The following is a 288,358-nucleotide window of genomic DNA, read 5'->3' on the forward strand; positions in this document are numbered from 1 at the left end:
TCGGGCAAGTCAGACAAAGCAGCAGCTGACGGCGCTGCACGTCAGCATGTCATTGACAGGAAAGGGTACTGGGAGTTCGGTCATGACATTGCAGTTTCCCATGAACAAACCCGACAGGTTCGCACCAGGATGAGTTTGGAGCAGCAACAGGTGTTTGGTGTGAAGCTGGATGCTGAGGACGGACGGGCGTCCTCTCCCACATTTGGTCCGACGGAGATCGAAGAGAGTTCAAATTTGAGGCGGTGCCTCCGAGGGAGCAGATGTGTGGCATCGAAAGCGCTTCTCGACAAAGTCTACACCAGCAATTAGCTAAAAAGCAACTCCGCAGCCATGCAGACGGACAAATACACAGAGGGCACACGCCCGTTAAAATGCCGGTTTTCTAAGATGGAAAATAATGAGGCCACAACAGATCATTTCAAACCATTTCCCATTTATTACGTGAAATTTATTTCATTGAAAATTTTTTTTAAAAAATCAGTTTGAAAGAAAAAGGTGCGATGACCTGGTTGAGTAAACATGCCTACCTTCAATATATCACATTATTTTCTCTCACTGACACGACTTAATGTCATCATCAGGTTTTCTCGAGTCAGTTAGCTCGGATTTATAGTCTACCTGGGAAGAGTTTTCTAATTCCAACGGATTGAGCGGACACCTTTATATCCTCTTGCAGGTTTTCTGCCAGATTTAGCTCTGAACTCAGCTAGATGACTCTAAAATGCTAGATTTTTCTCTGGTGAAGTCATTCTAGTGTGGATTTGGATGGATACTAGCCTGGTAAAAAAAAACAGCTCCTTGTTCTACGCTTTGCTCCGTACAGATGATCCGGACAAGGCTCTATTGAGGTTTTAAATTTTACCCAATCACTAACGTTTGCCCAGGATGTATGTACTGCATCAATTTGATGCTATGAAACTTACCATAAAAGGCCTTTGATGTAAACAACGTCCTCCACTACGAAGAGAGAAGTGCCAATAAGAAAATTAATGTTAAAGTTGTTGAAATATTTGGAAGCATGATCAATACAGATCGAACAGCTTCGTTCACTTCCTCTGCTGCCGTCGCTAAAACTACAGGCAGACTACAAATATAAAACAGCGCAGAAAATCAATGTCACTGTGCACAATTTCTCCTTTGGTTTGTTGGTAGAAATTCTAACAGAGTAATCCAGGTCAATGGGAGAAATCCCAAACTAACGTCTGAAGGGAGATGAGAATCGAGTGGAATTTGCAATCTCTGATAGGTTTTCAATCGAACCTGATAGATTTTTGGGAAGATTAATAACTTCATTTACAGGCGAGGGGAAAAATCTGTTCTACATAAGGAAAAGTAACCTCTAGTCAAGATGCCTCAAACTGCATGTTTCACTTTGAATTTGGCTCTTGTGGTCTTGTTGGTGCAAAGTTTCAACTTCATCAGTCCAAAAAAAAAAAACCCAACCTGTTTATCATAAACTGGGATGTTTTCTTGAAGCTTATTATAGCAACATCACAAAACCCTGACATCTTAGCAGGGTTGTGCACTTTTCAGAGAAGCCATGTTCCTTGTGGGAGGCCTGAGAAGCAGCTGTTTGTGATGGAAAACACTCATCCCTCCCACCGACACCCCGCAGACGCATCTCGTCATCGTGACACACGAAGAGCTCCTGATCCCCAAAGGCTTGGAGCCTGCGGAGTCGTGGCAGAGCCACCCAGCCTTTTAAACCAGTTGATTCTGCAAAGTCGGCTCCCAAACAATAGACACACACAGGCCAAGCAAGCAGAGAGCGCACACGGTCCAGAAACGTGTGCGCGCACAGACACACACACACACACACACACAGCAAAACGCAGTCCTGCACATGTTGAAGCCATTATCCTGATGCTTGTTAAGTCATTACTCTGTAGCTTGTTATTTTCTCAAGCTAGAGAAAGCAATCTATCCACAGAGGAGCGCTGAGAGATTTGCCACCCGGCTGAGTCCTGGGATATGGGAAGTTACCCTGAAATTTGAGGAATGTGGTGAGGACTGGAACCCAAGGAATACAAAAAAAAAAACCCAAAAGAGATCATCTTCGAGACGCGTCGCGACTTCTTTTCCCAGAATCTCCGGCTCTTAGCTGCAGCCGAGGCCTTGCGGAGACATCCGTGGGGAGGGAGTATTGCAGACTTTACTGATGACGGCGCAGAAAAGCTGCCGTCCACCAATAGGACGAGGAGGAACTGACATAGTCTTAGAGCTTTGACATATTCACGGTGGATCTCAGACATCTGGTTTCCATTTCCCTCCTTTCCCAACACAGCGAACGAGGGCAGCGGGGCTTTTTCACTGAGATCGTCTCTTCGACTTCCTGTGCAATCTGTTTAGCATAAATGTGTGCGCCACGAGGTGGGATGGAAACGATGCCGAGTTATTAAAGAGAGCTGCACTGCGAGGGTTTATTTTTAGCTCCCCGCCCCCAAGTGCTTACGCCACCCTCGGGGTTTATTAGCAGGAACACCCCGTGAGCAGACATTTTCACAGCATCCTCACCAGAAAGAAAGTGGGGGAAAAAAGAAACCTGCCAGCCTGCGTGCTCTCACCACACCGCTAATGAGTGACACATGGCCCTGAGCTCCACTGCTCACACTTCCAGATCAAAGCCCTGGAAGAGAGGTTCTAAACCCAGGGCCCCCATGTGCCACATCCACCTCCTCTTTAACACCAACGCGACGTGTCTGGGTGCCGCCAAATGGAGACGCACCTGTCCTTGTTGCATTTAACACGAGCAGCAGTTTGACTGCTGTTTATTCACAGGGCTGAGGTCACTGGATGTAGATCCTAGCTGGAAAAGCACTATAAAAAGAAACATTTTGTAGGGTGTTAGCAGAGGTGGGCTGAGCAACACAACTTCGACATATTTTTACTCACGTAAAAGTAAAAAGTAGCCGTCCTATGATGGGGTATTAGGGCAGAAAAAAAGGAGTACATTTCTGCCAATTAAATCAGAAAATTTTAGATTAATCCAAGAAATTTTTAAGAGAAAAGCTTGGAAATTTTTTGAGTTTCAGAAGTTGAACATTTTTGATATTTGTCAAAAATGTCAAAAATGTAAAGGTAAAAAAAGTCAAGGTTTTTGACTCAAAGTTTTTTCTAGAGAATTTCTGAGATTGATCTCAGAATTTCAGAACTTTTTCAGAAATATTCTCAAATATTTGACTTCTGAACCGCAGATATTTCCCAGAAAACTTTTTGGCAGAAAACAAGTCCTTTTTTTTTCTATCTACAATGGACCCAATATGCCGTTGTGTTTCAAACAATTACTCAAGTAAGAGCAAAAAAGTATTTGGTAAAAAGTCTACTGAAGTACTGAGTAACTGAACAAAACATCACTAAATATTTAAAACTTACATCATCAGATAGACCAAAATATAAATACATGTGGAAATTTTGGTATTTATCAGGCCAAAATGAAAATAATTCATATAAATAACATAATTGCAAAGTTACTCACCAAAATGTTTGGTAGACAGAACAAAAATTTTACTCAAGTAAAAGTATTGTTACTTCATTATGAAGTTACTCAAGCAAAAGTAAAAAGTAAAACAGTAAAAATACTCCTAAAAGTAATTTTTTTCCAAAAAGTTACTAAATGTTACTTTTTGGTAAGTAACATTTACCAAATGTAAGTAAATGTTACTTAAATTTGTAAGTAGTAACTTTACGTTTATGTTTGATAAATCAACATAAATCATCTAACATTTGTTCCTTACATTTGTTCCTTACAAATGTAATTTAGCTAATTTGAGCTAAAATTAGCTAATTTTTGCTCATTTCAATTCAATCATGTTAGTTTGTAAATGTTCAATAATGTTTCGCATCACGTACGCCTTCAAGTTATTTGGAATTGGCTGATTTGAACTTGTAAGCTTCAGATTTACACTCTGTAAAAGTTGCCGGGTGAAAAACAAACCTAATTTGGGTTTGTTTGTGAACTCATTTCTGTGTCATTTATGGACCGAGCCAGGCCTGGGTTAGGCTATGAATTATGAGCCAGCATGTTATTATATGAGGTTTTAAACTGCAAAAATATGGTAAAGTGGCAAATGTCAAATATCAAGGAGTGGATTGAAAAGAATAGATCATATCTAAACAATATTCAAGTACGATAAATCATTTTTGAATATGGATAACAAAGCAATGCTCAGTATATACCACTAGATAACATATTGCCTGCTGTCCATAATATTATGACCAATTCTTTGTGAACACTGAACGCAGCTTGGACTAGCTTGTGCCAACCACTTAGAAGCTAAAAGGCTAATGTTAGCTTGCGAGAACAAACTGTCTTTCTAGAGTCTACAGTAGGATCCACTGACATTAACATAACCATAAAATGACATTGCACTGTGTTGTCATTTCCTGTTTCATCCTGTGGAAGAGGTTAAGTGATGTCAGAACAGTTGAAAATGGCCGCCTGTAAAGACGCGAGGCTCCTTCTATTGACCCAGTCACTGTTCAAATCCAACACTTATATTAAAAAGCAACACAGCAGCTGTGTGTATAAAATTACTCTTGAGAAATTGCATACATATATTCTGTTATGCTGATGTTTATGGACTCTTTGGGCTGATTGATGAGTTATAAAATTTTGACTGTGTCTAAAGTTCAAGTCAACATAAAACACTGGTTAGAACTAAATTAATTTGAATCAAAGAGTTTCTTACAAGTAATAAATAAAAAAAGTAAACATTTTATTCAAACTTATCAAAAATAACTAAACTAATTTTAGCAGTTAAAATGTACGTACTTTGTAAATATTGGTCCACCCAAACAAAATGTTAGTAGATTTTTACACTAATGTTATCAGTTAAATTCTAACAGGTTTTTCATTGGTGTAATAAGAAGGAAAAGGAAATAATTCAGATATCCTGCAGATCAGATGGAGAGATCAACATACTACTCTGGATTAAAGAAAAAGTTAAGACTGGCCGGTGGATGAAGCACAGATTAAAACAGGATATTGGAGATTGATTGCAAAACTCTTCAACACCGCTGAACTTACACCCCTCAAATCCTGGCTGCTTTTCGTAAACTCACCCACTCAACTTTACTCGAGCCGTAATGTTGTCCAAGCACTTTCTATACTGCTGAAGGGCGTCGAGAGCCGAGTGAGTAGGCGAGGAAGGGAGGAGGAGAGGGGGAGAGCTAACCAGAGCAAAGGCAGGAAATCCCAATGCAGCATGAACTATTTTCCTCCATAGTTCCACCAGAACAGCTCTTTGCGCCAGCCCCCACGCCCACCTCTATCGGGCCCCCGTTTCTGACAACGATCCACTGCTGCTCTACGAGGCGACCGCAACGCCGCCACCAGAACCAGCACCACTTTGGTAAAAAACAATCCAAACCTCTGTCATGCACACATCTGTAAGTTCACTAGTGGGGCCATTACTCAGCAGTACTGGAGGTGGAAAAAAATCGAGGATCAAATGCTTGGGGTTCCCCTCCATCTCAGTCCAAAGTCCCACTGTGGTTAGGCCGTAGACAGAGAGGCACCTTACTTTACACAGAGCCCCTCAATGCCAAAAACACTCAGCAATACACACGAAGGAGCACGATAATGCTGTTAAGAGCGCTTCGAGTGGAAATTAAACACGGCACACAAACGATCTGCGGCGCATTCGTCAAACATTCCTCGGCAATAACGTTCCATCTCCTCACGGTATCACTTGATCGCCGGGGATGCACATGCTCTTCATGTGACTCCAGTTGAAGAGATGGCCCCCGCCGAGGCACATCGCTGCAAAACTCAATTCGGGCTACTGCTATCGTCTCACATTCCAGATAGTTAGGAAGGAGCAGTTGGGCAAAGAGGAGAGGAATTTGGATTGGAGGAAACCAAGAAAAGAGCAAATATCAGCATCTGAGTCTGAGCCAGGGGACAATAAGCATCTTAAGACGTGGGGATAACATGAGAGTGCAGGGCTGGACTGTGATTGACTTGGATTTATTTTATACACCAGTGTGAGACCCCATGCAAAGACTGAGGCCTCCCAAAAAAAAAAAAGAAAGAAAAACCCACAGCCAAGCTCTTTTTCTCCCAGAGACTAACTCAAGGCTGTAGCGGAGACAAGTGTGAGTATGTGGTGGGTGGGAGGAAAGGCACCTTGCAACAGCTGGTCTTAATTATCCGTGGGGTCTGGGGGGGAGAAGGATAAGGGGGGAGAGGCGTGGAGACTCCTGGCGCCAGGATCGGGCCAGCAGGTCAGAAAGGATGACGAGTACCAAAATACAAGCAGGCAGCCATGGACTAGCAAAACGGGGGAGTTCCTGGCTCACAAAGCTTCCAGCTACAGGATGGGCTGTCCATGCAGGGAGGGGGGCGGGGGGTACATGTGTGTGAGAGAGGGACGCTCCTACTTCCACTTCCTATGAGATAGCCTCTTCCTGTCATTGAGAAAACACGCAGAAACATCATATTAATAAATGTGGGGTTTAAAATATCCTCAATTCTGCCAGGAGGACAAGCAAAACGGGCGAAGGAAGTTGCACATCAGAGAAACGCCGCTGTACCTTTGTGAATTTTTAAACGTGTTAGTTTGTTTTCCTGTTTGGGAATACCAGGAGCCAGCTGCCTGCAAGGTGCCGAACAGCTCACTCATAATAAGGTTCCTTTTGTGTTTCCTCTTTGACCCAGCTGACCATATGTTAAACACGTCACGCTTTGAGCGATGGCTCCCCCTGCTGGCAGAGGAAGAACTCGACTCTGCTGGACAAGAGTTCCCTCTGTTGCCTTTGCTTTAATCAAACTGATGTTTTTGTCTTATTAAAAAGGGAAAAAGATTGGTTTGCCAGACAGTATACAAATAATGTAGTAGGGACACTGTAGGTAGTTTTCAACAAAAGAAGAAAAAAAAACACTCAGAAATGTTGACATTAATCTCAAAAATTGCCTAGAGAAAACAAGAAAATTTCTGAGATTGAAAAGTCAGAAATTTTCTAGGAACAAAAAGGAAATTTCTGAGTTTCATAAGTTTTCAACTTTTGGAAATTTACCAGTTTTGTTATCATTTGGTAGTAATGAATTTTACTACCAAAAACCATCACTACCTCTAAGGTGGAAGCCTTCTCCTTGGGCTGCCACCTTATCGTGGTGGAGGGGTTTGAGAGCCCCAATGATCCCAGGAGCTATGCTGTCTGGGGCTTTATGCCCCTGGTAGGGTCACCCAAGGCAGACAGGTCCTAGGTGAGGATCAGACAAAGCGCAGCCCAAAGACCCCTTATGATGGACAAGAACTTTGGACTTGGTGTTCCCTCGCCCGGACGCGGGTCACCGGTGTCCCACTCTGGAGCCAGGCCTGGAGGGGGGGCATGATGGCGAGCGCCTGGTGGCTGGGCTTTTAACCATGGAGCCGGGCCGCCAGGGCTGCCCTTTGTCATCGATTCTGTTCATTACTTTCATGGACAGAATTTCTAGGCGCAGCCAAGGTGTTAAGGGGATCCATTTTGGTGGCCTTAGGACCTCATCTCTGCTTTTTGCGGACGATGTGGTCCTGTTGGCTTCATCAGGTCATGATCTGCAGCTCTCGTTGGAGCAGTTCTCAGCCGAGTGTGAAGCGGCCGGGATGAGGATCAGTGCCTCCAAATCCGAGGCCATGGTCTTGAGCCTGAAAAGGGTAGAGTGCCTTCTCCGGGTCAGGGGGGAATGGGGGAGTTCTAAACCAAGTGGAGGAGTTCAAGTATCTCGGGATCTTGTTCACGAATGGGGGAAGAAGGGAGCGGAAGATCGACAGGTGGATTGGCGCAGCGTCTGCCATGAAGCGGGCGCTGTACCGGTCCGTCGTGGTGAAGAGAGAGCTGAGCCAAAAAGCGAAGCTCTCGATTTACCGGTCGATCTACGTTCCCACCCTCATCTATGGTCATGAGCTTTAGGTCTTGACCGAAAGAACGAGATCGTGGATACAAGCGGCCGAAATGGGTTTTCTCAGCAGAGTGGCTGGGCTCTCCCTTAGAGATAGGGTGAGAAGCTCAGTCATCCGGGAGGGACTCAGAGTAGAGCCGCTGCTCTACTTCACATCGAGAGGAGCCAGTTGAGGTGGCTCGGGCATCTGGTCAGGATGCCTCCTGGACGCCTCCCTGGTGAGGTGTTCTGGGCACGTCCCACCGGGAGGAGGCCCCGGGGAAGACCCAGGACACGCTGGAGGGACTATGTCTCTCAGCTGGCCTGGGAACGCCTCGGGATTCCCCCGGAAGAGCTGGAACAAGTGGCCGGGGAGAGGGAAGTCTGGGCCTCCCTTCTGAAGCTGCTACTCCCGCAACCCGACCTCGGATAAGCGGAAGAAGATGGATGGATGGACGGACGGACGGACGGACGGATGGAGTAATGGTTTTTAAACTATGACTTGGGTACCTTTTCAACAACTTCTCACAACAGTTTGCCGGAGCTTTGGCACCCAGCTCTCACCAGAACTGGAGTAATGCGATTACCAGTTTGTGTCCAAATATTCAGCATGTCCATCTGTGAAGTGTACCAGCTCAGTTTGTCTTTAATTGATTTTTTTATAATCAACAACTTGTACTGCTATTAACCATTTCTTGTAATTTGCAGTAAATGATATGTGCCTTTAGATGGGTGTGTCAATTATTTTTCTTTATTTTCTACTATCAACCTGCCAGGGGACTACAGATGAAAATTAACTCTTGTATCTAAATCTGTCATATTTACATGGTTGTTTTAATCTAGTCAGACTGATTAATATTAGTATGAAATAAATTCAATTTAGTTTACATTTTCTGTCTTTAAATGTACGAAGCTGGGAGAAACATAAACCATAAGACATATGGCTGCTTTTGCAGCCAAAGGAAGTAGTGACTAGTAGAGGTGAATACTAATGGATGGCACACTTTTCAGAGTTTCGGCTCTGAAAAACACGGATTCACAAATATGGGACATTTTATATAGATCTTTCACAGAACATCTCAATAGACTACACTGGCGCCTGAGGTTGCAGAGTGACAAAATGTAGACAAGTTTGTAGGGTATGAATATTTTTGCAAAGCACAAATCAGTAATCATCTGCATGTAGATTTGTAAGCGTCACTCTTTGTACTTTTTAAATCCGCATTCATATTTCTGCCATGACGGTGGAGTGACGACTTGGTAGCAGACCTGTGATTCATGTTTTGTGGCGGTAGAGGGCAGCATTGCTTAGATTAACAGCTTTTTACCAAAGGGCTACAACAAGTGTCTCCACTTTTTCAGCCGAAATAATGACCCTTAACCTTTCTCTCTGTGGGAAAACCTATAACTTGAGTTCCTCTCTTCCCTCTGGTCTAAGAAGTGTCCTCTGGCGCCGCCAACCAGGAGGCGACAGCAGTCCTCTGTCGGACAACAGGGCGCTGGATCCAGAGTGTGTAAGATGGAGGCCTACACGCGGTGCCAGCTGTCCAAGCGCCTGGCACTCCTCCGGATGTCGAGCTGATCCTTCTGTTCCGTCTTCGTGAAGGAAGCAGAGACTCGGGAGTTTCCCCTCGGGACCGCCTTCACCTGCTGCCGCGCCGACTTCTCACCGCTCCCCACGCCGGGGGCCCCGCGAGCCGCAGAGAAGCTGCTAAATGTTGGCAGGATCTCTCGGAGGTCTGCAGGGGGGAAAAAAACTTTGTGCGGGACCGAGAGTGCGGGGATGAAAATCTGGAGCCGCTCGGCGCTTCGTGGTTCTTACTGGCGCCGGAATGTGTGAAGTTAAAACGGAGCTTCTGAGATACGCTGAGGGAAACTGGAAACATGAGTGGAGACGTGAAAGCCGCCACTTAGGTCAAACTGTTGGGTTTCAGTTTGTAATTTGCAGTTATCTGAATGGATTAATGTAGATATTTATCGGATCGTTCATCATTTACCGTGAAACATTTCTTATCACGATGAGAATTTAAATTGATCGTCTCAATAAATTTCAATTAATGATAAACAACTAACAGTATTGTTTTTTTTTTCTTCTATTTTCTCTGATATTTGTTCCACGAGAGCATCAATAGATATTAGTAAATTTGAAAATATAATTTATTGCAGTTACTTTCTGCAATTTAGTGACACAAATCACACTTTTTAAGTGACTGGCGTCCTAAAGAAGAATATTTCAAATGGGAATGTTTCTCAAAAGCAGTATATTTGTGTTTGTGGCACTATAAATGCTGCGTCACCCGGTCACAGTCTTAAAATTACTTAAAAAGATCTCTATAAATGTTTTTTTTTATTGCCATTTTCATCATTATCATAATAGCACTGCAAGATATAATTATAAAATTCTAATCCAAGGCAACCAACCCTAGAATGAATTTTATTTTTACAGCAGATATCTTTATAATATGTAATCAAGAATAATAAGAAAAAGATTGGGAAATAATGTACAGTGCTGAAAACAAGTCTAAAATGTGTAAATGTGACTTTTTGGTCACATTTAGACATTTTATTTATTTTAACAGCAACCATAACCCAATAACTGGTAGTGCTATCGCTTTTTGCTCTCCACTTTCTTCTTCTTTTTTTTTTTTTTAAATAACTGTCCTGCTGAATAAAGCTAAATAACATCCAATCTGAAGTCAGTCACTGTTTCTTGGAGTGGCGAGTGAAGATCAACTAAGCTTTCTAAAAGAAAAAAAAGACGACGTGTCAATCATGTTTAATTCATGGTTTAAAAATGAGGGAGAAGCATTTTTTCCACATTGCTTTTTGTCTTAAGGAATAAAATCATCATTTGAAAATTGTGTGTTGTGATTACACAAATTATTAAGCGTTATTAACAACAAGGTGTTGTTTTTACACGTGATTAGCATCTCAAAAAAAGGTCAAATAAAACCTGAACTATGACCCCAAATCCTAGCGGAGTTGAAGGAGAGGCTTTATGGATGCAGAGAGCAAAGGAGGAAGTCAAACCGTCTTCTTCATCAATCATAACGGGAAACAATCATATCGACTTCTCCGGCTTGCTTTCTAACTATACTGGCAGAGGAAAATTGAAAGACGAGCGGCAAAAGCAAATGAGGTGGATTAGCAGAGTTTGCCAGCAACTGATGGTGTCGTCCAGGACTGTGGAACATAATCTCTGAGCTGCTAGCTCTCCGAGGCAGCTCAACAGTCTTCAGTCAGAGGTCGCTACAGATTCAGGAACGGGCCACAGCTTTCCGACTTTCACCGGTAAAAATGGCATGATTTGCATCAATGATGTGACACTCTGTACCGGCGAGTCACAACAAAAAAATATGACAAAAAGTCACATATTTTAACCGCAAAGTTAAATCAAAGTTGATTTAACTTTGTGGTTCTGGTTCAACAAAACGTGGGTTTGTTTTTCCTCGACATTTTTGCAATTTAAAGGCCAGAATTAAACAAAGTTAGAATTTTATGACATGTACTCCAAGTTATTTGAATAAGACACAGATTATTAGTAATTCTGTTGTTTGTGGAAATAATAACTTTCGGAATTTTTTTTTCAGTTTACTGAGCATCATTTGTTATTTATGGTTAAAAAAAAAAAATTCTTACCACGATAAAAAGTTTCCTTGATTGTTATCACAATACATTTTAAATGTTACAAAAAACCTGATTAAAGACATACTTAAGTATCCCTCCTTTTTTTCCATGATAGCGTCAATAAACTCAAAAACATGATTTCTTTTTGTTCTGTCCAGCAGTGTGGCACTCAAAAATATGATTAAATGAATTATCTGTGTGCAGTTTAGTGATATAACTCACACTTCTTTAACGTCCTGAACAATCTTATCTCAAACAGGAATGTTCTTAAAGACCAGCGTCCCAGTTTGTGGTGCTATGAATGCTGTGCCATGCAGAGACCTAAATAGTTTATCATCAATTTTATCGTTATCACGACAGTACTACAAAATATCGTGATAAAATTCTACGTCCATATCACCCAGCCCTGGCAGGTAGGTTTTTGTTTGTTTCTCTTTTATTAAATATTCTGATTTAGCTAAATGTATAAAAAAATTTTTAGTTTCTAACGTTTGCCACCGTGAGGACTAAACCTGGTCAGGACTTTCTCTTCTCCACACGGACCTGAACACACCCGGCTCTCCACCTGTTTCAGACGAGGTGACATGCCGGGTTCCTGCGAAGCCGTCCGACTGAGCCCACCAGGTGAGCGTGTGACCCCTTGACCTGCGAGCAGTTGCCACCGGCGACACTGGGGCCGTCCTCTGTGGCAGAGGTGCAATCTATGCAGTTAAAACGGGGCAAATACAGCAGGGCAGGGAGGCTGGGTAAACTGCGAGGCCGCTGAAATGCTTCTCATTGTGACAGCAACTCTGTTTAAACAGCAATCAATGGTGAAATGCAAAGCGCCGCCACCTGCATGGCTGGGCGTCCTTAGCAGGCCCTCAAACGTTGCTGACAGTAAATTAGGTGAAGCTATGACGATCCTGACAGCGAGAAACCTGCCGGTCACCGGCTGAAGGTCTCTCCGAGCAGCTACGAGCGTTTCCCTTCCAGGTCTATTTAGAAACCGGGACTTTGCTGAAAAGAAAAATGGAAGACGGTGATTTTTACCGTCGAAGTCTCCAGATGAGTTTGTGATGAGCTGTCTGACATTTTGGTGAAGAAGCAAATAATGTTACCCGTCATCAGATTAAGTAAAACTCGCTTTTGGGACAACTAACACATTATTTTGTAGATTTAAGAAAAAGTACTATTAATTTAATTCTGTAATTTGGGATTTGATGTAACAAATTAAAGTGATAACTGAAATAAAATGGTAAACTTCAAGCTTTGAAATGTTTTACTGGGATTTTATGTGATCGACCAACCAGCACAAAATAGCACATTGATATAAAATGGAAAAAAGCGATTGTTTGACAAAAGCGTGGCATTCACTTTTATTAAACACTCTTGAGTTAAATAAAACACACGAGTGTTTGATGTTTTTTGAACCGCTGTTAATTGCAAGTCTTTGGGAGTAAATGTAGAGCTGAGTTAAAGTAGCTCTAGTAAAGTAAGAAATGTCTATAAAATAAATAATTCAAGAAAAAGTCAAAAGGTATTTGGCAAAAAAGGCTATTTAAGTACTGAATAACTGATCAGAAACATCTGATTTAATGTTTAAAAATGGTTGCATGACAAAAAAAAAAGTTATGTGCAAAGCTTTAGACTACAACGAGAGATTAAAAGAAATAAAGACATAATTACAAAATAACAAATTAAGGCAGAAGAAATATTTCTCTATTTTGTTAGAAAAATAGAAAGTTATTAAACTTATTAAACCAGTATGTGTATGTACTGTATGTTAGGAAAGGGTAAAGTACATCCACTAACAATATAAAATGTTTACTGCAACTTTTTCACGTTTCTCAGCAGAAAGGATCGAACAAGAGATCAACAAAGCTGGTGGTCAGACAAGAGGTCTCACTTTAACATAAACCTCAGGTTTGTTTCTGCATCTGGTATATTTGTGGTTATAATATTTGTTCTTCATTCAGTAAAATTACTCACAGTGGGTAGAGTATCCAGCACACACACACACACAGTCGTGTTTTTACATTCATTTTCTGCAGTCTAACCCGTACACTACCCCTAATCCTAACTCCAAACCTAACCATCACAGACCTAAAGCCCTGACCCAAAACCAGCATTTCCCCTCAGGTACGTAGAAAATGTCCCCATGAGGAGCAGTGGTCCCCACAACCCCACACTGTAAACAGAAACAGGTCCCCACAAGGATATAAAAACCTAGTTCACACACACACAGGTGTTTAGATTCAGGTCAGACACACTCTCAGTTGTATTATAACTTATTACTATATATGCATATGTCGTTGCTGATTTGTTTTTTTTTCTCTTTCTGCAGGTTTAGAGGCAGACTCGTGTTCTCTCTATACGTCTTTCCTGCCTCCTTTACTTTTAAACATTTTCCCCACCATTCACTCTTTCCTTTCTCCTTTCTTTTTTTGTCTCCATGGCCATAACACTTGAAATAAATCCAAAGCAAATTCTAATAAAGTTTCATATATATATATATATATATATATATATATATATATATATATATATATATATATATATATATATATATATATATTTACTTTCAAGCTTGTGAATGTAAGTCTGTTGGCCCTCATGTTGACACTCATGAAATAATTCTGAATTCCACATTGCTAAACAGGACAATAAAATAAAAAGACTTTAGGTTTGAACTTTGACTGGGACGCTCTAACAGATCCCTGGAGCCCCCCCCCCTCCGGCCTCGTGGATTTCATTGAGTTTAGAATCAGTGACCAGAATCTCTGCCCCTCCTGAAGAGAGGCAACCCCACATCATGATGCTACCACCACCATGTTGATGGTGGAGTGCATTTCTAGTTTTGCTGCACTCGCATCGTTTTGCATGTCAGCTAAAAAGTCCCACTTTGGTCTCGTCTCACCTTGTTCATGTAACCTGAACACGGCCAGCTGCAAACTGTAAGGACGTTTTCCTACGATATCTTCCTTCTGGCTATTTTCCACAAGTTTGTAGACGAGTAGCTGTTCCTTAAACTGATCGCACCTCACGAGTTACGCGAGCAGAGAGCCTGTGCGAGGCTTGTTAACTCTTTTCTTCATTTTAATTGGGCAGGAGAGCTGCCGCGGCGCGGCTATGCCAGGGTTCTGGAGTGCGTCGGATTGTCTGCGGGCCTCTGTTTGGATAAGGCCGTGTGTCCATTGTCTCCGATGCCCCAGCTGGACCGAGGTATGCCTCCATGCTCCTGAAATAGACGGACAGCTGAGGGCTGCCATGCATACTGAGGGCAGGACCGGCCGCGCGGGCCGAGCTCCTCTGACCCACACCGCAACTTAGCACAATGAGAGATGGGGTATTGTCTGGAGCCAGAGCGCAATGTCAGGGGGCCCCAGGCCCCTAAACCGCTAAAAGACTGATTAACTCTTGCTGCGTGTTGCTATCGGCTGTGTGTGTGAGAGACTGATGGAGGTTGGGTGGTGGTGGTGGGGGAGCGAGTAATTGGGGCTTTAGAGTGTGTTTGTGCCACGCGTCTGCCCGTCTCCACGCCGCTGAGCTGGCGGCTAAGACCTGAGCCCACACAGTTGCTGCAAGGTATTGTGGGCAGGCATGAAGCGATTACAGAAATATCCGCCGGCGATGAATGCTTTGATCCAAAACGAAGCTCTGCTTCACCCCTCCGAGTTTAGGTTACCGCTACGGCAATGAGACGGCGACCTTTGAGGGCCAAAAACAAAAAGAGAGCAGGAAACGTAGAGGGGAGCTGAAGGGCCCCACGAGGTCAAAAACACAATTCACCAGAGGAATAAAGTATATCTTTATTCGTAATAATTATGTAATATTAATTTGTGTTAATTGTCACATATCAACTCTTTTTTTGAAACTAGTTTCAGATGAAAATCAGCTCTCAAAATCAGGCTAAAGCATCAACTGAGGATGAATTATTGTTATTTACATATTTACTAGATTTTAACAGAATTCTATATTTCAAAAAAATATTTATCTTGCAACAGTACACTTGAAAGAAAAAAAAACATTATTAGGTAACAAATTTTAAGGATCCAAATTTTCAACATAAAACTTACTGAACTAAAACTTAGAGTAGGTGATGTGTGTATTTTTATGTTAGAATAGAGCAACGTGTTTCCAGTGAAAACACAGCTCTACTGGCTGGTTGGAAAAATAAATGTAAATTAAAATCCTTGTTCTTTAGACAGTGAAGTTACTCAGTCCAGAAATTTTACTCAATTAAAAAAAAAAAAAAAAAAAGTGATGCAGTAAAACTCTTCCTAGCTTGTGTTTTTAAACTACTCTAGTAAATGTAGGTACTTCTCATTGTTGGACGTTACAACCTCAGGTTTTAAACGTTGGTTAGCTCTTAATAACCAAAATTGGTTGTTATATCATTTGCATATTTCCCAGTCGTAAAAGTGTCACATTTAGCATCTTTCCATCACTTCTTCCTCTGACAAAACCCCACTGACGCCATTTTCACCGGCCTTTAAAATTCTTCTTTTAGTTTACTGACTATAAATAAATCAAACTATTTCAAACATTTTTTTTGTTGCTTTACTCTTAAATATTGTTATATTTACAAGCCACCTTGCTGCTAACAGGACTAAGAACTGCTGTCGTAAAAATATTTCTATCCATTACTTTTTCACACCACAAACCTCAGTGTATTTTATTGGTTTTCAAAACCTTTTACATTTGAAATAAAAACAATGATGCTACTCCAGTATACCTTGATACTCAGGTAGACATTAGCTACCTGAGTCAGTATAACGTCCTGAGTAATTTTATATCAGTACACAGTTATTTATTCCCCCAGCAGCTGTAGGTTGAAAGTTGTTTTCCTAAGATTGATTCTAAAAGGAAATTACATTTTGGATAATAATAGGACAACATACAACGGGTATCAATAATCAATAACGAAACCAAACAAAACTGACATTGATATGATTTTATGTTGGTGGTGGTTTGTGCAGTTAAAAAAAATAAATCTCCACCACAAAATTTGTTTAATTTTCTAAATGTGTTGGAATTGGTTGACCTTTGATGACCTCTGGAAACATTTAGGGATATCTTTAAAATGATAGAGGCACAAACAAAAAACACATTTGGGTTTTTTTGCTGCACAAACATTTGACAATAACTTGGTTTGATTTGAAGGACTTGGGTGAGGAGCGAGGCCGCCTCCACCCAGGTCCCGCCAGGTCGCCTGACGTCTCTGCCTGGATGTCCTGCAGCTTTGACTCGGTTCAGCTCTCTTTCTTAGACCGCGCTTCCAAATTAAATACACAAACATCGCAGTGGGCGAATCAGTGCGGGAACGAGCCTGACTGCATTGAGGCCGAAACTGTTTTGAGGAGCAGAGGGAGTGTAAAGCCCAGAGAGGTCAGCTGTTGCAGGGAGCTGCAGTGAAGAGATGCAGAGAAATGTGCAGGGGGAACGACGCAAGCCTCGCGTACACGCTTCCTTCTGTTTTCTGTGTGTGTGTGTGTTTTTACGGGACGGGAGCGTCAGTGTTTGTGGATTTATTTAAAGCCAGCAGCTCTGAGGACTTTGGGAACTCGTCTCCTCCTTGCGTGTTATCAACATGCCAATTTTTTTTTTCTTCTTCTGACGGCACACCGAGTGACAGGGTACACAAACCAGCCGCTGCCTCTCTGAAGAGACCCTCGTCCCAGAATAGCTCGCGGCCGGCCCGCTCTATCTCACCGATGCCCAAGAAAAGTTGCAGCCATCATGGCAACACCTCTCCCGCCTGCCACGGCGACAGATAACGGCGTCAACACGGCCCTCCGCTGCTTCCCCCGGGCCACTCGACCAACTGTTCACACAACCACGTTTTTCACAATTTGTCATGCCACAAACACAAACAACAGTTGTTTGTGTTGTTTTTTTTAAAAATCGGTATGCAATGTATAAGAGTGAAAAAGAAGAAAACTGACACAAAATAAATGAAAATCTAAAAAGTGTGGTGCGCATTTGTGGCCCTTCTCAGTTAGATGCCTCTAAATAAAATCAAGTGGAAGTCATAAACAGCAACTGTGTGTAAATTACTATCAGTAGAAATGCAGCTGTTCTGTATTTCTGTTGGGGTTTTTTTTAACAAATAGCATAATGAAAACAAAGCAGACAAGCTTAGAGAAAATGTAGTGGAGGAGTTTAAAAGGGTTAGCTTATAAAACAACATCCCAAGTTTCGAACATCTGGTGGAGAACCAGTCGTCACACCTCCAGGCCACTGGAACATCATTAAGAAACATAAAATAATGAACTTTGACACCTTTATTAGTTTTTGTTGTTTTCTTAAGCTGCTTCATAAATGCATCGGTTAAATGAAACCTGAATCATTACAACCCTAACCCTGCATTTGTAGAGAGACAAAATAACAATAAAAGCATCACAAAAGTTGTGACTGTGAAATGAAATTTAGCAGGACCGTTTGATTTTAACACCATTTCTGACTTTAAAATATTTACTTCAAAGCTTAAAAATCAGCTAAAGACGAACCAGAACTGAACTGGTTTTTAAATGTTGTGTTTGTTTTTACTCAGTAGTTTTAAATATGTTAAGTTTCTCTTCTAACATTTTTTTTTTGAACTCTAGAAGGTTTTAATTTGAACATTCAGTGTCAGTGTACTGATGAAATGTTTGTTTCATCAGTACATTGATGAAACAATGTACTGATGAACAATATATACCGTGTGGGAGCGCCTTTTGCGGCAGCCATCTTGGGTCCTTGCTAAACAGGAAGCTCGCCTCCAACCCAGTTCTTTTACAGGAAGTACGCTGCTAAGAGCCGCAGTTTGATTGGTTTAAAAGGTAAAATAATTTAAAGAATGAAATTACTTGTAAATTGTACATGTTCATACATAAAATGTTTGCCTGATATTTTATTATTGACAAATAATTGTTAATTATATAAATATGTGGAGGTAAACTTTGTTTCCTGTTTCCCACTGTGGAAGGCTGAGGTGATTGGCCAGTTTGAATTGAGAAGGCGGGGCTTGACATGTGGACCGCTGGATTAAAGATTGTTGGTGGATCTTTTGGATAATGTGTGGACAGAGCTAAAAGATCAGGCCTTGGAAACAAATCGTCAAAATACCACAGAAACAGACTAAAGGACAATCAGAAACTACAAGAAGAGGTTCGATGCTATAATGCAGAAAAAAAAGAATTATATCACAAAAACTGTGCATACCATTCTAAGCAATCAAAGGATTTTTTTTTTTTGTTAATAAAAGGTGAATTAAAAATATTTTTATGTTCATCTGAGTGATGTGTGTCTCCTTTCCAATCAGAAACAAACTTTGTGGTTGAAGGAAAATGAGTTTGAATCTAAATCTGCCAGAGCTTTGAAAAGTTAGAGGCTTAACTCTCTGGGTTTTATGTTTCAGAATGACCCAGTAAATATTCAGTAAAACCTTAAAACTGATCCTCTCAGAGGCCCTTCATCAAATCTGCTTGAATCCGAAACATGTCGGAAAAAACCCCTCAAAATTTTACCAAGTATTTGAGTTTAGATAGTGGAAATATCTCAGCAGTCTTGAAAAGAGACAAAACTAGCTTACAAGTAACTTTTTGTAAGATTTCTTTGCTTTAAGTCAATAATTCATTGATATTATTATTAGATTATTTCACTTATGACATGGGGAAAATGTCTTATAATAAGTTAAACAATCTGCCAGTGGAACTAGTACTTTTTATCATCAATATTAAGGAATTGTGTACTTAAAACTCACTCCTATATTTTGCTAAAAACTTTCTTGTAAGTTAGTTTTGTCTTATTTCAAGTGTAAGTCATTTGCACTAGCAGCAAAATGTGGTTCTATAAAGTGGAACCAAATACTAAGGTTCGCCACACTTTCCATATTTTTTAATTGTAAAGAAAAAAAGGGGAAAATGAAACCATGCAGCTTTTATTTGTTACACTTCACAGTTGTCCTCTATGTTTTTTGGTCTATCAGAGAACGCATACGGTCGTAACGCTGCAACGTTTGGAAGTTCAAGGAATACTTTTGCTAGGTTGTGTGTGCTTGTGAATCTCGTTTGGGACCAATTTACAGAACCAATCAGGAATGCTGGACTCTGGCTTTGTCTATTCTGAGAACCTCTGGTACTCTTCCCTCCCACTCCACCCCCCACGCCGCGCTGAAGGTCACAACAAATCACCCAACACACACATTTACGTTAACTATGGACTCAAACGTTACCCTCTACTCTATTAAAGCAAAGTTTCTTCTGACTTATCAATCCAACATGGCTGTCGTCTTTCTTTCTTTGGCTCTGTTGGACCAAAGCAGAACAAATATGTTGTATTCTAAGAGGAACATGGTAATAAATTCCCCAGCGGATGAGTGGAAACTGGGTGTTTTTGTGGTGTTGGCTTCACCTCGTAGTGATTCCGGAGCCAGCGCTTCATGCGCCATGTTTCTCTCTATTAATAAAAACCCGTGTATTTATAGTAGCGCGTTTAATGCCACGCAGCTCCTGAAATAATCTCTCCTAAGGTTGCGGCCGCACAATAGTGCACATCCCTGGCAGCTCCTGACATCACCGACCTGCCGCAGCGCAGTTCAGAGGACAGCGGCTCCTCAGCATCAAAGTCAAAGGAGCCCCGGTGAGCTCATGTTTGGGTTTCAGGGCGAGCCGAGCCCGAACCGACCTCCTCTAAGTCACCGGCTCTGGACGCAAATCATTGTCTAAAAATGAGAATGATGCTCTGTCAGAGTGAAGAAGAAGAAGAAAATAAAAAGATAAATCCTCCTCTGCTGAGATGCTCCCAGCTCTCCCCCCTCCAACAGTCACACACACACACACACCCCACTCCCTCCTCTCAGTGTGTACAGTGCATGAAATATCTGGGATACAAAAATAGCCGGCTTGGGTTTAGCGCTATGACAAAAACGTAGCTTTCCTTTTGTGTCAATTGAGACGGAGGCTCCGCACCAATGGGCTGCGGAGGAGGTGGCATATGCTAATGAGGGACAGATGTCCAATGATCGTGACCTTGAGGAGCGGGCTATAAAGCGGGACACATCTGAGGGAGGTTTCACTGCTGAGGTCAGCGCGCTGCGTCTTTGGCGCTGTGTGGACGCTTTGGGAATTTTTTTTTTTTTTTTTGCGCGCATAGTGGTTGCACTTTTAAAGAAACTTCAGCAGAATACTCAGCCTTTTTAGATTTCTCTTTTAATCTTAGTCCATATATATGTATGTATTTTTATAGTACAGTCTCATTTGGTGATAATAGAGATGAACTCTAAAAAAAAATAAAATAAATAAATTTAAAAAAGGCCAAGCAAGCAACGCGTTCCAGAAACCCAAGGCCCGAGCGCAAAGATTTGTTTTCCCACCGAAAGGATTTCCACAAGTCGTCTCCAGCTGGTCTCTAATGTCGCGCTGTGAGGTGAAGGAGTTTGAGGGGTTGAGTGGGTGGATGTGTGTGTGGGGCGGCTGTGAGGGCGAGGGGGGGGGGGGGGGGGGGGGGGGGGGGGGTAAATTGCGCCGCTTTTACGCGCGACTGAAGTGGAGCTGCTGGTGGCGCGCCTCCCACGGAAGGGTCCCGTACAGGCAAGGCCTTGTTTGATTTACACGGCATGTGTGTGGAAAAATGAGCGAGTTTGGGTCTGACATGAGCTTTTAGAGATTTGTCTGCGAGTTAGAAATGTTCAAATGCAAACTTGAAAGGAGATAAGATGCGAAGAGATTAAAGAGAAGTAGGACAAAATTACGATTTAAGCCAAAAGAAATCAAACTTCTACTTGTTTTAAGGCAAAATATTTTAATTGTGCGCACTTATAATATTATTTAAATATATCTCATTTTATTTACATAGATTTACTTATTTTTATGATATATTGGCAGCAATTTTATTTCATTTCATGATGTCTTTATGACGTAGAGCACGTTGAACTGCCTTGGTGCTGACTTATTTATTGAATCGTGACATTAAATTAGAAGTAAACCACTTAAAACATTAAACATATTTTCTAATGACAGTGGAAAATGTAACAACACTCTGCTGTGCTTTTAGGTTAAACACAAGTCTGGATCCAGAGGAACCAGAGGAACTGATTGTGTGAGCCTTCATCCTGGTCTGTTACTCCGTCTCTCCTCAGCTTCCTGTGTGATCCCTTCATTCGCTTCGCAGCAGAGGAATATAAACGCGGAGCAGCTCAAGACGCTCCATGTGAGTGAAAACTCGCCGTTCTGCCTCCATGCTCCATCCATTCAGAAGCAGGATTAAATCAAATAATAAGAGGTCAGGTGTGAGCTGGACTCAGGACGGGGTTACGGGTCAGGTAGGATCTTAATATTCTTAATCTCATGCCATGTTCCTCCTCAGGCCTCCTCTGATCTCTGATCTCCCCCGTTGTCATGGCGAATCCACACAAACCGAGACAGCGCTCCAACCCTTACAGTCAATTTCTGTCAGGGTTTTCTCTTCAGTGAGTACAAACGCACACTTAAGTACCAGGCGCATGCATGGAAACACACACAACACGCATCACTTGTGGGAACTTCTCATTGACTTCCATTAATTTCTATAGCCTAACCCTTAACATAATCCTAACCCTTACAATCACATACATAACCACTAACCCAAAAACAACTATTTCCCTCTTGGGGATCAAGAAAATGTCCCCAGAAGGAGCAATGGTCCCCATAACCCCACATTGTAGACAGAAACGGGTTTCCATAAGGATATAAAAACCTGGTACACACACACACACACACACGCAGAACATGTACATGTGGAAACCACAACTACGGCAGCTTCTTCCATTTCTGTTTGATTTAGAAAGTGAAAAAAAAAAAACAAGCGTTAAACAGCTGACCTTATAAAGTCAGACGTTTAACAGGATTTTCTCGTTTTTCCAAGTTTTTTGGGAGGATCTGCTCTGACACTGTGTGTCAACCAGACCCACCATCAGCCAACCGAACGGGATGCACAGAAAATGTAGATTAGAACAATACATGTTATTTCTAGGATGAGATATTTATATTAATAATGACTTGATTAAAAACAACACGGTGGTTGGTAGAACCAGACACTATCAACATAAATATATCAGTGGAGCCGTGATCCAATGAATGTTTGTCTTTGCATCTTTTCCTTTAAAATAAGTTTCATTCTGACCTTTTGGCTAATTTTCGCTATATTGAGAATATTGAGACCCCCACTGTATTTCTGGCGGTCTTATGTTAGGTTTTCAGGTAGCCGGTTGTATCAAACCTTTACACGCTAATCAAAGAGAGCAAAGGAAGCTGTCAAAAGAAGGACGCGGCCGGCCAGCTCCGTCCATTACATCATGTGTTTCAGCAGTTTTTTAAATGTTTGAATGTCATTCTATCCTTCAGAAATAATAATCCTTTTATTATCATCCCTCTTTCCGCTTTTATGTTTTTGTTTTTTGCAGTTTTCTTTCATCGTTCATTTTTAAAACACCTCATTTTATTTATTTTGTCTTTCAATTTGTTTTCTCATGGCCTTCCTTTTGTTCTTGTTTTGATTCAGAATTTCTTCTGGTTAAAAATAATTCTGATTCTGATTCTCGTCTTCATTTTACAGCAAAGCTCAGTCACTAAATTAGAGAAGCAATTTAAACCGACTCAATTGGTAATTATTGGAAGACGGCGGAATAAAATAGAAATAATACGATGCAGTTATTATTAAAGTGTTGACATTTTTAATTTGAATCAAGTGGAGAAGCTTATGAGGACCAGATTAATAGAGCAACAAGACATTTGCCATTCACAATATGTATAAAAAAGGAAATAAAACAAAATATGACATTTTTTCCTGTCCCTGAAAGGTGGCCATGTTGGGTGTCTATCAACCCAGCAGGAAAAATCACTTTGTCTCAGCACTCTGTAACCTTCCCATAAAGATGTAGAAATTTTTTCCCCCCATAACATAAAAAGAGTTTTCTCATCTGGACAACAATCAGAGATATCAAGCCGGGGTTCCCCAAGCAAACCCACTTCTAGACCGCTACTGTTTTTGATATTTGAGTTTTTACATTTTATCCAGCATGGACTAAACTCTAGATAAAAAACGAATGACAGCACATCTATTCTTACCTCCATTTTCTTTTCTTTCTTTTCAAGGAGGATGTGGCAGACTGGCTTGTTGAAGTCCTTCGTGAAAGCAGCAGCATCCACGTGAGTGACGGCCGCGGTCTCTGCACAAAACAGGAAGTCATGCTGAAACCTCGAAGGAGACGTTTAGACGGCTAAAGCGGGATCTTCACCGTGAGTTTATTTATATCTGAATTACCTGGCTAATAAGTAGCAATATAAATATGTTAAAACTCCTTTTGTACATGGTAAATTGTGATCTTTTTTTAATCTACTTTTTCTGGTTCAAATAAGTTCATAAGCACAGGCTGCACTGCGTTTGGCTGCAGCAGCTCAGATCAGCTTCAGAAAACAGAAAAGTATCTATGGTCAAAATCAAAATGAAATTTGTGCATTTTGATTATTTTTTTTATTCAATAAGTTTTAAGGAAACCAAAATTTATATCCATTTTCTTCCTCAAGGCATCAGTAAACTTTTAAAAATTGATCCGATTCCAATTATTTTTGCTTTTACAGAAACCAGAAATTTCTGGAGGAATCAAAGGAAGTCAAAATAATCAGTTCCTCTCACTCTCTCGCAGCGTCTGTCCCAAAGCCCGGCAGATGGGAGAAGATCTGTGAAGGAGGAGTTCATTTTCTTTTCTTTTTTTTTTGACAATGTGAGCCTTATGCGTGTTGTGCTTCAGTTTTTAGATGAACTTTAAATCTCGTCAGTGTTTTTGGGTTAACGGGGGAATCGTGAGCAGCGGTCGGATGGACCGGAGGCAGTTAAGACTTGCAGTGATGTTTAGGGCAATGATCTCATGAACATCACTTTAAGTCTGTGCTGGCTCCGCTCCGAAACGTCGAGGATCCCAGTTGGTGGCCGACAAAAATAAGGATAACATGGTGCATGAAATGATCTTGTCACAGTTTGTAAAGTCTTTTTTTTTTCTTGCCTGAGGAAGATATTTTACTCACCGTGTTTTATTTTTGTTCTTTTGCAATGATTTTTCTTTCTTCTTGCAGAAAAACAATCGGACTCGGCAGTCGTCCTCTCCGGGTGTCAATGACAGCCGGCTGCACACAGTCAAGGTGAGACGGTGTGTGAAGCTCAGCAGCCTGAGCTGCATGCTGCTCAAATTCATACATTTGACATTCCCAACAAGCAACAGCTTAATCAATGGTAAACATGAAACAAATGCAATTATAAAGCCTGATGTGTTGACAGAGATCAGACCTTTTCTGGATGAGACCGATTTCCATTTTCTTTGAGGTCTGAGAAGCCAGTTCCAGTTTTGACCGATGCAGATATTTTTTAATCCAAGGAAAAATGTGAGAATTATAACATTACCACAATTCATTCATCAATGTATATGCCTCTACTAATAATAATGATAATAATAATACATTTTAAATTGTACTCAATTTTAATGAATTTAATGAAAAGGGTAAAAATTTGATTTTCTAGGATCTCATTTGCAGATAATTGATGTATCTCCAATTTAAATAAGCAGCAAAAATTTGCTTAAACAATATCTGAGTTTAGTAAATAAATCATCAGTAAGGCATATTAACTATAATAAATGTTAATATTTGTATTCTGACAGATTTAGTTTTGCGGTGCCAATTTTCAACAATCTCTGCAGAGAAAATACGGTTTGAATCACTAAAGTGTAATTTATTTGCAAAAAAGTTTTAGGTTAATTCTCCCCAGCAAACAAACAACAAAGGACTAAATCTGAGTGTTATGCCTAGAGTAAATAGCATTCTCACATTTAATTTAGAGGCTGAACAACTGAATCTTATCTTATTTTTTGGTCCGTTTTGTTTTGTTGTCAGAATTATTTCCTCAAAGTTTTACAAAGATCTTCAGGGTCACTTGAGGAGCTCCACAATGCAAAATAAGGCTTAAAAACCAACTTACAGAGATGATAGACATGTATGTTTTCCCTCCCTTTGATTTAAAATCTCTTGATCGCTGACGTTCCCATGCAGAGGAAAGTCCTTGACCCCCTGGCTCCGAGGCGGGACTCCCCCCTGCCCCATTTCGCAGTTGTTTCTCTGAACAGGTTTAATAACACCGCGAAACGCCACGAGCCCTCCGTGATACTCTACACCTTTGCATTCAGTCTTCTGCCAAAGAATGACCGGTATGCAAGGGCAATGTCATCGGCGTGTGTGAGGCGTGTGCTTGCCCTTGTATGGTTACCCGGCGTGTGTGTGGCCCCACTGTTAATAAGACCCCCCTCTGGACCCTCCCGGTCCCATTCACACACGTTACGCTCTCAGGTCTCTGTCCATTCTCCTTCTCTGCTTTTCTAATTTAGACAATGCCGACGGTGTCCTCAGGGCCAGGTGGTGACATGCGTCAAGCAGCAGCTGCTCGGGGCCCTCCCTAAAAATACTAACCCCTCCCTGGATGCCCCGATGGCCCCTTTTGTCCACAGCGTCTGTATTTCTGAGCGGCCACATTGATGGGATGAGTGGTGAGTGACGGAGGATTAAAGCCGCCCGTCCAACAGAGGGCTTTGGTTCCTAAATAACCACAAACTCTCACCTTTGAGGGGTGCGCGGTACAGAGCCATGTTAGAAATGCAATCAGCTCCCCCCCCCCACACACACACGCCCACGCACCCCCACACTCTCTCCAGGCCTCAATGGGAGGTACTTGACCAATCTGCTTTGGGTTCCTATTTAGGAACTGTGAGAGCCCTTCCAGCTGGGACCAACACAACCTGGCAACCCTGTTTGTCTTCACATAAAACCAGCTAAGGGTGTGTGACTTCATGTGTAGGATTAGATATGACAGAGTGGGTTGCAGCGGAGCAGGAGCCAAAAATCAGGCACCAAGGAGAAGGCAATAAATAAACGGGGAAGTCCCCGGATAAAAATTTCTCACCCTCTTGCTCCCAGTTTCTTAAACCGAACATAAAGTTACCTTAACGGCCTCATTAGAGATTACAAAACCATTCTCACAGACACACCCGGTTTTAGTTGCAACTCCAGGTCAGACGGTTCCACAAACTCGTCATTAGCCTGGAAGGCATCTAATAGGGGATTTTTTTTGTTATCAGTTCAAACTTTTGCTGCGAGGGTCAGACAGGTCACTTGCAGGCTACAAAAATCTATTTTTAGAGTGGAAAACTAAAAACTACATCCCCTGCGACAATGTAATCTGGTCAACAATGCAATGTATTAAGTATGCAAGGTGTTAATGAAACATATAAAGTTGCCAAATTTTTGTAGAGAAGGAATCTGTAAACCATTGTTGATCTGAAACATAAAGAAGTTGCACTGTTGCCAAATTAACAGACAGGCATGTAACTTTCACATTTTTGCAGGTCGATTCTTCATGTTTTTGGGCTGCAAAAATAGAAAAATAAATGGCCCCCAGGTTGCACTTTGGACAACCAGTGTGCTTTTAATTTGAGTTGAGTTCAGGATCACTCTAAAAGCGTTACGTTTGCCTCCTGTAATCTGTTTGAGACGAATTTTGATCTTCATCCTGTTGGAACAATCATTGGGTTCAAGTTTCCATCGGAAAGCCTTTGATTTTAGGTGGAGTTGAAGAATTTGGAGGTAATTTCTCTCCATTATTCCACCAATTATCCACCGTAAGCTAAAGGGCCAACAGCATGACGCCATCGCCACAATGCTTGACAATTTGAAGAGGGTCTGTTGGTTTGAAAGTCGCACATTGACCCCTTCTTGTCATTGTATCAAGATAGTTGAATCTTTGATGCCTCTGACCATAAAATTATTCTCCAGAAGGTTGATTTTCTGTTTTTCTGGTCCTTCTTCAGTTGATGTTAAATTTTCTGGCCAGTTCGTGGTCAGCTTTAGCCTTGGTGGTTCCTGGGCTCTTCTTGAACACCCAAAAGAATTTCTTCTGAATTTTTTTGAACTTTTTGAAGAAAAAAAATTATAGTAATAGTCACAAAAGTGGCAAGATGTACTATCAGTCTATCCTGATAAAATGTCAGTTCAGATGCATCAACATCTCAAAATTCGTACAACAAAGTTTTATATAATGAATCCTCCAATTTTAGAGGAACAAACTTCCCAATGGCCTCAGTAAATCCCCTTCTAAGTTACATTACATTCATGTATTTTTAATTTCAAGCAGACCTGAAAACTAAAAAAAGCTCAAATTCCCTTCCCTTCTAGCACACTTGGTGCTAGAAGTTTTATTTAAATCCTCCTTCAACTCTTATTTTTATTTCCTTATTTTCAGAAATCTTTGGACCTTCTGCTATGTCTCCAAACAAAATAAAACCTAAACCGTCTGCTGACAACCGCTGCAACTGAGAACGAGATAATCTCTCTGAAGGAGGAAGGAAGCGGAAAGCCGGAGGACGCTCCTCAGGTCGAGTGGAAAAAACTGCAGGAGGCGGCAGGTCATCCTGAGAGCCGCTAATCAACGTTAACACCTCAGCAGGAAGCAGCAGGGTCCCAGAGAGGACGATAAGGAGATATCTAGGATAGGAACTGGATGGCTGTGTAGACTTTCATTGATGTGACTGAAAATTTTTGGCTGCTCCATCTGTAGACTCCTTTGTGGTGAAGCAGAGAGACAGCATGCTGGCTTTTGAGTCTAAGGAACTGTGCAAGCATTTATTGCATCGTTTATCGTGGTAAATTCCTTAAAAGAATTTTGATTTATTGTCACAATAAATTCCAATGAATGTTTAAAACCCCCAAAAGATGTCCGTATTATCTGCGCTGTTACTTTTACTATCATTTGTTTTATGAGAGTAGCAATACATACCAATACATTTTTAAATGTGACTAAATGTGGTTAGTGTGTGGTGTTAAATACAAATCCCTTCTTCATGTGACTGGTGTCCTAAAGAAGCTTTACAAACAACTTGTTTTTCAAGTGAGGCATTTGTGTTTGTGACAGGATGGTTTGTGCCATGCAGTCACAGCCAAAAAAGTAGCAAATAGTTCTTCTAAACTTATTGTTATCACAATAGTACCACAAAATATTGCGACAAAACTTTAAGTCCATATTGCCCATCACTATAGCTCAGCTTATGCTAAGTTAAAAGCTAATCACAGCTTAGCTTTTGTTACAGGATTTGTTTTAGGCTCTCGTGGCCGGGACTCGAACTTGTGAAGCCCACGTCATAAGACCTTTCAGGCTCAAGTTCGCGCGCGTCGTAAGTATCGAGTTTAGGATTAGGATTTTTAAAAATTAGGATTTTCCGGTTTAGGATTTTCAAAATAAAAGATCTGGAAGTAGTTCATTATTTCTTGCGCGACCCGGTACCAATTGGTCCGCGGACTGGTACCGGTCCGCGGACCGGTGGTTGGGGACCACTGCTCTATCCCACTGCCCAAATTAAGGCAAATATTTTATCCAAGAGCTTCATTCTCGTTCGCTCTCCAAAGGAAAAAAAAGAAAAGGAATAAACAAGCCCGAAAGCAAACAAAAGAACAGAAAGCGCAAATAAATAACTAAAAACTAGCAATTCCAGTGTGAGCCTTATGATGCTACTGACAGGACTAGCTTCCTGTATGCGCGATGGCCCGGAGCAGCTAGCTCGATAAACCGTCTACAACTCGGCTCATGACGCTTCAGAATGGAACTAAATGACCTTTGGAGGAATTTATTAAAATTAGCCAGCGGGCTTAGAACAAGGACTAAATTTAGACGAGCCTGGACGTAATCCCTCTGTTGAAAATGAACTCGCACGGCACAGCCATCTCGTGTGATGTCTCATGTGGTTCTGGGTGACTGTGTACACCGCTGCTAATAAACATGTCGCCTTGTGCATCTCAGTTTGTCCAGTGATGCAAGGCGTGGACACCACGGTCAAGCATTTCATCACTGCAGACACCCAAATTAAGACTGTAAAGCCTCCGACTAGGAGGGTTTTCGGGGAACAGATCAGTAAACAAATGCTGAGGCTGAAGTTGAGTTTGTATTTTAAGGATCGTCTTTTAATCATTTCTAAAGTTCCCTCGGAGTATTTAAGGCGGAGACAGAAAAGAGAGAGTTAACAGAAGAGGTTTAAAACTCAGATGAAAGATGGACGTGTAGCTTCCTTCAGTATGGACCTTACCAAGCTCTGCCCACAACCGACCCACGTGACCGCAAGTCTCACAAACAAAGCCTCGCGGCTGGTTGTTTCTATGTAAACACGACTCGATTAGTGCATCATTTCTAATGGATTTTCACAATATATCAGCTACTATAATGGACAGAGGAACTAACAAGTTCAGGTCATCATCTGGGAGGAGGTTACTGGTTTCTCAGTCACAAGCTTGCGCTTGTGACTGCGCTTTCAAACCTGAGGCCAGCAGGTGTCAGTCAGTTATGGTAGATCTGACATTTGGTTTGATGACGTCGATATGAGAAGCTACAGACTGATAGCAGGAACCAAAGAGCTCTGTAAAGGTAAAGGCAAATCTTCTGAAGTTGGGATATAATTAATTTAATTTCACATAATTATTGCGGTAGAAGCCATTTGTTTGTTAAAATTTTATTAAATATATTTGTTCTATTTGATGTTTGTTGTGAATGACATAAACTCACAAACGAACGAGGTAATTAGTCCAACGTTTAGAAACTACAGCGGCTGTAATGCGCCACAGCAAAGGTAAACAAAGGTAAAATAACATGAACAGGCGATCAACTCAAAACCACTCCTACCTTTTTACTCTCTCTCTCTCTCTTTGTAGTTTAAGCACACCTGTTACCGTGGCAACCGCCTGCGCCCCGCAAGACGAGCAAAGATTACGTTAAAAACATAACATTCAGTTCGTTACGGTATCAAGTTTCCAGGCTTGATATTTATTTCTCGATTATTAATCAGAGCTTCCCTGAACACAGCGATGGTTGATCGACTAGCTGTACTTGGTGCTAGCGTGGCTAACACGAGTAACAGTTTAGTATAAAGCCTTTTCTGCTAAAATAAAATCTTTAGTGTATGTCAGATACAGACACATTGCATATTGATCTGTTTAGCTAACGTAAGACTGTGTAGCAGACAGGCTTCAAGGTGTAGAAGTTGTATCAGTTCTGCCATTATGCTGTACTTAGCTAACGGGAAGCTAAGTGTGTTTGTGAGACGGCCACGCACGTGACCACGTAGAATGGGCATCAGCCAATGAAAAGCGGCCCCTGTGGTAAGGTCCATTGTGAGAGATGAACTACGTCACATTAGCCACCTGTTGCTTTCTGCAGCCACCAGGAGCTCGACATTAAACCAAAGAATTAAAATGAGTTGAACAGCCTAACTCAAAAAATAAAATAAAGCTTAAATAATACCTGAACCCCGAATCCAACATGAGTTGAAAAGGAAGCTTCGGGCTGACGAGCAGGACCAGAAGGCAGAGAACGAAGGAGGAAGTTCGAGCCATCACTTCCGATCAGTCATAATGGCCAACAGTCATCTCCCCGACTCCAACGTCTCTCTGGTCGGCTTTTTGCCTGCTTTTTGCAAAGTTAAAAAAATTTTAAAAAACAATAATTTGTTTTATTTAGCCGGTCAAAGAAATTTTTCAGTCATGTTTTCACCTTTATTCATACAAAATACATAATTTACCAGCTAAATGTTCAGTTTACAAAATAAATATTTAGCTTTCAAATTAAATACTTAAAAAGCAAAATATCTAGTTCCCAAACAAATTGAAGCCAAATGCTTAGTTTTAAGCTAAATATTTAGTTCCCAAATAAGCATTTATTTTGCTAATTAAATATTTTGTTCCAAACTATTAATATGAAAGCTAAGTTTCTAAATATTTAGCTTGCCACCTAAATATTTAATTTCCAAACTAAATTTCCAAACTAAATCATGCCAACATGGTGAAATATGACTGAAAAATGGAACACCCACGTTTTTCTCCGACAGGCTTAAATAAGCTAAGCAAAAATTAAATTAATAAAAAATTAAATAAGCAAAAATTAATTGCTGTTAATTTTTGACTGTGTAACTTGACAAACAATGCAGCCTTGTAGACTTAAAGAGAAACGCCAAAAAGCAACTGAGGTGGATTAGTACTTAGTGCTTCCCAAAAACTGATGTCACCCAACACCTGCTGTCCTGTGGAATAGTCAGTTTTCTTTAAGTTAATGAAAATCACTAAACTGTAGAAGAACTGCATGTTTTTCAAAATTTCTACAAATGACAATCTCAAAAGTGGATAAAAAAGCAAATGTATACAACGCCCTTTACTTTGACATTGAAAAAATAAAATCCATTGCAACCAATGGCCTTCGCCAGTCACTTGATTAGCAAACTGGAGTTCCTCCAAGTAATTTAATCTACGCATGAGTCCGGCTGTCCTGTGAAGGCCTCAGAAACAAACAGCATCATGAAGATCAAGAAACACAGCAGAAGGGTAGAGGAGGAAGGTGTGGTGAAATCCAAAGCAGTTAGTTTTTGAAACATCCAAAGCTTCAGACATCACACTGAACAATGTTTAATCTGTCTTCGGATAGTGAAGACTGCAAATGGAAACCGAGAAAAAGTCATCCACTAAGGCAGGGGTGTAAAAACCTTTTGACATGTGGGGCCAAAATTGTAGAGTAGAAATTTATTAGTTCATCAAGCAAATTAGCCTCAATGACAAAATGATTTTGCAGATTTGATTTATCAAACGAATGGCGTCCAGTTTTCAAATTCTTTTGGGCTTTATTGAACAAACTTATCCTCTGTCATAAGAACAGAATTTGTGTCACTTTCTTTCAAAATGTTTGCTATATTAGGGTTAGTAAATTAGATAAAAGCTAATTTGGGTGCAGCAACGTCAGCTCTTCAGTGAAAGCCTCTGGATGGACTTCGTTCTACTTATTAGAAAAGCTTGGTCATAAAAATACGGCTTTGTGTTGGCACTCAACAATCTCCGATACAAGAAAATTACGTCAGCAGTAGTTTGACCCAGTTTAAAAATAAAAAGAAATTTTACAGGAGAGTTAAAGGGAGATGGATACTTCAGCAAGGCAGTGAGTAGGAGAGTTTAGCTTTGAAGATAAAATGGATCCCGGTGAAGAACAGCAGAAGGTTTATAGCCGTGTCATGATTGGAAATAGATCTGGACTCCTGTTGTCCAGAACAAACCGACGAAACATAAACTGAGTTTTAAACCAGATAGAGGAGCCTGAAGGAAGAGTCTTCTCTGAATACTAGCACCTGCATAGTTTATTCTCGTTCTAAAGCATCTCTCACAACATTGAAACAATTTGTGTTAGAGAATGGGAACACTTTAATGAACAAATGAGTTAATATATGTATATATTAAACAATAAAAACAATTATCCTGTGCAATGTTTTATTCTACAGTTTATCCAGAGTTAAAAGCCATTGATCAAAACAAAAGAAAAAATAAACCTCGAAAAGAAAAAAAAGAGAAAAGAATAAAAATAAAATAATCATGAGTCCCTGGGTGAAGCTACTGAAGCCACGAACAGAATGAGTTTTCTTAAGCAAGAGGAATCCTTTAAGATATGAGAACCAGGCCATCTTGCTGATTAAATGGGCCAAGTAGAGCCAGAAAGCACCAACCAAAGACAGCCACGTAGCAAAACAGGGCCAGAGAACAGGAAGATGAGAAGTCCCCCCCCAGCACCTCTGCAAACGCTCAACCATTCGCATTTTGTTCACCTCAGGCGAGGCAGTGGTGTGGCATGAAGTCAACAGTTAGTCAAAGTAGTGAGAGTGAGGCTGGTGACGACACACCACCGTCCTGCACACGTGGGCTCAATCTGTGCCGAGTTTCAAAATCAAGTCCATGTGAAAAGAAACTGGTTGTTTTGGGGTTGTTTTTTTTTGTTTTTTCTTTTTACATATAATTTGTTCATTCATACTTTTCCATAGAGTTCTGTATAGGCTATATAAAAGGCTCTATCTGAATTTCACATAAAGCAAACAACCAATGCAGGTGTCGTTTTTCCAAAGTCTATTATTGTCTGTTAGACCGCTGGGAAAGGGGGGCCTGTAGCTTTAAGTTCTCCTTTCCAAAAAAACAAAACAAAAAGCATTTTAACTTTGTGAGAAGATGACAGTCAGTCGAACTCCATTATCCGCTCTCAACTGTGATGACGGCCTCCATGCGAAGGTACGGACAGCAGACGGGTGAGTCTTTAGATCCTGAACGCAGTCACAAAAACACCTGGAGGGGTCGGATCAGAGGAGTCTGAGCCACAGGTGGCCTCCGCCCCCCCAGCGCCTCCGCCCGCCGGAGGGTCAATCTTCCAGCAGGTCCCTGTCCAGATCTATGAAGGGCTCGTCAATGTAACTCACAATGGCACAGCGAGAAGTTCTGTCAGAGCCCAGAAGTACTGACACCGTCTCCTTCCAGTAGCTGAACGGGATGCAGGAGCTCTGAGGGGGAGAAAGCACAGAATATTTACTACTGTTTGTTCTACAGCCTTAAATAGGGAAAATATTTTGTTCATCTGGAATGGTTAAAACTAAATTAGCTGCTGCTAAACATCAATCTTATGTTCATGCCAAACAGAGTTACTCTAAAAGGGTTACTGATCATTTTCTGCCACTTGGGGGCAGCAGTAACATAGAAAAGTCCACAAGAGCTTAAGATTATTTTTTGATAATTATTATTATTATTATTATAGAAACATGTATAAAAGTAAATAAATAGCTCCTTTCAATTTTTACATCCAGCTGATCCTGGCAAAATTAGCATTTGGTCACAATCATGTAATTACTTTGACTTTTTCTAAACGTAACATTTTTATCACAGCATCAACACCTGGGTTGACCTGTAAGGGTGTCCAAACTTTTCAAACAGTGGGCCAGATTTAAATTCTGTATTCATTTAGTACAATTCTCATTCACCATCACGTTTCATTTTCTTGTATTCTGTATTTATAACTACAGAATGTGAAAAAATAAATAAGTAAAAAACTAAACTAATATTGAAATAAAATGGCAAATTAAATATTGATCATCTAAAGATTATACTGTCCTACTATTCGTGTTACAATTTTTAGATGGAATATTTGGTTGGCACATTAATTACTTAAACCATTTCTTTCTTTCAATATCTATTACCAATTTTGGCAGCATCAGGCTCCGTACCTCATTTTGTACAGAAAATATGAAACAAAAAAAATCGACATTTCAGGTGTGGCATTCAGTTTGTTCTCACTTACTGCTGCTAGACTCTGATGGACGTTAATATAGTTAGCTCTAAAATCAACGCAACACTTTGTCAACTGTACAATACAGCAGAGGGCTAAAAATACTAACTGTAAATTAATGTGGAAAAAGTTATTTAAAAAAGACCTGGATCTATTCCAAGGTGTTAGCTTAGTCCAATAAAAACATTTTTAATGATCGGTCTGCTGCATTACAACGTACTCGTCATGCAATTTGCAAGATCAATTTTTTTTTTAAAAAAAGAAAAGAAAAAAGATTATCCAGGTTGAATTGCATTTTGAGTGAAATTATCAACAAGTCAGATCAAAACAGAGAGAAAATGGAACCAAAGACTTCAGCAAAACCTGACTTCATCAGACTGCAGGTGTACATGTTGAGTCAGATCTATTTTTAGAGATGTGTAGTTGTACTGAAGAAACTCCTGATGGAACTAAAGAGAAAAGCGATATTGTAGAGTTCGGGATGTCAGTAAGGAGTGACTGAACACATCATGCAGTGTGTTAATTTACTGCAATTTATTTTTGTGTTGAAATAAAAGATATTATTTAAAGCAACTGAGTTTTTAACTATATGAATGGCATTGAAACCTAACTTAAGTAGAACAAGTAAATAAAAAAAAAATCTACACACATTTGGACAAAACATTTATTAGTCTAAACTAGCAGGCTAGTTTAGACCACACAAAGATCTGACTTGTGAATGAGTTTCTGATGTCTTAAATTATTGGCACTAATGTCATGCTCTCTATTCAACCTAAAGGCCCCATTTTAGTTTTGTTCAAATCCAATTATAAAAAAGAAAATGATTACCACTATTTACAAGTGATGGCACTTGTAAATAGAAAAAGAACATGTTGTGTTTGTCCATTTAGTCCTAAGTTTAGACTTATGAATTCAGTGTTGCAACCGACATTAAACTTTTTAAAGCAATGTTTTTCAGTATCTGGCTGCTGACAGGCTGCTAAAATCAAACCGAATTGTGTAAAATTGCACTTAAATTTTCCTTTCAGTTTGTGGCTCAAATCTGCTTATGAAGTCACTTAAACTCATTTTTAACAATCAAACCTAAATCTGCTATGTCAGGAAATCAAAAATAATAATTTGTCATAAACCTGACTAATTATGATTCCACCGATGTTCTTCTGGTGTGACACTAGAAGTATTTGTTGTAGTCTGGCCCGTCACAATAACTAATGTTTCTGGACGATTAATCGTCTCAGGAGTTATCGTGATAAAAGATAATATTGTTCTGAGACAATTTGCCAGTAAAATGATGATAATAATGCAAGAATACATTCTGAAAGATCAACAAACTTGAAATTCTAATGAACATTTAACACTGGAAGACATTTTAAAAATCCAAAATAAATCAACAAAACAACAGAAACAACTAGTGAAATGAATTATGAACTCTAGAAATAAAATTATCCTTCAAAAAAAAGGTTTAGTTGAGACCAAAACTTCAGACTGAACACTTTTATCATTCATTTTTTAATAGAAAGAAAAAAAAATTAATTATGAAATTGGAAATTAATGAGTTTGTTTTAATTTATCATGCAATTAATTGATTTATTGATTACTGTGCCAGGTTGTATTGCGTTTTGTTTGTGTACTTGTGTTTGTAGACGTGTCGCTCTAAGCCAGCCTGCTAGAAAGCAACTTTTCAGACTGACTATTGCACAACTGGTCTGTTTGAGCACTTTTGGCTGATTTATCAAACAGCTGGAAACCACAGGAAGCTCTCAATGAGTAAAAGTGCAAGCATCAGGTTGGTTTGCTCAAAATGGAAAACTGAACCAGAGTTTCCACTGACTCTATAAACTCCTTTTTCTTGCTGTGTTAAGCTTTTGGTTTAGACTGTTGGTAATGAATTTCAGGGCCCAGATTTTAACCAACAAGCCTGCATTTCCATTTCGGGATTATTTTTGAATGGTTGACAAAAAATACAAAAAAAACCAACCGATCTTGATGCGACATGGAAAAAGTACATTTACGCTAACAACTCATAGTTTAACTGCGTTCAGGGACTCACGTTCTCCAGACATGTGCTATCCTTGTCCTTGTTGAGGTAGTGCCGTTGCCAGAAGCGCAGCAGGTTGTGGAAGTTGTTCAGCAGGCACCCGGGGTATTTCTCCATGTACTCCTTCTCCCGCAGGGCGTTGAGATAGAAGGGCAGCTTCGCCTTTCGTCTGGCCAACATCAAGATCACCAAGCTGGTATTTAAACAGCTCACATTCTCCTGTAGAAAGGAAGAGAGGCGAGGCGGGGGTCACATGACTCAGTGTCCAGCAGGTTCGCCTGTTTCTGGACGAACACACCGCAGCGAAAGCAAACCCCCACCTGCGTAAGTGTTTGTACGTTGATGATGTTGATGAGTCGGAAGAGGAAGGACAATCTGTTTTCAACTCTGGCCACGTAGGACAGCAGGCAGCACTCAGAAAGCACCTCCATAACTGATGAGGACAGAAAAATCACTGATTTGTTTTTTTTTTTTACTCAAATAAAGCTACTAACTATTTTTATATTACAGAATCATACCAGGGTGGAAAAATTTGGCCTTCCTTAAAGGCTTGTTTTACCTTTGACATCTTCGGTCTGGCTTTCAAAGCGGTCCAGTGAGAGGACGATGCAGCGCACCAGCATGTTGGAGTCCACCAAGGAGCTGTTGATCTGAGTCAGGAAGGCCTGAAACTAAAACAGTTTGAGGTTTAATCAGCTATGACGTCATGTTTACTGATTAATCAAAACGAAGCAGAGGAGTGACACTAAATGTAAAGAGAGAATAAAAGTACTGCGGCTTTAGCTGTGACATTTTGTTGGGTAAAAACAACAAACAGGAAATCATTTCTTAAAACCAAACAAGTACATTTCTGATTTAATTTAAGCACTAAATGCTAAATCAACAGCTACAGTGGCCATGCAGCAAAGAAAGCCAGAATTATTTAAATTTCTGTACACATAAAATGGTTTCTATTGCAAATTTTCCTGAATTATATTTCTGCCTTGCCAATTCCAAATTTAACTCAAATATTACCTAAATTGTATCAACAACCACAATAAAGAGAAACACTTTATTTTTCTTTTAGTGTTTATTATACAACACAAATTACTGAAAATTATTTCGTGGTTTCTGTAAAGTGCTTCGAAATTAGTCTATTTAAAATATTTTTGTAAAAAGACAAAAGAATCCAAATGTGTAGGACTTCATTTATAAAGAGCATTTAGTAAAATAATGATGGTGCAACATTATAATGAGAACTATAATGTTCCGTTCACAGATGCACTAAGACGTGCATGGCAGTCCATTTTTTGTGGTTTTTGATAGGACTTTCGTGGTAAAAGGTTTTCTTTGCAGCTCCAGTTGATTTGCTAAAGATAAAAAGTCAAAAAGGCTAAAAGTGTCATCCTTGAATTTTTTTTTTTATGGTAAATGCCACACAAATGTACCAAGGTCTCTCCCTCAACACAGTCGGCCACATCAGAGAGTGAGCTACAGTTTCTCTGTTACTATGGAGACCTGTGTAATGGCTGATTAGTAGAAGAATAGAGAGGTCACACACACAAATCAAAAAATATATCAACCGATGGTGTCGCACTCTTTGTACTCTTTCAGATCATGCGTATGTTCTAACATTTTCATATCGGAGTGTTTTCATACCTTCTCTGGAGTGTTGACATATTTGTTGAACCTTTTAAAAGCATCAATGTTGAACTTCATGAGCTCCCCCAGCAGGTCAAAGTAGCTCTGGAGGACGTCTCGAGACGTACAGCCGCTGTCTATGATGCAGAGCAGGATGTGCTGTTGGCGGATCGAAACACAAAACGAGCAGCGACTCGTTAAAATGACCAAAGTTTAAAAAACTTTGTGTTTTTTGTGCTGTTTTTTTTAACATGAGTGTATTCCTGCGGGACAAACATGTTCTACCTCTAGGAGCCCTCGCTTTAGGAGGAACATTTGGTCTGCATAAGATGTTGCTCCTCTGAGAAAACTTTCCACTGCCCTCGCCTGCCAGAACCTAAACAAACAGGAAAAACAACACGGTTTAGTTCAACGTGCTTTCTGGAATAGAATTACAGTGACAATAATATATAATCTGTACCTAAAGGATGAGTCGGGAGGTTCCCTCTTCATGACGGTGAGGAGACGCGTGAGGAGACCCTTCTTTCCGTCACAAACTAAGCTTCTGTCTGTGTTGACTAGAGCTTCCACCTCTGGGATGTTGGCTTTCATGGAAATGGCACTCAGTTCGTTCAGCTCCTGGTTGTTGAGCAAGAGGTACTTGTTCCTGAAAGACGGACAGCAGATTCTAAAAAACAAGACACCAAAACGCTAAACATCAGCACAAAAGCAGGAGAAGTTCAGGACACGTACTCATGGTGATCGCTGAAACTCTGGAGTAGCCGCAGGAATTGGATTTTAAAGGATATCTCCTGCACAACAACAAGGAACATTCTTTTTTGGGTTTTTTTTTTTTTTGGACAGCTGATATAAATGTTCACATTCTTTGAAGATTTTCACTTCTCAGTGAAAGCAGAAGGTGAAGAGGTTCATACTGGGCTGCAGTCGCAGTTCTCATTCTGGCCGTGCACCACATGATTGGACGCGGTGTATTTCCTCCAGATGAGCTTGTCGAACAGGTTGTTGAGCCCCGGGATGAGACGGAAATCGGCCAGCATCTTGTGGACCTACGAAAACGGCGAGGAGGAATGAGACGAGGCTCGGCCGCGGCGAGGAGCGGGACATGTTTTGACTCCGGACGGCGGAGCGGTACCTGGTTCCTCTGTCGGCCCATCAGGAGGACGCAGAGCACGTACAGAACCTCCACCTTGTACATGATCTCGTGGACGGTCTTCATGGACTGGGGCAGCCTGTGTCTCAGAGGGCTGGTGGCCAGAGGACTCTCGTCTGATGACTCTGAAGAGGAAAACACGTTGAAATTCAGACCATCCGAGACTCTATACACTGTCACTGTCTCTCTGTCACAGTGAAAGGGACACTTTCCACAGAATATAGTGAAAGTGGACATATGTTACATCTGTTAGGTCTGATTTTCTATAGGCTGGTGCAGTGACATGAGAAGTGATGTCATTATAATCTGGCTAAACCAAGTTCTTGTTTTGTTTTTATTTGGGGACATGGGGAGGAAATAAAAAGTTTAGAAAATATGAAAATATCAATAAAGCTTAAAAAAAATGTGTAACTTTAACAGCAACTTTTTGAAAAAGGTGCCACAAAATTAGAAATAATCACAAGAAAAACATTCTAGAGGGACTGAACTGAAGCTGTAAAACAAAATAGTAGATGGGGTAAAATAATAAGTAAAAAAAATCCAGATTTTCCCAAAAATGTCCAAAATCTCACCTGTGCTGCTCTGCTCAGCCTCCTCGGTGGCCATCTGCATGAGCGCGTCAAGCACCAGTGCGTTGTCCAGCCAGGTGTACCAGTCCTCCAGCTCCTGCAGGAAGTTTGCTCCTGTGGCTTCAGACACTTTTCTAGTGGCTAACTTACACAGCCGCTCAATGAAGCCCGGGATGTTCAGTAGAGTCACTGTGAAACGAACACAGAGATCAGGAACCAATCAGGTTGTTTTTTTTTTTTCCAGACCAATCTGATATCTGTACATAAAACCCAACCTACCCTGGTTGACCTCGGCGCGAGATGGGCAGGCGTTGCGCTTCTGCTGAGCGTTTTTGGCCAGTAGCGTGTGCTTGTCGTCGTTCCCTATATCTGGTTCTGAGATGGTGACGGACAGGATGCGGCAGAAGTTGGCCAGCTGCTGCTGGTCGAAGCTTTGGACCAGACCTGAGAGGTTGGGGATTCCTTCCAACTGGATCATCTCCTTAAAGACGCAAACAGACGTGTTGCCGTCAAATTCACACGGAGCGCATTTTACTGGATAACATCCCACATTTACTGACAGAGACCAGGCTGGGGAGATCAACATCTGGAGTTTTTTGCTGATTCATGGTGTTTCGTCGTTTTGGTCAACTGAACCAGAGACTCGTTACCAGAAACCGTCACGGAGCATGGAGGACATTTCCATTGCTTCAGTAAGGCCAACAATTTAGTGTTACGACTTTAGATTATTATGCAAGCTGACCAATGATCGTTCTGGTTTCCATCTAACAGTATAAAGACACAACAAAAATTATTCAATAGAACTATTCTCCCAATTTCCACTTCTTCAAAAACTAGATTAAAAAACATTCTATTTTTTTTCCCTTCAAAGCCATTTGTTTGTATCAGGATATAAAACACAAAAATATTACAAGATTAATGGTTTATAATAAAGTGGTTTAAACATACTGTTGCAAACTTAATTGATACCCAAGCATGAAAAAACATTGTTACTACGTTTTAATCTTAAAAAATTAATCATGGTCTTAAAAAAATAATATTGCACTTCTTTATAATTTTTTTAGGTATCTACACTGGGACTTGATTGCATATTCTCAATTCACAACAGAACTCAGTTTGCTAAATATTTTAATCCTGACATCATAATACAGAATATAGTAAAGGTTACAATGTCAGTCATTTATAGGTCTAGTCAAATCCCTGAGTTCCAGTTGTTTTCAGGGCTAAGCGGTTGCTGAATACAATCTAAACGATGTTCGTGTGGCTAAACCACATTGTTCCAGAAAAAGTATGTGTTTACATTAGACAGAGTGCAACTAGAAATACAGAGAATGTGTTTAAAGAGTTATTTTAAGCAATGTGGTTGATGACATGTTTCTCTGCTTGGTGAGAAGAAAATGATTTTATCAATCTCTGAAATAAAAATTTAACAAAAATCCTGCATTTTAACTTGTTGGCAAATAATGCAGGTTTATAAAAGCAAAAATATAAGCTTACTGGAGAAAATAAAAAATGTAAAGCCTGTCATTTTCCTTGTATGATCACTACATATAACGTATTATAACATAAGAAGAAAACAAATAATCAATCCCTCAGCCCTGGTGCTTCCAGAGTCCCACGAACCAACATCTGCAGGTTCAACATGAGAGCACTGCTCACCTTTTTCACTCCAAGAATGTCTTCAATGAGCGTCGCCGTCTGCAGGAACGTCTTCTTGTTTGTCATCAGAGTGAAGAGAAACAGAACAAAGTCGTCCCTGGCTGCCAGGCTCTTTGTCACTCCCTCCGTCTGCAGTCAGAAACGAAACAACTTCACTACAAATGACTTGTCAGAAACAAAACATTCTTTGAAATAAATGGCATGAAAGCTTGAAGCACCTCTGCTTTTATCTTACATTAAAAAAATTTAATTGAACACTTACACATATACAACAGTTGTAGAGAACACTAAGGCAGTCTTTGACCAGCTCATCATTCACTGTAGAAATAAAGGAACAGATGTTAGCAGAAATTGAATTGATAAAAGAGAAAAAAAATTAGAAAGATGCCATTTTGATGTTATTCTCAGTCACTTTTGGGTTTCTTCTTCTGCATAGTTAGCGTGGGTCTCATTAAGATTTCCACAAGCAGCTGCCAAAGAAACAGAAACAGAAGAAAATTACAGCTTTCATTCAAAAAAAGTAAATAAATAAAAGACAGAAATTGAAGAAATTCTCAAACTTACATCAACTCCACCAAACAGATCAAAGGTGTAGGTGTTGGGGAAGGTGGATTCCTGAGCGGTCTTCCTGTCTTCTGTGACGAAAGACATGGCCTCCACCGAGAGCTGTGATGATAAGCTCTAGAAAAGAAGAAAAACAAAAGAAAGTGCTAATTAGCATAAAATCTCTAAGCACCAGGTTGGGAATCACTGAAAAGGCTGTAACTCCACCGTGACAGTGAGCTGAGAGCAACGCTGCGTACCTTGAGATAGCCGTGAGCGTGGGAGAGGTCGCTGTTGGGGTGGCTGCTCTCGTGGAGCTTCTGGAGCAGGTCAGGGATGCCATGCCACTTAGCAGGTTTATCTCTCTCCTGAAGCAAGCCTCTAGGGAGCTGCAACGTACCAGAGAGGCTGGTCAATAAGACACATGCAGACCCACACAGACAAAACATTTCAAAACAAATGACATGCTGCAAGTTAAACTACTTTCAGTCATGCTATTCAAACTGTGTATAAAGTATGTAAGCACTAAGAATAAAGACTTTAGCTGCAGCAGAGAAAATGAAGGGAAAAAACTAAATCCTCGAAAATGTAAAAGTATCTTGACACAGTTTGATGTTTGTCTGCCATGTGGTAGCAAGTGTGTGTGGCATTTAATGAGGTTTCCAGCAGAAAACTGGCTGCTTGTTTCGGAATGCATCACTTTGAACTGGGGGATTTATTGTTGACATGGTACATTTTGGTTATTGATGATAAATAAAAAAAATTTAAAAAAACAAGACTGACAATATGATCTGAAATGTTATTTTTGCTTTTTTCCCTCCACTGTTTGTTCCACATGAACTTCGATAAATATCAATAAATGTGAGTATGATATACAGTTAACTAAAAAAATACTAAATAGTAATATAATATAGTAATACTAAACATTGTGATGAAATTCTAAGTTCGTATCGCTCACCCCGACATTAAACGTCAATAAAAGACAATTAATCAGATTAATCGTCTTTGAATCACTTAATAAAATAATCACCAACTGGTTCAATTAGCTGGAAAATACAGCTTCAATAAAAGGCCATTTTGCTGAAAGAACAGCACAATCAGTCCAGTAATTATTCAAAAATGCACAATAAGTTTATACTTTTGTACTCAAGACAAAAAAACAAACAAAAAAGAAACACTGGTCTACAAATTTACTTTATCCAGGACAAAAAAAACTTTTACTAAGAACCTGTTTCTACCCAGTTATTGATCTGTTAATCCAAAAAAAAAAAGTAAATTGATTGATGTTAAGTTGAGCAGAAAGGGCTGAGCTTCTCACATTTCGATGTTTGTATCTTTTTTTAGCTGCAGTTGTATCCTTTGATACAGACGATCGGTCCATATTAGGCAATTAAATATTTTGTCAAAAAGTTTCTCATTTTAAAAAAGGAATTCATCATTTATTTATTTGCATCTTTTAATCTAGATAATATTGTTTGAAAATGGTTCAAGTGGTTAAATGAAGTATTTGTGGAACATACAAAAGTTTTTATCCGATTAATCGTCAGAATAATTGATAGAGCAAACGATGACTAATCGTTAGTTGCAGCCCTAAGTGCAAGAGAGAAATCCAGAGTTCAGTTATATTTGGCAGAGGAAGCAGTCATGTGACGTTTATTGTTAAAATCTCTTCAAATGACTTTGAAGTTTAGAGGATGACTGCAGAAACCTGATTTAGACTGTGGAAAGTTGTAAAGACTTAGTCAGGAAATAATCACATTTTACTCGCTTACTTATTTGAAGGGACCAGACACAGAAAATAAATCTTCTAGGTTCAAGAACTGGATATCTTTGCAAGCAGTTGTGAGTGAGCCCCAGGTTTTTCTGTTACCGTTTTAATCTGGAATTTGCATCTGTTTGCCTGCTGACTTTTACAAACTTTAGACACACTGAGGTCAGGACCAGAGTGAACAGTCGGGAGCAGCGGATCGCTTGTGCGTAAATGCACAGAGGAGGTGAAGGTTTTCTAAATTAAACCACATTTTTCCACTCGGTGATCAGCGGGAATATAATCAAGCTCACAAAGGAGTAACACCAAAATCTGGAAACTAACTCGCTGCTTCAAATATTGAAAGCTCTTCATGCTGGAGATAATTTTTTGGACAGCAGGACTTTTCTTCAGCCATAGTGTTAAAGGCCAAATCAGTATTCTGTCTCAATGTGGCCACTTGTCCTTATTGTGCACGTTTACCAACTCAGTTAAATACTGCATGTCAACTTTGTTTTCACCTGTTCACAGCAACAATAAAAATTGAAACTACCCTCTACAAATCCATCTGTGGACAAACCCAATGTATAAACAGTCATGTGCTGATATGATGTAAACAGAATTGAAATGCGTACCATCAAAACCACAATCATCATCATATATTTTTATGACTAATTGGTTTCCATGCCAACAAACAAAAAAGCAGCTAAATATTAGGGTCATATGCTTTAATACACAAATGTACACAACATATTTTATTTAGAAGGATAAATTCCTTCAATTAAGCACCAAATAAAGCATTTTATTGTTTACATTACTGACACAAAAATTAAAGGGAACCTTTACCATTGTGTTCAAAATGTGATTCTTTCAGTTCAATAGAGAATTAAGAATTTTGATTTATTGTTTTATTGAAATAGTAGCTATTCAATATTCACAGTATTCTAGTCTAAAATATTAGTCTCTCCCCTTTGTTTTTCCTCCCCACTTTTTTTCATTAACATGAGATTGCAATTAATTTGTAATTATTGTGAAAGGGGCAGGTATTTATAGGGTTTTTCTTCTTCCTGCTCCTTTTCACTCATGTAGATGAAGTGTTACAAGACAGTGTTTTTGTACATTGGTGATGGAATACTGTTGAGTGAATAAACCGATTGACTTATCCATTAGTATTTGACATTTAGGATGTCGTATAGTTCAAATTTTGTATCTAAAGTGCAACTAACCCCCAAATAAAATGTTTATTGCTGATAAACTGAATATATTATTTAGAGTTCTAGCTTTATTTTTAAAAAATTTAAATTTTTGTGTAAATTTGTTTAGTTCTGGTATATTCTACATCTATATAACAACATGCTTTTGTACCAACTCTCCCTGCCGACTGCTTCCAGAGTAATGCAGACTTTTCCTGACTGGAAAATCGTGGGTAAAACTAAATTACCTGATCCTACCTGTTTTCGTTCCCTAATACAGCCAAAGCTGTTCATCACAACACCTTCCACCATGATGTAGCTTTGCAGTTTTGGTTGCTTCATGCTTATGTTTTTTAGAATATGAAATTATTAAAACCATCTCTGAAATCTTGCAAAGGTTCATGTTTAACATATTTAGAATAGATATTTCATAGTTTTACCATTTCAGAAATTATTGTAGATTTAACAAATTGTGTCAAAGTAGTCCATAATGAAATTTTTAAGAGATGGTGCAAATATCTCACGGGATATTTTTAAAATTTATTACTATATTCAGTAGAAACCTTTTTGTAATTCTAATACAAATATATATATATTTTTTAGATTTGTCGTGTCAAATTAGCTCCCAATTCAATTCTGACAGTTGAGAGGCTAACGCAGTTACCAGGACAATCGAAGCCGTTCGTGCTAACCAACTCAACACATGAGCTCTTCATGTGTTGAAGAGTAAATTTTTACAATAATACATTTTTGTCAACTTGTGAAAACCACAATAAGCGTGTCAGCCTGCCCAGGCAGCTGCTCTGCCCTATCCATTTATGGAAACGGTAGTTATTGTGGTTTCTGCGTGGTTACGTAATCACCTGAGCTGTTGAACTGCCTCAGCTAACCAGCTGTCGTTAGCCCGTTGGCTAACATTAGCAGCTACAACTACCGTCAGTAAAATCATAATCATATATTAAATAAAGCAGAGCTTTTTTTTAGTAACAATTGGATCTTGCAGTACAAAACAAAGATTAATCTAAACAGCTTGACTTATTAGATGATATCGCATTAACGTAGCCCTAGATGCTAAGCTAACGTGGAGCTAACAACAAAAGATGCATTTCATGCGGAGCTTTTCCATTTGCACTGGTATGAATATTTGCCCAACTACAAGTGATAAAATTCCATTCCAATGCAAGTCATATATATTATTTTTACCTCTAAATTTACTCTAAAACGTTCTGCCTAATTGGCAAAATACACTCGGACAGGAACGGGAACCTCCCCAACTAACTCTCCGGGATAACGTCTTCATTTTCAGGCTTGACTCCAAGCGCGAGTCCCCGGTCTCACTCGTGTAACTTTCGAAAGCGTTCACAATTGATACAGGCGTCGTTTCTCTTACCTGTGTTCCTCGGTTGAAACCTTTCCCGGTTATTTTACTAGACGTTAACTTTGTGACTATATTACTGTTACAATTTCTTCGTTTTCTTCCACTACTAGAGAACTCAGACCCCAGAAGCGTCGCCATTATTTCTTCTTCCTGAACCCAACTGTTTGGGCAGGAAGTGGAAAGCCTTAATAAAATTGAAAAATGAGGAGTGGCGCGCCATCTGGTGGTAGCGAAATTGACACTGCACGTTTAGTCTCACATCAGTGTATTTTCGTCACAGTATTTGCTTTGTTCAGTAAAGTGCCAATTCAATAAAATTATTAAATACTTTATTGATCCCAAAGCGAACTTAAATATAAATAAAAAATTAAAATTAAATCATATCAGTGGCCCCACAAATTTTTCAGCTTTTAAACCTCGAAATAAGTAATAAAAAATAGAATAACAAAGGTTAAAAAATACTCAAAAATTTGTCTTTAAACAAACTGGGAAAGCCCAGATGATGTGATGCTTCATAAGTTTATGATAGGTTAATTCACCACATTTGAATATGGTGACACTGTGGATATATTTTGAAGAATCTCATAAGCAACATGGGAAAAACTCAGATTAAACAGATCATAAGTGTACATTTTAGCAACGATGACCAAGATTAGCTTTGGAGGAAAAAGAGCCAAGCTTGCAAGCCTGAGAACATAATTCCAACTGTGATGTACGAGGGTGGCAGCATCATACTGTGTGGGTGTTTTGCTGCATGAGAAACTACTGGTAAGAGAAGAAACAATACATATAAAAGCAACATTTGCCACACAGTTGGCGCTTGGGAACAAATGGATCTTCTAGAAGACAAGGTCTATCGGAAAGTCACCACATTCAAAACAAAGAGGCTGAAAAGCAACAAGGTCAATGTTTTGGTGAGGTCATCACAAAATCCTGTTCTCAGTACCATAAAAACATGCAGGCAGAGCTGAACAAGCTTATTGTTTCACCAATTATGTCAGGAAGAATGGGAAAAAATTTGAACAAACTGTTGTGAAAAGCTTGAAATACTTCACCCAATCCACCAAATATTAAGGAAATGTTTACAAGTTCTGAATTTAAAAAAGTAGCAATAATATTATTCTATAATTGCTCTACTATTAGTAATAGAAAGCCAAAACAAACGATCCGTTTGTTGTGATTAAATTAACGTGACTGTAATGAAAAAAATTGACTGCATAATTAAACGTTTTTGTAATTCATCCTTTTAGCATTGTGTATGTTAAAAATAAGAATCTGTCAAAAGTAATCTGATTATTTAAAAAATGTTAATATACTTTGAAGATACAGACCTATTTTATTAAATCCACAGTTGTGAGTTGTGTAGTGAAATAAAATATTGGGGCTCAAACATTAAATGTGCTGTTCCACAAGGTTCAGTGTCAGGGCCTAAACTTTTTAATTTATGCAGTAATATTTGTGAAGATGGATTTTATTTGCTAATGAGAGACAAAGTGAAATTTTTTTATTGCTCATGCATCCATTCTTCTACGTTGTTGTCTTCGTTTTTCTTCTCTTTTTTTTACAGACTTCGCTGATGTTTTACGGCCTATGATTTTTTTTTTTTTTAGTGCTGGACTTTTGTGTACTTTTACTTTCAAATTTGCTTGAATTTGAATTGGTGAAGCAAATATCAATGCATATGATGTAATATAATGAGCAAAATAACATTGAACAGAGAAATTATCATTTTTGTTCTTAACTTCTAGAAGCAGTGGCGAAGCTAGAAAATGTTCATGGGGGTGACGGGCTGGGACCGTTACTCACTCAGGGAGGCCAACAACTGATTGGCGCCAGAGCCGCGACAGAGCACAACATCTATATTTTCAAAATAATTCACTAAAGACAGAAAATATTTTCTTGAAGGTCTTACTATATTAATAAACATAGGAGTTTATTGGTTTCATCACTGCTGCCACCACCTGTTTTGGAGGGGAACTGCTTGTTGCTCTGCTCATGACCGACTTACCTGAATTAACCAATCACTTCACAGGAATGGCAGCAGAGGTGACCAATGGTTGCCATGGCCACACCCTGGCTCCGCCCCTCGGAGGACTCATATTTATTGACTTGTCAGTCCCCAAACCTAACTTTTGGAATCCTTAAACTAAATCATATGAAATTTTAAAAAAAAGCTCTAAACTCTTGTAAATATGTGTTTTTTATTGGTGTAAATTATTTATTGTTAGCGTATAGATTATATTAGTTTCAAATAACAAGACAACAGCGACAACATTCAGATACAATCACATTGCTGTAATGTTAACAAACAATATTAAGTTAAAATCTTCATAAATTAGGTGAAACATTCATCGCCTCTTCGGAGCCGACATCCTCTGCCTCTGTGCTTCGTCCGCCTGGCACTAAAAATGGCCGACAGTTTGACTGGTCTCTGAGCAGTGTAGTGCCTCTGCCTCGCTTCTGTTCCGGGACTAATCCTCAGAGACGGCGTTTGGGCGTGCAGAGGACCATCTTCAGGGGTTTGCTCAAGCTTGCAGCAGCCCCAGAGCAGTAATTCCCTTCACTCTTTTTGTTGGACTTCATTTTTTTGTTGATTTTTTTTCCCCCAAACTGACCACACAGGCTTCCCTTCACGTGTCCCAGCTGTGATCTTTGCACTCTGTTAACTGGAGGTAGGAGCTGATGGCCTCCCTCAGCCCGTCGCTCACCAGAGAGTTGTCCGACTCGGTTCTCTTCCTCCCGAGGACCACGGACCTTTTTAATGGAACAGAACAGGAAAACGGTTTAGGGGTTTGAATCGCTTCGGTTTTGCTTGACGAGAAAGAAAAAAAAAATGCCGCAAAACAATTATCATAAATAAAGTAGAACTTCACAGAGTCACACATCTGAACCCAGCGCAGGAAAGTTTCTTCAGACCGAACATGGCGGTGAAGCATACAAATAGCAACGAGTCAATACAACCGCAGCCTTATCTACCCCGTTGATCATGTTTTCAAACTCCTCTGCATCGGTTCGCGTAGCTCTAAATCATGCAGTACTGTCGGACTGAACCAGGGTTGTAATAGTTCTGTTTCTCATTATAGTTTCGTTTTATGTCGCTGTGACTTTTTGCTTGTCTAATTTAGTTAGATTTAATGTGTTTGCGAGTCTTCATTGGTTATTATTAGTTAAATGTTGCCTAGTTTTAGTTTAGTTTTTATTAGTCATGGTTTAAAAAATAATGGATTCAATTATTGCTGAGCAACCGTCTGAATTTGCCACCAGCTGATGTAAACTGTGTGTGTGTGTGTGTGTGTGTGTGTGGGTGTGTCTGTGTGGGTGTGTGTGGGTGTGTGTGTGTGGGTGGGGGGCGGGGGGTGAGGGGGAAAATAATCAATTTCTCACCAGTTCGAAAGGCTAAGAAATAGATTCATAAACACAAAAACGAAGAATATTATACTTATAATTTCAGTATGTTTTAGTTTTATAAATGCACAACATGGGTCCAGTTTCAGTTTTCGTTACTTTGTTGGTTTTAATGACCTTGGACTGAACCAATGCACTCTGAGGCAATGCCAGCAAAAACAGCCATCAGTTGATCCTCTCACCTGCTAATTTCCCTCCAGTTGATGGTCGGCCTTCTGACGGTGGTGGGAACCGGTCTGGGCTCATCCAACCCTTGGATGAAGCAAGGGACGGTCAGTCGACAGCACAGCCCGTCTGGAAGTTCTGTGGAAGGAAGAATCGCGCCGATGTCAGTCAGGTACATTTTGCTGCGATGACGTGAGAAAACAGGGCGAGGACCTCAGCACAAACCTGAATAGTGTTCCACCAGGTAATGGAGGGAGGGGAATGTGAGACCTGGAGAAATGTAGACCCAGGAGTTTTCCAGCTGGGAGATGCGGTAGTGCTTCACGGGGTTCAGGTCTGAGGAGCCGGTCCTCCGCAGGACGGAGAGAGAATAGCTGTCTAAATGCAGAAAACACGCACAGACGCAGCTGTTAAAATACACAGGTTTGGACTTTTGTACTGTTTTCCCTGGAGTTGAAATCCCTTTGTTGCACTTTTTAAATAAACTATCAAACACATAGATGAGTTGAGTGATAGAAAAAAACTGATGAATATTTAGATTCTGCCCCCAGAAGAGATTGTTACAATACCAGCAGGGCTGGTCAAAAGTTGAATGGAGCAATGGGCAGAACTTTGGTTTTTGGCCCACTTCCTGTTTATTCATCAGCCACCATTGCACCAATAATATCTATTTTATATTGTCCACGCTCGATTGTTTCACATTCTGCTTTCATCACATTGTAGCTACTTAGAAATCGCTCCGATTCTTTTCTTAAATAGGGATCTGTTAAAAAGTAATTCTCTTAATTGAAGAACGCAAGTTTCTAATCAGCGCGGGACTGACAGCAAACATTTCATAAAGGTTGATGAGAGTGTTATTTCCTTAATAAATAGGTAAATAAATAGGTGTCATATTTAAATTGTGTTTTTGTAACATGCACAATTTTCAGCCTGAGTTATAAAATTTCTTGTGCTTTTTGGGCCTCAAGGCCATCAAGGAACCCTAAGTGCTTCTTTTTCTAGGATCATCTGGATCCCAGGAAAAGAATATGCAATATACTGTAGAAAATGTAAAGATACTGATTGTAAAAAAAATAAAAAAATAAAAAAAGTTTGTTGTATTCAGTTGCTAATCTGGCTGCATTAGCGCTACTCCTGTATGAGCTAAGCTGTTTATGTTTTCTCTGTCTTCAACAAAAAAAGCAAGTATTTCAGTTCCTTCATGTGTATGTCTGCATTTTATAAACTGCTGAGTTATTTCTTCAAGCAGAATGCTGGATTTATGGTGCTGGGACAGAAGTTGTGTAGTTTCAACTAGACGTTGTGAGTCAGTTAGTCGGGACAGAGAAAAACCAGAAAGAGCCGCCATTTTTAACTATTTGACAACCTGATGAGTCTACACTGAAACTCTCCCACAGGATGAAATGAGAAATGAACAGATAGTAAAATGATGCAGTAAAATTATGTTAATGTCAGTGGGTACTGACCAGCTTACATTCACCACTTTAAACATTAATTAGCCTTTCAGCTTCTAAGCGGTTAGCGCAAGCTAGTGCTGGCTGTGTTCAATATTCACACTTTCACCAAAGAATTAGTCATCAAGTTAATGTAGCTAGCTAAAAGGCTAAAGTTGTTTCTACTTTCAAGTTTTCTCACAAACGTGGTTCAACATAAGGATCCAAGAATTTTAAACGTTTCCATTTTGAGAGTTCATTTTAGGATCTAAATTCAACCTTCTCGATTAGTAAACACAAATTTAAACTAAAACAAATCCTACAGAGTATTCCATTTACATAAAGGCCACTCTATGGCAGGCTGAACATTATTTAATGCAACTCATATTCAGTGTACTGGGTCAACCCTGCATGTTAACCCAACTCAGGTCTGAATCTATTTGTCTCAGTGTCCGACTAGCAAAATAACCGTAACAGAGCTGTTTATGGCCTCAAACTCTTTAAAGTTGTACTTTCAAATTAAATACATCGCAGCAGAGGCTATTACATTAAATTAAATATGTTTATTATACAGTTTACTATTTAAAAAAAAAAAAAAAAAAAAGCTCTAACCTCTGTTTGTCTCTGATTCGCGGATCAAAAAGGCTCCAGTCTGGTTGCTGGGATGTTTAAGGAGTTCCTCTGCTTTATACCTGCTGATCCCCGTGTACAGCCACCTGCCGCAAAAAAAACCAAAACAAAAGTATTACCCACATATTCAACAAGATGAGACTACATTGCAACATTTGGTTAATGTTTTCAGGTCTGGAAAATCCACTGGAACACTATGACAGAAGATTGACCCCCCCAGGAGGAGGAGGAGTGAAACTGTTGGAGGCTGTTTGTGTCACCAGAGAGAGCAGACATCTTGTTCCAAATGTCTGTCTCCACCGAGGCGCAGTTCACCTACACAGAACCTCCTCTCACGGAACTCCCCTCTTCTCTTCACGTTCCCTCTGCTTTCTCACACGTACGGCTATTAAGTCTTAACGTCACTCACTTGTCTGTCACCATCGCCGTGTAGTTGGTGGGAACGTAGCTCTCGCGCCCGGTGGTCGTGGACCTCACCATCACGAAATCACCGTCGCTGTGACGTGAGAGAACAGACGTCTGTCACTAATCTGCCGTCAAGCACAGATCGGATGATGTTTGGAGTTACACTTACTCTGACACTATGGTCAGCCTTTCCCCCATGTGCATGGTCAGTTCTGTGCGCTCAAACGCTGGGTAGTCGTACAAAGAGACGATCACACTTTCCTGTTGTCCTGCAAGAGACGAGATTCGTCGATGTTTTCCTTCATTTATTTAATTTATTTACTTTTTTTTTGTCCTCCTGCGTGCTTCGGGAGTGGAGCTTACTTGGCGTCGCAGATCCAGGCTGATTTCCGAGGACTGTCTGGTTGCACTGACATCTGGTGTAGCAGGTGCCCATCCTCTAACTGGTTTGGGAATTTGTGAAAACAAGTAGAAGAAGAAGTAGAAGTAGAAGAAGATCAAATAGAAGTAGAAGAACAAAGAGAAGAAGAGGTAGAAGTAGAAGAAGAAGTGGAGAACTTAATGAGACATTCTGGGAAACATGGAGATTTCATTTTCCTCATCCTACTCATTATTGCTATGACTGTGCAGCAAATCGTGGCCACCTATAGGGACTCTACGTTTATTGTAAGCAGGCAACAGACGCGAGGTGACACAGGAAGGCGCCCGACCACAACAAGAAGCCCGGTGATATCCTGTGTTAAATTTCCATGCAGCATGTAAGCGAGGGAGCGAGCGAGGCTTTGATGCAACTCGAAGGCTAGAAAAGAGGAAGATTTTCCTCTTATGACACGAACTGCAAAATGCACTGAAGACAGCGCATTTACTGTTCATCTATTTATCATGAGAGAATTCAATAATATACTGCTCAAAAAAATAAAGGGAACACTTTAAGTGTTAAACACCTGTTTAAGTGTTCCCTTTATTTTTTTGAGCAGTGTACATGCAATCTAAAAAAAAGGTAAAAGTCTCCAGTTAAATAGAACTTACCCAGTTTGTTTCTTGCTCCAGTAATTTATTAAGAGGACGCAGTGATATCCAAAGACAATGCTTGCAGATAAATCCTTATCTTCTGTAAGAAAATCCTTTCAATGCAAGTGACGCTGAGCTCTGCCTCTTCTTCTTCTGCTGATGTGCGCTCTTGGAGGCAGCTGTGTTTTTGCAGCTGTTTCTAACGTGGGCTGACTGAAGAGAGAGGAGGTCTCCCGCCTCGCCTTTATGTACGGCTCCATCTCCAGCTTCCTGTGACGTGCGACGCTCGAACATCTGACTCAGAGCGCCCTGCAGCGCTGCTCTCTATCCAGTGCAGATCTCTGAAACACACCGCATGTCTATGGAATGAGCCGCCCCGCCTGCGCAAGTGGTGTTTGCACTCGCAGTGCTATTGTGGTTTGATCTGGTGACATAATTTCAAGGAGAAAAAGACAAAAATTCATTAGCAGTCGTTGGAATCCAAATGTGGCGGCCAGATTACATGATTCTCCGTCGGCCCACTGAAACCCAGCTGCTGATTAAATGGGAACGTTCTGATTACAGAGCCAGAACCCTGCAGAATCACGTCGGGCTGCCAGCCTACGACTCCATGAAGTGATCATTTCTCATCAGTCTAAAGTTCACCATAATCCTGAGGTTATAGAAGCTTTAACTCTGAAATTCATATTGTATAGTGGAATGGTAAAGAATATTAAAACTTATTTGTAAAAAATATAAGTAAAAAAAGAAAAAATATATATATGAAAAAAAAATTTAAAAATATATACAGTATATTTATATATAAATCTTTTCATATATATGAAAAATATAGAAAAATTATGTATTTATATATACTTATTTATACATATATATATATAATTTTTTTCATAAATGTATCTAAAAAAAGAAGAAACTATTCTGAGATTGGATCGTCTAAAATATTTCCAGTAAGACTATTTGTGAAATAGAAAAGTAAAGAGGTGTAAAAATTTACCCTAACCTCTCTCCTGTAAAATAATAGATTTTTTAAATTTTTTTTTTGACATCTCTCAGTGATCCAGTTATCTGCTAGGGGAAATTATATTGAAATATTGACGCAACATATAACAACTTTTGTAAGAAATCTAAAGCATTGGCACAATAATTAATAAAAGCTTTTTGAAAGGTCCTGGAGGCTTTTATTTAGCACTAATGAGACAGGAAGTGGGAAGGTTTTATAGTAAGGGACCTAAATCTCACCCTGGATGATTATGTGGAGGGATGATGGTTTCTGTATTTGGACTGCTCCAATGCCACACCATGTGTTGCTTGTAAAGCGAGGCGGCCTACAAACCTGACTCCATTACACCTGTTCTCCATATTACTACATATTAAACAAAGATGCAGGCCAAGTGGAAAGGTCACTGAAAAATTAAGAAGAAATTCAATGTGGCTGTGTTGTTTCTACTTGTGCATTATAAAAGCGAGGAAAAATATTACGATAACATTTTTGTTTGTGCCGGAAAAGGCATCTTCACTGGTACTGGGGGCGTGATAAAATCTTGAGGTTCTTAATCAGTTGCTCGGAGTTTTTTAAGAACCAAAACGACAGCAGTGAACGGAAGAAATAGAAGAACAGATCAGACTGGAGTTAATCACCAGAACAGCCTGTTAGCACAGATGGAAAGTTGGGTTATCACCATTAAAAATATTCCATAACAGAGCAACATTCATGGAACAGGTCAGATTTTCTAATGGCGGAGCTTAGAAAATCTGACATCATCAGATTCAAGTGCGATGCAACAGAAGCAGTATTGTTCTGGCCAGCTCCGCAAACCGTTTTACGAAGGTTTCACCAGTACATTTTTCACTTTTTAAAAACCATTTGTAAAACCATTCTTAGTAAAATTTAACACAAGAAATGAGCAAATGTAATGGGACAAAACTGAGACATTTCTGGGGTATTTTTGTAGCTCGTTACAGCAGCTTTGTGCTTCTCACATAGCAAGTGGCTAAACAGCCGTATGCTAGCGGCTAACGGTCAGTTTGTTTGCTTGCTAACCACATAGCAAGTGGCTAAACGGCCGTATGCTAGCTGCTAACGGTCGGTTGTTTGCTTGCTAACCACATAGCAAGCCAGTATTAGCAGCTTGTTATCAGTAGCCTTAACCATATACATGAATATTAAGTGTTTGTTTGTGGCCTTGACCACCTTGAATCACCGAATAGCTAAAGTTAAGAACGTTTTGCCCGATAGAAAAGTCCTCCGAGGAAAAAAAAAAAAAAAAAAACTACATAGAATACGAAATTAAATAGTGCTGACACAACAAAATTTAAGACCTGATTAGCGCATTTAATGCCAACTTACATTTTTAATCAATTTAATACATATTAAGGTGTGGGATGCGTGTACACCCTGCTAAAAACCAGAACCGAGGGTAAATTCTGATTCCTGACTAATTTTTATTCTGTTTGTAAACTAAAAATATTGATGAATGAGTTAACAGAATGATTTTTGCACAAATATTTCTCAAGGGTTGAAAAATTAAATTAAAAAAAGAGGAAACTGGGTTTGATTCGTTAATGAAGCCACAGCTGGTAAGCTGTGGCTTCATTAACTGACGTCCCCAAAAAAGATCAATCTTAACAGCGTTACATTATGACGCAGTGTTTTCTTGCGCTTGCATAACGTTTAAAGAGAAACTAGAACATTCCTATGCACAGATACATTGTTTTTGTTCCACTCTGCACCTCTCAAGTCGTTGTCTTTTGTAAAGCAGCTGATCATTGTTGTTTTTTATCGCTGCGTGCTAAAAATAGACGGCCTCATCTGTGACAGCAGCAGCTATCACTCAGAAAGGAAATAAGAACATGTGCGGTTGGAAACAGTCTCACCACCGTCACCTCGTTTTTCCACCAACACTACAAAGTACTAGAACTTACCGGCTGCCTTTCTCCTGCCAGCTGAATGAAGAAGCTCCTCTTCCACTTTATTGGGAGAAACATACAAAATAAAGGCAAACAGAAAAACACCAGACATGTTCTCGTCTCGCAGCTTTTTATTCAGTAGTAGTAGAAATGAGCTGAATCAGCGGACAATGAGAAGCCGTTCTTGGCCCCTATACGTGACAGGACTGCTACGCGTTTCACACCTGAACCTGTTTATTAAGCGTCAGTGAAAAATCCATTCAGCCCGAACACAAACATCAACACGGAGCGTAAAGAATTACAGAAAAAGATGGAGGCGTTGAGTTTGATCACAAGGAGCTAAGCTAAACGGTGACATTTTCTAGGGGAATCTCACTTGTGCTACATCTGCCTCACTTTATCTGCCGTCAAAATGCGGCTCCTCTGCTGGCTCACAAACGTGTGCCTGTTACGGTTTATGTGGTGTAAAATAATGAGACCTAAATGCATTCTTACAACTTTGTTCCCCTCATCTTTAATGCATCGATTCAACTGAAAAGCAATGAATTGGCGAGATGGAAGGAAGAGAAAAAAAAACGTTTACTTGATTAAGTGAAGGTTTTCAGTCAAACATGGCTGACACTGGGAACCGTTTCACCAATAATACATTCTTAGTGCATGGAGAACACAAGCTGCTCTTGTTATTACTTTTGGCCTCTCAGCGATCCTCCTCCACCCGCTTTTGTCACCATGGTATACAAATGATGCACTGCAAGATCTTGTATCCTTCTCCTGACTGCTACCTTTAAACAAGATTCCTTTAATGCACAGGTGTCAAACTCCAGGCCTCGAGGGCCACAGACCTACAGCTTTTAGATGTGCCACAGGTACAAACCACTGGAATGAAATGGCTTAATTACCACCTCCTTGTGTAGATCAGTTCTCCCAGCCTTGATAATGACATAATTATTCTATTCAGGTGTGGTGCAGTAGAGGCACAGCTAAAAGATGCAGGACAGCGGCCCTTGAGGACTGGAGTTTGACACCCCTGCTTTAATGCTCTGTAATCTGGCTTTAAAGGCTAGATTAACAAAATGTCTGGTTTGTTTTTCCAGTTCGCCCATTTTTCTCGCAGAAAGTTCATGCACTTCTTCAGTCTTTTCAAAGTTTTCCAGCTCCAGATTTTAAGAGGAGAACAATATAAAAACCATTTCAATTTGCTACCCTCTGATGTAATTTATTACAGTTATTAATAATGGCTTGTGATGGTATTCTATATTCTACAGCAGAGACAAAGTAAGATGAAATGTAGCTAAATTTTATGTTTTCAAATGTCTCCGTCTCATACATCTGACTGGGTTAAGTTGCAAAAAAAAAAATCTTGCTAAGTTTTATGGAATTTACCAAATTGAAATTATTTTGCTAATTGTAACATAAAACAAGAATTAATTTCAGAAAGTAAGAAAAAAGCGTCGTTTTACTATGCTTAAATATCCAGTCAGTTTCAACTTTAAATGATGCTCTCCAAATTCAGACTTTTAATCAGACGCTATAGATTGCGCTTAGTTTCAAAAAAGGTGACAAGAACTTTAGATGAAATGAAACGCGTTCCAAACCTTGAAAACACGCAAATGAAACTCGAGCCTTTTCGAGCACACCTGTTTTCAGTTTTATCGCACCACATAAAAACATCCCATCCGGGAAAGACCTTTAAAATGATTCATCGCGGCCTCATCTTTCACATCCCAAACCTGCGTCCCGACAAGAATCTGCGCATGTTTTTGTCCCTCGCTTCCTTCTGTGACTCCTCTGCGTTGCAGCAGGTTTACAAAGAGAAACACAATTTGCTGAAAATCCATGTAAGAACTTAAAAAAAAAATAAAAACACAATGAAATAAAAGAAGCTCTAGTGAACAGAGAATTTCTACAATGAAGGTCTGAAGAGGCTTAAAACAAAAACAAAAAATAAATACAAGGTTAGACAGCTGACTCAAACATTTAAATATACAACATCTGAATGTTCTCATCGTTTATGTTAGTATGTTGACTTTGACAGTATATATGTATAACATATCCTCTAATATGCATCTGTTAATATATTTTTTTTATTAGCTCCTCCTTTTCTAATCACACACACTCACACACTCCCTCTGGCGTCGAGTAGCTTGGGAGCAGGATGAGAGAGAAAAGAGAGGGAGGAGGGGAGTGGCGTATAAATTACTGTGGGAGTGCGCACGCAGGTGGGGTGGGGTTTAACAGGACACCTCCATGGTCTGGGGCGCCACCTGGCTGTCCAGCGCCCCGGCGGCGGTGGCGGCGGCGTTGCCCTCCAGCAGGCTGCTGATGTTGTTGCGGCTGCGGCTGCTCTCCATGGAGGTGATGCTGGAGGAGGAGGTGGTGCGCGAGCGAGCCAGGCGAGTCATTCCTGCTGACGGCACTGAAACAGGGAGGAGGGAGGAGGATAAAAAAAAACAACAAACAATAGATGTTAATATTCTACTCTCACACACACACACTCACATCAACACAGAGACCAGAGTGAAGCAGGGATACAGAAACAACTGAAAAACAGAAAAAGAAAAGTGCTTACCATGCAAGCAATTCTCAGATAAAACGACTAATCAGGCTAAAATTAAATAAAGGCGTGTGACTGAGAACTGCTGAACGTGTCCACTGAAGGGGAGGGGAAAAAAAATAAAACGACACAAGCAATGCGGCACAACAGAGCACGGCATTTTGCAGCGGGTCATGCAGTATTTGGACGCCGGAGCGAGGACATGCTAACGGGAAGCGCCGGGCTCCGACAGGCAGAAGAAGAAGAATGTAATACAGAAGCTTCTGAAAATGCTGCTGGAAAACGTCTAGCAGAGCTCTGTGGGGAGCCTTCTGCACACATTCACATTCAGAACGGAGCGGGGTGGGGTGTCAAACTCATTTTCATTTTGGGGCCACATCAAGATAATGAATGTCCCAAAGGGCCGTTTGGGCCGGAATGTATTACTAAAACTGTTAAAGAGGCAGTATTATGTGCTTTTTAGGCACAAAGTGACATTTTACAGCACAATCAAGTAACTATGTTACCTTCAGTTACTATCAAAATGCTGCATATACCAAATATGACTTAAAGAAATTTGACTTTGTAATTTAACACCTTGAAATTGGGCCTTTGTCTCTTTAAGAAACTCCTACTTTTTTCTGAAACTCCACCTTCAGGAAGTCATCACAACATGGCTCCTTTATAAACCCTTTAACAACATTTTTACCAGTGGTTCACTGAGAAATAGCTCCCATATCATTAGACGTGACGTTACGCTTATGCAGGTGTTTGCTAATTGCTGCTGGCTAGTCTGAAGGAGCTGAAGGAACTCAAAAAAAGTTGATTTTACAAAAATATTGCCCCTTTAATATTAAAAATATTAATAAGTAGCCATGTATGAATTCAATAAGCACTTCTTAAAAAGTAAATAATATGGAACATCTTTTCACCCTGGTCAGTCCCTCCAGGATTTCATGACTGCAAAAAAATAAATGAAATTACAAAACCAACCAAAATTTGAGGGGCTAATTTAGAAATATTGGCATGAAATGTTGAGCTTATATTTCAGTAAATGTGACTTTTTTGCTACTCTCCATACTAATCATAAACTATAATTTAACATCAGTAAAGGCTGAGGCAGCAGTGTAGTAGACGTAAGACATACTGCCACCTGCAGGTGGGAGTTAGCATCACTTTAACCCATTGTTTATCAACCACTGTGGAAGAGTTGCAATAAACTCACAATTATGGAGTGGCACGAAAAAGTGCGAAGATCTGTTGATTTTGCGACTGCGAAAAACTCGAGGGACTGATTGATGCAGTTCGGCCGTATAGAGATAAAAACTGTTGCTTTGATTGATGAAACAATATTTAAGCAAACAACTGCTAATTATAGGTGTCCCCCTGCAGTCCAGAGGGACACATCAGTAGCTAAGGCGGGCCGGATTTGGTCCCTGGGCCTTGAGTTTGACATACGTATGCGCCGCAGAAGCATTTTGGTTCAAAGCGCCCCCTGGTGGAGGAGCTGCTGAAGAGTCCAGTACCTGATTCGTTGCTCAGGTGACTGAGGAGAACGTAGGGAACTGAGGGCAATAGTAGAAGAAGAAAAGACAAGAGAAAAAGGAGAAGAGGAGTGAAAAGGTGCATCTTTTTGTTTATAGAGGAGGCTTGGCGGTGGCTGAGGACAAACAGCAGCTGCCTGGCAACAAGAGGTAAGAAATCACAGTATGTGTGCACACATCGAGGGCTGCTTCCTGCCGTCTCTGGCCGTTTCCTGTTGCATTTCACGCTGCCCCGAGGTGTTAATGAGGGGGAAACACACTGAGGTGCCGAAGTTTTATTCTGCACACATTCGCCCTTTTTTTAATCTGCTCTAATCCCGCAGTGACATTTACTCGATAGGTGGCCTGGATGGCCTTTAAAGCGACGCCGCCACGCCAGCTCCTCCCACGGCGAAGAGTTTGAGAGCAGCAGAGACCAAAAGAGAAGTGACATTAAAGAGATTCACTCATACGGCGCCTTGCAAAAAAGTGTTTTCACTTTTTGTCACGTAACATCAAACTGCAGAGGGTTTAATGTGGCAGGCTGACAGGAAAAGAAAAGAAAAGACAAAGAGCTGCATAGCAAGTGGAAAGAAAAATTATTAACATTTTGCTTTTATATGAGCAAAAAAAAAAAACGGAAAAGTGTGGTTCGGATTTATTTTCATTCGGATTTTATTTGCACGTTATTGTGCATTTAAAATGAAGCAACCCAAAAAATACCTAGAGGCAAATTACCTGCCATGAAGGTTTGATTAATTATGCTTCACTGTTGAGCACAGTGTGTAATGCCCTTATTTCTGCTGATGAGTTGCTAACAAAGGCTAAATGCTGTTAGCATAACATTTGACAATAATAATTGTCATTTTTTTCCAGGGTTTTCAGGTGAAGCAGATAGAAGGAAAACAGCAGGAAGCTGTAGCTGACGCTTAACGAGTGTAGCTTTATAGACGAACCAGAAAATAAATTCCCTACCAAATGTATGCAATATGTACAAAGCTGCAATATGTACAAAGCTGCAATATGTACAAAGCTGCAATATGTACAAAGCTGACATGCGTGTTTCTGTGTGACAAAGATCCCATCATTCATATGGATGCTAAAGCTATAAAAAGGCAATGCCAAGTGAGTGTTCATTGATTAAATTGACTAAAGATGAATAAACTACAAACTAGAGTATACACGTAAAACACACACAAAATTAAGTTTTTGAATATGTAGCTTTTTAATGTTATTACATTGAATATAATTTCAGATTTTTGTGGAATTTTGACATAAACCTGTATTATTGTTACAGGTTCATCTTCTAAGAAACAGGAAAGTAATTGTTGGAGATGCACAAATATGAAAATTTGGGCTGATATCTACAGCTGATATTGATACTTCTTTTTAATTTGATTACACAATTAATCATGAGAATAATAGATGGATTACTTGATTACTAAAATAGTCAACGGGACGATAATTCGTCAAGCACTCCACAAAATGAGTCTTTATGGAGAAGTAGCGCAAAGAAAGTCTTCTTGGTCTCTGACCAAAAGGGAACTATGTGCTAAAAACTGACATGTGGCCAAAAAACATTGACCACCACTCATCTCCACACCACAGTGAAACATGGTGGTGGCAGAGTCACTCAGAGCTAAATCCAGGATAATTCTTGAAGATAAACCTATTTGAGTCTGCAAAAGGCTTGAGAAAGGGGGCGGAGCTTCACCTTCCAGCTGGACAACAAACTCCAGAGCTGCAGGCGGATGCCGAAGCTCAGAGCGTGTTCATATTCTGGAACAGCTCGCTCAAAGACACTTTCCATCCAATCAGACTGAAACATTTTTTTGCAGAGAGGAATGGTGTAGGTGTGCACTGAGCAAAATGTGGTTCTGCAAAGCGTTGAATCAGGGAGGCTGAGTATAAATTTGTTTAATCATTTTTTATCTTATTTGCAAAAAATATGATAAAAAAAAGTATAATTTTCTCTGCACTTCCCAGTTATGCACTACTACCCTCTGGACTTGTTAAAGAGCCACACATTTCCATTTATTTACTTTATATTTAGCTCATATTTAAAGTACTTGTAGTTTAAATATTAATTTCACACTTGTGTTATAAATATCACAAATTGTTGCTAATATTTAACTGGAGTAGTTTGTCAACAAATATGCAATTTCCCCCTGGGGATCAATAAAGTATATTATTATTCTCTTGATGACCCTTGTTGATCTTTTACATGAAATCTAAAAAAAAATAAATAAATACAGTGTGGTTTGTTGTTGTAACGTGACAAAATGTAAAAATGTTCACTTTCATCACTAATTTTGCAGGCCACTGCAGACAGATGCCATCTGTGTGAGAAAGGAAAGCAGAACTTTATAGACCGAGTCATCCGCCCGGAGGTCACACTCTCAATCTTTTTCTTTTTTCCCCAAAACTACAAACAATAAAACCAGAAAGCCTGTTTAACTATGACTCTCCCTCAAAAGAGAGCGCATCAGTAAACAGTTGAGAATTAAAAGGGAGAGAGAGAGAGAGAAAAAAAAAAACCACACCAAGAACAATAAAAAAGGGGTCATTTTCAACACCCACTCTGTGCCGAGCAGGAAGCAAATTGCTGTTCAGCACCTCTGAGTGTGATTTCAGACACAAACCTCACCTACTGAGAGCTGAGAGTGGCACACGCTGCAAAGAGCACAGAGGAAAGTATGTTAGCACCAACAGAACCCCCTGCAGGCCGCTCCGTCCGGGACGGGGGCGCAGAGAGCGTGCCTCTTTTCATGCTCTCCTGGACAAAACCCAACCCACTCCACCAAAACCCGGGTTGTTTAGCAACAGGCAGCAATGAGAGGGAGAGAGAAAAACACACAAAAAAACAAAAAACAACCCCCACCAAGTTCAGGAGTCTTTTGTAATTGCGCTCACGTCAACAGGAAGCCGAAGAAGTAAACACAGGCGAACCTGAACCACAAGAACGTCATCGAAAAGCAGCTAGAAAGTGACCACAGAGTCAACTGGTTCAAACCCGAGTTACTATATATATTCATATATTTAGATGTTTTTCAAAGACCTTTGACACATTAAAATGACAGCTGTTTACTTACTGTATCCCATGCCCTGAACAAAGTACTTGAACGCCTCGGCGAGCTTCCCGGGCTGCAGAGAGAAAGTCAAGTTTTATCTCTAAAGCCGATTGGAGCAACAAGGCAGTTCACAGAGTTCGACATCATAAAAACGTAACATAGTAATGATGAAACAAGCAGCGAACGTTACATTTTGTCAGATGCTATCATTAAAATCATCAGTACACAAATATGTTGATTAATGTTCCAGTTATTATGAATCAAAGGCAAGTCTAAACAGGTGAGTTTTGATTTGAAGGCAGTCAGTGTTTCTGCGGTTTTAAAGTTTTCTGAAAGTTTATTCCAGATTTGTGTTGCGTAGAAGCTGAATGTTGCTTCAGCTTCAGAAAAAAAGTGATATGTTGGATTTCTAAAAAGTAAAAAAAAAAATTAACTAACCTGCACAACTTGTGGCAAGCCTCCACAGTCAGCCATCTAAAGAATCAATATCAGTTTTATTAAAACATGAATTTCAAAGCTAAAATTGATTTGAGTTTTACCGATTCGAAATAGCAAACGCTCTTCACCTTTAGCAGCGTGGTCTTGATGGGATTCAACCTGGAATTGCACTCCACCTGAAACGCATAGACGTTGATAACAAAGAAGAAACAGCAAATTATTTAAATGATCATTTCTGATGAACTTTGACCTACCACAGCCTCGACAGCAGGTGACGTGTCTCCAACCACCAGCAGGGCGGGGCACCTGGTGTGGATGAACAGAAAAACATCTAAGGTCACGCTGCGCTCTGATGCAAAACACAGATCAGCGCCGCCTCAGTCGTCTCAACACCCACGTTAGTGTGTTCACCGTATCCTCGTTCAACCCCACGATGGGCCTCTCGATCTCAAGGTCTCTGCGGCTGCAGACAAAGTAACGCCGTGTTAAGAGAAGATGAAGCCATGATTTGTGTTGACTTCAACTGTGGGGTTAGATTGGTCTTATTGGGATTAATTTTAAGTTTTAACCAGAAATAAAAAAATAATTAAAGAACCGAAGAAGGAGAAAAAGCAAAACAATGTGCAGCTTTCACGTCTTTGAGCTTACTACTGGTAGGAGCCACAGAACAGGGCCAGGTTGTCCTGGTTGATGTCCTGGGCGATGTGGAGGCGGTAGGTCTGGATCAGCTCCTGGTTTTCTGTCAGCTCATCCTGATGGACAGAAAATACTTCAACAAATTCTAGTAAAGACAAACACATTTTAAGAGTCCAGTAATCGTACCTCTTTCTCGTTTTGCCACGCTTGGCATGATGTTGTCACTGCTATGTTTCACCATGGGGTGTGCAGGGTGAACCATTAAGGGTTTTTCATGTGCATTTTGAAGCATAGCATTGTAAATAGGTTTATGGAAATGGCAACATTTGAAAAAACTGCCTCAATTTCACAAAGATATTTTTACTTTTTTCTGGAAAAGTGTTAATGCGCCGGAGGGGAGATGGAAACACATTTGCTGAATAAGTTCTGACATAGTCAACGTTCCCATCCTACTGTTGCTTTGTCAGAGGCATGAAACAAAACGAAAACTTGCAAAGTTCTCGCTCCATTTTTTCTTAGACTTGTGTGATCCATGCTAGTTTGTAAACTCCACTTCCTGTTTAGTGCAACCATGTGTTTATTACACCTGACGAGATTACGCTTTGCATAGCCTGGTTGATTCGCTCCAAACCTGGAGACGGAAATGCGCCTAATTTGCGTTTTGTTTTGTGGAACATTTCAGAGGTTTGCTCAAAATTCACAAAACAATTGGATGGAAACATAACTATGGTTAATTTTTAGCCAAAACCTGGACTTTTACATGTAGGTCAAAACAAATAACCTCCTCCCACATGTTTTCTAGTAGCAAACAGCTAACAGTACTTCTTTAAGCTTTCTACTGCCTCTCTTCCATACATGCCAGGTGTATAGAAAGTGTGACTGAACTACTACAAAGTCTTCATAGGTCTCTCACACTGCTGCGCACACACTTCATATCACTTGGACAACATAAACATGCATCAAGAACAAGCTGCAAAACCGTCATAAAGTCCTTGCACCCATGGTATATAGAACTAATTTGTCTGCTCTTATGGAGGATGTATAAGTCCCAACAGTTGTCTATAGGGGGCACTGATTACAGTTTTCAGGTCCGTCGTTGATCTTTAAAAGGCCTGACTTCCCAATTCCAAGTTTGGTCGATAATGTTTTTTTGTGTTTGTTTGTTTGTTTGAAAAGCAACTAAATATAGCGACAAAATTGCTAAGTTGGCAACAGTGGGTGACTATTGTTGACCGCTGTCAGTCAAACCTCTCCCAATACAGAGGAAAAGGGAACAATGGCTGACTTTTAGACCTATGCAGAGGAAGATAAGATCGGTAAGACTGAGGAAATCGGGGCCAATTTTTCAGTTCACACCTACTTATCTAGTCTATAGAGTCTGTGGATCTCTGCAGCTTCACTTTTCAGATGGGTAAAATACAACCTTGTGTAATTTTTATTCAGCTTCACAATTCTGCTTTAGTTGCATATGACGTCAAACACACAAAAAACAATGTTTCAAATTTCTGTGCCTGTAATGTGACCTCGTGTGTTGAAAGGATCAAGGAATAATCCATTTCATACACAACAACGTACAGGAAGTCAAAAGCGCAGTGGATGTGAATACATTTTACATGATTGATTCACTCCAACAGCTGCATATGTTTGCACAGTGGGGTCATTTATAGCACTATTAGATGACTGTTTGCTTTAAGCTGGTCATGATCGGCCTCTCTGCATATTAAAGATGTTATTAGCAAACGTCTGCTAGCCGTTAACAGTTAGACAAACCTCTGGCTTTTCCAGAGAAGTTGAGTAGTTTACTACAGACGCCAACTCAGAGTCAGTAATGAACGAGGGGAAAATAAAAAGAAAGAGAGTCGCAGTGAGTACTCACAGTGCTGAAGTGGTGAGCCATGACAATGTCCACCAAGTTACTGGTCCATCCAGACAGCTACACACACACAGCCAGCAGAGACAATGTAACACATTTGTCATCATTTTGTTAGTGTGTGCTTTTCATTTTCTTAGGGAACTGATTTTTGTACTCGAAGAGAAAATTCAGGTAACATTTAGCTTGTGCAACAATAATAAAAAGTATAAATGGCATAATTAGAGTGTTGCTAAGTTATTACTTAAATAAACATTATTGAACAAGAAACGCTGTCTACTGTGTGTTTTAGAAATGAACATAGAGCAGCTTAATATATCTTAAGCTGCACTATGTTACATCAACATGAGGTCTGGCAGAAAAACAACTATCTGATTGTATCAGCGCTTTCTGATAAAACTTACAATGTGTATTTTTAACCACCGCTCATCTAATAAAACTGAGTCAGCTCTGCCTGTGCAGATCTTATATTGTACACTTATTACATTAGTTAAAAGCCGAAAGATTGTCTGGGGGTTTTCAACTGTTTTAGGGTCATTTTGAGGAGCTCAATCCAAAAGTCTCACTGGTTTTGCTCAATCAGGTCAACTTTCTGAACTATGGAGCAACATGAGCATCAAAATGCACGACTTGGTGGACTTCCGGGAAGGCGATGGAGAAGACGGACGCATAACTTTGCTGCTCCACCAGACCCACAATAAATAGCCGACAAAGTAACGAAAAGTGATAAATGAGTGCTAAACTAAAAGGAAAAGGCTCAAGAGGACGAAGTTCCAGTCAAAATACGGAGAAGAAAGACATGAAGGCTGGTAGAAAAGACGACGTTACGACAGGCTCCAAGCAGCTAACGTTAGCCGAAGCTACACCGTTGAAAGCTACAGGAGATGCTAGCGGGGAAACAGTGATGCTAACGGAATTACGAAAACTGCGGCAGGAAAATACCGACTCGTTCCGGGACCTGAAAAGCTCTCTACACCGGGTAGAATCATCCATGGAGGACTTAAAGAAACGAATGGAGGGGCTGGACAGAAGAGTGACTGAAGCGGAGGACAGAGTAAGTGCAACGGAAGACAGAAGCATACGGCAGGAGAGAGCGCTAGGACACCTGCTAGGAAGACAAGCTATCCTGGCTGCTAAATGTGACGATATGGAAAACAGACTCCGCCGTAATAACATCAGGCTGTATGGCGTCCCAGAGGGAGTGGAAAAAGAAGATATGGTGAACTTTATCACAGACCTTCTGAGCACTTCTCTAGAGTTTCAAGAGGAAGTTGTCATTAAACTAGAAAGAGCTCATAGAGCGCTAGGCCCAAAGCCTAAAGCCGCAGCGGCGCCCCCAAGATCCATTATAGCCCGGTTTCTGGACTTTAATGTAAAACAAAAAGTGCTACTACAAGCTTGGAAGCAAAGAAACATAAAGTACCAAGAGCACACGATTTATTTCGACCATGACTACTCACCTGACTTGCAGAAGAAAAGAAAGAAGGTCAGAGAGGTAATAAAGAAGCTAAAAGAAAAGAACATTAAGGCCCAGTCACCATACCCAGCTCAGCTGAAACTCTTCATGAACGGGGGCACAAAACTCTTCCCCTCACTTCTAGCTGCACACTCCACACTGAAAGATCTTGGCATTGAAACATCCCTGGAGGACCGAGAGATACTGGAAGAGGAGCTGACACAGGACGGTTGGGCAACCCAGGGAAAGAAGAGGAAGAGCCAACAGTTGAACCCTGCTGAGATCAGAGCCATTATCCAGGGTGACAACAGAGAGGAGCAAGCCCTTAGCCAGGAGTAAGGTCGCCATGTCTAGTCTAGAACTGGATGGAAGGTAAATAGAGACAAAAATTTGTGACAAAGAATATGGAAGACAATGGACAATAATTATAGAACAAAAGAAAAACTAGACTAGACCTTTAAGGGAGTATCATTTATCATAAAATATTGACTCAAATACATAGATTTAGGCTATAACATAATTGCTGGAAAATAAGCTACGAAACAGTGGGGAACGGTGAAAGAGGAAAATTGGATGAAGCAAACTTTACAACCATGGCGGTGTGAGGACACTTCGGGGACATCCTGGAGGACCATCGCCCAGGCACTTTGTGCACAACACCCAGAGAGCCTTGTCTCTCTGCCCAAAGAAGATCAGGGGTGGGGACCCCCTGAGTCTGTTTGTATGGTTATGTTTGTGTTCACTTCAGTTCAGGGGCAAACCACTGGGGAATTGGAAGTTCACAGTTGTTTTCCATGTTCAGGAAAACTCTTTTGTTTCTTTAATGTTTTGTGTATCTCAGCAAACAATATTCTCTATGTAGCTATGGCTTTTGATGTGACCCTGATTATAGTTATTAAGTACAGTTACAAGGGAGAAACAATAGTTATTTAGGTATGTTTATAAGGAAGGGAAAAGGGGAAAAACCCAAAAACCGTAAGCCACAAAAATGGATACATTAACAGTAATCACATATAATATAAATGGAGTAAATAATCCAATAAAGAGAAATAAAATTTTGACCCAGCTAAAAAGGCTGAACTGTTCAATTGCAATGCTTCAGGAGACCCACCTTAACAAAACAGAACATAAAAAACTTAGAAGGGCATGGGTAGGGCAGGTTTACAGTGCCTCATGTGAAAGGGGCAAACGGAGAGGAGTTGCCATCTTATGTCACAGATCACTGGGCTTCGTTGTAGAGAGCACATATGAAGATAAAATGGGACGCTACATCTTAGCTGTAGGTACAATTAGAGGAGTGAGAATATCCCTCTTAAACATTTATGCGCCTAATGAAGATGATCCTAGCTTCTTCAAGGACATCTCAGCGCTTCTGACAGCAAAAGCTGACGGATTTATACTAGCTGGAGGGGATTTCAACTGTGTGATGAACCACAAATTGGACAAATACCCATATGAACAGAGACCAGTGACCCAGAAGGCTAAAATTTTGCCCAGTTTGATTGAAGAGATGGGGCTAGTAGATATATGGCGTCAAAGCCACCCCACGGCGCGTGATTACACCTTTTTTTCAAAGGTCCATGGAAGCTACTCCAGAATAGATCTCTTTTTTGTTTTAAAGAGGGATGCACATAAAGTTACAAATTGCCATATTGAACCAATAACAATATCAGACCACGGTCCGGTGGTTATGACAATAAATTTAGAGAACAATAAACAACCTAAACAGTGGAGAATGAATGTTTCACTTCTAAATTATCCAGAAATAGTTCAAAGAATTAAAAACGACTGGACTGAGTATATGGAACATAACGACAACGAGGAAGTATCAGTGTCAACTCTTTGGGAAGCTGGAAAAGCTGTGCTGAGGGGGAAATTAATCTCTTTGTCATCCCAAATCAAAAGAGAACGCGATAAAAAACAAGTAGAGTTAGAAAATCGTATTCGACAACTGGAGGAGGAACATAAAAAGACTAATGATGAAACTACTTTAAAATCTCTTGGCGAATACAGACAAACACTGGATACTTTGTTGACATACAAGGCAGAGGGGGCATTACAGTTTGCCAATCAAAAGTACTATGAATCAGGGAATAGGGCCAGCAGGCTACTAGCATTTCAGCTGCGCAAGAAACAGGCAGATCGCACAGTGGAAAAGATAATGAATCCTTTCACAAAGAAAATGCTGTCCCATCCTAAAGATATTGCAGAAGCTTTCTCAGCCTACTATGAGACACTTTATGATTCAGAGGAAATAGACAGTAAAATAGAGAAGATTAAGAATGTATTGAGTGAAATTAAGTTACCAAAATTAACTGAAAATGATGCCAAGGCAATGAGAGATCCAATTACAAAACAGGAAATCGAGGGGGTCATAAAAAATTTAAAGAACAGTAAAGTGCCAGGAGTTGATGGATTCCCTGCGGAATTTTATAAGCATTTTAAAGCTGAGGTAACGCCTCTGTTACAAAGGGTATTTAATTACGCCCTCACAAATAAGGACCCCCCAAAGTCTTGGTCAGAAGCAATAATATCTATAATTCCCAAAGAGGGCAAGGATCCCATAAATTGCTCGTCCTACAGACCAATAAGTTTGCTCTGCTGTGATTTGAAAATTTTAACTACAATACTGGCAAATCGAATTCAAAAATGTATCCACACAATAATTAAACCAGACCAAACAGGGTTCATAACGGGACGTTTAGGGATAAATAATATTAGGAGAACTTTAAATGTGATCTCCGTGGCAAGACTAAAACAGGATCCTTCAATGCTTCTCAGCCTTGATGCTGAGAAGGCATTTGATAGGGTGGACTGGCAGTATCTGAAACACACACTGGCAGCAATGGGATTCCATAGAGACTTTATCGAATGGATGGGTGTGCTATATTCTGGACCTACATCCAAAGTACGGGTGAATGGATACTCCTCAAAGAAATTTGGTTTAAAAAGAGGAACTAGGCAGGGATGTCCTCTTTCGCCTCTACTATTTGCTATTAGCATTGAGCCTCTGGCAGAAAAAATACGGACAGACCCCAGAATCCATGGAGTAACAGCAGGTGGAGTCACCCATAAAATCTCATTATATGCGGATGACATTATTTTGTATATTTCTAATCCCCTGAGTTCAATCCCTAGGCTTATGACTAGTTTAAAAGATTTTGGAGAAATCTCAGGCTATAAAGTTAATGAAACCAAGTCTGAAGCTATGATGTTGGTGGGAAAATGGCCTACAGATTTAGATAAAGAGGTCACTTTTAATTGGTCCAAGAGGGGATTCAAATATTTAGGTGTGATGATTACACCACAAACATCGCAACTATTTAATGAAAATTATAGTAGATTAATCACACAAATAAAATCGGACCTGTCCAGATGGGAGATTCTTCCTCTGTCCCTTTTGGGCAGAATAGAAACAGTGAGAATGAATGTACTTCCACGATTAATGTATCTATTTCAGACACTACCTATTAGGATACCTGCCTCCACTTTTAAAATTTTAGATAAAATTATTAATAACTTTATTTGGAAAAGGAGGAAACCAAGAATCAGACAGAAATTATTGGTAAGCCCAAGAGAAAAAGGTGGCCTTGGTCTGCCTAATCTGAAACTGTACTACTGGGCAGCACAACTTCGCGTTGTGGTCGAGTGGCTTGTACAGGATGAGGAGACCAACTGGATTGGTCTGGAGAGCAGCACATGCCCACTGGTACCTCTTGAAGCGATGCCATTTATGGAGGGAAAAAATTGGAAGGATTTAAAAATTGAAAATGAGTGGATTAATTATACACACAGAGTCTGGTCTCTAGTGAGGAAGAAAATAGGAGCACCTTTAACAATATCACGCATAATAAAAATAGACAAGATTATTGACTTCCTTCCAAACAAACAGGATACGGGTTATCAGAGATGGGCACAGAAAGGATTAATAAGAATTAATCAGTTATTCAGTGGAGAAACTCTTAAGTCATTTAAGCAGTTACAAGATAAATATGGATTATGCTCAAAAGATTTCTACAAGTACTTACAATTAAGGGATTATCTTTTATCACACAAAGAATGGCCTACCTTGAAACAAAATACATTACCTTTAGAAATATTTCTGATAAAATGTGTGGAGGAAAATAATAAGAGGAAGATTATATCTAATTTATATAAACATCTACAGATGCATTTCTCTGACAACTCTATAGATATCAAGCAAAAGTGGGAACTAGAAATGAACATTGTTATTGAAGATGAGCAGTGGGAGGAGATTTGTGAAAAAGGTTTTAAGATCACCCACAGTCCAGGTTGGAAGGAATTTGACTGGAAATTAAGAATGAGATTCTTCAAAACACCTTTCAGTATTTCAAAATATGACAGAAGTGCTACAAATTTGTGCTGGAGGAACTGTAATCAGATTGGGGATCACACCCACATTTTCTGGGACTGCCCAGTACTGATTCCTTTCTGGCAGGGGGTTCAGACAGAAATTAAAAAAATACTTAAGGTCACGTTACCACTGAACCCACTACATTATATATTGGGTTTGACCTCAGGAGAAGATACTGGGAAAAAGGAAGGCCAGTTACTACAGATTCTGCTACTAGTAGCAAGGAAAATGATAACTCTGTCCTGGCTCAAGCCTTTGCCTCCCACACTTCAACAATGGCAAGAAAGATTGAAGAATGTGTATATAATGGAAAAGATAACAGCAAACCTTCAGGTAAAAACTGACATTTTTCTGAGTGTATGGACCCCGGCTATTTCCCACTTTGGATGGCCACACTGATAAAGATGCCAGGGGTTATAAAAAGCCTCCTCTGTATGTCTCTCTCTTTTAATGGAAGTCACTGGATATGCAAACCTCCCCTTCAGGTGAGAACATCAGAACCTTTCTAAGAAATGTCAATTGCCGAAATGGACTAAAATGTTTGCTGAGCCCCCTAATGTGTTTTTTTTTTTTTTTTTTGTTTGTTTGTTTGTTTGTTTTTTGTTATGTAAGTGCATGTATAAATATACATATGCATATATGTTGGATTCATAATATTCTTAAATAAAGAATGTTCAAAAAAAAAAAAAAAAATGCACGACTTGTTCTCACGTCTGGATCCTGAGAATCTGGATCAATGAATGTACAGCAGGAGGAGAGACTCCATCAGGACAGAAAAGAGACGGAGAATTTTACCCAATGAAGACGAAATGTTTGATTTACATGTAATTACCCTCATAAATGTTTGTTATTCAATTTACAGAAATACAAGTTTGTAACATTTAATTAATAAGCTCTGCCGGAAAACAATTTTTTTCTCCTAAAATCATTTTCGGATGAGAAATATTAACAGAAATGAACAGATAAAGTCACAAAAATGTCATGAATTTAGTCAGGAGATCGGATTTCTCTAAATCAAATAAGAATAAAAACCTGATTGAGAAAAATTGATGTAATTTTTGGATGCTAAATAGTCCTAAATCAGTTGAAAAAACAGACAACTTCAAAGAATATTTTGTTGTAACCCAGTGTTGTTGTTCCACCATTTTTGTTGATAGGATGCTCTTCCTCTAGCAATAACTTAAAAGTCGTCTGAATCGCAGAATGACAACGGTAAAATAAATATATATTTTTGAGTAGTTCGTCAGTTTATTTTTCCATTTTGGTAGCTTCTGATAGCATATTTCTCATTCATGTTTTCTCATTCAAACTGTCAGTTGGAACACTGACCTTCGAAGCGGCCCAATCAATCCAGCCTTCAGCACACGGGTCGACGTTGATCAGAACCAGTCCTTCTACGAGGCTGGGGTTGTTCAGCTGGAAAGCAAGCAATAAACGCGAACGTAATGCAGTAGGCCAGCTATGTTTTAGAGACAGGTAAGTTTTAAATAAAAACAAAAAAGGGAAACATTTTTAAATGATTGTGTGGCCATGAACTTTCTTTAAAAAAAAAACCACTAAAAAGAAAGTGAACAAAAACAAAGAAGCAGGTTTTCTTCTACTCTGATAAACATAGGAGCAGTGAATGGAAGCAGTGGAAAGTCTCAGTTTTTCTCTTTACTACAAATACTTTTCACTCCAGAATTATAAAACAATTGAAGACTTGATTTTAAAGGAAGCAACAGCAAACAGGAAGTTAAGGGGACCAGCCCACCACACAGTTTATGCTGTGGCAAGGACACACAGTTCTAGCTGTGCGTCAGCCAGCAGGCCACTGAGGTCAGAGGTGATGTTCTTTGTGGGCATAAACTGTTTAAGATAAGAAAACGATGTAATTTTTATTTTGCATGCATCTTCTGTCACTCTATGGATGGCATGATAAATAACAGGCTGTGGATTTCTAATGCATGTTTACCTGCACTAACAGCTGCAGTCGTGACAAAATCTTTCCTACAGACCAATAAATGAGAGAGCAGCTGACTGTGTCTTAGTATTTTATCTTCAGCTCCATCCACTAGGTGTGTGGTATTAGCTTGAATTGACTTGTTGAAAAACAACATGTGAGAAAAACTAATTGCTGACGTATGTATGAAGCTAAACCCTCTCAAATAAGATGGGGTCTGAAAAGCTCTCTTTACTTTTTCCTCCTCACTGAACAAATTGTTGCCTTATAAACAGGCTGGAGACGTTGCTATCTCTAATTTTATCTTGGGTGGCAATTAACAATTCATACAATAAATCATCACTCTTCACTACCTTTGTCTGCGCTTTCGGCTGGTTGCCTTTTTCCTTCATGCTTTTCTAAACATTACTCAGTTTTAGAAGTTGAAAGGACTATCACCATCATCAGCTAAAAGCTCAAAAATAGTTTAAGAAAAACATTTTTGTGGAAGCTATAACTACTAATTGTTTCTTTTTCAAATAGGTGTTGGGTTACAGATTGGGGAAAATAAATATGTTTTTAAAGCTGTTAATGAAGGCAGGAGAACATGAAGAAAATAGCAAAACATAAGAATTTTATACTCATATGAAGACACTGATAAAACTTATAAAAAAATAAAGCACATCTGTCGGTTCAAATGAAGCTGAGATATGATTCAACAGGGACTCTAAATGCAGGCGAGTGGCTTTAAAATTGCCTGAAGGCAGACAGAGGCTGTCTGGGGAAACACAGAATTGATCTTGTTTAATATTGAGTGGATTCTGCAGATGCTGCGTTTGGCCAAAATATGAATGCGGTGCACCGTGAGTCGCTCTGCCCATCTTGGGTAAAAAGATTCTCTTTCCGGCCTGTTAAAGCCAAACATATTTCACAATCAATGTTTCCACTTGAGTTTTAAACAGGAGCAGACTGTCCTTGGAGAGACCGTTGCTACTTTTCCATCTCTGCACCTCCCTGCATTACCAGCCTCGCGTTTCATTATTAATCTGTCAGTACTTCCTCTCTTTTCCAGAGCTTTCTGCTAGATTGTGGTTATTTTAGCTTCGTTAAGCAAGCGCAGAAACAAGGCGCATGAAAAAGGAGGGAATCTTAAAGGTGATTCATCACGGGGTGACCGGTACCACAACAGGAACCCGATGTCTTGTGTGGGTTTAATAAGAGGATTTCATGTTACAAGCTGTGTGGTCGAAAACCGTCTGTGGGAGGGTGTTGGGGGGGTTCTTTGTTGCACACAAAGATAAATAAAAAGCACCAATGTGGAGGACTCACTGCAAAGCGGGTGAGGACGTAAGCTCCAGCTCCTACACCGATGCCGATCACACTGTTGACCCTACAGAGACAAACAGATACTGTAGCGATTCAGACAAAAAAAACCCAACAAAACATTAACCAGCAAACAGCAGGAAAAATGCTCACTTCAGCTGAGTCATCACAGAGGGCAGCATTTCAGCCAGCTCGTCCATGGTAGGGTAATGGTATCTGTAGACAGGTGAGAGGTCATGTAATTTATAGTAGGGATGCACAATATATCAGCACTAACATCAGTATTAACCACTCGGTATAGCTGCATCCATATACATATGACATATTGGCACTAATATTGACATCGGTCACACAATATTAATATCAGTAATTAATATCAGTATTGGCAGTATGATATATCAGCACTAACATTGATATCTGATACACAATATATCAATATTAATATCAGTATTAGCTGTATGATATTTCGGCACCAACATCGTATTGGACAAAAATATATCTGTCCAATAAATAAAACTGGGCCGATATTAACAGCTAATATGTTTTTCTGTTTCATTGCTGTTTGTTTCTGGAGGGCGAGTGGAGGAGGTTGGTCATGTGGTATACTGTAAGTTTGGTCATGTGACATTGATAGGAGCAGAAAAGTAATGTCAACAAAGTGATTTTTTTAAGTGTCAAAATGGTAGTATATATACAGTATATATATAAAATAACAGTAAATATTGAGTATCACCCATAATGGCAAGATTTATTATTGGATATCGATATCAGAACAAATCTTTATATCGATGCATCCCTAATTTATACTATCATGTAAAACTGTTTGTGCACTGACAATCTTTACATCCTGTCATTTTTTCAGACTCAAACCTCAGCAGATTGTATTTAGATTTTGACTGAAAGGCCAACACAAAGTGGTGAATAACTGAGAAGTGGAAGGAGAATTATATATTGTTTTCAATTGGTCATTCTCACACATGCACATCTAAAGCATTCCACTGCAGCTCAGGCTGTACGCTTAGAACAAATTTGAACAGGAGGTAATTATTTGCCCTGGATTATGTTTAGTGGCATTAGAGTATAGGATATATTTGTATATAGGTTTTTCTTTTTGAAAATCCACAAATACTTGTTTCTATTTTGCAGCTGTGCACCACTTTGTGCAAGTCCATCATATAAAACCATAATTAAATACACTGAACATCATGGCTGTAATGTGACAATATTTTTAAAAGGTTCGTGGAATACAAGTAGTTTCTAAAGCCTCTTCATTTTCTCATCTTTCAGTTCATCAGAAAAAATGAGATCGTTATAGATTTATACGTTTAGGAAGTTCGATTTGAAAAACAAATGACTGGTGAAAATGTTTCCATTAGCAAATGAACCTGCTGCGTCAGCTCTAAAATGAATGTGTTAAAGGAGAGCGCCACTCACCCACTAGGGAAGGGAGGCGCGCCCTCCTGCTGGCCGGGCGCGTCCACATGGACCACAGCAAAGTGCTGGGTGATCTCCTGCATGTCCTCATAGTTGAACAGGGTGTTGAAGCAGGACTTGTCTAAAAAAAAAAAAAAAGAAGGAAAAAAAAATTGGAGACAACTCACAAATAAGAAAAAAACCCCCCAAAAACACTAAACCGTGCCATCCATCCTGGAGGGGGGGACATGGGTGAACATATTTTTTGGCTAACTCACGGTTGAGTCCGATGTCGTGATAGGTGAGGATGACGGGCCTGTTGCCCTTGGGAACGCCTCGCATCGTCACATGGAGAACTCCGTGAGGAGTTTCAATGTCGTGTTCCTGCAACCGAGGAGAGGAAAAAATGAGCTTAGGATGAAAGGTGCAATGCCGTAAGGAGGGTAGAAAGGCAGATTTTCCCTTCACATTTAATAAAATAATTCTAGTTTTATTTTACCAACAAGCTAGGTTACAACAGAAACCTCTCAGATGAACATGAGCAGCAAAAGAAGGTATATAATAATAATAATAATAATAATAATTATTAATAATAATAATAATAATAATTTTTACTTTATTCATCCCCAACAGGGATGAATAAAGTATTATAAAATAATAAAGTGGATTATTTCGCAGTTACAGCACACGACAGGAGCTGTGTCTGCAGGCAGCCAGCTGAGCCGGCGCCATTTTTTGAAGGAGGACATGCGGCAGAGGTCATCGGGACCGGGAGTTGAACCCACGACGTCCGCGGGTCTAAGGCCTCCAAACGTGGGGCGTGCTAACCCGCTGCGCCACCACAGCACGCCCCATAAACAGCGATGGTTCCACTGGGGCTCGAACCCAGGACCTTCTGCGTGTAAAGCAGACGTGATAACCGCTACACTATGGAACCACAATAATGTTTCCTGAGAAAGAAACTACTAATAAATAACAGCTGGGTTGTCTCCTTAATCCAAATGGTGGATTTACTTTGGTGGGAGGGTTGTCTAAAAACTGAGAACCAGCAAGCTGGGTTAGAGAGGAGACTAAAAAGTGCCACTTTGAATGAGATGTCACTCAACCTCTTCTGCAAGACAGCATAAGCAATGGTAAGGAGGTACAATGATGCTGAATAACAATGTTCATTTCAGCGGCTTATGTAAAGAACATAACATAATTTGTGTAACTTTTCGTCACGCAAGGAAACCAATTTGTTCATTTTAGCTAGCTTTAGCCATTTAGCTGCTAATTTATTAGCAGTGCTAGCCATGCTTCACACACACTGACCAAAGAGTCAGACATTTAATATGGACACGGTAAGGATGTGTAATTATTTATATTACAAGTTTTCTTGCCGTTTATTAGTTGTGTTACTCTAATTTAAATGAGTTTTACCAAAAATGCACTAAATTTAATCAAGAGATTTAAATGCAAACTGAAGTAAAAAAACAACAACAATATAACAAAAATAAATGTAATTTATTTTGACCGAAATATTAATACTTTAGTACTTTAAATTATTACTCATTGGCCATATTGAGGGTAGAAATGAGCCGCTTTAACTATGTTTTTGGTTAAACACTTCAACCATTAGGTCAAGCCAAGGCTAAACTAAACTATTCAAGTAGAAATTTAAATGTAGTAACACCGGGTTAATTACTACATGCTATTTGTTCCTTAATGTTTTGCAGTCCTCAAACTGTTGACAGGTCATTTCCAACACATTTGTTGTATTAGAGTGTCCACAAGGACACTTTAAAGTTTATAAATTGGATATGCAAAGCATGTGTCTTTTCAGTCCTGAGCCCTTGAAGAAACAAAGCAGTGAATAAGGCAGGCTGCAGAACATTTTTCATTTGGTTAAAAAAGGAAAGAGAAAAAGCAGCATTACCGTTCAGGACTCTGAATTCGCTTTCACCCGGATGACTCTGCAAAAATTTCAGCATGGTGTGCTTTGGGCCAATGGGTTTGCAAAGAGAAGCATAATGAAATTCAGAAAGCACTTCCCAGCATTTTAAAAAAATATTATTTCTTCATTACTGGAAAGCCCCATGTTTGTATCAAACGATTAAAAAAAGTGACGAAAATGTGGAATTTGCACAGCAACAAACAATCGAAGCATTGACTGTGTTGATGCCATTCAGAGAGAGGTGACAGGAAGAGGGGAAAAAAAGCCACTTTCCAGGCCAACCTTGTGATTCACAAACTCATCATATTCCAACAAGCAGATTTCTCAAGGTCAGCATGATGCGGCGCTGCAAACAACGCTCTGCATGATGCGGCTCCATACATCTGTGAGGGCGTGTGAGCCGCACAGAGCAGCGGAAGGGGCCGCCGCCCCGGTCTCCAGGCCCGCTGGTCATTAATAATGGAGAGAGAAAGCCGGAGCGAACGAGAAATCCACATTAAGCACAACAGATCGAACGTCGGCCCTGCTTCTCCGTGAACTCCCAGCAGCATTTGGCGAAGCGCATGTGTAGTAAACACTTCAGATTAGATGGAGGCTAATCCTGAGGTCGCTGTAATCGTTCGGATCCGCTGAGTATAACGGACACAGCAACACAAGAAGAGGAGGAGGAGTTGATCCTGTCGGTGCCATTTTCCTGAACCCCACAGGTCCAGGCAAACATTAAAAATGTACCGCAGTATCAGAAATGAGTAGGGCTGAAACGATTAATCGGATTCATCGCGATGAATCGCGATGAATTGATTGTTGAAATAATCGTCAACTAATTAGTAATCGATAAATCGTTAACTGGAGAATATAAACTATAAAAAAGGCCACTAGCTGAGAGAAGAACATATTAAGAACAGCAATTCAGCCAGAACTGTGAAAAAATAACTAAATAAATACACATTTTGCATTTAAAATAATAAAAATCACTTTGTAAATATGTTCAACCCAAAACACCTCAGGTGTTATAGCTAAGTTAGCTAAAACCTTAGCTACTTTTAGCTTTTCCACCCAATTATTAATTGGTTAATCAAAAGATAAACCAATTGATCATTGGTTTATTTTTACTGATGAAAAGTTAAGTAGAAAGTGCTGAGATTTTCAGAATATTTAAACTATTTTTTAAGCTGCAGATGCATCCTTTGATTCAAGTCAAGCATACACTAAAGGAATGCTGTTTTTGCGTTTTTTATTTTAAGAACAATGAAGTACTTGTTTACTTGCATATTTCAGTAAACTTCTAATAGTTTAAAAAAAAAAAGACTTAAGTGGGTAAATGAAAAGTGTTTTATTTGATTAATCGATAAACCGTCAGAATAATTGATTTCAAAAGTAACCATTGGCTTCGGCCCCAGAAATGAGTGGCAAATGAACCGATATTGATATTGAACTCTCATGGCGAGACCAAATAAACCCTGATGGAGGAACTCCTGCCTTTGTGTGGAGCCTCCGCTCGAGGTAAAGCAGAAAAACAACCAGCTGTAGATGGAAAGGCCGTCTCAACGGCCGTGCTGCTGCAGATTTTCATTTCCAGACAAGGACAGAGTCAAGGACAAGTCCAGAAATATACTTTGCTCAAACGCCTGTCTTCTTCTGTGCGTGTGTGTGTGTGCCAGAGAGAGCAGGCACATGCATCCCCACCGCTGACATGAAATGAAAAGGTCCATGGAAGGAAGCGGGGTGACGATGGGTTAGACGGATCAAGGGACAGACTGGACGTAGACGGAGGGGAAGTAGAGCGTGAAAGTCGTGGCAGAGAGACAAGACAAGAGGCTGGCTGAGGGAGAGTGCCTTAAAACAGAAAGGCCTGTGTTGCTTTAATTTCTCATGTCTGTTCCAGCTCTAATGTAGAAGGGGAATGAAGGAGGAAAGGAGAGGAAGAGATTTCTGTCAGGCTAAAAGTGTTATTGATTCATTCTTCAAATCTCTCGTCACGCTTTTAAACATATTAACATGAGTGCTTGGATAAGTTCTTAGTAGAGACGAACCAATCAGCGTTGACCAGGCTGACTTTCTTTATAATAGGAAGTTTTTTTTAATCCTAATAGCAGTGGCTGCTGCAATTTTCTGGATCTACTGTGTGTGAGCTTTCATCCAGCTTTTTCCAGGCTGACAAAGATTTTAAATTTGCTTTGATTATGACCAATTCAGATGTTGTTTTCCTTGAGCAATTGCACAAAAAGAAAAACAAATGTGTTGCAGGCTCCTTAACGGAGGTAACCATTTCTAATCAAATAGAAAATAAAGAAATTACATGACAATCCTGGTTTGTGAATTAGTGTATAGGCACAAATACTGAATTTTCTGCCTGAATGAGGAAAAACTACCTCACTTGAACTTCTCTTATCGATCAATCTCATGTACCGATATTGATTGGTACATGTGTAGGTTGTAGACATGGCCTGTACAAAACTGGGCAAACGTGTCATTGCAATATTAATTTGAATGCTGCGATGATGACATCGATTGAGATTAAGCCAACATGCGACTCCCGTAGTTGTACCTTTTCCATCAAGATCTCTCTACCATTCTCCCTGAGCTTGAGCCTCTCTGCCATTAAGATCCAGGTCAGTTGTGGGTAAAAACAGCAGCATCCAATTCAAGCTATTCTTCCAATGTCTGTCTTTCAAAATGACTGAATTATGACTCTGCAGTACAGATTAACTATTTAACGTAATTGGTATAGAAAAGTAGCCATCTGATAAAATGTTACATTTATAGCAGTATTTGTTGTTTGAGTCTCTGACTGTATGTAGTGGCATATTTGCAACCAAATAAATGTTTGATTGATTTTTATTGTCACTCTAAAAAATATAAAGTTTGCGATGAAATTCCTCATCTCCCACCCCTACTGGTCGAATAAGTTATTAGTAAGGGGCGTTTGATTGGAAACATAACGACTACTAAAGTTATTTCATCTTTAGTAGAAATACTACTAAAGATGAATATGGATGTGCAATATGGATATTGCACACATCCATATCCTACCAATGATTGTGATTCAACGCATAGAGCTATACGATGGGAAGGGAAGGGCGTTAGTATTTACTCCTGCCCGCTTTGGGCGGGTTGTGGGAATATCAGGGAAACGTCTGCGCTTAAAATAGGAGTATCAGCATGTTCATGAGTGTGAAAAGGTTACAAATGTTTCTCTTTCTAAAAAAAAAAAGGTGCAAAACAGAGAAGCCACCCTCATCGTCTTCCCGCAACGCCTCGGTCGATCAATACCTGAACTCTCGTTTCCTCCTCCAGCTAAAAACAAGGGCGATCTTGGGTGTGAGTCACTAAACACCTCCATGCACATACAAACATCCATGTGCATATTCCCCCCCAGTGGCCCTCCCCTGCCCGCAGCCCCCCCAATGCTACCCGCATGTGTCACATCCTAACGGCGGGCTGGAGCTACAAACTCAAGGACTCTGCATGGGGAGTGAAGCAGCAGCAGATGTTTTTAACGTGTTGTTGCCATGCCGTGCGCTGGGGGGTGAGTGACCTCCCTCCCACTGCCTCTTTTTAGTGATGGATGAATAAGGAACACAATAAATGGGCGCACCACAGACGTTTGCAGAACACTTTCATCTGCAGCGACACACGAATCCCACAGACACCGCGGGCATCTTTCATATCGTCACCACACCCTGAGCAAGTTTGGGTGCTGTGTGACCTGTGGGTGTTTGCACACACACACCTCGCAGATGTCCCCCTTATTCTACCAGCAATCCAGAACAGATCCATTGAGTTACTAACAGTCAGTCTATTGAAAAAGTGCAGAATAACGCCTCTCCTCTAAAGACCTAGCCAGGCACTCTAGTCCGACGCATTAGTCACTCACCGCATCATTTCCAGCATACGAAATCTGCTCCAGGTCCAGGACGGTTGACATGTTTTACCCAATGCGGGAGCGGAGTCTGTTATGCTATGCGGAAGCGTGTGCTGAGCGGCTCTTAAGATCTCCAAACCCAGAAGGGGGAGGCAGAGGAGGAGGAAGAGGAGGAGGTTTTGGTTGGATGGGAGGGATGTGGGGTGAGGCTGCCAGATGATCAACAGCAGAAACAGCAGTGACAATGGAGGAAAAGAGACACACAGAAGAGTGAGAGGCGAGGAGGACGAGGGTAAACAACTTGAATGAAAACAAGGTGGAGGGAGGGCGTCTGAGAGGCAGAAAGACTAAGAGAGGGAGAGAGAGAGAGACGGGGAAGTGGTGGGAAAAGAGAGCAGGAAAGGAGACAGACGAGGAGGAGAGTGAGACTGCAGCTTGTGTTTGGTAGTCACAGCGCGATCATGCATTCAGCCGATGCTGCGTCTAATTGGACTGCGGAGGGTCAGGTGGGTTGGTGGGAGAGGGAGGGACTTTGAGAAGCATCAAGAGGAGGAGGAGGATAGCGGAGTGGGAGAGGGGTGACGGGGTCCACGGGATGCAAAAAGCAGTCCAGGAAAACGGACAGGCTGCTGACATCACTGTGTGCAATTGATGAAGAGGAGAGGAGAGGCAGGGAGGAGGTCGACTTTGATGGCTGGCCCTGGGGGTCGTTTTCAGCGTCAGCAAAATGGCCGAACAAGATTGCATAGCTGCCAGCGGGAGAGATCAGAATGACCTTAACCTAACCCTACTCTGGGAGAAATAACCCTAACCCTAAAACTAATCCTGAAGGACCCACTTAATGATCTCCAGATTAATAAGAGGGAGTTGAACTCTGATTTCACACAACACTGTTATGATCATCCATAGACCAGACAAAGGAAACAAGAAGCTCCTTGTTTCATCTCCAGAACCAGAACGATGAGGATTTTTTTTTGTCCTCTAAACTTCCTGCTTAGTCACCTGATCCACACGGTTTATGGATCTCTCCTCCGTTGGTGCACAGCAGCTAGCAGGGCATGGAGTCACACCTCCGTCGGAGATGGGCTGCTCGCCTCAGCCAATCAGGCGCAGCGCAGTAGGTGAGATTTAAGAGGCAAAAAATGGGTTTTATTGGTCCGTCAGTGTATTAGCATGTTAGGTTGTAGACTGCAGTTTCTAGATCTTCTCATGGTCCTGACCCATAGAGGGGGCTGTTCACACAGTGTAAGGACATGTACAGTAATGTAACACATGGGAACTATATGTGGATATTGTGTTTCAAACATTTTAATGCTGGCCTCTTTGTTCCTCATGAATGTAGATAGTATAGGCTGCAGCAGAACATATGTCAAACTGCACAAAGGTAGTGTGTGCCAACACAAGGGATTTGTGTCACGATATGCTTTATAGTCAGCAGTGTCGCATACAGGTGATTAAAACATAGAAGCATCCTTTTCTTGTGTCACTTTATCATACAGTGAGTCATCAGGGTCTAAGCATAACTCCGCAGTGGGAGGTTTTATAGATTCACACGAAGCTGCTCAGGTTTGCATTAAGCAATGCACTGTAGCTTTCCATCCATCTATCAATCAGCATACAGAACCCAGCTAACGTATTCTTGCTCTTGAACCTTCTACATGTTCTTGAATTAAAGCCACAAACTTCAATAGGTTATGTTGGAATCTTAATGTGATAGATAAGCAAAATGAAAATAATGTGCGGTTTTCATTTTCTGTTTACAATCAAAAATCTGAGTGGCGTGGTCTTACATTTCAACTCCCTTTACTCCGACACAGCTAAATGAAATCTAGTCCATCGGTTGTCTTAAAGGGAAAGCAAGGGTGAGATTATGCAAAAAAAAAATTTTTTTTTAGCTTTATATTATGCTAAAATGTTATTCACTCATCAAAAACGTACCAAGTGTGTTGCTTTGAGTCACTCATGCATGTTTGAGAAATCGGTGAATATTTACCGAAAGTGTTTTATTTAGCAGGGACAGAATGGATGGAGCTCAAAACATTGCAGTCCTGAGAAAAAAAGTTTGATTCTGCAAAAGACTTGAGATCTGGGAGGAGGTTCTTCTCCCAGCAGAACAGTAAGTAAGCATGTAAATCCAGAGGGAACGACTGAGATCAAAGGATTTGTATGAGTATACAGCTCTGGAAAAAATTAAGAGACCACTGCAAAATGAACAGTTTTTCTGATTTTACTCTTTATAGGTAAATGTTTAAGTAAAATGAACATTGTTGTTTTATTCTATGATTCTTATTCTTTAACTACTGACAACATGTCTGCAAACGTCCAAGCAAAAATTTTGTATTTATTAGCAGAAAATGAGAAATGGTCAAAATAATGAAAAAGATGCAAAGCTTGCATTTCTCAAATAATGCAAAGAAAACAAGTTCATATTCATTTAGAAACAACAACACTAACGTTTTAAGTCAGGAAGAGTTCAGAAATCAATATTTGGTGGAATAACCATGAGGTTTTCAGTGGGGTTCAAAGCAGTGGGCTCTAACAGGGTTTTTTTCCAGAGCTTTATTAGTTATAATGCTTCCAAAAATGCATTCAAGTTTGTAGTTAAAGGCAAACATGAAAAACTCATACTTTCGCAGGGAATGCTACCAAATGCATACACTCTTTATGATGATCACAACTCTCAGAAGGATTATCCTTCAGTAAAAGCTGCAAGGAGGAAAGTCACCATGTAAAAGCAAACCAGTCTCAATGAAACAGACAGGCTGATGCTGCCCTCTGCTGGGCACTTCTACGGAGTTAACAATCCTGAGCAGCAACCTGAATCATGTCGAAACGACAGTGCTCAAAGGAAAGACGCTAAATTGTATTAAGTATGCAAATCTATGGTTTATTTCTGAAATAATTAAAGCCAAACAGATTTAGAAAAAAAGAAAAGAAAACAGGTCATAAAAACGGCCTTGAGCAGACACCTCAGGGAAATCTATTTATAGAGCCCAGCATAAGAGCACACTCAGCTGTTTTAGCAATTTTCAGCCCATGAGGCGACTCTGTATGCTGACGCTCACACTTTAAAACACTGTTTCACATGGGTCTTACTCAAACCTCCATCCTCAGTATGTCACACAGTGACAAGCAATGCATGATGGTCACGACGCTGTGGGCTGCAGTGTTAACGGAGCAGCCTGCGGGGGGAGCTGTAAGAGCAGGTTTATTGATTTCCAGCTGCTCAGAGTGATGGTGCAGTGGCACGCTTAGTGTATAGATGTAAAATTATGCTGCGTAATGCATATGCCTATTTTTCCTTCGTCTTAATATGAACACTTTTGGTAATGTTCTGAAAAACACAGACTGCTGCGAGAATTGAACCCGCAAACAGCTGCAAAAATACGCTGATGCCTGCGTGTGAGGATGTGCTGTGAGAAACGGTCCAACTGATTCCTGCTTTCCTCCAGGACGTAGTCCAAAGATGGCTACCTCTAAAGTAATTAAAGCTGCTTATGTCCTGGTTTTTAAATACCAATGGTATAGACTTTAAAGAGTCCTTTGTGTAGGGATTGTGTGTCGTTCTTTTATAGTGACTGATAAATGTGGTAGTCTAAGCTTAAAACGGCAACCGAGGAATTAAGGTCAAACGCGTTTAAGCCTGCCTCCATGCTCCTGTCAGATTTTCTGCAGCTTACAGCTGCATACCTTCAACTGAACAGATAAAAGAAAACGGTGATGGGAAAGACGTTTTATGCTGAATAATTGGGCAGCAGCTCGATATGAACATGACTTTATTAATAAGAGCATAAATGGAATGAGTCCCGAAGAGAATGTATACCATCTGCTTTACCTGAAGTACTGGTACCCTTCCTGCAGCTGCTATATTTAGCTCTGAAGGGATGATAGGATGTGGCTTCAAAACCAGAAAAAAAAAAAAAGGAGAGTGAGGGGTGAGATACTTTACCCGCTTTATGATGATCTCTGAGCAGCGCTACCAGTCAGCTGGCGCAGTCAAGAGCAAATCCATAAAGCTGTTTGAATGTGCTAAATGTCTGCAAACCTGGGTTTAAATATTCCTCCTAACTCTTAATCTAAGATGCAGAGGCAGACCTGGTCCTGTCTGCCCTCATGCATAATAATGTATATTTATGTAAATTACAGAAAGAACAAACAGTGTCGCCTCATCATCGACCAGAGCCATTTGTGTTATGCAGATTGCTCGCATAAAAATAGTCTGGCGTTAGCTGCTGGTGGAATTTATCCTCTTTTCTAATGAGGTGTGCATGCTAATTCAAGTAAATACATTTTATATGCAATTAAATCATCTGGGTTGGGTTTTAAAAACAAAATCAATCGAGCGTACGCCATGTTTGTGCAGACATATTTTAGCTTTAATTCATACTTTATATCGCAATATGAATTAGAAAAATGACATATTTCATAATTGGTTTAGAAACGTTCCAGCGTGACGTCTCTGATCGGTTCTTAAAGCTTACAGGAATGCAGAGTCAAGTGAAGACATAATAATAATAATAATAATAATAATAATAATAATAATAATACAGTTATACAGCAGAAACTAAACTTAAATACAAATAGTTTCCATCTGGACATAATTTGTGGGTTTTTGTTCATGTGTATTTGATGTAATTTGCTTAGTAAATCCAGGGCAGAAATAAATCAAATACCATATGAATGACAATTGCCCTTCAAATGTTTCTGAATGTGAATCGATGTAGCATAACAATGTTTTCTGTTGACTGATTTTCTCACAGATTTTTTATACGTGTGTCCCTGTAATCCCTTCAAACTCTGCCATATAAATGTTAACGTGTCAACATGCAAGATTAATTTTATAGGATTATGACTTTATCCAGTTATATGACACTCTTATAACAAGTGGATTTAGACAGTGTTGTCAAGCAGTGACAATTTCCCATCACTTTCATGTTGAGGATTACTGGATATGTGATTTATTAAAACATTTTTAAAGTGCAGTTTAGCTACTGCAGAACGTCTGGATCCAACTGTAGAGGAGCAAACCATGGTAGATAAACATGATCTGTGCTTCACAGTTAATCAACAGCTATAACAATCTTTAGTATTATGCTAAAACAGCATTTATTAAATATTAAACCTTACACCCAGGAGACCCACGGGTCCTAATAAGGAGGAGCATTTGTTTTGTTTTTTGCTGCAGCTTTCAGAAAGCTGGACAAAAAGCAAATGCGGGGTGCAAAGATTGATTTATCCATAAAAAGACAAACAAACCGTACTTCTCCGACACTGGGAGGAACAAACACACACGAACACACTTCCAGTACAACAGGGAGGCCGAGGATACAGCCCTTAACCCGTCCACCCCACGAAGCCTCACAGCATCCGCTCTGACCACCACATAATTAACGGCGAGGAGAGCAGCACTCACCTGGCAGTCGAAATCCTGGAAGTTCCGCGCGTTCTGCAAGAAAAGCAAAAAGAGGAAACTTTAAATGGGCGGCGTTCTCATATCTGAGGCATTTGTCGAGGTGAGCTGATTATGTAGTTCTCACTAGGTTTGTGTAACGCTCACACAAAGGAGGCATGAACTCCAGGGCTTTATGATTCAGGATCTAATAAAACACAATCTGATTCTAAAACGATCTTAATCCAGCCACAGATCACACACTGTAGAAAAAACAAGAAGCTGTTGCTGCCTATTAGTCCAGGAAGAGTTATGACACCATTTCCAAACAACTTGAACTCTTGATCAAGTTCAACACAATTATTCATAAGTGGAAAAATATAGTAAACTTTTCCAGCCAAAGGACCTGGGAATCTTTCAGTCACTGAAATTCACCATGAATGCTGAATATTCTGTGTGCTGAATATTTGAGAGTCAAATGTGGAGAAAAAAGAAGCTTGCAATACACTGGATCGTACAAAGCGTCCTAAAAAAGCTTTATTAGGATTAAACCTTTATTAAATTTAGGACACGTACGCTTAGTAAAGCTTAAGTGTCAACAATTCAACGAATTGTGGAAAATTCATTTGAGATTCTTCACAATGATTGTCTAAATCATTGTGGACATTTGGAGATTACCAAATCTCTACAATGACATGACACTACTACTAAAGTTGGTTCTAAAAGGTACAAAATTATAGAGTGTATTTAAGTTTGTTTTGTTTTTCATCCTTTTTGGCTTTAAAATCGAGATGCACCAATAAATCGGCCCACAGACAAATCGGTCCCGGTTACTTTCATTTTGGGAAATCGGCCGATACTTGCATGAGAAACCGTTCTCATCTACATCCCGACAAACCCGCCCACCAGCTCACGTCTGCATGTGTGCGATTAACAATGGTCACCCAGTTTTAATGATTTATATTTATATTATAAACATAAATCATTAGAAGAAAAATAAATTGACACTGGCCAAATCAGAATCAGCAAGTCAGTGCACAAAACTGCAATTCACCTTTAACTTAAATAAATATCGACATTATGGAATATATTGTGTGGGGTTTTTTTTTGGTACTCTTCATTCAGTCTTTGTACTCTTGATCGTTAACCTAAATTGTTAAAACTGGGACAACAGCAGCTCAGATTTAAACCCAAACAGTGAAAAGATCGACTCCAAGCAGGATGAATTAGGAGTAAGGAGCATCTAGGAGAGAATAACTCCCAGTAGGTGTGGACTTTGCAGAGAACACTAAAAATATCTGCAGCAACACTGCAGATATTTATTATCATACACATAAAGCCTTTCAAAGCACTGAAGGAACGGGAAACGCACAATATATTCTCCCCAGCAGTAAAAAGGATGTTTCTGCTAAACGTAACAAATAAAAGTGGAGCATTTCATTCTTTTGTTCCTGTTGGCAACGTTTTCACCCACTGCGCACCTTCATGAAGCCAGAGCTGCCGGCCAGAGCGGTGCGAGTGGGCAGCAGGCAGCAGGGAAAACTATACTGGGATTCGCTCCAGGCGTTACCAGTACAGTTTAGAGGCAACAAAGAGCTTATTGTCGTCTTCCCAAAAACATATCGTATGTAGAAGAAAGTCAAAAAGATAACAAAATATGTTTTGTCTAAGATGGACACTTTCCTTCTCACCAACTCTGCACTCAAAGTATGAATTCCTAGAAACAATTATGAGATTATATAATTTGGTGAAGGGAGGAAAGAAAAGGCAACAGAAAAAAATTCAGTGTCAGGCTTCTAGGAAAACAGCACCAATGAAATATTAGTATTTATTTACAAAGATTTGCTCCCATAATTACCACCATCCTTTGGCTCTTCCTGTTTATCTGCCTCATTAACAAAATAATATCTGAACAGAACTTTTGCCATTGGCCTAAAGGATAAAGAGGGCAGCAAAGCTTCTCCTCTCCACGTTACCAAAGTTTAAGGCTTCCAGCAGCTGCTTTCTGTTTTGATTCAGGTTAGCGTCTGAAGGGAGGGAATGGACAGAGCTAAAAAAAAAAAAAGTGTATCTCACTTTAGCAAAAATGGTTTTCTTTAAGGAATTATACTTTTTGTATAGATTACACCCACATATGGCCATGTTTAATTATATTATTAACCATTTCTATTATTTTTACAACACTAATACTCATCATCTGTGGTTTTTGATGTGAACGATACGGCTCTCCACCCAGGGCTCCATCACTCCAGGGTCAGTTCTATATTTAAAATGAAAAAAAAAAACAAAAGAGCTAACAAAAACTTTATTCCACTTGTGAAATCACAGAAAAAGTCTCATCTTGTGGATGGAAAGCCAACATTTTGTACTGTGCATCAGAGAAAGGAGGAGAGGTCAATAATGCTAAGACCATCACATCCAGTAAGTAAAAAGAAAATATGAAAGTTTTCTTTTTTATATAGAGAGGAACCCTCACGTTTGATATAAACATTTCTTCACGACGTTTGACTTGATCAGATGTTTGATTCAATTAAAGTAGCATCAAAATGTCAAATGTTGACGAGAACAAGAGTGAACTCTTCTCCATATTTACAAGTTTAACTCCATCTGCTAATGTCATTTTAGTAATCTCTTAATAATCTCTTGAACCTGACAGATACTAGAAGTGTGTTTGCCATGTCTTCAGGTTACTGCAATTCTTCCAACTAGGTTTATTTTCCTGATATGATCACAGAGGAAGCAACATGAACAACTTAGTTAAATCACTTTATGAAATCTTTAACAGAAACAAAAGAAAGACCCTTATTCATCCATGTTTTGTCTTGATCTTTGCCTTAAACTTCTGTAAGCTCTTTTTGATGAATTGACCACTAGGTGGAGTGAGAGGTCAGTGACAATGTTGTCCATTCAAATGGCGTTTCTGAAGCATTTCTCCTGCTGTCATGCATCATGATCAGGAGGAGTTGTCTCCTCCTCGGTCTTCACACCCCCGCTGTGGAGGTGAGATCCCCTCAGATTGGATGAAGAACAGCTCACACTCCTCCTCTCCGAGGTGAGAGGAGCGATCTGCTTTGAGTTTGCTGAGGGAACAAAACGCCCAATCAGATAATCAGCTGCCGAGATGATACTTCAGGGAGGGAAAGAGAGCCGGAGCGAATGGGAATGGCTTTGATCTGCCGTTTTGGGTTTTTCTTACCTTCTGCTGGCTAGTCAACCTTTTTGAAAATAATTTTTAAAAAAAAGGATTTCCTCAAGCTCTTCCTTTCATCTCTTACATTTTTCGTCCCTCCTCTGTTTGCTGGCTCTATACGTTTGCCCCTAACATTTCGAGCATGTATGAATAATTCACTTTGATGACCAGAGCTGTAGAGTGTGCTGTTTGTTAGCGTAGAGTTTGGCTTTGGAGCGCTCCGTTTCACTCAACACACAACACTTGAGTTCTGTCTCAGCTGCGCCGGTGACATTAGCAGCTCGTTTCCGTCTCGCTGCGACTCGCCACTCACCTTACTGGTCAGCAGCGGCTTGATCTCGGTCAGCTGTACATCCTGCAGCTCGTCCATCTTCCTGATGCTGAGAATCTCTGCGTTTACTGAAATGACAAAAAAAGAAACAAAAGGAGAATAAAGTCAAGCTGAAAACGAAACATTCAGGAAAGCAGAGCGGCGCATAGCGAGAGTGCTGCACCGTTCAACAACACTGTTTAGACCTGTTAGGCATTACATAACCATTTGGATGTGATTTTTAAGCTCAACGGTAATCACTCTGCATAGGATCCAGGGAGCGGAGGAAATCGAATCAAACGAAGAGGCGTCTCTTCTTAAAGATGCCACTCCGTGTTTGTGTGTGTGTCGTTTTCTCAAACTAAAAGAAGCAAAGCTGGAATAAAGTATAAATTTGTGTTTTTTGCTTCTGTAAAAAACTGCTAATTGTTAGTTTCTGGTAATTGCCAATTTGGGCTGATGATGACAATAAGAGGCAAGAAAAAAATGTATTAATCTAGCAGGACTAGCAAATATCAGCATCATTTGACAAATTTAGACAAATGAATCATTTAAGTTGCTTTTAAGCTGCAAGGGGATCAAACAGATTTTGACTCCGGTGACCGCCACTGTGGAGGCTTCTCAGCAGACTATTTCAGGTCATCCTACAACATCTTAGTCACATTTCCTGACTTCGACTAGGCCACTTTAAAGCTCTCTTTTCTTCCTCATTTTTGAAGTCATTCATAGGAAGGCTTTGAGCGAGGAAACAATGTGGGAAAAACAGAGTGATAGGTATTTTCTCAACCTATAGAAAAGAACCACAGACAACGTTACTGAGTTTTCAACCAAATTCTTGCAAGAACTGAGAAGGCACAGAGGATCAGATCCTACAAGCTGATCTCCTTGCATTCTGCCATCCTGCTGCAGAACTTGTCTTTTTATTAGCAGAGAAGGGGAGAGAATGGGAAGTGGGCGAGTGATCTTAACAAAACAGGGGGGCTACACTGTTAACAAGTAAGGATAAACAGAACTAAACTCAACACACAGACAGTTTTACAACTAAGGAGTATCTCAGGAAAGCCCCCTAAATAACACTTGTGAAAACATGCGTGAGTTCATACATAACTGTGTGTAGTTATGTCCTACACACAGTTTATCAAGTTCCTCCTCTCTGGGGTGAGAACACTAAACCTTAAAACTAAACAACAACTAATAATATAAAACTACTAATGTAAGAAAGATAACAAAACATAATAATTCTAACACAGAGCTTCTGTACGTCTTACAAACTCAAATTTAAGACCTAAATTTAAACTTTAATGGTCTGAAAAATGTCTCAACACTTGCATCTCCAGATAAATGTACGAACTTTGACCAGTTAACTGACGATAAATTTGCATTTATCCATGACATTCGCAAAAATGTTAGCTAGCTAGCAAGGGTATATTAACAGCTACTCAGCAATAGCCTCAATTGTCTCGAGTCACATGACAAGAAGTGTCACTCAAACTTTTCCCTGACAGAAAAGTCCCATGAGAAAAAAAACAATATACGTGATAAAATTGTTCTGCCAAGACAAAATTTAAAACCTGGGTATAACAATTTGAAGGCCAACTTACTTTATTAATAAATTTAAGACATTTTAAGGCCTCGATTTTAAATACGTTAATTTAATTTAAGACGTTATAAGAAACAACAAAAATACATACATATTTAAACACATATTTAAAACTTCTCACATGTGTTGTCTTATGCATTAAGCAATGTCACCGCAAAAAAACAACTGTTGAAGCTTATGTTTGAGCGGGTCAATTTTATCTCAACTAAATAACATTTTACAACAAGCAAAGCAAAGCAAAAACAAAACAATTACATTACTTTTTATGTAGGCGACTATTTCTAATGTGATTTTTAGTAGGTTTAATAAATATTCATAATGCTATATGAATTACAACATGTTAAGCAAAGTAGTGTTTCATTTATCAGAATGAACAGAAAAAGACTAGCAGGTTGTAAGTCTAAATTACTTTAAAACGAGTTATTTAGCCTTTCTGTTCAGTACCTTACTAAATAACCAACGGTAAGTGTTTAAAAAGCACATGACTCGGGATGTGCTGTGGTGGCGCAGAGGTTAAGCACAACCCAGTTTAGGAGGTCTTAGTCCTCGTCGCAGGTTCGATTCCCGGCCCGGCTTCCCCCATCTCTCATTACCCACTTTCCTGTCAATTAACTATCAAATAAAGGCCACTAGAGCCAATAAAACCTTTAAAAAATAAAGCACATGACTCATTTGCATTCATGTGTCCCTTTGCCGGAGCCCGTTTCTCTTTATCTTTACATCCCACATGCTGATTAATAGTAAGCGATTCAGCACAGCTGCATAATGACAGCACAACCAGGGATGACATCTTGAGGAAAAGGGCATCCTTCCAGCCCACACAGGTGTTGCTGCAAACACACAAAGACGGACCGGGCAGATTCGACAAGATGTTCCGAAGCCTTCCTCATTTGTTTTCTCCTTGAAGGGAGCAGCTTGTCCCTGCACACGATTATAGAGCAACGACAGAGACACAGAAAAAATACCCCCGTCTGTCCCCGAGACAGCTGCTGAAACGCTGCCTGCTCAGCCTCGCCTGGCTGCAGGAGGCGCGGACAGGAAGTAGTGTTGGATTACCTGGCTCAGGTTGCAAATGATCGCACATGAAGCATGGTCTTTGTCAGTGCTTCAAGCTGCCTGAAGAGGTCAGATCACCTTGTGTTATTTAGGAAAAAAACTGTCTTCATACAGAAAGAAGACACTTCATTAAGAGTCAAAAGCTCTACAGAAGGGAACTCTGAAGACAAGTTTTTAAATTTTAATCAAGCGCATCAGCCTGTGAATGTAATGTTCAATAATAGCTAAATGTCCAGGGTGTACAATAAGAGAAAGAAACAAACCCAAGGATAAAAGCGTTTACACAATGGATGGATGGATTCTTTCATTAGAAATTTAAATAAACACTATCGTGCTTTTGTTTATGAACTGATAAACAAAGGGTTTATGCAGAGGGTTTGTACGCCCATTTAATTAGGAAGAGAAACTGATATCCATTGCCTGTTGACAAAAGTCAACAAAAGACTGAAAGAGTCATTTATTTAAAGAATTAAAGAATTACAATTATTTTGAATAAAAACATTTGGATTTACATTTTAAGTATACCAGAGCAGAGCACACCTGACCATTAAATTATTTGTGGAAAATTTACAGATTTTTCTCATATTTACAATATTGGAAAGAAAATGCAGCTTGTGAAGCTCAGATACGTAGACAACGCTATTGGCTAGCGTATACAAAGCAGCCAATGCAAGAGAACCATTTATTTTTCCTGTCGTTGATTGGCTGTAAAGTCAAGAGCAGCAAAGAGTAGCTAACATCCACAGTCTTGGATGCTAACTTCTGCATCAGTGCTAAAATGGCTTCCACTGTCCGTATTAGAGCATATTAAGGTATATTTTGTGTTTTAACTATTAAAATAGGCAGTTCTAAGCGTTTTTTCAGGGGTTCTCAACTAGTTGCGGATTTTAGCTTTTTGCGGACGACAGTGGTTTCTAACTCCCGTCAATAGCGGGAGTACGCAGTAGAAATTTAATTTACTTGCTAGCGACTTTTGGCCATAATGCTTACACAGTTTCTACTCAGAAATCTTGGTTAAACTCTACCCAGAGGTGTGACCAAGTCACTGTGTTGCAAGTCTCAAGTAAGTCTCAAGTCTCTGTCCTCAAGTCCGAGTCAAGTCTCAAGTAAAGACAGGCAAAAGTCGAGTCAAGTCTCAAGTCAGGAACCTTTAATTTCAAGTCATTTCGAGTCGTTTTTATTTTTTATTTTTTTAAATAATTTGCAATTATACATAAAATTCAAATAATAGACCATTTGTTCTTTTTAAAATATGTATTTGAGGTTCATTTGTGATCCTCTTATTCATCTGGTATTCTTCAAATCTGTCAGAAGTAAACAGATGTCAGAAAATAAATTACAGCCTTTCATGAATTACATTTGACTTCAGTTTACTCCTTCTATTCATAAATAAACATCAACACTACAACAATCATAGTTTTCAAAAAATGAAATAAGTATAAATGAAGTTATCACAAGTAAACTCAGGAAGGTCTGGTGCATTTATTTTTCTGCTTTTATTTCTAAGTATGTTAGTTTCAGTCCTCCGTAAATATGGGACAGATATTCTAAACACAAAATTTATTTGGGACAGTCACTGTATTTGGTCTTTTTTTTTTTTTCCCAGCAAAGCTATACTACTTGGAAATGGGTTCTGTGCGACATGTGACAGTCACGCCGGTCATTAAGTCAAAAACAGTTGACTTAATGCACTGACTGCAGTAAACAATATATTGTCAATATAATTTCCCAACGTAGATGTCTTCAAATACACCAACCATCCTTAGATGATACTAGACCCGGCTCATCATCATGATGGGACAGAGAGACTCTGTTCCCTGTGTTCAGGTCCAGAATCTGCTTTCTGTTCCGGAGCCCCGCTCACTATCCACCGGCTTCCTGAGCTAACACGGTGCACATTATTTGTGGAGGCATTTGAAGGACCGGATTTATGGTAAATCATCACCAATTTAACCCGGAGTACACATGCTAACACGAAGTTAGCTAAAGTCAACTATCTTACAGCAAAAGAAAAGAGCCACCTACCGATCTTTGTGAAGCTTCAAATGCCGGACAAAGTTGGACGTCGTGGCATCTCCATCCGATATTCTCTTCTTGCATGTTTTACAAGTTGCAGTTCGTTTTTTAGTCGAAAGTTCATAACCTACGTAGCCAAAAGAAATTACTCGCGGAAGCATATTGAGCGGTTATTTCGTATTTCGTTCCCTGAGCTCTGTAGCTTTGCCGCGTTTTTTTAAACGTCCAAATCCTGTTAATTTGATTGGTTGTGCTGCAGCTACGTACACACACATACATAAGGAGAGAGGAAAAACATAGTGACGGTCTGCGCATATTGATACGGAATGAGTGACATTAATTAATGACGCCACTTTATAAATAATGTGTTTTAAATTTTAAGACTTTGAGTAAAAAATATCAAGTCTTTTCAAGTAAACAGCTTCACGTCGAGTCAAGTCCCAAGTCAATGGCATGAAAGTCAAAGTCAAGTCCGAGTCTTTGAGCATTTTTTCAAGACAAGTCTCAAGTCGTGATTTTAACGACTCGAGTCTGACTCGAGTCCAAGTCATGTGACTCGAGTCCCCACCTCTGACTCTACCCAAATGAAACATTTTGAAATTAGTCCATCAGTTTTATTCATTAAATTATATATATATATATGGTATTATCTGTGTGTGTTTATCACAAACAAAAACACTGACAAAGCTATTCAAGCTGCTATATAAATGTATTTGTAAAATTAAATGTACTACTGCTACCACATGTATTGAATGCTAACTGATAATAACATAATATTGTTCATCTAGTTTATCATTCATGTTACAAAGAAACTGAAAATATGAGCAGCACATTGTAATTTTGGCATTAAGCGTTGCTGAAATTGAGTAAACCTTTCCAAATCAACCGTAACTCGGAGGCATGTAAACATTTTCCCTGATGCCTAGCTAGCAGGTTTGACTTTAGCATTAGCGCTATCATGCATGCTTAATGCGTACTTAGAAACTTTTTAAACTAAGTGATATGACTTCTTAGCAAGACATAAAGACCTGTCTTACTGTTCTTAGCTAACAGTGGATAAGGAAAACCGTTAACTAAACCAAAATTCTTCGCATCTTATTAGTATTTTTAGCTAAATGTTAAACCCATGTTTTATGTAAGAATTGTTAATAAAACTAACTAAATAATGCAATCAGAACTGAACAATTATTGACAATTACATTGAAAAATTGTACTGTCACAACTCACAGAATTTAAATGGTCAAAATTACAGTAATTCCTGTTTAAAGCTCACAAAATGTGAGGAAATGCAGTCAGGCACTGGGGACCAAACCAGCTGCCGGAACGGAGCAGAATCACTTCCTGAGTCTGAGCCAATCCTCCCTGAACAACCTTGAGCGGCTGGTGTCGAATAACTTTCAAGGTTGCCGACTGATGAGCCAACTTCCGGCAGGAGGGGTCCTGCCGCCATAACGGCGGCAAGCAATCACGTCTGCATTGACCTCAGATTAAAGCGACAAAGGTCCGAACAGACATCTGCCTACTGACGGATTATTGGTGTCAGAGGTCGCAGCGCTCTGTCAACAGACTGCGTCTCACACGAAAACAACCAGCAAAGCAGATGGACGCAAGGCAGCAAAGGGTTTAGATTACATAAATCAGAAAAAACATGGAAAGATCCAGTGCGGAAAGTCTTCAGCGATCACAAATAAGAAGCGAAAACACGGCCGGAGAAATCCCTGCTGACAAATCCGGCTCAAGTGTGGAACTGAATAATATTTAGACAAGTGAGCATGGGAGAAAAAGAAAAAAAAAATATTCAGCATGCCTGGGCAGATTGAAGGGATCAATCCAATACTTCCTCTGCCACAGAAAGTGGGATAGAGGCAAATACGGCTTTAATTATAGCAGGAAAGTCGGTAATTGAGGCATTAATGGGAGATAAAGGTCAGCATATGCTTTAACACTGATTGGGTGGCTTTTTCTGTCCCAACCCTACTGATGTCCTACAGACGGGTTACCCAGACATCCTTCAAATCCTGATCACCCTTTTCTTAAATGATACCCATTCCTCTCCTGATATCAAATCACAACTTTAAAAAAAACCCCAACCAACCAAAAAAAAAAAAAAAACACACGCAAACACCACCACAGTGCACCCATTTCCTTCCCACTACATGCCAGCTCCGCCGCTCGGCATGCACAGCTGTTGCCATAGAGACAAAGCTGGTTGCTGATGTTCATTCTAAACTGGGATAGACCCATGGGACAGATGTGAGGCAAGGAGACGAGCAATAGAAACAATGCCTCAGAACCATGTCTTCACTTTATAAAATCCGTTTACCTCCCGACAATCCCCAAACAAGACGCCAATAATAATAATAATAATAAAAGAAAGACGGTAAAGCGAGGTGGAACCAGATCAGAACGTCGTCTCCCCGATGACAGCGGAGAAATCTATTTGCAAGCTGTGCGGCTTGCCCCACATTCACACCATAGCATGAATGTGGAACAGCATGAGGCGAGGGATGGAGAACTGATCGTGTACGATCAGAAAGTGGGATTGCCTCTCTCTTGCAAAATGCTTCCCCATTACACCAGACGTTCCTTTAAAGGTGGTGAACCAACGTACAGTTACATGGTTAGCCCTAGAATCCTGTTCTCCATGTCCATTCCCCTGCACGGTGCTCTGTTGCAAAGAAGCCTCAGTTCAGCTGTAATTATCACACCACGCAGCGAGGGGCGAGGAGGCTGCAGGGGACGAAGAACTGAGTCGAAGGAAGACCTGTGAGGGAGGGAAGAGGTCCGTTTTCACAGTCAGCGATACCTGTGAGAGATGGACTGTTTGCACAAAGACATGCTCAAATGTGTCGGTTTGATAAACAGGTAACACGTTTAATATCCCATCTCCTCTGTACTGAGCAAACATTTCTGCTCTCCAACGCCTCAACACATTCAGGGTTTTGGATGATGGCGTAACAAGAAGATGGATTTGTGTACCAGACCACCTGCAGAGCACAAGTGTTTTAGATTTTGTCGTGGTACAAGAGCAACAAACATCCAAGTTTTTTATTGATATTTTATATAGACCAACGCAAAGTATCCATAAGTTACTGTTATAATAGTTCTGATTGGGGAGCAAAATTGCTACATTTGTTACATTTTAGGTGGAGCGGTTCGCTTTCACACTGTCAAATGAACCGAAAATTTGTTCGCCTCCTCACCTGTGGGGGCGCTGCACCAAAAACCACTGAAGAAGACACTGAGCACAACTTCCTACTTCATGAAATGTAAATAAAAATGGATTTCAGTGGTGGTTGGTTATTACTGACAGGCCTAATACGATCACAAAAAATAAAAAATCACCTCAAAATGAATTTAGGTTTGTAGGTGTTATGTGACACAATGCAAAAATGTCCAATGAGGATCAATACTTTTGTAAGGTACTTTTACTCTTTCCGGGTGATCAAGAGGCCAGAAGGTACCACCGACCCACTTTCTTCAATTGGTACCCATTTTCATTTGTCACCGTAGTGACGATGACCGTCATTATGACGGCGACTCTTCTGATTGCAGGGTCACAGAGGTGACCGTCATCGGCCTGACTTGGCCACAACAATGTTGGGCTAAACTCCTGAACTCAAACTGCTGAAAGAGGATTATAGTGGAAACGGTGGGAGACGGCTGAGTGACAGGCTGGAGTTAGACCCAGTCTGCCAAATGAAACACTCATTCATTTGAGAAAGCATAGTTCACAATAGACTTGAATTTCAATGCAAGACAATCTCGGTAATGCCGTTTAATCCTACCACACAGATCAATCAATATATTACATCATAATTCTTATGATTTATTTATTATATTTACTGGAGTCTAGAAAACATTCCTTTATGACGCACAGCTCCACTTGAAGCCTGCTTTAGAAGTTGGTGTTTTGGGAGTTTCTTGTTGCAAAGCCGTTCATCAATTTACATAAATCTCATGGAAGGTTATGCAGAAAACTTTGAAGCTTACAAAAACTCAGGTATTAAGTGAAAGTCTCTGGCGAAGGAAAATAATCTGGTCTAGAGAGGGAAAGAAAGAGAGAGAATAGGTTTCTTTAAATTATCTGTTTAACATGTCTCATCTTTTATCCAAAGCTCACTTCCAATTGGTCGATCAACCCCTTGTGACGTCTCCCGCCTCAAAACCAGGACAAAATGTCTTCCCTGACTGAATGAGAGTTGTCCATTTCTGTCCACGTTAAATGATTTTGTTTGCACTTTACAAAATACGTTATGTTTGGGTTCAAGTTCCTGTAAACACCAGACCTCATACAGTCAATTGGTGACTGTATGAGGTATTTATACCTTTATTTTTGTGTTCTTATGACGTGAAGAACTTTGAACTCCTTTGTTGCTGAAATGTGCTCTACAAATAAGCGTGACTGAATGATAAGTACATCCTAATCCTGAGAAATACACCCAAATCTTGTCATTCTTCCCGTTATGCCAGACTGTTTCCTCAAATTCATCCGTCAGATTGATTTTCTGATTATGAAACTGACTTAATATTTGGTAGATTGTCAGACTCGTTTATAGTTTTAAATAATTCAAAGTAGCATAATCAAGTTACATTCCATCCACACAAAATCTGAACTATGCATTGGTGTTTCACTTACATGATCATTTTTGTCTGGAATTGATTTCACCCTAACTTTGTCTTATCAGCTTGTATCAGATTGTATTCGACCACCGGCTTGGCTATCAGGGAAACCTAATTATGATTACAGCTCTCAGTTTATAGTTACTTTCAAATCTAAATATTACTTCTGCAAGTAGAACACAATCATGTCTCCAGTCCTCACGCTTCTGTAGTTATTCTGGGCGACAAAACAAGACCAGATAACGTCTTCTGGTCGTGTTCAGCTGGGAAACCTCCAGGATCATGTCACTGGAAATTTCCTTATCCCCTCTCCACTTGCCCTCCTGTTCCCCCCCTCCCCCACGACTTTTCGTAAGCCAGTGTTTACTGTTCTGGGTTCGCAGAGACGGCCATCGGCAGCAGAGTAAAGCTAATGGACTGTGACGAGGCTCAGTTCCAGATTATTGCTCCAACACGGCTCGTTTGGTAACAGAATTAGAACGGGAGAAATCCGTTTGAGCGGGATTTGAGCCCCCGCCTCCTCCCTCTCCACTCGTTAGGTCAATAACAAAACATGGGTGAGGTAACGGTTCACTGATTATCTCACTCGTGTTGTGTTGAAATCAAGAGGCCCAAAGAAAAAGAAGACCCTGGGAGAAAATCTGATCTGGGGGTATAATCCTCTCCATGGTGGAAAATGTAACCACCAAAGGTCTCCTGCTGATATTTCCAGCAGACCCCACTCAGACGAAACGCAACGCACATCCTCACACAGCTCCACCCCCCTGTGCTGGGCGTCTGCTTAATTAAATGACAGCTTGCTCTCCCGAGGCGCCGTCCTCCTCATTGCAGCTCCCAGGACTCCCCTGACGCAATCTTCCCGTCTTCAACAGACAATGTGACAAAAAAAAAAAAGAAACGATCAAAAGATCCTACAGAACACCCACGTTTGAGTTTAGAAATAAAACTGAGAATAATGTGACAGGATGCTTTGAAACGGCAACCAGAACAGGGAAGTAGAAAGCTTGATTAAGTTTGGAAAAAACTGAAAAAAAACCAAGCCTTAAACATGAACCTCACTCATTGATCTTTCCAGGATTAAAAGGGTCTAATAAAAGCTAAAAAGTGCATTACTATAATTGTCAGCGCCTTTATTAAATAAACTCCATCTGAAGCCAGTGTGACGCAGTCTTCACAGCACTTTAAGCTCTCCATCGTCCATAACGCAATACAGAAGTGATAAACAAAAAATGAAAAAATAATGTTGCAGAGGTTTTACTCGAACATGGGGAAACCGGATCGATACTCCAGGCGCTGCTGCTGAGGCCTGAGAGCCTCAGCACCCAACACAGCCGACCCAGGACCATTAAATTTACTCCTAATGTGGATGTCGTTATCTCTTTTAGGCAGCCTACAAATAAATAAAGGTTGTCCTTTTGTGAGGCAAGTTTTATTTGATTAATTTAGGATATGCCTCAATGAAAGGCCATTAGTTCAGCACCTCAGGCTTTGCTGCAACCCTTTGTGGTTTTAAGTAGCTAAAAACAAATGGAAACACCCTTAATGAGTGCCATTAAAGCTAATCATTTTGGCTTCAAAAGATGTAACTAATCGAGATCAAACATATTTTTATACACCTCTAAACTATTATTATTCCTTATCTTATACAGTTTGGAAATGTGATCCTAATAAATACGGCCTACAGTGGACCACCGCCTAGTCCTGGTTGAGTATTCGTGGAAAATTTACCTGCATGTGATTTTTTTCACAGAGCAAAATATTCCAAAGAAAATGCAACTCGGGAAGCTAAGACACCTAGCTACAATGCTACTCGACATGCAATTGGCTGGAGTTTACAAAGCAGCCAATCCAGAGGCAGATACTCTTTTCCTTTGGCAGTGATTGGCTGTACCATGGCCCAAGAGTGGAGATGAGGAAGACTGTGGATGTTAGCGTCTGTGGTATTGCTAAGATGGTTTCAGCTTTATGTAGTAATGCAAATTAAGGAGTATTTGGTGTTTTGACTATTAGACGAGGAGGCATAATCTGATATTCCATAGTCAATTGGCCCAATAGGAGTGTAACACAAAGCTTTAAGTAAATATACAACTATATGGAGGCTATTTACCTCCATAATTCATAGAGACAAAGAGAAATAAAGTATTATGATGAAGTACATCTGTAAAAAGTAATGAAATTGCAAGACGTAGATAAATGTGGGAGACAGGTATCAAGGAGGCAAATGTACTCTGCAGCAATAATCTTAGCTAATTTAATTATGTGATACAAAATAATCTTTGAAAATTGCTGAAGAATGGAAAACAATACCAGAAGAAAAGCCCTAAAAGAAAAGCTGGTGACAGGAATCGAGTGTTATTCAGACTGAATTCCCCTGGTGAGTGAGAGTCAGAATCGTAAAATCCAATCCTTTTCCGCTCAGTAAATGCACCGTACTTAAGCCCTATGAGGTCACGCTGAAAAAATAAACACTCTTGTGTAAAAGATGCCACTGATTTTGAGAGTCAGTCAAGTGTTTAAAAACATGAATCCCGAGGATGCGCAAGAGGTGGAAGAAGCTCCTAAAACAGGAAACCGTATCCTCTATGAAGGTATGTCGGGTGTTAATTCAGGCTGATACTTTTAAACACTGAATAATGCTGCAGAGAGGCTGAATCCATTACCACAAAGTTAGCTCTGTTTTATCTTTGTCAGCTTCCAGCAATCGTCTGTCATGGAACATTATAGTTTTGGAAATCCTGGCAGCCTTTTAAGAGTTCAGGTAAAGATCTACATTCTCCAAGAAATATTAAAACTTGCGCTTCATAATACAAACTGTGATAACCACCAACATAAGATGCTGGTTGTTTAAAATGTTCCAGATTATTGTAACTTCCTCTTTAAAGTCACTTCCTCTTTGCTTTAAAATGATTTATAGTAACTCATCTCTCACACAGTGTGACGTCGCTGCTTAGTAAGCAGCTAACAGAAAGAAAACGATATGTATATTTTGAGTGAAGGTATTCACAAACAAAATGGACGTGCTTTGAGTCCTCATTGTGATGAACTGCACTTCATGTTGTATTAGCGCTTGCCTCCAGGTCTGCATGCTAACAACCTAGAATCACGTTGTTGGGAAGCTAAATGTCTCACCAGCCTCTCTTGCTTTCTTCACCGCAGCGATCGGCTTACCGGCCAGCTGAGACCCGGTGAGTGATTGGGCACGGCGCTGACATGAAATCACTTAACTGATGACAGATTAGAAAGATCCACAGCCCTCATAACGCCCGCTCTGCAGTGTAATTTAGTGATAAGAGATAGATGGATTTGAACAGAAGCTGGAAAATACAACTTGTCCAAACAAACAGTTGCATCAACAAAACATTTGCATTCAGACGTGTATTTCAAGGACACATCTGAAAGCGGGTAAATGTCTTCAGTTTTCAAAGCTGAAGACATACAAGCGTATATATCATTTAGGAAATTTTGTCAATATCATAAAGTAAAGTTGGGAGAAATGCTCTTTTAATCTAGGTATTCTGTAGTAAATCTTAATTTAACATGTTTTCTGCAACTGCGTCTGGTTTTAAGGAACACAGTGTGGGGTTGTAATTTTAAATCAAACAAAGGAAAATATTCAGACCATAGGAAACTTTGGTCTGAACAAAGTCACTCAGCAACCCACAACTTCGACTCAATCAAATGAAAACACGTCGAAATGTCTGGTGAAATATTAATTACTTTAGTAACAAAAGGAGGACGGACAGAGAACGAAATTATAATTTGACAGAAAATGGCTTCTTAACTGCCAGGGCTTAAACCCCGCAAATATTAAAACGACTTAAAAGTTTTGTATGAATTACGACTTCTCAGCTTTCGCTAAATGTATTTATTCCTTGGAGAAAATATGGTTTGCAGTATAATCCAATCAGTAGATGTATTCTGGTAAATCGTCTCTGTTATGACTAAGTCTCTCTGAATTAGGCCCTTCTGTACTTATTTCTGGTTCGTTTTATGCCGCATGTGCCCATCTTCTCCAGCCGGTGGCCTGGTCCTTAATGTAGCATGCACAGGTAAGGGAGTGTGTCACTAAGGTCATTTAGATTAAATTACATCTGTAAAGTTAAGCCAAGTTTATTTGTATAGCACTTTAAGCAACAAGGCAGTTCAAGGTGATTCACACCATAAAAACATAACATAGTAACCAATTTTATAAAAACAACAACTAACTTTGCAGTTTGTGAAATGCCATCATCAGAATAATCAAATATGTAGATCAATGCTCTATTTTCTACTAATCAAAGGCAACTCTAAACAGGTGAGTTTTTAGCCTTGATTTAAAGAAACTCAGTGTTTCACCTAGTTTTCAGTTTTTTGGAAGTTTGTATCAGATTTGTGGAATGCTGCTTCTCCCTGTTTGGTTCTGATTTTGAGGATGCAGAGCAAACCAGAACCAGATCATTACTGGTGGTGTTTGCATGTTTGTTTGTTGTTGTTTTTTTTAAGTTGTGATTTGATATCAGGAGAGGAGTGGGTATCATCCATCATTACTCCCAGATTTGGGGCCTGATCCCTAGTTTCTAGCTGTAACAGCTGAAGTTCACATCGTCTTCAAAATGAGTTTAGAGGACCTCTACACAAAAGCATTTTCTACTTCCCCTTATTAAATGTTACACTGGAAAGTCTAATTGTACTCGCATGTCTTAACAAAAGAAAGAAAAACCCAATAAAAGTCATCTGTCACTGCAACGTCTGTATGCGTATCAGCGAGGAAAAGGCTCGGTCATTAGCAAAGACAGAAACTGGCACAGCATCACGGACTCTGGGTTGCACTGCCTGCCAAAGGGGAGGCCTTCCTCTAATCACTTAGAACTAGAGCCGTGTTTGGGGAAAGCCTCGGATGCACTCATCCATCTAAACAGCACATGACCTGAGCAGACTGGGCCTGTATGCACTGCAGCCACGCAAACACCTCCATACACACTTCTTACAACATTGGGCAACAAACTGTAAAACACCTCATTACTAGGAGATTCGAAAGATTTAAATGAATTTAAAGGGCCCTTATGTACCAAGTTGTGCTCCATCATAAAACAGTAGCGCTGGACTTCGTTCATAACGGCATATCCCTCAATTATCATGTTGGGCAAGATGCACAATGAGAGAAAGCTTCAGAAAACCTGGAAAGTTCTCTGAAAAACAGTGCCATACTTTCCAACATGTAGGCCATGATTTCCAGTGGCAGGCTTATTTTTTTTATACCAATACAGACTCGGGAAGCGACACCAATATTTTCCACTGGCGGAGCGATGTTTCAGACCAGTAAACTGGAAACTATTTATTTATCTATCATTCCCGTAAAGAGAGGACAGTGCACGGAGCAGCTGGGGACTCGGCAGGGTTTAGTTGGGGTGTGAGTCAGTCCTCTCCTGTCCATCCCTCTTTAGTGCATCCGTCTATACGGCCTCACAAAGTTACCAAGGATTCTATTTTAGTCAACTTCATGCATGATTAAAAGGAAAATTTCTGCAGTGAGTTGCATATCAATTTTATGGGAGTCCTTCAGATTAGCGCACAGAGGCTCTCTGGTTGTAACCAAAGACTGCAACGTAAAACATGAAACATGGGCGTGAGTCAGTACCCCCTTGTCAACAATTAAAATTCATTTTTCATGTCGTACTTACAGTCTGCTTTCAGAAAAAATAAAAGTATTTATCCTCTTGAGGAGGTTGAAGAGGATACGTTTTTTTTTTAAATCAAGTAGTAAATAGCCCCCCAAAAATAAAAAAGGTATCACGATCCCAAGTGAATTAAATGATGAGTGCGTTTTGAACATTTTCACAAGAATTTAACTCAATAATACATGGGAAATAAATGCAACTACAAAGAAAATATGCCATGGTTCAAGTACATGGATACAAATTGTCTTGTTTACCAGGATAAAACATAAGCGGCTAGGAACAAAATGCCAATTGATAGGAATAGAGACAATGTCCTCTCTAAGCTTACTCTCACAGTTCATAAATAATTTCGTAGATTTTCAGAAAAGAAGCTGCCAAATCAAAGGAGGAATTGAAATGAATTCATAACTTTTGGTTTAACCCTTTGTCAGTGGACATGCCGTGGTGGCGTAGGGGATAGTGCGACCCATGTTTGGAGGCCTTGAGTCCTCAATGCGGCCGTCGCGGGTTCGACTCCCAGACCTGGCGACATTTACCGCATGTGTTCCTCCCTCTTCTTCTCCCTTTCCTGTCAGCCTACTTCCAAAAAAATAAGGGACACTAGAGCCCACAAAAAGACTCCTGGCGGGGTACAAAAAATAAAATAAAATAAACGTCAGTGTGTTTTGACGATGTGACCATAACTACCTTGCATGGTGCCTCAGAGGCACAACAGCAGTGGGATGGTTTAAACCTCCCTACTGTCTTGGTCCTTACAGAAAACCTACAAGAATGCAGTTAAATCTCAGCTTGAAGTGTTTTTAAAGGGGATTATGTATTCTGTTAGGTCTAGGAAGATGGATAGAAATTGGGTTGATCACCTGTAGATTGGAAAACAATGGGCATCTACATCATTACCATTTTGCAGTGGGGCTTGAAAGCAGGAAAACCTGTGTGAAGTCGACATTCTCCAACACTCCACTTCTGAGCTCTCAACCTCAGTGAGTCATGGAACAGGTTGAAATTGGAGATGTTCCTAGCGCAGGGCATTCTGGGTAAAAACAACCAAAATAATCACACAACTCTAGCACATGCAGAAGAAATGACTCGTGGTCTTTTACCAAAGACAAAAGAGAAAACCTACAACTGCTGAAAATGTCAGGCCACTCCATTTTTTGTTTGCATTTTGTGAAGGAGGGAGTTGTGCTCAGTGTTTTCATGTCATTTCCTTCAGTGGTTCTTGGTGCAGCGCCACTACAAGCGAGGGGTTGAACAGCTTACTCAAAGAGTTTGGTTCGTTTGATACAGTGTAGCGTGGAAGCAAACCGCACCAGTTGAAAATGTAACGAATGTTGAAATTTTGGTCAAACTGAGTCTACCAGACTATCAAACAACCTCAGAGTTAAAGAGGTCATTTCTAGAGACCTGAGACAAACAATCATGAACACACACTTAAACCTAAGGGTGATTAATGCTTAGTTTCCACTGAACGGTACGGCATGGATCGGTGAAGTTCGGTGTGCTATTTTGTCTGATTCCATTGTAAAAGTGGCCGATACCATACCATTCCTCACCCCCTTTACCTGTAGCTCCATAGGACAATGGTACAGTATGGTTAGGGTGGAGTTATAGTCCATTGATTTGGGGTATGGACAACGTGTTAGACGTTTGGGTTCAACCCCGTCTGCCCAGTGAAGGTCCACTTGCCGGTTGGAAACTAGGCATGAGAGAAACCAATTAACCTAATATGAATTGATGTGAACAGTAGGAGGAAGTTGGGAGAACCAGGAGAGAATGCAAGCAAGCATGGGGAGATCCAGCAGCTTCTTCCTGCAAGTTGACAGTGCCAAGAATTGGATGAAAATAAGTATTGGCAGATGAGGTTTTACAAAAACTAGAGATAGGAAAATGGCCACAAAATTCTTTAGCAATGCATCTTTTGCTAAAGAGTAAAAACACAGCTGCAGATAATTGCTAAAAAAAAAAGAACGCTGCCAACAAAAACAGCAAAAAAAAAAAAAAAACCTCTGTTCTAATAGGTGAAAGTGAGGTCTGAGCCCAGCTGAATGTGCCTCTCCCGGCTGAGCCCCTCCTTCTATTCAGCTATAAATAAAACTGAATGGCTGCCGCTGTCAGCCCTGCACTCAGAGCTGCTAATAGAGTACCTGTCCCTCCGCCGCTACACTAAGCGAGCTGCAGGTCTGTCGGGATTTCCTCAGCCATGGTTGGCCATGTAAAGAGCACTGTCAAAGACAAGTGTCTGAGAGACTCTTGAGTGTGTGTGTGTGTGTGTGTGTGTAACCAGCAGATGTGAGGAGTGCAGAGTTTCCAGAGCAGTGGAGCCCCGCTGGAAGCCCAGCAGGATCCGCAGAGCGCGATCAGACAAGGGCAGATGTGGCGACAGCGGCGAGGCCATCTGTAAACCCTGCTCGCGAAATGACCGACTGAGACAGAGAGCGCTCGACAGCATGGGCCAAAACATGAGACACAGGCTTCAATAAAACATGAACACAACACGGTGATACCTCTGTCTGTGAGAACATGAAGAGCTTTACATCCAAACACGTCATATTTCAGTGTGAGAACCAGTTCCTCGCGGGAATGCGCCTTCGGCTAATAGAGTTATCCATGTGGTCAGCCTGGCTGTCACAGTGACTGATTACTGACAATTCAATCTCCAGAGAAACACCGGGAACACTCCTGCACCGCCCCACCTTTAGCAAACACTGGCTACGGAGGTCCTGAGTGTCCTTGGCAACCTCTCAAGAGGAGGTCCCCTCCCTCCGCCTTCTCCTCTCCTTCCTAACGCCATCCGAAGCTCAGCTGGTGGCGGCCCTGAACTCAAATGACCTTCCAGACATCATTTACATGAAGTCATTCTGCTTTCATGACTTCATTCAACATGTGGAAAACAACAGGCAGCCAAAGCTTCTGTGCAGAAACAAAGAGTAAGATACACCATGGAGATAAATCCATCGACAGCAGAATAAATCGATAAAAATGTATACGGTGATAGACACGTGGTCGATATCGATAGATAATTTGTCTGACAGAATCTTCAATAATTTCACTGGACTCCGATCAGGACCGCACAGCATTCTGGGGGACGTAGGCAGAGGAAAGGCTTTTGTTGATCAACCTTTCAAGGCCAGCTAAGCAAGATTGGTGGCATCAACTCACTCACTCATTTGTTACCTAGCAACAACCTGTTGAATATCTTGGGCACCAGCAATTGAAGTTTTTGACCAAATCATAACTGCTTAAAAATAAACAGCATGGAGTGAAATGTCTGAATAAAAGAGTCAGGGTACCAGTTTGGCAATAATTATCAATATCAACTGATACGAAATGTTCATGTCGTGATACATTTTTCAGCAATATCGTCCAGCCCTCTCCATCCTAAGCAGACACACACATGAATCTGCAAGTCCTGGAACACACTCCTTCCTGAGAGATCCACCACCTCGTAGTGAAACTGTGTGTGAACGTTTTCTCCGTGGGGATCAGAAAGAAACCTGCAGCCTCAGCGAGAGCGTCTTCAAAACATCAACAGTCGACGTCCGGCAGGGGTCTCCCAGGGCCAGACGAAGTCCCTCAGGAGGACAAGCGCAATGTATTGAGGGTCAGTGAGTCTTTATACGAGGCTCTTGCGACAACGTCACTTTTAAACGGGCTCTGGAGAAGTATTCATGCCCCTTTAACTTCACTCTGCAAGACTGTCTGCAGCTGAACAGAAACAGAACTGAAGTTTTCATTTTTGGACCCAAAGAGGAACCATCAAGAGTCAGCACGCAGCTTCAGGAGTTACTGTTAAAAACGAATTATCAGGCCTGAAATATGGGTGTAGTCATGATGGACTCAGACCTGAACCTTCAGAGTCACATAAAGACAGTTACGAAGTCGGCCTTTTATCACCTGAGGAACATTTAGAGGATTAAAAGACTAATGTTGCAGCAAGATCTAGAAAAACTCATCCAAGATACATTTATCTTTAGTTGCATTGATTACTGCAACAGTGTCTTTACATGTCTGCCTAAAAAATATTAGTCTGACAGCTGCAATTGCTCACATTCTCACTGAAACCAGGAAGATAGACCACATCACCCCAGTTCTAAAGTCCCTACACTGACTCCCTGTAGCTCAGAGAGTAGACTTTAAAATATTTCTTAGTTAATAAATCACTGAACAGCTTAGCACCACAATGCATTCAATATCTGCTGTTGTATCAACCTTCCAGACCTCTCATGTTTCCTGGTACTACATTCCCAGAATCAGAACCTAACACGGAGAAGCAGCATTCAGGTTTTACATTCCACTAAATCTGGAACAAACTTACACAAACTGCAAAACAGACGAAACGCTGACATCCTTTAAGTCATGGCTAAAAACCCACCTGTTTACATCTGCCTTTAACTAATAACAATTGGAACATTAATTCTAGTCTGAGAAACAACTTTTCATTTATTTTGCCACTAATACAAGTGGCAAAATATTATTTCTATTATTATGCTTGTTTATACTGTTAAAAGCCACGGTTGAAAGAACACCGCGAGAGGTTGTGTTTATAGTATGGACACAGAAAACAGGTGGTTTTCCACTTTTTTCCAACCACATATATTCCTGCTCTACTTTGTGTTGGCCTATTAAATGAAACCTCAATAAAATACATCAAAGCTGGTGGTTGCAGCATGACAAGGTGTGAAAAAGTTCCCAGGCAGTGTGTTGGGGGCATGCGAATCCTGGATTTAATGTTTTGGTTCAACTAGCTTAAAACCTGAGCTTCGCTTCTCCCCATCCCCACCTGCTGCCGGTACAGTTGATACTGAAAATGGAGACCGACAGAACCCAGGCTCCAGCAGGGGAGCCTTCCACCGGATAAAATGCAAGGACTCTCCTTATTGCCTCACTCAAGATACCCCGTCTCAGATACAATTCGAGTCATTGCCACGCTTTTCTTCTTTGCCTTCAGGAAACTCAGCATTCCCATCGTCCCAGCAACCAAACAAAAAAAACATCAAAGAAACCTCTGGAGCCGTATGAAATTCCAGCCGGCTTTGTTCCGGGAGACATATATTCTCCTGGAAGAGGTGGTGTCCTTGCTTTAGCAACGCTTCGGCTGTAACTCGAAGCTTGGAACATCTTACATTACAAATGACTTCTAGTTACAAACGTGCTGCGCCTGTGCAGAGCAACGGAGCAAAGGGTCCGGCTGACATCGACGCATAAAGAACAATGTTGGCCTTATTCTCATGACGAAAAACAAACGGCAAACTGAGTAGGTGATGATGATGATAGCAGGCATTTTTGTTTTTGAGGAGCAGGTCAGAGAAGAACTCGACTTGAAACTGGTTGTAGTCTTGACGTAATGAAGACTGGTCAACGTGGACTTGTATGGTGACCTGTTAGTAAATCTAACCATTAGTAACTGACCAGAGAAGAGCCAATTACCAAACTCAAAGTATATCAAAGTTTTAAAAAGTTGCAGCATCAAAACGGTTTTACATTTTCCATCTTTTTAAGGAGACACCAGATGGAAGTTCTCGTAAATACCAGCGAACTTTCCCCTCTCCCCCACCTGCTGCTAAACACGTTCAGCTGGATGAACGGCTGCTACACTTTTTTTTTTTTTTGTCACCTCTGTGACCTTCGCTTATGAGAAAGAGAAACTTGGAGGGATGCAAAATATCTGAGCGCCAATATCAGTTTCAGCTGATATTAGTTATTTGTCGGTATATCTTAATGTACCGATACTGGCCCAAACTTTCATATCGGTGCAGCCCTAGAAACTTGTCTTTAAAGCAGAAGTTGCTATTGTTCAGATAGCCTGACTAAGTAATGGCTAATATCAAGTAGAGCAGAAGAAATGTCCTTTGTAGTCCCGCAACAGGGAAATTCTGCTGTAACAGACGAAAAGTGACAATATATAGAACTTGAATTAAAAATAGCATGCCATATCGTAAAATTTACAACATTAAATACTCTGTGGTAACTAAAGAAATTGAGTATTACAATCTAAACAAATGTGCAACTGAGTAGGATCATTTTTATTTTGAAAAGCACTAAGTATCCAAGTACACTAAAAAACAGATTTTACTGATAACAGGCGAGGTGTTATTAAAACTGAGAATCACTGAAAATTTGGAAGAGAGCTGCTGGGAGGAAGGATCTGTGATAACGCTCCTTTGTGCTCTTCAGATGCAGCTGAATGAGCTCTCCAGTCCAGCAGCAGCGTGATGTTAGTAAGCTTCACCCCATAAAGAGCAGAACATCAAAAAAATTAGAATGTGTACATTAAAGACCTCAAAGTACTGGTGACAGAACCACCAAAGGTTTGGGCCAACACAATCTGCAACACCAGCTAGTTTAGCATGAACAATCTCATAAATTAACCAGCTGGGATTGGATCCTTTCATCGTGTCTGAAAGAAATTCAACCAAACTCTGGTTGCCAACAACATAATTGGCCAGTTGGATGAGATTTCAATTTTACAGAGAAACAAACACACAGTGGTTTAATCGCAAAACTTATTGCAATATCTTATGACCATGTGCCAATTTTTTGTTTTCCAAATATGTTGCAGTTTTATGCAAAACAGGTTCATAGGAAAAGTCAAGTTACTTTAGCAGTTTTTATTAGTTTTTTTATTTATTTTAGAAGCCAGATTAAAAAGCCATTATGACTTAATGACGTTTCTGAGAAAACAAAGTTAAACCTACAGTTTAAATGCAAGTATGTTTATGTTGGACAGTAAACAACAATGTAACATGTTTCTATTTTGAATGAGTATTTTTATGTAGAAACATGCAAACGTCAAGAAAACTGCAGCTGAACATTTATTAGAACATAATATGTAACTTTTTATTAACGATACGCAATTCAAACAGTGGCTTTAGAGTCTGTGCACGCATCAACAGTAAGGTCTGACCAGGCCTTCCTCTTACAGGTGTTTCAGGTTCGGTTCTCTGGGTCTGAACATGGATCGATTTTTGGCCCAGCAAAAGCTGAGGTGGAAAAGAAAAAGAAAAAAACAAGGCAGACCGACTGTCAGCACGGAGGCTTAATTACTGTCTCTATCCCTCCGCTGGGTGTTACGGCCTGACATTCATCCCCCGCCGCTGCTGCAAGAAATCCTCTTCCACACAAGAGCTTTTCTGCCTTTTTATGTGCTCGGTAATCCCTGCAATACATCAAGTTTACGCTGTAATCCGAGCTGAAAAGGGCTTTAATATCGGTTTTGATTAATGCGGACGTCCTGAAATTATTTCACATGGTTCACGGATTGTGTTGTTGTGACAAAGAAGGGCCGGGCGGCGGAATTATTCTGTAGTAGCGAAGAGACGAAACAGATGGGACCGTAATTTGTGGATCTTAATCTTGACTGGTGCCGTCCAACGACTTGAAACTCAGAAAACTACATCTTTTTCTGAGCAGTGAATGCACCATGCCGATTATATGAGGTTGCACTAGCAGCAACACTCTTCTGTGTGGAAGTCGTTACTGTGAGAAGACTTAAAAGTTTGCCATTTCTGTATCGGTGAGTGGCAAGTCTGTCGCAATAAGAAATTAATCAACTAGAATGAGCTCAATCATTTCCATTCTGATGATTAATATTTTTTGAAGAGCAACTTTGTTTACAGAAACTTAATAATTCATTTATTTATGCTTTTTATTTCCTATTATTTACAGTTTTGTTCTTTTGATATGTAAATTATCTTCCATTTCCAGTGTGGGACGTTGTGAACAAAATTACAGTTTAGTAGTCTTTGAGAATGTGGATTAAGATTATTATTCCATCATCGATACATTTCTTGAAAATGGTCTAAAAAAAACAATAATATCATACATTGCAATAATTTCTGGGCCAGTTCATCAGCCAGTACAATGTATTGTGACAGGACTAGGTGTCCTTGCATTGTTATGCCATTATTATTACACTAGTTGAAAATCATCTCAAAAATATTATTGTTTAGCGCAATAATGTCTAAATTTACCAGGCAGCAAAATTTGTTATTTGAACAGACCCAGTGAGGAGTTTAAAATGAAGTCAGAGAAAACTCAAATTGTTTTGGAAGCAATTTGAAGGGAAGCTGTATTTTCTACAAGCCGTTCACTCAGACTGCTACCACAAATCAATTCAACACCGACTCAGACAACCAGACGTCAGCAGTTGCTGCTCATTTCAAAATTTTAGCATTTTTTCTAGCATGGGTCGTCTCATACCTTTTCTAGCTAATAATTAGCCCCCCCGCCTTGAGGACATTCCTTCACCGGTTGAAGGAGTGGCTCGGCCTGCAGCGGACTTGGGCAGACAACAGAAAGGCCGACCAGCGAACCCGCTCCTCCGTTTCGTTCTTTTGAACCCTTCAGCCTCTTCCTGTCACGGAACATGCTGGATTTATAAACACTGGGAGGCTTTTGGAAATCTCCAAGTTAAGCTGAGGATCTGCGTAATCTCAGGAATGCAAACGGAGGCTGATGTTTTTAGTCATGTTATTGACACTATTAGCGCTAAACCCTGAAAATAATCCCCAAATTGATAACCATTTAGTTTTCATGAAATCTGTTGTGTACTGTGATAGCATATTTGCTACTTATTTAAGTAATTAATGACAGCTCATAGTGGGAACCTTTCTTTTGCTGTTTACAGACAATTTGTTGTATTTTTCTCAGTAGGTGAAAGCTTAAAGAATAAAATCTACAGCTGTATCTCTATCCTTTTGCTTTAGTCTTAAGACACTTAAGCAAAAATGTTTCCAACAAAATTAAACACCCTGAGGGCAACATGTGGATTAATGAACAACTTTTGACCGTCCCGTTGGTATGGCAGTGGATTCTCCGTGTAATAATCAACCAGCACACGTCGACAACATGGCCGTAAACCTCTTATTACCCCAGCAAGCCTGATCCTGTAGAAAGACGACAGCTTTGGCGCTAATCTGTTATCTGGTTGCCTTTCAAGGTGGAGCAACGGTCCTCAGCGGTTAATGTTGCGAGTGTCAACAAACTCATGGTTGCTGCTTGTTGTGCAAGCTGGACACACTACTCACACTCTGCTAACCGTGTGATGCATTTAAGGACGCCATGGGAGATAGAGAGCATGAGTCAAACAGCATGACGATGAAATATAGACTGAAGAATACAAATGGATTTGAAGAAGTCAGCAAAAAAAAAGGTCACAATGACCTTCCAGTGTTACCATCTTTTGTTAAAATCAGAGATAAGTGGAATTATGTGTGCGTCTTGTGATTTTAGTCTCAAACTACCCACTGAGGTCAGCCCACGCGGTGCTTTTTGACCCCGTGTGACCTTCGTGTGTTGTCCTCCTGACATTGGAGTGCATGCCATGTGTGAATGCATGAGCCGATCTGTTTGATAATGATAGATATTAGCAGTGAAATTAATAGATTACTTCTGACACAAATAGATCATAACTTAGTTTTACGTTTTCTTCTTTACAAAAAGAAAGGAAAAAAATCGAAACATTGTGAACGTACTGTACAGTCCCGTCATAAATAACCAACTAGTAAGAACTTTTATTTTGTGGTTTACATTTATTATGTTTTACTATTATTATTTTAAAGCTGTGTGACGTATTCTGCTAAAATCACATTCGCTGGGAAACGTGTTTCTGTAAGAGGTAGTCATAAATATAACCTGTTAACTCCTTTGTTTTTTAGCTCGGTTTATAAAAAGGTGACAGGCCTTTTTCCATTTTTTCCTGTAAAAACTACAGCTAATTTAATCCGTGCACGATTAAAAATATATATTCCTACTTAGCATCCCGATAAAAACAAATAAACGAGCTCCTCGGTGTGTTAATGTCGCATCTCTGTGAGAGATGAGCAGCACTCGAACTCGATCCAGTTCAGCTGCAGTTTTTCTTACTGAACCGCTCCACTTTGTCTCATTTCAGCCCTCCGGGGTTCAAACATGTGGCTTTAAGCGGTAATTTGGGACTTTTTGACGCTTTCACCACCAACTCGGTTCGCCTAAAATAACAGGGTAACATATAGACGAAAAGCAGAGCAAACTGTACCGTATCCAGAAAGCTGAGGCAATCCGCCTGTAGCATAGGGCGCATCTGTAACTGTGGTTAAATTGAAGATGTTCCGGGGTAAACACGGACATAACACTTACCTCGTCGGTGAAAATGAGCTTCCGGTGAATTAAAGTTAACTCCCCGCTTGATAAATTGCTGAACAGCAACAAATAAATGCGTATCTTGAGCTGTGGAAAACAAGCAGCTTCTGCTTGCCGCTTCCTCTCCACGACAGCCTGAACGTCTGAGTGACTGTGGGCGGAACTACACGCTGCGGACGAGACACACGCTGCGGAGGAGCCAATGAGAGGAGGCGGCACAGCGACACAGGTAGGAAGAGGAAACAGGAGTTCTCACTCCGCTCAGAAAAACAGGCGCACTTAAAAATCACAGTAATTCAATTTTAAAAAGGAAAACTCGCACGACTTGCCATTTTAAATACACTGATATGTTTCCAAGGGCTGTTTCTGTTCATTTTAATTGTTTTAGTAGCTAAATAAAGAAACGTCGATTCAGTTTCTCAGAAATTACAATACTTTGCATGAACAACAACAAAAATAGTTAATATATAAGTCTTATTGTCTTATCTTATAAAAAGCTGGCTCTTCAGAGTGCTGTTTCCTTTACAATCCATATTAGAGAATTATGCGATATTGGACAATGTAGCTAAATATTGCGATTACCTGAAGTACATAAACTGGCACTGTTATGTCTTACTTCCTCAGATTTGTTCCTGATGTAGACTCATAGTAAGTTTATTCAACTGCTGAAAAAAATTGATAGTATGCAAAAAAAAAAAATTGTGGTGAGATAACTTTGTTGGACATTTTGATGGCTCCAAAAACACTTTCTGCTGCAGTATATTCCAAACATAATCAAATATACAATGGCAATAAAGAGGCTGAACACAAGGTATTTAGCTAAAAATTACTGCAGTTTGAGCAATTCTTTGCAATACCAATACGGTGTACAGTCATAATAATAAATTTGTGACTTCTTGTACAGCCCTAGTATTCATTCACATTGTTTGGTTTAGCTTAGTGAAAGGAAAAAGTGCAGTTGAGAAAAGCCCACAAGCAAAAGGGCCAATTGCAACTTTGAGAGGATTGTGAAGTAAAATTCAAAAGGAAGATTCATGAGTTATGTCTTCTGTGCCAGAGACAAAATCAGCTAGCTGTTTATCCAAGATCAGATTAAGGGATAGGAATGTTCCCTCCCGACTGGGCTTCAGGGGGGAACCCCAGTCATCTCTCTTAAGAAGACATCCTCCAGGTCATAATAGGAGCTCCCAAGGCATTGTTGGGATACGTAGTCCCTCAAAGTGACTCCTGGGTCTTCCCTTGGGTCCCCTCCCAGTGGGACGTGTCTGGAAAACCTCCACGGGGAATCGACCAGAGGGCTTCCTGATCACACGTCCCAACCAACTCAACCGACTCCTTTCAATGCGGAGAAGCAGCAGTTCTACTCTGAACTCCCCCTGGATGTCGTACCTTCTCAGCCCATCGCTAAGGTTGAGTCCAGCAACCCAACAGAGTGAGCTCAGTTCGGTCGCTTCTATCCGGGATTTTTTTTGTTGTTTTTTGGTTCTGATCCGTAAGTGAAGGCAGCAATGGATCAGTAAATCAACCTAGAGCACAGGTGTCAAACTCCAGTCTTCAAGGGCCACTGTCCTGCAGTTTTTAGATGTGCCACAGGTACAAAATACTGGAATAAAATGGCTTAATTACCTCCTTCTTGTGTAGATCAGTTCTCCAGAGCCTTGCTAATGACCTAATTATTCTATTCAGCTGTGGTGCAGCAGAGACACATCTAAAGGTTGCAGGGCAGCGGCCCTCGAGGACTGGAGTTTGAGACCCCTGACCTAGAGTAAGCGTTTCCAGGGAGGCTGAGAAGTGTGATACCCTCGATACCTAGCACCTGCCTGCACTGCCAAAAGATACAAATGCCGGATCTCGTGTTTGATCGGCCAGCAAACTCGCCTGAAATAAAACTCTGAGAATTTATTGGGTTTAACCAACAAAGACTAGACCCAGTAATGTAGATGATTTAAAAGCCACTACAAAAGCAACCTGGGCGTTATTGTTTTAAAAATTGTGTTACTGGCTTTATGTAGAGTTCCAACTTTCAGAGAAACTGACTTTTGGAATCACGTAACCTGGTTTCTGTTAAAAAATTAACGGGAATAAGTGCAAGTAAATACTCAGCATCTCAATTATAAAAAAGAAATGTCAACCTGACTCTTCAGTAAAGTGGCAGAAATGGGCTATGCTGTCATATTCAAATAAAAATATGGATTCCAATGACGATCATTTGTCAGATTAAAAGCTCCTTTTGGAAATAACCTTTAAAAGCGTATTACAATTTTTTCTCATTTCCAGTAAAAATAATCAGATGTTTTCATTAGCTATAATGAAAGTGCAGAAAAACAATTACTAGAAATAAAGGCTTGAAAACATCATGACAGTGTAACATAAGTTTCATTAAGTGAAAATTGAATATGTGAGCAACATTCCAATTTATTGATATGACTGACTTGATTTTAGTGTTTGAGTAAATCAAAATAAAGCATGTGCAAACAAGATTTTACCAGACATGAGCTGAAAATTGTTTTTATCTTATACCAAGATGAAACATCCCCCTCCATCCCCCTTTTTCAGAATCCCAGAATAACCTTTTAATCCCAAGAAGTCTCAAATTTCAATCTGAGTAAATGTGACCAAAATAAGCGTTGACCAGAAAAATATTTCCTCCCCGATAGCTTCAGAAAACTCATTTAAAAAATCCAGTTTTTGTTTCCTTGTATAAATGGTGATTTTGTGCTGCAGGTCAGATCTTGAGTTTAAATTTCTTGCACAAGGAGGGAAATTGAAACACTTCTTCTTAGGCCTCCCTAATCCTACTTACGATTTCCATCGCAATATGGAAGCCATTTTGGTTCACATCTTTAATTCTGCGTTGAGCAGAAATAGATGTGAATGAAACTGTGCGAGCTGCGACCTCCGACCTAAACACAAAGGCAATCAAACCCATTTAAAATTGTCAAAAGGTTTGTTAAAAACGTCACAGAAGATGTGCGTAGAGATTAATAACAATGATAGTTTATTTACGTTCCAGATCTGTTTGCATTGCCGTTGACATTTTCCCTGCTTCTAAGACAGACAGTTACAGTACATTACCATACAATATCTGTATTTTTATTCAGAACACATTTTGAATGATGGCTTAAAAACAAAAAGAATCAATGAAGAAAAAAAAACAGAGGAAAGAGAATGAGATAAAAATAAATTTACACATGTTCTAGGCAATATATTACACTTACACAAAATGCTATGTTAAGAGGAATCCACATTACAAGTTCCCAGTGAATCATACTTCAAAATGCTACAGCGACACAAATATAGAAGTAAAAATAAGATGAAGTAATAAACACAAGCCAAAAAAAACAAACAGAGCCTACCTTTCATGTGAGACAGAAATTAACTTCACAGTGTATAATAGGAAACTGATCATTTTTATAGACCTCTTTGAAACGTCATTTTACAGTGAATGTCTTCAAATCGCCACCCGTCTAAAAAAAACAAAACACTTGTTCAATTTAATATGGCAGGACAGACGGAGAAAAACAAAGTCTGAGATGCAAAAAAAACAAGCGAAAATGTGTTCGAAACACTATTGCAAAGAGTGCGTTGGTTCAAGTACACAACTGCAATCTGAATCTAAAGCTGTGTGTAAAGCACTGTGCACCGAGAGAGAGAGAGGGAGAGAGGGCAACCTTCAGCGGCAGTTCGGACAAAAGGCATTCACAAGGTTTAGAGTTGCATGAGAGCCACGTTAAGTGTAATCTGGTCCTAAGGATTTCCGTCTGGATTTCCCCCCCCCTCTTATTTTAACGAGGTTGCTCTTTATGTTAAATCCTGATGCAAAGGATGCTTGCTTTTCCGTTTGTGGTCATAACGATATTTCTACGATTCCACCTCAGACGGCAGGAAGCTGAGCGAGGTCGGACCGTTTCCCCCCCAGAGAGAGAGCCTCTTCCGCCGCTCCGCCGTAGACACGCGAGTCGCCGCCAGGCGCTCTAACCCGCAGCGGACCTCTGGCGCCCTCATGTGGAGCTGTACAGGGAGATCTGCTGCACCTTGCCGAGCTGCGTCAGCAGCCGCTTCATGCGGTGTTTGAGCTGAGGGAGGCGTGCGAGAGGCTCCGGAGGCTCCAGCTCCCCGGTGTAGTCGAGCCAGCTTTCTAGCACTGAGGAGGAGGAAATAAGAAGGTCAGAGGTCAGAGGCTAATGGACACTTTGATCGGCTCAAAAGCAGCACAAACTGTTTTTTGTTTTTGCTTTTTTTTCCCCCCTTTACCGTCCAACTCTCGTTCTATGAAGTCCATCCTATGCGAGACCTCGTCCTGGACAGCGTCGATGTGATCCAGCAAGTTAATTTGCCACTGTTGGTACTGGCCGTTATCTGCGAGGTCTCTCCCATCATCCTCTCTGCTCTCAGCATGCAACCATGACACACCCATTAAAGCCTATGATAAAAATAAATACAAGGCATATTTAGTTTCAGTAAATATTTCCAAAATAGCGCAAAATAAGTTAATTCACATGGCTTGTAACAAAGTTCTTTAAGTTATAAGTAAAATGGGTCTGATACTCAAAGATCCAATCTTCTAAAAATCAGTGAATGCAACATGACTAGGTGCTACCAGGTCACTGTAGCGACAGCACTCTATTGTGGAAGTTATTGAAAGTTTGCCGTATTTAATGCAGGGTTCATACACTTTTTCCCCAGTAAAATTCAAGAACTTTTCAAGCAGTTTCAAGAAAACTTTTCCAGCACAACACTAGTAAATTGAAAATGTCTAAAGAAGACAGTTTCAATTCACCATTCTATGTGAATTGAAATGTATTATTATTAGTAGCAATCTTGTATTGCTACTAATAATGTCCTATTAGGTTTTCCCTTCTAGTTTACGTTAGGAGGGATAATGTAAACTAAAATATAACAAAATTTGATGCTTTGAAATGGAACTGCTGCTAATAATGCCAATTGTGCTATCGATAATATAAGACGCCAACATCTATTTACAACAACCGATTCAAACATTTTAGATTGATGAAGTTTGAATTAGTTTTTTCAGATGCTTTTGGTTATTGTAGAAATTTCAGTGATAAACCTGAAAGGACACATAACTTTTTAAAAGACAGTTAATTATAGATCACAATTGAACAGCTATATAAAAATGAGGCATGAATAGTTTTAGTCCAAATTTATGAGAAACTGTGTATTAAAATCTGATTAAAATAGTCATTTTTAATAAAATTTTTAATAAATAAAATTTATTGTGATAGACATGTAATCAATATCAATAGACAATGGATCTGATAGAATATTCAATAAGCTCAACAAACTGATTCAGAACCGCACAGCATGCTGGGGTACGGAGGCAGGGGAATGGCGCAACCTCTCACGGCTAGGCTAAGCTAGGTTAGTGGCATCAAGTACTTCACTCATTCCTTGGTTACCTAGCAACAACCTATTGAGTAACGAGCAGCAGTTTCAAGTTTCGCTACAGTGCCTCATAACTGCTTAAAAATAGAAAAATGGCGTGAAGTGAAATGTCTGGATAAAAGAAGAAAGGTCACATCAGCAGTTTGGGAGTATTTCAGATATTTAAAACAAAAAGAAAATCAATAATTATCAATAAACCGATGTGAAAGGCTTATGTTGTGATACGTTTTTCAGGCATATCGATTTTTTGATTTTTTTTTTTTTTTACAGGAAGTAACTTTTGGAAGAGTTTTCCCTCATGGAAACCCCTTCAGAAACTAGTGCCATGAATCCGAACCTTGTTGCTGTTGCCCGTTGACTTGGGCCTGTCCATGTCCAGCAGGCTCCCGAAGCGCTGCTCCCGCTCCAGCAGCTCCTCTGTGCTCCTCATGCTGTCCTCCAGCTCTGAGCCCTGCCTGGTCTCCACCACCAGCCGCTGCTCCACGGCCGGGTAATACGTCCGCGGCTTCTGGTAGCAGTGTTCGCTGGTGATGTACGAGTCCTGGAAAGACGGGAAGGGCGAGGGGGAGCTGGAGGACGACGAGGCGGCGGAGGCTGCAGCCGTGGCGGCCCGGCTCAGCTTCTCCAGCGCGTTGGACATCAGGATCTCCCCCCTGCTCATGTCCTCGTCGGGGGTGAGCGGGGACGGGGCCGTGTTGCTGCCGCGGCACGAGTCCGAGCCGAGCCGCGGCCGGTCGAAGTGCTTCCACGGCTGCTGCCATAGCCTGAGGTCGGGGTGAGTGCTGCTCCTGCAACAATTCCACAATGAAGCTTCTAGAAAATAAATGACGGCGCCATTTAAAGCCGACGCCTCGGACTCACTGTAAGACGCTCATCTTGAGCTGCAGTCCGTTGAGGATCTCCACCACGTGGTGCACGTCCCCCAGCAGCTGGTGGGTGGTGGTGATCTTTTTGGCGTTCTGGTGGGAGTAGTTCTCCTCCAGGAAGGAGAGGCCGTACATGTGGCCGTTGGTCAGCCACTCGCGGTCGTACCAGTAGCGCAGACTCTGCCTCTGACCTAAGATGGAGAACACATCTCTTACAAACTGCTGAGTTCTGCCGGTCCCGAGTAGCATCTGATTTTAAAGACTTCCTCAACTGTAGCTGCGTTTCTGTTTACAATAAACTTGTGCAGACTGAATCGATTACTCCAGTTTTGATGAAGCTAACGTTTTTTCCATAAAACATTTTTGAGCTAGGATGAGGTGGTTATTCAGCTTTTTTCACATCACAGGAGTCAACGTGACCGGATGTGACTACTGATGGAAACGTCGAAGAAGACAACAGGAAGTAATCTTCTTCGTGGTTTGTTTGGACAATGTGCAGCCGGCTCCAGCAGAGCTCTCGCAGCAACGCACACTTCATAAAAAGTTGTCATTCCAACATGTTGATTATTATAGCTCACTTCACTGTTTACATCCATTGCTGCCATGATGTACAATGACTTATCGGGTGAACAAGCTTATTCACAGGTGATTTTAATTTCTGATGTCAGGTATAGCTGACATCAGAAATTGCATCAAGCATCAAGATTTTTGTCCTTTTTGGACGAATTCTCTTCTTCCAATCAGAAGAAACTATTCTAAAGTATATTTGTCATCTGTTACTTTATAAATAAACTGTTGCATTTACATGTGTGATGCAAGCAGATCCGTTTCTTTCCAGTTGTGGCTGAAGGTAACTGCGCGCCGGTCTCACCTGGCGGATCTCTGCAGATGTAGCAGGTGTATCTGTCCGGGACGTTGTCCTCCATCAGACCCATGCAGGTGCCGTGCTGCCAGCACAAACAGTCCTCGCACTGACGAATGGGAGAAACGCGTTAGCTGAAAGCCGCGCGCTTTAATACGACCGAAACGTGTCGGGAAGCGAAGCAAAAACCAGCACAACCTGAATCATGAAGTCGTTCTCCTCTTCCACCTCGCAGATGCAGCGCACGATCTCCTGGTCGGTGGAGTCCAAAGCGCCGGAGTCGACGCTGAGGGGAGGCGTGGTGACGTCCAGGTCCACGTCGAAGTCGTCATCGCTCCAGCCGCAGCTGTCAGTGGACCAGTCGCTGATGCTGTCCTCGTCTACAGAGGCAGGGGGAAGCACAACCGCTGGACTTCAACAGGGGTTTTTCCTCGTCAATTCTGCCACGGCAGAATGTAAAAGTAGCCAAAAGCTGCTCGGTAACTGGATGATTTAATGGGAATTTGCAGGTTAAATCATGAAGCAAGACGCTGCAGCAGAGAAAAGCTCAGGACTCAACCAACCATCGGTTTGATATTAGATATTTATGTCAGCGATGCACAGAGAAACCTGCTGGTTGGAAATAATCAGAAAATCCAACCTTTTTCTGATCGCTGGCCCCACTAGGCTGGCCTGACAACACTCTTCAGAGTGGAAGTTGTTACAGTAGGAAGCAAATTCAGTTCTGATCGGTTTGAGTGCCGTTTAAAAATTCATTAACATCCAGCAGAAATGTTGTAAAAATCCATTTAAAAAAAAAACTATATCCTACTACAAATCAGGACATTTCATGTTCATTCAAACCAAGCGAGACGACAGTTTGGATAAGTGGATTAGTTCAGGGCCTTCCAAACAACCTCTGGGAAACGAGCCCTTTGCAAACTCAATGTTACTAAACATGTAAGACGCATCAAATTTTACAATGTTTTCTCACTTTTATTCTCTGTTTGATATTACATTTGTTTAGCATAATAAGACATAAACAGATCTAACAGTTCCAGGTGGAACCATTTCCAATTAAACTTTTTGTTTTATACCCTTAACGGTGAAGCACTTTAGTCCAGTTTTCTAATTTTGTTTTAAATCTCCTGTCACCTACATTATAGCTAGTAATGCTCGTCACCAATATAACATGCTAAATGATGCTTAAAATGTCATTTCCAAATCATTTTGGCTCCACCCAAGACTGGTAAAACCCTGTTTCACAGCAACACCATTAACCCCACATCTTCTCATATATTTAAAGAAATGTGTGACCTACCAGAGCAGGAATTCTAGAAAGAAATATTTTGAATGACATTAATTTCTCAAAAAAACTGGACTTTAATTTGAATTTTTTTTTTTTTTTATGCTTCTATTGCTACTAGAGGTAAAAACAAAATTGCCCCAAATATCTGATGTGTCTCTGGTGCAATATTGTATTACATTAGGTATTATTTGCAAAGCTGGCAGCATGGCTGATTGAATCCCAAGCGAATAAAAGACGGGAGGAGGGAGCAGCTGTCAAACACACTTATTCAAACTGAAGCATACACACACACACAGTTATAGATATACCCACCATCAACAAGTATCTGCTCTGTGTAGCTGTGTCCGGGCCTGCTGGGGTAGGCCTCGTGATTGTGTGAGAGGGGGAATTTGAGTGGCAAATTCAATTTGGAGTGAAGACCCAATACTGAGATGTCAATATTCTCCTCACTACCAGTGTTTTCTGTTAATACAGGGAGGGGTGGGGAGCAGATGTGAAACAAAAACGTCAGCTGTGGAACAAAACGCCCATCAGGAGGCAACAAAATGTGGCACAAAACAAAAACAAAGCCAACATCGTTGGTAATTATGGACTCAACAACAACCAGGGACAACAAGTTCTCACATAGGTGGTTAGAGGTAGGGCTGGGCGATAAATCCATTTGATCGATTAATTAAATATTTGGCTTTTGAAGATTTTGAGTAAAAAAAAAAAATAGAAAAAACAAAAAGGGTGGGGGTAAAAATGTACATTTTTTTTCAACCAACCAACTTGTTGGGTTTCCATAGTTGAGGGTAATGTCAGCGTGCCCAAGGCGGCCATCTTGATTAACAAGCGTATTTTACAGCTTCTACTTATCTGGACTTTAATTCAAGTCAACTGTGTGATAAAATATAAGGGCCAGGTTACAGTTTCTTTCATTACAAGAATGAAGTTATAATATTACAAGAATACAGTTAGACGAAAATAAATCCAAAATAATACGAGAATAATGTCCCATTTCCTGAATAAAGTCGTAGCATTGGAAAAATGAAAAGATAGAACAAATTATCCCAGCTTTGTTTTATTAAAACAACCTTTGTGGAAGATGTTTGTTCCTGCATCACTGCATCTTTATTCTCCCAATATGATGACTACATTCTCGAAATTAAACAAATAATTCTTGTAGTCTGGCCCCAATACGTCATTGTACGACTCACAGAAGGGATGACTGAAATATCAGTTTTGAAAATGTTTTCTGTCATTTGTAAAAAAAAAAAAAAAAAATAAGTAAAATTAGCAAAGACAACGGCAAGAAAAAAAAATTTCAAAAATTGGAAAGAACAGATTTTGTTTCTGCAAAAAACCCGAACAAACAAATATAAAATAATTTTTAAAAATTGGGATTTTATTTTTAAGCCCTATCGCCCAGTCACAGTTAGAGGAAGGCAGCGTGTACATACATCTCAAACACAGTATAGGTATGGAACATAGAGATGAATGTATGAGTCCAGCCAATTAAATCACAAAAAAAGCCCCTGAACCATCAAAAGAAATTATCTGACACATCCTGGCGGTCATGTTGGAGAGACAAAGCAGCCAGAAATGTTCCACTTCTCCCACACACAAGCTCAGTCACCACACCAAGAGGAGTGAATGGATCGCTTTGTGCTTTTAGCAGGCTAGCCGCCGCAGCAAGCGCACATGCAGAGCAGCAGATGATTGACCTCGCCCAGTTCTGGGGACCTGCTTCTTACCAGACTTGGCCTTCTTTTTCTTCTTCTTCTTCTTTAGCTTAATGCGGAGGAAGTCCTTCTGTTTGGGTTTCTCTTTGGGTTTCCCTAAGGATCATGAAATAAACATTAAAGGCCATGTGAACACGGAGACTTTCAGAAAGATTGGACTTCTGGTGCAAAAAAGATGAAAAAGAATTTCATCTTGAATAGGAGGAGCATAATTTAGCTGTGACAAAACAAAACAAACACAAAAAAAAAACACTTATTGGCATCTCTAACAATTCTCTTAACTTAACTCCAAGTGTATTATCTTTGTCATTAGTGTTTTGCTTAAATAAAACTATGGCTTCTAAATCAAAATCTACTTAAAAATGTTAATGCAACACAAAGATCCTATTTTTCAAGCTTTCTGGTTTTCTTCTGTTTTCATGGTAACTAGGACCACATCTAGTGGTCTAAGTACACCTTGGTGGACCCAAATCTGCTTTTAACTTGGCTAAATACAGAATGTGTTTTGAAATGAAAACTGCCCTGGACTCTGTTTTTATTGCCAAGAACAGATGAAATACTTTTTCTGTTTCCTTCATTTGAGGCACTGGCTGCCTTTGATTTAACAAGAAAAGTGTCAAAAATCATTTGAAGTTTCTACATGTCGACCCCGACAGTGGAAGATATAACAAGTAACATCATATATGATTTAAGGCAAAGAAAGCACACTTTACATAAGGGAAAGCAGGGAATAAAGATGAATATCTGACTACATTGAATCAGTTTTTCACTAAATAAAACACTGCATCACACTCACCAATGTCAAAGCACATCTTGTCAGTGTCCTTGTCCTGCAGCTGGCAGAGGTTCCTGTCCAGCTGGTTCTCCTTACTCTTCTCCCTCAGCAGCGCCCTCTGCTGGTGGCTGTGGGTGCTGACTGCAGGAGGGGCCGATGTGCGCCTGCCTGCAGCCTTGATGTCACCACGTGGAGCTGCAGCAGCTCCAACTGAGTCTTAAAAAGAACTAGAATTAGTTCATGTACTGAGCAATTAAAGGATGTCACGATTCAGAAAAAGTGAGTCTTATTGTTGTAGGTCATGGATGTATTATGACTGTTCATGCAAACATTGTTTTTATAATTCATAATTTCCAGGAGCCCGAGTAAGGATGCAAGTTATTGATTAATGAGTTAATCTAAATTTGATTGATCTTATTGATACACTAATGATTAATTTATAAGTGGCCATTTTCCTAAAAACCTAAGTTTTGTAATTAAGAGGGCAAAATGTTTCAAAAATATTTACAGTAATATTACAAATATTAAGAAAATTACATTAACATTGTGTCAGCAGTGTCGCACACCAACATACTGAAAATTGTTTTTCTCACATTAAAACTTTTTCATATTTTTGTTAGATTTACAAAATAGAACAAACATAAACCTGTTAGGTTGCTGAATAGAAAGATAAAAAAGAATAAGACATGTGAAACACTTAATTCCCCATGAACAGAGAGAGGTTTGTGCTTATAAGCATCACGTCCCCCTCCCTCTCACATTACAATTCTTCCGCTTTATTCTCCATCACGTCCTCGTCTTATTTTAACTGAAAAGTTGACGCGCTATTAAGGTGATAACTTAAGGAGCTTGTGGCGTGTTTATAACTCAAAACAGAATCGGTTTTAGTGCATTTTCCATCCCACACCGAACTCTATTTGGACCGTTTCTCTTTCCTTTTCTGGTATTCCCCGCCATCTTTCATTTCTGCATCAGCTGGCTCCGCTTACGGATAACCAGCGGCGCCCTCTGCTGGATGGCGGCCAAACTACACCACTAAAAGAAGGTCTAAACGGACTTTATAAGTTAGTCAATATGAACTAATGTTAACCTAATAAACCATTAATCTTTGATTAACTGTTGGCATCCCCACACCTGAGTGAAACTGGGCAGGAACTCACGCATAGAGGCAGAAATGGTGCGGCGTCGCTTGGAGCTTTCCAGACCAGGAGCAGCAGCAGGCTGCTTGTCAGAAGCCCTGGTCTGGACGCTCCTGGTGGGGCTCTGCGGTCCCTCCGCAGGCGGCTCTTCACCGTGGTAATATTTCATGTGATAATGCAGCAGCTTCGCTTTACGGAATGACTTTGTGCAGCCTGGAGCGCCACACTTGAAGGGATTGTGGTCGAGGTTGATGGACAGAACGGGAGGAGGCTGGTTTTTGATGACTCGGTACACTAAATAAATAAAATGAGAACAAAATGGGTTTTTTTTTTTTTTTTTTTTTTTTAAAGCAGATAAAAACAACATATGTGAGGAGACTTACATGGCTCTCGGCTGAATCTGTTGGGATTGTGGAAGCCCTGCTTCCGTACCGCTGAAAATATAACAAAACTTCAGCTTTTGAATAAACCGAATCATCTATTTTTTATTATAGTCATTTTATTGCTGCTGTCGAGCCAAACGCTTACGTTTCACAAGCTGAGGAGGCGGTGCGTCCGCTGCAGGTTGCACACTCTCTGATTGGACGTTTGGCTTCTGCTCCGCATCGCCGCTGGATTCGGCGGTCGTCATAGTGACAGAGTCCTGCTCCGTCGGCGCCGACGACTCGCTCTGCATCTCCGCGTATGGCTTGGGTGGCTCCGTGTATGGCTTTGTTAGGCTCTGCTCCAACTCCTCCTCTTCCTTCTTCACGTCTCCGTTCGCGCGGCGCTCTCCCTCTGTCTCCCCGTCGTCTTTTTCCACCTTCACGCCGTTCATGAGTCCCGTTCCCTTCTCGGCGTCGGCAGGGTCGCTCTGCTCCGAGGTTGCAGTCTCCTGTTTGGTAGCGGCGTGCTCGGCCTCGGTGACGCCGTTCAGTTTGGGGTTTTTGTCGTTCACCGCGCCCTCCTCCTGCTCTTCATCGTCGCTGTTGCTGTCCTCGTCCTGGTCCGAAGTGCTGCGCCGGGCGCGCTTGTTTTTGGGACAGCCGTTCTCCTGCGGCCTCCTGTCTCTGCGGTTCGGGGCCCTTCGCACCAAGTTCTTGTCTGAGGACCGAGATCTGCCCCCAGCTCCACCTCTCTATCAGAACAAAAAACAAAACAAAAAAACAAGTTCAGGAAATCGGCCAGAAGAAGCCGTTAGATAGATGGACGGAGAATGTTACCTCTTTAATATAAGGCTTCACATGCATCCCCTTCACCGTCTGGATGACACCGTCGTAGAACTTCACAGTGTAGGATGCTGAAGGTGAAGACACAGAAACTGAAGCAAACTGTATTTTACACAATCTGGACACAAGCAAGTCCATATTGTGTCTCGCAAAAACTTCTTGATTTTTTACTTCCTCGTGTTACGACTGCAACATTCTGTGCATTTAATTGTGATTTTATCAAACAGAGGAACACAGAGTAGCACATAATTGCGATGTTAAAGGAAAGATTATTTCCTATAATTTTGCAACATGCATTTTCTTTCAATTCACCAGAGTCAGCAATTATCTGAATCACATTTCTGCTGAATTTACAGCTGAAATGGATTTGGATTACGCAACTAAAAGAAATAACTTGACTTTTTAAAATAAGATACAACAAATGCCAGATTTTAGCAATTTTTCTGTTGTTTTTTTTTTTTTCATGGAATAATTCCATTTAATTTCCACAGCAGAATGACACTAAAAGTACCTGTCACTTTTTATTTGGATCTATTTTTTTATGAGGCTGGCAACTGTGCAAATATCAAGAAACTGTAGCCATCATCTTTTTGAAAACGCTTTATTTTTTCTTTTATATTAAAACCTAAACATAGGAATTTTTAAAAAAGTAAATATTTAACAAAAATAAAAAAAACCCTGTCTTTTCTGTGGCTCTAAGTCTGTTTTATTTAGCTGGACTGACAGCCTGGTTGTAGCTTCATCAACTCAGGAGCTTCTCTTACCCGTCAAAAGAAAACATGGTCCCACCATGTTTCAAAGGGGAGATGTTGTGTTTACAGTCAGATTAAATGACATAACTGGACTCTTGCCTAAAAGAAGAGTGACTTCTAAAGGGAATTAGTTTATCTGGAGTGCCAAAGTAAACTGTGCTAAATACAAATGGATGTCACACTTTTTCTAGCTTATTATATCCCAAAAATCCATTCAAGTTAATTGCAACATGAGAAAATATGAATTACTTAAGAGGCCCAAACACTGTTTATGCATCTGGAGAAGCTGGGGCTACTTACCATCTTTATTGACTGAAATGACCTTGGCTGGGTAGAAACGGCAGTCAGACCAGCTGGCCAGAACCTTGTCATTTACATGAAAGCCCTGGAGGAAAGAACACAGTGATCTTAGCAACTTCTGCTGGCGAGCCGGCGTTTTCTAAAAGCCAACAGAGAGCAGCACTGCTTTCTATAGCTTCGCTGAAGTTAAAGCAGAAGCTAGCATTTAGAAGGCGTAAACAAAACGGAGGTGGTGCGTTTTCCCCGTCTCTCCGGCCGGAACGGAGAGGGAGCGGACCGCCGTCTTACAGGCGAGTTGTCGTCGTGCAGGCCCTGCCGTCTCAGCTGAATTCTCTCCACGGGTCTCAGGTACGGACTGGTCCACTCAAACCATTCATCGTAGCGGTGGCTCCACTGGCGGTAATGAATCAGTACTTTCTCATCTTCGTAGTCAATCTTCTCTATGTTGGCAGCATACCTTAAAATAAAATAAGAAAAAAATGAAAAAAGTTAATAATGTATGATTAGGAAATCATGTTGGGGCTCAAATCAAAATTTGTGTTGCATTTAATATTTCCTACAGCCATCAAAATGAAAAATAATGTGATCTTAGAGGGAAAGAAATGTATTTCCCTTGTAATGATTTCAGTGAGAGGTGAATCTGATGGGGGGGGGAGCGAACAGTTTACTGGCACAGGAAAAATTAAGAAATAAAAAGTCTAAAATGTTTTTCCCCAACCATAGCCAGTCAAATCAAATAAAAAAAGGAAAATATGCTACAAGAGGCTGAATGTGAGAAAATAAGGGAAGTGAAAGAATGAGGGGAGGAATGAGCGAGGCCATGACTCACCAGTTTTTGAGGCTGTCTCTGGCCTCGAGCTGAGCTCCCACCTCAAATGTTATCCCTCTTCTGTTAGGGGGCGTCTTACTCATACTGCCCACATCAAGGCTCCCTTCCTGCACAAACACACACACACATTAACCAACAACATACCAACGCAAAGCTACACTCCTATAACCTTGGGTATGCTAAAGAGATACAACACAGAGCCGTCAAGGTCTCTACAGGCGCTCGGCTCCACAGCCGGTCTACAGACTGTGGAAAAAACTCGGCTCTGTGAACCTGAGTGGCAGGTTTGACGCCGAGGAGGGGAAGTGAGACAGCAACTTAACAGCAGAACAACGCTGCTGGAAAACACCGGAGAGCAGATGCCCTCTGCAAAAACACACACAACTCATACGTTACGCACGCATTAACTAGAGAGACGCACCGTCTCAGCCGCAGATCAAAATATAACGTTGCTCTTAATCAACTCTCACCTGAGATTTTCAGATCAAATGCTAAATCTGATTTTTTTTTTTTTCTCTTATTAGTAATGAAAACTTTCACCATTTTCTGCATTGAAACACAACACCGAGCAGCGTAACTAAGACACGCTGCTCAGAGGAATCAGACGTCCAGGTGTAGCGGGGTTTGAAGTGAAGATTTTAAAAGCTTTTCTTTATAGTATTTTAATAGGATGCTTGATAAATCCCAGCTGTGTGAGGCACAAATTAAAGCCGTATGCTGCTGCACACCATCAGTCAGCTGGCTGAAAGCAGGCCACTACACCGACTCTGATTAGAATTCAGATTCGGCTGACAAAACAAAAAAAACCACACAAAAATACAACTGAAACAAGCAGTTAGCTAACCAGCTAATTGCTAATTAAATGATTAGTGTTTTGTTCTGCTAGAGCTCAATAGGCACACAAAGAAAATAATATTTAGCAGGTGCTTAATCTATATTATTTATATATATATAGTCAAAACAATAAATTGCTGGAGATTATTGGACGTGCATCAGCATGAATAGAACAGGACTTAGAGCTACACACACTGACCAGTAAATAAATCCGATCAAGGTTACAGACACACGTTTGATACGCAGCTGAAGATACTCTTGCAATTTCTTCCATTGCTGTCAGATTAAATTGCATTACATCTATCAAATAACCCGCAGGAGGAATTTTTTTTTTATGCGTTACATTCCTTCTAAAAAGAGAATTGGTACAAATCAGAATAGCAGGTCAGACCTCAATAAGAAGTGGAGATTGGCTTCAGACTGGAAATCCCTGATCTAGCAGCTCTACTATGAACAGGGTGATGAAAACTGGACTAGTGAGGTGAGCCATGCCCCTGAAATGATGGTGGATATGTTCAGCGACCAGATATTCAAATGAGAATGTGACATAAAAATAAATAAAAATAAAAAAAACTATTATGCCAGAGAAATATTCACTCCGCATTTCTGGAGAAGACACAAAACGACCAAAGACGGAGCATTTTTACCGCCCGCTCCATGAAAAGCCACCAGGAAGCAATCATGCGCCAAGCTGATTCCCGCATCGACTTCACTACACGCTGCGTTAAATCCCACTCTGGTTGTTTCACATGTACACGTTCCTAATACTGTCGGCTTCGGTTTAAAGAAAGGCCTAAATGAAAGGAGATTCATTCAGTCGTTAAAGGGAGGAGGGGAAAAAAAAAAGGCAACCGCATCATCCCTCCTCCGCTAACAGAGCTCCTTTTGTTGTGCATAAAAAAGCACGGCGGACACGCTGACATACCGGCGCCCTTTAACCAACAAGCAACGGTAAACATTATTTTTAAAAACATGCCGGCGGCGTCTTACTTCTCTCCCGCGTTCAGCCGCCTGATGAGGTTCGCCATGGTGGAGGTGTTAGCAGGCTTTCATCAATGCAACACACTGCAGCCTACAAACCGGATGTCTCCACACTTCCCGGCCCACGTGTTTTCTGCTCAGCCGATTTCGCCGAACAGACACAATAGGAGACAAAGACTACCGCGATCATCCTCGTGTGGCAGCTAAAATGTTGAGCACGACGTCAAAAAAAAAAAAAAAAAAAAGCATGGATAGTGATCTGGCCAGAGGAAAGCGATATTTAAAAATTAACCCGTTTGTTTTTATGGCCTGTACTGAGCCAAAGATGACAAGACGGGCAGGGAGGGAGGAAACCGGGTTTAAGATGCCAAACCTGGGTCAGAGGCTCCGATTATTGGAGGTTTTAAAGGTGAGAGCTTAGCGTATATGTTGTGTAAACATCAATTTACATATTAGTTCAGATTTAAGCAGTGGGAAAAGGTACTTCGTGCGAAAACAGTCGTATTTATACGAAAGAACTATATACGTGGATAGGTTTCAGCTTTTATTTAAACGGATACAGCGCGAACACGTGCTAAGTTTCCAGGTAAGCTAATGTTGGCCACTTCCACCGCTGCTGGCGCTTTATTGTCCGGCGTTTTATAACCACAGGGCGCAGCTAGAGACAAACCAGCTGTACGTCAGTGGTTTAGATAAACGTGATTGGTCGAGCCGCTGCGGCGTGGGCGGGCGCTCGCTGTAGCTCGCTGGCGATTGGACGCGCGGTTGTCAGTCACAGGGTGGGCTCTCCGTGGCCTCGCGCTAAGGCCTACCTCCTCGTACTTTTCCAACCGCGAACGAGCGGCGTGGAAATGCAAAACAGTAAACTTCTCCAACTGGGACACCGCACTCACGTCTACGGCTACCCAGGCAGTAACAAGGAGCGTACGCCGAAGTGTAGACGGGTGAACTCATAAATACGGAGCAAACAAATGTACTTAGAGGACATTCAATTATTTACTTCGTCACGTTTGTTTTGAACTCTCCAAGCCGACATGCGGCATCATACCAAGTGTGTGATGCAGCCGCAAACAGGGCCTCGCTTACGGCGGTATAAACTCGGAGATGCGCCATACTCAGAGGATTTAAGCCTCTTACCTGTTCTCCAGTCACTATGTGTCAGGTTGGGCGAAAAATGTAGCCTGAAATCCCTTGACTGCGCAGATACAGCCGCCTCCGCCTGTCTGCTCCAAACCACGCAGTTGAATTTCTCTCGCTTGCATTTACCACCGGCGCGGGTAGTGTAAAAGCACGGTGCGCATGCGTGAACCGCCAACTGAACTCTTGGTAATTTAATTGTTTAGATAAACATGGTTGTTCCTTCATTTGGGAAATAAACAAGCTTAATATTCACAAACAAGGAAACTCTGAAGTCAAAAATGCCATCTCCATATGCAGTGTGGGCCAAATATTGTAGGACCCCGAAGCAGAAGTAGAGCTGGGGCCAAATCAAATAATTCATTCAAATAAAAGTGGTAAATAAATTGTGGGATCATGGTTCTTTAACTTACAGACTTTGTCTGGAATTTGTACGCGGAGTTCAGCATTTGAGAAAAGACTCGGTTAAAGTAGGAGGTCAGTAGAAATAGTTAATTATTTACTGATTATCATGTAATGTATGCAGTTACATTTGGTATCACAATGAAATTTACCTCAAAACCATCAGAAATTATTTTAAATTAGCAACAGTAAATGACTGTTAACTGTAAACCGTGTTACATTTTTTATGCTACGACTTAAATCCTAAAGAAACTTACATTTTGAAATATATGTTTGAAAAATGCTAATACTAGTTTAAATATTTTCCTCTGAGAGTAGTAGCCTTCTCTCGGGCCCCTCTCCCCCTGCTGGCCTGTGGACGTAACAGCAGCGTACTGCCATGAAGCAGAAGCACACAATCTCTGAGCATTTTTAAAATAATCTTTTTCTACTTTGAAATATATCTTGTTAACTCTCTAGAATTATGGAGAAAACAAGAGGCATCATTTTATTGTTCTTTATCTTTGAAAATGCTCTGTAATTTCAATTTTCTCTGAAGAAAGAGTCGATATTGGTTCAAAATAAAGCAGCGAGTGAGTTCAGATAATTTGCATCATACAGGCTTAGGCAGTTGAATAGTTGAATTCAGAAATTATGCGCAGTAAATTAACAAAGCTGGTTATTCTGGAAGGAAATGGCAATTATTTAACTTTTCTTTTCCCCTTCCGCTGACTAGAAGAGAAAATGGATCCTTACTCATTTAATCCATTAAACTCTGTCAGGATGTATTAATAATGCACGGCCTCCTAATAGAACAGCTCCCATGCTGCAGGAAGTGGTCTCATGTAGAGAATAACTCATGGAGCTGATGTGGAAAGATATTAAAGTAGAACAATTAAAGCCTAAAAGTTAAGGTTGCTGCAGGCAATTCATTGATAACATGTGGTGCATTCACTGTGCCTCTGAAACAGGAACTAGGATTTCAGAATGACGTCACATCCAACTTCACGTTCTGAGACCGCAAGCAATTTTGAGACATGCAGTTCTGCCAGAAACCTTCCCGCATCCTTCAGCTGATTTGTGGAAGAACAGTCTGGTCTCAAAAGTTCCTCCAGATGGACAGCATTCAAGTTAGAGAAACATCTGAACAGAGGTCATCTTTTGGGTTATTGTGAACCTGTTAATAGTTAAATGTCACATAAAAATACTATAAATGTTTAAAAACACATGTTTACTTTGTCACGAACTTTTTAAAACCGTCATGGTTTTAAGAACTTATAGTCGCGTCAGGTTTTGGGAGAGGAAAAAGAAGAATACTGTTTGGATGCGCTGTACACGCAGTCGCCATATTGGATTTTGGTTATCGTGGTTGATGAGGAATTTCTTTCTAAATCTTGTGTTGCATCTTCAAGGAAACATTCCAGTTATGTTTTTTAAACTTTTATGTGAAAGTTTTTCTGAACTGCCCCAGTTGCAAGTCAGAAAAAAAACAGTGCTACTAGTGCTAATTACTATTAGCAATACGAGCTAATAATTTATCAGCTATTGTTCTGTAGCCATCACGGTCGTAGTTCAAAACATTAAAACTTTATTTCTGGACAATTTTCAGCTAATTTGTTTTTATTCACTCTGCCGGGACTTTTTGTAGTTTATTAGAGTTGACTTAAAAATATACATTTTCTCTCTCATTGCAATGATTTATCTTAGCATGACCACAATCCACTTCATCAACAAATGAACAAACTTTTATTTATAGTCAGTCATTACAGAGAAGACAGTCTGCAAACACACATATGCCGAAAGTGGTTTGAATCTGTTTGTGTTAAAGTAGCAAGCAGTTACAGCAGGAAAACAAGCTGTTAATCACAGCCTCTCACTTACACATCTTTTTTATTGCTCTTTAGAGTGAAACCGAACCCTCTTCCATCTCCACAAGCCATCCCACCCCGTAACCCAGATAATTAGAATATACTTCCGAAAGGCTAGTACAAATTTCCACACAGAATTTATTTACAAACCGCTCAGTTTACATTTTTAAGAGTTCACCGACACTTCATTTTTCTCTACAGGTGTTATTAACTGAATTTCAGTCAGCGATATTCATCCAACACCCATTTTTCCCCCCAGTAGGACCTGAGCTAAAAAAAACCAGAACAATTCCAACTGAAAAACTGACAACAAATAAAATACTTATTATTGCATAAACGGGCTTTGTGAGAGGTTCCATTTTGGGGGAAAAAAAAAATCTCTTTACTTCTTGTTCAATAAAATGATCTCTAAAGCAGACGTCAGTACAACTAAAAGCAGTCGAGGCAAACCTATCAATAAGACATGACTACAAGAGTTCTTTTGACTTTCGGGTTACACAATAAAAAAAAAAAACCCAAAGGTGTCTTCTGTTCACACTGATAAACCACACAAACACACATTAATAAAACCTGAAAGCTGGGGGGAAAAAAAGTTTCAACTGCTTAAATTAATTTTTCTTTTTTACAAATGAGTGATTTCGATCTTGAATCTCGATTTAACCCCACCTTGCTCGACCAAGCTGTAACAGTAGTAATAGCCCTATAGTTAGAAATAAAGCGTTTTCACGTGCTGCGTTTAAACAAATAGAAATCTGAACTGAAGCGTCTTTCTGGAAATGGAACAAAACAAAAAAAAACAAGCATTCACACACATATTCTAAGAGCTGTAAAGCATCACCTCAACAAGTTTCCAGTGTGACCTAAACAGAGACAGTGTTGATTTTATTTTATTTTTTTTCTCCGCTGGTTTGTAAATGTGTGACCGATATGTGCGCTCTGGGCGTTCCAGTGTCTACACCACGCCCTCGATGAACCCCGTGTCCAGGTGGACGATGAGCATCCGCAGGAAGGACATCTCTTTGCGCGTGTTCTCAAAGATGACGCGCGGGTCGTCCGAGTGGCACCGGAGACAGTTGGGGGCCATCACCATGGCCAGGTTGTTGACATCCATCTTGGTTACGGCGACGTTGGACGGCTGGGCGAATACCTGGAGATGACGCAAGTGTGAGAAGGAAGGAAAGACGAAGGCGCACTGGATGTATGAGCCTTAATCTGCACTCAGAACCTATTGTTTTTGTCAATTTCAGTTTATTATTTACATTGGCTGCTCTACCCCTAGTTGCACTGACAAAACAAATTAAAGTTGGGTTGATTTTACATGTTTGACCAAGCTTGTGGAGCTATTGATGCATTTAAGTGTGCTGCACTGGTGCAGTTGTCAAATAAATTTGTAATTCAGTACACGTACGTCTGTGTTTAAAAAAAACGTTTAAAGTCAGAGCAGCACAGTTTTTCAGTATCAAATCGGCAGAGGCTAAACGTCATATTTATATTGGTATCGAAAGAGGGGAAAAAAAATGGACCGGTGCATCCCTGTTCCAGGCAGTATGTGAGAAAATGCTGGTTGTTACCTGAAGGAAGTGGATGAAGTAGCACAGAACCAGTCTGTTGAGTTCTGGCAGAGACTGCACCACGGCAATGGCCGCCACCGGGTCGTCGCAGTTGATGATGCACTGCTTGTAGAAGTCCATTGGGATCAGCGGCTCCTCCAGTTCCCGATACCACAGCTTCATCAGAGAGGCTACATCAAAAGGAAACCGTATTAATCCATAAAGCCTGACGGTGTGCATGTGAAAACGTCTGTGGATGATAAATCCAACCCATACCTGGAACGTTGGGGTCAGAGAGATTCTCTGGAATCCTCCACTGGTCCACTTGGAGCTTTAATGCGTTGACTTCATCAATGTCTCCAGGCACTCTAAAGACCAAAGAAAAAAAAAACATTAGGGTTTCAGCTGGGTCCTAAAAAGTCAGCAAGAATCGCAATGTTAGGCCTTAAGAAGGTTTAAATTTATACATTTAAATGTCTTAAATGACATTTTTATGGACTAATTGAAAGTCCATAAGTCAATTAGTCATTTTAACTAAATGATTAAATGTCATTTAGTCCAATTAAAAATTGGACTAAATGACATTTAGTCCAATTTTAACTTCATGTGTAGCTGCTCTGGCTGAGGTAGGAGGAACTGACTGGAGTAGATTGGCACTAAAGCGACTTCTGCTCTGTTTAGGGAAATGAAATCGAAAGGTACTATATATATTATCCACTGCCAGATTCTTTGACCAAACATACCGGGTGTGTGTGTGTGTGTGGTACGTTCAAAAAATTATAAGCATTTATTAAATAATTCAAATCCAAAATGCATATTTCAAATTATTTCATGTAAGAGAAAAGAGCTGGTGTATGTAAATGGTCCCTCAACGTGTCACCGCCATAACAGAAAAAAGAAAGCAATCAAAAGTTTATAATTACTGGCAACATGTATTTTACATCACTATGAAGGAATTGTGTGTAGATACACATTGTCTGTAGATAAGAAAATCTGATAATAAGTGGCCATTTATTGCAGTATATATTATATATTGTGATAAGCTTCTGATATTAAATTTGATTGATCATTTTCATAATAAATTACAATTAATGATGTTTAATAAACATACACAGTTTTTCTCACTTATCGTTATCACAATAGTACCTGAAAATATTGTGATCAAACTTTAACTCCATATCGCCTGATCCTGATTGATAATCAGACATTTTTCGGAGTGACAAAGACGGAAAAATCCTACAGTTGCACTCTTTGGCCACTAGAGGGACCTCGGTCTCTATTCCACATGTTCCTCAGAGCGATTTTGGATTGCATTTGTTGTGAATTGGTGTAACATAAACACACACAATTCAATTAACTTGAATTAAAATGCAGCTTTTTAAACACAACCTCTTGATCCCAGCAGCCGTACTTTTACTGGAGACGAAAATCAAAACACAATGAAGTCATCATAACCAAACATGCCTTCCAGAGACTTTCCACGGCATGAAGTTTGTTTCGTAAAGGGATCTGATTTGTAAACATGTGGAAATCATACAGAATTTAATCCGACTGAAAACTCTCCACACGCACATCGCTGAGAGGACCCCACGTGCTCTGCCGCTCGGACAGCAATGTAAACACACACATCACCCGGTGTCGCGTTACACAGAGCGGCTATGAGCAGCAAAGTTTGCTTAGAAACAAAAGGAATCACAAGACCACACACACACACACTTGTTTACACACACTACAGATGCAATAAAAGCCATCCATGTTCTTATGAAAACCCCTTTTAATTAGCCAGACCGCCACAGCGTCGCTCGTGTCGAGGCACGTCGTCGGCCGACTCGGGGTCTGCCTCACCTGAAGATGCCCTCCGTCTGCGCCCCGCCCAGAGCCAGGACGTACTGGGACAGCTGGACCTGCACCCAGGGCAGCTTCCTGTCTGGGAAGAGCTCGCTCTGCCGCTCCATCACTTCCTCCAGAGAGCTGCCGAACAGAGACGGGGTGATGATGGCCCGTCTGCTGTGGTCGATCTCCTCCAAGGTGGGCTTGCGCAGACCCTGCAGGGTAACGGGGAAGCAAGAGGTAGATTTACAATCCAAGTGTGTCAAGGAGACATGGGGGATGGGGAGGGCAAATCACGGCCAGGCCTGCAGGTGCGCTGCTGTGACTGGGCCTTGTGTTTACGTCTCTGCCTGTGACTGTTTCGGCACACCTGTAATTACGTCTCCTTCAGAGACGGATGATTCAGAGGAGGTTCGTACCTTTCAAGCTGATGTGAATGTCCTGCATCGTGTTCCTGCACAGCTTTCGCTTCAAAATTACACTTTAGTCGACTCAAACTTGCAGAGTTCTCAGGACTTTCAGACGCATGCTGAAAGTATCAAACTCCAACTCTGTGACAAAGGCTGTCGCAATAAGCAATTTTTTTAATATCATTATAAATTTAAATGAGCGTGACAAATTTCATGCTTGTTTGCTACATTTTTTAAATATTTTTTTAATATTAGTGAAGAGCCACCGGTTTGAAATTTTTGACAGCCACTTTTACTTGCACTTTTATTTTTTGTAAAAGTTCTGAGAGGCACTTTTTCCTATTTTCCCCATCTGTTTTAAAGGGCAATTTTGTTTTGCTGAGACCTCATAATGCATTTTATTTTTTGTTTCGGTTGTTTTGTTTGTTTATTTTTGGATATTTAAAATGTCTCCCAAATCCAGTGTTAAATATTCTTTGGAAACTACAGTTTATTGAACTTTCAGAAGGCGTACTTGCCTTATGCCATTTGAAAATGGTCTCAAAACAACAATATTATCGTTTATCACAATACCTTCTGGAACAATTTATCGTCCCGCCAAAGTGTGTTATTGTGACATATTTACAGTAGGCAGACATTAAAAATAGAACCTGCATAAATCATAGGATGGATAAAACAGCATGAATTTTATCCATCCTCAGATGGTGAACAGATGGTCAGATGGATGAGGGGATAGATGGATGGATCAAACGATGGATGTACAGGCAAGCAGATGGACAGAATGAATGGATGGACTAAAATATGGATACATGATGCGACTGATGGAGAATGAACAGAAATTGATTGACAAAAGATGGATGGAAAACATTGTTTGTTCCCATCTTGTTTTTCCATAAAAAAATAGTATTTAGAAAACCTCAAATCGTATTCCAAACTTTTGCATATTGTAAAAAACAAAAATAAATAAATAAATAAAAAATTCTCTGCCCTGCTCACCTTTTTGCCTCCAGTGATCGCCACCTTGAGCAGCTTCCGATGGCAGAACTTGGCGTACGTGCTGACAGGAAGGCCTGCGGAGAACAGAACAAGCAAACACTTAGGACCAAAGAAAACCAAACTTCTCCGGAGACAAAAAAACATAAAGCCCCTTCTCTATGTCCTCAAAAGATCCCAAAGTAAAAACTCTGGAACCGTCAGTCAGCGTTGAACGCACAGAACAACAAATGATTTAGATTCTTTCCCACGAACGGGAACAGCAGTGTTTTTATTTCCCACAGATGTCAAAAGGGGAGGCAGAGTTTGGGAGGCGGGCGGCGGTAACTAGAGAGACATGTTGACGGTGCGACGCCGGCATGTGGGGATTAGAGCGTACCCGGTTAAACTGTCAGGCTGAGCCGAGATTTACTGCTGCTACAAAAAGCTTGAGGTACGATCCAATCCACACACACACACACACCCCCCCACACCCACACACACACAGGTGATTCATCAGCATACACACATTTAAAAAGAGAGAAGAAGCAGCTTGAGGGGCTTCCTGTCTGACACCTGCATTGGGAGCCATAAACTATTTCAGAAGAGAAATGCATTAGAAGTAGGGATACAAGGTATCGATTAGTGAGTTATTCTAAAGTTGACTGATCAATAAGATTGACTAGCAATTAATTGATAAGCGGCAATTATCTTTTAAAAAAAAAAACATAAAGGGCTACATTTTTTCAAAATATGGCGAATTTATTTTAAAAATCACAAAATTTTAACATTATTTTTGAGTTAGCTGTGTTAAACACTGACTGAATAAAAAGGAAATATTAAAACGTTGTTCCATGAAGCGGGTTAACTCATGACAGCTTTCAAAATCAGATGTGATTATTTGTATTGTTTTTTTTTAAAATCAAGTTAAATATTTTTTCAGCGTTTTCTGTCGTCACGTCCTATAGTTCGTAGCTCTTGCGTAATATTTGGTTGAAAAGTTGACGCTGTTGACGTTAAAGCACGGCTCAATGACAGCTATTAAGGTGATAAATCAAGGATTTTGTCGAGTGATTATATTTCAAAACAAAACCACATAAAGTGCGTTTTCCATCCCACACCGCTATCCATTGGGTCCGCTTCTCTTTTCCATTCTGATGTAACTCCGCCATTTTTAATTTCTGTATCAGCAGGCTCCGCTTAAGGATGACCAGCGGCGCCCTCTGTTGGATGGCGGCCAAACTACAACACTAAAAGAAGATCTAAGCCACAGGTGTCAAACTCCAGTCCTCAAGGGCCGCTGTCCTGCAGTTTTTAGATGTGCCACAGGTACAAAACACTGGAATGAAATGGCTTAATTGCCTCCTCCTTGTGTAGATCAGTTCTCCAGAGCTTTGCTAATGACCTAATTATTCTGTTCAGGTGTGGTGCAGCAGAGACACATCTACGTAAAAGTTGCAGGACACCGGCCCTTGAGGACTGGAGTTTGACACCAAGCGGACGATACAAGTTGATCGATTGGAACTAATTTTAATCTAACAAACAATTAAGCGACAATTAATCGTAGGTCGATTAATTGTTTGCATTCCTAATTACAAGAGCTGCCCCCCAAGACTGGACACACTTTAAGAAACCTGGAGAAGATTTGAAAAGAGTAACCCCCCCCCAACCCTCAGAAAGTCTCCTTCTCCAGCTCTCAAAGTAAAAACCAAAAAAGAAAGTTCTGACATTCAGGCATGGATATAATCCCCCATCTTTCATCAATGAGGTAACTTGAGCCAAACACTACGCTCTTGTGGGCTTTATTGTTGTTCTTCAGTGTCCTCACCGAAGCGAGTACCTGAGGCAGGCCCATGTGGAGATGCTTTCTGCAGGGATTTACAAAGTAACAAACTGTCCCCGACATGTTCCCTGGGGTCAAAGCGCTTAGATTAATTGCAAACAGGTGACTCCTATGTGAGATGTTAATCTGACAAACATCAGACTATAATTACATCTATTTAGAAAGATCAGAAAAATAATTTGCCCTTGATCTCCACATTCTTCTCTACCCCAACAAAAGTTCCCAGCAGAGACGCAGAACAATTAGTGGGAGAGAAGCCTTAAAGGACAGCTCCCTGTGCTGCTGCTGGTTTAACGCCACCGTTTGCGTATATTTGCATCAGCGTCGACGCCGTCAGTGCAGCGACAACCAAGCAACCAATGCCTTTGAGAAATAGGAGCCCATTAGATGCTTGAGAGTACTGCGCCGGACTGAGAACAACATGACACCAAACAACTCCCAGTGCTGCTGATCACAGCTACTTGTTGATCTGGTCAGCTGCTATCTACTTTGCAAAAGCATTCCTGCAAGCACTCAGGCTCTTTTAACGTTTCTGTAACCCAAAAAGTTTGGTTTTTGGTCTCATCTGACCAAGGAACCCGTTTTTTGATCCTCTAAAACAGCTTGTTGTAAACTTTTAATTTACACTATGATGGTTGGTGTAAGTTCTGAAGCTCTTTGGTCAACTTGTTTTAAATGTGTTATAAAAATAAATTTGACATTTACATGCAAGCAGCCACTGTCTCCTAAAGGTCAGATTTGAGTGGAGAGGAACTAATACTTCTCTAATCAACACACTGATCCTGTTTTTTGCGACTCCTGATGCAGAAATTCACCTCAAATCAACAGATTCCCACATTTTTTCCACCATAATGCGTAGTTATGGTGGAAAAAATGCACCATAACTTCCACCAAGATTTTTGCAAGATTTCTGCAAAAATGGTGGAAAACATTTGGTTCAAGTGACAAACTCACCTTACTGCTTCTACACTGCTGTGTCAGCCTTACTTGATGTTAAATTATAGTCCTTTATTTATAGCGAGTAACAAAAATTGAACTATTTAAGTTATTTAGAGAATAGAAATGTTTGCATGTGTAAACTGTCATATTTTTCTCATGTTTATTTCTTCTTCATGTAGATTTTGGAAACATATTGTCAAATATGTAACTTCATGAAAACTGTGATTTGATAAAAAAATTATTTAAAAAAAAATCACAAAAACGATCATGAGGTCGTTATAATATTCCCCAACAACCTTATTAGGTGACTTATAAAATCAACGGTAGCAGCATTAAAAAAAAAAGATAACTGAATGTAAATGTTCACTGCTGCGAATCATTTTAATCTTTTTACTTCACAATTTTGACCCCAATTTGTGTTGATCCATCAAGTAAAATCAACTCAAATGTCAAAATGTGAAAATGACTTTTGCAAAGCTGCCACTCATGTTCCAGCTCTAACTACCAAAGTAGGTTTTATTTTCCTCATTTTGATCTTTAACCAGCGGGCTTCACCTTTGACCTCTGAGCTCAGCCTTACTCTGTGTGATTCTGAATCACAGCAGCTCGACGCGAGGCCGCTGTTGTGGCGCTGGATGACGACGACGTCACCGACCATCCAAGTCAAAGGAGTCGGTGAAAGGAAGCCACGTGCTGCTGATGATGATGATGAAGAAATGACCAGCAATGATGCCAGGATGATTCACAGAGTGGACCATTGTGGCTGTGAAGGACCATCTGAAATTCTCGTCCTACTATTTTTCCCTCCCTGTTCAGCTGTCTGTGAAGCCCACTCGTTGTGTCAGTACATCAGCGCGCACTCATCTGACAAACTACACGGCCCCCGGTTTTCCATCCTTCTTCCAGCGGCCGCTCCGCAGGGAGCAGTCCGTTTGATTTGTAATGGTTTTGCACGGCTTCTGCGGAGAGTGGAAAACCATGTGTGGGACTCCCGGCCTGCTTTAGCTTGTTATCCAACAGAAACGCTGGCGCAAGTGGGATTTGCTCGCTTCTTGCAAAAGCGACAACCGAGACTTATTTTGAAAAATGCAGATGAGCGAGAAAACACACCTTCTTCCTCCTCTGTGTTCTGTTTCCGCTTCTTTCTGGACTTTGAGTTCTTCTTCAACTTTATTTCCTGCTGCTCCAAAATAAACTGGGTCACTATGAAAACAAAGAGGGCAAACATCAATTTTCTGGTGAAAACGGAGAACAAGACGCCGTTTTCCATGGTTAAATCTGTCCTCCTACACACTATTACAGCACACACCGACAGAAAATGAAGAAAAAGGACTGAGTTCTATCAAAAAGTATCACAGAAGGGCTACAACTAACGATTATTCTCACAACCGATTAATCAGGTAAAACAAAACATTCTACAGATTTTTCATTTAATCACACAAATCTTTTTTTTTAGATAATATTAGAAATGCATTAAAAGATGCAAATAATCAAATAATTTAGTTCCTTTATAAAGTAAGAATGCAATATGCATTCCCTTTAGTGACTTTGAAACAATTGAATAAAAAAAAAAAGCCACTTGGGGAGTGTCGGGTAAAATATATTTACAGAAAAATGCATTTTTATCTTAAATGCAAAATGTATATTTATATTTTGTATGGCTTAGTTTTAATCATCACTCTGAATATGTAATTTTTTTCAGCAAATAGCATTTTTTTTGTGTGATTAATCGATTACTAAATTATTCATTATTTTAATAATCAATTCATCACAATTATTCCCAATAATAATCTCAGCCCTAAAACAAAAATTTAATTCCTTTTTTAAATGAGAAAATAAACATTTCATTGACCAAAATGCAACAGCAGCATTCCTTTAGCTTGATCCTTTGTAGCAAGAGATGCGTCTGTAGCTACAAAATACTTCTAACGTCAACATGTGAAAAGTTCAGCCTTTCCTGCTTGATTTAACATCAAAACAGTTCAGCAGATCTGCTGATTTATTTTTGAGTTAATTTATAAATAATTGGAGAGCAACAGGTTCTTATTAAGAGATTTTTTTTCGCAGAATTTGAACCAGATGAAGCTAAAACTATCACTTGAGGAGTTCTGGGTAGAAAATATTTCCAGACAAAGTTTTTTGTTTTTTTTAAAATTATCTTAAACGTGAAATATTTGTATTTTTTGCAAGATTTTTGCTTAATAACTGCTCTTAGTATATTGTTCTATCAGCAAATTGCCTTTTTTTGAATTTGTACACTCCAGTTAACGATTAGTGGACTCCTAAATTAGTTGATTATTTAATTAATCGATTAATCACAATTAATTGTTTACATAGTAAATCACAGACAAAACAGGGAGGTGCAGACAGAAAGAAAGGTGACCCACCCTGTGCCTCAGTCTGAGACTCACATTTGTTGTCGCTGTTGGGCTCCGTGTGTCTCTGAATGTAGCCCTCCAGGTAGCAGCGAAATTTCGGCGAGGGCGCAAAGAAGGCCAGGCTGACAGCCATGAGCTCCCACCCCGCCGCCAGGCTCCGGGGGCTGGCGTTGCCCGTGGTCTGCCTCACCAGCTGCACATACAGCTCGTCCCGCAGCCCCGGCATGTCCCAGCACTTGGTGACGATGAGCAGCGCGCAGTGGCGGCGGTCGAGGCGCGACGGCCGGTCGCCCATGTAGGCCTGCACCAGCTTGAACATCTCGCAGGCCTCCTTCCTGATGGCGCGGTCGCTGGTGACCAGCATGGGCTTCTTGATGGACCCGCGGTTCCAGGACAGCATGTTGGCGATGGAGACGCGGCGCCGGAACAGCCCCTGCGTGTGCATGTTGAGGTGCTTGCTGGCCCAGTCCTCCATGCCCATGTCCGGCGGCGGAGGTTGCCGCAGGGTAGCGTAAGAGAGCTGGAAGGAGGACCCTCCTCCTCCTCGGACTCCTGCTCCATCGCCTCCTTCTCGGTTGTCGTGGCTGGCAGAACGATGCGGACCTAGAGACGCCGTCCGTCCATCCACCATGCCTTTCTTCCTGCTCTCCAGCTGAGCCTGTAGCTCTAGGGTTCCCGCCTGCAGGAGAAGGAGAAAGGGACGGGAATCAACGAGGTAGTGGATACAAAGAGGGAGAGGCAAAGAGAGATACAAACTCTGAGTGTAGCTGCATTTTTCATTGTGTCACACTAAGAGCCGGACGGCCTTTCGCCTAATACTCTCCCCTCTCTGCAGTGCTGGGACTCCAGGGGAAACTGTAGCAAGATCGGCACATTCGTTTCCTACAGCTGGATGTGTAGCTGGCAGGAAAGTACGTCCTCCTAAACTCTGGCTGCACACCAGCACAGCAGTCCGAACCCCGGCTCTTCCCTAACATCAGACCGGCCTTCCAGAAAATCCAAAGCTTTCCTCTTCGCAAGAACTCCCTCTGAACTTTGCGGTAGAGTAAGCAGCAGCTCTAACTCCTTAGAAGAAATGACCGAGAAGGTCAGATATATTCTACACACAGCCAGAAACAACACACAGAGCAAGACGAGGCCCAAAGCGTAGGTTGTTTTTAGTAGGACATAAAATGCACCAAGATCTCTGCTCACTGGATCTTTGGGTGGAATGAAACGATCTGTGTTAGGGGAAACTGGATTTCAGATTTTGGTTTCCAATAACCAGCGATAATTGTTTGGATCAACAGAGTCCGTATTGTTGAGGTGTATTAAGATATTTTCGGGTTTTAACAAGTTAAAGTTGCAAAACTGCTACAATTTTACACCATTCCTATGGATTAAGACAACTTCTAATGGGGCCAGAGATAGCAGTAGATAGACAGGAGTTTTCTTAACTTCAAAGCTCAAGGCTACTAAACTTTTTTCATGCATACCAAAAACAGACAAATTTGGTTGCTTAAAATATTTCCAGTAGCAAAATAAGAGCTCCACCCACTGTGCTTATTAAGGTAAGCCAATTAAAAAACTTCAGTTGGCTACAAACTGTATATCTGTAAAGACCTTTAAGACCTTCCAGGACACTGCAAATTTATGAAATGTTTTTTTCTATATTTTGGCTTACAACTATAAAAAAGAATGTCAATAGTTTGGATTATTTTAGATTTTTTTCCCTCCTGTCTAAAATAAACAACAGGATCATCTTAGGCCATTTGTATTTAAATTTTAAGCAAATATCTTGATGTAGTGACATTGGAGTACTTTTACTCACATTAAGCACACAGTGAGTCTCATAGACCAGTGGAAAGCTGTCTCAACTTAAAGCAAAATTAAATGTTAGCATGTCCTTTAGAAATAAAAACAGTATATTCTATGAATGTATAAGCCTGATCTATCAGCAGGTCTGAAGAACATTCCAGCAGACTTAAGGGGCCCTTCTCAACGCTGTCGCTGTTTTCTAACACACGTCAGCTGCAGTGGTACCACCAGGCATTGGTACCACAACGCCTCTCTCCTCTTCCTCACAATCCTAGACCATATGGGCCTCAGTGGTCCTCCTTCCTGACCAAAGGAGGCCATGTCCTGAATCTCTCTGGCCTGGCTTGGGCTTCGCTGCCCAAGCGCAGAGCTGGCATATGAGTTTACAGAGCCTGCAGAGCGAGGCAGATGGAGAGCAGTAAGAGGACGATGACTATTGCTGGAACTGCGGCCATTACAGCCAGCAGTGCTCAGCCCGATGTCTTGGGACCATTTAAATCCCTTTCAGCAGTGCCTTTATAGTAGAATGGGTATCTAGTTATGCATATATGGCTCCCATTTACCTTACAGTTCCTCTCAGCTTTATGCAGATATTTATTAGGCCATAATAATAGGCCATCATAACCTATTGAAAGAGGGTATTGAGTTTGAGAATTACAAATATGTCCGCCTTGATAACAGACAGGATGGCTGTGGGAAATGAGTAGGCATTACAGACGTGGCTAACACAGCAAAGCCTTGCATCGGTTACTGCCCTGAGCTGATGAAAGGCCAGAGGAAGACCTCCACCTCTACAGTGGGGGTCTACTCCTTCCTATCCTTGGTTAAATAAGTGTTACTATACCCCACCCAGAAAGATTGGCGTTATAAATCTTTAGAGGAACATCTGGTGGCTCGTTCAAGCTCATTCTGCTGCTTTTGGATTCGTGATACGCAGCAGGTATGTGAAAAGGGACTTTAGTCTCTTTACATTGTAAAAAGACCATAAAATTCAATAATTATTATTATTTCTTGATTATAATCATTCTTTACAAAGTGCAATGTATGAGTCTTTGGGATGAATCAGACTTATTACAGGGAAGGCTTAATGGGCGTTAACACAATGTGAAAAGGTGTAATAGTTATAAAGCAGGAGTTTTCTCTACATTCTCAACATTTCTTTCATTCTGCAGATTTTGTAAAGACCTGTGGCTCAAATGTAACCAAATGTCCTCAGTGTGGTCTGAAAAATATACACTGTGTGCAGAAGTATTAAAAAACGGAGTATTCTGACCATCATTTTTTAGGCATATTTTCTAACTACAGTATGCATGAACATGAATTCTTGATGGATTTAAGAACAGGAGATAAAGTTTATCTACGTAATGATGGAGCGTGTGACCTAAGGATGTCAACACAAGGTGAGCATAATTATTAGGGAGCTACTTTTCTTTAGGAAAAATGGGTAAAAAAAAAAAAGAAGAGATTTAATCGACTATGAAAAGTGAAATATAAACCAAAAGTTTCTTGGAATAACCAAGATCTTGAAGTCTGATCACAGAAACAAAAGTTTTGTTGAAATAGTCATATGGGTCGCAAGAAACATGTTGAGAAAAATAAGACAAGTTAGCTACCAAAGATTTGAGAAGAGTCAAGCATGAAACTGATCAAGCGACTCACTAAATGATCGAAATGTTTACTGGAAAGCTTTGAGTTGAAAATAAAACAAGTGAGATGGGAAAATGTTTGTTTTTCATTTGATTGAGTAATAATTCTCAACAATAATAAATGCACAAAGATTAAGTACAAACAAATATCCTCCTAAGAAAACCAAAACATCACTGTTACTTTCTTAAACACTCATGTTTGAAGTTTACTAACCTTCTGGATTAACCAAGAGCGCCGTAGACAGTGATTATTAAAAGTAATCCGCACAAATAAGACTTGCCTAATAATTGTGCACACAGTGTAATCTAATCAGTCAGCAGGTACATTTCTGCCCTGCCAAACAATCTGTTCATTGTGACTTAGAGGAACTAGACACATGCATATCTAAAAATTCACACAACTCGCAGATGAAAACAAAGATGCTTTATCCAAGCATGACCGGGCCTCATTTGGGAGCAAATTCTTTTCTTATCCGATAGCTAATCTACAGAGAAATCAGTAATCAGAGCTCCACCAGCTCAAATACACTCAAGCATGTTTAAGCTTTTTAATTACATAGTAAAGACGGCGTTAGATTAGCTAGAATGACAACTTAAATGTTTATCATGCAGCAACAGATTAGAAATGGGCTGTTTGTAGCTTCATCAGCCCTGGTCTTCTTCCAATAGTGTATATTGTGTTTAAGCATTACCAGGTTATGATAACAACTAAACCGTTACAAAGGGAAGACTTAAATTAGCCATTTTCAGTATCAGTGATGTTTTTAAAATCAAGTTAAAGGAAAAGGTTTACAATTCAGACTGCAAACAGGGAGAACCACACTTTAGGAAACATTTAAAACCTGCAGGTCATTGACACTTTATATTACTGGCCTTAGTGATGCCAACTATGCTAGTCACTAATATATCTCAGAAAGATATTGCCTTTGCTCATAGTATTAACTATTACATATAATGACAGGAGGAGTACAAAAAGGTACTAGGAATTAACTTGGCCCCAGACCTACAACCAATAGTCATAATAGGACGTTACCTGTGATGGTGGTCCTGGAGTCTCTGGTGAAGACAGGCTGGCCTGGCTGTTTATGCTCATCTCCAATGTATCCACCTTTTCATAGGTTCTTTTTTGCCTCCCTGGTATCTCCAGAGGGGTCAAAGCAGGGGGGCCGTAGTTAGCCGTCCCCTTTAATGACCGCGGCGCACCGCTGATATCCTCTCGTGACGGACACCTGCCCGCAGAGCTCACTCCTCCTCCAAACCACCTGAGTGAGTCGGCGGGGGAGCGTGTCCGAGGTACAACGCCCCTCTCCCCCATCTCCGGGTCCAGCCCCGCTCTCACCTCTCTCATTGTGTTGGAGCGACTCACCACCTCCCTCATTTCAGCCATAAGTCTCTCATTTAGGGCGCACAGCTCCCCGCTGCTGCCTACGGAGCCCGGCCTGCCTCCTGCCCCTCCGCTGCCTCCCATTCTCCTCCGGCTCTTTCTTCTCAAGCTTGGAGAGGGACCCGTTGAGTAACCGGAGTCTTGATAGTTTGCTGTGGCCTGCGGCGTTGTAGACGGGAAGTCTTGCGAGGCCTGGCTGCTCTGCCTGCTGTGTCGTGCGTCCATGGCACGCTGCACGGTGGCCTCAAGGATTCGCCAGTTATGCTTTTTGTCCAGCGAACTCGGACCCGGGGTTCCTGGCTCTCTGTCCCTCAACTGGCCTCGTGATTGTTGCGAAGGTTGGGGTTGAGGCAGAGTCAAAACACGCTCCTGTCTGGACGTGGGGGAGGTGGCTCGCGCAGGCAGAGGAGAGCTGGATGGGAGCCCCTGTTTGGGGTCCACGTTGACCATGTGCTTGATACACTCCAGACCAGCTGGGCTGTAGTCAGAGGAAGACGGGTCTCTCCGGTGTCTAGAACCCGGATGTGACGACGGAGGGTGCGGGAGAAGTCTGGGCTTTTGGAGACTTTGGGTAGGTGTCAAACGAGACAAATGTTGTCTATTGTACAGGTGTGCCCCCTCTACTTCCATATCTGTAGGAGGTTCGTCATATATGGGACAGTCAGAAACTGGCTCATCATAGATCGGGGCAGTGCTACCATACGGAGGAGATGCGGGACGAGGGGTGCAAGTCTGTGACCTATGGAGGAGCGGACTGGGATGGCCACCGTCCGACGTTGCCAAACAGAAACTACCGTTGCTGGATTTTCTCATGTGGTGAGCCTGACGTGCATCACTGGTCATTTTGCCAGAGGGGGCTGTTTTATAGCCCTGGCTGGAGCTCAGGTGTCCTCCTTTCGGCGTGTTGCAGGATTGGTGGAGGGAAGTGGTGCTGGCTTTGCTGAGGGCACTGTGCTGAAGAGGTGGGTTGGGCTGGCCGCGCTGCATGCTGTTCACCTTCACCAACATAGCTGCTTTAGAACCGGGTGCTGGCTGCCATCTTTGAGCGTTATCCCTGGAAAGACATAAGTAAGATTTAAATTCAGTAGCAGTAGGCGATTAAACTCTTTAAAAAGCCTGTCATAAAAACGGCATCATTATATACGACAACTTCAGGCCTGACGGGGCTGGGAAAATCTCCAGCAATCCATGAAGTCTTTTCCAAACATTTCCCCAACCTCTAAAGACTTGAGTCCATTTTTAGCCTGGCAGTCAAAACAGCCCCGTCAAAACCACAACACTATGACTCCTGTATGTGTGTTGTGCAAATCAGTAGCCTAAAATTACCGACTGACTGAACAAAACATATCTCTCTTGAGGTTCTCTTAATAGGTGTGACTCATGTCTGGGGACCATATCGGGACTCATGCAAAAATATTTACTTGGACTCATATGTAGATGATCAAATGCGGAGTTGCTGGGTCGCCGCTGGAACATCTGAGCAGTGAATCAGAGCACAGAGACCTGAATGAAGTCAAGACCACAGCTCCTCACAGATGAGGTTTCCTGAAGGGTGACTCTCCCCCCTTTTTGGGTTGAATGACCGGCCAAACTTCAAAACCAAGAGCCGGCTGCTAATCCCGGCAACGAAAAACAATCTGCCATCAATCTGGTCACGCTGCTCTGGTCTGCTGCCCTCAACGCTGCTGCTGCTTTTTAATCCTCTATTACAATCTCATCCCTCTGCTGATCAAGACGTGGCCTATAGAACAACTTCTACATCTAAAACCAGCATTAAACGTGTACGTCCATGAGTCTAAGCTGAGAAACGTGTAAAGCGGCACAAGGCTTTCTTAAAAGGAAAAACAGGTAAATGGGTTTAAATTTAGGTCAGGCAGTCTTACCTTCACACACTCCGACCTAGTCCAATACGGTAATTAATTACATCAAAGCCGATCATCTGGGTAAAGCCAAACAGCCAAATCAGTGCGGAGCTGAGAACTTGTGCTTAAAAAGAGTCTCTTCACCGGGAACACTATGACTTGAGAGTTGGACTAGAAGAGCAGGAAGAGGACGCCGAGGGAGGAGAGTAGGAGGTGGAAAGACCCCCTCCTTCTGCCCCTTACGTCTCTCTGGAACAATGCTGAAACAATTCCCCAGAGCTCCCTCACACCAACGGCTAACTTCCTTTAGTCCTAGCAGCTACGGTTTGGCCCTCCATCTCTTTATCAGGACCCCGTCTGTGTCTCCCTCCACAACCCCCCATCATCTCCCTGTACAGAGTGACTCACGCTGCCTCAGTCATCTGAATGTAAACACACACACTCATCCTGAAACACTCCAGCAAAGTCGCCATCCAGGCATGGCCTTTTAGCAGCCACCCAAATACGCTGCACTGATATCTGACGAACATCAACCCACACCTTCTTCCTCACCAAAGCCTACCGGGACGTTTTACTGCCCTCTTAACACATCCACAGACAGACACGTGCGAACAACCGCTCTGATGAAACGCCACTGTTAGAAGTGTTACAAGCCAGTGGCAGTGTGCCTGGTTACACAGGGTGGTCAGGTGACAGCTGTAAACATGTGGAACCGCCGCCTGCTCGCTTTGAACCAGGGGACGTTTTCTCACTCTGGCCTCGTCAAACAGGAAGAGGAGCCACCGCGACAGGTGGCGCACAGCCGGGTGTTTTAACGCCGCGCAGAAAACCACAAATCCCAGTCTGGTACTCCAGCATAAAAACAAAGCGTTAGGAGGATCTAATCACCTGGTGAATAAAACATGACTGGGCTTCTCCATATTTGGACTGCGTGAGTGACTAACTTTGTGAGGATTGACCCCCAAAGAAGAAGTGACCACTACTTCCTGTGTGGAGAAAACTAGGAGGGTTGGGAGAGAGGGCTTCCCTATATGCTGTACAAACAGGAAATGCTTTATGTGAGGTTCACACGCTGCATTTATGGAGGAGGGACTTTTACACACATTCGGAAAATAAGAAGAGCCTAATTGTGATGTGGAAGGAAAATGAGAGAATCGTTGAAATAAAAAGAAAAGTGTCATGCATTTGTATTAAGCCAACTTTACTCTGATACCCCTAGATAAAATCCAGCAAATGTCCTCAGATGTCACCTAATAAGTAAACAGAAGCCACCTGTGTGGCTGGGCAATATGGCTGACAAACATGATAAGCATTTCAGATCAGTTGATACCAATAATTATCGATTCATATTTTGCATTAAATTTCTGAAATACAGCCAAACTGGTGGCCCAACCTTTCCTGTTTTATCCAGTTTCCTCTCGAGCTATTGTGAGAGACGTATAATGGAAAAGATTCACAAAAGCTCTCCATCTATTCTGACTGAGGTCTGTTTTGCATAAAAAGTGCTAACTTTTCATTCTGTAGATGTGCAAAGCTGGAAGAGTGAGAACCAAAAAGACTTGCAGCTGTAATTGCAATAAAAGCTGCTTCTGGGACATACCGACACGCTGGGGTTGAATAAACCACATTTTTATTAGCGAACGCTTTGAAAATCATGGTTATGTTTTCTTCCACTTTGAGTTCATGCACCATTTTGTGTTGCCTGATAAAATAAATAGAGGCTTAGAAGCTCATTTCTCATAGTTCCAAGGGATGGCTTTTTAAGGCGTTGTCTTTGTTTTCTTTGTCCAAACCAGACATGGCAAAATGCTTAGACTGTTTACCATGTCTTATTACATGGATGACATACCGAGTGTCATGATCCTTAAGGTAATGACTGTTGTGATTTTAGTCTGACGTCAAACTGTCTTCAGTAGACACCAGTCTTTTTGCGGTCCAGTATTTGCAAATTTTCTGTGGAATGCAATTCCAAATTATCTGTGGAAAATTCAGATATTTGCCGATTTTTTTCCCAAAAGATATTTTCCAAAATATTTGAAAGAAAATGTATCCTTGCACCTCGGCACAGTGACACTTGAGAAGATAATGACTGGTGTTTTCAAAGCCACCAACTCAGGAGTGCCATCTATTTTCCTTGGCACTGATTGGCTATACCACCAACAGCGTAGATAAGACTGTAGATGTTAGCTTCTGCGGTAGCGCTAAGATGGCTTCCATGGTGTGCATCAATGCATATTGTGGTATATTTGAGGTTTGAACTACTAAAATAGGCAGTTATGAGCGTTTTTAGGGAGGGTCTCAGGTATTTGTAGGTTTTAGCCATTAGCGGATGGCTGTGGTCCCCAAGGCCCTGCAAATACTTGAGGTTCACTCTACAGGACTTTCAATCTCTTTCCAAGGCTTGTCATCCCGTCACACACCAAACACATACCAACCCAAGTTAATGAAAAGCCCGGTTCTAAATTCTGCACCAAAAGGAAGACCGGAGCAGCACAATGCCGAGAAAAGCCACAGCTAGAAAACATGGGGTAATTTGGAGGTGGTTTTAGTGTGAGGTCTGAGTGAGCAGCAAGAGAGTGAGAGTGAGTGTGAATGTGTGTGTGTGTAAATGAGAAGGGGTGGGGATTAGTCGTGGGAGAGTGCAGCAAGGGAATGAGCGGGAAGGCTGGAATTCCTCAGGGCTCATTCAGAGGCCTTTGTGGCAGCTAGGCGAGCCCAACACAATGCGTGGCTGTGCCATCGTCACGGAGACGCCTCCCTCAATGGCAGCAATGGAGATCGGTGGTGGGGGTTTGGTGGGGGGGGACAAAGGAAACAGCCATCTTTGACCTCTCGCAAGTCTGGCGGGATCCGGGTTACGTAATGCGGCGCGGGGCCCTGGGCGTCATTCTAACCGCAAAGAGAGTTGTTTGGAAAGGGCGTGTTGTTTGCTGGATGGCCGCCTGTCAGGTGTTAGCCGAGGATGGGCGCTATGCACGGCTATTCATCACAGAAGTTCAAAAGGCAGGCTTACAGACGGATTATTTCGATTCTTAACATTTAAAAACACACACGAACAGCCCTTTAGAAAACAGAAAATCCTCTCCTTCTGAGCAACGAGCTTGCATGTGATAAAGAAATGTTAGATGAAATATGTTTAGAGCTCCTCTGCCACTGAATGGGGTAATCTGATTGCTTCTGAAGAAACAAATCAAGTTATCTGTCAGCAAATTTCAATTAGCCTCAGATCCTCTAGTGCCTCTAAAGCCCAAAGTAGGTCTTTGAAAAGCATTTCACCTCTGAATGTTTATTGGAACATTTTATGTAGCCACTTGGTGGGCGGTATGGACTTAGGATTTTATCACGATATTTTGTGGCACTGTTGTGATAGTTCTTTTTCAAGATGGCCCTTACTTAAAGAATTGTGATTTATACAACTGAACTGCACATAAAACTTCAGTTAATCATATACATTTTTTTACATTTGCTGATATTTAGTGATGCTCTCATGGAATAAAGTGTGAAGAAAATAGTAAAGACAACATTTCAGTCAGTTTTTTAAAAGTATTAAGTGGAATTTATTAACAATAAATCAAAATTCTTATAAAGAGAACTTTTCCACAACACCCACAGCTATTATGAACCCCTATCTCTGTTAAAGAGACACATCACAATGCCATGATGCTTTCACCACTGAGGGGTACAAACCTGTCACAGTGAACAATAAATCAATAAGTCGTATGATAAATTAAAATGAGCTCAATAATTTAAGGGCTGTTTTACTTACAGACAATCCATTTTATTTATGATTTTGGCTGTGGGTATGTTTTTGATTTCCATTTCATTTATGGTTTTTGGTCGTTTTGTATATTTATTTTAGATATCTTCCAGTTCCAGTGTTAGGTGTTCTTCAAATGGAAGTTTATTGATATCTGAACTTTCATTATTATGCTATTACCATTATATTACTTGAAAATGGTCTCAAAAATAACAATGTTATCGTTTATCACAATAATTTCTGGGACATTTTATCATGAATTCTTTTGAACTCTACACTATTTCTGAATCTGAAGTTCAGTTTCGGGAGAGAATTCTCACCACATGTCCGAAATAAATTTGGAGAAGCCATTAGCAGAGTCACTTTGCAGGACTTGAATATGGATTTGGAAATTCCTAAATATGATGAGAACAGTGGGATAACAAAAACAGGTTATTATTAACATCGGCTGAACAGGAAGAGGAAATGAGGTCATACAGAGCTGCTGCTGCACAAACACCTCTGAGAATACAGGATCAGTGATCCACAGAGAGGAAGGAAATCAAAGATAGAGCAATCATTAAAGATAATATTGCACCAACTGGCCAGTGTTCAAGGCCAATTTTTCTTTTTAGAAATCACTTTTTGAAATACCAAATGACATTAAAAAAAAAGAAGAACAATAAGATTGAGGGTTTTTAGGGGGAGCTGGTAGCATCCTGTTTCCTGTCAGAGACCAACAGAGAGCCAGCTGTCCTGCAAACAGCTGAAAAAAGACACACCTCCCACCCCCGAGCCAAGACGTCTAGCAGCTGTGTGGGTCCGAGTCGAGAGGAGAACTCGGCCGGGTCAGAGGAGAGCCAGCGCGACGGCTCTGGACGATACCAAGGAGACCAGTCTCTGCCATCTGAAAGTTTATCTGCAGCTCTTTCAGCAGCTCCGATAATAGACGATTTGCTGAAACCGTAGTCAGCGTCAGCTCGCTGAAACATAATCAGAGAGCAAAACAGAAGCACACCAACGGCAGTACGCAAATAGACCAGCTCTGACGGCGCGAGTCGACCGAAGGGGTCGTAGCTGAGGTCAGATGCAACCTGGTGCCGTCGGGCTTTTAAGAAAAAACACACACTCCATCACATCCCAGAATCACAGTGAGGCGGTTTACTGTAAAAACGCCTTGACTAGGAGCTGAAACAATGGAGGTTTTGGACAAACGGCACGTCTGTAATCGATCTTTTGAGGATGACATAAACGTCGCAATTATGTGGAATACAGAGAACAAAGTGGGATGTGTAGGAAAAAAGGTTTGAAAATGGAAAAAAGAAGAGCACGACTTCAAGGAGACCAAAGTAAAGAGCCATAAACTCAACATGTAGGGTTTTTTTGTAAGTGGAAAAAAAAGAGGCAAAGATTTCCTTTTTTTTTTTAAAGAGCAGACTTAAAGCAGCCTCTATAAAGATCAGGAATAAAAGACCTTACCACACCAGCAGAGTCGAGATAAAAACAAATCCTTCCCGTGTGCGTGTGTAAAAAACGCTGCGTACGTCCTCAGACTGGTGCCACATCAAAAAGCATGACAGACTTCTGCTCTCGTAGGAAACGCAGACAGAATGTGTGATTCATTAAAATCTTTATCTTACCCATAAAGCTCGCCCTGGCTTCCTAAATAAACCCCAGCAGTGATTTGGCCCGCATGGCTCACGGCCTGTTACTCACGATCGCGTAAGAGGAAGACGGTTTGTTTGGGTTCCTCTGAATACTTTTGCTTTTTGTGCGATGGGTTTGTTTGCAAAATTCCCTTGGAAGAGTCCCTAAAAACTGAAAGTGAAATAGAGAGTCAGGGTTGGTTCACCGTGGCATAATTCAGAAGAACGGAACATAAAGCGCTCATATAGCGCCATGGAAAGTTATCAACAACCCTTTAAATCAGTCAGGTGTTTTCCTGACAATGTTTCTCTTGAGTCTTCAAATTTGAAAATAAAATGTTTCTCTTAAGAATTGACCCATGACAGGAAAAACAAAAAAAAGACAGCCCTGATAGAGGTAATGGTTTTACAGCAAAAAGAAAATAAAAGTATTACATGAATTTCCACATTTATTATATATATCATGTTTTTTAATCTATATTTGAGTTTTGTTAAACACAAAAATAGCTTGACTGAGTCCTTAAACTTCCTGTTGTTTTTGTTTTTAAGCCACAAGTAGTGTTTGACAGTCATTAGAAGGGCAGAGAGAGAGAGAATGTATTTTAGTGGATTATTTCATAATCGCAAAGTGGTACAAAAATTGTTTTCAAGTTCTTTGCAAAATAAAAAAAAAAGTCTTTAGAGTTGAGATATGTATTCCACCCCTTTACTCTGATAACCCTTAACAAAATCTAGTACTAGGTCCGTCACGATAAATTTAGCTAAACAATTAATTGTCCTAGAAATTATTGTGATAAACAATAATATTGTCATTTTGAAACCATTTTGGACTAATAATAATAATGACATATACACCCCGTCAAAGCTTAAAAACCCCTTGTTTAACACTGGAACTGGAAAGCATTTAAAAATAAATGAAAATGGATTATAACGTCTCGGTAACCAAAACTGCATTTCAGGCAAAAGTGGCAGGTAGTGCGAACTAGCTACTTTGTAGTGGCCATCAAATCTTTCTCAAAATGGCAGCTTTTTAACAATATTAGAGGAGCATCTTTTTAACAACTGTTGTCCAAATGGAAATGCTCGCGTTCATTGTAATTTATTATGCGACTCATTGATTTATTAATAATTGTGATAGGCTTGTGTAGTAGTACAACCAAATTGACTTCAGAAATCAACAAATACAATGTCCCACTAAAAATAAAATAAACAATGTCAAAATTGGCTTTACTGTCGTCGTGTCTAGCTTTGGCTAAGAGAGCAGACACCCTGTAAAACAGCTCACTGAGAAACAAAGTACTCATAACTAGGCTGCTCCAAAACGGGAAATGCAACCGTCACTGACTAATGGTGTGAATTGCTTTGACTGATCATTACAGGAATAAATTAGAGGTTTCTTGCAAACAGAATGCTGTTCCTCTCATGGCAGCATACGTAAACTTCCTAAAAAAACCACAAAAAAGGAAGCTTTCAGTTCACCCTGGGGCAGAACTATGTTCAAAAATACCATTTGTTCGCTTTGCTGGTGCATGCTGCCCCTCAGGGCGCAGCATAAGACAAAGGAGAAGCCACGGAGCTCACGTAAACTTCCTCGAGTCGCTTTCTGGTCAACTTAAAGCAAGCAGTCAACCGTCACGCGTGGCTTTGTGATCCGACGAACCCTACAGGTGTGCAATTGAAAAGCTGCATGGGAACACGCCCACACGCAGCCACTATGTACATAAACAGAGAGCCGTTTAAGTCTTTGGTTATGTTTGGTGTTTAACCCCATTAATACCATGTAGACTAATGAATTTCCCACCTCGTTTCTATCAGTTTTCATCACTACGTCATGGTAAGACCTTGACACTTTCCATCCTGATTCTCCGAGGGGTTCACGGTACTTCCCTAATGAGCTGCTTGAGAAACAGAAATTTCCCTGCACATGGGATAAGACTCGGTCAATGATTCACAGATCTGGCACTGAGACAGACAGCCACACAAGCGTAAACTCACGTGACTGGATTCAGCATTGTTTAAAACAAAACAAAACACAAATACAGGTGTGAGTTTTCTTCCACAAAAAGAAAGGAAGCAGCATCACCAAGTGCAGCTTAGAGACTTTCATAAAAACTAAGCTGTCAGGAAGCTTTTCTGAACGTGTTTAGTCATAACCTAAAACAAAAATAAAGGACAGTCCTGCTTCCACACAGGGCAGCTCTGTTTTTCTAAAACAGGTCAGATGTTAATGTTTTATTCCCACTGCGATACAAGAAATGGGAACATGTCGAGACGTGTCCGAAATAGCTCAAGTGTTAATACAGAGGGAAAAATAAAATTGAGGAAATGGCTCTTTTTTTTTTTTCCAAGCGAACATTCGATGACCGGAAGCAGAAAACAATCGGCTCATCTCAAACCTTCTCCGAAGCCTCAATTTCAACCATTTTGGGGCGACGCATTCCACCCTCTGTGGGTGTTTTGTGGTTTCCAATTACCTGCTGAGAGACTGAGGGTGGTGAGCCTGTGAAGGACCATATGGTTAATTAGGGTATCAATCCTGTCGGCTAAAGGCTCCTCAGCTTTCTGTGTTGGAATACAACTGGCTATTGTTTTAAAGGAGAAACAGAAAAAAGTTCTGGGAAAGGTTGAGTCACGGGGGGTTGAGTCAGTGTGGGACCCCAGAGTGAAAACTCTCTCTGTAACAATGTGCTGGCAGGTTAACTCATACCTCTAGAACTCTTTTCACATTTTATCACATTACAAACCACAAACCTCAATGTGTTTTACCGGGATTTGATGGGAAATCAAGTAGGTCATAATTTTAAAGTGAAAGAAAGTCATACATGGTCTTCAATCATTTCACAAATGATCTGAAAAGTGTGGCACTGATTGGTTATTTTGGGCTTTAAAATGTTTATATAGATTCCATATTTTTAGAAACAAACATCAGAACAATTTGATTGGCTGCTTTTCCCCATGGGCCCGCCCCCAGCTACAGATGAAAGCTGCTCTTTCCTCTGGTCCAGCAGGGAACCATTGGATAGCTCCAGTTTTCAGTGGGCTTTGTCACAGTAGTAACACAACAAACTGGTGCTTAGCAAGCGCCAGCATGACTTTGTGTCCATTTTTGGATGATTGACGGAGCCGTTCAAAGCTGGCAATATTGTTTTGTCCTACCACCTCCACCAGTGCCACCCATCAGATTACAATTTAACTCCTCAACCATCTTCCTACAGGACCCAAATACGAAGCAGATCCAAGCTGCCAGCCAGTAAGAAGAAGAAACTAATCCATTTTCAAAGACAAAACCTCTGAAAACTTTTCAGGGTTAGCCTTGCTCATAAGCAGCAGGAATGTGGTGGCTCTGTTTGTTATTAACCACCACAACATTCTCTCACATGCCTCTCATGCATGCACATTAGAGGGGTTACAGCGTTCTATGGCCTGGAGCCTGGATTTGTTTAAGGAAAACGAAATGAGCACACAGAGGGACACTGAGATAGCCCCGGTGGCCGTGCGCCAGGGGAAACAGAAGTGGCATGTCTGGTATTTGACTTGGACAGGGAAAGATGCGGTGTAGATGAGGCCGCAACGGCGAGCTCATGACGGGGTTTCTGAATGACTTACTGTTAGGGCTCGTTCTGCACCAGTAACCCAAGCGCGAGGGGGGAAATGATGTGCTGTCTAATATAGCGGACCGTTTTTCCCCCCCATTTGGTAGCGATTTGCTCAAACGGCCGGGCACGGTTCACAGGCGATCGTATGGAAACTTGGGATGTATGGAATGCGCAGATAAGTGAAAAAGAAAACAAGAAAGCAGTCTGAGTCTGGCCCAGATGGTCAAAAGTCAATGCAATCTTGCAAATTCTCACAACAGAAGCATTTGAGAGTCTTTACAAGCAGCAGTGACATATGCTCCGATCAGTATCACGTTTCCTCAACGGTAATATGAGCCTCTAATGATCAAACCTAATCTCAGTAGAAGTCCCTAAAGCAGAGGTGGTGAACCCATTTTCATTTTGGGCCACATCAGGGTCAAGAATGTCCTCAAAGGGCCGGTTGTGACAGAATCTATTGATAAAACCCATAAATGTCAATAAATAACTGCCTCTGCATTTAAATTTCAATGAATAAATAATATTGAACTTGAAATTAAAACTTAAAATACAATTTAAGTACACAACAGTTACCTTGAAGGTTTAATTTATGAATCCCTGTGGAATCTAAAGCAGGTGTTGGCTACTTTTAAAGCTTTCAAATGAGCCATTTTGGCTTCTCAGTCGAGCTACATGAAACATGTTGAGAGCCCCAAAAGTTATAATTATAATTTTAGATAAATAGCTAGGATATTTTTGTTATTTTTAACCATTTTATTTCTATTTTGAGGTTTTAAAATAAAGAAAAACTAAACTTTTAGGTCTATAGTTAGGGTAGGCATTTAGCATATTATCACGGTTTATTGCTATCACAATAAAATCCAGTTAATGTTTTTTTTTTAAAACTGTCTTGTCAGGATTGTTAGTTTTACTATTTTCACCACTGTTTGTTCAGTGAGTGAATCAATAAATATCCATAAATTTTAAAATATGATTAAATGCAGTTATTGTGAGAAGCTTAGTGATACAAACCACACTTTTTTATGTGACTGCTATCCTAAAGAGGCATTACAAATGGTTTGTTTTCCAAGAGCAGGATTTGTGTTTGTGGGGCTATTATTGCTGTTTCATGTAGTCACAGCCATACCGTTACCTAAAACAAGAAGCAATAAATAGTTCTCATCGTCAGTTTATAATTATCACAATACTATCACAATACATTGCCATAAATCTTTAAGTCCATATTGCCTCCCCAGTCTAAAGAGCTCCTTGTGGAGATGCATGTTGCAGACCCCTGGTCTAGAGGGTCACATAAAAAGCTATGGCGGGGTGTAGTCGCTTACCTCTGAGGGTCTTTTCCATCCTCCACCTCGTGTTCGGCGCTGCTTCCATCTCCTTTGGTTCGATCGCCCGCTGCCGGGTCTGGCTCGGAGTTGGCACTCTGCTCGTACGGCTCTGGGGCTCTGGGCAACGGGCCGTCGTCGTCCCGTTCGGCCATAGGGGTGCGGCGCCCCTGGCTCCCCACACTGCCTATGCTCCCGGTGGTGGAGCGGTGGTGGTGCTCCTCCGCTGCCCCGCTGGCCTTCCTGGCGTCGCTGCACCGCTTCATGGCCTGCAGCTGGGAGAGGGGCACTATGTCGGCCCCCTGGGGCCGGTGCCAGACCGTGCGGCGCCCTGTAGAGTTGTAGTAGTAAAAGCGGCCGCTGTGGGGGTCAAACAGTTCCCACCACTGGTTGCCGTCTGCCTGGCGGACTGGAACGCCGGTAGGGGGATCCCAGCCGCATTCGCCCGTGGTCAGGTTGACATACATGCGCTCGCGGGAGCGAGGCTCCAGAATCTCCACCCAATCAGAGCTGAGGAGGAACAAGCCACAAGATAAAAGAGTTACCAGCAGGTAAAAAAACAAACAAAAAAAACACAATATCCATGGATGGGACACGATCCACCTTTAGAGGTTGCAGTCACGCCTGAGCACTAATCAACTGGACAGGTGGTAAACAAGTCACGCCATTTGGCAGGCTGAGCGGTTCAAAAACACACGTGTTCATATGGCAAGAGCTTTAATTTCTGGGCTCCCTGTATGCATCCATCTGTGTGAGTGTGAGCTTTGAGCGATGTCATCTCTGAACTGTGGGGATGTAGAGTGATGGAGTGTGTTCCCCTCAAACCGGGAGACAGGTGGGAATGTCGGTGGGAAGCCAGAGCGCGGGGTCGGCGGGGCCCGAACAGACCCACTCGCTCTGGGTGCGCCACAGAAACCACAGAGCTCAACTACAATCAGAGCGGTCTGCAACCGCCAATTCAGCACAATGCAGGCAGGACACAAAAGAAACGCTGGGAGGGAGGAGGCGCAGGAAACAAAAGGAGATATGCAGGGAGGGCGGGAGATAAGTACGCCGCTGAAAAGGTCTGAACCAGTTTATAGTTCTACCATACTTCAGAAAAACTTAAAACCCTGGGACAAACTGTTCCACCATTAGGTCAAAATATAAAACAACTTTGCAGAGAGCAGATTTTAAACTGGGTTTTAAGGGTTTCTTTAACAGGTGAAAGTCACAAGAACAATGTTTGAAGCACTCTTAGAGAGGCACCAATCAGGCTAATGAATGGTAGCGCTGGGCGATAAATCAAAAACAATATATATCACAATAGACACGTGATCAATATCAACAGATAATACGTCTGATAGAATACTCAATTTCACTGAGCTTTGACCCAGAGCTGCACAGCAATCTGGGGCATGTAGAAACGGGAAAGGCTTTAACCTCTCACCTTCTCACAGCTAGCTAAGAAAGGTTGAGCAGCTGAACCCAACTCACTCACTCTGGTTACCGAGCAACTACCTGTGAAGTAATTTGAGCAGCAGTAGTTTATGGTTTTATCACTGTACCTCAAACTGCTTAAAATAAAAAACAACGGCAAGGAGTGAAAACTGTGGATAAAACAGGAAGGGTCAAGTCTCCTGTTTGGCAGCATTTCACATATTTAAAACAAAAAAAAATTAACCAATAATTATCAATATTGACAGATATGAAACGTTTATCTCGCAACACGTTTTTCAGCCCTAATAAATGTACAGATTGACACATGGAGATAAGAATTTTGTGTCCAGTGAAATGACTATGCAGATTTTCAATGATTCTCTAAAAGCTGCATTATAGATAGAAAAGGGATTCAAATATCTCTGTTACGCCTCCTGCAATAAATATGGAGGCGACGTCTCACTGTGGTAGAGAAAAACCAAAAAGTAAAAGAGCTTACTTTTTAAAATGACATTAGCATCTTATATCAGTCATTTGCATCACTAAGATGGCTAGCATCATTAAAACTTGTTTTTATGTTAGACTTCATTGGTCTAAGATTTCCAAATCCATTGTAATCCATGACAGAGGATGAAAGCTTAAACAGGTAAAGCAGAGAAACCTTTTTCCTCTGCTACACCTTTCCGTTACCTCCTGGGCCTTAGGGTTGCTAGGTGACGGTGTAGTGCCCGTCTATCGTCACTTAATAATCCAGAGGTTTTGAAACGACTCATTTTCAGGTCACCAAAAATATCAACTTATTGCTAAAAACAGCTGGTTGTTTATTTTTAAGTGATTGAGTTGTTTTTAGAAGCAGTTGAGACCCAAATAGAAGTACAAGAAACATGCAACATGTGAATTTAAGCAATGCTCAAAATCCAAAACAAACTCAAAACGGACAAATATGCAACTATTGTGTAAAAAAAACAACAAAAAAAAACAAGACTCAAAGGCCTCCACTACGACAATCAAATTAACATCTGATAAGCATTTATCTAAATAAAAATAAACAAAGTGCATGAAAACACTGTTAGAGCTGTGTATCCAGGCCGTTAAACTACTGTACTTTCTAGACTCCTTTGATCTAGTTCACCAGTGAAAGACTTTATATATAAATTTTAAAAAAAGGCCAGGCCTATTCATGAGGGAAAAAGGAGAAGTCCTTCACTGAGGCGATGTGTAGGTCACCCCCAGAAGACTGCTTAAAAAAACCCAACATATAATCTGTCCTCCTCTCTCACAATGACCACTTGAAGATCCTGGCAGACCGAGCTCCTTTTCTCTTCCTTTGTGTCCCACCCAGCTCCAGCTAAATATCTCTGGCAGAACGGGCCCGTGGGGATGAACTGGTGTCACTGGAATCTGCTGGATATTTGGCCGCTTTCCCAGTCTGCGACTCTGGGTGGGTGGAAGAAAACCTCCTCAACTCCTCTCTGTCGTTTTGTTTGTAGGCTTGCTGTCCAGACTACCTGTGCTGCTCAGGAGGTGCAAGAAGCTTAGCGTGGATCAGAGTGTGGAACAACAAGCGCACATATGCGCTCCTTGAGCTCGTGCCAAGTCTCCGCTTGTGGGCTCCAACTCGGGCTCAGAAATAGACACAGAAGACTGGTGCCAGTCAGCCCTGCCAGGATTTACACCGTCACCCACTCTGGGAACGACAGCTGTTCTGTTTTAACGGGAACGCCTTGAGTAATACTGCGGTACCTGTTCCGCCACGCTTTAAATATGGAGTTCAGTTTAATCGGGTGCCAGAAGCAGCCTGGGGCGCTCCCGCTCCCTGATAAAACACCCAGGTAAAAGCAGAGCAAACATGGAGGGGAACATAGGAGCCTTCCATGCACTGTTATCCCATGCGGTTCTGGGCTCTCTGCTGGGCAGCCATCTGCTTCATTCCCTCACACCGGCTCCAACCTTCTGACGACTCGATAAGAAAGCTACATTTTTGTGGCAAGGGGGCACATGAGCGTCAAAGAACAAGCTGCCATTGTTGGGCGTAATGTCTGACGTCCCCCGAACTCAGAGGTCCCACAAAGAGAGCAAACCATTAGAAGATGACTCGCAGACTGATTAGATCCGCAACACTTAATGGCTGGGAAGCCTGGAATATAATAGGCCATTCAAAGCGAAGTCAACAGTCAACACCCCCCCCCCACCCCCCACAACACACATACCAGAGCCTTTATCCTTTTATTGCTCCCAGTCTCTAAATGAGGCGCTCCCACACTAAGAAGCTCAGCCGCATTCAGCGACATTTAGCTGGCTTAATCACCACTTTCTGCCTAGGGAAAGTCTGAATCTATCCGACAAACAGGAGTAGCAACGTGTTGGATGAGTTTTGTCCCTTGACTGCCTCAAATGTCCACTGTAGTGAAGAGGGGAGGCAGGAAAGCAGGATTCAGGGGGTCAGCAGTCAGGGAGGTGGCCGACGAGTTGAGCGGCGTAGGCTGTGTCAGTCGCAAAGGCCGGCTCCCTTTGAGTAAATAATCAGCAGTTAGAGCTGAGAGCTAGCCTGCTGGGCTCTGTTGACATGAAAAGATAAGTAGAAAGGCTGGCTAGTGTTCAGGCTGAAATTAATATTGAGGAAAAACTGCAAAGACAAGCAAAAGCCTTTAACAAATTTACCTTAGGAAAAACGAGATTAAATGGTTTTTTAAAATATTTTAACTAAATTGCTGCATCGATTAACCTCAACGATGGTTAATCGATGGATGATCGATTAACCATCGTTGATGATCCATCCAAGGGGCGATGTACAGCGTAGATTGGTCACCAGTTCATTAACAGGGTTTCACCAACTCAAATGTAAGACTTTTAAAATTATGAATGAAATTTAAAATTTCAACTTGTAGCGCGATGTATATGTAAAAGAAAAACAAAAAACAAAAAGATGATAAATTTGCACTTACCCGTGATAAAAAAAAAGCTAGCTAACTAGCAAGGGTATATTGGCAGTTGGATACTGATAGCCTCAATTAAAGGGAATCACAGAATGCAGAGAAGAGGTCTGACCTGACTTGAACTTTAGAATAACAGAGAAGTTTAATAAGGTCTGAGTATAAGACATTGTCCTCCCACAACAAAATTTAAGACCATAATTAACTGATTTAAGTTGCTCAATTTGCATTTTTAAAAATGAATTTAAGTCATTTTAAGGCTTTAATTTTAGATACGTGAATCTAGGACTTTTTAAGGGTGCGTAGACACCCTGATTAAAGATGTATGGCTTTTGTACCAAAGAGGTTCCAGTATTTAACCAGCCAGTTCTTCACTGGCTCCGTTAAAACAAAAAAAAAAAAACCACACACACTAATTATTTGCTTTTCCACCACCCAAGAGCCAAGCCAATGCCGTGTCATTACATCACTATAAACGTCTCATCCACTTAGTGATCCTTCCACTGTTTTATGCTGTGTTTTTGTAAAGGACTGTCATGGTTGGAGAGAGCTTAACAAACAGGGAATACCAGCAAACAGATATCTGTACAATACCAATCAAATTTATGTTTCACAATCCTAATCAGTTGATCTCTCACCGGTGCCAGAACTGCTGGAAAATCAGAGTTAAATAACTTTTACGGCAGAATTGATCAACAATGACACAGCGTTACAGAAGGGACCTGGAGATGGCATTTATGGATTCAGTAGAAAACAATTTGCCGTTTTCTTTTTCTACATGGCACACTGAACCTCTTGAATTCAACGAAAAGAGACATTATTGTATACAGTTAGGAAACCGCTTGTTTTGTTGTGATGTTACTTAGACTTGGTTGTTGTGAATGTGGGATGTTTTTACAGTTTTTTCTTTTTAATTTAGAGGATTAAAGGTGAAGCTAAACTCAAAGTATGGAGCTCGTAAATTTTGAACTGATTCGATTTCAGATTTTTAATCTGCTTAAACCAGTATTGGCAGGTAAAAAGAAAAAAGAAAAAGAAAAATCAACGCTTGGCTAAAAACAACTTGCAAAGTTAAAATAAAAATGGTCGTGGCTGAGATTTTAATTTAGGACCGTCTTGTTGTGGAACAGCTGAAGTAACAAATAGTCATTAATATACTTCATGAACAAGGCAGAACAAAAAATAGAGAGAGAGGAAAATTGTTTTTGTTGCATAGCGCTTGTAAATAGTATTCTGTGTATGTAAACTGCACATGACACCATGTAAATTAACCTGAGTTGCCTCAGCGGTAGGCAGTCAGTCTGAGTTGAGAGGCAAACATGAAAGAATAGCTGAGGACTCTACATAATGTGCTTCATGCTGTAAATGTTCATAAATGGCTTGGAATGCAGTCTGCAACCAGCTCGCTGACGTTCAGCTCTGACAGGAATGTTTTTTTTTTTATTGATCTAAAATGAACTTGATACGCACGCGGTCCTATGACTGATGAATACAGCACCTGATTTACCTTACGGGGAAACTCCAGCTGAAGCACACCGGTTTCTGTTTCACTCCAACATTGGGAATGGAAATTTTTCTTGTCCATTCTCTTCTTTCATAAACTCTCCGAAGAGCTGCTTTAACTTTTTGTGTCTCAGAAAACATAACTGCCCAAAAGATAGAAGAACTAGGAAGAAACGCAACGTCCATTTTATTCTGGTGTGAAACAAGGGTTTCTATCTCCCAACTGGGTCAAGGAGACGCTTCAGCTGTGTGTTTTTTCTCTTTTTTTCCCCACAGTAGCTAAAAATAAAGCTGGTCAAATTGTAAATCCACCATCAGGACTAAAAGATACAGAGACAAAACACACCTTCCGCGCCATCATGTCAGTGGTGGGGATCTCAGAAAGCTCTCTCGCAGGTTTCTGAGAGAGAAATAAGACATCTATCAAACAGATTTTTTACCGTCAACTCCAAAAATAACTGGGAGTGAGGGCAGTGTCCCAGAGCGAAGGAAACAACAGAACATGGAATCTGCCCCATTGTTCGAAGCCAACGCCAAAGTGTAAATGGCACTTTTCCCAGTAGCTGTAAACATACAGGACTGGACAATGCAGTCTCTGGAAATAGGGCAACGAGTAACCATGTGTCATTGTCCAGTTGTGGGTTTCAAACAAACTTGAATACCAATGAGTTCAACAAGGAGAAGGAAAGAAATAAATAGAGAGTTACATAGTGAACTCCAGCGGTAGCGTTTAATCAGATCATCAAGAAACGGCTGAATTGCAGCTTTCTGCTTCATTGCCACTCTGGCATTTTGCGATGAACTGATAGGACACCTCTGACAAAGCACAGCGGAGGCTGCTGGTTTACACATTTTAGTCTAGTAGACTCGGTTCCTCTGGGGACGAAAATTGCAATATTTGTTACATTTTCCGCTGGTGTGTTTTGCTTTCACACTGAACCGTGTTATACAATTCAAACTAATCGAAAACCCTGTTCCCCTCCTCACCAGCGGTGGCGCTGCGCCAATAGCTACTCCGGGAAACAACACAAAATTGTCCAAAGACGACAGGAGCACAACTTCCTCTTTCGCAAAAAATGTGAACAACAATGGATCAGCGTCAGAATTTAGTAGTTGTAGGAGTTCTCTTTTGTCTTTGGTAAAAGACCATAAGCCATTTCTCCCACTAGCGCAAGACACCTGTGTTTGTTTTGGTTGTATTTACCCCGAATGCCTTGCACTGTAGTTCTTTTCATGCTTTGGGAGCGGTCTCCGGTTTGCTTGTGTCCAAATATGCATTCGTACCACCACAGAGTTCATTCCAACTGAACCAAGACCTAGGTTTTTAGGCGGAACAGAGTCTGCATCAGAGTTCGATTGCGCTTTCACACCTCCCCAAACGAACCAGACTTTCTAGGCAAAGGAGAGCTAGAGTTTGATTAAAGTTAACTAGACTAAGAGGAAAGCATTGAGGCAGTAAGTTGCCAGGTAATCTAGAACATTCTCCAACAAACAGCCCACTCTGAGCTGTTTCTGATGGACCAAGGCAGGCGGAGCTCTCACACAGGGCTCGCCATTCATCCAGGAAACCTTAGCACCCTGAATTGCCGAGCCCAGCAACAAGTGCTAGGGGTCCACCCTTTACCGGTGTATTTACAGGAGTAGCTGCCTCCTATTTCTGCTCAGATACCGACTTAAAAATAAGACGGCGCCTCCAGGGAAAGGGAGAAGTGTTAAATCATCTCACCACACGGAGAAAAGCAGTTAAAAAATTGTGCAATGCTGAGAAACTACTGGGTTATTTCCCCCAACAAAGCATGCAGAGGCCTGTGAATGAAACACAAGACACGATCTGCCAAAATACAAGACTTCTGTTTGGTTATGGATAAAGCATGTTCAAAGTCTATTCAGGGTGGCTGCTAAGCAACGCGCTTATCTAAATATTGTAAAGCACGAAGCGTAGATATGGACCGACAACAGAGAGCTTGGCAGCAGTTCCAGTAGCTGTAACTGTAAACCCAACACGCTGCAGGCCCCGGAGCCTCGCTTCTGTTTCGCAGCGTGACGAGGAGGGCCGTGAAACCAAATGGAGGGGCCGCAAAAGCCAGAGTTGCTCCTGCAGGAAAACAGGAAGAAACTGAGATGAGGTGCAAGATGCGTGACCGGGGTCCGGCTCACCACCCCAGATGTCCGGAACAATCCGAAGAGAGGGGAGAGTGCACATACCTCACATGACAGAAAAACGTCCTGCACCTGCGGCGCACACATTCTCTGGGGCTTTTGTTTAACACCTCCCATTCCTATCGTGTCAGAGGGAGTAGGGAGCAGGACACAGCACAGCTTGTATTCAGCAATGCTTCTTCAGGCTTTCTGAGGAGCCTTTGAAGAGTTGTTTTCTGTAAATGATGGCTGCTTTTTAGTCCCGACTGAAAAATCGAAACAGTCCCTTCAGTTGATTAAACTACTGAATGTCACATTGTATGCAATTGACTTGTAGGGAATCACCTTACTCAGACAAATAGCAGGACTAGTACTGCAACAACACATTATCAGTAGGGTAAAACTAACCTGTCTCTCGACGGTCTAACCCAAGCTGTTTTTGGGCCTTTCAATTTGTTTTTTGTAAATGCAAATGAAGAAATGATCAAGAAAACTGCCTCATCGGCCAGTCTCCAGAAGGATTGTTTGTTTTTTTTATATGGAAAACATCTGATCTTTTGTTTATATATATGACTTTGTCTAGTTGACTGATTTGTAGGTATGTTTTAAGTTTCCTAAATACCCATTCTTCTGGGAAAGGTCAAACAGACTGGTCTAAAAATAAATGTACATTATATTAAAAGACATAACACAACTAATCCTGAAAGACATTTCTCTTAAGGGGGGCATTATGTATTTTCTAGGTACATATTGGGATTTTATAGCACAATCCAGTAACTGTTACCTTCAGTTGCAATAAAAAAGGCAACATACAGTACAGACCAAATGTTTGGACACACCTTTTAATTCAATGAGTTTCCTTTATTTTTATGACTATTGACATTGTAGATTCACACTGAAGGCATCAAAACTATGAATAACACATGTGGAAATATGCACTAAACAAAAAAGTGTAAAACAACTGAAAATACCCCTTATATTCTAGTTTCTTCAAAGTAGCAACCTTTTGCTGTGATTACTGCTTTGCACACACTCTGCATTTTCTTGATGAGCTTCAAGAGGTAGTCACCTGAAATGGTTTTCACTTCATAGGTGTGCCCTGTCAGGTTAATAAGTGGGATTTCTTGCCTTATAAATAGTCATGAAAATAAAGAAAACCCATTGAATTAGAAGGTGTGTCCAAACTTTTGGTCTGTACTGTATATGAAACATGACTGAAAAGAAATTTGACTTTGCAATTTGATTCCTTGAAGTTGGCCTCTGTCTTTAAGAAGGTCCTACTCTGACACTTCGCCTTCACCACGATGATTCTCATTACGCCGTTTGACAGTTCTTAGGAACATGGGACTGAAAAGTAGTTTGCTTGATAAGCTAAGCAGACTTGCAGTTCCACTAGATGTTTGCTAATTGCTGTTGCTAGTCTGAAGGAGCTGGGTGGGAAAGCTGTGTGGGAGGATGAAATTATACAGTCAGTATTTACTAATAAAAGTACTTATAATGGCAGCTGGTTGCACAAGATTTCATTACAGGGTGTCTGGGATTGAACACAAGTGAGCGCCACACTTTTCAGAATCATTTGTAAAACATGTTGAAAACCCTTTCGTCATTTTTATACGTCAGCTAGACAGAGTCCAAATTTAGGTTTGTGGTTGTAAAGTGAAGATCTTCAAGTGATATGAAGACTTTTGCAAGGCACTGTAACTCTGCTAGAGATATCTAGGAGGTATTCATCCCCACAGCAATCCACATTAAAGTTAATGTTAGGATTCAGGGTGTCATTTACCCATCCTGATCTGTCTTTAGCTTAGTGTTTGTTTTATATACCAGACCCACTCAAGCCTGCAGCACACTAGTGGTGATTCTACAAAATCCTCTTCTATTTTCTTAAACAGCCCCACATTACAAGACCCCTTAGATTCTCCACAAAATTTGCCAACAAATACTTTGGATTCCTGAAGAGAAATGATGGCGTGAACTAATCCACAGACTTTCCCTTTGCTTCAAGGGTCCTCCAGCTTCCTCTTCCTGTTCTGTTCAGATCTCCAGCAGTTGTTGATGTCAATTCCTCACACGTTGAAATACGAGTTTGTGGGGGGAGGATTGTCTTACGCTCTTAGACACGGGAAGCACGCTAGAACTGCTTTAACTGAGCCAGCAAAGAATGAAGACTGGAAGAAGAGTAGACTCAACAGGTCAAAAATCTGCATGCCTTGCTGAGGGAAACGGGGGTCGAATACGAGAGAACTGTAGGCACCCCCCTGCACTCTTATCCCTGTGACCGGATTCACTTCCAAACATCGGGATAAGACTAGAAAGCTGTTAATAATGGCTGAAACAATGGTCCTAAGACTGCCTTATATTGCATCATGTGAAATCACATATGGAAAGTGTTCACTCTCTAAGGACATTTTATCTGAACAGATAAATGTCATTGCCACTTAGTGGAGAAGAGTAAACAGACTCTCAGTAATCTCCAAAACTGACTAGTGCAGTTTTGAGAGATGGGCCGATATTTGTTACCACAATGACGCACCCAAAGGTTCAACAACCAGACTAACCAGTTTGCTCGCAGCGCTACAGGGCTGGCGCATACAAACTAGTCTAAACATGGGGTTTTTCTTAGACTGATGCAAGGTAAAAAAGAAAAAAAAATACAAAGAAAAACATAACCTTTTCCAATCAGAGTTGTTCAGCAAAACACTACCCGATTGAAAACAAAGGCGAACTAGATGGTGCGTGATGTGGACACTGATATCACTGAGAAAAATAGGTCAACTTGCTCTGGGTCAGAATGGGATTCTGGGATTCTCACAGTATCACAACCTTAACCTTGTGTAATATACCACAGTTTTGCTTGATCACAGTCCTTGTAAACAAGGAAGAAAATGTATGACATGATCCTATTGTGTTTATTTCAGATTAAACAAGTCAAATTTAAGGCTTTTTAAGAACTTTTAATGCCAGCTTGAATTAAATTTAAGACAAAAAAATCATAAATATATGGAATGGTTGGGGGATCCTGTTGTACTACAGTCAAGCATTACAAAGCCCCCTGTGGTGCCTAGCTTAAATGTGTTTTGTACAGAATGCACCTAGCCTCATATGTGTTGGCAGAAGAAGTGAGCCAGTAGCGAAAACAAACGTCGTTCAGCCAACTGGATCTGCACTTAATGATAGACACAGAAAAGTTAGCTAGCTAGTTAGCATGGACATATTAGCAGCTAGTTAATGGTAGGTTTGACCATCTTGAGTCACAGAATGCAATGAAGACTCATGACTCAAACTTTAGCTACACAAACAACGTACTGGCCCTCTTTCAGCCAACCAATGAGCAGTGTGCAGCAACAGGTGGGGTAGGGGCAGTAACTCCGGTCTCTGGCATGTCTTTAAAAGTACTTTAAACAGTTAGAGCAGTATAAGACTTTTGAAACTGCAACCTTTTAACCCCTTTTAGACTACTGTCTACTGTTGCATTAATTCACTGAACAACCAAAGTATTGTATGTGTATCACTAATGCCTGTTGATGCACACTCCGAGGATCAAATTGGAAACACTTCGTCACTGTCTGGCAATCAGTTTATTTTGCCAATTAGCTTACCAAATACATGTTAGATCTATATGCTATGTATTTAAGTTCAAAGCAACATCAGATGAATTTAGAGTCCGACAAAAACAACTGTCCATACATTTATAAGGGGTTAAAAATTTGGTATACATTGGTAATTGTAACTGGCTTGTGCCTAAGAAGCATTTTGTAAAGGGAAAAAATATGGTACCTTGTACATAAGAATGTCCCATGAAGACACGTGACCATATGCATTACAAAGCCTTTGAAATAAACCTTTTTCTGAAGCCTGTGGTGGTGCACAACAAAGCCAACTATTGTCAGATCAACAGGCGGGCGCCCATTCAAGGAGGTCTCTGTGCCGCCACCACACGAGGAGAGTCTAGCCAATCAGTGCTAGGGTAAAGGGAGGAGTCTGGGTCATGTAGGAGAGGTCTGGGGTGACCTCCAATACAAGCTGCCCCAAATTTAAAACGAGAGACAATTTCCGCCTCTCCTTTGGCACAGACTTAGAATGGGATCCCACAGGGTCACCGAGCCGCCTTGGGCAAGGCCAATGTTTCCCATACTCTCTTCCAACAAACAATTTTACATGGCTTGAGTGAATTCACGTCCAGGAGCCGCCAAACTGCTCAGACCCAGCTGAAGCAAAGTAATTCTCCACGAGTTGTGAAATAAAAGCGCCTAACCCTTTCAACAGCTCCAGGAGAAGGTTTTTGTGGGACGGCACTTCAAAGCTTCTTCAGATACCCGGCCACAGTGTCTGCCAACAAATTGAATGAGGAGAAGCGTTGCTCAGATCTCTCTATGGAGAGTATTGCCAGGTCCGTCGTCCTGCATTCTCCCACCAGAGCTTTCAGGAACCTCCACCCTCCATCCAGTTCAGCTGAACAGTCTGTGTCTGTCCGAGGTCGCACTCAGCAACAGGATCACTGAACTCTTGGTATAGTCATTCCTGAAATCCCCCCCCCCCCCCCCCCCCGAAAACATTTGGAGACTTTTGAGGTCAGATATGAGAACGGGATCAGTGTTTAGCACAAACACGCCTCTAACGTTGGTCTTTGTGACAAAGCTGTCACAAAGCGAACAATGGGGTCACTTGTCCAAACAAGATAAATCCAATTCCTACTTTATTGTTGTAAATTGTATTGTATTTCTTTTGCTGGTGATTCAACAATTCAGTCGCAGTAAATAGAAAATCAGAAACACCAATGAAAGCAAACCAAAGTAGAGATGGAGAGGCCTACTTGATAACTAGATTTCTTAAACAGTACCGCATCATAAAACAAGTGTAGTGAGTGGTAAAATGCGGTATTTCAAATAAAGTTTCATCTTACAGGCTTTACATATTAAGACTACTTTGACCAAATTCTATAAGATTAATGTATCTGACGTGGGTGAGGACCTTCTGCTTTAACTGGGCCACCTGCTCTCTCAGCAGGCTGGCGGTGAAAGCCAGGTCGGTGTTCTGGGTTTTCAGCGTCTTCACCTTGTCCTCCAGCCGTGAGATCAGCTCCAGTTTGCGCCTCCAACATTTGGATCCTTAGCTGCAGCAATCCGGTTTCTGAGCCTCTTCCGCTCGGCTTTGATCCGCTCCTGAGAGTCCATGTCGACGGGAGAGAGCAGCGGGTTCTCCCCGAAGCTCTGGACGTCGGGTACCATCTGGGGCTCCTCCTTCGGTGGCTGGACCGTTACATCGTTAGAGAAAATTTGATCTTTACCATTATATTAATTAAATTTTTCAATGGAAGTTGGTTCAACTTTCAGCCAGTCTCGTGACAGCTATAAGTAGACCAAACAATTCCGTTTCTTTCTTCTTTTTTTTTTTTTACATTTTTGAACAATTTTGTTAAAAAAACTTAACATCTCTGAAACATCTCTTGCTAAACAAAGACCACATACGTATTTAAGCAAGCTGGTCCCTGTTTGTCTTTCCACCAGCAGTAATTTGTACCATCATTTTAAGAGGAGCCCCACCTTCGCCCCGCTCCCCCAGATGACATGATAAACGACGCCAGCCTCTAATCCCGGCGTGGAGCTAGGAGGTTAAAGTGGAGGTCAGTGGGCGGACGAGGAGTCAGGCAGGATACGCATGTCCGTTCGTGTTGTCCTCTGGAGGAAGTGAAGACGCCGACCCTCCAAGATTAGAGACGCAGAGCAATCTGGTGAAGATGTTAGCGCTCAGTCTGGCCGGGGCCCGACGGGGAGAGGAGGATTTAAGAGGCCATGGCAGGGGATCAGCATGCAGGGAGAGATTAATATTTCCCAAACAGTGGAAGAGCAGTGCAAAGTTTAGTTCCACTCCTGTGTGATTTATACCTTTCACTCAGTTTCTTGACAGCCCACTGGTACCACATGCACCGGCTACATGGGTTAGAACGAGATGAGTCACCCGTTCAGATGTCTATCTGCTTGGTGCAACGAGTTATTATCCGCTTTAATGCGGCCGAGTGATGATCAGCATTTTCCGCGTTGGCTTCGGCTCTGCTGTGTGCAGGTGAGGCGAAGCAGCTTGCAGAGCACGAAAAGTGTGCAACATCAAATGGTTGTGCAGGTGAAGATAAGCGTGTTTGACTATAAACCACCTTAACCTCATTACGGAGTCACTGTTGCAGGTCACGGCGAACCAGGGTCAAATTAGAAGGGTGTGTTGGGTTCAACAGAGCTGATCCGCAGATCTGAACAGGATTACAGTTCAGGACAAAAAAAAAAACATGAGAAACACTAGGGCTGCAGCTAAGGATTTTAGTTATCGATCAATCTGTTGATTGTTTTGACAAACAATTGATTAATTATATTTTTAAAAAACGGTCTGCAGATTTTTAATTTGACCCTTTTTTATACTGTATTAGAAATACATTAAAAGATGCAAATAAACCAGTAAATTCAACTCATTTTTAAAAATGGAAAAATTCATATTTTGTTGCCTAAAACTAGTGAAATGCTTGACCATCTGTGGCAGAGGATGCATAGCCAAAAATAAAAAATAAAAAAACTAAATAAAACTTCTATCAACAACATATGATATGCGGTATAAAGCAGATCGATTCATTACTTTTAGATTAGCAGATCAATACCTGGAACTTAATAGATTTATTTATTACAGTCAAAACTATGCCATGCGAGTTCTGAATGAAAAACATTTAAAGACAAACTTTTGTTTTTTATCCAAGATGCATTTTTACAGTTTTGTCTTCATTACTTCTCTGAATATGTTGTACTTTCAGCAACTGGTCTTTTTGTGAGTCTGTACACTCCAGTTAACGATAATCAATTACTAAGTTAGTTGATGGTTATTTCAATAATGGAGTTGTCATGATTGAGCCAAATAATTGTTTCAGCCCTAAAAAAAAACAAAAAAAAAAAACATTAAATCCTGGTGACATTTTTAATATTTCAAAGTATTTTAGAAGCACTCAACGTCAAAAACACTTTAAAATGTCCCGCAGACCAGCAAAAAGATTAGTTAATTGTCCGAATTTCTTGTCTTTTTGTCTCTTTGACAAAACTTTGATTCATTCTGTAAGGAAGATAGGTAGGGAGTGTGTAAAGTAAGTGGTTCTCCTTTTGTTTCAAACTTCTACTGCAGCCCAACAGGTTAAACACCGAGGTGACGTCCCATTGTGATCCCAGCCATTCATATTAACAAGCCCGTGCAAGGAAGATAAACTCTGCCTTGCGACGACAACAAATGGATCGGAGTTTACGCCATAAAATGACGAGAGACGAGCTTAGTAGAAATGAAGAGGAAAAACTTTTAAACCGCAGCACCCAGGCAGGATGGTGATGGGATCTGCTGCACCCAAGAAGCCATGTTGGCCTGCTGTACCAAACCAACAGCTTCAGGCTATGCAAACCACATCAATAGCTCTGTTTTTTTTTAGATCATGTATGTGGAACAGCTGTCAACAAGAGGTCTTTACGGTCAAATTAAAAAGAAAAAAGTTACCACTAGGTACACATGTACCAGGGATAAAACAAAAATGATTCTCACGGCCACAGCTCCATCAACTGAGCCATAACAATATCTAGGGAATATGTTTACATTTTTTACATCTTTCACATATTGTCACAACCAAAAGCAATGCATGTCACTGAGATTTCATGTGGTAGACCAGCACAAAGCTGCGCATATTGTCGAGGAAAAAGGATGGATGTCTGTGAAACGCCTTCACAAACAGGAGATATGAAAAATGAGGTGTGTATTTGTATCAAGTCCCTTTTACACTGACATCCCTAACTAAAACCCAGAACAACTCATCACCCTTGTGTCATTTCCTCTCACTATTGAGAACAACAGGGAAAAAACAGCATCATGAAGACCAAAGAGCACAACAGACAGGTCGGGGAATAAATAGTGGAGATGTTTAAAGCAGAGTTGGGCAACCAAACAACATCCCAGGATTTAAATAACTACTGAATGGAAATACTATGTCACAGCTGGCAACCAGAGAGATATGGCTGTTCCCCACAAACACTTGGGGGTCAGGAGCTTCCATCAGGAAAATCACTTTACATCACACTAAACGACGGTGAACATATGAGGAGAATCTAGCTGTGGGGGCTGAAATACAATGGGGGAAAAAAAACAGAGTAAAGTTTTAAAGCACATCTGCTCTGAAAAGCAGATAGTGAAGACAGAATACAAACCCTTATGGCTGAGGCTGACTGAGCCACCAGTGAAACCCGGAGCAACAAATGGGAGACTGTGGAACATTTACTGGCCTCCTAAACCACAGCAAAGAGGAAAGTTAGTCCAGCAAATTACTGGACGAGATCAAAGCCAACCCAGCCGATGTGGCTGCTGGTGGTATATCATTTGGGAGAAGATAAATCTCAAGTCCCTCTACAGCCACTGCTGTGTTGGAGCTCGTTCAAACTCTTAATTAGCGACAAAGAGCTGCAGACGTTTCAGAGTGAAACCTGTTGTTTTCAACGCCAACCGTTAGCAAACTACAGCAGCTTCAATATGAGTTTTAAAGTAAGATTACCAACAGAACCAGCCGACACATTTGCAAAGAAAGTCAACAGATCGTCTAGTTTTCCATCCTTAAAGCCTCTCTTGCGCTGTTTTTATCCACAAACCGCAAAGTTTAAAATTAAATTGAACTAATTAACCAGTAAGTGGCGCGAGAGCAGTCGGGATGATCGCGAGCGGACACACCGAGCTAAACTTTCTGCGTTTTACTTCGCATGAAGGGAGTAAACTTACCTCGTCCCGGCCATTTCTCACATTGTAAACGAAGCGGACGCAGTGAAGAAACTCAGCTCTGGTTCGGAGGTTCGTTTTTCGGAGCGGTGAGTAACAGGACGGTCCTCCCGGCGCTGCCTGCCTGGGTGAATCCGAGATGGAGTCTCCGCCTCCCCACGTGAATCACGGGGGTGGGATGGGGGTCACCCGGTCTGCAACCCCCACCGAGGCACTAATACAAACTTCCCAGCCCACATTGAACTCCTCCTCCTCCATCTTTACTCCACGCCACTCGCCCGCTTCACTCCGCGGCGGTCCGACGACAAGCCGCCGCGTTTGTGACTCGTTCAGAAACGGCTTCAAAAGTAGACCTTCCTGCCTGCCACCTTTAAATAGAGCTACGTGTAACCCATTACTGTTAACCAAATATATATATGAATTTCTGAATTACCCAATCTTTTTATTAATACCACTTTCTAACCCTTTACTTGCTCTATTTTGGGTTCAGTGGGTTAGAAAGATAAAGTTGAACCCGTTTCGACTGTCAGGTGTCATTTGGTTCTGTTCCGGTATATTACTGAAATGGAAGACTGCTGTATTCACCGACTTTCAGAAATCTTGTCTCTCAGTGTTTAGTGAAACGAAAGGTCACCAGAAATCCTACTCTTAAAGTAGGGGCTAAACAAGCAACCCTGAGTTCAGTATCCAATATGGCCGCTTATGAGCGTTTCCTATAGGAGCAAAGAGCAGCAAATCCGCTCGAAATAGCAGCTATTGTACAGTGTAGTGGGTGGAGTCATATATTTGGGTGGCAGTCCAGAAAGTAGCATCCTATGCAACACAAACTCAACAGTGGAGGACATGGAAGCTATGTAGACCATTCTGCTTAGTCTACCATTGTTCTTAAAATCTCCAAATACACTCAGTGGTAGTTGTGAGTTTTTTCAAATGACAGGTCGGATTATTGTACGGGGTACCAGTGACTTCCCCCCCTAGTGACCTACAGTCTTGACACCAAGAATTTCAACCTGACTCGATACTTGGGACCCCAACAGATAAGTTTCTAAAAAAAAAAAGGAGGGCTGGTACCATGTAACTGGAAAACGGTTATTAGCAGACGTCGCGCTGTGTAGGCGCTAATGTAAAAGAGCCTTACATTATAGTAATTACTACCAGTATAAACTATAAACCACTGGTTTCTTGTATGTACAAAATAGATCAAAAATACTTGGTAGACTCTTGTACCATAATTGAACTTCCCACCGTTTTCCAAATTGCAACCAAAATGCCCTCTTCTCTGATTTGAGCCATTCACCTGACATCCAAAGGTGACTCAAATGCAGCATCCGTACATAAAATATGAACTGTTACTAATCAGAATCTCAGACATTGTTTTTTTTAAATTGTGCAGTATGGCTTTCCACCCAGGGCAGCACACCACAAGGAAAGTCATTTGTAAACAGGTTTTAGCTAATTTTCATAATGACTCAAAGGAAATAAGTATTGTTAGAAAGTGTGTACACAAATGATTACGCTGACAGAGCATGTGCTTCACAGCTTATGATTCAGTGTTGAATCAAGAGGTCATTTAAAATCTGAAATGTTTAGACTGATTACGCCTCAGCTGGATAATTTGATTTGGAGTAACAGAAAAGGGGTCTCACCTTGTCAATGCTACAAACTGAACTGATTAGAGTGACAAGTTTACTCAGATCTTGGTTTGCTACTGCCTACTTCACATATCACTCAAATCTTGGACTCATGAAAATGTTTAATTGTATTAGAGAACATATTCACCTTATCTACCCATTTTTAATTATGTATTTTATTTTCACAAGCTGTATCTCGCTGCTCTCTGAACTGCAGCACACTGTGTAAACACTGCTCAGCATATTCACCCAAATGAGATCCTATCCAGTAGACAAGCAGACAGAGACACCTGCTGGACAAAAACAACATCATGACAATAAAACAATAAAATGCATGCCATTTTTTTTATTTCAAACAAAACACTTTATTATCCACAATTACTATCAGCTCTATTTAGGTCTATGGAAATGTTTACAAAGAAAAACAAAACATGATCTAACAAAAAGCAAGTACTTCACATCAAGTATTATTAAACTGTGTTTTTCCCCCCCTCTGGCACAGAGTAGACTATGTATTGATTATTGTACACCTCATCACAGTGAATCCTTTAAGTGCTTTTCTCACGTAAATAAGGACAAACATACAAATCGTGGGATTTCTGAAGCCGCTTCTTACCCAATACGTTCATTTTGTCAACTTGTATTGTACATTGAGGTCTGCCTCTTAAGTATTATAAAAAATATTGTAAACATTTATATTAATTGCACAACATACATTCAAATACATACTGTACTGTACAGCAAAGGTTTAATTCCGTGTTGTTATCCAGTAGCACCATGTATAGCAAGCTAAACAAACTATATAGAAACCTCTAAAGTGTGGTACAAAGGAGCAACATCGAAGTCACGAATGTCACTTTGTGTTCAACGGTCAAAAATCCTTCTGTTCTAACTGTGAGGGAGTGTCCAGTGAAGGCCTATTCAAGGGTTTTCTGTGTAGGTGGCTGAATGATTGTAAAGGAAAAGTCTGGTCACGTCACATCTCACGGCTCTGAGGGAGATGATTCCTCATAAAAGACATTCATCAGTGTTAAAAATCAACTACACCACAACAGGTTATGGCGAGAAGTTGTGTTTTTTTTTTTTTTTTACAGTTGGTTGTTAGAAAGTTCACATCACTTCCATGTGCAAACACGTCGGTACAGTAAATATGTTTGTCCGGTTCCTCATCAGCACGTGCCACGGGGACATAACGAGGCCGTGATGTCATCGTGTAGCAGCAGAGTCGAAGCGTAGCTCATCGTGTTTCCATCCCGCCAAAGAAAGCAGATTAAAGCGATATTCTGTATGTTATCTACAAGGATTGCTGTCAAAACCAAACGGCTCCTGGACACCAAACTGACCCGAATGCAAATGATTATGAGATATTTTCCGATGCAGATAACTTAAGAAGTTTTCTTAGCTTCTTCAGTCTTAGTGTCTCATTCACGCAAAGGCAACAAAGAGCAGCTCTCCCAAAAACTAAACCCAGTTTAGAGATGAATAGTATCTCAAGTTCATGGTTCAGCGAAGTGTGGTCAAGGTCCTTAGGTCTGTATATAGTCTCCATGCTCCGTCCTCTGCTGGAGGAGGCTGGGGTGGTTTGGGGCTGCAGGTGCTTATCCAACCCATCCTTCCCAAATCTGTCCTCTGCAAAACCAACAAATAAAGCCGTCTGAGTTAAAAGTGCAACCTGAGGCATCTGATAAATCTGCTCCAGTTCTTTCTACCGCCACTGCGAGAAAAAGCAAAAATAGACGATAGGAGGACTGACAACACAGCATTATAGAATGTTTTTTTTCCCCCCTGCATTGCATGACTGTTATTGACTCGACAAGATGAAGGAAGAAAAATGAGCCGCAGCTTTGCAATGTAGGTTGTTACTGTAAATGAATGAGTACAGAGCTAAAGCAAATGGCAAGCTGCTGGGTCGTCTGAGCGAGCTGAACAAAAACCCGGAGAGAAACAGGGCGACAGGAGTGGAGCTTGTTTGGCTGACTACAAATAGCAGATGGGTTATGACAAACTCACAGCGACTTGGACGAGGGCTTCTTCATTTTTGGCCTCTTTCGACGATGAACTGGCCTGAGGCATGCACAGCATGTACACACGCGCAGGCCAAATGCACGTGCATGGAAACAAACAGGTATAGACGCACACACGGCGTACACACGTAGAGGCATGCACACACGCACACCCACACACACACACACACACACACACACACAAAACAGAGATGAGTCATTAGGGGTCAAAAACAGGACCGGCAGAAACAGCAGAGCAGTGCTTGCATGTTAGCCTGTTTGGTGTTTGTTTGAATTACACTAAAAAGGTTTTGGACTACGATAAAACATAGAGGCTTAAAATAAATTCAGATTATTATTTTTATTGATTCCTCTGACCGCAGACAGTAAGCAGAATCATACAGTGCCTTGCAAAAGATTTTACACCCCTTCAGATTTACACTTTTTCAGTATCAAGGGAACCACTTGTTGCTGCTAGCGGGGACAACCAATAGTCATAAGGGGCCGTAAGCAGGACTTCATTATGTCCCGTCCCCCTTTTCAGCACCTCTAACAGCGTTTTAATCCAGATGTGTTGGGATCTGGAAAAGGGGGTGGAGCTTAAAGCAATCAGAGATACGGTAAGTCAAGGTAATTTTATTTCTAGCGCATATTTTCAGCAACAAGGCAGTTCCAAGTGCTTAAAAATGAATTAGAAGGAATTACAACAAAAACAACAAACCAAAGGGGTTTCTCTGAATTCTTGTTCTGATAAGGTTGATCTAAGGTAGTAAGTTCCTCTGGATTCTAAGTTTGTTCTAATTCCTTTCCTGGAATAAGCTTGAAGGAGTTTCTCTGCATAATAATCTAAAAAGTATAATATTGGTCTAAATAGTGAATAATCCACAATTTCTAAAAGTAATATAAGTTTGTTTGAACTAATAAGAATATTAGAATAAACAGGATGAAACGACAACATTGGGAAGAGATAATTGATCTTATTTGCCGAGACGAGTTTATGGACAAACCCAACCTCAAACACAAAGAAACCGTTAAACTCATAGCATCAGATGTACTATGAAGATTATACTTCTGCACTTTTATAAAGTAAACTTCACAATTCCCTTAAAATATTGTAATCTTTCAATTTATCGATGCCGAAACCAATAAAGCAAACCTAATATTGTCAATCTTTATAAACAACAATTTACGGGAGGCTCCTGAAGGTCTGGGGGCCCCTAAGTAGAGGCTTAATTCACTTATGGGCCGGGCTGGCTCTGACTGCTGGGTATGCCGAACCTCAGCCTCAAATTGTGTGCTGCCTGTCAGAAGCGATGCCTGTATTTAGTTATCTTGTTTTGTTATGTAATGTTTCTAACAAACCTCTAAATCCTAAACAGGGTTTTACCCTGAGATTTAAACGCACACACTGCTACCTTCTATCTAGTAATCAGGTGACTTCTGATAGCAGATGGTAACACTGCAGTTTTCTAGTGGTAGAGTAAGGAGTCCGTTTCCCTTTTTGTATCATTCTCCTTCCACCTTGCAGACACGTCCTACTTTGTGTCTTAACAGGGACGATCCTGATGAACTTATAACATGACAAAATGTGAAAGTGTTGTGTTCACTTTTGTGAGGCACTGTAGACGAAGCTTTGCTGGGCAGACAGAAGCCTCCCTGATTTCATTTTGTAGCTTTACTTCCACCGGGAGTGCTTGTGAAAGTAATCAGACAGGAAGGCATACCCGTATTCACTGAAGTGGCTCCTCTCCTTTCCCCCTGGAAGGAAGTTAAAGGGATTAACATCGCTCCGAAATGACTCGAGAAAAAGTGACTAATCACGTTCTGCCCCGATAGGCGTCTTACTCACCCTTCTCCGGGTTGCACTGCTTGTGGCCCTTGCAGCTCCTCAAGCCCATGAGCTGTTGATGCATTGAGTTGAGCGCGTTGCGATCCAGAGTGCTGACAGCATTTATCAGCTGCGGGAACGAGTGAGGACAAAATGTCAACGAGCGCTTTGTAAACTCTGGAAAATGTCAGTAAAGCTCAACCCCCTGTGGACAGAGGAATGCACTGCTTTCTTTTTTTTTTATAGTTATTATTGTTGAAGTATTTATACCCTCCTCTATGGGTGTGTCTGTGCAAACAAAATACCTGGTAGGGGTCGGTACTGAGGTCAAAGTATTCCATGAAACCGGTGGCAAATTCACAGAACAGGAAATTGTGTGTGTCATTGATGGTCCTCAGGCACCAGTATGTGTTGTTGTTGGCACTGGTGCACGCACAGAACGGACCCACTACAGGGAGAGGGAGGCAGAAGGGGAAAGGGAGGGGGCAGATTTAGAAAACAACAGCTTTTCAGAAAAAGGTCGCCATAATATTGCTTTTATCTCATCTGCTGTGACAAACGGCAGCAGAGGTAGAAAACGCGTTCCAAAACACTTTCTGAAAAGCCATTTGTTGTTCCTTACTCGTCCAGAAGGGGGCGGTCTGCCAGTGATGGTTGTCGTGGGTGAAGCAGGTCAGACCAGGCATGCTGCAGGTGTCGTTGTTCTGGAGCCTCTTCAGGAATTTGCGCAGTTTTTTTCGGCGCTTCTGCTCCTTCTGCAGCCACTGAGTCTTCTGCTTGGACGGCATTCTGACGGGAACAAAATCTATTATAGTGACTGAAATATTAAAAATGAAATAAAAAGGCCTTAACTAATGAAGTAAAGTTTTACCTGAGAGAGTGCATTTGCTCCACATTTAGCAGATAAGCCTCCTTATTCTTGAGAAGATCACTGAGGAGACAAATTTCAGCCGTCACACTTGGTGAATCACCGTGGCGGCCTTAATTTGGATGACTTCCTCACCTGGGCGCGTTGCACTGGCATTCCTCTGGCCGCACCTTTTTCAGGTGACCTTTCACCTCACGCAAGTTCTTGATTTTGGTCTGCAAGGTTTCAATCTGAGAGCAGCGAGAAGAACCAGAGAGTCACCTGGAGCACGTTATATGTCGGACAAGCTGTGGCGTTGGACTGGTTCGGCAGAGTTTAGATAAAAAATGGGAGCACCTCATGCTCAATGTGCAGTTTGTGGTCCTTCCATGCTTGAAGGGACTTGTAGAGGCCCCCGTCACACTTCACCGTGTCGTTCATGAGGATCGAGCATCTGCACGTAGAGAAAAATACGTATAAAAATACGTGCATATTTAGTACAACACAAAGGAAACTTAAAATCCATTCGGTGTAAATGCTCCTGAATGAAACGAATGGATTTATCTGACAGTGGAAGCCGAAGGTTAAAGCAGAAATCAAAAGTTGTTCCTGAAACTATCCCTTTAAAAATGCTTAAAAATATTTTGAAAATCCAGTGAAGTTGTAGTTTAAGCTCAAATTGAATCAAATACCTGGCAAAGCAATTTTCTTTTTGTTAAAATATTATGGAAAACTGAGAATTTATTAAAAATTAATACTCCTTGAATTTCATCTTATCGTCCTCTAACTTGGCTTTGTCATCTCCATTCAAAAACAGATTTCTTGGTTGAATGGATTATGTTGTAAATCTATATTTGTGAATACTTAATAAAACTTTCAATTGCTACACCTTTTATTGTCATTATTTTAGACTTTCATAAAGCAACTTAAGATTAATAAGATTTTATTTTCACTGCAGAACTTAAGAATAGATTGTTTTAAAGACGCACAAGTATACCGACCTACCTTGTTGTGGATGCGTCTCCTCTTTCTCCAATATGTAAATTCGTGCATTTCTTGTTAGTAGTTGCAGTACGTCAGCAGGTGTGTGTGTCCTAATGTGTGTGAAATGGGAATCCTTAATTTGCATTTGCTGTTTTTTAAAAGATCCAATTTAGGATTGGGTTTGCAAATTAGCCCATGGCTAGAAAACCTCCGTACAAAAACAATGGATCTTTGTTTTCATCATGTAACGTTGTTTGCTGTGCTGTCCCTAATTAAATAAACTTGAACTGATTCAGCGGTTGACCAGACTCGGATGATTTTTAGCTTCTTTGTTTTCAGCCAGTTGGACATGCAGAAGTCCAATCCTTTTCCGATCGCCGAACATAATGAAACCAAACAACTGCAAAGTTGCGACAACCACTTTAATCTTCATTGCTGGAAGAGCGCCCAAAGTTATCTGTTGTTGGTATAAGTGGGTTTAAAATTGAAGTCACAGAAAGAATAAATACTAAAAAGCTCCTTAAAAAAAGCATAGTGCATTTTCTAACTGTTGAGAAATGAGGTGAGAACAAGTGAGAGAGAGAGAGAAAGCAAGACAAGAAGGATGAACGTATCACAGCAAAGTTGCTCTGTTTCATCTTGAAACAGGCTGGATGTGTACTGTTCCAGTAGGCGTCTCTAGGGAATACAATAGGGTTGTTTTAGTAATGCTAAGCTTGCTAATCGCTTATATATGGTGCTGGAATATCAGCTCTGTAAATGTTTTCTTTATTTCTAACTACTGGTAAAACCCCGTTTGAAGAAGCATTGATGTGTGAAGCTGTATTTTTTCAGCCACTTCACCAGAATGACTTCAGCAGGTGCTAATCATTTTACTCCATAATGTGGCACGTTTGCAGTTCTTGTTGTTTTGGCTTGAAAAGGAACCATCAAACACAGAACATCAATCTGTCTCCACGTGTTGTTGTTTCATCAAATCGGCAAAGAGGCTGAACGACCGGGGGTCGACTTCAGCAGCCAGCAGAGAGACTGAATGTAAATCAACGTTGCTGAGTTTTCGTTTTGTTTTGCTTCTGTTCTCTGTCTGCTATGAAAGATGCTGGGTTTGGAAATGTTGGCCGTCTTTTGGAAATCTCACAATTAAGGAAAGGCTCTTTTTTCTCTAAGGAAAATACAAACAGTTGCTGATGTTTACAGCTACATTAACCACGTAAATTGCTAACATAAGACGCTGAAGGCATCCTTAAAATAAACAAACACTGTAATCCTGACGTAGTCTCTGCTTCTAATAGAAATTATTAATGACTGCTCACAGGAGGAAGGCTAGAAATTAACATTTGCTTTGTTTAGAAATAGTTTTTAAAGAGAAATCGGCTTTACCAAAACCAGAGGTCACAAATCAGTCACATATTTCTGATCACTACATCTGTTATAAAGCTGTTATAAATCTGTAAAAAAAAAAAAAAATCCTTTCATGGAGAAATTACTTCATTTCAGAACAAACATCCAGCTTCAAAACCTCTTTTTTTGCCAACACTTACAGAGCTTACTGTCAGTTATATTCAGATAGACACATGCAGCAGCTGTGGACCTGACAGCGTGATTATTTGCATGCCCCAACCCCCCCTCCCCACACACCTGTAGGTGACTTTCAAAGCAGCAGGTGGTGTGAGCTTGTCACGGGTGGTTGGCTTGGCTGCGACTCCCATTCCGCTGAATTCTTCGCCGTCGTCTCCGGCGGCTGCGCCTCTCCACCTGTCTCTGGTCCAGCTGGCGTTCCCGGATCCCAGGGGCCTGTAGCCCTCGTCCAAGTCGACGGCGTACAGATCTCCATCCAGCTCGAACGAGACGGAGCGCGCCCAGCGCTTCCTGGTCACGGCCTTACTGGACTTTATCTCTGCAGAATAGAAAAGAGATTCATTTGATTGACAGAAGACAGTCTGAGCACTTTTGATCAGAGTCGATGCATTTTACAAACATCATATATACCGAATTTGTTTCTTTGGAATGATTTAGGACTCGAGTGATTTCTCAACTCTACCACTTGGTGGCAGCACTGCCACATGCCTCTGAAGTCATGAAAACCTGGTTGTTTTAATGTCAGATTGTAGACCTGCTGCTTCCTTTTCAGGCACAGAAGACGTGTATTTCTGATGAATTCATGGTGTAATAATACTTATTGGGACAGCAGAACAGTCAAGTGAGATAAAGAACTCACTCTTTTTGTTTAGGAGTCTCTTCTTCTTAAGGACAGACATTTTGAACCCCCCGTCGCCGCAGTGACAGTCGTCAAAGTTTGAGGTGACAGACATGGTAGAGGGACTGCTGGCCATCAGAGCCTGCATGCGAGGGGCAAACAGACCCGCCATGCCTTTACACTTATACAGCCTCAGCTTGCCCGTCGGATCCTCCACACACTGCCACTTCTGGAACAAAACCAAAAAAGGAAAGGGAAATGTATTTAAGGGAGTTCTATTAAACAAAATGTACATTTTACACATTTTTATATTTCCCTTTGGGTCTCTGCTGCTCCTAAAAACAGCCAGTCATGTTTTGGCAATAAGTTGATGCTTTTTGGTGTCTGGAAAATGAGCCGTTTCAAAAACCTCCCGATTGTTGAGTCACACCGAGTCATTACCGAGCAATCCAAGCAGGTAAGAGCAGCGCAGCTGGTTTTACTCTTTATGGGCTGTACAATGGCTGCTGGAAAATGCAAGTGTTTTGTTGTTGACTTACCATCCAGAAACCGCTTGCTGCTTCTGGTTTTCGTTGTGTATCTGTTTGCAGCCATTTTCACATGCAATTGTTAACATTGAGTTTGCTGGGCATGGCCAGCAGCAGCTTATTTGGATTTAAAGTGACAAGAGGCCCTAAAACAGATCACTCTGAAAGGAGCTCAGGATGCAACTGAGCAGATTAAAATCTCATTATCTAAGAAAGATTTTGTGCAAAAAAAATGTAATAAACATGCTTTGCATATTCATTGCGTTCTATCCTAACCTGTGTAACAGTTCACCTTTAATGATATAGCACTACATATTTTTCCAGATCACGAACAAATCTCAAAGATGTTTGAAAAAAATGATATCCCGACTCAGTCCTCTTTGTTTATAAAGAAATTAGATGCTATTTTCAAATGCATCCCTGAGCTTACAGTGACTGCACGTCACAGTACGTTCACAGATGGCAAATTACTATCCTGCCATGGCAACACAGTTTGCTGTTTTTTTTGCTGGAAACTGAATAGCCTCCCCTTCTTGGCTCATACAGGTCAGGTACCTGTCCCGGTTGTTGGCATGAAGTCTGATATTCTGCTTTCTGGCACAAGTCCTTCACCCTCTGGTATTTTGGCAGAAAGTTTTCCTCCTGGGCCATTTCCTTCCCATCGGCTCTCTTGTGTGGAGGCTTCCTGAAAGAACAGACAGAACATTGACAGGGAGGCCGATGCTGCCAGAACACGGCGCCTTGAATGAGAATGCGTCTTACAAAAAGGTCAATCAATAAAACATACCCCCTCTCCACCAGGAAGGAGTCTCTCCATGTTTTCCCCTTCCTGTTCAACTGGAACCTGAGAAATCAGTAAAAAAGAGAAAAAAAACCAGACTGTGATATTTGCAGTGAGCAAACATCTGCGCCATTTCGAAATGCCACGCTCCCTTAAAAGATAATGATGCTGTACCTCTATGTTTGAATTGTGAATATCATTATGTACGACAAAGCGCTTCGTTATGGTAAAAAAAAAAAAAATTCTAGCTCAATCCCCATTTGACTCGGTCTGTTTCACCCTTCCCTTTTCTAAATGTCGTCCAGGAACCGTCGATGGAATGCTGAGACGCCGAGCGTGTTCACCTGTTCATTGGTCGATCCGAGGCCAGAAGTTTCAGGATGGACTTGCCGTCCATTTCGGCAGGAATATCGACGCCTGCCATCTCCAGCATAGTCGGTGCCAGGTCAACGTTCAACACGATGTGAGGATTTCTGCCAAGAAACAGGAAACTCAACGTGATCATCATAATGTTGTTTCCCACCGCCCCCAACAACATATATGGGAAATATTGCAAAAGTACCCATAATGCTTTGAAATATTTCACATTCTGTCGCAATAAAACAACACATTTGTTTTATTGGGGTTGTATGTGATAGACTATTGCAATATAGTGGATAATTGTGAAGATGAAGGAAAAGGATATAGTTTTTATCACATTTTGAAAGTAAAACATTATGAAAAGTTTTGTGTGCTTTTTCAATGCCTTAGTTAATTTTTGGTATCAGAATAAAGCAGGCGGAGTACATATGCATGTCACACTGAGAGTTTGGTTGTATCTAATTACATTTAGTTATATAAACATGAATAACGTTTTGGAAATATATATATGTTTAGGAGTATTGTCACTAGGCTGTACTTTTTCCTTTTAGTACTTCTCATGTAAAACATACTACAAAATAACAAAATCAGAAAGAACAAAAGTGTTTCAAGTAAAGTTACTTCATAGTAAAGTTAGGTAATTTTATTTATAAAGCACATTTTCAGCAACAAGGCAGTTCAAAGTGCTTTACATGAATTAGAAGGAAATACAAACAAAACAACAAAAATAAAAGAAAGAGAAAAAGGTAAAAGTATAAAACTACATGTTGGTTCCCCGTGTTTGATAGGAATAAGTAATTTATAAACTAGTAGGGGTTTCTCTGCATTCTCGCTCTGATAAAACTAGATGCTGGTTCTTTATGTTTGGTAAGGTTAGCGAGTATCGCTGCTTTTAATTATTGCTACTTTTAATTAGATAAAATTTCTGAATACTGACTTCAGACCAGCTTGTTTTAACCAAAAATGCACCAGACTCACAGACACACCTGCGGTTTTTGAAAGTTTCATATTGAAAAAATTTGATTTGCAAACATTTTTCTTCTTTCTGATTTTGTTATGTTGTAGTTATGTTTTTACATGAATTATTTAAATTTTGGTCTGTTTGATGATGTATTTTTAAAATATTAAATGGTTGACGTCAGGGATCAGATACTCGGTACATTTTTTACCCTTGAGTAGTTTCTTGGACGGCTACTTTTTACTTTTACTTCAGTAAAAATATGTTGAAGTTGTTCTGCTCTTACTTGAGCACAATTTCTAGGTCCTCTCCTCACCTCTGGCCTTTTCTTTGAGATTTATTTGTACAGAACTTTGAAAATTGTGTATCATTTCCCTTCCACTTTACAACTATGTACTTTTTTTCTAATCCATCACATAAAATCCCAACAAAATATTAACATAAAATGTGAGAAAAAGAGAAATTATCACTAATTAGTTGACTTCTTTCTTGCACCAGACTTCATTCTGGGGTATCAGAATAAAAAGATCATAATTCAAATTCACAGTACCCATAATGCTTTGAAATATTTCACATTCTGTCACAATAAAACAACACATTTGTTTTATTGGGGTTGTATGTGATAAACTATTGCAATATAGTGGATAATTGTGAAGATGAAGGAAAAGGATATAATTTTTATCACATTTTGAAAGTAAAACATTATGAAAAGTTTTGTGTGCTTTTTCAATGCCTTAGTTAAATCATCAGGTTTAATCAAACCTGTTAAATCATAAATCATGCACTACTTCCTGCCAGTTTATCAAATATGATCCTAATAAAACACGTCAAAGACTGAGATTTCAACATGATACAATGTGATCATACGCAAAAGAGTGAGGACTTTAGTACAGCAAAGTGACTAATTTTGCAGTCAGGAAAATGAGCATGGTAGGAGAAATACTCACGTAGTGCCTTGCTCCACATTAGGCCCCCGTATGTAGAACGGCACGCGAATATCGAACTCGTAGGGCATTGATTTGCCCTTTACCAGCCCAAACTGACCGATATGATAGCCGTGATCCGAGGTGTAAATGAGGTAGGTGTTGTCCAGTTCTCCCGTCTCCACCAGCATGTTGTACACCTACGGGGAGACGCAACTCATTGAGCAGGCACACGGGGTGGAAAAGAACAAAAAGAAAAAAGTTACACTTTTTGTTTGATAGCTCAAATCCCTTGTGCCAGTTTCAAGGAAAAGGAGATTGAACAATTTACCAAGTGTGTCAGTGAATTCATTACCCCAGTCCCAGTCAGAACAAGCACAGATCTCCCAGGACCGCCAGCTGTCAGACGGGCGGTACGTGTGCGTCCATGTTTAAGGGTTGATGTGTGTTTAAAGCCTCTGTCTGGCTCACTGCGTACCTTTTGCACACTATCGTCCACGGACAGCAGCGTCTGCATCCTCCTGCGCTGGAGCATGTTGGTGAACTGCATGTGGACAGGCTTCATTGGGCCAGTGTAGCGCAGGATCCAGTGCTTGTCTGGGTTGGGAGCATAGTTGTAGCTCGGCGTTCTTTGGAGGGAGGAAAAAAAGAAGAAGAAAATAATGAGCTACAAATGATCAACTACTAAAACTCTCCATTATTGACAAGGATTTCATATTAAAAATGTGTTGTTTATACAGACGGCACGATTTAAGGTAAATGCTATATCTCCAAGCTATCGTAAAATGTTTATGGTTCTGTTGTGCAGACGCAGCATCTTTTTCTGCTGGCGAAGCCTAATGACTTTCCAGAATCGAAAGACAACCATTTATTCAGTGTTATAACGAATCTTATATAAGCAATGTAAAAATGCTAACGTGCTAATCAATACGGTTGCGCATTTTAATGAAAATTTAACTCCGCTCCATGTTGACATTTAATAAGTTGGAAATAATAAGTGCCAAAGAGCTAACGGGAATAAATGCTAAGGTGGACTGATTGGAAGTAAAAAAAAAAAAAAAAAAAAAAAAGTATCACTGTTTTTTTTTCTTCTGTAAGTCAAATAGATTGTAAAGTTCAGGACAAAAAGAAACGGAGAAATAAAAAAGGACTTTGCAGCATCAAAAACTCAAGGGGGAGCGCATTTATGGAGAAGCAGCAATTAAAAGTTTCCACAAAGACACGGAGGTTGAATCTTCTGAGTCTTCTCTGTACAAAGCCAGTGTGGTACAGGTTAATGATGCTGGAGGGATTAGATGAAGCAGTACGGGTTTGAGGGGAGGGTGGGCCAAGGGAGGGAATAGTAACTACAATCTCATTACTGGCCTTGGATCCTTCTCTGGAGGCCAATAGTGGGTTTACTATTAGCCAGCAGCTATAAAGAGGCAGTCAGAGGTACAGAAGGTCAGAAAAATAACAAACAAGAGGCTCGAATGAAAGAGGTACGCGGTTGTTCATATGCACGACGAAATCATTACCTACGCATTAAAAGTACATCATTTATTCCAATTTGTGATCATAGCTGGCAAAACAGTACAAATTAACAATACTAACATGAACACTCGAGCCAAACAAACTGGAGCAAAAGAAGAAAAAAAAATAAAAACGCTGGCTGTGCATGCAGAGGCACCAATGCTGCCAACAGCCTACTGTAAGCAGTGGAAGATGACATCCAGCTCAGATTATAAAATTTGTATTATTCTGGGTCATATGAGAAGAAACGTGAACACAGGGATGAGTCATTTGTTACCAAACGGCAGTGAAAAAGTAAAGATGTACCGTGTACTTGTCATCTTTGTCCCACAGAGATCACACAAATTCTCCACGATGAAAAAAAACAAAAACTTTTTGTTCAAACACCTTGCAGTTTAATTGAGCATGAATAGTGAGAGAAATACAGAACCTTGCGAAAGCTGTCGACCCCTTAAACATCCTTACATTTTGTCGTGCTACAATAATGGTTTTTGATGCATTTTTTAAAGGATTGTAGTTGATGGACCAAAACAAAGTACAACAGAACTATAAGGTGGAAGAATTATGAGCACTGGTTGCGCCACACACTTTTTTTTTATCTAAAAAACTGTGTTGTGATTTGATAACCCCTATTACACTGACACCATAACTGAAATCCACTGCAAACAATTGACTTAAGAAGTCACCAAATTAATACTCAACCGGACGCGACATCGCCCTGAAAGAGACCTTTCAGTTCCCAAATCTCATTTTCCCTCTTCCTGGTTGGAAAAACAAACAGGAAAGCTTTCCAAATTCAGAGTGAAAAAGCTGGATATTTCTTCCCCAAATCGACCTCAAAATCCAATATGGCTGCCGTAAATGGCTTATTTGTACTCTGTTGATAAATGGTTTTAATTAATAAAGTCAAGAGGAATCCATTGTTATTTCTCGTGATGTTAGCAGCAAGTTGATCAAAAGTAAACAAAGATGCTCTCTCCAGATCAGATGCAAGGTTTTGGTTTGCTGTCATCCATTTTGTACCAGTCAGTGGTACTTGTACCATAGTTTAAGAGCAATGGGTTTAGATCAAAGTGCATTCATCTGTCAGAAAGACCCAGCTAAAGACCAGGCAAAAATCTAATTAAGAGCTTGTTGAAAGACTTTTACTTTTTGCTAATGTTTTCCCTGCAATCTGACTGATCTACTAGCCTACAAACATGAATTTACAAAGTGTTGATTCTGGGATGCTGAATACAAACAGGCGCAGCATGCAAGTTTTCATTTGTTCAATTATTTTGAATACAAGTACTGTACATTTCCTTACACATAACAATTGACTTTTTTTTGCTGATGTATCCCAACTGTTCCCAAACTTTCAAGCTTCTGTGTCTTACATGTGCTGAGAGGCGTTGGGAAAGGCAGCGCTGTACTGCGGGGCGGAGTCCTCTGGACCGTGCGGAGCCACATGGCTCAGGACCATCAGGACCGGCCGGTGAGGGTAAATCCTCTTGGACATCCGGAAGTAGTTGATGCTGTTGTTGGTGATGATATCCGTCAGGTAGTCCTGTGGAACAAGCAATTATTGCCCACCAGGCACTCAGCAGTCAATGACAATAGAGCAGATGTCAAAGCGTATGTTGCTATGTTGGGTCAGTGTCAAATACTAATAAATCCCGTTTTTTACTTTCTCAAACTGATGAGACTCGTTCGATCAATCCACTGCTTGTATTAGCAGGAGTATAGCAGGGTATGCATCATGTACACATTTGGTTAAATTATTGATTTTATTTTAATTCTACACAGTTTCTGCAATAGTTCACATATTTGTAAATGAGGTAAAGAATTTTGAGAAGGCTTAATAGAGGAGCGATGCTGTGATGACTTCCTGAAGGAGGAGTTTCAGTTTTTAAAGAGAACTTTAAGGGTTTACAATTTGGAAGTATGATATTTTATTATGGTATTTTTATAACAACTGAAGTCAACCTAGTTAACTGATTATGCTATAAAATGGCACTGTGTGCCTGGAAAACACAAAATATGGCCCCTTTAATATAATGTCGCCTCACCTTTTAGGAGCTATAAAAGATGCAACTACTCAGGGAAAGTATTTTAGTGTTATTATGGGAATTTTGGACTATTCCTCTGAAACCCATTTGTGAGGTCATACACTGATGCGGGACATGGTTGATGGTTTCCATTTTAATTTGAGGTGATCTATAAAGTTGAGGACTTTGTACAGCTCAACCAGAGTTTTCCCTCACTAAATTCGTTTCTTGACAAATCTTTCTTTGTGTGCTGGTAGGCAGTAATGTTGGAGCAGGAAGGGGCCGTTCCCACACTGTTCCCACAAAGCTAAGACCTTGAAATTGTCCAAATTATCTTTGTATGCTGAAGAATTAATGGTTCCACTCACCGGAGTTAAGGAACTGAACACAACACCAAAAACGACGGCCCCATATCATTATCCTCTTTTCACCAAACTTAACATAATGCAGTCAGGTAAGTGCCGTTCCTCTGACCAATGTCAAACCAGGACTCCTCCATTAGATTGTCGGACTGACAGGAAAGAACGCCACTCCATTGTTGTGGAATCTAGATGTAATGTCCTTTACACCACTGCATCTAATTATTCGTCTTACACCTTGAAATATAAAACTTGGATGTAGCCGCTTTCCCAATGGAAACTCCTTCCCCAAAGCTCTCTATGCGCCTTTCTTGAGCTGATCTGAGAACCATGTGAAGCTGTTTACTCTGCAGAAAGTGATCTCTAGGCACTAAGCAACTTATCACCCTTTGACCCCGCTCTCTGATTATACATATCCTAGGACTTCATCGCTGATTAGTAAACATTCTTTTTTAATTTTTTAATTTTTATTAAGGTTTTATTGGCTCTAGTGGCCTTTATTTGATAGTTAATTGACAGGAAACAGGAAAGGGAAAAAGGGTAATGAGAGAATGACAGGAAAGAGGGTAATGAGAGAAGGGGGAAGACATGCGGCAAAGGTCGCCAGGCCGGGAATTGAACCTGCAATAGGACTAAGGCCTCCTTATGTGGGTTGTGTTTAACCCCAGCGCCACCACATTACATCCCTGATTGGTAAACATTCTAACACATGAATTCAATGATTTGAGTGGACAACCCAATACTGTGTGTCTAGTAACAATAATCTCTAAATGTGAAGTGCTTAAAATTTATACTATAATAACTAATTTTCTAAAGTAGGAAATTGTTTGGGGGCATTTAAAGAAGTAATGGAATATCAATACCTTTGGGTAGTCGCTGCTGTGTTTCTCCCGTACTCCATTTCTGCAGAGGGTGTAGTTGTAGAAGCGGGAGTTTTTCACCAGCGCCACCCATTCCTTCCAGCCAGGTGGCACATAGGAGCCATTGTACTCGTTCAGATACTTTCCGAAGAACGCTGGGTGAAGAATCGGGAGCAAAGACATTAAAGATCTTTTTTGCTCGAGTTCTCAGGACTTCGATAAAAACGTGAAGGCTGTCACGAAAGTACCGACCCGTTCTGTAGCCGGAGTTGTTGAGGTGCACGGCGAACGTGTGCGGCTCGTGGTGCGCCTGCCACGAGGGCGAGGAGCAGTTCTCGTTGTTGGTGTAAGTGTGGTGGTTGTGCACGTACTTCCCCGTCAGGATGGAGGAGCGGGATGGGCAGCACATGGGGGTGGTGGAGAAAGCGTTTGAGAAATGTGTGCCTCCCTTCTCCATGATGTGGCGAGTTTTGTTCATGGACTGCATTGAGCCTGAGAGAGCGGGGATGTAGAGAGGAAGAGAGAAAAAAAGAGGATTTAATATTGGGGCAGGGCTGGGAGGGTTACATTCAAAGGCTAACAACTGGAATATAAAGAACTCAAGGTGAGAATTTTTCATTTTTTTAATCTGGAAATTCTAGAAGCACAGCTGGGAAAATGTAAATATACACTTACAGGAGAGGGTAAAAATAATAGGAATAAAATTGGAGAGGAAAAAAAAAGTGCTGGACTTAAATGGGGAAATAAATCTTTTTGGTAAAGTGTGACCCATTTAGATTTCTGTGTACCAAAGGCTTTTCAGACTGATGGTGATTGTTTGGGGAAACAGATGCTTGACCATAAATTCCTCCTTCAATGGCTGCCTTCTCACTGCCATCACATGAGGACAAAAGATGTCACAGAGGCCATTATGCCGCTACTCCAATCCAATATGTTGCTAAAGGACTCAAGCGGTTAAGGAGATGGCCAGAGTTTGGCAATCAGACAATGGAAGCTATGGGCTGACCTTAATTCATGTCAGAAACGGAGCTGGCAAAGGGGAGAAACATGACTTGGACTGAGCCAGCTGTTACGTTGCCAGGGAGCGGCTTAGGTTGGTTTTCTCTTACAAATGTTGTCCGACTGACATGGACAGAATATCTAAAATAACGGAACAAAAGCAAAGACAGAATTATATGTACACATTATAGATTTCCTCTTTTTACTTCCTTTATTTGTGCTTGAAGGTTTCAGATTGTAAAGCAGATTTTCTGAACCAGAAAAAGATGTAAGAGTAAATGCTTCATCTTATTTATGAAGATGAATAGCTATTCAAAACAACCTGCTGGGATACAGAATAGTAATTGCTCCTAATTCTGATAACTGGTTGTGGCAAATTTGGCAACAATCACTGTCAATCAGTCTTTTCCTGTAAGGTGGAGGAATGTTGGCCCAGTGTTCTTTGCAGATCTGTTTAAATCCAGTCACACTGGAGGGTTTCTGGAGCATGAACAGCCTGTTTCAGGTCAGATCACAGCATCTCAATGAGATTTTAGTACAGACTTTGGCTAGCCTACTTCAAAATCCTTCATTTGATGATTTCTACCCGTTCACAGGTGGACTTGGTGGTGTGCTGTGGATCAATCGATTTTCTGCATAATCTAGGTCTAGCTTGTGCTTAAGGTCTTTCTGTGAGGATTTTGTGGTAAAGAGCATAATTCATGATTCTATCAAGATGTTTTCCAGGTTCTGAGGCTTTTACACTTACACCACTGTCCGCATGACGTTCAGTTGGTGAATATTTTTTCTTTTTTTGACAGATCTGACAAGGTTGCACGCCTTGCTGTCCACAGAATGGTTTCCCAAGACTCTTGGCGATCATCAATGTGAGACAGGCCTTTATGTTTGTTTTGCTCAGCAGTGATTTTCATCTTTAACCCAAAGAGACCTATGCTGCTCAAGACTTTGTTCTTTGTAATTTTGTGACTTTCTGGATGAGTCTTCAATGATTTCTTGGAGTGCATCTGGTAAACTGGCCACTCCTGAGAAGGTTCGTCATTGTTCCATGTTTTCTCCGTTTGTGGATAATCATTTTCCAGGCTGATGGAAGTCTGATGATGACTTTTCTTAATCATAGACTTATGATTAAGAAATCATAAGTTTAAATCAGGGGAAGATGTGCTGCTTTTAAGATCACATCCTACAAGCATATTCATGTTGTTAAAGAGGCTTTGTTGAGATGAAACAGGCCTGGGAGTTGTTGGTGAAACTAAACTAGAAATGTGGGTAATTGCATTAATTTCTTGATTTTACACAAGGTGGGCTATTACAAAATAAACAAAAACACAAAAAACGTGAAAACAGGAGAACTCTGTAAGCGGGTAAATAGTTTTTCCACAGAACTGTACAACCACAGAAGTCATCTTACCCAGTTCTATATCCTGATCATCTGTGAGAATAAGAATGATGTTGGGCCGGACGTTTCTCATCTGGCGGTCCCTCTGCAAGCGAGACCTGAGGCGAAACCCAGACAGGTAGCTGGAGCCCTGCGCCTCAGAAGTAACTCCCACCAAGACAAGTAGGAGAAGAAGAGGGGGAACGGCAGGGTGTCGTCGCCCTGCCATCTTTTCAGCTTACAGCACAGCCTCAGTCCTTCATTCACCACACGGGGAGTCGACAGATCTCTCTGTAGCCTGTGAAACAGAACACAGGAGGACTCTGATAAGAACAAAACATTTAAAACCAACGAACACACACACACGCACACAAGGAAAAAATTAGCAGATGCAAGCCATACGCAGCCATTACAGGGTGTTCTTCCGTTCAAATGCACCCGATTGGGCTGAGCTCAGCTCGTTAATCAATCATTAATGATGCATTAGAGTGGTGTCATTGGCTGGTTGTAATGATCGCTGGTGATGAGCACATGGCTGCCAGGCTGGGGCTAATGGGCCTGGGACTCGGGCCAGCTCAAGACTCACCTCTCCCTGAGAGGGTTTTGTGGACAGGAGGGATGAAGGGCGGTGTGGGGTCAGGAGGAGGGGTGGAGGTGAAGGAGTAACAGGAGGAGAAAAGCAGGACAGATTGTGAGAAGGGAGGAAAAAGTTTACAAATGCTAATTTTAAGTACCAGCAAGTAATCAGTTTACGTAAAAAAGGAAATATTTGTGAACATTAAAGCATAAAAATTATATCTGTAATTGAAACCAAGCTCAATACAAACACTCTCATAATATGTTAAGAAAGTGACAAATTCTTATTATGTAAAGTCAGCAAAACTGTTTAATCCCACCACCAAAAATTGTTGCCAGTTTTGAAAAAAATTTTAAAAAATTTACTGCTGGAATCTCTAAAAATGTTGTTTTGGCTTTGGGCAGCTAACTGAAGTTACAAAATAAAACGGGTTGTCGACTGTGAGCAATATCAATTTCATGTTTCTCTTTGCTGGAGCTAAATGTCTAAATCGAGTACAAGAACAAGCGAATAAAATACTTTAACAAACAAATATTGCTAAAATATTTTGTACATATATTCTTTAAAAGGGTTTTCCAATAATATATAGTGAGAATTTGATATCTGCAGGCATTTTTTGATTGTAAGAAGTGTAAATGTAAGCCTGGCTAGCCGCTAGCATACCACATAGACAGCGCTATGCTAGGTACCTAACGTTTGGGTGTGCGCTGTATTTATCTGGAGTTTTTTTTTTTTTTTTTACACAATTCTTAAAATATCAGATGTTTTAGATTTTCTAGACTTGACAGAACCCAAGAATAATGTGTGCTACATCACTGTTATTCCCACAGTTGAAAAAGATGCACCGGAAAGTGATTGTTCAGGGAGCATAAAGGCGAAACAAGTCTATTTTCCTGCTAGACTCCTGAATGGTGAAGCAGAAGTGACCTACATGGAAGATAAGGAAGATGTTACAAGTATTTTTTTTAATGAATTACATGTAGTATGATGTAGTGTTCAAATATAAAACAAGAACCTGCCTTTCCAGTGTTCATCGGCTGCTGAAATCAATGCCTCGCATTAACACACTTTTTAAATAAGCTGTTATTTTGGTGCTTCACACAATTCAATGGGTAACTGACAGCAAAAAAAGGAAGCTCAAATGTTGTGTCTAATTAATGATGACACATAGCTGGAGCCGCGACACGGCCCAGTGACCGCAGCTACAAGCGCAGTTAACATCATGCAGCATCTGCGTGTCTGCTGAGCTGTTCCGCTGTCATGGAGAGGGGAGGGTCTGGATATTTTGTGTGTGTGTGTGTATGAGAGACTTTCGCATTCCTTCTCTCGCACATTGATAATCTGCAGAAAATGAACAAATGTAGATATTTAATTGAGTCTGGATGCGCACGGGCTACTCTGTTATTCAGAGGCAGACAGATTTGTTGGCACCAAGCGTAAAATGGTTGAAATGGAAATGTCTTTTATTGCAGCAGCAGAATCTCACACATTTTTAGGAAAAATTCAACCTGTATTTGAGTATATTTATAAAGTCGGGGGGAAATCTTTAACAAAACTACTAGTGGGATAATTGTTGGTACTCCTAATAATCCCTTTACAATAATCTAATGCGTTACTTTTAAAATTAAAATGAATATTTACGTGCTGGAGGAACTGTAATCAGATTGGGGATAACACCCACATTTTTTGGGACTGCCCAGTACTGATTCCTTTCTGGCAGGGGGTTCAGACAGAAATTAAAAAAATACTTAGGGTCACGTTACCACTGAACCCACTACATTATATATTGGGTTTGACCTCAGGAGAAGATATTGGGAAAAAGGAAGTCCAGTTACTACAGATTCTGCTACTAGTAGCAAGGAAAATGATAACTCTGTCCTGACTCAAGCTTTTGCCTCCCACACTTCAACAATGGCAAGAAAGATTGAAGAATGTGTATATAATGGAAAAGATAACAGCAAACCTTCAGGTAAAAATGGACATTTTTCTGAGTGTATGGACCCCAGCTATTTCCCACTTTGGATGGTCACACTGATAAAGATGCTATGGGTCATAAAAAGCCTCCTCTGTCTTTCTCTTTTAATGGAAGTCACTGGATATGTAAACTTCCCTTTCAGGTGAGAACATCAGGACCTTTCTAAGAAATGTCAATTGCCGAAATGGACTTAAATGTTTGCTGAGCCCCCTAATGTGTTTTTTTTTTATTTTATTTATTTTTTTAATGTAAGTGCAAGTATAAATATACATATGCATATATGTTGGATTCATAATATTCTTAAATAAAGAATGTTCAAAAAAATAAAAAATAAAAAAATAAATTAATATTTACTTTGTCACACTGGGTTCTAATTAATGATCTACGACATTCGGTTTTCTGGGGGCATTTCTCTTACACAGAGAGCGGCCCAATGCTCACAGAGCCAATGCAAATTCTCCAAAGCTCAGGATTTGGGAGTGGTTAGTAGCATATTGGTGGGTAACAAAATCTCCATAGCAACCAGCAGTAGACATTTTGGAAGCCAGGTGCTCAAGTGTATCCACCAGTTTGATACTGTGAACATCAGGTATCTCCCTATTTCAAATCAATAGCCATATGCTGTCTTTCGCTTTACACAACACACTAACAAAAAAGAAAGGATTTCAGTTGGGCACTTTTTTATCTGGAAGAAAAAAATGGCAGATGCTTTAACAGCTTCTGTGTCTAGATGGATCCATCTAGGCTTTTAACTGGAGCCATGTGCTGTGGCCAAATGAGACTGAGGTTGAACCTTTCAGTGACTAAACACTCCAGGGGCGTTTTTCAGGAAACAAAGGGTGAATCATAGTCAGGTTCGCTGTTAGGCACGGTAGAGGGTGTGTGGTGGTGTTGGCTTGTTTCTCCTGAAAACACCCTGGAAACCTTGCTAAAGTGAACGGCTTCATAAACGTTTTAAAAACACCAAATTCAAATCTGGTGGATTCTGGCAATTAGCTAAAAACGAGTCTAAAACTGATCTTTCAGCAGAATAAGGGCGTATAAATGATTTAGAGACAAAGTCATCCTTCTTCCATGCATATAAGTATCCAGATCTAAATCCCACAGGGGTTAGCTAAAAGAAGAGAGCATGCAAGAGAGCAATTTAGAGAAATAATCAAAGATCCCTGCGTCAGTGTGGTCCAACCTTTCAGAAATGTTGTGGGAGGACGTCAAGTGGAAAAAGTGAGGCAGATGTGCCTATACCAAATGAAGGGTTGATTTTTCTACTTTTTTTTCAGGGTGAGATAATGTCCATTCAATAAAAGATGTATTTATTTCAAAGCTTTTCACACATCTTCACCAGCACTCCAACAAATTGCTGCGCTTAATCACAGGATCCCAGCAGATTTATTGCGCTCTGAATGCGGCGGCGCTGCGTTCCAACACCATTTCTGCTCCATAGTGTCCGGATTGTGCTCATTAAGGACCTCCCTATTGCACCAATATCTACGTCTCTTCCCTCCTCCTTCCCATCCTCCGTGGTTCTGCATCGCACACACCTACACATGCAAATCGACTGTGTGACTGTGTACATTAGAGTCTGAGGTAAAATGTATGACAGGGCTATATTTGCTCTGGTTTCCAACACCCGGGGCATGCGCTGCCTCTTCCCCAGGGGAACATCTGATCTCTGACCCGAGGCGATGCGCTGTTTGGAAATGTCCTTGCTCCCGTTTTTTTTGTTTTTTTTATCCGTTCTGCCTGCCTGGATCTTCCTTTCATCTTTAGCGATGGATTAAAAAAAAGAAGAAAAAAAACAAGGCACCAGCGAGAAAAGATGATCTAATGTTAAAGAAATAAAAATAATGAAAAATGTCCATTTTACTAGCTCCGTTTACATTTAACTGTGAATACATGTTCACAGAGAATCGAGGGTGGATTTGTGTCGATGTGGAGATCATCCTCCGCCAGTGGCTCCTCCGTTCTCAGTGGTTTGTGAACGTTGGAAGGCGTAGTGCTCGCCTTTGATATTTGTTTGAGTCGTTTCAAAAAGCTGATGTGGGCAAACCATGCACTGTAAGAGAAAAAAGCAGAAATCTGCACCACTCTATAGGGAAAACCGTAGCTCTCGTCTTCAAAGAAAGTATTTAGATATTTTTTTTATAAAGATCTATCAATGGCCTCATATGTAAATGAGGGAGTACATCCATTTTATGGCTGTGAATATTTCCTTGCCTTACTCCCGTGAAAGCCGTCTTCTTCCACCTGATACTGAGCGCTAATTGGATTTTCAGGCTTTTATCAGATGACACATGGACTTATTTCTTCCCACTTTGCTTTTCCACTCTATCTTTTATCAGCAGAAATTGTTTATCCAACTGTGCGATAGATGACACATGAAACAAACAAACAAACAAAAAGAAGCAGATAAAAACAACGTCCGACAGTCCCGAGGGCGACATTTCCAACGATGTATGGAAATGCAGAGGAGGACAGCTGGTATGCAGTGGGGAAAATGAGCTTTGAACATGTCAACATTTTTTTTCCCAGCAAAAAAATTTCTAACAAGGATAGTGACATGAAACTCAGGCCAGATGGCGATACAATTAACATAAAAAGGTCCTTAAACTATGTGTGACAAAAACAAATGGCACAGAAAATAATCATTGAACATTTTTGATAACAAAAACTTCAAACCATCTCCTGTGTGTAAAAATTAGTCATTTGAATTAAGCTGGTGGGCTTTCAAATCTTAAATAGTGTTTTTTTTTCAATTGAATTCAAGTGCGAGCCTTTCCAGCAGCTTTAATTATGTTCTCTGAAGCCAGCAGAGAGTTTTAAAGGCTGTGTGTTTGAGATTATCGTCTTGCCGAAAACTCCACCCTTGTTTCATCTTCAGATTTGTTGAAAAATGTCCCAATGCGTTGCTCCATTAATCCTTCACTCAGTTCTACGTCTGCCAGTCCCACATGTTGGAGACGAGAGACATCTTGACATTTTCACACCTTTAAACTTCATTGTCCCGATGTCATTCTGAGCTCCTCTGAAGATTTTGTCCAATTCTCCCAGTACGTCATTAGCTTGTCGAGATGTCCTGCAAGTAAAACTTGGAACTATAAAAACTGATTATTTTTCTCGACTCCACTGGGAAAGAGCTTTAGAGGAAAACCTGGTCGGTTTTTTTTGGGGGGGGGGGGGGTTGGTGCAGTTACGTTCTTTCCACTTAAAGCTGCAGTATATATATATATATATAAATATATATATATATATATATATTTTTTTTTTTCTTTTTTACATATTTGTTAAAATGGTCACTATGTCATAATAGTATGGTACATATAATCTGTGGGCAGCTCCTGGTCAGAAACAGGAGCTGCCCACCAAACAGAGCCAGGAGGAGGGTCTTAGCGCTGTCAATCATCCTTGTGCAACAAACATTAGTTTGCACTGGAGCGCATTGTGTTTGCTTTCTAAATGCTAAAGAATTTCAGCTACCTTTTTGGCTTTCCATATCTTTTTTGGAGCTTTCCTCATCTCCAGTAAGGTTTATAGTCTATGGTCTCATTTCTTTTGATTTTTTTTATATGCTGGGGTTTACTCTGGTTGTTACTGATATGTGCTGTAATTTAACAGCCAGGTTTAAAATGTGATAACCCAGAGAAACATGGCCACATGTAATATTTATCTTCCCACTGTCGACCAGCAACACCTTAAGCTTTTCTGACAACATGACCAGAGCGACGGTTTTCAAGCATTTATAAAGCCGTTCCTGAAAACTGGGATGATTCTCGAGCTCGTTTTCCCTGACAGAGCTATATCCGCATCAGCTTTTTGCGCTAACCGAACTGTGAAACGACAATGCTGATTCAGCTCGATGGGACGCAATGAAAGGGGGGGAGTTTCTGCCTTTTAGACAGAAGCAGCAGACAACATGAGTAAATATATCTCTCAGCAAAACTCATTAAAAGCCAGAGGCTCGGAGAGAGGAAGGGCTGTGGGAGTTAGCTATAGCAGAATATGAGATCAGAGAGAATCAGCCTCTAAAAGCTTGGATAAGGAACAAGGATCATCTGAGGTTATACTAATGCCTAGTGATGCTTGGAAGGAAGAACACAGAGGGAAAGTTTTGCTCTTCAGTCATGCGCTTGTAAAGAGGCTCTAAGAGACGGCCGCGCTGCATCATGAGATGAAAGCTTAATGCCGTCCATCATTTATTGATGGGACTAAATTATGAATGCAGTGACAACAGGGCTGCCCATGTCACAGCATGGGCATGATGGTAAGACAGCAGCAAGCGTGCAGGGACGAAAACACACACCGGATCAACTCGCAGCTACTTTACACACATCGGCGTCAGAGTCCATACGAGGAAGCTGAGACACAGAGCGAAAGGGAGAAGGAGAGCGGCTTGTGAATTTTTCCCAGATTTTTCAGATGCAATTTTCTTTCCATGAATAAAACACCCTGCATTTTGAAAGAGAAAGTTTGATTTGCCCAATCTCGAATCCTCCCCCGAGATTCAAAAGTGACAGACAGCATTCGATGGAAGCCAGCAAATTGCACGTGTATTTCTTATTAAAGAAGGGCAAACCACTCTGCATTTGCGATTTAATCAGCTGCGTCTCACGATGCATGCAAAATATAGAGCCAGCAGCCCACAAGCTTAAAACCACACTCCTGGATTCTCCTTCTCCATCTCGAACGCTCTGAGACAGAAAAAGATCGAGAAAATACAAGTGGGAAAAAAAAAAAAGTGGGCGAAAACAAAAAAAAGGAAAAAGCTTTGGGAGTACAGCCTATAGTACAAAGACCAAGCACATCCACTGGAGATGGATTTTCTACAGCATTAAACTAGACACCAAGACCAAGGCTTCCATATAAAACAGAACAGAATCAAACAGAATCCACAAGCAGAGAACCTCTATATTTCTCCTTCTTCATTCTCGACACAGAAATGTGCGATCTGCTATTCCCTGACGGCAGGAAGAAAAAAAAACATGAAGGAACTGGCCAGGGAAGTTTAGATGGACACATTCAGAGCTGAATGTGACCGGCCGAACATTATCAGACCAGTCCCTGTGGTCATAATTGAGGCTGGCAGGGCTTTGCTAATGTGTGACTTTGTTCCCACTGGCATGCCTGGCTCCGAACTGAATGTGCAAAATCTCCAAGGACCCTTGAATTTTCCAACAAAAGTTGGTATTCAGATGCAAATTGAGCAACGGCTTGCATTTATGCGAGAGTAACTTCTTCTCAGAGGAGTGTGTGTGTTTTAGCATTTCTCACCTTGTAAGGCCAATTTTGCCAACAAATACTACATTGTGAGGACCCACTGATCCTTTTTTGGCCCATAAGAAGCAGTGCTGTTTTTGGGGTTCGGCTGTAGAAACGCATGAAAGTAAATCAATGCAAAATCCTTGTGAAGATAGAAAAATGCAATACGTGTGTGTATTTATTTAGGTCAGGCATGTCCAAAGTCCGGCCCGGGGGCCAATCACGGCCCGCGGTCAGATTTCATACGGCCCGCAGCTTCGGTTTTATAATGTATTATTTATGGCCCGCCTGCACCGTGAAACAGAATAAATAAATCATAAAACTTGAAACTGTAATTCCTCATTTCACCAAATGGTGGCAGCACCACTTTAATACTATCAGTCTCTGCCTCGGTGCAGCGAACCCCTCTCCACTCATTTCTGCCATGGCCACTGCAAAGAAAACGAGGAAAGTTTACAGTGAGGGCCGCCGCTTTCAAGAGAGATGGGAATTATAACACTTCTTCACTGAAAATCAAGGCAATTGTGCTTGTCTAATTTGTGAGACGGTTGCCATGTTTAAGGATTTCAACGTAAAGAGACACTACCAGACTAAACATGCTAACACATACAACAAGCTAACAGGAAGTGACTGTGCTGAAAAAGTGAAGCAGCTCCAAGCTGCACTGGCATCACAACAGCGATTCTTCACGCGGGCCTGTGAGTCAAAAGAAAATACCACCAAAGCAAGCTACGAAGTTAATGTTAATAGCTAAACATGGCAAACCTTTTACTGAAAGTACATTTATCAAAGACTGTGTTATGAAAATGGTGGAGAACATTTTGCCCTGAGAAGAAGCAAGAATTTGCGAATGTTTGCCTGGCAGTAACAGTGTGGCACTGAGAGTTGAGGACATGAAACTGAGTGTTTTGAACGGCAACGTCTGTCACTATCAGTAGTGAAAAGCCAAAAGAACATTTATGCACTTGGATTTATGGCACTTATTTTTATTAAACTCTTGAGAAAGATTTGGTTATGAACCTGTAGATATTGTAAATGACGAGCAAAATTCACTTGTTTTAAGATTTAATAATAACAGACAACTTTGCATTACTTAGAACTCCTGTTTAAAATGTTCTTGAGGCAAAGATATTTTTAAACTCATGTAAATTTAAGGTATTTCATACAGTTTGTTCAATGTTATCTGACTCTCCAGATATGAAAGAAAGGCAGAATTTGGGTTTTTAGAGTTGTTCTCATCTGCCTGAGTGGCTTATATTTGTTTTTGTTTTTTTTGTCATTTGAAAAATAAAGATAATTGTGACAATGAAAATTGTTTGATAACAGTGTGTGAAACTTTTGTAGTTAAAAAATGTCTGAACAAACTATTGGCCCCCGGGCATCTTCACTTGATCAAATCTGGCCCTCTTTGCAAAAAGTTTGGACACCCCTGATTTAGGTATTCTATTTAGGATAATTCCTGGCATATTTACTGAACGTCTGAAGACCGACTGGTGTTGTAGGGACACAAGGGATAGGATCAAGGGGTAGGTTTAGATGAATTACGTTTTGGTTAAGGTTAAGAAAAAACTAGAAATGGTTAGGTCTGTCAGGGTTAGGCTGTAGAAATGAATGAAAATCAATACAAAGTCCTCAGACTGACACAAGTACAAGGATGTATGTGTGTGTGTGGATTCTCAATACAGTATGGAGTTTTTTCATGATACAAAAAGCAATAGCAGCAAGCTGTGGCCTTATTTATCATCATCTACAAGTAAATCTCTGCCCTGCTGCTAGTTTCAGAAAAATCTTTATAACCAGCAAAAGCCCGTCATTCTAATCAGGCTAGTTAATCTTATGGATAAAGTGGATTGACTCAAGGAAATCATACGCAAAAACAGCAAAGACAGATCTCTTTAATTTGTCAGCAAGGCAGCGAGCAGTTCATTCTCAGTCCAGTTGTGTGGGACTTTCTTATGGATCCAGTCAAAAGTGATAAACTGGCCTAATTATCTTAGAGAGCTGAGCTTATCAGAAACGGCGGTCCACCACAGCCTGCAGGATTCCAGCTTACCGTCATCAGTTCGTGCTGATACAGCTCACAGAGTTTGTCCACTGGGAGGTAGCAGTAGTTACTAGAAGAAGCTCCGATTATTAGTTTGTTGCAGTGCTCAAAATACTGAAGGGCAGCATGGTTTACTGGGAATGGAAAAGCAATAAATCCACTGAGTTTAGTAGGGTCCACGCGACGTCAAAACAAATTCATTACTAAAGCTGAGCCAAGACATGGACTAAAGTGTAAGCTCAGCAGGTTTAATTTGTGTAAAAAACAGACATCAGGAAAAAGCATTGAATTAAAAAGATAAAGATTCTAGGTTTCTAATACATAAGAAAATTATTGCAAATGGTTTAATTTATGCTAATTTTGTTCAGACCAAAAAATAAAAATGAATGGAGTCACGACACCTTCTAGTGTCAGCTTATTAAGAATGATATTAAGAATCAAGATCTGATTTTCCAAGCTATTAGCAGACAGGTCCTCAGTCACAATGAATCAATTTTCACTTTCATTAGTTTTTCATCAGTGAAATTTGACTTTTTGATCTCATTGAGTTACTACTTTTCACATAAATAAGCTCAAAATCAAGAGCTTATTACTCTTTCCTTTGTTATAAGATAAGCCAGATAATTTACTTTATCATTACAGGACATAAAACTTTAGCGTTGGGTTATTTTGGTAATAAAGTCTGAATCTTCTGGTTTGTGTGAATGCTCTAATCTTCATTTCGAAATAGGTAGACGTATCATTGATCTGTTCCTGTTGAAATGTTCTCCCAGTTTTAATGTTTACATTTATTATTTATTGCCCCTGTTGAAAACAAGGTAAATGCTGCACACGCTTTGTGCAAACATCAGATAAACCTTTTATCCAGAGTTTCTCATCACTTATTACTGCTGATCCGTTTACATGACATCTACAATCCACTGCTATAAAAAGAAAAGAACATATAATTTTATCCATTATAAAATGCATGAAAGCATATTCAATTTCTTAAAATGGAAAAAAATGTCACCTACATACACATTCCTTCGATAAATGTGCCTTTGCTTCCCAAAAACTTCTCTGCCCAACTTCACTAGATCACTTGAGAAAGATAAGAGCTCATTTGGAAGCAAGTTTCATTTACCGCAAAAGATTTAATTTAGATTTCCCTCAGGTTCTGATAAGCTCAGCACTCTGCAGACATTTTAAGATGACGGACACTTCTTGCACAGCAATTTTCATTGTGAGCATGCAGACACAAAAGGGCACTGACTTTTAAAGTGAGAGTGAGATTTCTGCTGAGATACCAGCACTGTAGATAAAAACTGACCCTTTGGAGATGCTCTTAAACGTTTCTGCCTCTGTATTTGTGTCTTGTCTTATTTATATTAGGCTTATGCAACCTTAATGGTGTTGTGAAAAGCTCTTTCTTGAAAGTAAAATATAAATGTGTGTAATTTTAGCACTTAACCCATCATTAATGCAGTTGCCCTGGGAAATGGGGTGAAGACGTGACGTGCTCTGGCTCAGCTCTCCCTCTCTGTCACGTACATCCCCTCTGATAGCCTTCTAATCAGAGGAAAAGAAGGTCTACTCCTGACTTATTTAGGCTTCCTGGGGCGAGACACTAAGCTCTACGTCGCCTCAATGTGTTCATTAACTTGTAATTACGTCTCTAATGGGAAGCTGGCTCAAGGTAAAGAACGAAAGGCTTTTGGAATGTGTTCGTGTTTGCATAACGCCGTGGTCTGGAAAAACCTATTACAATACAAAGCTAACTATATAATTATTGCCGTTTTATATTCGTTATAATTCTGTGTGTTATGAAGGGACCCAGATAAAGTGAGAGCACACCCTGTAGTAATTTAGCAAACTAAAATGTCATAAAACACTAAACATGATAATAAACAAATTAATCAACAAAGTGGGGATGATGTGACCTGCATTAAAATAACGTCACCGTGGATAAAAACATGAATGTAGCGTAAATAAGTTTTATCTCGGTCAATAAATTAACACAAGCCATATTTTGACAATAAAACTCCAGTTTAATTTTCAGTTTCTCTACAAAGTGCTCAATACTCACCCTGAGATAATGCCATCACCCAGGCACTTACCCAAGTATTTGTAGGACAATACTTTTTTAATGAAGATGTGAGAGCGATTTGTAGAAAATGTAGATTTACTCACTTTAAGAAGAAATCATCACTCATGAGAGATGCATTCGACAAGTAAAAGTCAGTTTTGGTTCATCCAGAGCCAAAGAGTAGAGCCAAAACTTTTCAGCTTATGACCCACAAAACAAAAACAAAAGTAACTTGTAAATACTATATTTATATCTTCTAAAATTTTTAGAATACTTTTGACTTTTTGTGCTAATCATGGTTATTGCTAATATGAGAGAACTAAGAGTTTAAATGTTAATTTTGGAATGTTTTAAAATGTTGGAAAATATCGATTTGACTCCAGAGCTTTAGAACAGTAACATCTCTCTTTCACACACAGTGTGAAGTTGCCTCTATTTATAAACATTATTGATTAAAGGTTCTAGAACAATAGCACATATCAAAAACAAGAATAAAAAAAAAAATCCAAGAATTTGTCTTGGAAATCCATGTTTTTCATTCTATGTTTCGCAGTATCTGCGATTTTCCAGAGAAAACAGTAAAAATGGCACAAAAATAAACTTTGTGCACATCCACACTGACTGTCATAAAACCTGGTGTACAATCTATGCTCGTGAAAAATTATATCTAGAACCAACTGTCTATAATGCAGAAAAAGTGGGTCCAGCCCAGTTTGATTATCAGAATTGAAACAGATTCTGACATCATGGATTGGATTTTGAAGTTGATGGAGGCCATCCTCGGACAAATTGTACTCTGGAACTTTAAAGTTTATAGTAGAGAATATGAGCAATCTCAGATGATGCTAAAGAAATATCACTAGTGGTATTATTTCATTATACATAGTACAACTCTGCACAAATACAGAGATGCTGCTAAAGACAGTAATTCTAATGGCTCCAACACCTAAAACTGATCAAATAACTGGTAAAAACATTTTCTAAAACATTTCACCATGAAATGTTTTTTCCCCTCTTTGTTTCACTAAAATAGGAAACTAATTTTATTGTGTCATTTCTCACATATACACAAGCTGTCGGCTCTGCTCATCAATAATTAATGACAGTTAATAATGAGCACATAGCTCCTTAAATTACAGTGGTCCGGTGCCATTTTGTCACCAGTTCAGCAGCTTAGCAGAACATTTTACAAAGCCCAATACACACAATACACTGTGCTCCCTTGCCTTCTCATTTTACATTCTTGTAAAGAACGGCATGATAAAAATAATACTCTTCTAAGTAATCAGTGTTATTTGTTTTGCATCTTCTTTTTTTTTTTTTTTTAACAGCGATTAAGCGCTTCTCATAGTTGCTGAGCAGCTATTTGCATGTTTCCACTGGTATTTGGATGACTTAGCTTTAGTGAGGAGTTCCAACTCATTGACGTTGAAAGGCCTCCTTGCCACCACCTTAAGCTTTACCTCTTGGACAGTATTGGTATCTTGGCAGATATTTAAATCCAAATATCAAAATGTGGATTTTGAAAAAAATCCTGGCTCAGAGAATCTCTGGACATGTTTTAGTTTAAATGTTTTTATCTGGGACAGAAAGGGTTTGGATACTAGGTGGTTGGTTTAGCGGCAAGTTGCAAAGAGTGATGCAGAAAGAGAAAAGAGGAGAGAGGTAGGATGGTGGTGTCACTTCTGACAAAAGGCCCAGTCATGATGTGTTCTCACTGGAGAACAAAGAGCTCTGACAGAGTCCCTTGGTCTGCTCTGTTGACTATAAATACACACACACACGCACGCAACTTGACGCACACTAGAATACACCCACAGTGTGCATCATTCTTCAAGCTCTCTCTCCAAAAGAGAACATGAAAGAGAAGAGGAACAGCCACGCTAATTATCTCTGAATCTGAACAAAATTAACGACATCGCATTGTTCAATTGTTCTCTAAATGTAAGGTCCAGTCTTCATCACGACATCACAGAGTTACTGTCATACTTTTTTTATCTCCTTAAGTTACAACAAAGATGGAGCATTTAATGAGCGTGTTATTTTGTCACTATGGATTACACAATGTCAAAATGTGCAGCACAGAGGATGTTTTGGTAGCTGAACGCGGTCCTAATCTCTTCAGATTCTCGTTTTCAAGTTTCATTCACACACTTCCACTTGGCACTGCGTTTCCGTTTCCAGCGGCAACCGCGCGGCACGTCAGGCCTGAGCGGAGGTCCGCGGATTCCTTTCCAGAGAGCTTCAGTCAGAGTCTACGTTCGGGTCGGGGTATTCACCCCTCCTCCGCTGCGGCCTTGTGGTGCACCCCATGAGAGCCTACAGAGAACACAGAGGTGTTCAATAAAACCCAAACAGAGCTCTGATTGTCACTGCTGAGGGTTTAACACCCCCCTCCGGACTCACTCCTAAGCATTTAAGACTGACAGATTGAGCATCCATCAATGGTGGTTCTGTAAATACGTAGCTGTTTGCACTGTGGACGGGCTTATTCAGATGTTGGAGAGAAATCAGTCAGTTCAGAAACGTTTTGAGTCCTCAAGTGTCGTCGTCTTCCTTGTCCTATTCAAATTTGCATGGGAAAGTCATTTACAATCTGTCTGAAGCAGCGTCCTTTGAAACGGGGGTTGACAGCTGTAACAAGTGAGCAAGCTGGTGGGCACTACAGCCTGCTGAGTGATGTCTGTTTCTTATTGGCACTTATTGACCAGAATCAAAGCCCCCCTACTGTGTCGCAGCACAACTAACTGGATTACAGACACCATCAGACGGCGCTCCCTCTTCCACCGACCCATCTACCTTATTAAGACCTCGGGGGTGGCGAGATGACCGCTGCGTGACACAGCAGAGGTGCAACGGCAGCAACAAATCAAATGTTTCCAAAAACAGACCACAACCAGCGCGGTGGATGGATTGCTATTGAGAAGAATTTTATTGACTCGCGATATTAAAGTTTGCCTCTAGTTCATAATCTGAGCAAACAACGGCAAAATTAGATCTCGTTCCGCACGGCTTAGAGGTTTTCCGTTATCTGTTGTGTTTTAATTACATGACAATTTTCTTTACCCCTTCCCCCCACTTCTTCAAATTAGCACCTGCAATGGGAGCGGCTCCTAATGACCCTGATTTAATGATGATTACAGAAAGCAGGAGTTTCAGCTTTCCGTAAACAAATCCATTCCCGCATGCTGAATAAATTACAGATGACTGAAAGGAATCAAAACACCGACTGGAAGTGGACGAAGTGATGAGTCCTGGGGTTTTTGTCATGCTTGCTGTTTGGGGTGTACCCAGGTGAAAACAAGACAGAGGTACGATTTGGACATTCATACTTCAAATCACTATGAAGATGTTTATTTCTCTTAGATGATTCATAAGCAACTATTTTAGGATGTTAGTACTAAAAGCTAAAAATGTTCATCTTCTCAATCAATTAATGTCCCTGAGAAAATTAGAAAATAAAAAGGAATTCACAAATTAACTCCTCCCACCAAGTCAGACCAGGAAATCATAAGTCGATCAGAAAATTAGTGTGATATCTCAGAAGAATTGATCCACCAGTTAACGTTTGCTACTGTTGAAGTTTAGAAAATAATGGCCAGTTCTGCCTCTGTCTGAAAATAATAAACAGAGGGCATTACAAACTCCAAAATGCTACATATAACTATGAACATGTTCATAGTCAAATTATTTATACAATATGAAAATAGCTAATATTCCAAGCAACAACCAATTTTTTTTAGCGTTGGCTTTGATAACTAACAACTGAAATGTAGATTAATTTTAGTCTTCATTCCAATATTTTATTTTGATGATTTTGTTGACATTTCAGAAAAAGTACTATGTTTGTTTCATGTTTTCATCAAGAAAAGCACATTGAGTTATCTGTTGCTGAAATGTGATATACAAATAAACTTGCCTTGCCACATCTACCTGAAAACCATCACTGATTCAGAGAATGCGTCTTCACAAATGTTGCTTCAGCCTTTGTATAAAAATGCTACGATTGTGAAAAGAACCAGTGCTTTTGCAGCAGAAAATTTTTCTCCTGTTTCAAATAAAATTTTCTGGCTCATGTTAAGACATTTTGTTTATAATTTTGGTGTAAATCCTCCAATACAGTGAAGCCGTGGCATGTTTACTCAAGTTATCACGCTTTCAGACTCACACTAGCCCGTGTTTATTTCTTTACCCTCTCCTCCTCAGCTTGGACGAACCTCAACCACCATAAATGGTGCTCCACCAAAAGGTGGCAGAGTTCAGTGGGCGCAGTGGGAGTCATCTTCATCTAATGCTGAGCACACCCTTGGGACTTTGAGAGGCAACAACTCCTTCTGCACCTCTTTACTCCTCCCATTCTCTGTCCTCAACCCCCCTAAACTTCACTAGCTGCCTTTCTCCTGGCCCTTTTGTCAGCGGATTACCGACGGTTTAGAGATGCACAAACCGATCCCTCCTTCCTCTGTTGGAACCACACAGGGGGTTAAGGCCGGAGCACACAGGGGAGACCCCACACACAATGATCTGAATTACAGAGCCTATTCTGTGCATGCCACTTTGTATCCCCCCCTCCACTTCCCTCCTCCATTTGCTTTGCTCAGAAATCACACAACAACTGTGGTTTTCCCAGCAGGAATCAACAGTTTCTTTGCCAAAAATCCAGATTTTCTGAATCCCTGCGAAGACATACTTCAGACCAACTCTTTGTCTTTTTGTTCTGTCTAAACACAAAACATGTGACTCCTTGTAATGAATCACAATGCAAACAGCGAACTACGGGAAGTCCACCTCCCCACACGGGAACGAAAACCAAGTTCTAGGTGAAACCACAGTTTTTTTAAAATCTAGCTGAACAAACTAAAGCCACAGTCGATGGCTTTCCTCGCCACAGCGAGAGAGCACATGCCGTCTCTGCTCTTCTACACGTCCGTATCCATCTCTCCCTCCCCTGCCTCTGGGACAGCTGCCCAGACATCTTATCTGTCTGTCCTGACCGGTGTTTGGGACCATCGGGGGAGCCTAAGTGGCCCATGAAGGGGGTCTCTGGCATGTTGCCCACTCGGTAATGACAGCAAAGCTGCCAGCAGCTAGCCTAACAGGTCTCTCATGTGGTGCTACAATATTGATATTGTATCAGATTGCAAAGGGCTTTGCAGCCTTTTAATGAGAGCCCAGATTGATCAAGCAGCGGTGGCTCTCCCTGGCTGTCCCTGCAGATCTCACCTCCATCTGATCCGTTTCGCTGGCCAAGAATGAGCAAAAAAACCCAAACCAAAATCAAACCCCTTCACGCACAGAATCCAGATACAAGAACACAGAAACTGCACAATAAAGCAGAAAATCTAATACCGTATTTATATCGTGAACAAAAATGTCAATTTTGTAATTTTTACAGATACTCCTGATTTTATCTTTCAGTCAATGTGCAATAAAAGAATGTCATAAATTTCTCAGCCATACTGAGAGAAAAAAAAAAGAAACAGGCATCCTTTGTTGCAGTCACTATTTCTTGTTGTTGTTGCTAAACTGTTTTAATTAATGTGGTTTTCAAGCTAAAACAAAGCACGGCTTTCTGCGGACCTGATTAGAAATGAGATTAATCTAATTTCTAATCAGATTTAGAAACAGTACAGTTGTGCTGCTGATTTCCATAAAATCAGCAGCGCAGTTTAGCTCCTCTTCTAATCTTGTTGCAGAAAATGTGTTAACTGAATCCCTCAGAAACTATTCAAATAATAAAAAGATAACTGTGACACCACTTAATTTGGAGTATGAAACCGAATAGTGGACCAATTTAAAATCTAGTATTAGAAGAAAACAGAGCAACACAGAGCTCAGAGTTTAAACACTGGCCCACCACCAACACAAGTTCTGGCCATTTACCACATGGGGCTCTGCTCTTTTAATATTAAAAAAACTAAATCTTGTGTGACTTAAAAAGAGGGAAATGTGATATAAACTATTACAGAAATGCAACTATAAATGTATTTCTCCAGTGAGTAAGAACTAGAAGACAAAACAATGATTCAACATCACCCATTCACACCCAACAGGAGGCTGAGAGGTCTGGCTGCTTTAGCTAATCCCATAACTCTAAAGCTAAATAATTACCATCTTGTTCCATGTTGATCTGTTTTGAACGCAGCTTCTTATTTTTGGTTGTACACTTCTGTTACTTTTTGACACATTACAAACAGTTGGTGATTATTTTGCACTTTTTGTCATTTCACATCATTTCATTTTCACAGTTTCAAACCAGAAACTTGGTACCCACCAAGTGGGTGATTTTTATCCACTTTCACACAATTTACAGAAAATATTCTACAACTGGTTTACTGTTAGGATTAGGAAATGTGATTATATGACTCCAAAGAATAATGACCTAGCAGCAGGTCATCTAGTGTTATTTAGTTTGTTCATCTGTCATGTTTTATACCTAAACATAGAGACATGTACACGGAGAACGCAACAACGCAAAGATATAAATATACAATTTAATTAAATTAAACAAAAAACTTGAGCATTTTTATAGATATCTTCATAATTCATTCATAAAATGTTACAAATGAAAATAAAATTATATACTATGGGTTAAGTGCAAGGGCGCCAAGGCTTTTTTTTTTACAGGTAGAAAAATGGAAGTAGAAAGAGACAAGATATCTCTTCCTACTTGAAGTGACTCGGATACATTACAGACTTTTCAGTTCATGGGAAAACTGCAATTAAAATTTCATCAAAAATACACAAAAAACCATGTTCAACAACAAAGTCCTACATCCAGGAAAAGTTTGTTGAACAAAACGTTGCTCTTAACGTCACAAAAACTAAAACAGAGGTCATGCTTTCCTAAAAGAACAAGAGATTTTTCCTTCCTGCTTTTTTCTCCCCTGTGAGATCAGGTTGCAGAAAAAGGGATGATAAAAGCAAATGGCAAGCAAGCAGCTCATTCTAACACAAGCTGACAACCTTTCAGATGCACACCTGACAAACTCCACTCAGCCTCCAACGAGTCTGTAAGGAAAAGCAAAACGTTGGAGTTTATTCTGCAGCTTCTACGTGAAGATGTCAGCTGAGACGAGTGTCTAGTAAGTCCACCAGCACTACCAGCCAGCCTCTGTAATGGATCTTAAACTTTGCATCCCTTATCTTCCTTTTCACCTGCCTCCACAAGCTGCCATAAAAGCCACAGACTTGAGTCTTTCCTATTAGCCCTCCATTAGACTCCTGTCAAAAAGGCAGCCAGACACCCCTCCTCCCCCCCTCCATCACCCGCCACTGTTGCGATGCGATCATGACCCCCTTTCAGACCTTGAAACGCCCCCCACTCCCCGGATCTGCAGCAGGGAAGTAACAGGATGACGGTAAAAATGAAACCCTGCTCAGACTCGGAGGAGAGGACATTGTGATTGCTTGTCAGTAAAAAAGACTATTCCACGGCTGTGCAGGCAATCGGTCACACCGAGATGTGATGTGAAAACCTCAAACGCTGAATGCTGCATTACCACGGGTGGAAGGATATGAACTGTGGTCCTCTTTAAAGCGTTCCAGACGCCCAGGCGACGCCAAAATCCTGCTTGTTTTCCTTACCTCCGCTCTGTTTCGCCTCCTTAAAAATGAATAAACAGGCCTCTGATCAAGTTCATAAACCTTGTGCTGTGCCAGAGCAATTCTCCAGACATGAGTGATCGGCCCCTACCATCGCACATCTTTGACTCCTGTCCCCCCGTGCAACTTTAAACCCTCTTACTGCACCCATCCATCAGCTCAGAGGGAACATAAAGCACCAAACACAACGCGGAGATACAGCCAGCTTTTCAACCATGAAGGGATTAATGGGGACCTATATCCATTTACTGTGGATTGCAGGGAGCATGAAAGGTCAATCAGATTCATGAGAAAACGCTGTGGATGAATGTCTGCATTTAATGAACGCTGCGGAGAGCCAAGACCACTGTTACAATCTCCTGTGTGGAGCAGCAAAGCAATGAAAATAAATGGGCGGCGAAGCCGATTCATGATGCTCGGCAAACGACCAGTAAATCCACAGGATAAGCAGACAGAAGAGGGAGTGTCTTCATCTCGGGGAGAAGGACGCCGCTTCGCTGCGATCATTCGGCCTCACGCCATGTTTTAAGAGACCGTTAGGAAGGTAGGCCAACCGGGAGCTACTCCACCTTTCCCTCGATATGTCACTTGACGTGCGATGTCATGATATCTGATGATGTGACGATACTATTTCGTGTATGATTATATCTGATATTGATATTTTTAATTTATCGAGCTGCATTCTGCCAGCCTTCATTCTGTCATTACTGTTCTGTTCTCAGTGTAGTCGGCTTTGGTTGTTTTTAAGGTGCTCGATAAATAAACTTTGAGTTGGCTTGGGGTCAACATTAACGCATGTGCTTAATCTAAAATGTTTAATGCGTTAATATTGCATAATGCAGATTAATTGCATCACCTATTTTGACCTACAGGACACTCTCCTGCAGAGGAGATACACGGTCAGGTACTATGGAAGGCCATAAGGGACACAAATTGCCACTTTTGCTAGAGGTATGGCTAAAAGGCTATGCATAAAACTGTGGTTTATGACTTAGAATGACATAAAATATACCAGTAACCCCATCCAAATGTGACTTTTTATGCCATTGTAAGACTATAAGAATCGCAAACGTGTGAAAAGATGAGTGAGGCGAGTCATACTGGTGTGCTTAGTGGCAAATTTCAACTGAAAAACCTCGGCAACGGACGTTTTTTTAAAACCAGTCTAGCTACTTACAGCAGCGGTGAATTACCCTCCCACCAAAGCATAGCCAGTTTATAGTTAGCATTTTCAAATTAAGTTTGAAACAAAGTGGCTTAGGACTAAAATACTTAGAGACAATAAGACATTTTCTTAAACTTATTTTGAAAACGTGTATTTTTACAGTTCAAGCTTACAAAGTTAAGTACAGTGATTGATCACAGCAGTAGAGTGTGATTAATCTGATTACATTTTTTAATGGATTGACAGAAATAATACATATGAGCATTGGAAATTAGTTGAGAGAGAAAAAAGGTAATTTTGAGGCAATTTAACGAATGCTTCTTTCAGACCCCCACGCCCCACTAGACCGTTCAAGTTAGATGAGCAGTTACGCAAGTGGACATAAAGGATTGTTTTCACACACGCACATTTTCGTCACAGCCCGGTGCTTCCTTACAAATAGAGAGCCGACTTCCCAGCTCGCTGACGGAAGCCGACACACAGCAGAAGAATGAGCCGCCTCCGTGTCGTCACCATAAAGCCCGGCTGAAGTGCCGAGCGGCCTCACAGTGTGTGGCGCGCAGGTTGGCACACTCACAGGGGTCTTTATTGGGGTGCCGTCCTAAGCTCCAGGCAGCGTGCCCGGTGTTGACAAAGCCTGGTATCGCCTGCTGTCAGCCCATTCTGTGTGCGCCCGGCGGAAAGAATCAATTAGGCCTAGCTCACAACAGAGCACTTTAATATTTGACTTTTAATCGGCAGGCAGTCGGCAGGACGGGATCATGAAAGCAGGGCTGGCAGAGTCCGTTTTACTGATGTGGAAAATGAGGGTCAGAAAAACGCTCCGGGGACGACGGGGGTGCATATCGCGTACCCCATTCGACGGCTGTCATGATCGTAAAAAAGTCCCTCGAGATGTGAAAGGAAAATAAACTTTTATCGCTCACAAGATACTAAAAGCTTTACGTAACCCGCTGCAAGGAGCAGGGAAGGGGTGTCACAAGTTTGTGCAGAAAGAAGCGCATCGCTCTGCAGAGGACAGTGGTTTGAGAGACGAGAGCTGAGCTGAACTTTGAAGACTCGGGTGTTTAATCCCAGACTGCTGAAGGCCCTGCGTGTCAACAAAAGGATGAGGCAGAGAGAGCGAGGGAGGTGAACACTGTCCTCACAAAGAGGGGGGTTTTGAAGTGGAGATCAGTCCTCAAAGAGAATATCTTACCAAAGGCCCGTCATTTACCTGTCGGCTCCTGCCAGTGCCACAGACGAGCGATGGAAAAATCAAAGTTCAGCTCCATCGAATATTCTGTCATGAAAAGTTTCTCGGCTGAGCATATATATTCTAAAACTATCACAAAGAAGGTCGTCTGTTCATCCAAGGGGGATCTGATTAGAGCTTCACGTACTGCTGATGTTGAGGTACTAATGAGTCACAGCTGTAAGTCGCAGCAGAAGCTACGGCTTACAGCTGTTCACACAGGATGGCTCTGATCATGGCAAAATGCACCTGTACGTTACAGGATGCCGGCAGCACTGCACTGCGTCAATTAGCTAACTACAGAGTCTACTGTAAACACATGGAGGCGGATTAATGCTACGCCTCCATGTGGCGTAGCATTAATCCGCCAATGTTAGAGACTTTGTAAAGTCTCTAATTTTGCAAAAAAAACAAACAAAAAAAAAAACCTGCAGCTACAATAAAGTTTAGGGATTTTTTGGAACTTTGGTAAATGAGCATGATGCATGAGTTTGTTTCTGAGGTGATGAATCTGTTTGCCTGCAGTAAATAAAGTGTTGACAGTTACTGCAGCGGATAGCGTTTGTGTTTTATTTCCTCTGGGATCTGTAAACTCCACGATAACAGCAGCAGCAATCAGAATCTGACATATTTCTCCGCAGCTGGAGGAACGATACCCACGGAGGTGTAAAACACGAAGACCGCTTTAGAAAGACACAAGCGGTGCACAATTAAACTTTGTGATTCCATAATTTAGTTTTAGGGTTAAGATAGAAAAACACCAACTGGTAGGAAAGGAGCAATCAGTACGAAGATACATCTCTGAGGAAAAAACACACAAAGGCCTCACAAAACTATTCATGATGCTTGAACCTTTACATATTTGTCACATTATAATTACCAACTTTAATTTATGAGATTTTATGTGACAGGCCAACACAAACTAGTCCAGAGTAACAGGAAGTGACCGCCTAACATTGATGTCCTTACACTATTACACCCGCCCTGCCTAATTGCTTACATCCTCAGCCGATCAGAACACTTGCTACGGTCCAAAAGTAATATTTTCTTCTACATTTCATACATGTTTATTTCTTGTCTGACAAGACGTTAAAATATGACTTGGACAATCATGCCAGGAGGCTAATGATTTGCAAGAAGGACAATCATATTCCTTCAAATAAAACACATTGAAGTTTGTCGCTGTAATGTGACGAGTTGGGAAAAAGTTTAAGCTGCAGGAATATGTTTCCACGGCTCTCTGTCTGGGACAGTGAGGAAGGAGTGGTTTCAATCAATCTGTGAGTAGGTGGTGAACAGCCTTACCTTCTTTTCTAAACAAGCTCCTTTAAATGTTCTCCTCTCCCACAGAAATCAGCCTCAGACTGCCAAGTTCTGTAAGCAAACAAAAAGTGAATGAATTCTTGGCAAGCGCGAGGCTTCAACACAGGAGCCCAAACAACTCGCATATCTTTGCCTTTCCGGCTTGTTTTCAGAAATCCTTTTAAATTAAAAAAATTAATTAAAAATGTCCCTATTCTGATTCACTCAGACTTAATCTACTCGTCCGTCTCTGCCATAGCAGTTTTTCATAATCCTGATGCCCCTCCCATACCTTGCACTTTACACAAAGAGGATACTAAATCTGGTAAAGCACTCCAGAAAACACACACACACACACATTACAGGAGAGGACGGTATAAATACAAATGATATTCAGAAAGGATAATTTCATATTTTACTCCTACTGATGCCTGAGGAAACAGGAAATAGTTCTGGGGAAGCTTTAATTAGACCTACGCCAGGAACAAGAGAGAAAAATGGTCTCCGTTTTTTAATATTTAATATTGCCATCATCTGTGTAAAAACTACCACAAGCAGACATGTGAGTGATGTGCCTTTTTGTGTAGGATATTATTCCAGGACAATAGCAATAATGTTAAAAATGCATTTGAGGTGGTAACACCACGTAGAAGCTGGATCACTATCCAGGCAGACAATGTGAAATCCTTTTGTTGCTTTTAGCTAGGTGTCAGAAGCAGCCGAGGTACAAAAGAACAAAAAAAAAAAAAGCTGTTTTCTCTCAGCTTTTTCCATCAGGCTGCCATCTCACAGTATCACTGTGTCTACAAGTGCCTATATTTGTAATCTTGTAAAGTATGAGGCCTTGTTTTTCATCGCCTGTCAGTGAAGGCACGTTGACAAGAATGAAGCCTGCGTCTCGCGCTCGTTTAGATTGGACAGGTGTCAGTGTCCGGCTCGTGAGCGTCTCGGCTGAGTCGAGTAGACAGCTCGTAACGTGGCGAGGCGAGGCGCACGCATCCATGTCTGTTGCACAACGCACAGCTACGAATAGCGGAGGACTCTATAAAGCCGTGGTCGTCTCACTGCCGAAGCATGTCAACAACCCCCAGCTGTTCTCTGTTTGTGCTAAACTGGAAAACATTTGTGGACATCAGAAAGCTGGTGGTCGAGAGGTTCCCCAAACAGCATTAGCTTCTGGGCAAGGACGCCCTTTACAAACCCACAAACAGTGCTATGAAATATGTAAAGAGTCGTTCACTTTTAGAAAGTTTTTCCCTCACTTTTATTCACTGTTCTATAATTATTACCATCGTTTAGCAGAAATTATGCTACAAAAGTCTCTGATTTTAGTTGGCAATGAGTTTGGGGGAGCAAAGCAGCTTGATAAATTTGATTCCTCGAATTATTCCAGTACTCCGATTATTAAAATTCCTCGAGGAAAATTCATCTGCCTCGAAGCTTTGTAAAATTATGTTTTATTATTTAGCGCCGGGTGGTTATTTGTGTCGTACAGCGCACTCACTGCCGCCTGTGAGTTGTTGCCATGTGCCAGCAGCATAACGACAAAGTCTCCGGGTTCGTGTCGTTTCTTGGGGGGACCAAAAAGTTGTTTTTTTTAACTGCCTGACGCGACGCTTGGAGTACAACAGCTTTTCTCCTCCCGGAAGTGCGCGTTGACATTTTCAAAGCGAACGGTGAGAAGTGCGCTGCCGGTGTATGTGATGGAGAGAGAGAGACGGAGATATTTCCAAGTATTCGATTAATCGTAAAAATAATCGAAAGAGTACTCGATATTCTTTTACAACAGCCCTAATCTTAACTTACATTTTATAACAATGATTGAAAAACAAATGTGATTATATGACTAAAAAGTCCCCACTTTGAAAAACACTAGTCTAGACAAGGGGTGTCCACGATGTCCAGTGGCCATCTGTGATGATTTTGTCCGTCCCCCCAATAGAAGTTTAACAACGATGTAAATTTGGCCCTCCAAATTTTATAATGGAAAAATGTTTCAAACAGGATCCTTTAGGCACCACAATGAATTTGTTTCTCTTAACCTTGGTTTCTGCATCAACTATTAACAGTGAATAGGACCATAAGTTGTTTTTGAGCAACTTTTACTCAAAAGCAGGCTTGGACACAACCTTTGACTAAAATTAATAAGAGTGACTCATACGCACAAGCTTTCAAAGCCCCAAACTGGGCAAAAACCTTTTTATGTCTCAGATTAAGAATTAGTTCTCAATTCTCAACAATCACAGTATTGCATGTTTAATTCACTAATTAACAAAAAAGAAAAAAAAGACAGAATATTTAGTTTTGGATTTTTAATTTCCTACAATATTTAGATAAATTTTATCTTAAAAGTTTGGACACTTCTGATCTAGACAATGTGCCTCGTCATATGGATGCATTTGTCACACATCGGTTATGGTTTTAACCAGACGTTATGTGAAAAACTTGAAGGCGTATGAATACTTTTGCGAGACATTTAAGTCCACCTGAAACTTTAAAAGACAAGTTGAAAGGTAAATGACATTGGTATTTAAAACAAGGACACATGAGGAGCAAGTTCTTTAGTCATCATGAAGAAACAAAGCCGCAGAGACAAAATTGGTTTTGACAGCTTTTCACAAGGCCAAAAATTGACACCCACATGCTTGCTGCATTCAGCAGACGCAGCAGGCTGCAAATGACTTACTTTTCTTTTTCTCCCAATAAAATGGAAGAATGACAGATTTAATACAAATAAGCGAAGAGGTGGAGGAAGGGGGGAGGAGCGGGGGAACCGGTACAGGCTGCGGGTGACAGGGCGCTGTGACGAGCGTAGCAACCGGGGGGGGAATGCGACACCTGGCCTTGTCCTTGATGTGAATAAGAGGATGATGCATCAAAAAGTGACAGAGCAGAAAGATGGTTATTACCCTGCCAAAGAGCAAGGGAAAATAGGGAGCAAGAGTAGAAAGGGACTATTTTTAGCAGTAGAGTAAAAATACACCAGAGCTTTACTTGATATTCCTTTTCATCAGAACATTTTGTCATTCCGATATTTTCTCCAAAACTGAATTCTGATCGCTGATTTCGGAACGACCGAATCGACTCGCTGGAATCAGCCGTGCAAGCTGATGCTCTTTTTGACTGAGATAAGTAGGAGCAGGTCCTCCGCTCAGGTCGATCCTGTTGAAAGTTTGATCAAAGGAGTAAGTAAGCAGCAGCCCGAGGCTCTGTTTTCATTCTCCGAGCCAGAGAGAAGGCCGATTGATTTCAGTGGGCTGGAACCCTTGCTTTTCCCTCTATTGATCCCTTATCTCCAGCCCTGTCTCCTCACCAATTAAGAGTTCACTAAAACGCAACTCTTAATTATTTCTTCGTCACTGCCAAAAGTCTGCTGTGTATACTTCTTCTGTTGTTTTTAATTCGGTACTTCTCAACCTGTGGTCGCAATCGTCACCGAACGTTAAGAACGACGTCGATCTCGTGATATTGTAGGGTGTTAAGAGAGGTGTAAGAAAAGCTCCCCTTTCTTTAAAAGATAAACTCGCCGCACACAGTTTAAAAATCACAGAGCATCGCTGCAGACCCAGCTGTTTACCCTGCAGCCAGATATCTGAAGGGATCAGAACGAACTGAGATATTTTGGACGCAGAAATCGGGAATGTGTCTGAGTGTCAGGCGAGGAAGATCAAAAGATTCATTAGATGAGAATTAGATCAAACACGGCTGAAGTTGTGCGGACGCACAGAGGAGGTGTAAGAGTGAGCGTGGTCGACATGAGAGGAATAGAAATCCAGGCTGCGGAGCCAGAAAGCCAACTGACTAGGAGCGGCTTTAATTGCTGAGAACATCCACGTCCAAGGAATCTGCCTACATCGTCATCTTTTTTTCCCCAGAACCGTTGGTGTGTTATCCTCTAATCTGGCCACGTTCTGGGTGAAACTTTTATTTAAGCTGTTCACACTCAGAAATTTCAGTCCTCCCTCCATCCCACGTTTCCACCCTTATGTTTAAACTTGTAATCCCATTGCATTGGTGGAGTGAGAAAAATCCAATTTCAGATAGCTGTAGGACCATAAATAATATTAGGCACAGCGGCGGCGGCCGCACCACCCCAAGGGAGAGACAGAACAGGCTATTGTGAAGCAAAGAAAAGATAGAACACCATTTTTGGGCAGGAAAAAAAGGAGAAAAGGGGAAAAAAAAGATTTATAGAACACAAAATTTGAGTAGGCTGAGTTGGACACATCAGTGGCTAAGCAAAGTACAGGTATGTTTGAGATAATTAGAGGAGAAACAGAACCAAACGAGGAGAAGCAGCATTCGGCTTCTATGCACCACCAATCTGAAACGAACTTCCAGAAAACTGCAGCTGAAACACTGAGCTCCTTAAAATCCAGACTAAAATCCCACCTGTTTAGAGTCGCCTTTGAAGCATAATCGACTAATTTAACAATGGCACTTGACTAAATGTAATGTTTCCATTGTTGATTGTACGTAAAACACTGAAATGCCTTGTTGCTGAAATGTGCTATACAAATAAAATTTGATTGATTGATTGATTCAACTGAAATGAAAAACTAGCTATAATCCAACTGTAGTACTCATGCCATGAAGGTCGTCCTCTTTAGGACTGCGACACAAACTCTTCCTCACTCTAGCCAGATAAATGGCACGCAGAAAATACGTAAAGTGTCTTCACGCAAAATACAGCACCTGTACTTGCACTGTGAGCCTGATCCAGGTGGTCCGGACGCTCTGGGCTTCTTCACCCTCTTTTTAAAACCATTGTTTCCATCTAGATTAGCCCTCTGGTGGTAAAGTTCTGCATAGTCCAGGGCTCCGGTTTAACTTTCTGAACTTTTTGCACTTTTACTCTTAGTTTCACCACCACCAAAATTAGGTGCATCAAAATTTTTCACCACATCTCCTTTAACATCTCACGTTTACATGTTCACTGTTTTTTAAAATCACCATGCATTAAAACACGTGTGTCAAACTCAAGAACCGTGGGCCAAATCTGGTCCGCCATAGCTTTTTGTGTGGCCTTCTAGATTCTATACTAAACACTAAGAGTGCTTAAATATTATGTCATCAATCAAATCAGTGCAGTTTTTATCTATTTACTGCCAAATTATATCAATTAGTTCCTCCGGTTTCTTGGGAGTTATTGTGGAAATTGACTCAAAATCAACAAATTGCGCTGATGGGAGCTTATTGCAGATTTTTCTCAAAAATTGGCAAAAACTTTCTTACTTGTACTAAACAGCTGCCTCAGCCTTAATTTATGTCAGATTATAGTCCATGATCTACACAGCCAGTATTAAAAATTTTTAAAGTTACCATCATAAATAAGCGCCAATATCTGCAAATATTTCCAAATTAGTACCACAAACACTTTAATTTTATTGCAAAAAAAAAATCACAAAAAGAATCACAAAATCCTGGAGGAACTGAAAAGATGTTCAATAATAATATTCAATTTTAAGGATTCGTTGATATTTTAACACTTGGTGAACGGGTTTGATCGATACATTCTGGCACCTTTAAGAACCTTCATGATCTTAATTTGGCCCAAAACGAAAATGAGTTTGACGCCCCTGCATTAAGGCAAAATTGGCTTGTAAATGATTAGTTAATAACATAGTAAATATAAGGTTTTTGAATGAGCAGAACTGTACAAGACGGGTAACTTTCTGAAAAAGTAACCCTAACATTTCAGGAGTAAATAGTCATTATAAGTAGTGTTTATCAACTAAAGCTAAAGGTCCCGTCTTCAATCTAATAAAAACTCTGTGCAGGTAGCTGAAGATTATGGTGAAGGTGTGACTCTTTTTGCCCAAGAAAAATACCAGTGGAACATGCAAAAAGTTGGTTAGTAGCCAATAGAGGGGTTTGAATACTTTAACACCAATAAAACGTTTTCCACTGGGACGGAGAGTACACTTAGATACCAGACCCGTTTCCTACCTACTTCTTGATTGAATTGAAATCACTTTAAATTTTGATCTGCCAGAGTTAGGAAACGTTTTGGCCGTAACTGTATTCCATTTGTATTTCTTTATATATTGGGATGTGTTAAATAAAATCCATTCATGTCCATCAAGCTACAAGAACGTGTTTTACAGGAATGAAGTCGGCAGCTGTTTTTCGTAATGAAGTCAGGAAGGTGGATTTTAGTTTCCAGCAGACAAAACGTTTAGAGGCATGAAGCAATCAGAGCCAGTAGGACTTTTGAAATGAACAGAGTCATTTATTAGCTGAGGGTGGCATATATTGAGCATTAATGTTTCTATGAGTCGAGTTTACAGATGTGAATGTCCTCTTACTTGGCAAACGTTCAGTGCGAGTTCAGATTGTTGTTTTTTTTTTCAAACGCACTATTGAGAAATTAGGATGCATTGGTTGCAGTGAGCCCTGTCGTACTTAACCTCATGTTGAGTTGCCATGACAAGCGACAGCATAATGAAATGGATAACGTGAAGATGGTGGCTTTCATTTTAGATTCTTCAGCCTCCCAATCTCAATTTCCATCCAGCATTCTCTCTGCAGCTGTTTAACTTCCCTTTTTCCCGTTTTATCAGTTTTACATTTGACCTTTTTCGAAGCCAACACAGGCCAAAAGCGCCCTTTTGAAGAGTAAATTACAGTGGAAGAAAAAAGCTATTTTGAGTTGTTTTGGGTCAGAGTCTCTTACCCTTTTCCAATGAGTCCTGCAGTCCTAGATTCATTTAATTGTGACTTTAATGGCCCACTTAGTCGACTGCTATCTGAGTGCACTCATTGATTGCTTGCCGAAATTCAGGAGAGTGGGGTGTGTCTGTTTGTTTTGCCTCACTAATGGACACCATCTCAGCATGCACCTCAGCCGAAAGCGAGCGGCAGAGCAAACACAGAGATGAAAAGAAAGAAACACTGCCAGAGAAGAAAGGAATATAAAACAGTCTAAAAAAAAAAAAATCAATGAATCATATTTTTGTGTCAGCAACTCAGGAGGAGTGAAAGATGAGTACGATTCTTAAGGTAACAATCAAACCAGACCCAATAAAGCCTTGCTTATCAGACAGACAATCTGGTTTTAAACGATTCTTATAATCGTCGCTCGTAGCCATTAGTTAATTCTACAATAAATTAACCACAGCTGTAACAAAATCGCAGATAAAGCCGATTGGAGAAGGCCACTGGATAGAGAATTGAATGCTGCATTTTAAGACGTAACATAGCTTTAGTAATGTTGCTGCTGTTTGATATGAGAAGTGAGAAGGGGCCTCAAGCTGCTGTCTCTCGGGATAGATAGGGCAGTGAAGCCCGCACTCTGTGGCCAGCAGGGTATAATCACATTTTCCCGTGGGGCACCTCTGCTGCACCAAATCAGCCATATAGAGGAGAGAGATTGAAATCTGATTGCACTCACGTGCAGCCATCAAATGTCCACACGTCAACAGTGAACGGTTTCACGGCGTGCACGGCGGTCTGCGTCTGGCACGAGTGCAGAGCGAAGGAACGAGCGCCCAATCAAAAGCGTCGCCTGTCATAGTTCTGTCCGACGGTTCTCGCGGAGGAGAGTCTGAGAGAGGCATTGTCGAAACGCCCTTCAGTCTCTCTTTTATTAGAGCTGACGGGAGCAGAAACACCGGTCTCAAATGCTGATCCTCTAAAGCCGCCTCATCGCAGGAAGCACTAATGGCGACTCGTATATTTTTCAGACGAACAGGGATTCAGTTTAGTACTGCTGACTATCAAACTGCGTTAAAACGATTCAGAAGAGTCGCTGTGAGGAAGTGAATAAATAGTGCAACAATAGCGGTTTGTCTCATGAGTTAAGAGATGAGTTTCTGGGGGGGGAAAAAACTTATATAAGTTGAAACATTTCATTTTCAGGGCTTCAAACAGCCTAATTTAGCATTCAAGCACCAACCACTACCCTGTGGATTTATGTTGGTTCTTAATATTTCAACATAATAATTTATTTCGAATAGGGAGCTACAGTCTGCTGCAGACAATTAAATCGAAACGTATATTTGCAACATTGAAAATTAGGTATGTCCTAATCTGATCCCAGGTACTGGCTCCAGTTCTGATTATGTTATTTTAAAATGACCCATATTTATTCCTGCTGCACTGTTTGTTTTGTTTTCCTCTTGTGCATATGGGTTCTTTCTGGGTTCTCTGGCCTTTTCCATCAGCCCAAAAGCATGCATTGTTTGTCCTTTGTGTCTCTACGTTGCCCTGAGAGGGCGCTGTCCAGGGCGTTCCTCTGCTAAAGTCACGACTGAGTACGTATTCGGATTTCAAAGTCACGGCGTTGAATGTTTTCAATACTCTCCGGTTTTTAAAAAAAGGAATAAAAACATGTTTTATTTTTCCTTTGATCAGCAGTAAACAATTTGGTTTTATTATGTTCTAAAACTTTAAAAAGGGGAAGATTTAGAGCTTGTAGGATTATTTCAAAGCCAATGGGAGAAAAGATAAAATGCTACAATATAACCACTTGAAAACATTCACGATGATGTATAGAAATCTTTGAATAAGAGCGTCTCTATTTCAGCACATATATTTCAACAACCCGGTGTCCCAGCTGTACCTGAATGCAGCCTGTAAAGTTGCTTTGATTATCAACAGAGATTCTTGCATTTTAAACGACGTACGGAGTTCGGTCTGATTGGATGCTGCAGGTTTGAAGCCAGCAATTTTTTCCTCCATTATCTGTGATGTCTACATTCAACTTGACTTTGTTTCAGGTGAGTATTTCAGCTAAGTGGAGAGCCGGCTATGTACTTTACTGCTGTATGGTGATAAGGTTGTTTGTTCTAAATGTTTTCTCCTCTCTAGCTGCATGAGGAATCTTAATATTTACACATAGCGGAGCTTAGCGATAGCTGGGAGTCCTCTGTTTTGTTTTTACTTTTTAAAGCTGCCCTAAGAACGTGGCATTGCGTACATTTACCACATGTACCATGTACTCATGTATAAAACAACGCTGTATTTGGTTCATACACGTGCGTACAGAATCAACACGGTTGTACAGAATATTTTTGGTGCAAAACCTTGTGCAGTTACATTCCTGCTGGATGGGTGCTGAGTGTGCCTGGTCTCTCAATAGGCCACTTGTATAGGACCAAATACAATCTAAGGCTGCGTTCACACTGCAGCCTGAAATGACCCAATTACGATCTTTTGTCAAATCTGATTTATTTATTTTTTGCCGTGGCCATTCACACTTCCAAATATACTGGAGATCACCTGTATAGGCATACAGGTGATCTCTGTATGTGTATACATACAGACACACAGGAATAGACATACAGGTGATCTCCAGTGTGAACGGGCAAGCGACCTGAAAGTGTCCCGCATGCGCAGTAGAGGGCGCAGTAATGTCACACATGGAGAGCCTGCTCAGTGTTTTGCTAACCACCATAAAAAGAAGTGCTGAGTGTTTGCGGAAGTAAACATGGATGCTAACGGTGGAGCATCTTATGATTTTGAAGTTGTTGTCCGACCAGAGCATATTAACATATTAATCCTCATTATAGTCCGCCATGGTTGTTGTTTTTCTTCCCGCTTGCGCGTATCAGGACTCAGAATAGTGACGTTTGTAGAGTATCAGTGACGTTCATGTCGGATTTTTGCGACATGGACGTTAGGTCAAATCTGAATCTGATACGTATCAGATATCCAAGCGTCCTGGTCCGCATTCTAAAAGAATCCGACCTGCGTTGTTCAGACTGTCATGAACAGATCACATACAAGTCGCATTACGTCAAAAAAAAAAAAATAATCGAAATTGGGTCACTTCAAGCTGCAGTGTGGACACAGCCTAAGTCACAAGATGTGCAAACGATGGAGGAAGTCTTTGTTGGGTCTGTGGTCAAACTCACCAACAAGTCATATCAAAACAGAGTTAACATGTTGACATTAGCTGCTTAGATTAGATTAGATTTATTGTCACTGCACAGTAAGCAGTAAAACAAGATTAATAGAACAGAGCTGCTCAGGGCTTTTATAAACAAACAGTGAGTTGTCTTCTGTAATTGGCTGAATTGGAATTCTAGCAGCCTGTCTTAGCATGGAAACATGTCAACGGGACTGATATCTCTAATAAAGAAATTATAACACTATGGTCCTACACCTGTAAGTTACTAAGTTTAAAAGCAAATAGTTGCCCTTGATGATATCAACTTTAATGAAGAATCAAATTTTGATTCAGATCAGCATGAATAGCAGAAAATCCCGATCAGCACATCCCTGTAAAACAGAGTTGAGAATGACGTACAATCTCAAGTCACAGTTTAGATGTTGTGGGATAGAAAATAAGCAATGTAGATGAAACACATCTGAAAAGCTCCAACAGAGTCTAATGGAGATGCTAGATTTAGGCCTCTTAATGTGACCCTATTTAAACCATTATCTGACCATAAAAGGCTACGGTGGTGGTAAAACGAGCAGACATTAGAGCTGCCCAGACGTCCTGCAGTGTCACCTTGACTGCTGATATCTGCCACAACACCGCCCTCCGGCTAAGGGAGGAGGTCCGGCTGACAACAGGTCCGTCAGTAGCGCTACGAGGGGTGGAGATCGGAGAAACGCGTTCCTCTGCCTTCGACAGCAGCTACGGCGTGCAGCATTAGCATACAATCCATATTCATGTGTGTTTCCCTTTGACTGCGTCAAGCAGCTCCTCTAGCACATTTTGAGCCAATTTTACAATCAGCATGTCGAGCATTTTCTCCAGGAGTCCCGCGGGCCTTTTGTGTATTCTCAACATGGCCGCCGCAGGGGGAAGAAAAAAAATAAATACATCAACAGGTCTCAAGGTCATTACCTCCTCTTTTTTTGTCTGCGTGTTGGCATGTGTGAGGGGTTCGAGTCTTTTAAAAAACGGTGAGGGAACAATAAAATGGAGAAAATGGCCGATGGTGGTTCAAGTGTTGTGCGTGAGCGTCATTTTAAGCAGAGTGAGAGCATTAGATGCGTGTGTGCAACTAATTTAGTGCAAGTCGGTGGTTGTGGTTTTATTTCTTTTCCCACAACATTGGCGAGGGTAACCAAGCAATTATGCCTGGGAGTGTGTGTCTGTGTGTGAGCATAAACGTGTCCATCTGGGCGCAGAGTGCAGCATGCAGTTCCGAGATGCCTTACAGGTAGAGTAAGCCAGAGCATCCTCCTTCGGTCCACTGACATTTCGGTGAGAAAAGAGGCCAGTTGATGTGGGGTTACAGCTTCCATGAGTGTGTAGGAATAAATAATGAATGCTTAAGGAAGAGATCCCTGAAGATTCATTTCTTTCCATCCATTCGTCCATCTCTGCATTCGTTCATCCACCCACCAGGAGCACCAAAGACAGCATTCACTGGCGTTCAGAAGCTTCTGTCATAAATATTTCAGCCATCAGGTCAGCGATCACACCCTCCTCCCCTCGGCTGCTCTTAACCGCCACCGCTTGGTGATGACACAGCCTTTTGACCCATAAAGCTATTGACAAAACACTGATAGTGAGTACATTCACTGAGACCAGTTGTCGGTAGGACGCCAGGCAGCGGCAGCTGTTGAAATGGCGACTCTTGAATGAATGCCTAATTGGCTTCCAGAAAAAAAGAAAAAAGGTTGCCACAAGTTAAATAATTCCACACAGACCTGCACCAAACTTTAAAAGTGGTAGCATTTTCACTTTTGTTGTTTTTTGCTCCAGAAGAACAAAACAAAACACCAAAACAGACAAAAGAACCACTAAACATATAAAGTGCAATCTTATGGTCGATTTTCAAAACCAAAGATCCACTCAAAAGCAACATCACTTGCGAGGAGTTGCTTAAACACCAAACGAGAGACACAGATCACATGTTAACAACGTGAGTGTTTGAAACTCCAAACTTCGTTCACAAAGCACAACGCCTAGCCACTCGCTGCCCTGTCTCGGAGCCAGATCCTGCGGAGCATCCGTTATAAGCGAGAGGTCTGATCTCTTTTAGCCCGATGAGCGGCACTGTTAGCGGCATGCATAAATCTCAGAGGCAAACAGAACGGATCAGAGCGTTCAAGTGTAAAACTAGGGCAAAGCTCCAGCACTGTACCTTCTGGATGCGCTACTCTGGGAAGGAAGGAAGCAAGTCCTGCAGAGGACCAAGATCCGGCACGCAGGGAGAGAGAGATGGGGGGGCAGAGATACGTACACATGGTGCTGTATGTCAGCTGTTACAAACAGACATTATCCGTCAGATATTTATTCACGCACCTGTTTCGCCAGACTACACGCCGTCCACTCCCGTCCTGCTCTGCTCGGATCTGGTCGGCTTGCGCTGGCAAAAGTGAGGAGCGAGTCTCACCCCCCACGCAGCCCGGTGCAGACAGCTCACTGTTATGGATGCACTGACAAGTGAAAGGAGGGAGGCGTGGCTTCACATGAGATAAATAAAAGAGGGAGGGAGAGAGGGAGGAGAGAGGCTCCCTCAATCTACAATTCAATTTTGCCCTCTCTCTTTTCAGCGCCGTTTTGTCCTCCTCTTCTTTTAGCATATTCTCGCTCTTTTTAAGCACTCCCTCTCCCCTTTTTTTTTCTCCCCCCCTCCTGCGTGTTATTTGTCAATGGTTTCCATTAGTTTGACTCTTTCTTCTCCTGGGTTGCTTCCTGTTTATTCTTTCTGTGTCGCATTTTCCCCTCTGCCTCTTCAGGCTTTTTGGGCTCTCATTCATGAGCAAACATGCTGCAGAGTTGCATGTGTGTATGTGTGTGTGCGTGCGCAGACACTGAACCAGGGCAGTTCTGGCCATCTGCTGGAGCCTGTGAGCTTCACCTATTCACAGTCTCATTAAGGCAGAGGCACACAGAGGAGCAAAAGAGAAAGGAATGGGAGGCAACGAAGGATCAATCTTAACGCTGCAGGGTTGAGGAGGGAAAGCGCGGCGTGGCAAACACACACTCTCTCCCTCTCACACACACACACATACACTCTATATCTGTCAGGCTGGCACCTCTGAAGAGAGCTGGCATGGGCACGCCTGCTCACTGGGTTCAGACGTTGAAAGGGAATTGGCTCGCAGCGTTTGAGCACGCAGACATAAAAGAAACGCACACCCAAATCAATTTACACAGAAACACACAAAAAGTAAAAACGGCCTTGTTCGCAAAAACACACACACAAAATATCAAAGAAGAATATTTCCCTGACAAACTAGTGCCAAAAAAGTGAATAAACTTAAATAGACAAGACGATGGAAAACATGGGACATTTTTAAAAAGTCCCTTCTTGGTGATAGTTGGCCTAGAAAAAAAAAAAGGGGCATTTTCTAGCCTGGCTTCGGCTAACTATTCCTCCTGAGTGCAGGCGTCACCTCCTATTTCTGACCAGAAGGAAGAGGTACGACGGAGGGTAGCAGAGGGCGGAGGCATCCGTCTCTGTCTGCTCCAGCCGTCCCATGATGGATGCGCCTGTTTATCCCTCTCTGCAGGTTATTTAGATGCAGTCACAGCCAGAAAGATTAGTGATGGGAAACTTCTGCACCTCTCTGCCTCTCCTCCCACCTCGTCTAATCAATAACACTCTTATCTATAATCAGCATTTTGAGGCATTTCTTCATGGAAATATGAAGAACTGAGAGAGAGCGAGAGAGAGAGAAAAAAAAGAGTAATTGTCCCACTCCTCTCGATGTTTTCAATTACAGAGTCTGCTATGGATCATCTGCGTGTCAGCGGGGCTAAACAGGTTATTTGTGTCGCTGCGGTGAGATGAAACCATGCTGAGCAGGGAAGAAAATAAAAATCAAAACGGCATTTCTCTGACCAGGATTGTTTCTGAAAGAGGCAAAACAAATGGTTTGCCCACAAAGGGAGCAGGCAGCACCCAGGTAGAAGAGGCTGCTCTAAGTCAGGCGAGAGCCAAATTGAAATTTTTGGTTTATGTGCAAAACAGTCTAATTACAACATCCCCACAGTGAATCATTGAAGAGGCAGCATGCTGTGGGAATACGTTGCTTCAGCGATGACAGGGAGATGAAAACGAAGGGACTCGGATAGGCTTTAAAAAGACTTGCTGCTGACGCATGGCTTCACCTTTCAGCAAAACCAGAATCACAAAGCCAGAACAATGGAAAGCTTTGGATGAAGGCATATTTATGTGTTAAAATGGCCTAATCAATGCCCAGTATCCAATTAAAAGACTTAAAAATTGAAGCTTGAAGTTTATATCTATCCAGTCTGTCAGAGCTTAACGAATTTTTAATAGGACTTTCAAAACGTGCATGTTTTTTGATGTTGTCCTTTGTGCAACGCAAGGACCAAAAAGCCAAGATTTCCTTTCAGAAGTTTATTTACTCAGCAAAGACGTGTCATTCATTATATAGTGACATTTTTAATGCAGATAGAAAGTAACAGTGTGATTCTAAACACCATCCTTTGGTTTTTATGACTGAATAGGACAGACAGGCTTAAATAACCTTGCAGGATATTCCACTAACTGGACTGACCCATTATTCACCCAGGACTACAGATGCAAACACAGGTGTCTGTAAAATTACAATACAAACATCAACTCATACTACATTTAAAATAATAAGCAACATTTATCATATTATGAAAGAAACAATTTAGGTAACAATATATTTGAAGGTCTGTGCATAAGACTGACATGACACTGTCATTTTAAACGGGACGTAACACCCGTCATGAGCATGAATGACACTTCATGACTGCGATCATGAAGTGTCATTCATTATATGGCATTTTTAATGCAAAGATGCATTAAAAGTTGCATCAAAAATGTATCACAGGTGTCACATTTGCATTTTTTAGTAAATAATGACATTTAAAAGCAGAGGTGGGGACTCGAGTCACATGACTTGGACTCGAGTCAGACTCGAGTCGTTAAAATCACGACTTGAGACTTGACTTGAAAAAATGCTCAAAGACTCGGACTTGACTTTGACTTTCATGCCATTGACTTGGGACTTGACTCGACTTGAAGCTGTTTACTTGAAAAGACTTGATATTTTTTACTCAAAGTCTTAAAATTTAAAACATTATTTATAAAGTGGCGTCATTAATTAATTTCACTCATTCCGTATCAATATGCGCAGACCGTCACTATGGTTTTCCTCTCTCCTTATGTATGTATGTGTACGTAGCTGCAGCACAACCAATCAAATTAACAGGATTTGGACGTTTAAAAAAACGCGGCAAAGCTACAGAGCTCAGGGAACGAAATACGAAATAACCGCTCGAATATGCTTCCGCGAGTAATTTCTTTTGGCTATGTAGGTTATGAACTTTCGACTAAAAAACGAACTGCAACTTGTAAAACATGCAAGAGGAGAATATCGGATGGAGATGCCACGACGTCCAACTTTGTCCGGCATTTGAAGCTTCACAAAGATCGGTAGGTGGCACTTTTCTTTTGCTGTAAGATAGTTGACTTTAGCTAACTTCGTGTTAGCATGTGTACTCCGGGTTAAATTGGTGATGATTTACCATAAATCCGGTCCTTCAAATGCCTCCACAAATAATGTGCACCGTGTTAGCTCAGGAAGCCGGTGGATAGTGAGCGGGGCTCCGGAACAGAAAGCAGATTCTGGACCTGAACACAGGGAACAGAGTCTCTCTGTCCCATCATGATGATGAGCCGGGTCTAGTATCATCTAAGGATGGTTGGTGTATTTGAAGACATCTACGTTGGGAAATTATATTGACAATATATTGTTTACTGCAGTCAGTGCATTAAGTCAACTGTTTTTGACTTAATGCGCTGACCGGCGTGACTGTCACATGTCGCACAGAACCCATTTCCAAGTAGTATAGCTTTGCTGGGAAAAAAAAAAAAAGACCAAATACAGTGACTGTCCCAAATAAATTTTGTGTTTAGAATATCTGTCCCATATTTACGGAGGACTGAAACTAACATACTTAGAAATAAAAGCAGAAAAATAAATGCACCAGACCTTCCTGAGTTTACTTGTGATAACTTCATTTATACTTATTTCATTTTTTGAAAACTATGATTGTTGTAGTGTTGATGTTTATTTATGAATAGAAGGAGTAAACTGAAGACAAATGTAATTCATGAAAGGCTGTAATTTATTTTCTGACATCTGTTTACTTCTGACAGATTTGAAGAATACCAGATGAATAAGAGGATCACAAATGAACCTCAAATACATATTTTAAAAAGAACAAATGGTCTAATATTTGAATTTTATGTATAATTGCAAATTATTAAAAATAAATAAATAAAAATGACTCGAAATGACTTGAAATTAAAGGTTCCTGACTTGAGACTTGACTCGACTTTTGCCTGTCTTTACTTGAGACTTGACTCGGACTTGAGGACAGAGACTTGAGACTTACTTGAGACTTGCAACACAGTGACTTGGTCACACCTCTGTTTAAAAGAAAAGTTTCAGTAAAAACTTGCATTAAAAGTTCATCAAACGTGCCAACTTTGCATCAGAGGTAGAGCTGGATGTAAACAACGGATGAAGCAAGAAGTGTCTAGTATGAAAATGAATTATGAATGAAGTCAGCGTCAGGGAAGCGCATCACATCACGAGTCCACCACTCCTGGTCGTGAACCGTTCACACAGGAGTCTGATTGAGTTCGCATTTAATTAACATGAACAGCCACGCACACACAAAAAACTAAAATAAATCGGAATTGAGCATCAAGACCTGCTGTGTGATCAAAGCCTTACCCTCCTAACAAAATCAACAAATTGTTTGTGGTTCTAAACCACTTTTCACAGTCACAAAATGAAAACCAGGAAGCAGCAAGGACAGGTAAAAGACAGAAAAAAAACCCAAACATTTCTTTTAGACAATTATCTTAGTATTCCTAACATCCATTGTATTTAACCCAAAAAAATGTGCGGTACGTTAACACGGGTCTTGTATAAGGAAGGTGAACGCTGCTGTGACGAGGCGCAGGCTGACACCGAGTTGGACCAGCGTGGCCACAAAAATGCTCATAAACACACACAGACAAAAACCACCCATGTAATTCGGCTGATAAATGAATAAAGGCTTTAGCAGTCCTCCCAATTACCGTCTGCTTATTTCAAAGCACGATACACCAATTTGAAGTACAACAGGAGAAAATATCAGCTGAAATATTTATTCTGTGGAAGCAGTGACTGCTCGCCTTTAAAGTGCAAATTAGGTGGAGACGTAACCTAAAAGAACTCCAGCTGTAATTACAGTGAAAGGTGGATTTCAAAAGTTTTCCCTACCACTTCACAGTTAAAGCCAAGTATGCAACTTTTACAAAAAAAATTTTGTTTTTTTTATTTGTTAAAGCTATCACTATATTGCGACCGTAGAATATGAGATGTGTACGTGCTGCTCAAACCCTCCACCTTTCTCTCTGCTGTGCTACAGCTGGTTCACCACAACGCAGCTTGCCATGGATGGTCAGGCTAGTTAGAATAGCCACTGATGATGGCAGATAAACACTTTTCTTGGAACAATAATTTGTTTCTCTGCCATTAGCGCATTTAGTAGTGTGCACACAAGGATGATTGACAGCGCTAAGACCCTCCTCCTGGCTCTGATTGGTTGTTTTTGACTGGAAGCAGTGCATTTCTTCAGTACCAACACTGAAGAAATGCGACCTTTTCACAGATCGCCCGTCATATTGTCACGACATGGTGATGGATTTTACAAATAAAGAAAACAAACACACAAAAAAAACATATTTCTGTAAAAGTTACATCCTGCAGATTTAAATACTACTTTGTACTTGTGTGTAAAATAAAATGTAAAACAATACTTTGCTATTTGTGGCTGTAACTCAGAAAAAAGGTGGAAAAGTTCAAGGGTCATAAAGACTTGACAAGATATCATCGTGAATTAAGAATATTTTAACAAATATTCATAAAGTCAAGAAGTGATCTGTGCATGTAAAGAAGCCATTTTACAGCTCTTACATGCTAGATTACAGACGATTCCCCAGACACTGCCATGTTTTTCCAGAGCCATGCCGGCATGCCAACACAGCAGCCCAGTGACACCACTTAAGCACATGGTTTATTCATGCTCACTCTCTCTGGGTCCCTCTCAAACGCACTTAAAGCTGTGTCATGCTGCCGACTTATAATTGGGCTCAACACAGTTCAACAGATGCGTCTTCCATCAAATCAATCATGACCAGAGCAGCGTTGCTTATGCAGCTGGGATTCATCTCAACAGATATCATCCCGGGCAGAAAAGTAATTAAAAAAAAAAGACCTCAATAAAAGCCGCAAAACATAGAAAGGGAGTTGCACACTAGATAAAAGGTCTTTATATTAGACAAAATAATAATAATAATAATAATCACAGTTTAAAGCCTCAGAGAGAGGCCAGACCTTGGGGAACACATTTTGCTTTTCTGTTTTCTGCTTCATTGAATACAAAGTGGGAGAGGCCTTGTGAACAAGCCTTTGCATGATAATGTCAGGGCGGATGCATAAATAAAACTGAAGGATTTCTCCTCAGATACGACAGAAAGACAGCCATGTTCTATCAGGCTGAGATCTTGTCCTTGGCTTCAAGTATGTTGTAACAAATGAATTTGTTCCTCCTCTTGCACTTTGTGGGCCAGGCTAATAAAAATATCCCCGTCAGTTGGCAGGATAAAGAGGAAAAGGGCTCATTGCAAATGAGGCAGACCACCTCAATGCCTTCCTTTCACTGACTCTCCGTCTCTGAGTTTTACTCCTATTATTTTTGCAGCCTGGCCTCGTTGGTTCAAGGCTGACTTCTCCTCATCGCCGCCGAACAGGCGTACAGACATATCCCCAGCGGGCTGTCCTCTGTTCAGCATAAATGCCTTGTTGAATGTCTATGTCACCATGACTACATTATGATGAGAAACAGAGCTGGTGAGGAAAAGTCCCAGAAGCTAAAAATGTAAAGACTCAAGGACAAGGGATCGGTAGAACGGAGGAGGACAGAAGTCCTTGTGTTGTGGAGCCTTTCTGGTGAAAGCAGCACACGGGCTGCAGCAGGTTCCCATTTATCCTCAGAGTGCATTGCTTGAGGCTTGAGGCAGGCAGATGCGTATCTTTCCTCTTACTGAGCATGCTAAGGCTCAGACATGCTCTAAACTTCAGTTTGCATTTGTAAAAAACGTCCTGACCTACAAAAGACACAACCGTCACAGAGTTAAAACGTAGCGCATGTCCAGCTGTGCCCGTTGCTCCAAGACCACATTATGGATTCTAATAACACACATCAAACATCGCCCTGGTACAATGAATTCAACTCAGCTCTTCTGTCATAATTTCCAAGAGTGCCACTGAGAACATAAATAGCAGAAGCATGTGTTGTTTTTGATGGATTGTTCCACATCCTCAGGTAATGCCATAATTCATTCAAAAACAACAAAAAAAACATGAGAAAGGCAAATTCGTTGTTTCAGCTGCAAATGTGTGACAGAGTGTCACAGGACGCACCGAATGTCACAGGACGCACAATGCAAAGAATTTACCAAGTCAAATATTGGCATAATTAACATCATTTCATGCATCATGAAATAAAGTTTATATGTCAGAATATCTTTATAACTGAAAAAGACTTAAATATTTTCACTCTTGTTGAGTCACATCCTTCACTATTTCTTCTTATTTTCACACAAATACAAAACACTACCCTGATTTCATTTGCTCTCGATTTCTAAAATACTACGCTGCCAACGTAGTATAGTAAGGATATACTATACTGCCAGGATAGTAAGATAATACGTCTAAGAGTACCTGGGCATAAGATTTATGGGCAGAGAGACTGGGACAGAATCAGATCATTTCCAGGTGGCCTGAGATGAGGCATTACACCTAAACATCCACAGGTAGCCACACTATAACACTCTTCAGTGAAAAAGTTGCTACTGTCAGAAGATTCAAGTTATGGTGCTTTGAAAATGTCATTTTCTCCCTTGCAGATTTCCACTGATCTTGATTTTTTGTCACACTTCAAAACATAAATCATTCGTCAATTGTCTAAAGCCACTCAATCCGTGTAGCGACACCTGGTGGTTGCCAGTGTTGCTCTGTTGTCATGTAGCCTGACCAGGCTGCGAGGCAACAGTTTAACCAACCACGCTGCTGGTCAAACTGGCCGGATATGAAGGAGTTGGGAGGCAACAACCGTCTGCCATGAAATCTTTAGCATCACTGGATAAATCCAGTTCTACTCTTCTTTACAGAATCGTTTTTCTTTATGCTTTCGGACTATGCAGCCGGGGATGTGGAAGCAAAGCGGAGTGGCAACCCTTCATTTGGATAAGACATGCAGTGATGAACTCTGTCCTCATGGAGGACCAATGTCAGGCACAGTTGTTAATAACTTGCTTATTCCTCAGATCAGAAATTGGGGAGCTGTCTGCTGTCAACACTGTGTGCCTTATAGCTGCTGCCTGGGTTTGTACTCCCATTTTAACTCTCAATTCATAGTGGTTACGGTTTATGAGAACCTCCCCAAGTAGATGAATGTAATACTGTTGGTGGACTTCATTCTCCATCCATGTTGGGACCTTTCAGATGATCATGAGATGTAGTAAAGATGTATAGACTACAGAAAAAAACCGGATGCTCTGAGAAGGGCCAAAGATGTTTCTCGATCGTTTCTAATTTATTTTAGATCGGTACATCAAGTGTTGGTTTTCCAGGTCTTTCAGCTCATCAGCCAGGTTCCTTTTGAGTATGTTTTTTATTATTCAGGTCTGGTAGTAATAAGCCCCGCATGTGGCTAGTGAAATTGAACAAAAGAAAATGCCATTAATCAACGTTAACTCATGATTTAACAAAAGGGCAATTGCTTTTTCCAAATAGAGCCGAGTTGCTTTGAATTGCTTTCTCTCCTTAATAAATATAATTACCATTTCAAAACTGTACTTTGTATTCAATCAGATTTTCTTTATCTGACCTTAAGAGTTGTTTGATGATCTAAGTTACTTGAGACAAAATACTTTTTTATCAGCGATGCATCTTCGCTGTCATGGAGGTTTTAAAAATTAAGAACAAAAGCTGTAAGAGGGTGTTTAAAAGGAAACTACTGTTAAACACGTCTTCATCCAGGCAGCTCGTAACCTGGAACAGGGAGCGAGACGTAAAACAGACACCAAGCAGGATGAATGTGTTGCGTCAAAGTTGCTTGGTTTTTTGGTGTGTTGAACTTTCAATGTCTGTCCATTAATGAATGAGTTGCATTTAGAAATGTAAACTTTTAGGAAATCTCTCAGTTAAAGTCTGCATGTACCATTGAATACACACTGAATTCACACAGATTGACAGACTAAGGGTTGAGATAAATAATCCCAAATCATTAACATAAACATATTATAACAGATTATTATTCTAATCACTGGCAGATTTAGATAAAAAATTATTTTCATCCAGCCAAAAGGTTTGAATCTGATAAAAAAAAAAAATCCAATTAAGATCTAAAATTGCAATGCTGTAAACTATTTTTCCGTTTTAACAAGACTGTGTATATTATATATCATGTTGTCTGAAGGGAGAAGATAGAGTTGGGATTAATAACCCGTTTAGAAAATAGTAGTTTGTTGTTTTTTGCTTCAACTAAGAAAAATCTCGTGCTGTGACATATGTAGAACTCGCACAAGAACTGAAAATGAGCTGCAAAGAATAAAATCTTCTGTCGTTTCCTCTTTCTGAAGACAAACAACATAAATGATCAATAGTCAAACATGAAAAGTTAATTCAACCTGACAGTTAGAAGCTCACAGAAAAGGATAGTTTGGCAAAGGAAAACTGTAAACTAATTGGATCCGTCATAGAGACAAACACACACCCACAGAGACGCACACACTCTTGCACACACTTTGTTCCCGTCCGTCTGTTCTTCAGCGCTGCAGAGGTTGTGGAAGTGTTGGCAGACCGTGGGATCCGCAGATCAAAGAGCAGCCCCCCTGTTGAGGACTGCAGTCCCAAGGAACACAAGCCGCTATGGGCAAGAGCCAGCATCACATCCCCAGCTAATTAACCAAACCCCTTTTGACACCACGCTATTTGCATTCTTGATGTACAGCACTTGGAAAGTATCTGCTTCACATATTAAACAAGAAGCTTGTGGGTTTGTCTAAAAAGGCACCCCAGTGCTTTCAGCACAAATGCATTGGTAAACCCTTTAAAACGCTGTGAGAACAACTACACAGAGAAGGTTAATTACTCAAAAAAAAAGGTGAATTTAAAACTTAATTAAGACGAAAGACTTGTGCGAACTTTATTGCTCTTGACTTTGATACAGACTGGCACAGGTAGTGTAATTTTGAGGCAGCCCACACTCGAGGTACAACGAAGGACGGCTAAGCCTCGAGAGCTCTGAAGTGTGGCCTTTCGATCTCGCCACTCACTGGAGTGAACAAGTGGCGTGAATTATGGATCAACCGGCCCTAAACAGCCATGTACTGTAGATCAGCAATGGGTCGTGTTTGGAGTCCTCAATAATTAATTACTTGTTTGCTACTGAGTGGGCCTAGCTTCTTTTCTGTGTGCCTTTGTGTCTGCAAACAAACACTGGCTGGCGTGTAGGGATGTGAGCAGAGCAGCAGAAGAGCCTGCTGTGAAGACCGACATCAGAAAGAAAGGTCAACAATGAGGCAACGGGGTGGGGTCAGGGATAGAGTTGTAAAGCAGGGCCAGGGAATAAAACAGTATCCCAAGATTTGAACATCTCACTGCTGAATCTATCAATAAAAATACAAAGAGTACAGTGAAACCTATCAAGACAGGACTGTGTATCTGAACTGGCAGACCAGGACAGAGTTTTTGTCACAGAAGCAGCCAAAAGGGCTGTGGAAACTCTAGAGGAGCTGCAGAGAAAGTAGAAGGATCTATTAGTTATGCACACTATAAATTTAGTCTTTATGGAAGAGCGGGTCAAACAGAAAGCTGTTGTTCCAAAAAAAGAAAGGTCAAGTAGTCGTTTTGAAGTTTCCAAGCATTGTAGGAGACACAGCAAACAGATGGAAGAAGCTAATCTTGGTCACATTAGCTACCAAAACCTACTTGGTGAAACATGGTGGAGGAAACAACGTGCCATTTTCCACCTGGCACTGGGGCATAACACTACAAAAACACAAAATCTTACCAAGTATTTTTGGTCTAGTTGCTTGTGAAAATATCTTAGTACACTTGAAATAAGACTAAACTAACTTACAAGTAACTTTTCGGTAAGATGTAGGAGCTTGTTTTAAGTCAATAATTCCTTAATGTTGATGAAACCGTGCTAGTTTCACTGGTAGATTATTTCACTTATAACATGGGGAAAATATTTTGTTATAAGTGAATTTATCTGCCACATCTGATGATTGAATCGTATTCAGGTGTTGGCATGGCCCAGTCAAAGTTCAGGCCTAAATCCATTTGATAATCTATTACAAGACTTAGAAGTTGATGTCCATTCATTCTGAGCTGGAGCTATTAAACCAAAAAAGTATGAGCAAAAAATTCACTCTTTAGATGTGTAAAAGTGATCTTTCTAGCTGCCTAGCCCAAAAAGACTTATTTGTAGAATAATAATAATAATAATAATAATAATAATAATAATAAAAACATCTGTCATTTTCCTTCCACTTCAAAATTATACACAATTTTGTGTCAGTGTATCCAGCTAAAACACATTGAAGATTGTAGTCGTAAAGCGGTGAAATGCGGATCAAAAGTTTGACAGGTATGAATACATTTGCAACGCACTGCATGTGAGCACACTCTTACAGCTGCTAATGCGAAGCTGCATTATTCTATCAGCACATGTCGGCATTTACCTCCAACAGAGTCTCCAGTGTGCTATCACAGAATGACGCCTGTACAGCATATTAATGAAGTTATCTGTGTCTGTCCACTGCATCCTACAAAACCTGTAAAGAAATGTCTTCCTTACCCTGTGGCCATGTCTCCACGGGTTCCCCAAAACAGCCAGCTAAGCAGCCTGCAGTCAGGAGGGAGGATATGAGGCAGCTCCTCCCTCTACCCTGCAAGGAGTAAAATGATGAATTGTGCTAAATCCTATTTGGCAACTCAAATAAGAAAAAAACAGACAGATTAAGCTAGCAACGCAAAAGCCAGAAAACAGCTGATGCAGCCGGAGCAGAGGAGGGCCCATTAGAGAGAGGCTCCTGTCTGTCTTTCTGTCCAACTGGGTGACACCCCGTTCCTTAATGAGATGTCTGAAGTGAAACAGGAGAAATACCAGCACAATAAATTACCAGGCTTATTTCTCCCTGTTCGTCTCCCCTTAGACATGGCTGAATAATCTTTCTATCTGGGCCCACATGATCCACGATGAAACTCTGTCCAAGCACACGCAACAATCTGCAGGGCTATTTACATAACTACATTTGATGTTTCCAGCCAAACGGGTGACATGTTTTCTTCTACAGTTAATTAGATTCTGGAATTAGTTTTTCTAAGAGAAGAAAAAAGACAAAAAAAAAAGAGGATGATTTCTCTTCTGCTTGGAATAGAAAATATTCCCATTTGGAGGTGACAAGATAAAATTGTGTATGGGGCTAATTGCGTGGCAGCAGTGGCAGAATTAGAGCTGGAGAGAAAATTTATTTATGCAGTTGGGAACTAATACTCTTTTCCAGCACGAGTCTATTTAGCATGCTCGCTGTGAAGCGCTCACTCCGACATGGCGAACCTCATTAAGATAGAGCAAAGTAATTCACTCGAGGAAAAGAGCTAATTCCTCATATCTGTCTTTTCTGCTTGAGATTTGAAGACAAACTGAAGTGAGGTGCGGAGGGTACGGACAGGTGACGGTAGACCTTCATCCTGACATATTTAATGCAGATTAAGGAGTCAACGGTGAGAATATAACGGCACCATTAAACCAATGTTGACATAATTAGAGAGCAAGCTGAGTTTTATTCAAGCCAACTCTTTACAAACCTGTCAAAAAAGATTTTACGTCTACAGTCACCTCCAAAAATAAAAACACCTCTTGAACTTTTTTATATTTCTTACAGCAACAGCTCGTAACTTCTGGGGATTTCTGCTATTTTGTCATAAACCGACACAGTTTATTGCAAAGTAAAATGAAAATATTCCAAAGTAATGCTGTATTGCACATGTAAAAACTGATAAGTGCGGCATGCTTTTACATGTAGCTCTCATGAATCTGAGCCTTACAGAACGACCTTTTGCTGCACTTACATCTCCATCTCCTTGGGTTTTTATCTCCAACTGATTTACGCATTTACAGATTCATTTTTTATGCTCCACTAATGGGGAACAAACGTCCAGAAAACAGAAAAAAACAGTGAGTTCCTTAATATCAAGGCTAAAAACTCACCTAATTAGAGTTGCCTTTGATTAAAAGTGCTCAATCTGATGTGGATTTGGTTGATTATTCTGACTATGACATTTAACAAAATTATTTTTGGCATCATTTCTTCTACAGTACACTTGAAATAAGGCAGAAGCAATTTACAACTTTTAAATCAAGATATAGGAGCTTGTTTTAAGTAAATAATTCCTTAATATTATTATTTTTTTAAAGAATTAGTTCCACTGGTGAATTGTTTCACTTAACATTGTAATAAATTAAATAATCTGCTAGTAAAACAAGCACTTTTTAAAATCAATATTAGGGATAATTGACTTCAAAACAAGCTCCTATCTCTCACTGAAAAGTTACTTATGAGTAGGCCTGTCACGATAGCAAATTTTGCTGAGCGATTAATTGTCTCAAAAAATTATTGCGATAAACGATAATATTGTCTGAAGACCTTTTTACACTGATTTAATGGAAATGACGTAATAATGCATGTGATTTCCTGCCAAAGATAGATATACTTTATTTTCAAAAGAATATTTAACACTGGAGCTGATAAACAAAATAAACAAAACAACCAAAAACAAAATGGATTCTCAGTCTCCATTAACAAAAAATGTACTTGATAAAAACTAAACAACATAAAGCCAAAGTGGAAATAAATACTGCATTCAATCAAAAGAGTGCAGATTATGAAGTCTGTATATTATGTTGCCCTTCAGTAATAATTAGATTTAAATAGAGAAGATGGGCACATCGACTACCTGATGCAATAGTTCACACTACATGATTTTTTGCTCCTATTTTTCCCCTTATGACAATCTTAAAACGTTGGTCTTTCTAAGATTGTGTGGTGTGTTACGGTAGATCCTCGTTGCCGCTCCGATCTAAATCAGGGGTTTTCCCCGACTGGGAGCTTTAACTACACCTGTTAAATGTGACAGGCAGCCAATCAGAAAGCGCGGATTCTCCTCCGTGTTTTCTGAGGGGAAATTACGGAGGGGAATCCCAAACAGCTGACACGGCGCAACCCGAAGTCCAGCGGACATTGGAGATGATTCGTGGAAACAACATTAATGTTTATTCAACATGTAAAGAATATAGAAATGACAAGGGGAGGAGTTGGAGCGAAATTGCTACCGCAGTTGATAAACCCGGTAACTTTTCAGCTGTTCTTCGTTAACGTGGCGTAAATAGGTTCTAATGATTTTCATTCAGTCAGGACTTTACGCTGACACTAGCCACATGCATTGCAGGTAGATTGTAGTAAAGCATTAATTAATGCCTGGTTTTAAAATTAGTTCACTGAACTTGTAACCATTATTTTGTGCCCATTGTTGGACACCACACGGCTGGACCGAACCCGATCGAACAGTTATACCTAGGATTTCTGTCGGCTAATGTGTGATCTGTCAGGTTTTAAAAATGGGCCGACAATCGGCCGACAGCTCTAAGATCGTGTAGTGTGCGCTGGGCTTTACACTAAGGAAATGAGGAAGGGAGGAGTCAGTGGAGAGCACTGGAGTTGAGCCTTTTTTCATTTGGTGTCATCAACAGAAAGAGAAAAAGGCCGGAAGAGACGATAATGCCGATAATTGAAATGACGTCGATAGTTTTAATTTATCGTACGATTAATCGATTTATCGTTTATCGCGACAGGCCTACTTATGAGATAATTTTGTCTTACTTCATGTGTACTTAGATATTTGCATTATAAAGTAAAAACACGTGGTAAGATTTTGTGTTTTTGCAGTGTAGTAAACTTTAAACAGGTCTACAAAATGACCCTCTTTCCACAATAGCTTTCTTCTTGCCATTTATTTAGGAAAATGTTTGTCGAAAGTACGACTCAGTTATTCACACATCTGCACTGTAGATTCCTGCAGATCATCCAGAAACACCACAGGCCTCCTGGCTGCTTTATTTGCCATTGAGCCATAATAACCTAAGCTTACTTTAACACTCCTCAACTTCTTCCCTGACCTGTCTTCTGTGTTATTTGATCTTCATGATGCTGACATTAAATTACATGCAGGTGTATTTACTTATTCTATGGCCTATTGCTTACACGGGATATTACTTGCAGTACAATCTGTTGAGGTTTATAAAGGCTGTAGTGTGACAAAATGAGAAAAGGACCAATAGGAGGAGTAATATTGCAGGGCACAGTTTGTATTCAGTCTATGCCCAACTAATGAACAGGGTTGAGCTCCTATCAAGCAGAGGAATAGGAGAAAAGGCAGGAAAGAGACAGGAAAAAGAAAGTGACAGAGAGGCCGGTCATCCGTTAACAGAGTAGTCCACATGGGATGTAGCATTTACGGAGAAAAGCCAAATGCCATAACAGTTAATCAGGCCTTGAATGCCATCTGTTTCATTACTCTTTATAACACTGCTGTGGATCCACGTTTCAAAAATGGATGTACACTTTTCTCTATATTTGCAGGAGCAGCAATATGTGGATAAAATATTGTCACTTGTCTCCAGACTGATGTGTCAAACTAGGACACACACAGAGAAAGGGAATGAATACATCATTTACGCAGCCCACAGCAGGGCCGGGAGATGCCACGCCGTTTACTCTGCAGGGAGTTGCAAATTTCTTTTGAATCACCAAGGTCTAATTGACAGAAAAAGTGCGCTGTCACTTTGCTGGTGCGACTGTCATTAACACATTTGTCTTTTTTTTTTTTTGCATGTGCTCCGAGGCATTATTGTTTTGTTGGCCTCGATCCCTCCCCCAGTGCAGTGAATATGTTTTAAAATGGTTGTGAGCAGAATGTTGTTAGCTGCGGCATGCTCCCTGGGGGGAACAAAACACAGGAACAATTGGCTCATTAGAAGGAGAGAGAGACTTCAAGCTGCAATATGGCTGGAACGCACTCAGAAGAGACACAAAGTCAGCCAAGGAAGAGCACAGATGTATAGGTGGGAGGGAGGCTGGGAGAAACAAAGGCACGTCAACGGAGCAGAGACAACTTTGTGTTCGCAACAAAACGACGGTGAGATTGGCGAGTGAGAGAGTCTCGATATGATCTAAAATATTAACGCGTCTGAAAATGAGTGAGGGAGGAGTTAAATGTCATGCATGTTGTAGTCCAATAAGTTAATCACAGAGTCCTAATCACTTCTACACAAATGCAAGACTTTGGAATTAGTTTTAAGCACCTTGAAGGTTACAGGATTTTGGTAATTATAGGTACTACAAGTCCGCATATGCAATGCCTGTAACCTTGAATTGTAAGATAACTTTAAAGGACTTTTTTTCTATCCCCATACACAATTTATAATACCTTATTTCATTCACACACACACGCCTACCCATACTGGAGACTGTTGAGGCGGGGGATTACACCACCTTCTGACCACAGAACCAGACGCTCCACAGTCAAAGAGCTTCACTGCTGTAAAGATAAAGTCACCCCTTTACAGATTTGTCCCATTTTGATGTCGGATAAAGATAACCCAAGTAATGAGTTATGTTTTTATTTACCAATGGAAAAAAAAAGCAATCCAGGCCAATCTGGTGTTTTGCTAAGATATATATTTTTTCCACTATTAAATCATAAATTAACTGTTATTATCCTGATTTTGGGTTGAATTTTGTCTAGAGGGGTTTACAAAGGCTTTGGGGTCCTAGTGACGTGCAGTGAAGGCAATCATTCACACATAAAGAAAACACACCACAGGACTGGACCTTCCCAGGAGGAGCCATGATTACTCCAGCAGCACATTGTGGCAGCGTAATGTAATCTGGAGGACTTGATGGAGCCATGAATTCAGCTCTCTCCTAGTTTTATGGAATTAAATTTGTTTCACAATTATTCCATCAAGAAAAAAAAAAAAGTTGCGTTCAAAACTTTTGGAATTGTAATATTTTTGTTTTTGTCTCAAACAAAAAAAGAAAAAAAACTTTTCACTTAAAAAAAACTAGCAGCAAAGCTAAAAACACACCGGACTTCGCTGTCAGTTAATAAACACACGGAGGCATTACATAACAGTTTTAACACACATTTCCTCCAGATAGATTTGGTATTTTGCGACGCTTAATGCAACTCCACAAAGATGCGCTGGTTAATGAACTCAACATAAAGACAGGCGAATATTACACAAGCCTAGTTCACGCACTTTATCTAGTGCAAACATTAGCTAGCACGATATGCTAACAGGGACCGCGGCAGACAAAATATGCGACTGTCGTCATAAGTTATGTAAAATTTCTTCTTTGAAAAAGGGGAGGACACTTTAGAAGCTGTTAGCGGTGAAATTTTGTGAAGATTACTTACCATTCCCATTCTGTGTCCCGTCACTGAAGCGAAGCAGCAAGTCTTGCAGTTCTGAGACAGCAGAGTCAGAGTCTTCCGCTTTAGTCAGTGCTAACCAATAGGAACACGTCTTACATCGATCGTCATTAGGCCCCGCCCAGGATGTCCATGTTTCCAGCAAACAAAACTCTTCGAGTTTAATCAAAAAAAGGGCCGTCAAAAACTTTGAGAATCGCAACCGAGAACTTACGCTGTCCACCAAAAGATTCTGACATGCGCAAATTAAAGTTTATGTTCTGCAAATAACTTTTTCACTTCATGAGACAAAAAATGAGCGATTTTAAATTTTTTAAAATAGGTTTTCAAACAAAACTTTTTGTTTTTGACATACGTTTTCCTTTTTGTTTGAAACAAAAAAAGTTATTACAATTCTAAAAGTTTTGACAATTTTTTTTATTATTTGAGATTTGGTTTTTTTGTTGTTGTTTTTGATTGAATAATTGTGAAACAAATTTAACTCCATATAGTTTTAGACAGTGTTGTATAGTAACGAAGTAAAAATACTTCACTACTTTACTTAAGTATATTTTGGAGTACTTTATACTTTCCTCGAGTATGAAAATTTTTGATGACTTTCACTTTTACTTCACTATATTTCCGAACTTAATTGCGTACTTTTACTCCGATACATTTTCAATGTGTGGTTTAGTTACTCGTTACAAAAAAGCGAGAGAGAGAAACGCAAGTGTTTTGACCCCATCTACTGATTAGCAAGTAGCAAGCAGGCTACCGAACAAAGTCCGTAGCCTGCTTGCCTGGGCTTGTTCATCATCACCAATAGGATACACCTGTTTCGCTTCTCCCATTAAACACAAAGCAAGTCTCGCAATCAGCAGCAGTCACATGGAGGAGGAGACGGAGACCACAACGACTGCAACTACGTCGGACACGGCTCCAGGGGAACCACCAGCTGGTGATGAGAGCCCATGGCCTTATTTAAACACAATATACTCTTTCGTGGGTGTTAAAGATTCCTCATACCGCATGCAGTTTATGTTATTCCTGCCCGAAGATGTGGAAATTCTATCTTACAAAAACTCCCCGTCCAACTTGAAGAAACACATCGAGGTAACTTCTTATGAAATGGTTATAATCCTCCTGTTTCAGTAACTATAGCTTGGTCACTAGGCACTACTGTATTGTGAAATCTTGACCATAAGTGAACTTTGTTTGGCATTGTTTCAGTTCCACATGTGGTGTATTTAGCTTAGGCCTAATGTTGACTGTAGCAGGCTACCTAGACTCCTCTGTTCAAGGGGGGACAGAAGCCATAGCGATAGCAATTTAGACTAAATTTAACGAATATAGGAAAGGCATGCAAGTTCAAAACCAGGTTTACAGATGCCAATAAGCTGCATTTCCCTCCCAATTCTTTTTTTCTTTTGCATAATGACCAGTTGTGTGCACCACCTACTGACTGTAGGATTGACTGATTCACTGATTTGTGAAGTAGAGTAATCGTAACAGATCTTTTTCTTCATGTTGGCCGCATTTTCTGTACTATTTATTTTTCTCATTTTCAGCACTGACCTTACTTGAAGGGAAAACTTAAGGCTTACAAAAACTTTGTATTTTCTGTCCTGGAGGGTATACTAAGAAGCTGGTTCAGTTGTAAAGCAGGTTAAGTTAACCTTGTGCTATAGGTAAAGCACCTAGTTTTCTTAACTAAATGATGCCTGCAGGTATATCTATTAGCAGGTTTAATTTTGCCTGCACTTGGTTGTGTACATTATTTTAAGTGTATTTGACAAGTTTACCAAAATATAAAAAATGTCATTCAAACTGCATTTGCTTTGTTTTACTTTTTACTTGTACTTTCCATTACATTACTTGAGTACATCCATTTTTACAGTAATTTCCATACTTAAGTACAAGAAGTTTCAGATACTTTAAGACTTTAACTCAAGTAACATTTCAGTCAGTGACTTCGACTTTTACCAAAGTCATATTTTGGAGAGGTACTTATACTTTTACTTGACTCTGAGATTTCAGTACTTTATACAACACTGGTTTTAGACTTGGGCATTGTTGGTCAATGTGCCATTTAAATACTGACAACTCAACCAAATAACAGGTAAACAGATATAAGCATAACTAAATGTAGTTCAAAAATGATTTGATCATTTTGTTAAGCTAAATGTGACTTTCAACATCTGTGTGAGGCTTAATTTGGACATTACATTACATACAAAACTCTATCTCTAAATTTTCCAGTATTTATAAAGGACTGACCAACCTAAAATAGAAAATCAAAACATGACCACAGATGTCCGGTAACTGGGAAAAATATCTGGCCGTTGTGAGTTTCCTTTGAAGAACGAGTCAATGAGTTTTTGTTTTACTTTTAAAGAGGAAATAGAAAGCAAAAGAGGACGTCCACTGGAGAGAAAATGTCTTGCGGCACTTACCGAAAACATTTTTACAAAGAGAATGCCAATATGCAGTTTTAACAGCAGAGCAGCTTTTTCTCCATCTGCAGTATACGGACAAAAGGTTTCTATCTTTAATGACACACAAAGTCCACAAAAAACAAGATTTATGGATTCTTGGAAACTCTCCAGAATAGGGGGAATAAGCAGATTTTTTTCCCCCCCATCATGCCATTTCTGAGTACTTTAAATGAAAAAAAAAAAAATCAATAAAGTTTAATAAACAGACTTTTTTTTCTGTCCACATCCTGTGCTGCACACCACTGTCATTTCTGATGACTAATAACACCCATACTCTGATTAATGTGCAATAGAAAATGGGTGCTTTAGTGGGTCAGCTTTTACATGGCAGCACTCCAAATATATATTTTTAATCTGCAATAAAGCCCTCCACTGGAAGCAAACAGGACAGCTGCTGCTATATTTACGCTCTTTATGCTCCTTGTGTGTGTCCTCTCTCTTTGTTCCTAACTTCCTCAACTGGCTAATGCATCTGTTCTCCCTATTGTTGCTCCTTATGTCTTTTACTTAGTGGCCACTGAGTTACTCACAAGGTCACTTAGTATTAAGGAGGTCTGACACTTAAAGCTTACAAGGGACCTATAAAAGCATGTCTATCCTTGACATTTTGCTGTGCTTCAGTATAGTAACGTTTTTTGTTAGTGGATAAAAGGTTTATTTATTTATTAACTGTTAAATCAATTGTACATTATTCAACTTTGATTGGATTTTTTTTTTTTACAGAAAATTAGCTTATTGACTTCACAGTGCAGCGCCGGTAGACTGATGAGCGGAGATACTGCAGAGTTACTGTCTATGGGACCTTTCTGTTAAAATTTATTCACTTGGTAAATAATGTTTGCAGGACACGGCGTGCAAGATGAGGAGAGAGAACCCGAGAGAGGCTGTTTATGAAATGTTATCGATTTTTACCATAATTCATCACACAGAAATAGCAAAATCATTTTTAAGAGAATCCACAAATAACGTTTTTAGAAGTGCGGGTGTTTTATTTAGAGACACCGAGCCTAATTCAGTTTGTAGGGGAGCAGCGGGGAGGGGGGCATGAGGGTGCAAGACTGACTTTGTACTTAATCTTATTTCTAGAGAATGCAATAACTACGTTGGCAGAAAAAAATGGATTTTATGCTGTCTGAAGTAAAATGGTGAAAGCACATGTTGTAAAATATGAAAAAGATACATGTAATAGTTTCTGCAATGCAGAGGTTTCTATTAATGCAATTTTATCAGAATGTAAACGACAAATTTTAGAAAAAGGGATTGATCCATGTAACCACGGTATCACAACATAAATTTGTCTATTTTAAAACAAAATTAAATAACTACTGTTGTTTTCCTCAGTTCTGTTACTGGATGGAAAATTCAATTAGAAATGATCCACTTTCACGCAGCAGTCTCTCTCACACTGATGTTCGCCGCCTTCAAAAGGTTCGCCACCATTCCGATGTCGAGTCGGCTTTGAGAAAAATCAACTAAATGACAATAATGATGTTAAGTGGTGATGTCTCTTTTTAAAATAAAAATAATCCAAAGGTCTACATTTTCACAAATGTGAGTCTGAATTGAAAGCAAATATTAAATTTCAAAAAGAGGTTTACAACTCATTTTTGTTTTTTTTTAATTCTAACTCAAAACTGTTTTGAAAGCAAGAAATATTTCTAGGTACTGCTAGTTTAACTCTTAATTTTAAGTCTCTACAATAACAGACCATATTTACCGGGCAACGTTTACATAATTCAGTCATTTTTTCAAAATGAAAAACCTCACACTTTTGGGAGGTTATAAATGGCTCCTACTCTCTTATCCATGTTTTAGTAAATAAAATGGATTTCAGATGAAAGCTGCGACATTTAAGCAGCGGTCATGTTCCCTAACAGAGGGAGCTCACATTGTTGTGGAAAGAAAACCTAATTATATCCAATTACATTTGTGTTTAAACGTTCAGCATTTAAGTTGTTTTTTCTTTTTAGCTCACCAGTATACACAGTGATTAAATAAGTATAATTAATCAGAAAATGACTGGCCCCACTTTGAAACCACTTCAAACCAGAGGTGGGGACTCGAGTCACATGACTTGGACTCGAGTCAGACTCGAGTCGTTAAAATCACGACTTGAGACTTGACTTGAAAAAATGCTCAAAGACTCGGACTTGACTTTGACTTTCATGCCATTGACTTGGGACTTGACTCGACTTGAAGCTGTTTACTTGAAAAGACTTGATATTTTTTACTCAAAGTCTTAAAATTTAAAACATTATTTATAAAGTGGCGTCATTAATTAATTTCACTCATTCCGTATCAATATGCGCAGACCGTCACTATGTTGTTCCTCTCTCCTTATGTATGTATGTGTACGTAGCTGCAGCACAACCAATCAAATTAACAGGATTTGGACGTTTAAAAAAACGCGGCAAAGCTACAGAGCTCAGGGAACGAAATACGAAATAACCGCTCAATATGCTTCCGCGAGTAATTTCTTTTGGCTACGTAGGTTATGAACTTTCGACTAAAAAACGAACTGCAACTTGTAAAACATGCAAGAAGAGAATATCGGATGGAGATGCCACGACGTCCAACTTTGTCCGGCATTTGAAGCTTCACAGAGATCGGTAGGTGGCTCTTTTCTTTTGCTGTAAGATAGTTGACTTTAGCTAACTTCGTGTTAGCATGTGTACTCCGGGTTAAATTGGTGATGATTTACCATAAATCCGGTCCTTCAAATGCCTCCACAAATAATGTGCACCGTGTTAGCTCAGGAAGCCGGTGGATAGTGAGCGGGGCTCCGGAACAGAAAGCAGATTCTGGACCTGAACACAGGGAACAGAGTCTCTCTGTCCCATCATGATGATGAGCCGGGTCTAGTATCATCTAAGGATGGTTGGTGTATTTGAAGGCATCTACGTTGGGAAATTATATTGACAATATATTGTTTACTGCAGTCAGTGCATTAAGTCAGCTGTTTTTGACTTAATGCACTGACCGGCGTGACTGTCACATGTCGCACAGAACCCATTTCCAAGTAGTATAGCTTTGCTGGGAAAAAAAAAAAGACCAAATACAGTGACTGTCCCAAATAAATTTTGTGTTTAGAATATCTGTCCCATATTTACGGAGGACTGAAACTAACATACTTAGAAATAAAAGCAGAAAAATAAATGCACCAGACCTTCCTGAGTTTACTTGTGATAACTTCATTTATACTTATTTCACTTTTTGAAAACTATGATTGTTGTAGTGTTGATGTTTATTTATGAATAGAAGGAGTAAACTGAAGTCAAATGTAATTCATGAAAGGCTGTAATTTATTTTCTGACATCTGTTTACTTCTGACAGATTTGAAGAATACCAGATGAATAAGAGGATCACAAATGAACCTCAAATACATATTTTAAAAAGAACAAATGGTCTAATATTTGAATTTTATGTATAATTGCAAATTATATAAAAAAAATAAAATAAAAACGACTCGAAATGACTTGAAATTAAAGGTTCCTGACTTGAGACTTGACTCGACTTTTGCCTGTCTTTACTTGAGACTTGACTCGGACTTGAGGACAGAGACTTGAGACTTACTTGAGACTTGCAACACAGTGACTTGGTCACACCTCTGCTTCAAACGTTTGACATGTTGAAGTGAGTGAATCTTCATTATTCTAGCATAGAATAGGTTTAGTATTTTTATTGGGTCACATTGAGAATAAATAATTCTGTGTTTTCCTTAGATGGATAGTTTGATGTTGACAAATTGGTCTTTAACGCTAAATTTCTGAGTTACGTTTGGTTTTTTGTTTTCTTCTAAAAGAAGAAAAAGCAGGGGGGATATTGTAGAGATAAATACAAAATGTTAAATCTGAAACATTTTATAATCCATCCTGAACTCTAGATGGCGGATTTGGAGAACTCTTCAAACACTTTCCAATATTTTAGTCTTTCAGTAATTATCTTACACACAATAACAGACTCCAAATTGATTCCAAATTGATATTTTGATCATATTTTCAGGGGGAGAAGGAGAAAGCCCTATTCCAGGCCAAATTACATGCGAAAAGTGGGCTACTAAATTTGATAAAAGGAATTGGAATTAAAACTGTTTATGGAAAATTGTTTGGAAAATAGAGAAACAAAATTACAATTGCAGCCATCAAAATCCAAGGCCTGAGTCCACCATCAGAACAGTGGATGGAGGGGAGGACTCCCTGTGACGTGATGACCTCATTACGCCTTCCAGAGAAGAAACTCCGCATCCAACCCCCAGAGCCAAGGCTGGGAGACCGGGGCAGAGGAGAACAATGAATTAGTATGGATGGGTTCTAGATATTGACTAGTCTCACGAATTGTATATGCTCATTTATTGTGCTGATAGGTTTTCCTCTTTATAACTTATAAATTAGTAAATATTTTAAAATTTATCACGTAATCTTAATTTAGGATCACAATAAGACAGAAATGTTTTGCTCATTTTTATTAACCATCTCATATTTTTGGGATGTTTGACACCTGAGGGCTGTGGTCCTTTCACTGCCTGCTGTCCCGCCTCATGATCATCTCCCCACTGAGCTGAGCATGTTCAGCATTGCCTCCTAGTACAAGGAGAGTTGGAGTCTCCCCAGCCACTGTCAGCCAATGGAAAGTCATCCATTGAGGACTGACCAACTACAAGAAGGCAACCAGCAACACCAGAGACAAAAGTCTATCGTCAGCACATGTCCCAATTTTCGGGGATTTTTTTTCATAATTTCCCTCAGATCTGTTGTTTTTAACAATGTAATTAAAAGGCCCATGTAAATAATAAATGTCTCAAACTTTCCCTTGATTTATCCCGTGGTTGGATTATGAAAAGAAATGACCCCATAGGCACAACCGTGCAAAGAGGCCTCTTACTCACCCTGGCAGGGACCCAGAGGGTGAACTCCTTTAGTGACGATGCAGCAGCTAAGGACGAGTTTTCTTCTTAATTAGAGAGGAAGGAATTTGGTAACGACACAAGGTCAGAGGGATCTGAGAGCATTGCGTCAATAACCTGACAGAGTAAAGGAGCACTAACAAGGTAACTCTGCAAGAGATCACTTCGTGGTTAATGTTCAAATTGGGATTTAATCATGTTTTGCAGATTTAACAGCTTTATTATCTAACACACCATTCTCTGCCAGCTGATCTCCAGCTAATACATGGTTTCAAATTGGACTCAAACTCTTTCTAACTGGTTCGCCGCTCTGTTGTCCAGGTGACAAATGGTGCACATCCACGCACTTTGAATGAAAGAGAAGATCTTAAAATATTATGTCTGTTTAATCCTCAGGCAGCTTGCGTTTCAGATTTAAGCCTCTTTTTAAGAACATTTTGTTCTTTTCTTTTACTTTGGTCATTTACGTTGTAATAGCTTTATTTCATTTTTGTATTTTCATCAAATTTTGTTCTTCATTCTTACACACAGAATTTATTTGGACATGTTGAAACGGTACAATATTAAAATAATAATCACAGCGTACAAGTTAAAGAGGAGAGGTACCCATGCATTTTGCCACAATTAGTCAATGATTAAAACTAAACTAGCTTCTTTTACCCATCTACTGATAACATCCCACCATCACAACATGCTGGACTAAAATTTTGCTTATTGTGCAAGTTTAAAAGCATCATTTTTCACCTCATTGTCATTCATATTATAATTTTTACAGCTGGATCTCAGTACATTTTAATATTTATGAAAACCTTGCATCTGTTACTCATAAAGTTTAACTGATTTACTACACAGATTCATTAGACATTAATATATATTAGGAGTTTGTTTCTCCTAAAATTTCAATATTGAAGACCGCTAAAATTTCTTTAGACTGAAGCGTTAGCCAACTCAAAAGTATTTACCCGGTTCCTTTTGCCTGAAATGAAGCATCAGTGCAGTGAAAGCTTCTGACTGTGTTGATTTGTAAAAGTAGAGCCCGTCTTTGTTGTGCTGTTGGAGAGATTGTTATAATTACAAGGTCAGGAGTCTGCAAAATTTACAGACCAGAGAGCAACTCTTACATTATCTTTTGATAAATGTAAGTGTAAAATGTAATAAAAAAAAATAAAAAAAGAACCAATATTTTATCTCTAATTTTGGGTTTTAAAATAACAAAAAGAACAAAATTTTTTTGCAAAAAGAGGATGGATACCTATTCTATTGAATATTGATGTTTGTGGCAAAATATAAATACGGTTTCCAACATAAAGACAAGGAAAAAAAATACTATTGCTGGTACTTTTAAAGTAATTTCGTTGTGCAACTTCAATACAGAAAAAAACAGGTAAAATCCCAATTTATTATTGTATCTCTACTTTTTCTTTTTTTTAATTGTAGGCTTTACAAGTTGTAAGCCAAGTTATTAAGAGCCGTATTGTGGAAAGCAGGTTCTTGAGCCGCAGGTTGCAGACTCCTACGCCCATGTCTTGCTTTTCAAACCAGAAAAGTTTAGCTCTGCGACGGAGCGACTTTTCGGGTTGCTTTGGCACTAACAGAGACACTCGGTGTTCTTTTGGCAAGTGACGAGCTGTTCTCACCTGGAAAACATCCTGTTAGCAGAAGGCCCAGAGAGCTCCTCTGGTTCGGGCTGGCTTAAACCCGCAACGACCTCTTCCGACCGCAGAGCTCCTCCGCCGCCGCCAGGAGGAGCCAGAGGAGCGCAGGTGTTACCAATCAGGCTGATTAAGGCCGCGCAGCTTCCGGAACAGGGAAGCAGGGACGCATTTGATGCTGTTACACCTACAGTACCATGACATTTTAAAACTAGAAAAATATCTCGTAATGCTTCGTGGGAAGACTTTTTCCTTGTGGTATTATTTTCAAGCTAACCCCAACAAATAAAATATTGAGCTACTGAGCCCCAGTATTTTCTTTCAAGCACATTGACCTTTGCTTCATCAAACCGTTCAATAAAACTCTTTAAGACTAAGTACTTTAATAAATTCATAGTCTGAATCAGAACTAAGGAGAACAGTACACCAGAAATATGCATGTTGAAACTGAAGTTGGAGCTTGACATAAATTCTTAATAACAAAATGTAAAATATTTCAGTCAAGTGACATTAAAGAGTGTGATGAGATAATTGATAACCAGGTTAACTCATAGGCAATACAAGCTAATAATTCTGATAGGAAATGAGTCTGGTATTTTTCAAAATCTTATTTTTTAAAAGAAAAGCAAAAGGAGTGTCAATTTTGAAACAAAAAGCAATATTCTTCTGTTTAAATGTTATTAAAAAGTTACTGTGCTCTCTCGGATTCTCTAGTGGATTCATATAACATAGAAGAACGTGTTGATAAAAGAAAAAGATAATTTCAACCCTAAATCTTCAAAAGGTAATAATGAGGTAAGCAGCTAGATAAGCACATACATAGTACAAATAATAATAAAAGAACAAAGTATACTTTATACAAACAGCATGCACAAAATATGAATTTCTGCTTGAAGTAGGAATGACAAACCCGTGTAAACAGTTGAGTGTAAAAGAGGCATCAGCATTGCAGTCAGAGGTGACTGTTGCACGGTGTCATGGCCTGAGGCAGGAGTGATTTCCTGTACCTGTTGCCATGGCAGCGCAGTTGGAGAAGTGTTTAAGGAGACACTCGGCTGCTCTGAGGGTGATCAGGGTTAGCCATGATGGATAGCAACATCCTCCTCTTCGCCACGCTCTCCAAACTGTTAGGTTTGTTCAGCAGAGGGTGTTGAATCCCAATGTGCAAAAGATTCAAAAGAAACTACTAATAGACTCACCTAATCATGGTTACCGCTAGGTTTTAAATGCAAGGCAGACATATTGGATATATTGGATTTTGAGATTACAGCTTGACCTCTGACTACTTTAAATTCTGACTTCGAGGTTAAATATTTGCTAACTGTTTCATCACTTCGGAGTATAGATGAGACGCACTCTGATGTTTAACTCTTACACAATAGTGCAGCGCCAGTAAATAAGAATGTTATTCTTTCTGCTACTTTTTGTTAGTGTAATATTACAGATTAAAAAGATCAGGGTCCTGCGATAAAGCTGTTTTAAGGGTTGCACTGAGGTTGTAATTGTTTCATATTGGCCACAAGATGGAGCCACCAGCTCACCATCTTCTCATCTTTAGTTCTGGTCCAATCAGTTTTTCAGGCCTTTTTGTGGCAGCATTCAGAAAAATGCCCCCTTTCTTCTCCCAAATGTTTCCGAAACAAACAGAATAGTGATTTTTGTGCAAAAAAAAATATATTTTTTCTTCATCACCATTATTGGACTTTTTATCCAAATAAAATCTGAATTGCAAATCGTATACCTTTTTAAATGCATCTGTAAATATCTAAGATGTCTTTGTCTCTTTTTGTTATTTCAAGCAAGTAAATCAGGTATGCTGAAACCTTCCTTCAGGTGGGAAATGTCAGCTTGCAAAGACTTGTATCACAAACACTCACCATCTATCCATTACAGCTGCAGAGCAATAGGTGTAAATGAGATATGACAGCAGCATCTGCCTTCCATTGCCCTGGAGGCTAACGTGTGTGTATGTGTGTGTGTGTGTGTGTGGAGGGGGTTTAGACAGGCGGGAGGAAATCTGCTTAGCTTACATAAACTCATCCAGGAGTCATGGGAGTGCAAGAGAAAGCAGAGAGCAGTAATAACCTGTGGATCACGTCTCCTTAAGTCAACATCAAGGCGATATGTTTTTTGGGTTTTTTTCCCCCTAAAGGCAAAAAGCTCCTGGAAAAGGACGGTCTCATAACAACATCTCCTCTAACCCGCTCGTTTCATCTAAACCGTCCTTTCCCTAGAAAGAGCACCATCACTCGCTACGGAGGGCGAACAACATCTTCGCTCCTTCAGCTGGGTTTCGGTTTTCTCATGGAGCGGCGTGGAGCCTGTAACAACAGGCCACACCTACAGGGAGAGAAGCCCATGATCTTTTTAAATATGTCTCTGAGAATTGTTGCTGTCATTACCGGCAGAAGGGTTATTACAGGCATTACTGCGAATGTGACAAAGGGTTGTTGAGATCACAGATGGCAACAGCAGCTGGGGGTGATAGATAGAGCCCAGATGGTTTCACTCTGGTTCCCGAACCGAGAGAGTCGACTGCAGGATTCACCCAGAGTGAAACGGAGCCAGGGAAGCGAGGAGAGTTGAGTGAAAGGTTAAGTGGCACCTGCAGACAACAGGCCATTGGCCATGTCATAACAGAGTCGTAAAGACCCCTGCTAGGATAGTTTGTTAGAGACCGAGTTAGCACACTGGGGATGTTTACAGTAAAGCACTTGGGCTCACTGTTAAAAAAGTTACAATAGAGTTTACAGTAACTTTCTGACAGCAGGGTTGGCAGCCAGCTACTGTAATTTTGACAGTAAAAAAAATTACAGTAGCCCTACTGTAATCTTATTACAGTAATTTCATTACAGTCTTACTGTAATTTTTTACTTTAAGTTTTACTAAGTTAGCTTTAGCAAACAATGTAATAGAAGCAACAGTAGCTCAATATAACTACATAAGATATATTTTAAGTCATTGTTGGCCCGTGAAAGTTCGCCTACAGCCGGCGAACATTAACGGACTAGAGTTAATGTAAAATAGTACATTTAAAATTTACAATACGGCTGTAAATTTCGTGATCCAGCGGTCCGATCACGTCCCATGTACTTTCCAAACGCATTTCAGATCACAGTAAAGAGCTGTATTTTCAAATCCCAGCCACCTTACTGCAGTGGCTGGGATCCCCTTTGTGATGTGTTTTCATGATGTAGTTTTTACAGCCAGTTGTTGCAGTGCTGATACCTTCACAGACACACATCCTATCTGCTCCTGAAGGGTCCGGTTTGGTGAGTGCCATAAAAACAAGTCACCCGTCAACGAGGCCGCTCCGATGTATCTTTTTGTGGCTGCCAGACTGTTTCAGATTTTTCACCCTGCCTGCGCAACATTTGATGCGCCAACCGCGTTTAAGCTCAATTTTGAAAATATTAATTCTTGGAGTTTTAGACCCACAAAAGGGAGCGGCCAAACGTTTTTCTTCGCCGATAGCCGACCGTGGTAAAACACAGCATTTCTTGTCGCAAAAATCAATAAACGCATTTGTTTTGCTGATATATTCCGTTTTCTATGAATTCAATCAAATAATCTGCAGTCGTATAAAGTTGCGTGTAGATGGAGACCACAGTTGGACGCTTTCAGATCCTGCAGCTGGGGTTGTAGAACCGTAGGGGCATGGCCTACAAATACCTGGGTTCACATTGGGCCATTATTGACCAATTCTTCTCCTTTTCCCCCGACATGAGATCGTCTTGCTTCCTTCTTCTCTTCCCTCCTTTCAGCATCCATCTCTAACAGTGAGCACGTCAATATCCGTAGCTTGCAGTTCTTTTCTTGATAGACTAAAAGCTCAGTTGGATCTGTCGGACACTTAACGCTGCAGCAATAAGTCATGCAGTCTGGCACCATCCACTGTGCGGTGTGACAGGAGTTATTATAATTTCTCGCCCGTACAGTTTTACAGGTTACGTCCTGTAAGATTTTAGAAATTCCACAGTAAGTGCCAAAGCTTATGACATCGCTAAAACTGCTGGAGGTGACGCTCATGCAGGCAGGTCGTCCAAATGCATTTAGTACTTTAACGACAAGATGATAGTCCTCTTTTGCTTTGTTCTATGTCAAACTTGTTCCCCTACTGGCTCTTAAAGTGCAAGGTAACTTAGAGTTACAAGGTAACTCAGTGAGGAGTATAGATCAGTGAACAAAACAAATGATCTGAGGTTTCTTTCTTTGACACTGAAACACGATGGCGCATTACAACATCTGTGATCCTGTTTAACTTCAGCACAACAGCGTTTCAGAGCTCTGGCTGTTTTTCTTCTTTTTTTTGATAAATGAATTACACTTTACAGAATCCGCTCATTTGGTCAGCCTCATATTGTTCCTCTACTCAAAATAACACTATTTAAGTGTGATTCTTCTTACACACGTTACTGGTAAGTAATCACCTTTCTTTGCCCTGCCTCCTCACCATAATCGTCACTTCATGAGAAGTCAAACCGCACATCAATGGCTCTTTCCCTGCTATCAGATGGATGGTTTACCCTCATAGCTGACTTAAACCTTTTATTTGCCCAACTCTGTGAACACAAACACAGCTAAAACCAGCCCTTGTGCGCCACTAAGTCTGTTGAGCCTCTCCCAGTGGGACGCTGGGAACGCTTGTGTAGACGATTGTGTTGGCCTTAGTAAGCCTGATGATTCACACGTGATCTGGTGCCAATCTGCGGGTCTCAACACACCAGCAGCACACACCTGCCCTGCCCAGCCAGCAGGATGATGCCTTATTGTGCAACAGAAGGACAAATTCCCTCATCCTTGCAGAATTATTAGTTTGAAACTAAAAGCTGACTGTGGCGTGTGTAGTCTACTTGTGTGTAATGTGTATTTGCGCTAAGCCCATTTTACTCTGGTGCATCTAAATTAAATCCAGTGCACCTGACTTCAATAAATCGCCTAATAAGTCCAATGGAGCGTAATTTAGTCCCAGTGTCAGCTAGGATGTTTTGTTAAAGAAGTCCTGCTTGCAGTTTACACCCACCCAGCAAACGTGTGGGAAACTGTGTGCTGGTCAGATGAAGCCAAAACGAAACTGTTTGGCTGCGTGTTTAACACAGTGCAGTGGAGAAAATGATATTGTGTTTCACTGCCATAAGCATGGTAGTGGCAGCATCATGACGCTTGGCAGTAGGGAGAAGAAATCTGGTCAGAGCTGATGGGAAGATAAACGATAAATATAGTATGAAATGTTTGCACAATTGGTTAAATAAATAGATTTGTGCCCATTATTGATGAATCCAACCGAATTGTTTCATGAATTGTCTGTTTCTGTTGGTTTGTAGTTTGATTGGTTTGTTTGGCTTTTAGTGAGATCTGAATAATGAATTCTAATAATGTATGTAATTAATTATTATACTGGTTTTTCATCAATTTGTGATCTGTTGAATCATACTTGATTACATCAACCTGCCCAGAGACTGCCGGTGGAAGTTAGCATTTTTGTCACTGTGACCTGGTGCCATGCGTCTCTCCTTTTAAAAAGTTAATCAAATGTTGCACATCGTCTCTGTGCAAACAAATAAAGAGAATAAATGCAGCTAATTATGACTGCCTCATAGCTTCACCTTCCAGCACGATACAGTCTGAACAATAATAAACTGGTTTAGATCAGCGGGTCCAAAATCTGGTCTGGGGCAATTAAAGAGTGGTACAAATCTGACTGTCCAGTAGAGGCAGCTAATACAGATCAGTGCTGTTTAAATAATATTTTGGATGAGGTGTTTTTCCTGCCATTTTGATTTCATCCGTGTTTTACAGTGGATGTTTGTGGAAGACAAACATGGTAGTGGAAGACAAACATCCACCGCAGACTAATGTGGGCTAATTTTTAAACTCGACCAAGTAGAGCAAGCGTTTTTGAAGAAAAAGAAACGGGTATTCTGTTCTTGCTGCCGAACATAAAATAATCATTAAAAAAAGCCATCAATATATGATATAATTAGAAAACAATCGATTCCCCCAAATTAGGGAATCGATTGTGTCTTTTCTCTAAAATCATCAAACACCCAAGGCACTTGTTGTGTTTCACATCTACACTTTCCTATAAATTCAGACTGATCTGTTTGTACCTTTAAATTATTGCATGTAAAATATGGCAGGCGAAAACAGAAAAATTTAGAAAGAAAGTCAATTATTTACAGAAAGCGAGCACTTTGAACTTGTGATATTGACCCGCATAGATGGACACCAGTGGGCATTTTCAGCTGTTGGAACGGTCCAGTCAAAGTCCAGACCAGGTCCCACTCCAAAACAGTAGTTGGTGGCAGCAGTGAAATATTATTTAAGAGGGGGGAATTTTGATGAATTTGTTGTTCCACCCACTCCCTGGAATATGTTTCATGCCGTACATTTATGAAAATATATATAAAGAAAAAAACGAAACTAAATATGCTTAGACAGTATAAATATATTATTGTAGAAGTGTATTCACTTAATTCAAGATCATATTTTCTGTCTTTAGTGGATTATCTGGAAAATGCAGATGTTTTGCTGATGTTGTTAGCATTAGTTGTTAGCATTGGGCCCATGAAGAATTTCTGGCCCCGCCCCCAGTCCAAACCCGAATCCTATTCAGAGTATCTGTGGGGAAACTATTGAATATAAAGCTTCAGTTAGCGAAAAGTAGCATCGTCATCAGCATTTTGTTTTTACATACGGTACGTGTCAATAAAGCGCTTGAAAGTTTGAGCGTTCCTCATGCGAGGCGCTCCGTCCCTGCGGCCTCGACCGCGCCGACAGTTTGCACCTGTAATCCGAAGAGCTAAGGTCACACCGAGCACCCGGGACAACTTGTTCTCTTTGTCTGTCATGCAAAGCTCCCTCCCTATTGTGTATCTGGTGTCTTCCGCCCATCTCTTGCCCTCTGCATCTGTCCTCTAACAACAACAAAAAAAAAGAACTAGGGTGGGAACCGGAGCTGATACAGGTGGTGAGAGAGGGATGTGCAAAAGTTCAACCAGAAGAGTGAAACGTGAGAATGGAGAGGAGAGAGCAGGGGAACCATTTCTCCTAATGGCTTCCAGAAAAGGCAAACACCAACCAGCGCTGCCCAGATGCAATCAGCAGTCGCTCCTTCTCTCGACGCCTCACTTAAATGAGGATTGCCTTGTTTTCTACTAAAGTGGCTGTACAGTTTGTTCCATTTCGGGGAAGAGGAGAGGGGTAATCAGGCCGCAGCTCTGTGGCGAATATCACTTAGCATGCCTACGACCTGTTTACCAGTAATGCATAATTTAACAGGGTTTCCCCCCATGCAGGGTAGGACGTGGCGTGAATGTCGTAACGCAGTGAAGAACGAAAACAACAACAGCAACAGAGATGCTCACGTAAAGCAACGTAAAGTTTCCTCGCCGTGAGCGCCTGTGACGCCTGCCTCTCCGAAAGAGGTCGATTCTGTCACAAGTTTTCCACTGCTTGAGAGGGAAAACGCTCCTGTGCCAAAGGGAAACCCTGATTTATGCTGTTTACTGGAGAGCCAGGCCTGAAATTTAAAACAGACACCGTCAGGAACTATCTTATAATTTGCATAACAATCACAGCTAGCTCCTAATTGTCCCTTAAGTCTCCCCAAACGACGCAAAGGCATTCAAATCGCTTGAACGTTTTTATAGTAAAACCCATTAGTATGATCTGCTAGAGTTTCATGTAAGTGATGAAACACAAACTAGCACATAACTGTTACAAATAAGTAGTATGATGCAAAGTTTTGAATGCATTTTTTAATGAAAACAATCTGGAAAGTGTGGTGTGCATCTGGATTCAACCCCTTGTACTGAATTCTCATGAAATGAGACCAAAATTAACTTGTTATATGAAAAAAAAGTGTTTATCACTGACAGTCTTCCTCCAGTGTGACTGATCTTCTGCTACTTTGTAAAGAATGGGCAAACATTTTAGGACTTACATGTGCTAACCCTTATGAAGACTATACTCCAAAGGAGGACTGCGTGGATCTCTGTTTGCAGAAAAAAATGGTACTACAAAGTATTGAAAATGCAATCTACACTTTGTATATGAAAAAAAAACAAATGTGAAGATACATATTGTTTTCCTTCCATGTCATTGTTATACACCATACTTCACTGGGTACTAACTAACTCAGTTATATTTACTTTTGCAATTTTTAAGGGAAAAAATGTCCTTTTATGAGTATTTTTACCATGCTGTACTTTTTACTTTTATTTGAGTCATTTTTTTAAAATGAAGTATTGCCACTCTTACTTGAATAAAATTCCTGGATACTCTGTGCACTGTGAGCGACTTCACCGAATGGAGAACAAGTTTGTTGCAAACAAAAATTCAGCTTCAGTTTTCAGTTGCAGTTTTTGTTAACATTTCAAATGTTTCACCCTGAAAGAAAATGATTTGGATTTTTTTTTTTATACTTTTGCTCGATTCTGTTATTTTGTATTTAAAAATACCAAAATATCCACTAACTTTATATTTTGGTCTGTCTGCTCATGTAATTTTTTGATATTCAGGACTTGATATTCAATACCTTTCTACTCTTACTTGAGTAATTTCTTGGAAAGTTTTGCATTTACGTGAATAAAAATATGTTGAGGTTGTGCTGTTCTTACACTGGTACAATTTTTGCTTTCTCTACCCACATCTGATTTTTGTCAATCCCAATCAAATACACTGATGAAGAAGAAAGTCCACTAGGAGTGAATACTTAGGGTAGAGTAAATCCTGAAAAGATTGACGTAGGTGAATAACTATAAAAATATAAAGGGTTCTGTGTTTGCACATTACATTTGTACATGCTGAACATAGAAAAAGGGGAACTAGATTTTATAAATCTCGCAAGCATCCTCTGCTTTTTGTACTTTTAAGGAGCTGTATTTGTGTTTGAGTGTGAGGCCAAATAAGGACTGATGGACGGTGAGGAAGAGAAGTGGGTGTTTATATTTAAAGCAGGAAGGTAAAGGAAGGGAGGACAGAGAGCTGGAGCCTCGTACCAGGTCATCAACAGAATAAGGAACATTTGTCCTGACAGAACCCAACAGGAGCCACCTTTAAAACAAGGCGGCGTGTGTTGGAGCCCCTGGGGGGGGAGGGAGGTATCGTGTTTATTGCAGCTGTTTAATATGTATGTCAGAGCCAATGTGTTTATGTGACCGCTCTTCGGCTTGGGAGCCAATCGGTTGAAAGACCACTGGAGGGGTCCCTCTGTGAACACTTGGCTCCGGCCTTTAGAGCGAAGGGAATAACAATCCTCTCTATGATATCTTCCACATGTGCTTCATGATCCGCTCTCCTGTTTTGTTTTTCTGGCTGTTGTGTCCTCCATCAGATGTGCTGGAGTTTGGACAAGACTGACAAAAAGGGGAGAACGACACAGAGGGGTTAGAAAAGGCAAGTGACGTGAAAATGTCAAAGATTTTTTAAAAATGTTATTTCTCTGTACCCCCGGCCCCCACCCACTCCAAACTGCTACACAAACACTGTGACTGAAAGCTGAGTTTCAGAGGCTTTGGAGGGGGCGAGTAGCTGAGGCAGAGAGGGATGGATAGATGGATGGATGTGGGAGAAGGAAGGGAGCGAGGCGCTCAGCAGAGCCACTGAGTCTAGACTCCAGATGTTCCGGCAGCAGCAGAGCGGGTGCTTTGGCCCCCACCAGGCTGCGTTGGGAGTATCCCCAACACATGTCCCCACGCCGCCTGTAAATCAGCCCAGCCAGGCCTCAGGCAGCACCGCAGCCACAAAACCCCTCCGCCCGGACCCCCAGAGCAGGCCGGCCAGCGACAGACGGACGCCGATGAGCCCGCCGAACAGCCTTACGTCTTTTAATGGCCTCCCCACTCTGCCTGTTTAAAATGGAAACTGTTAAAGAAAAAAAAAGGAAAAACTACCCTTTTCCATGTTCACCTTTCCTTTACCTTCCTTTTTGCATTTGTATGCACAGCTGGAGCCACACATTAGCGTACGCTGTATGAAAGGACACACAACTTTTAATTTTTTCTCTCCATCTGACACCAAATCAGCCTAAACTTTTCCTAGTTTAGGTCAGTTTGGATTGTCAAGGTCATTTCTACTTGTTAAATACCAGAATTGTGAGACAGAATATCTTATTTATTTTTTTCAAAGCTAAAAGTTTAAATGTACTTTTATGGGCATGCCTTAAAATAATTCAGAAAATCCCAGATGATGACGTCATAGTAGGGCATTGCGATACATCAATTTTATCGATTAATCAAATTTTATGATTTTTGGAAAACCTTATTTTTTTTTTTTTACAATGCACTCCTTCTGTGTCCAACATTGACAGTGATGTTAGCTCACCCAAGAACTGCCATCTTTTTTGACAAGTTTGTTTTGCGGCTTCTATTAATTTCGACTTTGAACTTAGGTCAACTCACAGACGGACTTATTTAAATAAAAGCCAGGTTTTTAAGACATTTTATGTCATTTTTAATTTTTTAGTTCCCATTAACTGACCTCCAGTTTGTCTGAGCTACGTCGGACTGGCGACCAGTCCAGGGTGAACCCCGCCTCTCGGCTGGAGACAGACACCAGCATTAATTTTAGTACAGAAAATTAATGGATGGATGGTTTGAGAAGAAAGTCCAGTTCATTTGGAGAGTCGTGAATGCGCAACCAAAACTCCGCCTTGAAACCAATGTCTTCGTTCGGTGGAAGTGAACTCTGATGTAGTTCGAATGCATATGTAAACACCAAGCGGCCTGGCAAAAACTCCAAAAGCAGGAAGTGGAGTAAAGCGCCACTTCCTGGATTTGTTTGGGTAAATACAACCAAAACAAATGCGCATGTCCAGCGCTAGCGGGAGAAATGGCTCGTGGTCTTTCACCAAACACAAAAGAGAAACACTACAGCCGCTAAAATCTTTGTGTTTCCGTCAGGAAGTTGCGCTCAGTGTCTTCTTCTGAGGTTTTTGTGTCGTTTCCTTCAGTAGTTCTCAGTGCAGCGCCACCACAGGGGAGAGAGGGAACAGGTTTTTGTCAAAGGGTTTAGTTTATTTGACACAGTGTGGCCTGGAAGCGAACCTCACTAAGTGAAAATGTAGCAAATGTTGCAATCTGAGTCCCTAATCGAACCGAGTCTACTGGACTATCAGGCGTGAAAACACCCACAGTTGTAATCCTACCCAGTTACTGAGGAAATCAACCTAACCTTCTGAATTTCATTACATTTTTTAAAACAAAATTTTCTCTTATTCTGACGTTTCCTGCTTTTGTAATCCTAACCGACACAAGCCAGGAAAAGTTTGGTTTAGTGTCAGAACGTCATAAAAAACCCCCCCAAAAAACAGCTTGTCTTTTTTTTAATTAGCATATGTAAATATCTTGGTTCAACTGTAGGCGCCGCTCAAGACATGGACGATGCCCACCGTAGAACAGAGAGCAGCGCAGCTCTGCGTCATAAACTCAGCCGCCTCTCCTCATTTAGCTCGACCGCAGCTCGTCTGCCGTCCTGCTCCCGAGTCTCACTGGCACCAGGGCATTCCTTCAATTGCACCCTGCATCCCAAACTTTCACATCCACTCCGGGATCCATTCACACAATTACAGATTCCTGCTGAACGCGCGCGCGTGTGTGTCTGCGCGGCCCTTTTCCCATCAGCGCTCAACACATAATTAGACGTTGAACTTAGAGGCTGGGCCCATATATAGTAAGCAATGCAGACCACAAACATGCACTTAAAACCAGATTCCTTATTGTATTTTGTTGGAGCAGAGAGACAGAGAGAGAGAGCTATTTTGGAGGGAGAAACAAAGTTTTTTGAGCAAGTCGCACACATCCAAACCCAAGGTAGCGTCGGGAGCCCAAAAAGGGGAGGCCCGCATCCATTTCCAAACTCGATAGCATAACATGCTAAAGTCTAAGCTGTTCAAACAGCCTCTGAATAAACAGGTGAAGCGAATGGGGGGAAAAAACTGGACTGGTGGTCACTAAGTATGTCTATTTGCCTGTGTGTCATTTAGCCGTGAATTAAAAAGAGGCCTTTTTTACTTCTGCTTAGCTCTCTGTGTGAACAGATGAGTGAGTCCTTGTTTTTAGTGGACACAAACACCGTAACTGTAACACCTATTTGCACAGTCCCACACACACACAAATCCCAGCTGATCCTCCAAAACACAGCTCTCCTCACTCCTGGTGCGTTTTCCAGTTACGGCAGCCATCTTAGACGCTACATGAGTACAGGCTTTGACTAAATGGTTGTTGAAACATCTCGACGGGCTTGCCCCTTAACCCCCCTCCGTCTCGTCTGTCTCAAATGCGGCACGGGGCGCTCGACGGGACGCCGCGGGGAAAAACAGCTGACGGTCCCTGGAATGCCGTCGGACGCATGAGGTTAACTGGGCTTTAACCTCGGCACCGTGGGAGGGGAGCACCACTGGAACGTGGAGCAGACCTCTGACCAAGCTGTCGTCAAGAGATTACACGAGCAGATCCAGGGTTCTCTGCTCGGCAGCATGAGCGCCGCCAGGCTGATTTGGGATTTATAAAGTATTACCCGATTTTTACAGCAGGAGGTTTGCGGGACTAAATGAAACAGTCATCCAAACAAGCACTTTAAAACCCAATTCCTTCTCGTCTGTTTGAGCCAAACACTTAAAAGTGGCAGGAGAAAGTGTCGGAACCCTCTTTTGTTTTTGCTTTTTTCTTATCATCCCTAAATGTTTCAGATCGTCAGTTTGATTTCTACATTGGACAAAGATATTGGAGTGCTGGAATTAAGTTATCCAAACCAAATCTGTTTAATTTGGCTTGTTTTTAGTATCTGCATCTCGCCAAACTTCAATAGAACCTCTCTGACAACATGAAGTAGGCCAAAATGTTTCATGCCCTTATTTTAAGAAATTCAAGCAAAAATGAGAAGTCAATGGCGTCTATCAGTCTATTAAAAGTTACAAAGACATTCCTGCGACTTTGGGGCACCAGCAAACTTCAGCGGTAGCCATTATTTACGAATGGAGAACACATGGAACAATAGGGAACCTCCATGCGTGTGGCCAGACTTCCAAAATTACTGCAAGAGCTCAGCAAATACTCACACAGACTCAGCAGACTTCACTTCCTTCGTTAACATCGGTGCTCAGGATTCAACAATAAAGAACAAGGCGAAGCGAGGAGTTCCGAAGTGAACATTGAAGGCCTTTCTCACATCTGACGGAAAACATTTAATCCCTTTTAGAAAAATAATCTGTGGACACGGCTAGTGTTGGTTAGTCTGAAACCAACACGGCTTCTCAGAAATAAAACCTTTGTATTGACAGTCAAACATGGTCTGTTGCTGAGGTAGTGAGCTGTGCTCACATTTTGAACAATCAGAGACTGCTTGCAAAATTGTATTTTAGACCATTCACATTATTTGTTAATCCGACAAATTAAAGTTTTCCCAGATGATTTAAGTCTCTTTGTTACAATGACATTCACGGGGAAAACACAGTTCAGTGAGACTGAACTGGCTGCAGCAGCTTCGTGTTGGTCTGTGTCATGTACTAAATTGTATGATATTCAAAGCAAAGCATACCAAAAAATGTTAGATTATCAAAGAGTGATATCAAAACAGAGTAAATAAGATAAGATTAGCCTAGATTGAAGTAGCTTTCCAAACAGTTTATTCTCTGTCAATGAAGAGTATTGAGGCTATCCTGCAGCTAGACGTTTTCAAGCCTATAAATAATTTGATCTTATTAACTTTAAGTATTGGACTGAGACTGACAGAGGAGGTGAAGTGATTTGTCTCTCATGTTTAAATCACTGGTAAATAATCACACAGCCGATTGCACCCATCACTATCTTTACCTTTTCTGCATTTCTGTGAACTTTCATAGGTCTCCTCCGTCGCACGTCCTTAGTTTCATTTGAGCTTTTTGATACCTGAAAAAAAGAGCCAAAAGGAAAATAAAGCACGGAGAGTAAATCACATTTATCCAGTGCTGTTGCAGTTTATCTCCCCGCAGCTCATAAAACTGTCTGAAAATCTTCACAACCTGCGGCATAATCTCGCTCCCTTTTTACTTTTTATTACTTGTATAAATCGGGGCACACAAAGTAACATTTTCCCCAAGCAAACAACATTTGGGGACGTTTGGGAGCAGGCCGTTTGTGTAATTACAGTGATTTTTGTTCCACGTTTGCTCCACAGTTTGCCATTTTGCCCTTTCAGTACAGTTGGTCCAGGTATTTAGGGTAATTGGGACCCTAAACACCTGCTTTCAGTAGTGAGAGTGTAGAGCAAATTACGGCTTCTTGCTTTGGTCTAAAGTGTTGTGGTTCCTCAGAGAAGGGTCAGCACTGAATGCAAATACCAATATATGCTGCTGAAAGCCAGCAGAAGCAGCAATAATAATAATTTAATTATTTAAATAACAATTAGTGTAAGTCTTTCCTTCCATGCATCCTTCATCCTCATTGTCACTCTAGCTCACTCTGGGCTATTTGAAGGAAGTCCTTGGCCAAAAGAGATTTGTTGTTGTAGCTGTAGTTGCCCTGTGAGTTCTGGGTCTATTCTGGAAACTTCTTCTATTTGGATGTGCTGACCAAGTTAGATGCCTGAATCACACCAACCAACGCGGAGAAGCAGCAGGTGACAGAACGTCTCAGCCAGTCTCTAAAGCTGAGTCCTACAGAGGAAGCGAGAGCTTGTTATTTTGGCCATACTGAAGGTTGGGTTACAGATTAACTGGCACATCAAGAGTTTTGCTTTTTTATTGGAACTGCTTTTTCTTCACCAAGACAGACCAGGCAGTCTGTCGTGGCGAAGACAATTGACAGACTTGTGTTGGATTGCAAGGGTCTGATCAGCAGGATGTCCAGGGGAAGATTTTCACTGTAGGATGAAAACACACTACAAGTTCCTATGACTCTCATAAGGTTTTATAATGCCTTGTCCTTTAGAAGTGGTAATGTGGATACATAGATGAATGATAATCTCACTGTCCCCAACTCTTTATGGAGAGACTAGTCAGCTAACTGAAAGAAATCAGGTTTTGGTACAAAAGAGATTTTTCTTTTCTTAAATGTTGCATTTTGCAGTTTACTTAAACATCTATTGGTAAGGTTCACCTTCTCACCATGGTCTATCCTTCCTCTTTCTGTTTTAACCTCCACCGTTCCTTTCTCAGTCTGACCAAACTAATTACCACTCTGTGACGAAACAAAGGCTGAACAGAAAACATTATCCGGGAAAGGTATAGAAATATTACCTCCTTGCAAAACGGCACCCACGATGAACAGAGTCCAAAATCACAAACCATATGAATACCTGTTTCTCATTCTGCTGTCAGTTCTATTTACTGCATAACAGAGATCATGCATCAGTTCTGAAAACAACAAAACACTTAAAGAGAGCCCTGTTGCCCTGAAGCCAAAGAGGAAAATGGCCCTTGAAATTGATGTTCCAACAAGACAACAACCCCAAGCACACCAGTACTTAAGATGCTTCCTTGTTCCACACCAACATTAACCTTGTGGAGAAGCCGGCACGGTGCCCAGACTTTAACCTTAGGCGTTCTCAGCAAAACTCAAGAAAAGGAGAGCAGTCATAGAATCTAATCTGTCCTGCGTTGGAAAACCTTAACGTTGGTCGCCTCCACGCAAAAATAGATCTGAAGCAATTCTCAGAAGCAGCGGCTATGGAACTAAATATTTGGTCAAAGACTCACAGGAGAGCAACATTTCTAATAAATGTCTCATTTTTACAGTAAATGTTTGAGTTATTTTGTCTGTAGTCTGATATCAGATTTCAATCATTGTAAAAATGATAGGTAATGGTGCTGTTGGTGTACGTCAGGGTTCTACATTTGGTCCTTTGATTTTTACTTTACGTGTTATTGACCTTTGGGAAGTTTAACTTCCTCATGTTACTTATCAGATGTATTTATTGTTGTCGCACATTAACACTCATACTGATGCAACTATTGGGATCTCTGCCTGATTACGCAGCATATGCTTACAACTCAACCCTGATCACATCGTCTGCGTTTTCCTTCCTAGTTCTAGATATAGAGACCCACATCCAAGTGTTACAGTTTCAAGTAAAAGATGTCAATAGAAAAAAAAAAATTGTGCAGCAGTAGATTCACAAGTAGAATAGAATTGGATTCGATTAAATTAATATACAAAAGGAACTGCGTTGCTGACTAAAATAAACGCCATATTTTTTTTTCCATGTCAATTATTGTGCAATTTTCTACAACTGCGATTAGTAGAAAAACTCTAAAAGCAAAAATAAATAAATAAATTAAATAGTCAAAGTCATAACATTACTGCAACATTTTAGCATTACATATTTTTCTTAATCTAGGAAAAGAAGATCTAGTTTTAAGATATTTCACCAATTTATATAACCTCCTCTACTGAAGAATTTCCTTGACCAAGATGAGCACTATAACCAGAGGGGTCTGTAAAATCCTCCATGCAAAATAAAATGCAGTCAGCATTCTCCTAACACTTAGAAAACTGTACCAACAGAGTTGAGGAGCATCAGATTTTACAAGCAATTTTCAAAATCTGTGTACAAGAGGCAGACTGACTGTCTTGCATCTTGTTTTGAACTAATCATTAAGTTCAGTTTTCTACTTTTGTTTTATTCGGTCGACACGCCGGGGGCCGTACGTGGAAATGTGCATTTATGTCTAAATCTGGCACCTTTACACAATGAGCGAAACTCCTTGGCATAATTAATGTGCAGTTCCCTTTTATAAATAACTACATAAAATGTTTCCTATGAATTTGCATACATGGATATTAACAGATATTAAGATATTTGTACTATATCTTTTTCTTATTCTCTTTTTTTGCATATAATAACTTTTGTATGAGTTTTTTCTTTTTAATTTTGTAACTTGCTATGCTTTACTACTATCATTACTAGTAGCAGTATCTATTTTTGTTCTGAAAGAGACTTGTTAAGTTGTCTGTATTACACTGTAACAGCTTGTATTCACATTAATTGCACCTGGAGGGACTATAGATGGAAACTGGCCTTCATGGCTAACTCTGGCATATCATGCGACGTGCATCGTCCCTTTTGAAATAAACAAAAAGCAGCGACAATTCAGCCACTTTAACCTGAGAACAGTTTTTAAAACGGACAATTGCAAAAAAATAAATAAATAAATAAATAAATAAATAAAAAGGGATTCACAAACCGTTTTCCAACAAACTGGATTTTGCTCCACAAGGGGGCCACCTACACCGTGTGAGATCCTCTCAGGGGCCAAAACAGATAGGCGTCTCTCTGTCTATGTGTGTATTTACTTGAGTGTCAGCTAGCATGCATGCATGAGCAATCCTGAGTGAGGGCTAGGGAGGAGAGGCGGAGGAGGGTGAGGGTGCTGAAGACAAGGCAGTCAGTCAGACGGCCCTGGGCTCCCCCCAGTTAATTACAAGCAGGGCCTGGACACCAACAGGCCAGCAGCGGGCCGCTTGGCTAGCCGTCGTCATGTGAAACGGCTGTAGGGGGGGTGGGCAGGGGGACATCTCCCCGACGCTGCAGATAGAGCCATTCAAAGAGCTTATCTGAGGCCGTCTGGCCTCGCCTTATCGGATCTGACCCCCGGCTCACATGCCTCCCGTTAGGCCGCGTTTCATCCGGGAGCCGCGCGTGCGTCCATCTGAAGGTGTGCATGCGTGCTGGAATCTGGTTATAAAGTTAAACGCTTGACTTGGATGTCAACCAGGCCACAGTGAGGTCACCGCCGGCCGTAACACAGTTAAATAAGTGAAGGGGGGAAGGGGCGGGGAGTCGGAGGGGTGCAGTTCAGTTCAAATCAGCCACATGTAATCTTACTGCTACAGTGAAAGCTGAAATCGTTTAAGCGTACATTTGTGCTCTGATTTATGAAGTGAATTATGGGAATGCTACGCAGGCGATCTCTGTGGCCCGAGCTGGAGTGTGTTTCTGTTTAAGTGTGTTAAGAGGACAGCTCGGCAGGTAAACCTGGACGCAGAGAGCATGCGGACGTGAAAAAGGCCTGTTTTAATGAAGCTGCAGGAGATGACAAAGAAAAATAGCTTGCAATTGTTTGTTCGCACAACTAGTTTGGGCGCTTCGCTCTCCGGCCAGTGTGGTAAACAGCCAGCAGAGTGGCAATATTTGGAGTCTCGGAGCACCCGCTCGTCCTGCAGGTGATCGTTTATGTTTCATTATATGCTAACGAGCCGTGTTGCATCTTTCAAATGAGCAATTACGTCCCCCGCTCCGCGCGTTCCTCTCTCCGGCTGGCACCGGCCGGCCGCCTGTGGCCAGGCACCCACAATTCAGACACAATTTAGCTACAACGCCGCAGTAATTGTTGTTGCCCACCCTCCCCCTCACCCAGGGGTGACCCCTCGCTTCCCGAAACACAAACACATGCAGATACAGATGCACAGAATCACACATATTAGCACACAATGTTGACACAGCTTCAGCAGGGACAACCCCTCCACCCCCCCAACCCCATGACAACCCCACTCCAGCTCCCCCATCTTTGCCTTCTTGATCCCTCATCCCTCTCCACACACACACACACACACACACACACACACGCCGACACACACAGTGTTGTTTGGTGGAGATCAGAAGCCCAGCTCAGAGGCCCCACACCTGGGCATGTTTGCGGAGGAAGCGGGCCCTGGGCGGGCTGCGCTCCATGCGCCTGTCGACTGGCTCCACCAAGTCTGGCCAGCTGTGCTCCTGGCCTGGCCTCGCGCTGTGGGGGCTGTGCAGCTGGGAAAGGCATGTTTCCCAAAAGAGGAGAAAAAAAGAAAAACAGGACAGAGAGGGGAGGAGGGAGGACACAGAGAGGAGGGAGAAAAATGAGAGAAAGAGAGAGAGAAAAAAGGGTTTAGGTTATTTTGAGCTCATTACACATTCATCCCCGGGTTCCTCTCAAGCATCTCCTTTTATATGAAATTCTCAGAGAAGCCACTCACTACCTTTGGAAGTGTTGGGTTTCATTGTTATAGTTTACTTACATAGTTTTCACATTTAGATGATTTGAGATTTAAAACAACAACAACAGCAACAATGGAAGAATTCAAACAGAATCCAGTTATAATTCCCGGATAAGTGATTTATTTTGAGTTATTTTGACTTCCAAGATGGACTGCCGCACATCAAAAGTCTGGCACGAGCAACGTCTCAACCTTTCACGCCTTTCTAAGGAGCTACACGTATAAATCTATGTGCTGTTTGAAAGTGTCAAACAACTTAATAGCAAGAGCTTTGCCAACTGTAGCATGTAGCTCTCTCTTTTTTTTAAAGTATTGGACTAACTGTTTGCTTTGCGATGGGTGTGTTTGTCTCTTTCGCTTGATGATTTATTTTTGATTCCCTTCTTTTGAAAAAGTGATACGGACAACTTTTTGTCTGGACATAAAGACTTCTATTTGCTGTTTTCCTTCGCAAATAACCAGGCGAGTTGCAAATGCGCTAAATTCTGTCGAGACAGGCCCCGACCGCCTTGTAAAGATTAGACACGTGTGCCAGGAAACAATGAAGGAACTGGAATTGCTGGTAGCATGTAATTCATTATAAATTCAAATATTAAGTATGCTTGGGAAACCGTCCTCAGATGAACACACTCTGTACTTTTACCAGAAGACCAGGAGTCCAACAGACAGGTCAGGAACGAAGCTGTGGAAAAGTCTGAGGCTTTATTTAGGTCATAAAACAATATCCCAGGCCTTTGAGGAGACACTTCGATCCGTCTTCTGAAAACAGAAATACTACGACACAACAGGTGTGGGTCAAATAAACCTAAAATTTCATTGTGATATTCTGTGGTATTTTAGTGAAAGTGACGGCAAAAACGTATTTTCAATCCTTCCTAAGGAATTGCAGACCCACAAACACAGATCCGCATCTGGAAATAGGTTACTTCAGGACACAAGTGACTTAAAAAAAAAAAGTGTGATTCTTATCAGTAATTTGCACACAGCAACTGCTTTTAGTCATATTTTTGACTTTTATACTGATATTTGTTGATCCTCTGATTGAACCAACAACGGTAAAAAAGCAGCAAAAGCAACAAACTCCGCAGTGCAGCCGGTTTCGGGAGGGTTTTCATTTCATCATTAAATTTAATTTATTGGTTTTCGTGATAAATCAAAATTCGTATCATGGTAAGAATTGTTCCTAAGGTAATGATAAACGACACAACAAATATCTAGGCGTTCAGCACAACTAAAAACTTACTGAAACAAAACTGCCCACCTCTGGTGGAGATGTAAAGTTGTTCACTCCACGATTTTGGATTGAACCAAATAAAACCACGAGAAGTTAGGTTTACACTTTGCATTTTATGAGCTACTTCTCAGTACATCGCTGGTAACAAAAAATTGCTAAAGGGTTAACAGATGAGTTGTGATGACTTCCTGGGGGCGGAGTCTCAGAAAGAGCAGGAGTTTTTAAAGAGACAGAGAACCGATTTCAAAACATTCATTTAAAACGTCACATTTCTTCTGTCATGTTTGATATATAAAGCATTTTGATAAAAATGATAACATAGTTACTCGATTGTGCTGTGAAACACATAGTACTGCCTCTTTAAGCCAATTATTGTCACAAAATGGTACCCATTCTCATGACATGGATGGACTTTATGTCACATTATATGTTTTCGACTTTTATCATGTTATTCATACAACTTTAAAATAACAATTCGTAGCAAAATCAGAAACTGAGGACTTTGCTGTTTGCGAGTCTCACACCAGTCGTCATATTAAAGGAGATGAAGATGCATATCACAGCCTGAGAGACGGCCATCTTAATAGTCAACTTCAACTATTGTTTTATGTGTTTTGCAGTTTATTTGTTTGTGTTTAGATGTTTACCATTAGCTTCTACTCATTTAAGCAGTTAAGTGTTAGCATTGCTAAGATTCTTTCCTGTTGAATTAGTGCTTAGTGAGCCTAACGTTTTTGTTAGCTGTACCCGCTACTAGCAATAACTGCTGTCAATTTTAGTGCAAAAATAAATTTTCCATGACAAACCACGGTGGCAATCTCGAAAAATCCAAAAATGACCACTAAATATGAAATCTACAAGTCCAGTTATGTATGACTTGACACTACAAGTATTCACCTGTAATAAATATCGGCAAGTTGATCATGGCGGCCATCTTGAATTTTTCAGTGCCTAATGTTTTTTGTTTTTTTCCCCCCCAAAAAGCAAGCTCTTGGGAACATCAGTGCTAAGTCGGGGTCTTACCTCCTCATGTGAAACATTTTGTTGAAATATTCACTCAGCTGCTGTATCATAAGGCTATAAGACCAAGAATTCAGCCAGAACTACAACGGGATGGTTGAGCTCTAAGCACGTTACATCTTATATCGATCTACCATAGAAATCCCAATAAAACTGATTTCTTTCCTTTTTCCTAAAGTTGGCTCCAGTAAACGGATTAATGTTCTTCCATCCATGTGGACCTGAGCCACCTTGTCAAATCCATCTTGATAGACATCACAACAGGTTTGGATTATAGTCACGGGTGAAACACACAGAAGTTGCTAGAAAACCATTTTCTGCTTCGTCCAGCCTTCAACCACAACTTTTAGCACTCTTAGCACGCCGACATGATCAATATGTGTAAGACAAAGCTGTATGGGATCCTTCGGACATGTTCGGCGCCAGTTGTCCGGCTCAGCTATTTATTGCCCCTGGCAGGTCGTTCCCTGAAAGAACCTCAAATGTGGGGCAGCAGTTGGGCAAAAATACCCATTTGTCCGTTACACACACCTGGAGCTTTCTGACCCTGACTGGGTTCCTGCTGGACCCATGTGGGAGCCGGAGCTCTCCATTTCTCAGTTTGGCCTCTGTGCCAATGGATGCTGTTGTGGCTCAATGTGTGAAAGCAGCTATATACCTGTTCTTGTCCTTTAGAAGCGGGACAAGAACAGGTATATAGCTGGTATATAACAGGTATATAGCTACTACACAAACAAACTCGATTTTTTTTTTTTTAACCAGCACACCTGTTCCTATTGGCTGGTCCCGATGCCCTCTCTCATCGGGCCCACCCCCTGGGGGCCTCATGCCTCACTGGGACGAGTCGTACCAAACTTGATGTTTCTAAGTGGCACGCACTGGCACTTTTGTTCTCTTTCTGGCTACAAGTTAGCGATGTTGCATCACAAGTGGTGATAGCATTACTGGCAGGTGCTGTGTTGCAAGTTCAGACAGAGAGGCATCTACCACCATATTCTCTCCTCTGCTCTGCCACCATTCCTTCTACTCGTCCTCCATTCCTGTATCGGCTCACCCACAGTCTTCCTCTGCCTCTGCCTGTGGATCGTCCTGTCTATACCCATCACCGTCGTCGGGCTCGGTGTGCCGTTTAGAACCAGGTATCGCCCGGGCCCACACACCAACACCCACTGCATTCTGCCACTGTTAGCCAGAGGGGAGGGCAAGGTGAACATCAGTCCTTACAGATGATACGCTGTTGTGCAATATTCCAGTTAATTTGATCCTAACCAGCAGGTGTGGACTGTGTTGCTGTGGTGTAATAAAGCTGTATGATGAATGGCTTATTTCACTGTAAGGTTGCCCTCCAAAGGTCTGAACTCTGAGAACGTATTGAGTGGCTATTGGACTCAATACTCAATTGGATTTAGGTTTAGACCTTAAATCATTCATCTTTTTTCCTCTGGACAAAAAAAAGGTGCCCTTCTGATTTTTTAAATTTTTTATATTGTTTTGTTTTACAGTGTATAGTGTGAAGCCCATTGCAGTATTTCTGGGTTATATTACCAATGCCGTACATTTCTGCAGTTTTGCTCAACAAGTTCTTTTAATAAATCAATCGTGAAAACTTTATTTTAAAAAAGCATCATAAACAGATAGTATAGTCAATAGTTGTTGAAAGTATTTTTGTCAAGTGGCGTCACTGAAATCATAAATACACATCAAATATGTTGCTCAACTTTCCGCATGTTATGGTTCAAAAGCAAGTTTTTTAGCTTTGATTTAAAGGCTGCTGCACAGTGGCGCAATTGGTAGCACTGTTGCCTGCAAGAAGGTCCTGGGTTCGATTCCCGGCCGGGGTCTTTCTGCATGGAGTTTGCATGTTCTCCCTGTGCATGCGTGGGTTCTCTCCGGGCACTCCGGCTTCCTCCCACAGTCCAAAGACATGACTGTCAGGTTAATTGTTCTCTCTAAATTCTCCCTAGGTGTGAGTGTGCGTGTGAATGGTTGTTTGTCTTGTATGTCTCTGTCTTGCCCTGCGACAGACTGGCGACCTGTCCAGGGTGAACCCTGCCTCTCGCCCGGAACGTAGCTGGAGATAGGAACCAGCAACCCTCCCGACCCCATTAGGGACAGGGGTGAACAGAAAATGGATGGATTTAAAGGCTCTCAGTGTTTCGGCTGTTTTGCAGTTTTCTAGAAGTTTGTTCCAGATTTGTGGTGCATAGAAGCTGAATGCTGCTTCTCCATGTTTGGTTCTGGTTCTGGTTCTCTGAACGATTCTCATTTCTTTCAAGCTTGTTTATAAATTTGTGGATTTGAAATGGCAACTTTTATTGTGCAGACTCTAATGTGGCTCTGCCACTCTGTACTCTCATGCTGCCGGTTTGACTGCTAGTGTTGAACATTATTAAACATCAGACGACATACGGCTATTGACATGTTCCAAAAATGTCTGCACAAGAAGCTGCATTTGGTTCATTACAAAATGTTCTGGTTTTTTTTCTTTTTTCTTAAAAATCATGTATTCTTTTCTTTCCAGACCACAAATACGTAGCACTTTGCGTCGGTGTGTCGCGAAAAAATGTCAATACAACAAAATACTTTATTGTTTGTAGCTGTGACTTGACAAAAATGCAAAAATGTGAAGCCGCGAAGCCGAACACGGGCTCCGTTTCTCAGATTTGCTTTGCATCACGTCAAAAACAAACTTGCTGCACAACAGCAGAGAAAATGGAAAAACAGCACAGAGGTGGAGGGGAGACCTCTGGGGACGCAGAAAATGAGGCAAAAAAAAAAAAAAAGTCCTGACAAAAGCAGAAAGTCGAGAATTATCTCCCCAGCTGTCTGTGCATCAGGAAGACTCTCCCAGCGAGTCAACTCTAGCCAGCTTGATCACAGAGGCAGCGCAGGAAGTCCAACAAAAAAGGAAAGGAAGAGAGCACCAGCTCCAGGAAGTGCATTTTTTTCTCTCTCTTTTTTTTTTTTTTTTTTGCAGCTTCGGCTCCACGAAGTCTGGACCCCGAGGGGAGGGAGGGAGGGGAGGAGGATGGGAGGCAGCCCAGCTGAACGCCAGAGTGTGAGAGAGGAGGAAAAGAGGAGGAAAAAAGGCAGAGGCAGATTAGGGCGTAGTGACGGCAGTGACAGCTGTCTCTGCGCCGCCAGCTGTGTGTCATTTACTGAGCGCTTATAAAAACGAGCCTGGCACCAGGAGAGTGATGTTCCTGATGCCGTGGCGCCAGGCTCTCCGCTTCAAATGACACTGGGTGCCACCGCCGACTTCCTCTCAGCCTACACACATATGCATGTACACAAATAAGAGAGCACACACACACACACACACACACAAAAAAACAGAAAAGGAAAAAAAAAAGTTTGCCTCAGCACAAGTAAAATGCAGGCTTTGCGTTTGTTTGCGAGAGCCGAATTTCCAGCCTCTTCTTCTGCAACAGAAAACCAAAATGTGTTCCCACAAAGCGTCTAATTACACAATGCAGCCATTCAGCAGCATCACGGCTAACGCCGAGTACGTCAGGACAAACAGATTAGTGGCTCCAGCAACAACATCCCCACACACACACACACGCCGGCACGCACGCACACCTGTGTTCACACATTTCCCAGACTTAGCCTGGTGTTTTGCATGTAAATAGAGTGTGTCACTGTGCTGAGGAGGTGCTAACTTCCTCTCTGCGCTGCACCTGGACCAACTGCTCATCTACATGAGAGGAGGCCAGCGAAAGATGGAGAACATCGGAGGCGTTAGAGGAGGGGCTGATTGGAGGGCCAGATAATCGACGCATGCTGCAGAATTTAAAAGTCCAACATTTTATTCAGTCGTAGGGGGATTTCTTCTCCGGCTCACGCAAATAAAAAAACCAACTAAACAAAAACAAACAGCAACCTGAATTCTCTGTACCAAGGTGATATAACATACATCAGGGATGTCAACATATTTGTAATTTTGGGTCTCGTCAAGATCCTGAAATTTCTCAAAGGGTTGCTTTTGAACAAATGTATCGATAAAACCCTAATAAACTCTTAAAATATTCATAAATAGCTGTCTCTATTCCATACTTAAAGCTAAGTAATATTGAATGTATTTTTACGTTGACGTATGTGTCCCTCTAGAGACCACAGGGCCTTGAGTTTGACACATGTGATATACATTGTCTTGAAACGGTATTAATATCCTATGATTTTATTTTTTGCACATTTTGTTTGAAACTACAACAACACACTGTAATATACCAGGACTTCATGTGAAAGACCAGGACAAAGAAGCAGAAATGAACAGGTCGATCCAAAATAGCGATAATATCGATACCAAGCCGATACCGGTACCAGGTCAAAACGATCAGAT

At 40.8% G+C, this 288,358-nt stretch overlaps 6 protein-coding genes, 2 long non-coding RNA genes and 1 other non-coding gene across 28 annotated transcripts; 1 reads left to right on the forward strand and 8 right to left on the reverse strand.

Moving 5' to 3' along the window:
* Positions 1–20,505: 20,505 nt before the first annotated feature.
* Positions 20,506–28,328, forward strand: LOC116711214 (uncharacterized). 3 transcript variants are annotated; one of them, XR_004337192.1, is made up of 7 exons: positions 20,506–20,878; positions 21,506–21,661; positions 21,818–21,920; positions 23,584–23,727; positions 24,135–24,212; positions 24,562–24,627; positions 27,770–28,328. It is a non-coding gene; the product is annotated as an uncharacterized LOC116711214 (long non-coding RNA). The 3 variants fall into 3 exon arrangements; XR_004337190.1 differs by lacking the exon at positions 24,135–24,212 and having other exon boundaries at positions 20,513–20,878; XR_004337191.1 differs by lacking the exon at positions 24,135–24,212 and having other exon boundaries at positions 20,517–20,878; positions 21,591–21,661.
* A 4,334-nt stretch (positions 28,329–32,662) lies between these two features.
* trpc4apa (transient receptor potential cation channel, subfamily C, member 4 associated protein a) lies at positions 32,663–46,709 on the reverse strand. Of its 2 annotated transcripts, none has more exons than XM_032549959.1 (18): positions 46,555–46,709; positions 42,485–42,613; positions 42,246–42,362; positions 42,094–42,151; positions 41,944–41,999; positions 41,682–41,810; positions 40,302–40,500; positions 40,026–40,211; positions 39,436–39,578; positions 39,218–39,349; positions 39,036–39,094; positions 38,764–38,949; positions 38,589–38,679; positions 38,322–38,462; positions 37,243–37,354; positions 37,004–37,116; positions 36,696–36,902; positions 32,663–33,866 (listed from the first exon to the last, which is right to left on the reverse strand). In XM_032549959.1, the coding sequence occupies exons 1-18, from the start codon at positions 46,678–46,680 to the stop codon at positions 33,729–33,731; spliced, it is 2,322 nt and encodes a 773-aa protein (XP_032405850.1). In that variant the 5' UTR covers positions 46,681–46,709; the 3' UTR covers positions 32,663–33,728. The 2 variants fall into 2 exon arrangements, with proteins under 2 accessions (XP_032405850.1, XP_032405849.1); XM_032549958.1 differs by having other exon boundaries at positions 40,302–40,503.
* A 2,015-nt stretch (positions 46,710–48,724) lies between these two features.
* sla2a (Src like adaptor 2a) lies at positions 48,725–54,112 on the reverse strand. The gene is made up of 8 exons (XM_032550654.1): positions 53,610–54,112; positions 52,944–53,023; positions 52,750–52,849; positions 52,585–52,671; positions 52,158–52,261; positions 50,338–50,490; positions 50,130–50,250; positions 48,725–49,296 (listed from the first exon to the last, which is right to left on the reverse strand). Exons 2-8 carry the CDS (start codon positions 53,014–53,016, stop codon positions 49,173–49,175), a joined length of 762 nt encoding a protein of 253 aa, XP_032406545.1. The 5' UTR covers positions 53,017–53,023; positions 53,610–54,112; the 3' UTR covers positions 48,725–49,172.
* Positions 54,113–56,611: 2,499 nt separating this feature from the next.
* On the reverse strand, positions 56,612–116,968 carry ndrg3a (ndrg family member 3a). Of its 4 annotated transcripts, XM_032548953.1 has the most exons (17): positions 116,813–116,968; positions 91,748–91,833; positions 88,269–88,301; positions 77,336–77,441; positions 77,079–77,199; positions 75,798–75,860; positions 75,651–75,711; positions 73,730–73,816; positions 66,576–66,632; positions 64,712–64,815; positions 64,461–64,526; positions 64,318–64,369; positions 64,192–64,239; positions 64,064–64,099; positions 63,647–63,698; positions 60,558–60,596; positions 56,612–58,914 (listed from the first exon to the last, which is right to left on the reverse strand). In XM_032548953.1, exons 2-17 carry the CDS (start codon positions 91,802–91,804, stop codon positions 58,730–58,732), a joined length of 1,167 nt encoding a protein of 388 aa, XP_032404844.1. In that variant the 5' UTR covers positions 91,805–91,833; positions 116,813–116,968; the 3' UTR covers positions 56,612–58,729. The 4 variants fall into 4 exon arrangements, with proteins under 4 accessions (XP_032404844.1, XP_032404846.1, XP_032404845.1 ...); XM_032548955.1 differs by lacking the exon at positions 60,558–60,596; XM_032548956.1 differs by lacking the exons at positions 56,612–58,914; positions 60,558–60,596 and adding an exon at positions 63,202–63,227.
* On the reverse strand, positions 77,922–77,994 carry trnav-uac (transfer RNA valine (anticodon UAC)). Its single transcript has one exon. It is a non-coding gene; the product is annotated as a tRNA-Val (tRNA).
* A 2,822-nt stretch (positions 116,969–119,790) lies between the features above and the next one.
* Positions 119,791–135,070, reverse strand: phf20a (PHD finger protein 20, a). Of its 7 annotated transcripts, none has more exons than XM_032549239.1 (17): positions 134,917–135,070; positions 131,965–132,071; positions 131,424–131,592; positions 131,136–131,220; positions 130,078–130,154; positions 129,404–129,992; positions 129,259–129,309; positions 128,897–129,169; positions 127,758–127,946; positions 126,974–127,057; positions 125,550–125,699; positions 124,148–124,329; positions 123,893–124,058; positions 123,083–123,278; positions 122,559–123,009; positions 121,070–121,238; positions 119,791–120,959 (listed from the first exon to the last, which is right to left on the reverse strand). In XM_032549239.1, the coding sequence occupies exons 2-17, from the start codon at positions 132,045–132,047 to the stop codon at positions 120,817–120,819; spliced, it is 3,057 nt and encodes a 1,018-aa protein (XP_032405130.1). In that variant the 5' UTR covers positions 132,048–132,071; positions 134,917–135,070; the 3' UTR covers positions 119,791–120,816. The 7 variants fall into 7 exon arrangements, with proteins under 7 accessions (XP_032405130.1, XP_032405131.1, XP_032405128.1 ...); XM_032549240.1 differs by having other exon boundaries at positions 122,559–123,003; positions 127,758–127,952; XM_032549237.1 differs by having other exon boundaries at positions 127,758–127,952.
* A 1,953-nt stretch (positions 135,071–137,023) lies between these two features.
* arhgap46a (Rho GTPase activating protein 46a) lies at positions 137,024–181,098 on the reverse strand. 3 transcript variants are annotated; one of them, XM_032549038.1, is made up of 10 exons: positions 180,849–181,098; positions 164,077–164,586; positions 151,564–152,968; positions 147,121–147,766; positions 145,820–145,912; positions 141,952–142,025; positions 140,561–140,760; positions 138,992–139,083; positions 138,737–138,906; positions 137,024–138,312 (listed from the first exon to the last, which is right to left on the reverse strand). In XM_032549038.1, the coding sequence occupies exons 1-10, from the start codon at positions 180,860–180,862 to the stop codon at positions 138,118–138,120; spliced, it is 3,399 nt and encodes a 1,132-aa protein (XP_032404929.1). In that variant the 5' UTR covers positions 180,863–181,098; the 3' UTR covers positions 137,024–138,117. The 3 variants fall into 3 exon arrangements, with proteins under 3 accessions (XP_032404929.1, XP_032404928.1, XP_032404930.1); XM_032549037.1 differs by having other exon boundaries at positions 147,097–147,766; XM_032549039.1 differs by lacking the exons at positions 164,077–164,586; positions 180,849–181,098 and adding an exon at positions 153,798–153,911 and having other exon boundaries at positions 147,097–147,766.
* Positions 181,099–182,802: 1,704 nt separating this feature from the next.
* Positions 182,803–236,594, reverse strand: sulf2a (sulfatase 2a). 5 transcript variants are annotated; one of them, XM_032549886.1, is made up of 23 exons: positions 236,451–236,594; positions 236,290–236,328; positions 224,243–224,311; positions 201,050–201,314; positions 198,895–199,134; positions 198,646–198,797; positions 196,773–196,942; positions 194,363–194,513; positions 193,909–194,084; positions 191,988–192,116; positions 191,650–191,706; positions 191,418–191,547; positions 190,357–190,564; positions 189,777–190,035; positions 187,512–187,608; positions 187,311–187,405; positions 187,179–187,238; positions 186,930–187,096; positions 186,613–186,755; positions 186,329–186,437; positions 186,204–186,237; positions 184,487–184,540; positions 182,803–184,105 (listed from the first exon to the last, which is right to left on the reverse strand). In XM_032549886.1, the coding sequence occupies exons 4-23, from the start codon at positions 201,243–201,245 to the stop codon at positions 184,075–184,077; spliced, it is 2,658 nt and encodes an 885-aa protein (XP_032405777.1). In that variant the 5' UTR covers positions 201,246–201,314; positions 224,243–224,311; positions 236,290–236,328; positions 236,451–236,594; the 3' UTR covers positions 182,803–184,074. The 5 variants fall into 5 exon arrangements, with proteins under 5 accessions (XP_032405777.1, XP_032405776.1, XP_032405779.1 ...); XM_032549885.1 differs by lacking the exon at positions 236,290–236,328; XM_032549888.1 differs by lacking the exon at positions 224,243–224,311.
* A 34,055-nt stretch (positions 236,595–270,649) lies between these two features.
* LOC116709748 (uncharacterized) lies at positions 270,650–281,559 on the reverse strand. Of its 2 annotated transcripts, XR_004336951.1 has the most exons (3): positions 281,413–281,559; positions 276,624–276,698; positions 270,650–272,168 (listed from the first exon to the last, which is right to left on the reverse strand). It is a non-coding gene; the product is annotated as an uncharacterized LOC116709748 (long non-coding RNA). The 2 variants fall into 2 exon arrangements; XR_004336952.1 differs by lacking the exon at positions 281,413–281,559 and having other exon boundaries at positions 270,650–272,676; positions 276,624–278,261.
* Positions 281,560–288,358: the final 6,799 nt, after the last annotated feature.

The sequence above is a fragment of the Xiphophorus hellerii genome, chromosome 20, assembly GCF_003331165.1.
Source record: "Xiphophorus hellerii strain 12219 chromosome 20, Xiphophorus_hellerii-4.1, whole genome shotgun sequence".
NCBI lineage: Eukaryota > Metazoa > Chordata > Actinopteri > Cyprinodontiformes > Poeciliidae > Xiphophorus > Xiphophorus hellerii.

Excerpts from the sequence above, each read along its gene's own strand:
- trpc4apa (XM_032549958.1), bottom strand. The coding sequence starts at position 46,680 with ATGGCGACGCTTCTGGGGTCTGAGTTCTCTAGTAGTGGAAGAAAACGA. Across the intron at positions 39,579-40,025 it reads GGCTGAGCAGAGCAGCACAG|AGTCATCAGACGAGAGTCCT; the intron begins GTGAGATTTTGG and ends TTTCCTCTTCAG. Across the intron at positions 37,355-38,321 it reads ATGTCAACACTCCAGAGAAG|TTTCAGGCCTTCCTGACTCA; the intron begins GTATGAAAACAC and ends AAACTGTTTTAG.
- sla2a (XM_032550654.1), bottom strand. The coding sequence starts at position 53,016 with ATGGGCACCTGCTACACCAGATGTCAGTGCAACCAGACAGTCCTCGGA. Across the intron at positions 52,850-52,943 it reads GCCTGGATCTGCGACGCCAA|GACAACAGGAAAGTGTGATC; the intron begins GTAAGCTCCACT and ends CGTCTCTTGCAG. Across the intron at positions 50,251-50,337 it reads CCTGGTGGAACACTATTCAG|AACTTCCAGACGGGCTGTGC; the intron begins GTTTGTGCTGAG and ends TTCCTTCCACAG.
- ndrg3a (XM_032548953.1), bottom strand. The coding sequence starts at position 91,804 with ATGGACGAGCTGCAGGATGTACAGCTGACCGAGATCAAGCCGCTGCTG. Across the intron at positions 75,861-77,078 it reads GCGCCTCCCTTCCCTAGTGG|ATACCATTACCCTACCATGG; the intron begins GTGAGTGGCGCT and ends ACCTGTCTACAG. Across the intron at positions 64,100-64,191 it reads TCAAGACCACGCTGCTAAAG|ATGGCTGACTGTGGAGGCTT; the intron begins GTGAAGAGCGTT and ends TTGATTCTTTAG.
- phf20a (XM_032549237.1), bottom strand. The coding sequence starts at position 132,047 with ATGAGTAAGACGCCCCCTAACAGAAGAGGGATAACATTTGAGGTGGGA. Across the intron at positions 127,953-128,896 it reads CACCATTTCTGCCTCTATGC|ACTCAGTTGGAGCTGCTGCA; the intron begins GTGAGTTCCTGC and ends GTTCTTTTTAAG. Across the intron at positions 121,239-122,558 it reads CAACGGGCAACAGCAACAAG|GCTTTAATGGGTGTGTCATG; the intron begins GTTCGGATTCAT and ends TTTTTATCATAG.
- arhgap46a (XM_032549037.1), bottom strand. Across the intron at positions 142,026-145,819 it reads GAACACAGAGGAGGAAGAAG|GCCTTCCTGTCAGCACGTAC; the intron begins GTGTGTTTTCTC and ends TGTTCTCCGCAG. Across the intron at positions 139,084-140,560 it reads CAGACGGAGGGCATCTTCAG|AGTGCCTGGAGACATTGATG; the intron begins GTGAGGCAGACC and ends TTTGGTCTTTAG.
- sulf2a (XM_032549887.1), bottom strand. The coding sequence starts at position 201,245 with ATGGCAGGGCGACGACACCCTGCCGTTCCCCCTCTTCTTCTCCTACTT. Across the intron at positions 194,085-194,362 it reads TGGACGATAGTGTGCAAAAG|GTGTACAACATGCTGGTGGA; the intron begins GTACGCAGTGAG and ends GTCTCCCCGTAG. Across the intron at positions 190,036-190,356 it reads GAGACTCCTAAACAAAAAGA|AGATAAAGTCCAGTAAGGCC; the intron begins GTGAGTTCTTTA and ends TCTATTCTGCAG.